Raw genomic sequence first — 230,922 nt, 5'->3', positions numbered from 1 at the left:
AAAGTCCACAGCATTTCGCTGAACAGAAAAGGAGATTCACTCTGGTGACTGGAGAAGTTTAGGAGTACCTTTGGCTAAATGGCAGTAGAAACAGTGTTTTACTTTTAATTTGCACTATTGGTATAGTATGTGAGTCATAGACTTGTGATTGCTGCTGGGAAAGTGGGCGAGATAAAACACTCACAGCTGAGAGAGATTCTTGGTTACAGCCTAATGTCTGAATAAAAGTTAAAGCTTATTCCTGAAAGTTGAGAAGGTAACACTGAAAATATCAGGATGCTTATGGTCCTAAGGTTTTTTTTTTCTTTTTTTTTTTTTTAAAGTTAACGTGAAAAGTTAAGGTGTATCTTTTTGCTTGTTCACTTTTCTTAGTTCATCATAGCTCTATATTTCAACTGGAGAAGGTTGTAAACTCTCTAGATTTAAAGAGAGGAAGGTTTCCAGGCCTTTAAAGTTTCTGACTAGTAGAGACAGAAGAGATGCCTCCTCAGATGAGTTCTTCTGAGAGAGTTACAGCCCCACCTCTTCCTAATTAAGTGCGCAAATTTGCTGATAACTGTCAAGTGAAGCTGATGTTCTGCTGGTAACCATTCAGTAATTACGTTTATTCTGTGCCGGAGGCGATACTTTTTCACTCAGCATAACAGGCTAATAATTACGTGCATGGTGCCTTCTCCAAGCAGCATCTGTGGAATTAGGAGGACTGAAATTAGGCCTCGTGTCTAAATTGGCAAATGAAAAATGTTTTATGTAAAGACATCTGCTCTGCAAGTCACTCCACTGCCTGGATGTTACTTGTCCCTTTTTTTTGTTTTTAGTCACGTCCATAAAACATTATAGGCATTTCTGGACTGTCTGTGCTACTTTACATTACTTTGGCTAAATTAGAGGGCTGTACAGGAGATAAAAAACATAATCAATATCCCCTTTACAGCTCCCTCATAAAGGGAAACGTATGCAGAAGGGCCTTACCGTGGATGGCAATTAGCTCCACTGGACTGAATTATTCTGCAACTTAAACAAAAAGAGCCATGAGGAGGCATAATTTGCAACCTTGAGGGTGAATCACTTTGATATTCAGTGAACATGAGAAATGAGTCTGACTTACAAGTTCAGGGGAAGGCAGGAGTGAAAGGCAATGAAAGCATGTCAGGCACAGGGCTACTTGGTCCCATGGCTTTCTTAGGCTCCTTCTGCAGTCCTTTCCCATCCCCTTATTTCCATCCTGGTCCCTTCAGCATCTCTCTAGCTGAGGCAGAGCAGGAAAGAAAGGGAAAAGGAGAGCGTGGGCAATGCAGAGATGGGACACATCCCAGTCAACTGGAGCTTGCCAGAGCACGTCTTCCCCCTACCCTGGCAGGGAACGGAGTTTACCCACGGTCTCTTGTAAAGCAGCTGAGCAGCAAGAAAGCCCGGCAGAAATTACTAGAAACCATTCCCCCTCCCTTTTTCAGGCATGATGGCTATTGATTCTTTTCTCAGGGAACACCTCTCACCTCCATCCAAATATCATTTGTCCCACAGCGGCCGCACACGCTAGCCAATCTTACTAGGCTCTTTCACGGCTGCAGCCTCACCTCCACTGACTCCTGCTTCCCAGGAAGCTTGCAGGCAAGTTCCCTGATGGAGCACATTTTTCTGTGCTTGAAAAAAAGCAAATATAAAAAAGAGCCAGGAGGAAATACAGAGCACTTGGCAGCTGCAAGCCATGCTGGGCAAACATGGGCTTGCCTTATATTTAATTGGGTTCACATGGCAAAAGAAAAGCTGGTAGACTTGGAGTCAGCCAGCTTGCAACGCGCTAGAGGAGGGACCCGAGCCAGCTGCCATGTGAACGTGTGCAGGGAGATGGCAAAAGCTTCCTCGCGGGGAGAAAGTCAGTCTCTCTTTAACTGGATTAGCTGCTCGCAGAATATTCTATCATTCTTCTCTCCTCCAAATTCCAGGGCTTTCCTGACACTAATGTGTTTTATGATCCTACTCTCACTAGATTAATATTAAAGAGCAGAGAAAGCATAAAAGAGATCAGTAACAGCTCAGAGGTAAGTACATAGGATGGTAGAAGAGTGGACTATTGCTCAGGCACTAAGAAGCAGGGAATCAAAAACAAAGACATTAGGGAGTATTCACATTTCACATTAAACAGCCAATTGAGCATCCATTTCAAGATACCTAGCCAGATATTTAAGTGACATCAAGCACTGACAGAGCTCTTCCGTAACTAACAAGCCTCTCTGTAGTAAGCAGCAGTTGAGGAGCAGGCTTACAAAGTTTACAGAGGATACAGGTGAAATGATGGAGAGCATACTTCAAAGCCATAGAGGCAGAAAAGCTCTACCCTGCAAGCATAGATACTCTGACAATATCTTCTAACAATATCATTCTCCCCACAGCACTCCACTCTTGACTTCAGATCTGTGAAACAGGGTTAAGCTGGATTCTGTTCAAATATAGTGCAATCATTTGGCTGGCTTTTGAAGGCATGGTTAGCATTTAGGCCTCTTACCTTGCTAAAGAGGCAGTACCGTATTGAGCAAATTTAAACATAGTTCTCATCCTTACCTTGGCCAGCTGTGTAAAGGCTTAGCCCAGACCTATCCCTTGCATCTAGACAAGCCTCACACTTGAGGCATCCACCCTTAAAACCTCTGAGCTTCCTCTTCCCACAGGGAGGAGCAGCAGCAGCTCAGCCTGCCCAGAGATCAGAGGGAGGGAGACAGAGCTTGAGCAAGGTACTTAGCATACGCCTAACTGCAACCACCTGAACAGCCTACTTTAAATAGAAGGATCTTCAAAAGATCCATGTGCTTGCATTCCTTGTTCCAGTAGCCTTTGAGCTTAGGGGACAGCCTGAGTTCTGGAGCTGAGGTGTGACACTGAGGTTCCCTTGGCAAGAAACATTTTAGAGCATTTTGAGACGATTGCAAGCATTTTGCAATGTTTGCATATCCCCACCCTGCACAGAGACACACACATATTGCTCAGGCAGTCTGAGCTGCTTCTCAGGGTTCATCTGCCTAGAAACCCTGGCAAGTTTGCAGCTTTTGCCAGTCAAGCTTTTCCACGGCCGCTCTTCACTTTGAATGCAAATGAAGATCAGAAACAAAAGGGCCTCGCAGCCTGCATACCTCCGTGCATGGCTCAGCTCCAGAATTTGAGTCATTGTGCTAAGCATCTTCAGCCATATAAAGGTATTCATTCAAAAAAATTTTGTAGCTCAATGTAGCTGTTTTTCCTACCTGATTATTTTTCCACTTGTCTGAAAACTAGAAAAAGGCATGATGAGCGTAACCCCTCCCAGCAATGCTGCTCTACAGATGAGACCTGCTGGGGAACACCAAGGGTGTCACAGACTTTTCCTGCCTGCATGCACAGGGTATCTGTGGTTGTGAGCTGTACAGTAGCACCAGGCCACGAGTTAGCAGAGGTTTGCAAACAAGGCTTACAGAAGTCATTGACATGAAGGCTTTTTGCAAGCTCCCATGGTCAAAGGTGGCATGGAAAGTCCTGCTGCGATCCCAGGAAGGTGACAGTGCTCATCACAGACCAGGCTGGCAAACAGCACAAGCGAGCCAAGCGCTGGCTGCGCTCCTTTGCTTCTCCTGCATCCCAGCAGGGCCACCTAGCTGGTTCCACCAAGCACATTGACCCATCGCAGGTGCTCAGCAGGACTTGTCAGTTTGCCAGCTGTTGCTGCCAAATACATGAAAAGGCCCAGTGGCTGTAAGGAAGCTTGGGTGCTGATTTGGAAAGGCAGGACGGGAGGAATGAGAAGCAGTGAAGTAAAGGGCATGTGTTGGAGAGGTGAGTATCTGGGCTGCAGTCAGGGTGAGGGAGGTCTGGAGTTGAAGCCTATGGGTTTTGGAGAGCATGATGCTGGAGAAGACAGGAAGAATGGGGCAAGGGTGTCTCTTGGTTTAGCCTTTTTAGAATATTTACATCCTGCCAGGAGGAGGTTTTGTTTTATTTTGTTTTATTTCAGAACATGTAGGCGATGTAGCCTTTAAATCCTGCTTAGGGTTTGGCATTGTTGGAGGTTTGTGTAACTGCATAGATGAAACTGGGAGAGAACATATTTAGGAGATCAGTGGGACGGGACATTAAATGTACTTATTTTCCAAATTAAGCTGTTAGGCCCACCAACTCATCTGGTAAGTGGTAAGAGTTCTGAAGGCCAATCTTCATCCCCTAGGACGCTCATATTGTCTGTATTGTCTTTCCAGGAGATACAGGAGATAGATTAGCCATTTGAATGCACTGGTAGAAAAGTCCAAAAGGCAGTTAAAGCAGGGGATGGGTGCTGTACTGTAACTCCTGGCTGCAAACTACACGTGTTAAAACAAACACATTCCATTTGATCAAAAGCAACTGAAGCCTTCAGTTGTTGACTGGCAAAAGATGTTCATATCTAGATGTAGGTGACATTTAAAAGAAATTCTAGTATTTTTAAATCAGACCAAACAAGAATATCTAAATATAAATCTTAAATGAATATAAGGGTAACTGAGACTCATCACAAGGATTAACTAGCCCAAAGCCATACCAATGTTTCTACCACCTTCTCAAACCATTTATGTCATACATTTTTACGTAGCCAAACAAAACTGCGGCCTGATCTACGACAGATGGTCAGTATGTCCATATATAGCTGAGATGAAGATGAATTAAATGAATGAATATAAGGAAAAAAATCAATCCAAAATGTTCACATAAATGTTTAAGGATCTAGCCCTTCATAGAAAAAATATTCTATGTAAAAAAAAAAATCACTCTTGTGTTAGGAAAAGGAAAACTAAAATGAATTTGGCTGAAAATATTTTGATGTTCACATTTTTATAAAAAAAACCCAAGATTTTCTACAGCAAATAGTTATATTCCACAAATAGATAAATCCTTCAGCAGATAACCAGTTCTTCATTTTGAAGCAATTAGATAACGTTTGACTGCCATTTCTCTTAATCTAAAGGCTCTCGAACCCCAAATGTATGCTCAAAAGCCTTCGTGAAGCATCTTTGAACGAAAGCAAATGTTTATTTCAGTCCCCAGCCTCTGGGTTTGCTATCGATCCCACAGCTTAGAACTGATTTCAAAGGATGGCTTTGGATAAGAGTAACATGAACACAAGGAAACTGAAAAATTCTTGGCATTGTGCTGCCCCCTCTCATGGCGGGTTACTTATGATTGCACAATGTGCAAGTAGGGGAAGAGACAGTTACTTCGTGTTCCTGTAATACACTAAAAACACCAACACAATAAGCAAACTACATTTCTAAGAACTTTATTTCCATCTTTCCTCCTCAAGATGTGGAACTGACAGACGAGCTATATACTGTGGACAATCTTGTTGGATTGCACCATTTCATAACGGCAAAGTGCGTGTGGGCCATACGGGAAGAGAGAGAGAGAGAGAAACCAGTCTCCGTGTTTCATTTTACACCTTGTGTGTCCAGTTTGCAATGCTAAGACAATCCCGGTGCAACAAGAGGGACAACATTTTACATTTAGTAACATTTATTTCTGCATTCGGTATCAAGTACATAAGTGCAAATATTCAGAGTCCATAATTAAGTCCATTAGGAACTACAGAGAATGTAATACAAATTGTAATAAATTTAACAAGCTGGAACTTTCCAGTTACCATACACGTAGATTAGCCTGTCAATCCCTTACGACAAAAGTACTGGGTTTTGTTTTCCTTTTTTTGAGTTATACAAAACTGATTACTATAAGTACTGATTACTGTTTATTTTATTTGTGCTGGAAAACACTAAAACATCAGTCTACAATTCTATATAGTTAATAAAGATGAATCCAACCAGCAACCCAGTGACGTAGAAGCAATTTTAACTATTGCATCAGTGCGCTAAGCAGGAAAGCCCCTAGCCACATGTAACATTAAAAGTTATAGAAGCAATGCCAATAGAAGAAGGAAAAACACTAAAAAATAAAATAAAAAAGGTCAATATTATTTAGGCTCTCACCATCATGCACTTTATAAGCAACACAAAAAAACACATCTAGTACACTTTTCTCTTTACTATACTTTAGTGCTTGACACAAGTGATTGCAAATATTCTAAGTGCAGAAGCAGCAGGGGAAAAAGCACTGCTTCTGAGTTTTATGTTTCTAAGATTATGGTGTTGAGAAAAAAAAAAGAACAATAAATTTGCAGTAAAGTGTAAGAACAGAGATGTTTCACTCCAGATTCCCCCATTATTCACTACTGTAGTTGATGAATTCTTGATGTCTGCTTTACTCTGCCTTTCTCTTAGCACCTGGGATTTTAGCCTGAATCCTAGAAGCAAAGGGAAAAGAAGAATCAGATGGTCAGGCAGCTATTCCATTCCAGTGCTTCCCCACACAGAGTCTTAGCCAGGGTAACCTTTGCTTTACCTTGTGTTCGGTGTATTTTGGTGTGAGGTGGACTAGAGTCTAACCTGAAAAAGGATGATACCCACTCCTATTCTACTTGTAAGTGGCTTGATTCTTGGCAGTTCTTGTAATCATATGATATGCTCAGTGATTTCCTTCCTGCTTTGTTAACCTTCTGTGGCCTATTGTCTATCCAAGAATGATTGCTAAGCACAGAATTTTCAGTACAGACTTTCAGTCCTGCCCAAGGCTACAGATTCACAGAATCACAGAAATGTTGGTGGAAAATGAGCCCTGGAGGTCTTCAGCCTAATCTCGCTCTTGAAGCAGGACTATCACCAACGCTAAATCAGGTCAGCTGTGGCTCTGTCTTGCTGTGTCTTGAAAACCTCAAAGGATGGATGTTCTGGCACTTCCCTGGGCAGCCAGATTAACTGTACTAATCTCCTAGAGAAAAAGTTTCTCCCAATGTCCGGACTGAATCTCCTAAGCTGAACTTACGCTGTTGCTCCCTGTTATAACATCTGCTACTGCTGAGAAGGGTTTGGCTCCATCCTCTTTCTAACTTCCTTTCAACAACTTACAGGTTGCTGTACGATCGTCCCTTAGCCTCCTTGTTGCCAGGCTAAACAAACTCATTTTCCTCAGCACCACCTCACGGGTTGCTTGCTCTCTGTCCCTCACTATCTTGTAGCCCTCCATTGGATACCTGTTGTTCAGCCAACATGAATAGAAATTGCTGAGGTGTATGGACCTACCTTTCAGAAAGTCCAGCCATCCTGCTCCAGTAATTCTTAACTGTTGTGAATTATACTTTGACTTCACTATGCCCTTGTGAATCCCACAAAAGCTTCTGAACAGGCAGCACAGTACGAGCTGGAGCAGACTACCTCGAAAGTATCATTCAGACGTTCTGTCCATTCCATGGTGGTTCAACACCCTTGAGGTTATGGAGCTTCTAGGTATTTGCTTTTTCTAACTCCCACTTTGTTTATGAACATTATTATTATTATTAACTCTATTGGGTAGAGTACCTGAATATGAAAAGCCAGGCTTGGGGTGGTCAGTGAAGAAGGGGGTTAAGACCTTCCTTTTGGTCTGTCGTGGTCAGGTAAACATATGGACATGAGCCCCAACAGAGCTGCTCTGTCCATAGCTCCCGCAAAGGGGAGGAGAGGGGCGAGAAGGATGCAGGGCCACAGCTCAGCCTCAGTCCACGCTCATCTGAGAAGGACTGCGTTCCTCCAGAGACCTGCCTGCCCTCATGCAGGGGAGGACATCATTCACAGGGCAGATTGTCTGGAGGACCACCCAGCTCTTAGCCACCCCCAGTGCACAGGAACCTCACAGCAAGACTTCCGGTCCAGTCACTGCTTGAACTCACTTTGCCACAACAGTGTTTATGTGGGTCCGCACAAGTCCCAAGTATTGATCAATCTGTGCCTGCAAAGAGCACAAGGGGACAAAGTCAGTCGGCAGTCAACCAGGCAGAACCACCCATGCACCCAGCCGACACAGCTCTCGTCACCCTGCCGCTGGACTTACCTGGTACTTGTCATATACAACAGGTAGAGTAAACATAGACACCACAGCTGGGGAGAAAAAGAGCACACTGTTATATTCCTGCTCATCCGATTCCTCTAGAGAGGAGACCTACTTCAAATAGTGACAAACACATATCATGCCACTTGGTCAGCTGATCCACCAGGGATCTCTGTATTAACATCAAATGTAGCTCAGGCCTCCCAAATATGGCATTTCCCATTCCTCTGGATCTAGTAGCTGCAACCCCATAAAAAATAAATTGATTCTAGCAGGAGGGACAATGGAATGGGAGTAATAAATACTAACTGGAAAGGGAAATAAAAGTTAACGGTTTAGCTGTGCGGAAGGCACACTAAGAATTGGCTGTTTTGTCTAAGTAGAAATCGCCAGGGAGTTAAAGTTAAAAATAGATTTTAACAGAAATGATCGTTTTTACCCATTATCAGAAGAGTCAGGCCATTGAAGAGGGCTCCCACGTAAGTCAGCAGCCACATTAGTACTGCAAACTAAATCAAAGATGGATCATTACATCATTTCCAATGTCAGCATAAGAAGAAAGGAGTTCACTTCACTAGCTAATGTAATGGCACATTAGCCTTTTTAATGTGTAAAGGGACTTGTTAAGTAAGGTACATTAGGAACTAAGGACTTCTTTTCTTCCCTGATTTTTAAAGAGTTACAGTCACCTGCAGATAGGAAAATTAAATATTCTGCAAGCTTTTCAGCCATATGAAAAGCAAAAAGTAATCACTGGTACTTTTTTTCTGGAAGCATGACCCCATTTACCCTTCTACAGTTCACTGCTTCTCATCCTCCTTGCTGAGCTTTCACATATATCCACGGCTCAATTGCATATATTTAGGAATCTGCATCGAATACGGAATAGGAAGGTTTCAGCATCCAATTTTGATGAAGGCAGGGGTCACCAGGTCACCCCACACAGATTAATCACACCCACTGTGATAAGCCCAGAGACTGATAATTCCTCAGGGCTGGGAGACGGATACATTTTCAAAATACCTTTAAATTTAGGAACCTGAGCCACGTGGTGTCTCTTAATGATCTTTGCACTGAAGAACACCTGCTTTGGTGTAAGGCTGAAAATAAATAACCATCACAGAAGGAAGGGAAAGAGGACTTTCCTCCATACCAGGAAACACCAGCGTTAAAAGGAGTCCAGATTAACAGAGGGAGAAAGGACAACACACCATTTTGTGGCAAGGCCACAGAAAGCGTAACTCAGAGGTGCTTCAAGTGGAGCTAAGCTGGTCCTGAAACTTTCAAAACTCCTGCATTATGGATCACTAAATTCAAGTGCAGATTGCCAAATCGCTAATCTATGGAAAGCAAACAGTTTAAACATCAAAAAAGAAAGCAACTTTTATACTTTCTAGGTGCATACAGTTAGCTTTTATGAGGACACTGTCCACAAGGAAGCCAGTACTTTGAAATCTAAATTAGCTCCTCTAAAGAAGGTTTGAAAATGTATAAAGCAATCCTACTTTTAAGGAATCCACGAGGTCCTGAACGAGAAAGAGTCTCCTCAGCTCTTTGACTGTGCTGTTGACATATAGCTGGAGGCAGTCTGTGTATTTCTGAATCTGGTCCTGTGAAAGATTCATTTCCATCTCCAGGTAGGCTCTGCCAAAAACACAGGTTCAGTTACAAACCCGGGCAGGTTCACCTGCTGTTCACGCTTGTGCCTTTCTCTCTGTCACTCCCTCCTCCCCAGATCCCATTTTTTCGCAGCTGAAGCAACGCGTTCCTCCAAGTGCAGGCACAGAGCCACCAGCACATGCTACCACTGCCTCGCACCAACCCATCTTCCTAGGCGATCACGGGCTGAGCTGGGCCAGTTTGCCTCATCCCCATGCAGACTCCCATCTTGTTGGGATCTCTCTCTTTACTCCACATAAAAGGGGTGAATAACCAGGGGATTTTCCCCACAACCTTCCTTGCAACACTGCTAGCACAGAATGGGACATCGCCTCCAGCTGGCAACCTCTGAAGGAACTAATGTTGTTTTCTGGCCACATGTTGCCTCCAGCAGTGACCCTGGACTAAGGCCTAAGGCCTTTCACTCCTCCATCTCTCTGTGCACCATGCACTGCCTTCTGGGCATGGGGCCCGTGTTGTGAGTCAGATCACAGACATGATCGTAAAGAAGAAAGAACAGCAGCCCAACAGGACCTTTTTTCAAGACTGTGTTTGCAAACCAGAGCAGTTCCCTGACCTGGTTCACAAACTCATTGGCACAGCAGAGGAGAAAGGATCGCTGTTCTCCCGGAGCGAGCTGCCAGGAGCCTGCAGGGGATGAGGAGAGCTACCATCACCTAAGATGATATATTGTCACATCACAACCTAGCAGCGCTGGAGAAAAGATATAAGTAAGTTCCCTCCGTGCTCAATGGAGTGTGCCCAGAAACAATACTCCTCCTACTTGCAGAGATACTGTATTATCATTAGCTCTAATGAAACTCCTTTCCTCTGTTTACTCATAATTTTCTGGATCTTTTGACTTTCACACAAAAATTTCCCAGGTATTAAAGGACGATTGCTTTTGTGGTTTTTTTCCCCAGAATCTGAGCCAATGCGACCTTAGGGCTCTTGAGACACTAGACAATAGAAAATAACGTTTTCCCTTGTTTTGAGTAAAAAATGAATTGTATCTGGTATAAAAACACAGCTAGAGAAACCTGAATTGTCACTGCGAATGAATCCTTTGCAAGAGGAACGGCAGCTGGCCACACCTGCAAAGCACTCACTTGAAAGGATGTCCCTCGTCTGTCTTCTGCACGGCCTGTAGGACTGACTTGTAGATTCTGAAGCTGATGGTGGCTGAGAGACCGGCCAGGGCCAGGTAGGCCACGACACTGACGACGCTGAACTGGGTCAGGGAGAAGAGCAGCAGCAGGAGGCTCCCGAACACTATTCCTGTCTGCTTGATGTCACGCCAGTACAACAGATCGATAGCTGGGGAGAGAAGACCAAGACGTTAAACATGGGAGTGGGAGCGGTGTTAAGGCTGGCCTTTAGAAGAAAGCAAGGGGAGGAGCGGTATTCCCTCTCACACTAGCCTAAACAGGATTTTACTTCACCGAGAGCGAAGTGACTTGAGAGATACACTGAGAAAACCAAGACTGATGACCGGTGTGAAATCGTTTTCCATGCGTATTATGTCTCACCACCCCCCTCTGCACTGTTTGAGAAGATGGATGAATATACCCCAGACGCAGCATGGTGGGTCTCCTGCAATAGCAAGGCAACCGAGCACTGGGCTTTGCCTTCTTTCTAGGGTTACATGGACGTTTTCACCCTAACTTGCATTTATTTACTCTCCAACTAGGAAAAGTTCCTGCTTTACATTAAAATTTTGGATTTATTTTTGTCACAAATCCAAATCTCCAAATATTTTTTAGTTCCAGATCAAAACATTTTCAAGTTTTGGTTGTTGACACCTGAGAAAGTTTGGGGTTAGCCACAACAAGCCAGTATCCCACTGAAAATTTTGATGATATAATTGTGTTATTTTCAAATTTTTGAGAGAAAAAAAGGCTCTTGCTTTTTTTACTGCTTAGTGGTTAGGTAGGTTGGAAACCATTTTACAGATGGGACCTTAAAATACAAAAGAAGCCCTTTTGCTAACTCTTACTTTGAAATCTGACCATTTCAGAAATATTTTTAAAAAATCTTTCTGCATCTTAGATAACTTCCCCAGTGTAGATACATGAGAGATGTTAAGTAGAACAAGGCAAATGCTGAAAAGCATTTTCAGCAAATACGTTTATGCATTTGTAAACAAGTTTATTTTGACAGGGCTTTTCACCCGGTTGGTATACTTTTTCCTGACTACTCTAGCACACAATCTTACTGACAGGAGAAGTTGTCATAAAAGCAAAATTTTAAGAAATGCTTGCTGAATATCCAGTCCACAAAGGTGACTTTAGTTTATTTACATCTGTAACCTATTTCTGAAAGGACTCTTCCTCCAGCCAGGAATCACGCTTATGACAATCTAAACAAAACAGCTCTAATTTCACACTGTTCACTGAACAAGTCACCATGAACAGCTTGAACAAAACACCAGCCAAACGTTTTTCATAGCTGCCGCTTGTCAAATCATTCTGAACAAAGAGCAATTCAGAAAAATTGCAATCTGTCCAAAGAAAATTCACAAATACAAAAACAAACAAAATTAATCCAATGTAGTAGCTCTTATCATCTAATCTCCCAAGAAGTGTGAGTCACCACAGCATGTTTGTCTTGAGTCAATGAGCTATTACTCATTACTATTACATGTATTAGCATTACTTTTCAAAGCGGTGCACTTGGGTGCAAAAAATGCTATTGTATTACTGAGTTCTAGTCCCTTTGTGCAACACTCACATACTATTATATTATCCATCAATATGCAAAATATAATCACCCTGTCATATTTCTAAGCGTAAGCATTCAGCATGGGATCATGAGCACACCTAAACAGATGTATGGACTACATCCAAGCCATGGAATAAGGGAGCTCGGTGGCACATGCTGCGGTCCTAGGTGGTGAAAATGCAAATCAGAAACCAGGCCAGAGTGTGTTTCTAGCTATATGCCCAGTTTTCCTTCCTGCAGAAACCAAAAAGCATGGATTGGGGAATGCTGTTACGACATAGCCAGAGCATGCCTCTGCTTTGGGGGGGTTAGTAGCAGACCCAACTGTTCTCTGATGCATACAGCCAGTGTTCAACAGATTGCTTACAGTGTTGCAGGGTTGGAGTGCGGGATTCACAAACTGTCTGCACAAAGTGGCATCCAGAGCACAAGTGAATGGTTCTTACCATTTGCCCTACTCTTTTTTCAGCGAATGCACTGAAAATTCTGCAACCTATTTCTTTTCATCAGGGTGCATTTGAGCAAATGATATTATTCAAAGCCTGGCCATTTTTTATACTTAAAAAGTTCTCTATCTGAGAACACAACTGGAAATTCATGCAAATCTCACTTTTTGGAGATACTTATATATCACGTCTCACAATACATTCACAATAAACGCAACGAGCACAGATGAGCTAGCTCAGAATGCTGCACATAGACCGTATCTGCTGACGAAAGAAAAAGACCAAGCAGCAAGGGAAAACATTAGGAGGTAGGCAATAGACAAGCAGCAAGATGAGAGCTGAGCCAAAAATAAGAAAGCCCACTTCAGTGGAGTTCCCTGAGTTTATACCAACTGAAGATAAGACCCAAAGTGAGCAAATAAGCCCTCTCTCTTTCTTTCTAGGATCTTCTGCCTCCTATTTCCGTAGGCTGGAAATGGGCTGTATTCTCACACCGATTTGCCGGAGTGCATGTTTTCATTCTCCTCAGTAAGAAGGATGCTGAGTGGCTCAACACAGACCTTGACTGGGTACTCGTATGTTCTGCAAGCTGCACCTTTCTGCCATGAAGTTACTGGAATATTTACTAAGCCGTATCAGTTAAAGAAAGGCTCGCCACAAATCAGAGCAAGATGGACAGAGACCAAATGACACAGTTCTGGGGATCTGGGCAGGCGTGAGAGAGGAGACAGCTGGTTCCCTTTGCCAGCCAAGTGAGACCTGGGAGAGAGGTATCCTGTGGCTTTGAGCCTTGACGCAAACATTCCCGTGCTCATGGAAAAATTACGTGCCAAATACTGGTTGGAAAACCTCATCACAGACAACACAGAGGAGGGAGGTACGGGCTTAAAGATTTTTTATGTATATGCCCTCCCACCAGCTGCAGTGGGTCTGTGAGGATATTCGGAGGCAGGAGCCAAGTCCACCTCCTCCCTCGCAGGGGTGCAGAGCTGCCGTAGTGCTGCACTGTCCAGCAGTTCGGGCAGGACTCGCTACTCCTGCTGCCATTCCTCCTCTGCCTTCAGGACAAGGTGATGAGCCCAACCGCCTTGCAAAAGGCAGTGCAGAAGGGATGTGAACCTGATGGATCTGTGGGAAGGGGAAGAAGAGTGAAGGAGAGAGGGTAAAGGAAGCAAACTGGGATGAAAGCTGAGTGCCTCAAGGCAAGCCATTTGGCCCCTGCAGCATCTCCCTGATCCAGAGCCTGGAGCTAGGAAAAGGTGGAGTGTGGTGGGGTCTAGCTACAGTCCTGCCCTGGAGCAAGCAATTTTTGTGCCAACAGGCCTCAGAGATCTGAGCTGTATCATTTCCTCTGGAATTTAAACACTGCTTAAAACACCTGTGCGTCAGAGCTATGCTTGTTTCTTCAGTTACAATACCAGTCACTTCAAAGGCTTTTTACTTTATGTTTGTCCTCTGTTTCCTTAAATAAACACAATCTCCCTTTAAGGTGAGCAGAGGGTACAGAAGCCAGCGTGATCCCCTCTGGGGTCAACCTTGAACACCTGAGGACTGCCCAGCAGCGGGGCTGAGCGCAGCTCAGGGCCACGCACCCACTTCTACGCAGTCTCCAATCTGCTCATCTCCCACCCAGTGTCACCCACTGGGTGTCGGAGCTCAGTGGAAAGAGCACAAGGAGCAGGAGCTGGAGCAGGGACTGCGCCAGCTGGTCCTGGATGCCCCATCTGAGAGCAGAAACCCACCTCTAACCACAGGGAGAAGCTTTTCCCCATGGCTACGACTCCAGTGCAGAGGGCAAGGGGAAGCAAGAAGGGGTATGGATGCACTAACCAGCACCAGGACTGCTCACACCAAGCCACGCTGCAGTGGAGACCTCAGATTACCTCATTAACACAGCTGAGAATTATAGGAGTCTCATGGGCAGCAACCTGGCCACAGATGTAGCAGGTAGCCCTGGCTGGGATCCTTTGCCTTTCTCCTCTGGCTACCATCTCCTCCTCCAATTGCTTTCACCAGAGCGAAGTACCTGCCACATCAGTGCTTGGCATTATACACAGATACCAGGGGCAGAGCAATGAAGAATTTTGTCCCTCATCAGGTGAACCAAGTACCACCTGCATCAACCTGCTCTGCATCCCCTTTTTTTTTTTTACCCTGAAGGGAAACAAAAATGAAAGATGAGGCTACCGGCCATTTTCATACAATTGTTTTGAGTTCAGTCCAGTTCTGTACTCATATAAACCTGATTCAGACAGCAAACAACTCCCTCAGACACTTGCTGGCCCTATGAGTTTACTGCCCTCCAACAGGTTACAAAATACAGATGGTGGCTTTTGTCTTTGGCGAAGAACAGCTGCCCATAAATGCCCATGCCCCTTCCTCTATCCACCACGGAGCTGATCACCCAGGCTCAAACTGGCATGTTCAGCGTGCGGGGACATGTTAACTACGAGCACAGCAGGGCCTGGAGCTGTGCTGGAGCTGCTCATCTTTGCATATACCCTGCAGAGCCACTTGCCAGCGCACACTGGCCCCACACTGGGACAGGCTTCGAGTTTGACTCTAATGTGGGTAACAAAGTTCCCCAGATAAATTAGACAGAAGGAGGGGGAATCCTTCCCAGGATAAATTAACAACAAAGTAATTAGATTCCCTGGCCAATCCTCAGTGACAAATTCCCCTATAGGGAAAGAATAAAAGCCCTGGTGTAGGTGAGGGTCCAGCAAGCCCCGAGTGTGTTGCAGATGGGGTGTGTGTGTTGTGTGCATGTGTGTGTGTGTGTGTGTGTGTGTGACTGCCCAGCCCCAACTACAATGGCATGATTCTCAAAAACACACACTGAATATGCATGAAGCAAGAGGCTGGTGCCATGTGAGGCTATTGATATGTGACGTGCATGCAATCTGACAGCAGGTCAATCTGACCGGCTAGGCGGGATATATTTTAAACAGACAAAACGACAAGCTTTAGAGCACCTCAGGTTTGCAGCTGGGATTTGCAAGCAAGTTTTAGGGTGACAGGCACTGAAAGTGGACTCAGTTTCACTGGGATTTGGGTACCTTAATTCTCTTTTGAAAATCACAACTCTAAAATCCTGGCCACGGCCATTAACATGCACAAGCTGTTCAGTTGTAGCTTTCCATGATCTCCTTTTAACCTTCTGCAAGGAGGGTGTCATAGTCTTTCATTTGGTCGCTTTGCATTTCATTCTGGTACAATGCACCAGAGCCCTGGTTTGTTTGTGGAGGTATAAAAGGACTCCAGTTTTTGCCAGAACAACCTCAGACTCAAAACTGTTTATATTTATTAAGGGGGACCTGCCAGCGATCGCTAAGACAGCAATGCTGCAGACTGGAAGCAGCAGACTGGAACTCTTTCTTTGAAGAGTTATTCTAGACAGAAACATCTGATGAGCTATTTACTTGAAAGCATCGCCTGTCCATAATTTTTTAACCAGACTGCATAACTTGTAACATGTTGCTGAAGTAGCCTTGAATTTGTAAGAAAAAGCTTTCAGGGGTGCCAGTTACTGTCTCAGCTACAATTTACAGTAACATCTCATCTTATTAAACTAATCTAAGTTCTCCATTCTGTGCCAAGTCCTAGACTAACGATCCACAGAGGTAAGCCCTCCTATACAGCCGCTAATACAAGCACACATCCATTGATATGAGTAGAAGATAAATATTAGTGCTTGTGGCACAAGTTAAGAGTAATCACTAAAAAAATAAGTTAGAGCAGCAGCAAGCAATGTTTGTGCCAGCAAGGAACAACTCTTGAGTACAACGCCTGAAAGGTCTCCCAGCTCGTGTCACGGCTTTCAGCCAAAAATGGATATTTGGCATCACAAAAGCCAGAAGACAGACCTGGGGCCTGGGGTGAGCAGTGCTGGATGCAAGGGGTGAAAGGCTTGGGACAGTCAAGGTGGATTAAGGAGTAACGCTCCTGAATCAATAGCCCTCGGGGCCCCGGTGGAAACCTGAGAACTGGGCTCCTGCAGTTTATGGGGTCTCCAGAAGCATCACGATGTGGAGCAGTGGCAGCCCAAGTCTTCTGGGCTCTGTCCCACCCGGGGAGGGGATCCCAGATGGAGAATCGGGAATCCGAACTGACTTACAGCTAAAATGTCCTCCCACCTTCAGACTCCTGCATGATTATTCTTTGGAAAAAAAACTGTTTTAAGATAAAGGGGAATCTTTCAATTCCCTGTCTGAAAGTGAACATTTTAAGATGAAAATCAATGAAGATCAACTGTGCACAGATTGGACAACTTTACATCTTCCATAGTTTCTCCCATCCTTCCCCTGAAAATCGCTATTCTTTCTTCTCCTTTTGCCTTTGCAAAGTTTTTCCTCTACTGCACACAACTGTCTGAGAAATAAATATGCAGGAGGGCAGCATTTACCACAGGATTCAGAACAAAAAGTGTGTGCAAAAACCTTGTGACCAGCTTTCAAATGTGACCCACGGGCCTTGAGGATCAACTAAAAGGCTACACTCTCTACAGCATACTGGCAACACCCTGATCGAACTGCCCTCCCCACAACACAGGTTCCCCTAGGACTCCCTAGGAGATAAAAATCAATAGGTTTGTTCAGCTTCATTCCCTATGTAATAGTATTGCTAATGAGAAATGAGAAAACAGCCTTTAATTCTATATACAAACCCCATGATTCATTTCTCAGGCCTCCTGGCAGTGAACAACTCAGGAAACCTAACTCAGGAAACTAACAAAGGCAGTTTTGTTAGTTTATAGCATTTGTCACAACAAATATTTGACAGAAATATTACTACTAGAGATGAGTCTCTGAACAGCAGTAAATACCATTCACACTCAAGGAAATTTCAGTTTAGGGTTTGATGAAGCTCGCGAAAGCCTCTAACTCCACTTCTTACCAAAGCTGGACACCTCAGGGCTACAGCAAAGCACATAATCAAACAGACCGAGATGCACCTCTTAGCTTTCTCATCATATATTGATAAAAAAGGTGGAAGTATACCATGAAAGCAACATACCTTCATACATGTATGTCTTTGTCAAGGTGGGGATAGATACATACACAAATGCATGTGTGTTACCAGGATCAGAGAAGAGAGACGAAAGCATGTTGCCCATGAAGTCAGTGGTATTTCTCCCACCAACTTCAACGAACCCATCCTTTTGCCTACTGCATTACGAGGCCCAGGTACAGATCCTCCACATCTACCTGAGCACAAGGATAAGGTAATGAGCTTGCCACATCACACGGGGAAATTAAAATGCAGTTTTAGTGATGTGCAGGTATTGCATTGCCAGCAAATCCTTCCCATAGGAAGCTTTTGCCCCAGGCTGCAGGGCCAGGCTTTCTCTCTTCTCTCCAGTGGAGGATCCAACATGGTTGTTGCTCCCCTGCCCTCAACAGATCTGACTCAAAAGTAATACAGACAGATACAACTTGTAATGAGCAGTCTGGTGCTTTCAGGAGACTGCTCCAATGAACAGCAGAGCTGAGACAGAATATCTGCGCTGTTTTAGGAGAAATCCCTCCTTATTCTTCACCTCCAGCCCTGTGGAGGTTCTCCGTATTTCATCCTCTTGTACACACACTGTCCATGATCAACCTGTCCTCAGTCCAGCTTTATAACTTTACCATCCCTCTGCCCCAAGACTCAACCCTTTGCTCACCAAACTTTGGTGAAAGGTGACCCAGAGCAGGGATAGGACCAGGGACTTTGGACAAGCCAGATGGCTTAAAAATGTCTTTCAGAGCAACAGTTTTCAGTGCCTGGCTTAGTCTTTGAGCTCAGTAACTTGTGTTACCAAGACAATAGAAAGACAAACCCTCACATCAATGAGCATCACCTCTTACACAGGTGTTCCAGAGAGGCAGGGTTTCACACAGGGTAAGACTGCAGCTCTGGACACCACACACAGTATGTTGATACAAAGCACATGGAGAAAGTCTTGCTTTGGGATGCCCTCTAGATCATACCCTTCTCCTGTCTCCAAGATCCCCAAGATCCTTATTCCTATCAATGGTCCCCATATTGCTCATTAAAAAAAAAAAAAAAAAGATTGCCTTAGGTGAGGCACGAGAGCAGGCTTAGGTAGACAGAAGAATGTACGAGAGGGCTGACAATAAAAATCAGCCCTGCAACTGCTCCGCACACAAGTCTATTGTGGGTTTGGTTTTCTTTTCACATGAAAGAGGCTGTAAGACCTTTTTTTTAAAAAAAACCTGCAGACTTTCAAAATTAATGGCTCAGGTCCACTTCAGTTGCGAGAATTCAATACGACATGGGAAGAACATCCCTTTTAATGCCAAAGCAGTTCCACCAAACACCGAGTTAAACTTCCCAGCAACCTGATGAAAGCAAAAGGAGCCCTCCAGCGTTGCTTTCAGCTGTAGGCCCATCATCACCCTCTTGCAAGAGTTTAAATTACTCATCAGGTAACATCTCAAAACAATCTTACTTCAGAGGAATTTCCTCCTTGTTCTAGCAATGAAAGAATACTGTACATCTATTTGTAAAAGAAAAAAAAAAGATTTACTTTCAGATATGACGGAGCAGGTGTACAGAGCACATTTTAGCAGAGCTATCAAAATCTCACTGATTTTTTGATACCACCTAGGCCAGGGTGTTTTTCGGGATGGTTGGTAGTAAAACAATGCAAGAGAGTTTGTCCCTAACTTTGAGCTCTTGATCTTGCATCCTATTGCCATCCATGGGGATGTGCTTGATTGAATCATCTGGCATTTTGAGAAACATCTCAGTGATAATAGGAAAGCATCACTGAGAGCCCTGGAGGTACTGAAGGGCACCTAGAAACGTGCGCTCTGAATGACGAGTGTCTTTGTTTGCACTGTCTTTCATCAGTGTAGTCTAAGTTATTGGCTCCAGTATTAATTTATTTATTAAATAAAAATCAATCATTCTAGAACAAAGAAGATATTAATCCTATAGATATTTTAAAAATATCATTCGAGTTACCTCCTAGTTTATGATTAATGTGACTGGAAATTATTAGGAAAAAAAAGCCCAGCAAGTTTGAGCTCTGAATTTAGCCTAACATGGGATAATCCAAGGGAAATTTGGCTTCATTTTCCCCACTGAGGAGATGACTAAGGGAGCCATCTGAAGACTGGTTTAAATTGGGTGTTTTGGAAGGCATCATCTTCTTCCTCCTTTCGGGACATTGCCTATGCAAATGGAGAGGTTTCTGCTCAGACACATCCATGTTGTCACTGCCAAAATCCAGCCCTTTAGGCGAGAGCTCCAGGAGATGCTGTGCAGCAGCCCTGCAGGAAGGCGCCTATTGGCGCCCACCACTACATCTTTTGCCATACAAATTTTGCTAATGCGCACAAACCTATTCCACACAAAGCTGTTTTGCTGAAGGCGATATTTCTCATGTGAACTGCCACCTTTCTCCAGGTTTGGGATCAGGACAGAGCCATCTCTCCTCTTCTAGTAACACAATGATAACCACAGTAGCACGAAGCTGAGATAGAAGAATGAATGTGCTGGCATCAGAGTGCCACTCTAGCTACAGTGCCAATTCTCCATAAGTTTAAGTGTAGTTTTGTGGAAACATTTGCTAAAGTAGTTACATCAGATAATGACTTTGTTCCAAGATTTTAGGTCTGCCTTAAGTCCAACACAAGATCCAACTCCTGGAACAGATCCTTAGCTGTTGCAGCCAGAGAGAGCTCATTTGAAGCTAGACAGTTTGATCTCAGCTCAGTGCATAACATTTTCAGCGCTGAAGGTACCGACTGACTGAAATTATACTTTCATGCTAACAGCTACAATTAGATGGACTTACGAATCGTCAATAAGACTACACATTAGAAAGACACATCCACGTTTTTGCCATTGAACATCTCCATTAGTCTTAAAGTGGGGAACACTGCCATGAGGGAATCAATGCTATAGCTTCTCAGCACCCTTTAGAAACCAGTTGATACATTAATCAAGCTAGGAAGCTGGATCTGTGAAAACAGCTGCCACCAAAACCACTATACAATAACACTTTTCCAGTGGAGTTATGCAAGCTAGACAGATTCGATGAAATCTGCAGTCCTTTTCCACATTAAATTGTAATTATAGTGTGGATAATATTTGGGGTCATTTCTTTGAACAATTCACAGGCCCCAGATTTTCTTTCTTAAGAACTCTCATAGGAGGGTGAAGTTGCAGGAAGGACTGCATCATTCATGGCTGCCCAGGAGCTGGTGTGCAGAAGCAGCAGAAGAGTGAAACGGCCCTGGAGACCAGTAAGCTGATGTTAAGTAGCGGCAGTGAGCTGGGGGGGGGGGGCAACCAGTTACTGTCCAGCAAGCCACACTGTGGCAAGTCCTGCAAGCTGGGCTGAGTGCCCGTGGACAGCACGGAGACCCAATCCGGCCACCGAGCCTGAGGGTGCACCGCATCCTGCAGCTCCCTCCAGGGAGACCAGTCATGCTGCTGGTGCCGGCTGTATGTTATTATACAGAGGCCCACCTCAATCAGCAGGCCCCATCGGATGCGTTCCTCTGCACTGTCATGCATAAAGCATGGCTCTGTCCCAGCCTACTTCAATGCATCATGTCCACTGCGACAGCTGACTTGAGCATGGAGGTTGCTTGCAATTCCCCAAAGCCTCCTATGATAATATTTTGAATGGAGCATATGCCCAGCAGGGGAGAATTACTCCCCTGCTCTCCCTGAGGGGTGATATCATGATTTATCATTGACCTAATCATGCTGTTCTTGCAGGATGGGTAGGCAAAACACACACAGCAGTGTTTTTAAATGATCTATAACAGCATAGACTGCTTCACTGCGAAGAAAGTAATGCTACGCAGGTTTAGTTGGGCAAAGCCAAAGCTCCACCCAGTGTCCCTGCACCTTGTCAGGATCCCTGCCAGTTTTACACCAATTATAAATACTACAAGGGCAAACCAGAGATGTAGTTAGTTGCAGGCTTGACTATTTATGCATTAAAAGTAATGTTAACCTCAACACTGTATTTTCACTATTTCAACTCCTTTCAGTATTTGCTGAGGTCTATATCTACATTTGTTACATTCACAGCCATATTAAAAGTTTCTAGAAAGGAATCAATGATTCTACTGCTAATTAATAAAGCTGGCAAAATTATACAGTTTCAGGTTTTCACGAAGCTGATGTTCTGGGTTGACACAGAGACTGCATGAATAATAGATATTAAAAAAATCAATGAAAACCAGTCTTTAGTCCTCTGAATTTTAAATTCCTTCCTATTTTATCTAGAATTGATCAAAGAAATTTCCAGGCAGAAATAATATTCTGTGACTGTTCTGTGTTTTCTGCAGGATCGTTTTGAAAGCATAAAGCACCACCCAAGAAAAAGAAAAGGATATGCAAATGATGTGGAAGTGAGGTAAGTGATTTATTCCAGCTGCGTCGATTTTTTCTGGGTTTTTTTTGTTTTCAGATTAGCATGGGGCATATTGTGTCATTCAATTTTCAGCAAATCTACCTCTTGGTTTCAAAAAGCAGACCACAGAAGGAGAGGAAGCTTACTATTATTATTAATTATTAATTAAGCAATAGCAGCATGCCCTTTGTTGTCCCCTTGTTTTTACGTTTATGAATAAATATAGCCTTTTTTTCCTGATAAAAATGGAAAAGCCTTAGTCTGTCTCTAAATACAGGCAGGCTCAACCACCTGACTCAGCAAATTCACGTTTTTCACAAGAATCAGCAGAACATTCAGCCTCTTCCGTCACCAGGAAAACAAACAAACAAACAAACAAAACCCCACCTAACATGGAAATTCATGCGCAAAGCTAGGACGACAAGACGCCCTGAACTTTGCGCGTCGCTCTCCCGCTCCTGCACGACGCTGCACAAACCCCCGGCCCCTGCTCGCGGCGGGCGAAGCCCCGCGCCGCGGGCGCCTGGCCTTTACCAGGCGCCCCTGTTTGCTTCCCAGCGACTCATCTTGGAGACAAAACCCCTCAGCCCCTGAACGCAACTAGGTGCCCAACTCGGCTCGCCAAAAATCCCAAGCTCCCTGCGGACGACCGCGTCTGGCCGAAGGCTCTCTGCTTTGCCTCCCACCGCCCTCCTCTCCCCCCAAAAATCACGCTGGGAAGGTCTCCTGGCTGCTGTCGTGCTTAGGAGCGGTTAGGAGGCTCTCTGCCCGAAAGCGCCCTGGCCCCGTGAGTGAGATGCTGCTCCGCTCCCTCTCTCCCAGGGATGCTACCCTGAGCATCCGCATCACGTACTGCCTAGTCAGAGTAAACACGCATCTTAAAATCAAGGCGCCCCACCAAGCTAAGCCCGCCTGGAGCAGACGTCGGGCTCGGCCGCTAGCTTTTTTTGCCCCCTGCAATCTGCCCCGCCGAAACAAAGGCGGGATGCTTGCTGGATAAGCGTGAAGCCGCCTAAAAATGGCTGCAAAGCGGTCCGAGGCGGCCGGGAAGGGGGCCAGCCCCACCCCGCGCCCACACGCACCCGCGCAAAATGCGCCCTTGCGCGCAAAGCAGCCGCGACCGCTCCTGCGCCCCCCCCCCCCCCCCCGGCTGCGCGGCAGCGCACCGAGTCACCGCGGCGTTTTGATGCCGACCGGCTCGCTCGGAAGAGCAGCAGAGGCTTTTTTTTTTTTCCCCAAAACAATAAAATAAAATAAAATAGAATACAGGCGGCTGTGCAGCAAAGGGCGCAGCGGGCGGCGATGCCCCGGCAGCCTCCGTTGCCATCGCGTTTCTCGCCGGAGCTGCGTTTTCTTTGTGTCGGCGCCGGGCTAAGCCCTCGCCCTGGGTGTGTCCGTGGGCTGGATGCGCCGCGGCGCCCGGCACCGTCGCCTCCAGCCCTCGGGAGCCCCGGCCGGCGCAAATCCGCAATCGCTCGGCTTTGCTAAAGCCCGAAAGGGATGAAATCATGCCAGCGGCAGAGCAACAGGGACGGTCAGGGAGGAGGGGAGGCATCGCTGCCTGCAAGGGTGGATGCTTTGGAAATGAGCTGTAAGGTGAGAAGCAGGGTCCTGTCATCCGGGATGCTTTTAGGCGGAAACAGCTGGAGAAACACATTCAGAGGAGCGAAACAAGGGCTTCTGTCTTAAATTACCCCAAAGAAAAGCTTCACGGGGAGGGGGGAGAAAACAGCATGCAAAAGGCCCACAGGTGAACAACGCGCGAACGGCTGGATCCTGCCTTTGCCTCCTCTCCCATGCAAGTCCTGCCGGGCATGCAACACCAGAACAGAGAGAATACCCTGACATTTCCAGCTGCTCCAGAGACAGTCCATCTTGGTGGAGTCGGCACTGGCTTGCATCTCGGCGGCGGGGATGGTGGTGGTGGTTGGGGGGGGGGTGGTGGGCGAGGAGCTGCCGGTCGCTGGCTGGGAGGCAGGGGGTTAGCGGCCGGGCATCGCGGCCGTCTCGCCGCTCTGCTGCGGGCTGCGGCTGCGAGCGGCGCGGGCGGCGGGCGGCGGGCGGCGGCGGCGGCGGCGGCGGCGGCGGGGGGGTGGGAGGGCAGAGCGCACGCTCTGCGGTCTCCACTGCAGCAAATCAGCACGGCGATGTGCCGGCCCCAGGGAGCGGGGGCTCCTCGGGAGGAAAAGGACAAAAAAAAAAAAAAAAGGAGGATGCGGCGCCCGTCCTGGCCGGAGCCTCCCGAAACCACCGGCGATGGTTAAAAGGCAACGCGGCGGCGAGGAAATAAAGACAAATTGGGTGTGGGTGCCGTTGCCGGGGGGGGGGGGGGAGGAGAAGAGCGCTGTTTCTGCCTCGTTGTGACTATTCCTGTTCCAGAAATTTCTTCAGAGTTGTGATGAAATCTGGAGTTTTCTCCGTTTTTCACGAGGGACAGATTTTCCCCCTCCCCTCAACACTCTGGCTTTGATGCCTCCCTCTCCCCTGCCCGGCTGGGGAGCAGCCAGGAGAAAAGCAAGGGCAAGAGCTGGTCTTGCCTGCCTTGCTCTTCTCTTCAAAGCTCTCCCAGAGACAGGCACAAGGGAAGCGCGGAGTACCCACCCCGCCGGGAAATCACTGCTCTCCTGCCCCCGGCCCCATCGGCGCGACACCCGCAAAGCCCTGCCGCGCTGGGGTGCCGGGCAGAGCGAGCAGGACCCTCCTTCGGGCACGGGGTTATGAACGCTACCACCTCTCACTGCCTCCAAATGCTGGACAGAGGAGGACCTGCAGTACGAGAGTGCTGCTGTATGGGACAAATGGTGAAAAAGCGTGCACTCTCCCTAATAATTGTGGAGCCCGCTGGTGTAATGACAGCTGAATTGTTACACCAGCTCTGACCCTCACTTCCTTCAAGTTAGACATGTTCTCTGCCTCAATCTCCCTATCAAGAAACACTAGAAGTATCCCCCAGAGATATCATAACTAAGCAATGTCTACAGGGTACTTACTTGACAAGTACTGGGAAAGAAGATGCCTCAAATTCGTGCAACCCTATTGCCTTTTTAGTTTTGGGGGTTTTTATCAATCACAAAGAAACTCCCAGAAAAGTCATCCATTTCGCCGAAGAGTGACCTGAGATACAGCATATCAAACCTGGCCAAGTCACTGTCAGCCCAGCGACTGCAACTGGGGAGATCTCCGCACTGAGGCTGTATTTAGTCTCTTAGAGCATGTTATCATGGTAAATATTTTTGCTTTTGCTACCTTATACTGAGTTCAGTGTTATTTTATGGAAGCAGACACCGGCACAAACACAAGCAGTTAAATACACATCAGCATGGGGAACTGAGTTTGAACCTCTTATGCTTTTTGCCTCCAAAACCAAAGGTATTTAATGCCTGAGCTAACCGAGATCTCCTCCACCTGGCAGTAGTAGGTCACTTATCCTTCCCTCAGGTAACTCATCTCATGGAAGAAAGCCAGAACTTAAGGAGCACTTTACCACAGTCAGATCTTAACCTTTACCTAGGAAACTCTGCCAGGATTACTAAGACCAAAAGCCATTACTCATGTTTCAAAACCGTTTTTGAAATCCCTCAAAAGACTTGCTCTAGGCTTAGATCCACCATCTGCAGCACTAACAGGGAAATAATTAACTAATTGGTGCATAACTGGCTTCAATTGTCATTGCATATATAGTAAGATTAAACAATCTGCAAACAATGTTATGAGTCTTGATGATTTCATATGCTTCCTGGCTTGATTAAAAAAGGAAGAAGAGAACTGGCAGGGAATGGTTTCTTAAAGTGGACTGAGTGGTTTAGATACTTTGCAAAAGCAGAAAATATCTCTGTTGTTGCTTTTTGCCCTGCCTGCTGACTATAGCTCTGTGGTAGGGTTCCCAGCACCGATCCATAAAAATGAGAAATTTTACAAGCACTGTATATAAAGCAGAGCCTTCACACATAGGAAGCTGCTAAATCCTGGAGTTCCTGAAAAGAACCAAGAGATACCTCAAAATTAGCGCATCAGTGAAACTCACGGCTGTTGTGCATAGACCACCAGCAACACAGCAGTGCCAAGACACAAAATCTCTGCTCAGTCTCACTGTAATCCATATTTCTCAGGCAGGTATGAAAGACTTCCCTTGGACAGAAGAGTAGTCCATGTACACTTCATACCCCCTTTGTGTATGAACCATGGTGATAACTTCTCCTTTCCATCACTGCTGCCTGGGATTTTCTTAGCCCCAAACTTCAGGTCTCCACCTACTTTCCCAGGCTATCAAAACAATCCCTATCATCATTTTTCCTGCTTAAATTCACACTTTATTTTGAAAAAGTGTCTCTTCAGATCTGGCCCATATAATTGGATTCTCTCACACCACTTCAGAGCCATTTTAATTCAGGAGAACTAGAACCCATGGTTCTGTTGCTGATAATGAGAACAATACATTCATGTCAGAACTAGAACAGAACTGGAACTAGGAGATGAACCTACTTATAAAGTGAGAATGGGATAAGAACATCTTCCAGCATGCAGTGACTTATCCAATGGAGCTTCCCAGTGCTGAACCATGCAATGGACACAGGTAGGACCTGGCTTTAAGCTGCACATATGTCTACTTAGAATTGCACAAGAAGTTTAACCAAATCCCTACCAGCAACACAAGGATCCAAAACTAAAATGGTAATTGATACGAAACGCTTTTCTATAACTAGAATTTAAATTATGTGTTTAGGAAGAAGTGGACCAGAATAAGGACTCAGCAGTTGGCTGTCAACTGACTGACGGTGGGAAGTATTTCTTTGCTGTAGAGCTAAACCAGAATCGCCAACTTTATGTTTAGTGAGCAGAGAGGAAGATACGCATAGCACTGCTTGGATCCCAAAAGGGTGAGATGTGCACAGGTCAGAGCCCTTGGCATCAACAGCAGGATACTGCAGTGTTGGAGGAGAATTTTTCTGTGATCGTGAGCAGAAGCAGGATTAAGAGCAATAAGTGGGATTTTCTTCCCTTTAGAGCACTGTCCATGGCAAACCTCCTTCTGCCACAGGATGTTACTGAAATGATTACAGATTTTGAGATGTTTTAGCAAGCTCACCCAAAGTTGACTGTTGATGGCACAGCCGCATGCCAAGCGGGCTCATCAGGATGTGCCCGTTACACAGTTCTGCTGGAGGTGAGGTAATGACACGTGTATGTGGGAAGTATGGGGTAAGAAGTCACTAAATAAAGTTAACTGGCTGCCTTTAGTTCATGCCGACTGCCCATCGAGGGAAACTGCCGGAGGAGTAATAAATGTGAGTAGGGTATTGCAGACTGCCCTGTAGCTTTCCCTCGCTCCAGTGCCAGACAGGGATTTCCAGACGAGGTGCGACCACTGCTCGGTGAAGTCCACCAGCAGCTGTACTGCAGGGCTGGGCTGCCAGCATCGGGCTAGCTGCAGGGAAACACGGCAAGTGCTGAGGCAGGAACAGCTCTCTGACCATCCCTTGCTTCTCTCTGGAGAACCTCCCCCTTCCACTGTGGCCCAGCTGATGAACTCTGGATGAGGTCAGAGCAACATTAAGCAACATTAAGGCTTTTTAGGTAAATGTACTTGAATCCACCTGACAGTCCGGAAGAGCTCAGAAGCATCCGCTGCATCCTATCACAGGAAGGATCGTGCACTGCTGTAAACTGCAGTCATTTAACAGGCCTGCTGAAGGGCAGGGGTGGAAACCAGCATTGGTTTCAAAGACTATTTATTGTTAAGAAGTTCAGAGATGGAGCTAAAATCATCTCCAGTTCTGCTCCAAGTGCAGCGACTTTGAAGACCCTTCCGAATGATTATTTTTTTCAGAACGTAGCTCTGCATCACTCCACGTCAATGCTTTGTGGGACAGATTGAGGAGAGTGCCAGATCTGCAGCTCGGTGCTGCAAGATCCTGACATTTAGCACTTTATGCAAACAACAACATTAAGGACAATCACTGGGTTTTGTTCCTAGCTAAATTGTTCTTGGCATTAGCAACAAAAATAGAGAGACTGCTATTTTAAAAGTTGCATTAATATGTCTCGAAGCTCTGAAGAGCGATGGGTAATTTTTGCCGGAGTGCTGCAACCCAAGGGCAGCCAGCAACTACATTTTAGTGAAGAGGCTGTCAATAACTGAGCGATGGGCCAGAGTAGGCTCTGCTCTAGTCCCTTCCTGCTCTCTTCTGCTGACTCTTGCACCGCACGTTTTCTGGGCTGCAGATCTGCTCAGAGGCAGCTCAGCTGAAACAGCCATGAGCTAGACCAGCCCGAGAGACACCATAGGCCATTTCAGGTCCGTCACTGTCCAGGGTCTAGGTGGTACGTAGACAGCTCTGTCCTTGCTATCTCTTGCCCTGTGCCTTTGGCACTTTCTCTTAGGAGATGTTACATGGTGAATTACTTTTTTCCCTAGGCCTTTAGCCTATAAAAGGACTCAATAAACAATAAAAAGTATTGAGTATTTATTGAGTAAAAATATTTTACTCAATAAACAGTAAAAAGACAATGTGATCTTAAACTGGTGCAAAAAAGTTTGGATCCAATACTCAAAAGAAAAGAAATCCCATGTCCCAGCATGTCACATAATGTTCCAGTTTCCTTGCAATTTCTTTTAGAAGTCTTGAAATGCCTGGATTTATGAGGGTTTTTTTAAAATCATCAGTCAAAATATTTGGGTTGTTCACAGGGACAAGAACTGTGTTTTGAGATATGCTGCTAAACTTCTGCTCAGCTGCCTCTGTTTCACTTTCTGCTCAGCAGAAGTGTTTTTCATGCCCACTTTTGCTCAAAGCCTGAGCTTATCATGAGTCTTAGGTGACAACCATGTGATATGAGTCAAATGACTGGGTGAAGGAATTGAATCAAGTGAAATACACTTTGCAGTTGCTTCCCTTCCTGGGAATGAGGAGGCCTTTTGAGTCCTAGTAAATGAACCATTTAGGGGAAAATCCTAAAGCTGGCCTACTATTAGAAAACAATTTTCCATTTCAGCTCTAGAACCTCTGATGTGCAGAATGAAGGACATCAGCTTTCAATTACCCTCCATGTCCCACAGAAGCCAACACTACCCGTTTCATGTTGCAAATGAATCCTGGTGGGATCTGTCCCCAGTGTGGATGAGGGGCTGCTAGCTGCTTCGCCTTCATGTGGCACGAGGTAGATGGGACCTGGAGCAAGAATGCTCTATGGAGGGAGTCCTCACCTGTGGTCCCTCAGTAAACCTGAGCCTAACAAGGATCCTCTTTGCTGACCATCTTGGAGATATCTGGCACTTCCACAATCCCATTTTTGCTCATTAACTAAAGCAGGTAACAGCAAGTCTGATATGTAAGAACCAATGTGGATTTGCTCCTGGCTCTTCAGCAGTGGAGAATTTCTCTTGGTCCTTTCATGTTATTTCTGAATCGTAAGGATCATAAAAATGAAGGCTCTATTCCTGCCATTGACCTGGAAAAGTCTTTTGATTCTTTCGAGTGGGACTGCATTCAAGCTCTGGGAACCCTAAAACTAGGTGTTTGTCTCCTCTGAGGGATGTAGTTGGTACATTTTCATTCTTTCTTCAAGATGTTGCTGGTGAGGTTCACGAGACCCTAAAACTCTGGCTAACTCCTGGCGGTCCCTCACTGGAGTGGGCTCTTACAGGACGTCCATTGCAGCGATGCCAGCTTAACTCCAGTTTCAGGCCTACCACTTTTCAGCCTGTGCTGCTAAATTTGCCTCCCTTACAGCATTGCTGGTATTGCAGCTGGCGTTATTAATTCCATTTCATGAACTGATCTTCTTAATGGACTGGAAGACAAAAGGAAAGACAGTCTTGAGACCACAGTGTGGCTGGGCCTCAGGAGATCTATTTTCAGTTCTCATGTCTGCCACAGGCTTCCTGCATGACCTTGGGAATCATCTCTCTTAGGTCTCTGGATCTGCTTGGTCTACTTAAATTTGGGGCACCATCTGCTTTTTAGGCTTTATTTCTGCAGCACCCAGCATAACATCCAGCCACACTAGCAAAGGAGTCTCTTGTTGTGTTCTTATAGTACGTGTTGCATACAAGCGTTAAAGGCCGTCTCATTCCTAGAGCCGTGGACATCAAGCAAGACTGTAAAGAACTGGGACTGCTTTCCCTATGGAAATGGCTAAACCCTGTGGTGCTGGACAGGGATGCTGGGGAGCAGAGGAGTCTCCCCTTTGGTTGGGCAGCACGAGATGGCTCCTGCCCAGCCAAAGCCCCCAGCCTTGCTCTGTGCTGCTCCACGTGTCCAGGTGCTGGGCTAAGGCAGCTCCGCTCTGCCTGCGTCCCCTGGAGAAGGCATGCCCACAGAAACGCCCCGAGCCGCACTCCCAGCCTTGCGGAGCAGCTCCCCTTCCCTGCCCTATCGGGATCCAGCCCAAGTTTCAGAGCTGCAAGTGCTGATTCAGGGGCTGGGACGCTTCGGCTGGGGGCAAACGCGACGACAAACTGTGCAAGCGCGACTGCAAATTAAACCAATAGCCTGTGGGCAGAGGCTCAGGAGACCGAGCTCTCTTTTGCAGCAGAGCCACCAGCCTCTTATGCAGCCTAGGTGTCTCAGAGGTGCCCGAAGGCTGGTGGATGGGCTCTGCTTTGTGCCGTTTCCGCCATCTCCTCAGCTCCTGCACCCACCACTGTTCCTGCCAGCCCAAACCAGGCAGGTGGGTGCAGGCGCAGAACAACATAGCGGAGACCAGACCCCGTCCCCTGGTCCCCGTTCCCCAAAGAAAGTTGCTTTCTTGGAGACCCTCCAAGAAAGGCTTGGAGCCCCTCAGCCTCGACAGCCCCATGTCTCCTTGCCCCTGCCCCACCACGGGGCCGGGAGGGGGAATTGATCCGCGGTGGAGGTGTGCAGGCGCTGCGGCTGTGCAAGCGCTGGCTCGACTGACACATGATCGTCATGGCAACCGCCGCTTTCCCCGGAAAATAACAACAGATCCCTCATACCACACTACAACATTTTCTGCAGAGATCCCCATCAGCTAAAAGGCAGGCTAATACCGAAAAATACGTGGCCGAGCTGTCAGAGGAAGAGGGGGGCAGGTTGGGTGGTGGCCACCTCCGTCCTGGGTGACGGCATCCACGCGATAGGGAAAGGGCTAAGGGACCGCGGGAGAGCAGGCAGCGAGCTTGGAGGTCTCTCATAGCAATGCTAATGGTGCTGCGGGTAGTAAAAGGCTGGCGAGCGGTTCGTAGAGAGGAGTGCATTAGTATTGTCTTAAGGGGGAAAAAAACCAAAAGCAGTAATGAAGGATCTAAAATACTGGTATGTAAAACATGAGTGTCAGTAGAAGGCTGCGGGAGGGGAAAAACACAGAGAGTACGATCAGGGCCAAGGCGAACACTGTGGCTGGGAAAACGCTTTGGACAGCAAAGACAGCGCTCTGGTTTTTAAATGCTGTTATGGGCCCCTAGGGATATCGGAAGAATTAGATGAGGAAATGATGCGCCAGAAGTGTTGCCTGGAAAGCAGTCGGAATTGCGTTTGCTGGGGAAAAGCACGGGGAAAAGGGTTTTGTGGGGCATTTCAGGCCATCAGCTGGAAGAACAGCCACAACGGAGCCATGGCAGGAGCGGTGGGGGTGGCCCTCGCCCGGGGCACGAGGAAGAGGAAGGGCACAATCAAGAGATACCCTTAGCAAGGCCAAACAAGCCTCCAGCACCAAACCAGCAACACAAGCGATGAAAACCCACAGCCAGCAACCAGCCCAGTAGGGACTTCCGCTGGTCACCCCTACAACCAGGTACTTCATACTCGCAGGTGCAAAATGAGGACAAGGCGGGGAAAGAAAAGGCAGACCCCGGAGCGGTCCCCTGGATCTGGATATCTGAGAAAAGGCAATTTTGCTTCCCATTCCAAAGGCCAAAGGATTAAAGAGAGATGAGAAAGATTACTCTGAGTTTAGAAGACCAAACTAAATGGACTACAGAACTCAGATTTGCATGATATTCCCGTAAAGCACCAAAAACTCCATTTTCCTGATTGCTCCCACAAAGCAAAGACAGGCCACTAGCCTGGGATGGGTGTGAATCTGCGGAAAGCTTCCTGACTCAGTTTCCCAGCTGTGAAATGCAGACGACTCCTCTCCTCTCAGCCCTGTCGCAATGAATTCATTAAAAGATATGAGCTGCGGAGAGGGATGCTGCAATACCTTAGGCAGCACTGCAAGATGATGGAAAAAAATTCATGGGGTAAGACATTAGGAGCAAGGATAGCAGAATCTGATACTGAAAATGCGCTCAGCTGGTTTCTCTGCCCACCAGCATCAGTTAAAGCCGTGTTCACCCTTCTGGGCATGTTAACAACATTTTCCCCTTCCAAGGCCATTAGTGACATTATGCCCGTGTGGCAGAGGTGGAGGAACCTCACCGTCACCTTAGCAGCTGCCAATGGTGCCGCACAGGCACGAGGAAGGGTTGGGTCCTTTTCAGAAGAAGAAAACTCCAAGAAAAGGAGCGATTGCCTAGGAAAGGGGGTGGAGGAGTAGCCATGACCACTGCGAGAAATTGGACTAGGCAAAGCATCAGTCTCTCCTAGGAAAGCAAACCGAATGTCCCCAAACGCAGCTATAAATTGAATACAGCAGGAAGAAAGTATCCGTTACTTCGTGAAAGTTTCAGCTCCCAAATATGTCAAAATATTTAACCCTGATGCTCTCCAAGTCTTCTAGAAGGAGAATTGCGCTCGGTGGAACCTGAGGTGTAGTGCGAGTTTGAATACATATTTAAAACGGAGTTATTTTAACATCTTTATCAATGAATAAGCAGCAGAAAAGTTCAATGGGCAAAACTGAATTAGGGAAGACGTTTCCCTCATGTCACAGTACATTTAAGCACTCTGCTTCAATAATGAATGGTGCATGGATACGGTGGAAGTAGCAGCAATTTCAGAGGAACGCTACAGATATGGAAGGATACAGAAATAACCCTTATCCCAGAACACGGCCTGTGAACAATGCGAGGTGGAAGAAAAGCATACTACATTTTCTGCATGAATAGTGAGTTTCTGTGCAACAGGCTGGGCTTTTGCAGAAACTTGGAGATTTCAAAGAAAACAGTAAAATAGGACTGGGTGAGCATTGTAAGAGGTCTGCTGGGGTTTTTGAAGTGCTTTCCCCGTGTGTTTCACTCCTTGCAAACATTCACGTATATGGGGCATTGCTGAAAACCCCTGGCTGGCCCAAGTACCACCAAATATCCCTTTGTACTCGTAACTGTGTCAGATACCTGATTCTAAATAAAAACATCCAGGCAACCCAGGAACAAAAGCTGAATATCCCTGTGTCCATCTAAGGCTCTTGTATTTCACATGCCAGATACTTAAAATTCATGTCTTCCAAATGAATCAGAGAGAAAACATAATGGTAGGACATTAATTTTAGATGACATTTAAATCCAAGAAAACCACGATCTCTTTACATACAATCAGATACAAAAAAAAAAAAGCAAAACACAATACATTGTTTTGGATGAACCCCATTTTTCACAGGGATTTGGTAAGCTGTTGCTGAATCCCTGGCAGGTTTATGAGCCCTGTTGGTCTCCCAGCCCCTGCGGGTTCGGGCTTTGAAAACCTTGGCCTATGAGAGCCCCCAGCTCCGCTGCGGGAAAGCTTGAAGCCAAGAGACTGTGGCCCTCTCTGGGTTAGGTTGTCTAGCAGTGGGGGCCACAAGAGATGACGGTGTACTTCATTTTGGAAACAGCAGCTGCTACCTCTTTCAAAACACTTGCTTTCTAATTGTTTTTTCTTTTCCCCCCTCCTTTTTCCAGGCCTGACATTTAAAGTGATCAAAGTTTCCCACGAACCACAGCTTCTGAGTTTGGGATAAATATAGCCTCGATGCTCTGCATGCGTTTGTTTTCCTCAGGTTGCAAACCTGCAGGCGAGACCTACTTATTTTGGGGGAAGGGAAAACTGCTGCCCTTCACCACGTGCTCTAGCAACGGGTGCAGAGCAAGAACCAGAGCCTGGGTGCAGGGTGCAGGGCTGGGGGTGTCCGGCCCCACTCCAGTGCACGCCAAAATGCAGCCCTGGGCGGTGCAGGGAGGCAGAGCAACGCTGGTCCCATCCCCTTCCTCGCACACCCACTCGGCCCAGTACCGTCTATTTTGGCCTCCCAATTAACCAGCAAGTAAAGGTGGCAATTAGTTTGCACGTTTGAAGTGTCAGAAGCCCTTCGGCACATTTCCCCAAAGCTAAATAATTAATGACGGGCTCTGATCAGCGTCAATCTTGCAGAACCATCGAGCAGCGTGGAGAGACGTTTATTTTTACCTCTCCGTGCCTTAAACAGGCCTTTGTTGCGAGGCCAAGGATAGTTGGCTTCCCAGCCTTGGAAATGAAAAAGTAGGTTTTCTTTGTTTTGAAAAAGGTTTCTGCTGTTTTTTCCTCACGCTGCCGCTGACAGAAGCAGCCTTCAAAATCTGAACACTTTGCAAGTGATGGAGGATGAGAAAATGCTGCTTTTCTGTGCCGCCGTGGATCACCCACCTTTCCAAAGTGGTGACGAGAGGCATGTGACATCATGGTGCAAGATCCCTCCCAGCAACCCCGCAGCAAACACCTCAGTCATGGTGGAAGGACCCAAAACCACTGTCCCTTGGCAGATGCCTTTTCTCGAAGGCAGGAGAGACCACTGAAGCAGAGCGACCGGTGTCTTGCCTCAGACCTTCACTGTCTTTTCCCTAAAATGACCAGCAGCCTCATGATCGAGTCATTGGTTCTTCCAGTCCTGCCCCAAATGGCTGCGTGGTGGTCGAAGAGCTGGGAGATACCAACTCAAGCAGACTCCAGCAATGCAGGCAGGAGCCCTGCACCAAGACAAGCCCTTAGGTCACCGGAGGAGTAATAGCGAGTGGTTTTGCCTGCTACCGCTGATCTTTAGACCACTTTGAAATACTTGGGGAACCTCAAAACACCCACATGACCAAGGCGGGGAAAGGATAAGGAAGCAGAGATTGGTGTGTGTAGCTTCAGGGGACAACGAAAGACTGGAAACAGCCATCAGGGAAGATGATTTCAACTAAGAAATTAAAGGGGTGAGCAGTTTCTGGTGGTGCCATTCATTAACCCGTCGCCTTTAAGACCAAAAGGGCCCTGGCGATCTAAAAGAGGAGAGGCCTTCACCGGTCTGACACGGCTGCTGTCGCTGCACCGGCCGCTGTGACAGCACCAGCCGAGCACCTCGAAAAGTTGCCCCCTAAAGAGATTTCCCCTTCACCCCAAGTTTTGTGCAAATGGGAGGTAAATGACCCCTTGCAAGGAGAAGCACGTCTTTTGGAAATCATCTGCTTTAAGTCCGTGCCCGGTTTTCCCTCGTCCAACACGTGTTTCCATGGAAGCAGAGGAGGGGGCGGGCAGCCTGCGGCTGCAAATCAGAGCCGATTTCGCTGCCTGCTCCTGAGTCTGAAGAGACAAATGGATCATTAAAAATAAAAGAAAATGGAAATTAAAAAACACCTCTCTTGATGGTAGATATCTGATATTTAGTGTCACATTGTGGGTTTTAGGGACCGGGAACCAGACACATCGCAGCTGAACAAAACTGAATTTGTGCTCATTCTCAGAGCAAATGGAGTGTGTGCCAAATAAAATGATTTTTGCTCTTTTGTTGATCACATTGGCGTAGTGATTGTGTGAGCAGAGAGAATGGCAGCACAGCACACAAAGGGAGTTACATAAATGGATTAAAAAATTTTTTTTCAGCATGCTTTGGAGGAGCGTGTTGCAGAGGCAGACCGACTTGCATTATTGGAAAACGGAGGGTTTGTCTGTCTATCCGAACCTGGTTCTCATCTCAGGAGCCAGTCTCCCAAAGTCAGTCTTACTAACATGTCCTTTGAGCAGAAACTATTCTTTATATGACTAGAAGCTGAAATGCAAACTTATATTAGCCAGCCTCTTTAGGCATTACTGTATTCAAACACTGCATCCAATTCCTAACAGTTTGCAAGCCCACTGCAAATATATCTTCTTGCCACGGAGCCAGGTACGTTTCAACGGGAGTAATTACTATATTTCCTTAGGTATGAGCTGCTGTTTACCTAAAATCTTGCACTCGACTATTCAAACGCAGCTGCTTTGCACAGCTATTTTGAAGCTACTGAGCTGCATCTACCGAAGCGCCTTGCGTTCGCTCCCAAAAAGGTAGCGGGGCTGCTGTGCGCGTAGCAATAACATGAGCAAACGCGGTATGCCCTTTCTGCATTTACCCCCCCCACACCGCAGAAGACAAGGTGCCTGTTTTGCAGCAGTCTGGCTTCCCCTAAGAGGCAGCAGAATTTCTCACTAGATTTTTATTTTCTTTCTAGGATCTCAGGGGAAAAAAAATTAGGCGTATTCCCAAACGCTACCAATTACAAAAAATAGTTGCAGACCCTACTGAGGGAAAAAAATTGAACTTTCACTGCTTGTGAGATTTCCTCCATGCAGCTCTGCGTGACGGATGTGGAGCTGTTTATTAGAGCTGCCTGAACGCTGAATTTCTGACTACTATGATCAATACCGTATTGAATACCAATGCCCATGATCTAACGATACTCCGCGTGAATCTATTACTTAAGTTTAATAGAGGACTTTCAGGAGCAAAGCCGCAAAGGTGGAGAAAAACGGGGCAAATCAACGCGAATTTGTTCCCTACAGCCATCCAAACAGGAAGATATGAGACGAGGATAAATCTATCAGGGAACACTAAGGGATTTAGCTTTGACTTCCCACTGTCCCTAGGGAGGAGGTGATTGCATGGGGGAACAGACAGACGCTCCAGTAACCGCTGCAGTGCTTAAGGTTACTGCTAGGCAAAAGTAAGATTTTTGGTAAGACGGATAGGTATAGGCTGTGTTAAAAACCCTTTCTCAAGCAGCTGTTTTCGGGCCAGTAAAACAGACAGCAGCTTGGGTTGAAGAGGGCTGGTTTAGCGCTGAGTTGCCAGAGCCGGAGCAGCGAGGTCTGGCGGGCAGCGCCTGGGGTCCGCGGCCAGGGGCCGAGGGGGGAACGTGTGCAAAGTGCTTAGTTTCTTCCTTCATCCCACCAACGGTGACAATCCGGGATTTGTTCTTTTTTTTGTTGTTGTTTTTTAAATATAAACATCAAATCAGAACAGTGATTTGTGGCTTAATTCTATGCATGCCATTGAGGAGCGAGACGTTGATTGTCCACTCAGACCTACAGCCTGAAGGTGAAAGGCTCAACATCCCCTTCCCAGCCCTGAGCCCACAAGGACACAGCTCTTAAAGATTTACAGATGTGCAATTCAGCACGGGGAGAACAGTGCTCCTAAATTCGTGGACCAAATAGGAATGAACTAGAAGACAAGCAGGAAAACAGTGCAGGTGAGTCCGGAGGATATCAGAAAAACGTTTGCTGCCAGCCAGCGCAGGGGATTGATTTGCAGAGTCACATAGCAGAGTACACTGGGCTGCAAGCAGCTGAAATGCATTAGAAATAGGCTCAGGGAAAGGGAGAGAGCTGTCAGTAAAATCAAACTGCGTGGCAAAAAGAGGAGGAAGGAGGAGGCTAGCGGGGTAGTTAGTATGGGAGCCACGGGTGGTTACCTTGCGTGGTGCATCAGTGACCTTGAGAACGATGCTGTTACCTAACGATGCCAAACTGTAGGAGGCACAAAACAAATTAAATACAAACGGTAGATTAGGCTTACGGTCTGATAAGCAGCTCAAAGAGTTCAGTGAAGAGAAGTTTTAATGAGATTAAGTGACAAAGCCATCACTTAGACGAAAGCATTAAACAGACTACACACTAGGAGAAAGAACTGGGGGCGAATGCAGAGAACTATTAAAACCATCTGTGTTATTAAAGAGAAGAGTAAACAAGGCCTGTGCCTCTCAGAGCGAAGTGCGGATGATAGTAAAGCGTGCCGGCACTGCTGGTGGGAACTCTTGCCTTGAACGCGCGCCGCACGCAGCACGCTGAGTCAGGCTCGGGGGAAACCGCTGGTGTGCGGCAAGGCAAAGCCCAGCGCACGTTCAGGAGGAACACGAGGCGCAAAATACTACCTGGTTCAGTATGAATTATAGCAAGGAAAAGGCCTGAAGGAGGTCCAGGAGGCACGGGGTTCCTGGAGGAAAGCAAAGGGTTCGGGGAGGAGACCCTTAGACTTGCCTACTTCAAGACAAGTGTGCAACAGGGCAACGAGAGGCCTGTGAGGGCAGCAGGATGTCGGATGACAGTGATCACGAAAAGACACAGGCTAGAAGTTAATATTTCTGGCTAAAAAGGGCAACTCTTAAATAATAATAGCTACTGCTAATGATGAATAATTAAAGCAGACCATTTGGTCTTCCAGCCTTTATGGTCTTCAGGACTAATGCACAGGAGAAGCATCATTTTTAGAAAATAGCAGGAGGAATCGTATGCTTGCATGGACTGGCCATGCTTCGTCTCCTACTGAAGCAACCACCTCCTTCTCCACAAGCTGTATTTAAAGCTGAGTGCAAATGTAACGGGAACTGTAGCAGCTTCGAATGAGGCTGATCGGGGTGTAAAGGCAGCCCCTATCTTATCATGCGACAAAGAGCCTGGCAGCTCTGCGCAAGGGTAGAGATGGGGAGGTGAAGGCGCCTGTCCATGTTAGCTACAAGCAATGGGCCAAAACAGTTCCTGAAGAAGAGAGCGTCACCACGTCTTTCAAGAGAAGCGGGCAGACTTCTGCATGTCTGTTTTATAAAGCAAACATCAGACACGTTTTCTCACCTTTCCTCTTCGCGATGGCATGGATACTGTTGGGCTCTGAGCAAACCAGAAAGCCCTCCCCTACTCGTGGCTCGCCCTGGAGCAGGTGCTGCCTGGCACGCTCCAACTGGACGTCGGTCTCAAGGAGCACCGGGGGCTCGCACAGCCTAAGAGCCGGCCCGTGTGTCGCCCAAGGCCAGCTGTGGCCCCATGGAAGCCTCGCAGCAGTCTGTCTGCTTGGGGAACATATTTTATACCCCATGGGGGCTGGGAGAGGAAAGTCAAGCAGAAGGGGATGTTTTCTGAGAAAAGAGCATGTGCGCTCAACCGAGGGGATGGCGAGATGGAAAATCGGAATGGACAACAGGCAAACCAGGGTTGACCCTCAGCCAACACACAGTGGTGGGATTTGCTGTTCTCATGCATTAAACAATCATCCTTAAACCGAAATTCATACTGCAAACTCTCCAAGGAGAGGAATCTTACTGTGTGCTTGTGTATCAGGTAACACAAGATCCTGATCTCGACTGGGCCTCCAGACACTGCAGCTAAAATAATATCTAAAAACAATAATCAGCATAGAGTGTTTTTTTCTTGTGAAATCAGGGAGCAATTTGTGCATGTTAAGAAACATGTCTAGCAATTCAGTCTTTCAAAGTCATCCGCTATTCCCCTGACTTGTCTCGTAATTTAGATTATCCAAATGCAGATCCCTCGGTGCCCTCCAACAATACAGAATTTCAGCAAATGTTTACACCCTCTTCCTTCCTATTCTGGTTTGAAATACGCTGGAGAACTCACAGGAGTACCTCAGCGTTTTGCAGATTCCTCGCTTTGGTCAGCAAAATTGAAAACCCGCAGAAGTAAAAGATAAGAGTGTATTACCTTCTCACCTTTCTGAAAAGGCTGAAACTCCCCTAGATAAATCTTGTTAAAAACAACACAAAACAAAACAAAATACTGTGGCACAATCTTTTTCAGTGACTAGATTTTTCAAATATCCTTTCAGATCTGTGGGGATTAACTGCAATAAACTAACAGGTACTGACTCTTCCCACTTTTTAGGCTTTCTCACTGAGGAAGGGAGAACAATGATGGAAAAAGCATGGAGCAGGCAGGAGGAGAAGAGGCAGGGTGTGTAGGGACTGAGAATGCTTAAGTATAAAGTTATACATACAGGTGCGCATATATACGCCTGATCCCAATCCCCAAATAGAAACGGCAGATCTGAACTCCACCCTTGGCCACAGGTCAAAAGCAAAGCCCCCATCCAAATAAATCCTGAGTTGTGGCAGAAAAATCTCAGCTGCCAGCTTCTCCAAATCAGAGCAACACCACCACAGGGAGATGAAGCCAGGTGCTCTGAATATTTTCCCCCAAAATACCTCCAGAGTTCAGTTATATGTTGCGGAGCCATTTGCATGGTGTTAGAGGCAGCATTTCTAGTGTTAGCAGACACAGACGTGCCAGGAACAGTTCTGGCTGCCCAGGCAGGACTCGAACCACAGCACAGCAGGCCTCTGAGTCTGTGATTGCCAAGCTCATCTTTGCAGCATGCCCCGTGCAGCATCAAGCATGCGTTACACGGCTACAGCTCACCCCAGCTACTCAGTTTAGCTACTGCTGGGAATTGCAGCACAGTGAGCGACGCACAGGCAAATACCAGTGCTCACACTGTCCCCAGGTAGAGGTTCAGATCTCAACCGTATTGAATGTGAGGGTTTGGTTCCCTCCCTTCCCTCAGAGTACACTGATGTAATACAGACAAGTCTGATGATACCTTTTACGATCACTGCAATGTCCCCCTGCTTCCACAGGGTTTGAGGTGGTTAACTCTCATCCTCAGCAGGGAGGGAGGATGGGGGAAGACCTGCAAACCGCTACCCAGCTTGGTATGGGAAGGGGGCCATTCGCCTGGAGAAGGAGCATCTTGGGGGATCACACTGCAAAACTTGCAAGTAACTGTTAAACAGGGGTGCAGGAGCAGAAAAAAGCAAGAGAATTTTAAAGGGGGTGAGAGAAAACAACACGTTCTCTAGAGGGAACTGACTTCTCTAGATGGGGCTGACGAGCTAATCTTTGATACTTCATGATTCCACCTGCTATATCTCAGTTGACCCATCAAAGCCTCTGGCCTCGGACAGCTGCCTGCTTGCCATGCCCTCCTGCTCATTGTGATACCTTCCTCCAAAGGGAAGGTCTCCCATCACAAACTGAGCTATCGTGGGCCCACAGGTATCAACAGAAAGCCGCACCTGAGTGCATGCCAAAACACTCAGCCTTGTGAAGACCCGTTGCCTCTCCCTTACAAAGGGCTTTCACCAGGCAGCACTCAAGGGACTCTTAAGGAGTGGGATGCCAGGTCAGATCCTCTGTGAAAGCTCTGGCGCTTGGGAATTTGTCTGACATGTTGTTTGGAATTTACCTTCCAGTGTCCTCATTTATTTCCTTCTGCAATGTCTGTTTGTCCAGCCAGCTCAATGAATAATTCAGCACCGTTAAGTATGTTTCAAAGCACTCAGTAGGATCAGTTCTTTGGTCCTTTCCTCTATTTAAACTTCATTGCCACGTAATCTCCCCCGTCACTGCTGCTTGACGAGCAAGAACTGTAGATGGAAAGCACATTGCCACAGCTAAGTGGAAGCACCCACAGAAGTGCTGCATTGCTAACCTTTCTGGTCAACGCATGTCGCCTTGCCATCCTGGCTCTTTGAACAATGACGAAACCCGTTTACTTGTTACAGAGATCTACAAGATGTAAAGGTCAATAACCAGGCAATAAGGATAATCTCACAGACCAGGATTCAGAAAACCTGGTGGTCATTTCCCAGTTCTGTTGTGTATTCCTGGTGATATCTGACAGGAGTCAATTCATCTCATTCAATTAATTGATCATATAATAAATGAGTCAGTCTCACTCACTCCCTTTCTCACCAGCTTTCCAAGGCAAAGGGGCTATCAGCCTTAAGATGAATGTGGATCTGTTTCACCATCCCATTTCTAAAACAAGGATAACATCAGCTTCTTTCTCCCTTTGTCTGGAGGTTTGGACTGTTACACTATCCCTTGCTGCCAACCTGCAGCGCCGAGGAGACTGAGGCTCCAAGCACGGACAAAATATGTAGGTACGCTGGCCTTAATATTAATGAGTTATTACTGAGATTGAACTATCTTTCCTTCAGCTCCCAGAAATCACACTTCTCAGATCCTTTTCCTGCAAGAAATCAGGGCTGTTTCTCCGGAATACCGAACATTACCGCACACGCAACTTCTGACCTAATTTGTATAGCACCAGGCAGCAGAGCCAGCACATCACATCCAGCTGCAATGGCCGCCTGTGCCAATTAAGCCTATAGGTGAGTGCTCATTTCAGAAGGCAGAATTGCTACCATGGCTTTTATTAATTCTCACCCTTTACGACTCCCTGGTTGGAGCGCTAAACCTTTAGCTCGTGGCTAAGGTTGTACGTAGGCCTGCTGTTTCAGCAGCTGCAAAGCTCCATCGGCTTCAGAGCAGGCATCTGAGAGGCGCAGCGAATACAGCATGTTCCTTTGTCTTGAAGGCGTCAGTTCCATGCTTCGGAAAAGCTCTTGCACTTGACCTAAGCAAGTAAGCACAGCTGTTTTTTTTTTTTCAATGGTGCGTTAGCCCACAAAGTAACCTTCAGAAATCTTGACTATTAATCTCTACTGGCTTTTCTGTAAGCTCACATTTTCTGTTCCTTGCTGGTTGCCCAGATATAGACTTTGTTTTGTGGATGTTGTCAACATGTCATTAGGATGTATGCAATAATTTCCCCCTGCCTCTGTAAGGGACAGTCCATATTTCTAAAAGAGATAGTGCAGAAAACCCTGTTTAAACAGCTGCCTCTTTGCTGACAGCACTTAGTGAGCCAGTGTGGATCCTATGCTGGTTTTAAATGAGTCCCTGTGAAAACATCATCTTCGGTGAGGTCAGAGGCTGGATTTTGATCTTACACCACTGTGGATCCCAGCTGATACCATTCGAGGCAGAAGGTTTATACCAGCCAGGCTGTGAGCAGTATCAAACCCTGGGAATCTACATTTGTTTTTTCCGTTAAATTCTGCAATTTCATTACACCTTCTATTCAAAGACAGGAGAAAAGTCTGTTCTGCTCATTTGTATGAAGCATGCAGCTCCAGCACGTTCACAGCTATCTAGCCAGAAGATGTAGCAACACCAAAAGCCGCCTCGTCGACAAATTATTCTTTAGGATCCAGCTTGAAAGGGGACAACCTTTACTGAGATTCCTACTTTACCTGGCAATCCATATGGTCCAACTCTTAAGTTAAACCCTTAATGCAAGCAGCCAGCAGGGAGGCAATTTTGCTGCCTTGGAAGCCTTCTCTCTCTAACACATGGCTTTTTGTGGAGATAGTACTGGTTGTCTCTATTCTTTTTCCTCTCCTTGATCACCTGTAACTTGTTCCTCTCAGGTTACCCCAGCTCTAGAGGACTTCTGAGGCGATGTCTCATAGTAATTTGCACTCTAATAAGCTGAGCTGTGGATTACATGGATTATTTCCATATGAACTGTGAGTAAACTTGTAACAGAAGATCCGTGCTGCAAAAGACTCGTATAGGAGCTGAGGAGCGCAGCAAACTCCAGCACCAGCTGAAACTCCTGGCAGAGATCATTGACTCCAAACAAAAGCACACAGCACCATTCGCTAAGGGTTTATGTGGGGCACCAAAGCATCTTCAGTGCATAGAGCTGGAGCTCAAATTGAAGCTGCAAGGAAGATTGATCCTAAATGCGGCTTCTTGAAAAGCAAAAGGCCTTTCACCTAATGCAGCACAACTGGCAGGGTTTTTCCCTTTGAAATAGTCACTGTTGCATGATTCTGCTTTCAAAACACTAATCCTTCCTGTCTTCTAAGCACTGTACGTGCAGGAAACAAATACTCGGCCCTCATGAATGGAGAAATGCCTATTTCAGAAGCAGGAGGATCTCTCTATGCCCCTTTTTTATAAGTGAAGCTCAGCTGGACCGTCTCAGACTGATAACGCTTTAGAAACTTATCATCACTACCAAAATGACAAAACCAAAATATTCATTGCTAGAGTGGATTTAAACAACCTTGACACCACCAAATGTTCCCGCCATGGCCAGGCTAGCATCTGACAGATGCGTTGCGGAAGCAAAAGATTGTGGCCATTCAAACTCTGACTCCCTCTTTCACACTCAACTCCAGATAAATCAGTATGGCCTCTTTTAGCATTATTTTTTTCCATACTTTTCTGTATTCCTCACACACAAATGAAATGCTGTGAAAGCAAAGCACTGAGTTACCTCATTCACTGCTAGTCTTTCTTCTAGTTCCCATGTAACCCCCAAATTGCTGTCAGAGCCAGAGGGAAAATGGAGGAAATCTGTGATACCTCTCTGCAGAAAACAGTGGACAAAACTGTGTAGAGGTTAAGAGAGTTAGAAAAAAACTGCAGAAGAATAAAGCAAAACAAACTAGTAATCAAGATAAGGTTAAGACTCAAAATGACAAAAATACCAGATGTTGTTTCTTCAGGGAAAAAAATTAAGCCATTTGAATTGTTGGATTATTGCATGCCTCTTATTTTCTGTGTTGCTCTGGATTCACATAAGCGCAGCAGCCTCACAAAGAAAGCTTTAAAAATCCCTTTTTTCAGCAAATATTGCTAATATATCATAATCAGCAGTGCAGTTTCAGAAGTTAAGGAAAAAAAAACAGGAAAATCAATACCCACTTCCAGGTTTTATTCCCAGTGGAGGAGAGCTCCCATCACACATCCCCCAGTTCCAGGACTTCAGCTCAGTCAAATGCTTTAATTTTAACCTCATGCAGGCTATCAGATGAACAACACTGCTCAAGGAAGTCTGTATTCTGCCTAATATCCAAAGGAGTTGAGGGGAAAGCGACTCTGGTTTAGGATTAGGTTTAAGGTTTAGGATTAGGTTTAGGACTAAGTCCCTCTTTATTCAGTCAAAGACTCAGGCTGAGATATTCAAAAGTTTGTCTTTCACCTCTCATTGAGAACTGGAGGCTTATTCTACATCACCAGACCTCACTCATAAATTTAAACCTGCCCTGAAATGAGTCCAAGCTCTTGGTTTGAATTAACTGATAAAACTGGGCAAAACCTGTGATTCCCAACTCACAGAGCATTCCAGTTGTTCAGAATCAGTATTTCTGGCAAATAGGCAAACAAAATACTCCAAAAGTCCACTGAAAAACACAACATTCACAATAAAATTTCATTAACGGCCAACACTTTCTGTCAATAAAACCAAAATGTTTTATTTTGATTTTTCCTTCTCCAAATTTGTATTATAAACTTCACAAATCACCTCCAAAGCTAAAAGCATGAATTATTATGGAGAAGACTCTTTAACATCATTTAGAAAAAAGCCTTGTAGATGGCATAACTCTGTCCTTTCCTAATATACAGTATTTTTCTTCTTTCTGTACTCCCAGAATAAACATCTCTCTTTACTGTATATCGTGTCAGTCACCGAAGAGCAATCAATAAGTGTTAGATTTCTGCGTCAATAACAAATCCCTGAGGTCTGCCTGGATTACCCAGGCAAAGCATCACTATATCAAGGCATCTGGAAAGACTATCGCTACAACCAGATGGTCAGAGTCACAGCCACGATAAGAAAGCAAGTTGGCCTTAAAAGAATCCCCTGGCAGAAAAGCCGAGCCATTGATCACTGATGCCAAGACACACCAAAAGGGGCGATGCGTCAAGACTGTAGCTTCTAAAATATGCCCGAGCTGTGAGCGATTCTTCAACTGTTTTTTCTGTATGGACAGAAAAATCACTCGTGAGCAGCGCAGTTCTCTCCTTGCAACTTCCCTAGGAAGGGAATGGTGCTTGCAAGCCTCTACCTGCAAACCCTTGTTTCCAGGGCAGGTGAAACTGCCCATGGCCTCAGTGACAGGGTAGGGATTGGTCTCTAATGACACCCCTGTGGTGGTTCTGCAGGTGCCTCGATCTTGAGGAACTCTGGTAAATAAGGTGCTCTTTGAGATTTCTCAAAGAAGTCCTGGAAAGGAGCTCAAGTAGTCACCTAATCCCTCACACAGCCCAAGATGGGTCAACCACAGGTAAGATACAGCCACAGTTTGCATCCGAGTCTCCCTCACTCCCCTAAGTGCTTGAGCTGCAGTAAGCCAGGCTCCCCGTAGCTCCTGCACCTCACCACTGCTCCTCCTTGGAGTCTGCACCAGCAGCTGTCCAGTTTGCAGGGCACTGGCAGAGCAAGGCAAGCCCTGGGCTTGGGGCAATATTGCTGCCTCCAGCCAGCTGCGCAATCTAGCTAGCAGACAGGGGCCTTTACACACAAAACATAATTCTTCTTTAGGCCTGTTTTCAGCAGGTTTCTATTTGCATACAGAAATCTACTGACTTGCTGCACTTGGCTTAGACATTGCCCTTCATGGCTTGATAGGCTTGGATATTTAAAACATGTGACATAACAATCTTGCTCCTGTGTATAATCAAACAAGAATGTCTCTTCTATTTTTCACCAGTTGGTATATAATCTTGACAGAAACATTTATAAACCTCACCTGGTGTCATATCTATCAGAAATGTCTATATACTTGTGTTTGAGTGCTCTGACTTAAGACGAGTCTTCAGAGGTGGTCCTTTGCTCTTAAAGGCAAGATATGTGAAAATGGATGGAGAAGGCCTGTAAATTTTTATAGCTGTAAATTTTTATAGCTATAAATTTTTATAGCTAAATTTTTATAATCTTCACCTGAGGGCAGAGAAAGTGCCAGCTCACTCCTCCCTCCCTGAAAAAAGGGATCTGGGAGAAGTTGAACAGAAATCGTGTACAATGCAAACCCACCAGCACGCACACGACTCATTTCCACCACCATGATCACAGCTTGGCTATAGTAACAAGCTGTCATGTGGCAGGTGCACTGCATTAGCTGTCCAGAAAGTTAATGGGAGAAGCAGGCCATAGCCCACTGCAAATGCAGAGACATTTCAGACCTCCAGGGACTGAGGAACATGCCTGTGAATCATCACCAGGGGTAGGTCAGCTGGCATAAGGAAACTCAAATCATAGTAGCTGGAGTGAGTATCTGGGACCACATTGTCTTGGTCATTCAAAAGTCTCAGGAGCAAGACCCCACAAAATGAGGCCACCTGAATGCATCTGCCAGGTCCATGTCATCACAGCTTGCTGCTTCTGTCCTACCACATGTCCAGAGTCACTTTTTACATTCCTTGAATGGAGCAAAAGCAAAATTGCAAGGTACCTGGAATTCAATAAGTCTCTGTTGAGGAAAGCTTGCCAAAATATCAAGAATATGCCAAGGAAAGGTGAATTCCTGATATAAAAGTAGTCACAGTAAGAAAATCACCCCTCACTCCTAGCTGCATTGCTGCCTACCACAGACACTTTCATTTAAAACTGTTTTCTTACTTTTTATGTAATTGGCCAGGTTTTCATAACTTTGGGTTGCTAGGCCACCAAGCCAAAGAAGAAGCAGCAACAGAGCAGGGAGGCGAGAGCAGCCCGGAGTGTCTTAGCTGCATTGTCTCCTACCCACTGCCTGAGTACTAAATTAATCCCTGACCTCATGTCAGACCAGTCAAGTAGAAGTAAAAGAGAAAACTGCCCTGGCCAAGAAACTGATTGCCAGTGCTCCAGGTGTGGCCTGGCATCTGGTTTAGCAATGCAGGTACCATTTCTTCCTCCGAGACCCTCTATACTTAAGCTATTTCACTGGTTTGCAACTGGGAGTCCAAGTTAACCATTCCTAAAGGAGGGTAGGCAGGAGAAGGGCCCTGCATACAGCAGAGAATGAGGGGACTTCTGAACCAAAGTGGGCTGTGGGGTCAGACAACACAGGAGAAAAAAAGATACGTTGGCTCAGGGGAGGAATCCAGAAGATTCCTGGAAAAGCTGTGAGCTATGACTCGGGGGTCTCTTCCTCCCAGTATTTGCTCACTGTTCCTGGGAAAGAGACTGATAAAAGGCTCAACTTCCATTAAAAAAAACAAAAAACACAAAACACGGTCTCCCTAGATTCACCTGCTCTGCATTAGCCAAGCAAGCCTGCTTCTCCTGGCATTCAACTGTCTGAACAGGAAGTCATTCAAGTCCTTAAAAACAGGCAAGATTATCATGATTAACTTCACTTTTTCCACTGGGCTTCCTCAACCTGTCAGAAATTCCTCTGTGTATGTCATCATGTAGAAAATTAACCCAAAGTCAAATAAGTCAAAACAGGGAAAGACGGGTTAGCTCAGCCTGCTGAAAAAGTCTGAAGAGATGTTTCCAAGCAAGATGGAGGAGATGCCTCTTACAGCAATGGAAGTGAACATTGTGCTGCTGGAATGGGATCTATAAGCCCTGCCATACCTGTAGGACAGGTAAGCAACTCGTTGTCAGTCTGGGGAGGGCCTCCACACAAGCACTGTCTTCAGTTTTTTTCAAGAGGGTTTTAACTGTGGTGGAAAGAGCTGAGAGAACAATGAGGAGGCTCAGAGGGCTAGAAAAGGCGACCAGAGAGGACAAGCTGAATGAGCTCGAGTTGTTTAGCCTGAAGTACAGAGGATAAAAGAAGAATCACAACCATTTTCGATAGACAGCCGAGAGCTGGTGGAGGAGATACTGATAGAGGCCTTTCCAAACAAGTCACAAGCATCTGTCAAGAACTATTTATCACTGATCCTGGCTGTGGGCCAGGAGATGGACTCTCTGGACCTCACAAAGTCCCAGCCAGCCCTACTCTCTATGAGGCTATGTTGCAATGCAGCTTTCCTGTACCCATTCTGCATGCACGCCTGCAGCTCCTAGCACTGAGACGGCATGGCATGTCCAGGAACCTGCTTGGATTCACAGGCTCCAGCTATCAGCTGCAACCCAACCTCTGCCTTTGCCCAGAAGATAGATAATTTGATGAAGCCCTGAGCAACCTGATGCAACTGCTTTGAGCACGGGGTTGAATCAAAGTCTTCCAGAGGTCCCTTCTGACCTAAATTTTTCTGTGATTCTGTGTGGGAAGCAGCACACCAAGATTCACTAATTTCCCTGAGATTTTGTGCCAAAGCTAGGCTGGAATTCATGTTTTTACCTCTCCAGGCAGGTTGTACACTGCTCCTTCTACAGCATCAAGAGGTGCACATGCTGCCTGCAGGAAACACAGGGCCGTGCACCCGCACAACCAGGGGCGTAGCCTGCTCCGATCCCAGGCAGGAGGCCCCTCTCCATCACACCTTTTCCAAGCAGGGACTTTCCAAAGGATGTAGAGCTACCGGAGCCCTATAAAAAGCAAACTGAAACAAGCAAAACAGATGGGCTGGAGTGTGGAGGCACTTACAGCAGATGGCACTCAAATATTAAACTAACATTACCTTATGCTTACATCTCGGTCTGGCTTGCTGCTGATTGCAGAGCCAGTTTGCTGAAAGCTTGCAGAAGAGAAACGAGCCTAAATCACGCTAGCAAGCATCCTCCTCCCTTGGAAAAATGTCTCACTAGCGACTCCTCTGACAGCAGTGATGTGCTAATGCGATGCAGACAAAGTTATGCTGAACAAAAACCATTCACAATAACCGAGGCCTCTCCCAGACCTCTGCTGAAAAACAGTCTCATTGTGAAACCGTGTACAACCAGCTTCTCCATGGCAACAAGCAGAGGTAGATACAGAAGTTCAAGTGAAAAAGCCCGCATTGCTTTGTGCTTGTCCGTGTCGACTAGCATTGTGTGATAGCTCCGGCCACCATGGGACTGCACAGGAGGTACTGGAGAGGAGGGGAACGTGCTCGTGAACGTGGGGCTCTGCCTAGTGTCGCGTCAAAGGGAGAAGTGATCCTGACTGTGGCTTGTGACACAGCCTAGGGGACACTGTGCTACCACATAGACGTGGGTGGCCACATGCCTCAACGCCCCTCATGCATATTTAGAGCCGGAGCAGCCATGAAGAGCATGCAGTAAGGACATTATTCCATGGCAATAAGCAGACTAAGCGTTTAAAAAGACCTGTCAGAGGGCAGACAAATGGGGATACTTCATAGCAGAGTGCCATAAGACCATGTTGCAGAACAAAACGTCGTATATGATGAATTTTATTTGACTGCATTTCCTGGCTGGAAACCCTGCTTGGAGTCTGGGTACTGCTGGTTGTGCCATCTAGCGTGTGACTGACAGCACAACTGCACAGAACCAGGGCTGGGTTTGCCTTTTCCTATCCAGAATTTTACCATAAAATAAAGAAAAGAGGAAGGTAAACACAGAGGATTATGATACCCGCACAAGTTAGTTAATGTGATAACTCCAGAGGTAAAACTTACTACTGAGGTGACAATAGCAGATACAAGCAACACCACAGATACATTTCATGAGCATTTTGCAACTAAAAGCCTCATGCAGAAGCCACAGAGAGGGAGAACTGTTGTCCAAGGCCAGTAACTTACCACCAACTTGTCACCACAAGCCACTGCCAGGACAGTGCAGAAGAGGGTCTTGGGGAAGATTCAGAGACTAGCGAGAGTTTCCGCACATGTATATTTAACTTTGGTTGCACTTCTAGGTTCAAAAATAACCAATGAACCTAGTCAAACAATTCTCAGGGCTGCAACATTTCCAGCAGAGACCCACACTGTCATCCTCTTCCTTCACGTTGCAGATGAATCTGCAGATAGCTGATAGAGAGATGCAAGACATCCCCCACAGTGTTTCTCAGCCCAAGCATCTACAACAGATGCCCACAGCAAGCTTCATGCATACAGGCCTGGCTAACCACAGAAGGTGGTCTGCAAGAATCGAAATGAAAACAAGAAGCAAACAAAATATTAAGTGTCAGTGCAAAGCGGGTTGCAAAAACAGTCCTATAAATGGACAGGGTTTGCTCATGCTGGAGAGTTTCTGGGAACTTAGCTATGAATAACTACATCTTTTTTTTTTTTTTTTTTTAATCTAGTCTCAGACATTTGATCTGAAAGGTAGCATGCTGCTACGTATTTCGCTAAATGGATCAAGCGGAAAGATTCTCCTAATATTTTCATTGCAGGAGAGACTGGAGAGTGAGCTTAGTGCTTACTAAGCACTCCCAAAACAAGGGATGCGATGCCCTGGCTTCAAGAAAAGCTTCCCCCAGGAGACACCAGCCCACAGTAAGCCAGGCCTGCTTGGCCTGAACACAGAGCCACCTCCAGGCTTGGCAGCAAAGATGGGAAATTGCTCAGCCAAAACGCACCTTCCCAGCCCGCCTTGGGCCAGGCTTCCTTCAGGCTTCTTGCAACTGCCCAGGGTGAAATGAAGAACTGCCCCAGGAGTGGGGGTCTTTTCTGACCTTTCCTACATGCCTGGCCCATGTGCAAGCCCAGGTGGTTTCCTGGACATCACCAGAGCTGTGCAAGGTCACAACGCTGTGCAGGCTGTACCAGATGGTGGAGGCTGTAGTTGTATTACAAGCCATAGTTTGTGAAAATCTGAGCTGTTGCAAGACATGCCTAAAAATTTTAAGAACACACCTAAAAATCCACATTCCTTGTTATAGCTACTGGAAAACATGCATCACTAATCTTCTTTCTATGTGGTTGAATTTAAGGACAAGGAAAAGGACAAGGAAAAGGAAACCAAAACAACACAGAGTTGGCAACCTCCTTCCTGCAGAGCCACAGCCCAAGAGGCTCGAGCGTAAGGGTTGTGTCAACCTTAGGGAGGAGATGGAGGGAGAGGCATGGGGGCAATGACAGCCAAGCAGCAAATATCTTGCTATAGCCTGGCCCTCCCCTTTTTCCTCCCCAGGAGAAATTGGTAACACTCGTGTAGGCAGTGGCCATGCCGCTCCGGCCAAAGCAAAACGTGTCACAATGAGCAATCTGGTCTCTCTGATCTTGCATAAAAGCAAGCAAGGCTGCTTAGTGGTCAAGGGCACAGGAATAGCTCCACTCCTTCAAAATATGATAGTTATATGTCGAGTGAAATGGAAGTAGGAAGCGACTGCCCATTTTTATCGTTGCCACTGGATGGCAACAGACGTTAAGCAGAGACTTTGAGTTATCACTGCACCAACCACACATCCGCTTGCTACCCTCCACATTATTTTTTGCGGGGAATGATAGTGATTATAGCAAGCCTAGCAAATGCCCCAGAAGGATCTCGGAGGGAGTGAGCCATGGGCCAACACCAACGTGGTCAGCAAGACTGCTCCCGGGATCTGATCGAATGCTGTGATTTCACATAGTACAGCTTCTCTATTTATTTCATGGAGCGTGCTCTCAAAATCAATTCTGTCTTGCCAGCCCAGGGCAAAGCCTTCTAACGAGCAGCACAAAGTATATATAATGCCACGGACTGGGGTAAAAGACTTTTCAGTGGAATTCCACCACCAATTTGTGAAATAGCTAACACTTACACATGAAGCTGCTGGCTGACCCTTATTAAGTTACTTATACCTGGCTACTAGCTGGCCAAAAGCCATGGAATGATCTAACAGTGGTTGTCAAAAGTACAGCCAGGCGTGGCAAACAGCTTTATCTGATCCATAAATTTCCCTCGAATCTCCAGAAATGCTGGGCTAGCACTGACCTCAGCTCAGGGTGGGTATTACCATGGGGACAGGGCAGTCCATCCCCTCCAGAACGCTGTAAACATTGCTAAAAGCATCCGTTGTTGTTCTGTCTTACTAACGATGTGCCGTGGTGGCATATCACTACCGAGGTAACATGTAGCAAGGAGGTAGCATGAAACAGTGGAGGTGACATAATTCCATAGACCTGCTTTTGAGGGGTGATTTTTATTAGTGGTTGAAAGCCTTACACAGCTTTTGCCTATTCATGAGCCTGCCCCATAGCCATCAGCGGGGACTTCTGTGACGCCAAAGTCACTGAGGTGGGTGTGCGGCTCAGGCTGAAACAGGAGCAATGGAGAAAGCTACAATATCCTTTCCAGGTAGTGGCCATTTTTTTCTGTTTTCTGTCTTTTAACAACTAAATAGTCTCATCTTGTTAGTATTATCTTAACAACAGATAATTATAATGAAGATAATTCTCTGTCCCCATTCTGACAGTGAGCTGGCTATTTCCCTGACCTCTGATGAAGCTCCAGCATGACAGAGCTTGGGGGGATCCCAAGGGGAAGCTCTGGTCCCACCAGGCTGTTTAATGCATCCCCCAAGATTCCCCTCTGATAAGCTGGAAACACAGCTGCAGAGTTTCACACAGTCAGTTTAGCCCCTTGTGAATTCTCTGAGGGAGGAACAAACTCTCCTTTCACAGGTCAGGAGAGCCTCGTACTCATCCCTCAACACAAAAACTCACTTGGCACCCAAATACAGTGCCCCATGCAGCAAACGCCTGTGACTAGAAGGTAGGGTAAACTGGACCTATCATCCACATTTTCATTTCTTGGGCCCACCTCCCCATACTTTGAAACCGTCTGTAAAAAGCAACACAATTTTTTGCAAATGTCTTCTTAAGAGGCTTTATGTTTTTGCTTTTGTTCTCATACTTTACTCACACTCTGGAGGCAAACATATCTTTCAAAAACCCAGTTAAGCTAAGAGTCTCGGCTAATCAGATGCCTCCAAGAGCTGAGGATTTAAGTAAATCACAATGTCCCACAAGAGTTAGGGAAATTTGGTAGGGCACCCAAGTGTCCCGAGGGAGAAAGCACCTGCCAAAACGGTTCTCCATGCACCACCGAACAGTAATCACCTGGTGCGTGTCTGTCCTCGCCAGGACACGGGGAAGGAGTCTGCTCGCGTGCAGGGGGGTTTTCTCTGACAACCACATGAGAACAAGTCTCTGCTAGCATCAATCTAAGCAGAGATTAAATGAGAAGCAAAAGCCGGTCTGAAAAATCAGAATATGCTCAAGGGGGGCTGGATTAACTCTGTGTGTAGCTGCTCCAGGTTCAGCCGAGTGGTAACATGACATTTGGCTCGTTGGGTTACGCTCTTCAGAGGTGCTCACGTGGGCTGGAAGGGAGACAGCTCTCCGAGGGCAACAGACCCCTCCGAAAGGCAGCGTTAGGAATTTTTCAGCAAAACCTGTTGAGAAGGAGATGTCTCCCCCTGCAGAAATTGTAATGAGACCTGAAATCTCTAAGCTGCAGTCTAGAGATTTCGCTACTTTCCCCGAATCCAAGACCGAATCAGGAGTCCTCTGCCCAGCAGAGCACAGAGGATGCAGCATCACAGCAGAGGTCAGCTGGGACACGTCGCTACCACTGCAGGGAAGATGCCTCTGGAGCGGGGACTGCTACTACCGAAAATTCAAACAGCCCTGCAGCTTCTAGGGCTTAGGCAGGGCCTGGACCAGCCCTGCAAAAGGCGGGGGGGGCTGGGAAGGGGGTGAGAAATGGCTGGGGCCCATCCTGCCCATGAGAGAGCTGAGATGTGTGCAGTGCAAGGCTGTGAGCCTGGAGAACCAGGCAGGAAAACGCGCATAGGAGCAATAATCATATGTTTCTTCTTCATCCTATTAACGCTATTAATTCATCATCCCCAAAATAACATTAATATTAATATATCTTATTGCGCTGCAGATCTTGCGGTCCGCTTCTCGGCACGTTGCGCTAGTTCAAGGTCTGGCTGTTTCCTTACTCAGTTTGCACGCTTGGGTTCACAGTGCTGGATAAATCCATTTGAAAAGTGTGCCACTTAACATGGCTCGGCGACATCTCCAGGCCATCACGCGGTCAAACGTGGGCGGAGGGAAAAGATGCTCTCTAAGAATCAGGGCTGGAGTCGCCTCCCCCCATCTCTATCCACCCACCCACGGTTTGCAAAGAAGCGGCCGGTCGCTAAATTGCAAATGCCCAAACTGTTTTTTTTTTTTTTTTTTAAATCATCACTTTTAAAGCTGTGCACAGCACCCTTCTCTCTCACCTAAATTGTAAGAGGCCTCAGCTTCCCGCACCCCTGCTGGCCTCAGCACTGGCTCTCTGGTGGCAGCAATAGCGTGGGATCCGTCCTCCAAAACCTGACGTACTAATGTCTGAAACGGTCACATTTGACAATTACAGCCCGAGGCCTAACCTCTTCCCTTGGTGTTTACTAAGCCACTTCCCCCTCCCGGAGCACAATGGGGCAAGAGGTTTTTGGAGGGAAGCTGCTGCCGCGCGTGAGGGCAGCCTGCAGCCGGGCACCGGCCGCCCGCGGCGCGGGGACCAGCACCCCAGAGGCCTGGGACCGCACACAAACCCTCCTTATAGTGGACGGGAGGGGGGTCAGCCGGCTCCACAGTGATTCATTCCAGAAACAGCCAGGCCAACCAAACCCAACCCCTTTCTCCTGCTGAATGATCCTTTCTCCTACGCGTATCCTCAAAACACGTTATCCTCACACGTTTCTGGGAACGGAAAGCCAGCTCACCGACGGCACCTCTCCACTCCGTAGTACTTTAAAGGAGGAATTGCCAGTTGCTGCTCTTTGTCCTCCAGGTCCCTGAGGTCCGAGTCAGCCACGTGCTGGGCGAGGTTCCTGCTCGGTCCTAAAAGCACCGTGGCACCTCACTGGCAGCATCTGTGCATTTAAACCTTGTGCAGGACCAAGCTCGGGCCCACCTTGCTGTGTCCCAGGTTGACCCCCCCCGCAGGCGCGCACACGCTCTCGCCCGTCCCGCTCCTGCAGTCCGGAGGACAGACGAAGCCACCCAACGCCTCGCCACCCCGTTCTGCTCTCGCTGCGCCACGCTGCTTCTTCCACCTCGTTCTTGCAAACGGGCCCGAGGAAGAGGAAAAAAGGGGAAGAGGAAAAAAAGGCAAGAAGGGAAGGTCAGAGATGATGGGTTTATCACGCTACTCAAGGCCCGGTTGGGTGGCAACCAGGAGAGTTTTACCAGGCAGAACGGCAGGACCGGGTCCAGCGCGGGGAAAAAAAGACTGCCGAGGCAGAAAAGCGTCCGTCCAAGGGACGGACTTGGAGCCCGAGCCCCTCCGTTATCACAGGCTCGTCCCGCTCGCTGCTACCGCTTCCAGCTGAGCTGCCGACAGGCCCCGAGCCGAGAGCGAGAGCCGGTGGGAGCCGAGAGCCCTCGGCTTCGCGCTAGGTCGTCGGCTGTCGGCAGCTGCCGCCCGCCTGGCCCAGACCTCCCACGCGAGGGGCGGACGCCTCCGCCGCCTCCCCCTGCGGATAAACACGCTCGCTAGGAACGCAGGCCGCCGCGTTTACCTTTCTGCTTATTTACAAACGGCAGCAGGGGCGAAGCCAAGGGACTCCTTGTCCCGGCATCCTTGGGAGGCGCTTTGCTTTGGTTGACGACTGTTTCTTCGATGGGTTTCTTCAGGGTCACCCTCTCCTTCAGCTCCTCGGTGCTGACGGCCGAGGTCGGGGGCTCGGCGCCCGCTTTCGGCGCGACAAAAGAGCATTGATTTTCCCTGTTCATCCTGCTCTCTGTGGTTTTACTTACGGCGTGGTCTGCGGGGCCGGCTCGCGAGCCGCTCTCCTCCTTGATTATGTCCATGCCGAGGGGTTTCATCAGGGGGGAGTCGTGCTCCCTCTTCGGGCTCTCTTCGGAGGCCGAGGAGGCGTCGCACGACTCGATGATGAGCTCGCTGTCGAGCTCGGCCTCGCGCTCCTCCCGCAGGATGCTGTACTGGATGGACGGGGAGGCGGGCGACGGCGGCGGGCCCCCGACGTGGCTGAAGGTCATGTAGTTGGAGTGCAGCACCTCCTCGGCCGCCAGCGGGTCCTCCGAGACCAGCTCGATCTCCGAGTCCCCCGACTCGGCGCTGCTGGCTTCGTTATCGGGGGGCGAGGGCACGGCGGGGCGCCCGGGTTTCGCCCGCTGGTCGGGTCTCTCGGCGGAAAGGCCCGCCGACCGCGGCGCCTCCGCGGCCTCGAAGGAGAAGCCTTTCGCTTCCTTGATGGCGCTGATAAGTTCGTCCTCCGACAGGCTGCCTTTGCCTTGCGATTCTGAGCCCGACGGTTCTGCCACCCAGGAGGACGGGGAAGGGGGGGGAGTGGAAAAAAAACAAGCAAAAAAGAAAAGAAATTATTAGAAACGAGAACTTGGGGCTGCCAATGGGCGCAACGCATTTCGAGCCGGCACGGATCCCTCTAGCAGAACTGATGACAAGCAGAAGTCTCCCTCTCTATAAGGAATAACCACAACAGCTTGTCCTTACAGCGTGTTTTCCATGCATACTCCTCAAACGCTTTGGAAAAGCGGCAGGTATTATTAAAAGAGGTAAATATCGTCACTTGCTAAGGGGGATGCCGAGGCACAAGGTGATGCTGGCCGGTGGCTCAGCAACGTGATTTTTTATCAGGGAAATCACCAAGCACGAGGAACGGGCCCCGGGCCACGCGTGATCGCCGTCTAATTGCACCCATCAAATAAGCGCCCGTCCTGGGGATAAGCACGGGGCTGGTAGGAGCCGATGGGTTTCTGACACTTCAACAGTCCACGTTTAGTTCCTATAAATTTTGTCAAACCGTAATTTTGGGGGTGAAAAGTTACGGATCATAACGTTTTCTCAGGCTTTCTTTGTGCGGGGGGAAGAGGGTGAATTCTCTGTTTGCTTTTATCTCAGCTGTATCTGAGCATAAGGCTAGAAAAACAGGCTATTTTGCCTGTTATAAAAATGTTGAATGCCGTTTATTCTGGGATTGTCTAAAACTGCCATGATTTGGAAGACAGGCTTGAAATTCAGCAAAGGGGTAGCTGCAGAGCCAGGAGCACGTGCCTTGTGCTCGCCTGGTGAAAATATGCCCAGGGCTGGTCTAACAAAAAAAAAAACCTTGGAAAATTACCAGTTTGTGCTTGTTCAATGGGGTTTAGCAGCTAAAAATCTCCAAAGATTTGCAAATATTGGCTGGCTGCTTGGAGGTTGCCGCCCACTTCTGAGCAACGTCCAGCAGGCAGCAGAGTGAGAGGAGAGAAAGGGAGGACGAAGAGAAAGGAGAAAGCTGAGACAACCCAGGTGGTGAAACTTTGGTCAAGGAGCAGGTAAGCTGGAGGAGAAAATTTTAGGAGCTGCTTGCCCACTTTTTGCTCACTGACTATGTTTGTAAGCCTCCGATTAAGGGGCCAAGCCAGCCTCCAACCTGGATCAACCTTCAGGTATTGCTACGCTTGGGTTAAGAATAAAATCCTACCAACCCATTTGCCTCTGGGCCCAACCCCTTTCTATCCCTGGGCTTTCCTTTTTATTTGGGCTCTCCCCACTGCATCCCTTTTCCTCAGGCTTCTTTAGCCAACAAATACAAGATCATCTTACACCAGTGATGCAGTCCCTGCAAACTATCCACTGCTATCCACGTGTTTTAAAATGAGCAGAGGTTTTGCTTACTTCTGTTTAATGTTTAATCCTTACTCACTGTCCTAAAGCATTTTTCCGTGTGCAACTTGCCAATAGCACTCCTAAAGCTGTAGCAGCCACACCATCATCTTGGGAGATGGACAAGAAATACAAGCCCCTCAGGCAGTTTTTGATGCGAGCGCCTGGCCCTAGCCGCCAATACACATCCCATCACCAGTCTTGCTCCGATAATCCTTGACCACATCTCCCTAGCGCGTACGTTTGCCTGCAGCTCCTCCGATAACGCAGCCTTCTTGCAACACGTCCATCTCGCACGAGAAAGCCGTCCTGTAACCTAGCGCACAGCAGTAGACAGGCTTGAGATTTTCAGGACTGTTAAAACTGGCTGCTGTCAGGATGCCAGGAAGTTTCTGTTGAATTAGACACGCTAAGCAAGAGCCTTTGCATCCTTTTCCTCGGGCTACACTAAGCATGCGTAAGCTGGGCAGCTCTACTGCGTTACAGCGTGGCGTTGTTTTCTCTTGCAGCTGACCTGCGATGAGTTAACTGGGCGCTCTTCCAGCCCTACACGTGACCCTCAGCGCGCAGCAACCCACCGCTCCTCCCATTCACCCAGTTTCTGTCCACGCTGGTGTGTTATAACGTTTGGCTACGACATTTACCTTGGGGACAAACAAGTTCTCTGTCGCCAGGAGCCGAGTGTCATATTTACTGCTGGCCGGGGGGAAGCGTATGAACACCCATTAGCTTTCCGTGCCAACACAGCGTACAAACAGCCCATGTCTCCTTTCCCCAGAAAGACCATCGCCATTAGTTAAAAGCAAATAGCTCTCAAACATCCTGGTCCAGGCAGTAAGGGCAACCGTGGGCTCCAGCTGGCTTTGCCAGCATGTTTGAGAGGTATCTACGAGTGATGACTTTGCTGGGTCGCTAGGTAGAAACAGCAAGGGCAGGTTTTAATCTCTTCCTCACTTACAAAAGCAGAGCCGGGGCACAGCACGTCCCTGGCTGCAGGAAGGGTGGGAAACCCAGGGAAAACGCGCTGGAAGAGCGAGTCCTTAAAGGAAGACACCCATCCTTTCTTTACCACAATATATGAGCTTTCCAGCTTTTTCCCTTTGGCTTTCCAGCCCCACAAGGCAGTGGGACTTCGTAGGGCCCCGTGGGCCATTCGGACCGTGCCGGGGACCGGGTGGCCCCGAGAGCACCGTTCCCATGTTGGCGAGCCCATGGGGTGCACCGTGCCTCCCGGCAAGGCAGCAGCCACAAGCCCCAGCCGCACAACATTCACCCATTATTATGGGATATGGTTATCCAGAATCACGAAGCTAACCTTCTGGAGTCGTTAGGGACTGAATAAATAACAATTAGTGCCTGAAGTTCTAAATTACCTTTTAGAGTAGAAAGTGTAAATCAATAAAAATTGGAATAACTTGGAAGAAACGTGTGATATCATCCAGTCAAATTAAAGAAGAAAAATGGGACTCTTTAAAGCTTATTTATTATCTAAAAATTCTGGCTAATGCAGGCAGTATAAACTCACAGGTGCTGGGGACTCTTTCGATCTCATACTCAATTCTGGATAGGAACCAGGTGCTCATTTAAGGGTAAGAACTAGCGTGCGTTGAAATTTCAAATTGCTATTCCATGGAAATCCCATTTCATTTTTAAATGTTTCTGGATGTCATCAAAACAATGCAAATTTCAGCTTGGGAAGGCTCTTTTTGAAATTTCAAGATTTTGATCTAGAGCATTGAAGTTTAATTTCAAAATTCTGTTTTCTTTCATACAGTTTTGTTTCTTTTAGAAATGTCACCTTACCTCCATGATAATGTGACAACGGTTTTAGCAGTGGACAGCAGTATGTAATATAGGCAACTAGGAATAGGTGTTATGTACCACTGTAGCAAGCACACAGTAAAAAAAATGCAAAAATGAGGTATTGTGGTGATTGCCTCCCTCTGTCAACAGTAGGAAACAGAAGCCTTTAAAGAAGACTGGCCCTGTGTCCCTCCAGCCCCATCTGTAAATGAGGTGAAAGCATTTCCCTAGTCAGCATTTTCTAAAATAAGGACTTTCACTTAAAAATTTATTTTTAACAATTCAACCTGATTTTCTGCTAGGGTAAAAAAGAGTGAAACAGCCATCAAAACTAATCAAAATGAACCCAACTAGTCACAGCTGCCAGGTTCAACACCTCCCATCTCCTTTGGGGGTGTGTGAGTGGCTGGGGTGGCCAAAAGACCTCAAAACAATGGGGTGCAACCAGAGAACTGCTGGGCTGACGGTACTGGGGCACCAGGCTTTGCCAGCCTGTATGTGCTGCTGACCTCCTGAGCGGCTCTAGGCAATTTGCTTCATCTCCTATTTCTTTTTCCAAAGTTGTTTGATAATCCAGAAGTGGTCACACCCAGGAATATATACTGGCACACACCTGAGGATGCAAGGAGGATCTGAGTTGCTATTGTACCACCAGTAGACAAAACCAGTTAACTCCCAGCAGTAAATATCCCTGGCTGCAAAACTCCACATCTACCTGAAGCCTTAACCAAGACCTGTCAGTTCTCATGGTGTTTCTGCCTGCAGGATCATTGCTGGTGAGCTTCAGTCAAGACGGAAGGGACCTGCCCTCCGCGACACAGCATCTCCAGAGGAGCACCCTGTGGCCTCGGCCCTTGGGAAACCAAAGGCGGCTTGTGGCGCAGTTCGAGCATCCTTCTACTGTGGCTTCTCAGCTCCATCGTCCCCGCTATGCACACAAAATTACGAATGGGTGACACAAACTTGCCCTGGGAAGGCTGTGTCATAAAACGGCTTGGCAGAGGAGAGAAACCCTACTGGGCCCCGTGCAGCTCCAGCGTGAGCCCTTCCCGTGGATCTGGTGATCCACATGGGTGAGACATCACGAACATCCTGGCTATGAAGACCCGTTACCTGAAGCTCACGCCCCGTGAACACTCTGCACTCCATCCCATGAGGCACAAACCCGTAGCAGTTTCTCAGTGCACAAGGCTACGATTACATTCACTTACTCAATAGCGAAGAAAGGTGATGGGCATCTTGGCCGACTCACCTGTGCCAGATGATGGCGGCGTGACGGACCCTGGGCTGTCATCCTCTGGCTCCGACACGGTCACTGTTGGAACCACCTCGTGGCTTGGTTTCAGGCCAGTTTCTGGTTTAGTTGGACTAGTCTCCTTGCTGGCAGGCTCCCCTGTGCTTTCTATCTCAGTGAGTGTGATCTTCACAGGGGCTGTCACTGTGGAGGCACTGTGCTGATCACCAGATTTTTCGTCTTCAAGTGAGCCTCGCTCTTTGGCTGCCTTTGTACCCTCCAAAGCCATCCCCTGAGCTTCAGCAGCTTGGTCGGACTCGGCTGATACTCCACGATACTTATCAATAAGGCCTGGGCTCTCGCCTTCCAAGTCTGGGTCACGTTTTTCTTGGTATTTTATTTCTTCTGATCTACTCATGTCCATGTATTTATAAGCTTCTGCTTTCATGGGGTCTGCTAAGGTTTTATCGACTTCGGTAGATTCTGCAGGAGTCATCTCTATTCCTGAATCTGAGCTAAACAAGCCACGGGACTCAAATCCAGTCACATCTTGAACAGGATGCCCCAGCGTATTAAACCCTTCTGTGCTGCCTGAGCAGGGAACAGGGCTGTTCTCCTGCTGATAAATGCCCGTGAAGTAGGTGGAGTCCCGCGGAGTAGTGTAGTGGACGTCTGAAATCAAAGACGTGTAGAAGGAGGTATCACCTCCATTTGCGGCCATGGTGGAGCCGTAGTCGAAGAGGTGCGACGAGGCCACGCCACCTACAGCAAAAGAACAAAAACATCACGTGGTCAAGGGACAAGTGACTGCACATATAGGTCTTTCTGCAAAGCCATACGCACTCCCCGTTCATTTTAGGTTTATTATTTGTGATTCGATTCCCATACTGGGCCTGTTTTTGCTTGCAAAGCCTTTGGGGCTGCTTCCTACTGTATGTTTGGGCAATGTAGTGGCACATCTGCCCGATGAGGCTCCCAGCTACTGCTGTATCTTAAAATAGCTATAATAACCCACGTAGCTGCTAGGGGATGGAGAGTCCTATGTGAGTGACGCCTGCAGCCGTTCCTTGCAGCTTCCCTAGCGAACTGAGAAATCACAGTGCTGGGAAAGACCTCCAGTCCTCCAGCCTGTCCCTCCTCATGAGTCGCCATGCTCTGCCAGGTCATTGCTGACAGAGGTTTGCCCAGTCTGTTTCTAAAAATCTCAGAGGCAGCAACCCTGCGACCTCCCTCGCAGTCTGGCCCAGGGGGTCACTGTCCAGTGCTTTTTCCTGTCTCCAAATTCTTCCTTGTGCCTCATCTGAATCATCTGTGCCACTATTTAAGCCCATTACTGTTTGTCCTATCCAATCTGGGCAATAGATAATCCCCCCCTTCTCTTCACAACATCCTTTTTATATATTGGAAGACGGTTATCAGAGCCACCCTCCTCTAGGCACCAATTTGCTCAGTCCTTCCCAATGGCTCTCTTTTCGTAGCTCCCTCCATTCATCATTTCTTTCCTCTTGACTCTTGCCAAGGGGCTCATCTTTCTCCCAAAGTACAGCCCAAAACAAGACACAGCAGTCCAGCTGAGGCTGTACCAGCTCCTTCGCCTTTGGCAGCCTGCTTAGAGACCCCTGCCTCTTCCTAATTTCTAATTACAAGTAATTCACTTTGCGAGCGTCCCCAAAAGACATTCATCTCCCAATGTGCTGAGAAGCCCTGGCTGCCGGCTGGTGGCCTGTACAAGTCTCCAGCAGCTCTGAACGCAGTTTCTACGGCCCAGATTTGCAGGGAACTCAGTTCCCAGCCAGACACCAACGTAAATCTCCACGACTTCAAACTACATATTGCAGCAGGCTGCCTACGTAAAAGCAGAGGCACTAGCATGAGATGCTGCTTTTGAGACCTCGGTGCTTTTGTTTCATGTCCATGTTTTATAGAAAGGAAGAGAGAGAGAGAGAGAGAACAACGCGTACGCTTTATTCATACCTTCTCTAAAACACAGTAGAGCCAAAGCAACCCACGATAGCACAAATCTACCATGATGTCAAACAAAGTTCGATAAACAATTGCTCGCAAAGTGTTTGCTGAGAAAAAATAGACATGTTCTATTCGCAGACCTCCTTCGTCTTTGGAAAATAACATGAAAACATCTACTATGTCTGTGCTCAGACACCAAGAAGTCTCTGCCTTATTCCACATTTGAATTCCAGATTTCAAGCTCTGGCTGTTGGGAAAAACTAAATGCACGCTTGGGGTCAGAGCCCTGGCCTTCCCCATGCCCCTCGCACCCAGAAGCGGTGTTTTTGTCCTGAATAGTCACTTCCCCAAATCCCACTGTGTTCATGGAGGGGCCTCATCAAGAAACTAAGCATGTTGTGCTACTCTCCCCCCTCCCCTGCCAAATCTTACGTGTGACCCAAACTCCCAACCTGACTTTCAGAGACTTCCACGAGCTCTCCTGGGTCTTTCAATGACAGCTATAGCTCCATCTGCAAATATATTTAAATGAGAAACCAAAAAACCCACAAAGGTTATCCACCTCTGCAGCCTCCTCCCTGCAGACAGATGCAGCAGGCCCCCGACGCAAGAAAGGTTGGCAGCACCGCTCGCCCCAGGCTGCCTCCCCCTTCCTTTGGTAGCATTGAGCAGCCAAGTTCAGTAGGGTGCTGAGCGCACCAGCCGGACACAAAACTGTTCCTACGCTAGAAAACCACCTGCCCTGTGGACAGGAGAAATAAGCAGTGCAGCGAGAACAAGATGCGGCCTCCACAAACTCCGTTTTCAGAAACAGAGCTCTATTGTGGGCTAAAAACCCCAGCATGATGTCATAGCTTTTTATTAGCGTTTTGGCCACAAAGAGCCATTTTACATTATCTGCTCTGACTTCCTGACTATAACTGCTGCAAAATGTACCTGTGCATAGAGCTCAAAAACTTGCACTTGCCTAAATCTGACCAGCCATAGCTAGACTGGACCCTGGCAGGATGCCTGGGAGAAGGTGTCCCCGGTTTGCCCAGCCCCCCCCAGACCCACTTCCTTCCCCATCTTCTGGGTCCGGTTTTTTCCCCTATACTGGGAGACTCCAGCTCGGTTAACCCTTAGGTGGGCAGTGGAGCCTATCTCCCCCCTTCTCGAGTTGGGGAGGTCACTGCTCAGCTGCCCACCTTCTTCCAGCATGTTTGCTACTTCAGGAGGTAAAAAGCGTCACAGAATCACATCACATCGCTGCAGGACAATCTTATTCAAGCTGACCACAAAGCATTCTATATGACGTAAAATAAACAGCCAAAAAAAAAAAAAACCATGAGCAAAATATAATAATTTTTTTTAAATACGGAAAAATAGGGGGGTTTTGCCTAAAGGAAAATTCTCATTATAGAAATATTTCCATGGGAAAGAAATGGAAAAGGGAAGTTGGTAAGCAGCTCTAGATTTCATTTTCGCTTTTTATAGTAACGCTAAACTCGTGAGACAACCAGAGCAGAGGCTAAACATCCCCATCCAGCGCTGTCCAGAAGCCCAGAAAGCTGCATCCTGCGTGCGTCGCCTGCAAAGCGCGCTGGCACGAACGCGGTTAAACCTTTACCCACGCCCATGCATCATTTTCATACATTGCTACTAATTCCCTCTGTCATGCTTTACGTTCCTGGGGATATCACTAATTGAATTACAAACGACAGGCGCTCTCTAATTGAGGCATTAATATAAGACACAGCTCTTGACAACGGGAACAGAAAGATGCCCTGAACAAAGCGGGAGATGGGGCGACAGATTCGTATAGGGTGTAGGCAGGGGGACGTGGAGGAACAAGGCTGAGTTTCGAGAAGCTGGTGCATACAGAGGTGGGGTAGGTAGCCCGTTAGCCACCGGCACGCTGATCCACGCAGCATGGCCGAGGCGGTCCGCCTTTCCCCAGCCTCCGCCCTGCAAGGGGCACAGAGCTGCTCGCCAGCTAAACGTGTGCCCCGTCCTCGGCTATTGAGCACAAGGCAAACTTCCCAGGAACATTAAAGGGACGCCGCTGCAGCCGCAAAGCCAGAAGCTAGGAAACGTCAGCGTGAAGCTTATTTTCTTTCCCCTTGCACGTACGTGATGACACCATCTTTAAATGCACAGGCGCAACTATTTTTTCTGCAGCCCTCTGTGCACTAGGCGCCTGCAGCTCATTTAGTAAGCCTCGAAGCAATCTCTCTTTTTTTTTTTTCCCCCCCCTCCTCTTCGACACGGTTCAGCGGGTGACCCCAGGCTGTATTTTACTGCAAAACCCTGTTGCATTTTACGTGCAAAATCCAAGCCCTGTGCAAAGGCAGGACAACCAGGTCCCTCATGGTATTTTTGCATTGCTCAGGAGTGGTCAGAAGAGCAGATTAGCAGAGAGTTTACATAGAAACATTTATTACCAGGCCAACCAAGGTCTTGTTTCGGAGTGGTGAAGCTCACTGCAGAGACTATTCTCATACATGTGAACTTGGGACTGTATTTCCCCCCCCCTCCATCTACATAACGTTACATTCATCTGCTCTGAATTTTGCCGTTCCTTTTACTGCCTGCTCGCTCAGGGCTGTAGGATCTTTCTGCAACTCATTGCAGGCAACTCTCGTCCTCACTGCTCCAAATGACTCAGCCTCATCAGCAAAGGTATTTGAGAACGGAAAACCACAGCAAAACCGATGCAAAAGAAACGAGGGCTAAGTGAGGCTGACACACACGCAGCAGGTCCTACCCGAGGGCGTTTGGTGCCTTCAAAGGCCAGCTCGTACCCAAAAGCTATTTTTAAATGATCACTAAACCAAAAGTGGGCAGGTTATTTTTCCTGCAAATGTTTTTCTTGCTGAATTTGCCTTTCTGAAAGTTATCCGTAAACGGGCTTGGATTTTCACAAATGCATTGGTTAGCTGAAATTATCTGAGGCATTGTTTATGCCAACATATTTCAGGCTGTGAATTGCTGACTACAGACTATTCATGCCCGTTGCTACCAGGATCTGCTGTTTGTAATTTACTATTTGTGCTGGGTGAGTGGCTGCCTAAATCACGGGGTTCCAGGGCTGTTCTTTCATTAGATGATTCCTCAGTGCTCACTGGGCCTGATCCAAAGCCCACTGAATTCGCTGGGAAAAAAACCCATTGATTTGGAGTGGCTTCGGATCAGATTGCCATGCAATACTTTCTGCTCTGGGTGTTCACGAAAAACGTACGATCACACCGCTTTCAGCGAGCGAAAAATCAGTTTTTGCAAACATTCCAAGACTGTTAGTAAAGAGCGAGCGCAAACATAGTCAGAGGGAATTGAAAATGCATTCAAACCGGCATTCACGGGTGCTGTTTGCAGCTTGCATTTCTACTTTATCGCGTATTTTATGCCAGATGCAAATGCATTTGAAGCACTTAGTAACACCGATCAATAGAGCAGTGAAAGGGTTTATAATGTGCTTGAGTCAGGTGCTTCATAATAGAGGTCACAGCAAGCCAAAACAGCTCATAGCACTGCTACTGCTATTCAGAGAGCCAAGGAAAATATCACCCTATTCGTTCTGATTTTTCAGCAGAAAGCAAAAATAACCCTGAAATCTTAGAATCGCAGAATGGCCAAGGTTGGAAGGGACCTCTGGAGATCATCTAGCCCAACCACCCTGCTCAGGCAGGGTCACCTAGAGCACAACGGTCATTGACAAGAACATTACCTCACATTTTAAAACAATACAAAACCAATATTGCAGTGGATGTTAGCGAACGCAAAAGCCGAATTTAAAATGGGCTCCGTGCTGCTCCCCCACCATTTCTTTTGCAGTGGTTTCCCAAAAGATGGTGAGATCGGAAAACATATTGCTTACTGAGGTTCAGTGGGGGACCACAGAGTTACAGGGCACGCGAGGGTGTGAGCAGGGAGAGAGGCTTCACACTAGCAGGGCATGGAGCGATCCTAACTCTCAAGACAACTGCAGAGTGAAAAACACTGAAAACAACTGAAACTGGCTAATTACTAGCATTTAATGCAACTCTGTATTTCCCTAGGGGTTGATTTAAAGCCATTGGTAGAAGTGCTTCTTATTTGGAAGTGTGAATATATGAGCTACTAGCCAGGCTATTAAAGAGTGAGAAACCTATAATAGCTGAGCAGGTTTTTGCTGAAGAAGAGTGTATTCAGAGCCTGGTGATTAAGCAATACGCTCTCCGACTAAGTTTATTTAGTTCAATATCCGTGGGAAGGAGAAGCCTTGAATAGCACTGGTAATTGATGGCAGTATCGGGTCTGAATTTAGCCTTGTTTCAAGGGTTTGATCTGAATTTTCCTCAAACATGCCCAAAAACTTGCCTGCCAGTTCAGGTAAGGCAAACCTATTCACTGCCTGAGAGCAGCACTCATGCTTTCACGTAACATGAGCCCTCGGGAGATAATTTCACTTCCTGTGAACAGCTAAGGGTACTGGGTCTGATTCAATCACTTAGAGCACAGCTGAGATTCGCAATACATTACATGTGTTTTCATCAACGGTAAAAAGAAATATATCCATATTTTTTTAAAAAATGCCTGTTTTGTCTCCTCAGAATAAGTAACTAAATGCTCCAAAATTCCTCCCTACGGGACTAGATTTAAAGCACATTAGCAACTGACTCATGACATAATTTAAGACTCTTAATTTAACTCTTAATTTAAGAAAGACAACTGACGTCCAGTTTGGATCAATGAAAGATGAAGCGCTCCAGCACACTGGAATAGGAAATTGAAAATTAGCTGAGGATAATACGTAAGAAAAATAGTTATTTTAAAAGAAACTGATTTTTTTGTTCAAATTGGAGTCTGTCCAGTCTTCATTGATTACCTCAGAATAGTCCCTATGTTTAATATATTAAAGTAACACGAACGAAATAACCAATATCCACGTTAACATGTCTTTCTTGGCCTAGTTGTCAGAGAAAGGTCTTCACATACAACTGTGATGACCTTCAATAGCACAGACAGACTGACACAGAAGGACACGAAATTCCGGTTCTGTGTAACGGCTGTCAACCCAGCAACATAAGGTTCAGCATTTACTGCATGTCAGTGATTCATTCAGAATTATTAACTTTTCCGAAGGGGGCGGGGGGAACTAATCTTTAATTAGATTATGCTATTTTTGCAGCTTGGAGCTGCGTTTGGAAGCAGACTGATCTTTGGTGCAACTTGAGGAACCAAGGTTTCAATGACCTTTTCAGGGAAAAGGAGAATAGCGTGAGTAAGCCTCTTCCAGTAAATTCCTGTAGGTCTTTAAAATAGCTGGCTCTGCTTTTGCTCTGGATCTGGCCGTAGCTGCCTTGTCTGCACCAATCGCGGGCTCCGTGCGACATGGTCCACTTCGTCCTCGTGGGGCAGCCCCCAGCCTTCTGTAATTTATGGTCCAGGAGCAATAACAAGCCAACGAGCCCCATGAGCGAGGGGACCACTCTCGTTCTGCTGGTCCCCAAGCCATGTGGGAGGGTCTCACAGGCCACCTATGATGCTTAAGTCACAGTGCCTGGGGCACCTCGGCCCTTTAGGTGCCATCCAGATGTTTCAGGCAATAAAAAGAGGCCAAAACCAAGTGAAGAGCGCTTTTCAACACAGCAACTTTCGTATGAGCCAAGACTCCTGAAGGCACCAAAATGCTCAGGGATACACAGTGACTTCCCTTCACTGCTTAGGCTAAACCTTATCTTCTGAAAACATACCCCAATATTGCCTTAAAGGTTCAAGGAGATAGCTGAGTGGCGTGCCAAGCTTTTTAGTGCTTAATTACTCTTTCTCCTAGAAAGTCATTTCAAGGTTGACAGTATCTAACTCCAGCTCCCTGTTGTGGGCCCCCATTGCACCCCTCAGCTTGGGGAAGAGTCCCTTTTGTCCAAGGACCTTGTCCCTGCGTATGCATCTGCACACAGGCAGCGAGTCACGCCTTGGTCTCCTCTCCAACAGCCAGCACAGATTGCATTTCCCAGCCCCGCACAGGCAGGCTTACTTGCCAGCCACTCCATCATTTTTATCGCTCATCCACAGCCCCTATCAGACAGATACATCTTTCTGCTTTCTTGCAAGCACACAACACAAGTAGCTATTCGATGGTTCCGCCTTTTCTGCACTGACCTGAAAATTTTAGTGTCTGCAACTAGCAACAAGTCTGTACTCGGCCTTGGGCTTCTCTCTATTCCTAGCATACCCTTAAAATAAAGGAAAAAGGCAAAAAAGGAAGAAGAAGGTGGCTTTTTCTATTCTTTTAACCAACTGTACAATTTGTTTTTTGAGTTTCCTATGCCAGTTACCTTCATTTTTAACTCACACTGTATTGCTTCTCACTGTCTTCTCAGCTGCAGCCTTTTCCATGTTTCCTCATCGCATGTCTCCCCCCACCCCACCCCCGGCAGATGGAGGTGGACCAGCAGTCCCAAGGCTATCTCCAAACTCAAAACACAGCTGGTCGTCTTAGAATGAGACCAAGCTGTTTCTGCCTCTCTGCTAGGTTTCAGTCTCACTTCAAACCTTAGGAAAACCCTGGAGATTTCCACACTTCTTTTGCAGGTACAGCTGCCAGCAGCGATGAGAGCCATTAGCGTTGGTGGCAGAGGCATCTCTGAGCCTCACCCTGAACCACACGCCACTCTGAAGGAGGCTGGGTATCACTAGGGCTGCGCATGCACCATTTGGGAGCTGCACTCTTGATTTTACAAGACCCTTCTCCATGAGCTTTCTAGCCCAAGATACTTCAGTGCCTGGGCAAACCTCAGAAGTACCTGCACACCTGTATGATTCAAATAGAGCCTGAAAATCAAACTCCTAAAAGCCCATCTGTCTCCACGCCAGATGCAGGCATCGCTGCACTGCTGGATAACACTGTTAAATAAGTTCTCAGCATCTCCCTTTGATTAGCCCTTCTCAATAACCAGAGCCAGATGTCAGCCTGGAGGCTCTCCTACCTCCAGATGCTGTACGTCGGACAAACACAGCAGCAAGCTGCTTGCAGCAAAACCTTATTGAGCGTGCATCCCTGGCAGAAGTGCCAGCTATTCCTTGCTGCCAGGAGATGGTGCTCTTTGTTTTAGCTCAGGATTTGCAAGCCCAGTTTACAGGTTAGTAACTTCCTTTTCTCCAAAACTCTCCTCATCCCAACTATGTAACTCTGCAGGGCACAGCATACGCAAGCACTAATGTCCATGCTCTGAAAGTCATTTTGTGATTCATTTGCACAACAAGTGATGTAAGAAAACTGGATGTACTGGAAGGATACATGCTCCTATTCTATTGTTATTTCCCCCGGCTCTCTGTGTGGGTCCTGAATGCCCTGGGGGACCTAGGAGCAGCAAGAAGGCTGCATCCTGCTGTCTCAAAGCCGCTGCCAGCTCTTTGCTCTGCTCCTGGGGACAGGAGTGAGTCAGCGCACCAGCTGCATGACTTACTTGTCCTTCCCTCGAGACCGTGCAGCGGCACGGAGGAAACGCTGCCATGCGGAGAGGTGGGTACTGTCTCTGCACTGGCAGGAGAGCTGAATGACGGGCCAGGGGAGAGGGGAAAAGCCTGATTCTCTTTATATTCCAGTTACTCCATTGACTTCAGTGGAGTGACTCCCCAGGGCTCCCCCACTGCTGTTCTCCCTGTGCCAGATACATGGGGGTCAGCCAGGGCCTCAGCCCTGGAAACCTTCAGCCACAGGGGATGAGCATCCTCTCAGCAGAGGGAGTCACCATCTCCTAATAAGCATAGGGGATCCTTTCAGGACCCAGCCCACGGGCTGTAGCACTGTCGGGAGCTTCTTTTTTGGGGCTAATTTAAACTCTCTCTCCCAGTAGCTAGTGGCACGGCACCATCGTGTTACACAAAAGTGCAGTCCTTCCATGTGGCTCCCCAAGCCCCTGCCTGGGGGTTTCTCCCACCTCCCTAGCCAACCTCTGATTTCTTCCAAAAACCGAGTGGACACATATCACGCCCTGGTTCAGCTGCCAAGTGCTGCAGCCTCGTCTGCAGGAGGGACGTGTAGGAAACACTGACGAGCTTTTAATACGATTAGAGCAGATCTACTTTGGGGAGTTGAGGAACACATCACACCGCAGGCACCGCCATCCCAGCAACCTATTAACAGCAATTTTTTTCATCACAGTTTCGTACAAGAACAGCTATCGGCTCCCTGCAAGCAGCCCTCAGCAAAGACACCGAGGCCACCTTTGCACTGCAGATAAAAGTGTCGCAGGGGACCTAGCTTCACCCCAAAACGAGTCAGGGCGAACAACGGTGCTCCACTGCCTGCAGAGGTGCAACATGTGGTCTGGTGACACTGAATGTCCTCAGCTCCCATCGACATCAGCAGAGCTCGTGACATGTGGCAGGAGATACTCAGCCGTTTCCCCCAAAGCGAACCTGTAGTAAAGGGTTCAGCAGTTCCCACCTGCACACCAGGCTTTCTACTTCAACGAGCAATCTCAGGAGCTCTGAGTGGGCCTGGAAGTAAAACGTCTATGCCTACATGTCTAAAATGTCTGTGAGGGCTATGGCAGCTCTCCCCAGTACTCTAGAAAAAAAAAAAAATGGAGTACAAAGAAGGCGGCTCCGCTCTGTGAACAGAAACTTCGGAGGAGTGTAAAAATGATTTAAAATACCTATATAGTAATAAATGCTCTTGCTAGAAGTGCAGCTGCAGCAGGTCTACATAGAAATTACACAAATGTAATTTCATTAGAAAAAACTCTTTCAGAAATAAAAAAAAGATTGTTGCAATAATATCATCATAAACAACAGTACTGGTCACCAGGGTTTGGCAACACTAAGATACTGCCTAAAATACTATCAAATGCACTTTGCTTAGGCTAATTAAACAGAGAATAATGCATTATTCTCTGCATATTTAACCATACACATATTTCTCCTGGAATGATCAAACTTTACCAAGTCCCAAGATAAAAATACGCGAAGCACTAAGTGACTGAGCACCTAAGACTCAGATGACTTGAAGCAGGGCCCACCTCCTTTTAGAGCACTAGCCATGGAAGTATCTCAAAATCTGGATGTCTGTGACCAAATCTCACTGCTTTTCATGGCCCAAAGAATTTAAATCCTATTGTGAGCGTGATTCAGGAACCCATTAGTCACTGTTTTTATCCCCAGGTTGCTGGAAAACGACCTGAGCCAGCAGCTCCTCAAACTCAGGCCGGTTTCGGTCACTGACCCTCTCTTGCAGAAGGGCCTCCTTCTCCTGCCCAGCCTCCCTTTCTGCCGCAAGCACCAGCCCCACCGCTGCTGGGCCCAATTACGGATACGTTCAGCCTCACGCGACTGCTGTAAGACAACCTCGGTTCAAACTCAGCCCAGAAGAGAGAGGGCTGCCAACAGTGGCCACTTCTGATGCTGCAATAGCTTTCTCCAGCCCTCTGGGTGAGGGATTGCGGTCCTGCAGTTTCAGGCTCCTCCACACATGAGGAGGGACAGCTCAACTTCAGGGAGACAAAAGCAGGCGTTGGAGAGGTGCTTTCACTAAAATATGAGTGTTTGAGTAAGGTCCGTCACACATTTGGAGAGACTGCTGTTTTCCGTGTGTCACACCTGACTAACATTTCATGGACATCCAGTTCTTATAAAGTGAGGGAAAGGATGAAAGGATCGTCTCCCACGCCAGGCTCAGGTACCATCGCCAGGGTCCAAGCTACCTCAGCACCACGAATCTTCCAAGGAGGCAGAGCCACTACTCCAATGAAGTTCAGCTGAAATCACTGAGGGCTCTCAAGAGGAAAATTAATTTTGTGACAATGCATAACACCTACAGTGATGTGTCAGGTGCAGTAATTCAGGGAGAAAACCAGCTGTCAGGAGCTGAGGTAAAACAGGAGCGGCGTCAGAGAAGACCCTAGATTTACGCCTGCATAAAACTGTCACTGGGGAGAGAAGCATGAGGCCACCTAAGAGAGTCTGAAGAGAAGACATTACCAGTCACAAATCAGGATCAAATCTAATGCCTCGGGGAAAGCTGGGAAAACTAGGTCAGAGAGGACATGGCTGCGTGAGACTGACACAGCCGAACTCAAAAATCATTGTCTAACTCTTTCTCCCAGCGCTTTCCCATAGCAACACGACCAGCATGAGGAGGACCAGCGTATGCTGGCTCCTGGTGACCACCCTTATCGGCAGCACTGGTCAGAAACGTTAGGAAAAAAAGACACAGTATAGCTTCAAGTAGGATCCAGAACGTATAACAGCAAGAAGGAACGAGGATACAGGAGCGGGGGCAGGCGGAGGGGGAAGAACGACTCAAAAACAAGAGAGCTGCGCTGGTGCCGGTGAGGCAGCAGGGCTCAAGCGTCGTTTGCTTACACGTTAAGTGAATTCCTTCTACTTCTGGAAGGTGGGGGCACCAAGGGGGCATCTGAAAGTCAGTCATAAAGTTCCCAAGGTATATTAAAAGTTAAACCTCTCAAAGTAGTGCAGAATATGGGGCAGATCCACTGCAGTCATAAATCAGCATCAACCTGCTGGCTCCAGCTTATGCTTAAGGAGGATCAGGCCATATGTGATTTAACTAATGCTGTAAATGTCCTTGCCTTCAAGGTCCCTTTGTTATTTACCTGCCACCATGTCTCTTCTGCCTGCAAAAAGAGAGTTTACTCCAAGCAGAGACAGCAAAAATCCTCCCTAGACACCTTCACTTCCCTGAAGGGCACTGGAGAGACCTATCCCACCCCTTGCTCTACTCCAGCGATGAACCGACACAACCATGAACCTCTCTGTCTCCTGACTCGGTACCTGGAAACACCAGAAACACATTCACTCACCCAGGAAACCAGCCTGGCAAGTTTGAAGTCCACACTTAAGATGGAGGCCTAATTAAGTTTTCAAAGGCCACCGTGTAGATGAACTATCCCGTTCTTTGAAAGGCTTTTACTATTTCCAAAGCACCCTGCCCAAAGAGGCTCTTTATGGTGGTGTTTCCTCAGAGTGGGGCTAGCTTCCTCCCAGGGCACAAGTGCAGGATGCTCCAGAGGGAAACTCTTGGAGCTAGAGCTGCCCATGCCCCTGGCAGGTAGCACAGTGGAGGCTCCCAGACTATCCCACAACCCCATCACCAGGGTGACTGCAATGGAGCAGGCTCTCCAGGAATAAAGACACCGGGGACCCTACATGGCTCTGACGCTCTCCTGCCCTAGCTCTGCTGTACCAGGCAGGGATAGCGGCACTCGCTTTGCATGGGGCAGGCAGGTCTGATCCCTCTTTTCCAGGAGGGCAGGAGGAAGCAGAGGCAAAGCTCAGCCTCTACTGTCTGCAAGGAGAGGCGGCTCCCTGTAGTCAGAGTTAGTGGCTAAATCGCAGTTTTCTGGGGATTTCAGAAACAGCGTAGGCTGCATCGAGGAAAGCTTTTGAGGTCATTGCAGAGCAAAGCTAAATTCAAGCCAGCCTTTTGCTGGAATACATATTATTAAAACAGGTGGGGATTAGCAGTGTGACAGCACCACCAGGCACGAGCCTGGAGCCAGGATCAACCTCTCCGACTGGTGCCTCTCTCCGCATTCAGCGGCACAGCCTGATGTTTGGCTTTGCAAAGGAAGCGCTGGGGAAAATTACTGGGATCATGATGCCTCGTGTAACTTCCCCAGAGCCCCTGCTGCTGGGGAAAAGCTGGCAGCCAGGTGGCTGCAGATGCCAGAGCAAAAGGGAGGAATGGAGAGCTCTCCCCTTGCTCTCCTCCTCACCCTCATCTGAGCCACGTGCCAACGGTGCTGCTGAAGCTCCTCAGAGGAGCAACCTGCTGCACGGGCTGCAGGTGGGTCGTAGTTAGTTATTCCTAAGGACAGCAAAGAATCACTCTGTCCCAGTTCAGTCCTGAGCCCCCCCCCCTCCCCCCCCCCCAAGAAAGCTATTGAAATTGCAGTTGCTGGCAGTGGTTTTGTCCTCAATAAGTAATTTAGTTCAACTTGCAAATCCCTTTTCAGCCCCCTCATCGTGGCAAGCAGTTCTTGTGGTGTGGCTATTGCACATCACTCCCTGAACAGCACTTGCTGTAAAACTTCCACGAGAAGCTGCAATGAAAACTTCGCTTTTCAATTACAGAGGTTTATTCTCCTTCAAATAACATCCTCCCCCACCCCCCGCAATGGAGAGTCCAAAACTGAAAACCTTAACATACCTGGAAAGCAAACAAACAAACACACACCACAGCAACAAAGATACCACACGACAAAAAGACATATTTTTCATTTTCGGCATTTGTCACCTAAAAATGGATTTTGATGAAACTTGAAATTCTCTTTGGATACTGTTTCACTACCCAGGTCTAAGACGTGATCTCCTTTACAGGCCTCTGGCTGACTTGGGAGAAAGGGGATTTTGAAAGCTGTTGAACAAAGCAGCATTGTTCGTTATTTGTTTCATCTCTTGGAAAAGTGTCCTCCCTCTCCTCGCTTTCAGCAGCGGTACAGAGCAACGAGAGGACCTTAGTCCACTGCGGTTCCTTGGGGCACACTGAGTGCTTGCTGCAGTCAGCGCAAAAGGAGTCAGCATTCACTGTTGACTGGCAACATCAAAAGGATGTTGGTGTTTGGTTCCACCCCCTGACCCTCCTAACTTGCCTTTATTCTAAAGTTTTTTTCTGCTGATTCTCTTTGGAACAGCTGCGTTTGGTTTTTAGCTCAAAAGGCAAAATCATCTCCTGAAAGAAGGGTAAGAGGAAGCAAGGAAAAGGCCACCCTCTGGAGCGTGATGGGTTGGCCACTGTAGAAGTGGCCATCAGTGTGGACGGCCGACAGCAAAGTCTGGATTTGTACCTTTAGTTTTCTTATGGAAGGGGATTTTCCCTGGTCACCTAGTGATCTCACCCCTACTTCCATTATCAGCATCTCCCACTTTGCTCCCTTTTAGGCATGCAAGAGACAGACTAGCAAGACTAGGAAAGCACTGAAATAGTTTCCTATTCAGCCTGGGGAGGTTTCAGATGCTCTGCTACTGGAGGGTTTTTGTTTTGCTTTTAAAGAAAAGTTACACAAGTAGCTCTCCTGAACCCTGCAATAAGTAGAGGTGGTCCTGCTTGGGGACACAAGATGAATATGTGAACTCCACGGTGGTTCTCCTGCTTCAGGCTCTAGCACGAACTACTTTTGGAAGCAAGCTATGTGACGGTCAGGGTATAATCTGCAAATATCATCACAAAAAAGAACCTTTCTTCCATCCCACCAGCTATACCAGGTGGAAAGCTTCATTTGAAGAGAGGAAAGTAACTTTTAGATGGAGTTCTGAACAGAAAAAGTCTGTAGATAGTGCTGATTCATCCCTAAACAATGATAAAGGAAAAAAAAGCAAATATGATCAGTAGTTTTTTGCTTTAAGAGCTAGAAAGGGAGATGCAGAAGACAAATGAAGTCTTATGTCCTCTGGGAAAAACCATTTCAGAGTCTGCCATAGAGAACAAGTCAGAGGGCATTTGGAAGAAAGGCACGTAATGACTGACAAAGATCAACCCTTATGTTATGCTAAAATAAACAAGCAAACCAATGGCCTTCTTGGCTATAAGCCTGGAGTTAGGAAACAAAGGAAAAGGGAGGAGTGCAATATACTTTGCTTTCCATTGTATTTTTGGCATCTAGGCCTCCATGGTAATAAACTCCATGTATGTATGAGAAAGTAGTGGAACAGGCAATATGTTAATGAAGGAATTAACACGAAGATGTCCTGGGGCGAGTTCTTGAAGTGCAGCATCAGATAGCAGCTAATCACTCATTACATTAAAGAGCCCAGCCAGCTTAGTGTAAACGCTTTGATGGAGAATTCTGCACTCGGGGATGCAGCATATTTCCTTCGGGTAAAGGCTGAAGTGCGAGGGGGTGCACAGTGCCTTAGACTGAGCACAACTGGTGCACCGGCAGGGTGGCAGAAGCCAGCACAGGATCAGACAGGAAGAGAACAGCAAAAGTAGCAAGAGCTCATGGACCAACCCTGCAATGTCAAACAGGGGACATCCCAGGCAGAGACGGACACAACAGGGAGAAGAGACTCCCTTATTTAGATAAAGCTTGTCCTCTGGCACACACAAACCAGAAAACGGGCTTTTTTGTGGTTTGGTTTCCTCACTTATGAAAGGCACAGAAAGACACAGAAGAACGACAGAAAAAGTTGCTGGTGACACAAGCACTGGAGAGCAGGACACCTGGGACCCATCTGGAGGAGGGAAGCACAGAGGAGATAAATTTATATTGTACAGGGAGAGGGAGAGCAGGATCAGTCTACAAGTATTCTCAGGGTACCACCTTAAATGAAGGGAGGGAACTAGTCACAGTCTTAGAAGATGAGAGGAGAAAAAGTAATGGCTTGAAGTTAAAGATATAAAATTAGGCTAGATGTTAAGGCATATTTCTTGACAGAAATGAACAGATGAGTCAAATGGAGAGCAAAGAACATGACCTGTGCACTTTCCCCACCTTACAACATATCTAGACAGGCCTCAGCAGGAAATTAGGTCCAGCTCTGCCCTGGGAGGAGTTCCCAAACATGTTTTTCTGGCATCACTGGCAGTACCCCAGTTTTGCCTCTTGTACAGAGGCACTCCAGATGAAAGCTGAGCAAATAAGACACTCCTCAGTTCAGTGAGGAAGAAAGTTAAGGGGAAGGAGTTCTGCTCAGAATTGAGCAGAAACAGAATTTAAACATTTTTTTCCCCTCCCTCACTGGGGAAAAGAACACAAACCAATAAAAATCGTTCTAGGTCAAATCAATTTAATTTGACCTGAAGCTAAGTGTCATAGACCTGATTTACAGCAAACCCACTTTGAATATCAAAGAGAAATGCTGTGCATCAGGAACCCTAACGGGAGCACACATGATGTTTGCAGGGGGCTCTGCGGAAGAGCTGCCCTCGTTTGCCCTATCGCGCCCTGGCTCCAGCACGGGCATCTGCACCTGATGAGCTGCAGCTCCCTGCAACGTCAATGGAGGAACATCAACGCTCGATAGTGGGATTTGCCCTGCAGAAGAAAGAATTGCTCCTGTTCCTCCCTGCTGGCTCTGAAATGACTCTGGAGGATGGACTCCCAGGTGGGTGTGCCAATTACCTAATTCTCTCCATAAACTGTTTGGGCACCGTCCTTTGCACGTGCATCGGAGCCCTCACCCAGCTCCCAGCGTGTGCATCTGTGCCACGGAGCTCACCCCAAGCTCGTGAAGAGGTGGGTCCCGTGGTTTGCCTAGGACCTGCATCCCCTGACAACATCCTACCTGCACCATCCTCCCTCACCATGACAGCTTACAGCCAGCAAACAAGCAGACTGGCAGAAGACCCCGCTTAAGACAGGCTCCTGGTTATTCCCCCATGCAAAGCTCCGGCTGCCCTTACAGCAGCTTGCAGGGGCATGCAGAACCAAAGCAGGATATTTGCAGTCTTGCAGCCTCTTCCCGAGCCCAACCGCTTTGGCACAGCGCAGGCACGACCAAAGTTTGCAGGCAGTCCTAAATCACGCTGGGAACCATTTTAGCTCCCAGCATTTTGGAGTCAAGCCCATGAAATTATTCACCACATTGTATAGTTGCTATAGTAACACCATATTGAGTATTATTAGAAATCACTGTCCCAAAATCTCACGTGTTGGAAGGAGTCATGCAACAGGGGTAAGAGCCACCTTGGCCTGCAGGGCTTCGTTTCCCTCAGTCCCTGACCGTATCTCGGACGGTTGGCCTGGACGCATCTCTCCCCAGCACTGCTGGCCACAGCACTGAGCTGTGGAGTGCAAAAAGCAACATCTTTTCCCCCCACACACCCCACCATGCACACTTCCAACGGCCCTGCTTGTGCAAAGCAGCTGCTCCTCAAAGCTGCTTCTCTGCAGCAATTTGTTCGCACATTTTCCAGAAGTGAATGAACAAAATATGCCCTAATTTAAATGCAGACAACGGGTATTTTTATCAGCTGAAGCAAACAGCAACAAAAATCTGAGCCCCCTTCCCCTCCATCATTCTCAAGAATCCAGAACGTGACCCCACAGAGACGATTTCTGCGGTAGATCTTCATGAACGTTTCCCATTTAGTGTAAAATCAACAAGGACAGTCAGCCTCTTTTCTGCAAGTGATGTGAAGTCAAGTGTTAGGACAACATACATTCCTTTGGAAAAATTAAATCAAGGCAGTCAGGGAGTGAGGTTGGACAGAGAGGACTGGACAGAGAAGAAAACCAGACTGCACCTTGCTCTACAACACAAGTCACACCGCGTTCCTCCACTACGACTCTTTTTCCAGGAGGAAAATTGGGTTTCAGCATTGAAACGCAGCTATCAGGTGATGGCTTTCCATAGAAAATTAGGAATGTTCGCTGGAAAACAGCGGGCCCCAGCATTAAATACTAGATATGCTGTTTGCTGCAGCAGCCCGCATGGGTGCGGCATACTGATCCTCTTGGGTCCCCTCTCCATCCTCTCAGTGGGTTTCTGCTGTGGCGTGTAGTCCCCTGAGGCCACCACTTCTCTCGCCATGAGGGAGCTCACGTTGCATCAAGGATATCTGGGTGACTGATGGGGGAAAAGGGAGCACTAGACACTCCCAGCCTGACAAAACTTCTAAGCTGACTTTTTGATTTCAGTTTTAAGCTCTAAATTTTTCAGCTTTTAAGTTCTCACCAACCCCACCTTTCACTCAGCCCCAAACGGGAAGCTTAGAAGTGTTTGATGTCTTCTAATTCAAGCCTTACATGGTTTGGGGGCCCTGTCTCCTCCTACCAGCACCTCGACAAAGGAGGCCAGCAGAGACATCCACACCTCAGCCCGTGGGGATATGGCACAAAAATAGCTTCTCCGAGGGCACTGCAGCTCCCAGCCTGATCCCAAATAGTCCAAAGCTGACTGATAACTGATATTTTCTCCTTTAAATCTTGGAAACAGAGGATGAGGGAAGTTGAGAATGAAAGGCTGCCTGAAGGAGAAGAAAAGTTCACTAGGGTTATTTATAGTGCTACTGACTTCATTTGCACCTACCCTGAAGCCACTTAACACTGTCTTGCAGTGTGAAAGGGCCTTCATGTGAATAAACATTCAGGTCTGTCACTGCAAGACACCTACAACATATGGGCAGACTCTTCCTTTTTAGTGTTTTCATTCCCTGAAATGCATCAGACAGGCTTAGGGATTTTATGCCCATTTTGACCAAGAAAAGAAGTGCAAATAGCCATTCCAGTGAGCCATTGCTCTCTGCATACCCAGAGGAGCGCCCCTTCTGGCAACACCTCCTCGCCAAGAGCACACTCACACCGTATGCGGGAGCAGGCAATGGATGTGGATGCAACATGCAACCTAGATGTGAGGTGCTTATTTGACCAGAGGATATCCCAGTCTCAGCTGTTCATAACTCAGGCTTGAAACCTTCCCCATGTGCTACAAGGGGATTAACAGTGCATGCACCTTCCTGCTAGCTCTCAAGCCAGCTTTAAACCTCATGCAGAGCTGTTGGCCATGCCTGCACCGGGCAACTAAGCACCACCAGAGTCCTTCCGTAGCACCCGTCTGCCCCAGGGGCAGCACTGGGAGAGAACCCCCTGCACAAATTTTGGCTTGTGACAAGAAGGAAACAGAGGGGGGAAAAAAAGCAGAAGGGAACAGAGAAGAGAGGGGGAATAGAGAAGAGAGTCGAGCACTAAAAACATGGGAGATGTGTTGGGAGAGGGGGAAAAGGACACTGGTGTGAAGAGAGAGAAAGAAGTTGCAAAATGAGAATTAAGTGAAAAAGTGATACAGAGGAAACAAAACAAAAAACGATAGTAACAAGGGACAAGAAAGGTAGAGGGAAAAAAGCAAAAATGAGATGGGGAAGGAAAGGGAAGAAAGAAAATAAATTTTAGAAGTGGTAGGATAAGCACACATACTTTTCTCTGTACATAGTCTAGGGGTTGCTACCTTCAATCTACATTTCCCTTACTCATGTTTATCCATCCTGTGTTTCTAGGGCATTATTTTTAAACAAAAATGCACTACTAGCTTTTCTTGCTTCGATTTTGGAAGAAGGGCCAAGCACTTCCCAGACACAAGGCAAGTCTCTCTCCTGTTTTTAGGAGAAATACAGTAAGACTATCAGAGTGAACCCACTGCCTATGAATAAATAACACTGTTCCTGCGGAGGAAGCTGTGGCAAGGAGCTATTCTCAGACGAGCACACAGCCCAGAGCAAGAGGATGTTCAGGAGCAAACATGGAGATGGCGGCCATGAGCACTGCGTTGCTGGGGGCATTTTACCTGCCTTCCTGCAAGGGCAGCTCTCTTCCAATCCGGAGCAGAGGAGCTCCTTGGACATGAAGATGGACAATAGCCTGGCCCAGCAGCTGAGCTGTTGTGCGAGTCCTGCTGCCTAGACCACAGCAGCCACTTCTTGTACCTTCACCACCCTGTGCCTTTTGCACCAATTGCTAAACTATACCCTGTGACAGACCCAGCAGCACCAATCTGATACCATCTTTGCTCCACCTCAGGTGTGGAGACCTTGGATGGAGCACACACCTGCCAGCCAAGCTCCCTGCCCAGCAAGCAGGAGACATGAGACTTTGCTCACTGCTCTTCTGCTGCAGTCTTCACCAGCAGGGCTGGGAGCTTGCTGGCTTACACAACCGCAGTGTGAAACGCTGGGCAGGGAGGATATTAGCTTAAGGTAAGAAGGTGCCAATTTAAGAAGACACTGGGTGAGGTTCAGCCTCTATGCTCAAATCGCTCAGCCAAGCTGTTGCGACCGGTGCTCTGCATGCTATGGCTGCTCTGCCCCTCACTGCAAGCATAATCTGAGGCTGATTTGCCCAGTTAGAAGAGGAAGAACCCAGAAGTTCATATATACCACTGATGCCTTCTCAGGCACAAAGAGAGGCAGTCTCCCTGCAGCACGCTGGGACTGAAGCTGTACAGAAGTTCAGCTCCAGTTTCTTCCCCTCCACACTGCTTCTGGGACCTGCCTCGGAGCTGCTCTAACTCCACACAGCAAGAGCATGCAGTAGTAGCACTGAAGACATGCAAAGCCCCTTGTCCCCCCTACATCCCTGCGGGGTCACATACGGTTTGATCCTGCCATCTAGTGTGTTTGATCCGGTTTGAAGAGCAGCCACCCTCCTCTCCGGGAGGCAACCGGTGAGAGCCACGACCTGAGATGCAGGAACTAAGACAAGGTTTGGCAACACTCACGCAAACAACATTTGAGCAACTATTTACCCACACTTTCCCCCTTCCCTTTGCCTGCTATGTTTTACTGATGACCTGAATTATGCCGCTGTATTCACCTGGAAATGTATGAAGTAGGACACTAATATATTCTATAAGGTGACACTGGAGGCTTCACTTTCAAAATAAGAGTTAATAAAAAAAATAAAGCAGCTTTGTCCACCTGCCATCTGACTTTACTCGACTGGGTTTTATAGCAACTGAACTGACAAAAATGCGTTCTCCCAAGAATTCCTGCACTAAAATACCTGTAACGTGCACTGGAGCCCGATTGCCTGCACAGTTTATACTAATTAAAATGATGCAAGACTCCCAAATCCCTTTCACTGTTCTATAACAAACAAACAAAAAGCAAATAACAAAAACTCACAGGTTTTTGCTAAACAATTGGTAGGTTTCCCAGTTCTGGTCCATCTCAAGGCTTCTGGGACGAGACCCAGCAAAACACGGAGGTCCTGAATACAGCAGTGATGGCTTTAATAAAGTTAGCAGGTGTGATGGATTGTGCATGTGCAGAAAGTGGAGAATATGTATGTGCCCCCAGATAGGAAACCATCTCACCCAGCTTCCCCTCTGCCATCCATCCCATAGAAAGCCATGCAAGCATCTGCAACACAAGCGAAACCTTTTTGGGGTCGGCAACACAGGAGAGGTCTCTGCAGCAGCTTTCCAAACCAGCCTGCCAGGCTGCTGCACCTAAAGAAGGGGCTGAGACGTCTCAGACGAGGCCCTCTGCCAGCTTCCGAAACTGCCGAGGGTGCCTTCTGCTCACCAGCATCTCAGCCCTCAAAAATAAACCTTTCACCTTCACGAAAATTTGGCAAGAGGCCAGAGCTGCCCACGCTGCAGGAAGGGAATGCCGGTCTGTTCGGACGCATAGAGGGAAGGGGAAAAGCACTGGCACCGTTCGAGTCCCTAGGTAAAGCTGGGCCCTCCCGCCATGGTGAGCCCCGGATCACAGGGCCCCTCGCAGGTAACAACCTCTGCCTTAAAAAGCAGCTTGCTTTTTGACTCCTTACACCCATTAGGGAACTGCTCCGTGATGTGGCTGCTCTAGCATTTAGGAGCCTCCTTCTCAGTCTCCAGCCTCAATTTTTCCATCACTAACCTATATGCATGAGTTCTTGTATCAGCATTGGCCTTTGCCCCTTGGAAATATTTATAGGAAGCAATCATTCCCTTGCAGCTCTCATTTCGCTAGACTGCCCAAATTACTGTCCCTGGTCTCCAAAGGAAAGCTCTCCACTCCCTAAAAAAAATCTTGTGGGAAGCCTAAAATGCCTGGTGCCACACTCTGGAAGTTTCCTCTTCTATTTTCTGTCCTAAATTTTATTTTGGCCCACTTTCTAACAGTGCTTCTATACACAGAGAAATGCATTTTAGTAACAGGTAGACAACTCGGACTATTTTGTTTGGCTAGAGGAGCATGGAAATACACTGATGGCAGTAGGTTAGCTTCTGAGGCACTACTCCTCTTGGTAAAACCACCATCATAACGTTTCATCCAGTATCACGAGAGGAAGAAAACCACTTAAGAATTCAAAATGATGCAGGAACACAGTAGGAAGCACATAGTATCATCAGTGTTAAGCAAGCACTTTGCAGAGCTTTGCTGGTGAGCATGGCCACCCAGCAAACAGGTGACACTGGCCATTCTCACTAGTGAACATGGAAGGGAAACAGCAAAACAACAATACATATATATTCCAAAGCACGTCCACGTGCATGTGTGTGCATACACACCTACACACACTTATCTCTTACCAATTGTCGCAGTGATTAGCTCTCAGCCTCCAAGATTTCTGGAATCAGGTTTCTGGATGACCAGCACGCTCGGTGCCCTTGCCCAGGCCCCGTGTTGCTGTACTTAAAATGGAAAGCTTGGAGCAAGTCAGCACACTCACATTGAATTTTAGCCAAACCACCATGGCCCATCTGTTTGAGATTAAGACCACAACGGAACAGAGCATTAAGTGATCTGCAGTTTGTATCCTCCTCCACTTTGGAGCACAGTGGGGAAAAACACACACACACATATGTATATATATTCCTCACACCAAAATACATTTTCCAGCAACAAACAGTGATAATGATTTGGTTCATCATTTCTTTTTGTCTTGTATGCTTAAAAGAACTTTAAACTTCAAATCTAAGCATCATCCTACCTCATGGAGCCACTGTGCCAGCATTAAAAATTATAGATAACTTAGTCTTTTGGTTAGATTAATTCAATTCTTCAGCTGCTTAGACTGCTCCTGTATATCTTTTCTAAATTAAATTTGGTTTTCTGTAGCTGCAGCTATGGTTTTCCTGGGTATTTTCCTGTGTATTCTGCTGTGAAAATCATGATTAAGTTCATTTGTCATAAAACAAACACGATGCCATGAATGATAAATAAGCAAAGCGTACTGCAGAGCTGGGCAACGCAGCTTGGTTTCCCTCGGTGCTTGATGGAGGGGGGCAGGGAGAGTCTGAGCTGCTCGTGTCTGAGATTAGAAGGCTTCCTAATGAAGAAATCTGCCTAACAAATGATGCCATTTCTGGCACAGCCACAAGCCTGATTCACAGGAAAAGGGTCCAGTGACCTTAGCATCACCTCCCTGGGTGCGCAGAGGAGACACTGTCATGGACTAGGTCCCTTGGGCACGGAGGCAGTACCCAGGCTGTGTGTCCCAGCTCTGCCCCCTAACCAATGGGAGCAGGCGCTTGGAGATGCAAGACCATCGACCCTTTCCTGGGTGCTGTGCAAGAAGCACCATTTGCATTACTGTCGCTCTGTCGGGCTTTGAGGTGGGCAGGCACCCTGCAGGGACCTTCCCCACCATCACCTCCAGCACAGGTCTGGGGAAGGTCTGTGGACACCTCCACTGATCATTTCCATCTCCATTTGCACCAGAGGGCAAAGGGAAGAAGTGTAGCCTATACAGTCAGATTTTTTTGTTAAATGCATCTCAGGGCAAACCATCTTCTTGGATAGTATTTCACCAGCCACAGCAATGCAAGACCCCCAGCCCATATCCAGCTCCAAGCGATCAGCAGCTGGCTGGGGTCTCCCACCACCCCAGGCACTGCCCTAACCAATAAGCTGCAGGCCAAGTTTCTTGCCAGCTTTCTTGTGGAGACCGTGTTGCTCTGTCCCAGACTTTGGGACATGCTAAGTCAGCCATGGGAATCCACCTGTCCCACCTCCTGGAACATAACTGCACCCATGCCCTGGGTTTCTCCAGGATGAAGATTGGAAAACAGGCCCCTCAGCTCAGCAGCTAAGCTCTAGGGTCACCACCAAGCTACTTGGCCTGCTCCCCTCATCTTGGTGCTGCAGAGCACAGCTCAGTGCTCTTGTTAGGTGGCTCTGGGAGACTAAAATTGGGAAACATCAAGAAAAGGCGTCCTGACATCCCTTCCTCTGCTCCCATGTTGTCTCCAGCCCAACCTAGCCAGACTTGCCTGGAATTCACATCGGCTTGGAACTGCCCAAAAATTAATGTGTTGTTTTGACAGTATACAATCCTTGGCTAGGGGATCACCGCAGATGCATAGTGTGCCCTGCATGGATCTGGGGGACTCATTCTGCACAGCACAGCAGGACTGCAGCCTGGGTACAGCATATTACTTCAGTGTGATGCTGCTGCAAGCTTAGAGATCTAAGAAAATAAGGAAGCTGCTTATTTTGCCACCATCCCTAGATTCCAACACTTCAGCCCATTTTCCCTACCAAGGTAATTTAACTTGGGACAGGTGAAACCCTAAGTTTGATTCCCAGGAAACCTTCAGTGTTTTGTTAGCAAGAAGATGTGGCGGGCCTGGGCCGCAGCCCTAAGCCTAGGATACTTCACTATTGCTTCAAGTCTTTGTGCTCCAGTTTCCTCCTCTGTGAACCTGATCTGTGCCAACTCACTCGCCTCCGCAGAGCTCCCAGGTCCTGACTCAAAGCTCTTAACTGTATGCTTAATATAAAACAGGAGTAGCCAGGACAGATGCCCAAGCTTTGCTGAATCAGAGCAAATAAGAAAAGCAGTCATACCAGCCAAACTGAGGCCTCCCTACCAAACCTACCCAGTCTTTTCCTCCTCCCGTTCCCAGCCCTCCTGAAGAGCTCTCTTGCTCTCACCTTGTCTCAGCCCTCTGGCTATTTCTTTACAAAATAGGCCTCAATAAGAGCACTTATTTCACTTTCATCGCCCTCTTGCTCTAGGCATCACCAGACCCATTGGGAAAGTGTTTTCTGCTAACCTCCCACTCTAAGGCATCAGTAGATCTGTGTCCAGCAACACCTCTCACACAGAGACGACATCAAAACAAAAAGCCCAAAGTAGCAGCCAGCCAAATACAAACTCCCCAGCCTGCTAAATGACCAGCTATGCAAGCTGGCCGTGCACAGCGAGATAGCCATCCTGATCTGAATACGGGAGAACTACGAGCTCAAGACCTCAGACAACTCTTCTTTCTCTATAGGATTAAGGACAAGACTAACCTAGGAACTGCCGGCAAAAACTTGAACTCAGTGCTCTGGTGACTCATGGGAGGAGGTTGCAGGAAAACACTTTCTCCATTTGATTGTAGACTCACTGCCTCACTATAACTCAGTTTAAGTACCACCAGGTTTGCTTTATTCTTCAGTCCTTTGCATTCTCTGTGTTCCAGAGTGCACTCAAATTCAACGTTCCTCTTCCACAAGATCTCCTGGGTCAATTCTGCTTCTACTCCTTTTACCTTAAAGGATTCAAGCTTTAATCAGTGGCTGTTCAACCCCTGCCATTAATGGAGTATTTTTCTATTCCATCCATAATCACAGCAAGATGAAAATACATCCTGCTTATCTCTCTCAAAAAGCATCATCTCCTCACCCCAGAGCAGACCCAGCAGATACTTGCTTGCCTTTCTGACAAACCAACTGACAAGGCTGCCCTCTCTTTCTCCGAGATCAGAGCCAATTGCTACGATTACACAATGTCTGCTGTGTCTTGAGAAGCTGCAAGAAAAAGAATCAGAGTATTGTTTTTATTTTTACTGCCCTCCAAAGCAAGCCCTGCAGCTTCTGCTTGTCGTGTAGCCTGAGGACATGTTTCGTGCAGAGGTGCCTAACAGCATGCCTCCAACACACAACGAGGCAGATGCTGCTGTCTTGGGCATCTCTGCTGGGCCCAACTCAGCACTGCCTCTGCCTTTCAGCTGGCAAATCTCGTGGTATTGAGCCAATACTGGACCTGTGCAATATAACTAGATCTCACCGAATCCGAGCTGGCCATTTGCTGCATGTTGAAACTGCTCTCCAGTCCCTGCTGCATGATTACAGCAAACAGAGCGCTAAGGTCTATTCTGCAGCATCTTTTCACCTAGATTGATTTTTAGAAAGGAGATCCCAGTGTCCCAGGCATTTGCCTATATGAGGTCTGACAGATAATTTAATGAAGTTGGTCTGAATTTTTTCTGTTTAGCTAAGACTTTCGGTCAGCTCATCTCCATCCCCTGTAGGGTTCTAGTTTGCTCCTGTTAATTCCTCCCCTACAGAAGTTATCCCAGAAATGGTACAAAGAAAACTTCTAGCTATATCAGCCGCTGGGATGATCTGAGAAGCATATAGGCAGACAGGAAGTCTGTGTTCAGGAACGGGAGTTTTCCCATAGAGGTTATTAAACAAGAGAAGAGGAATCACCACTTGTAAGAAGCCCCACACTGCTCATTTAATTGAGCCTCAGGAAAGTCGGCACTGATCAATGTTGCTTTCTCTGCTAAGCGCAGAGGTCCCCCCAGCTCCCCAGACCAGCTAGTAGTTAAATTAGCAAATGTACTTCCAGGTGTCAGCAAATCACTGGCAATGTTAGTGAGAAAGGCAGTTAAAAAGGGAGGTGGGGAGGGAAAGAGAGCCAGCTCAGCCTGCTCTTCAGTCAAAGAAATACAGACAGTGATGCGTTTCACAGGGCTGGACACAAACAGCTCAAATGCTCCAAAATACAGTCACATTTTTGAAAAATAGCAACTCAGCACCGCAGCTGGTCCCTCCAGAAGTGCACAAGGCCTGCCTGGTGGTTTGGATCTCCTTTTCCTAAGGGATGGAGCACTCCAGGCAAGGCAAATTGGGAACAGTCTCCAATCCACTTTCCTGTGAGCAGCCTCTGCACCACCAGACAGCACAAGCAAATAGAAAGCCTCCTTGCTGGGCAGCAAGCATGCCCAGGACAGGCCGAGGACCTTGGAAAAAAGGCAAGCTTTAAAGTTAAAACACTATTTTAGTGCATTGCTCTTGCAGCACACTGCAACAAAGCAGCAACAGCGAGGGGTTTCTTGAGCTAGGTCCAAGAGTGATTAAAACAGAAGCATTCCCAAAGGGAAAGCTCCATAGTCATAGCTTAAAACTGGAGGTGAATGGGCTTGTGCAGGCATCCAAGGCAGCAAGCTCCTCACTATAGCAAAGGCTTTGTAACCCACTAACCTGACATGTGACAGCAGAATAATAATGCCTAGCTCTTGCGCAGTCCTTCTCATCAGTAGATCTAAGGAACCCTTCTACATGTTGGTTGTGTCACAGCACTCGCGGCTGCCAAGAGTAAGGGAGAACAGCAGCGAGACTGGTTTCTGAAACAAGGCTGTGGAGCACCAGCTTTTGATCAGCCCTGTCCTACAGCTGCAAACCTGATTCAAAGGCCATTAAAAGGCAGTGGAGCCGTTACACAGACTCACAGGGGCTTCAGAGCAGGACACCAAGGATTACTGTAACTCTTACTACAACTGCCTTGCAAAAGTTAAAGCCACATGACAGTAAACCTTATACACTTTGCCTTCAGCACCCTTACATACGCAGGAGTTTAAAATGATCCGTTGTTCGCTCTTCCCAGAGGCCCATTTGCAACACTTCTTTAGACATCATATGTCCAACCATAAGTGGTGCTAGGACAGATCCTGGGGCAAATTGAAAAGACTTTAAAAGGCCTCCTTGCAAGAGGCTTTTTGGAGGTTCAGGGTTCATCAGTACCTTTTGTAGCCTTATTTTAAAGGCTTGAAGAACGTACTGTCACGTGCCTTTTCCCTGAACTGATGTTAGAAAGAAAGAAAGAAAGAAAAGAGCACCATCGGTCAACTAGGATGTCACATCTTGACATCCATGCAAGAACTGTTACCTCAGCAAATGACTCTGAAGCATCATGAAGCCCACGAAACGTTTATAAAGGTAGCCTTGTTGGAATATCACACATCTGTGCAGCTTACATTCCTGCCAGAAAAAAGCAAGTACACTCTTCAGATGCAGCAGGTCCTCCATTTACATTTTTCTTTTAATTGCATCTGCAAACCAGTGAAACGGAAACTAATTTTCAGGATACCATAACCAGACAGGCTGTGAGCAGCATAATAATTTTTAGAGAGGAGGAATATGCATCTACTGCTGAAATGGCTGCCCTTTTGCAAAGAAAATTTGCATCACTAAGGCCCTTGAGTTAGTGTCTGCCACTTACTAACAAGGCTGGTAGAGGAGCCTGAGCCATCTCCAGTTAATCTTAATATAACTACTAGCAGTACTTGTGGAAAGTGTAATGGGGAACACCCTGCACATAAAGAGCGATGATTTAGCAGGGTGCATTTCCTTGAAGATAAGTAGGACAAAACGCCCTATATGTTCTCGTGCTCATCACTTTAAGTTAAGACATACCCTACAAGGATTCTGGCCTGACATCAAAGGAACAACTATAGTTTCCACCATCAGAGGACGCAGCACAAATATTCCTACATTTTAAGCTGAGGCAAAACAAGCAGGATTGTGTAACTAGCAGGTTAGACCATTCACGGGGAAGTAGAGAGGCAGAGCTCTTCTGTATGATCCCCATCAAAAAAAAAAGAAAAAAGAAAAATCTCTTTATACATCTTTAATAGCACATAAATAAACCAGCATCTGAAAAGGGACTGAAACTCAGGTCTTTTGCCTCAGAGGTCTGCCTGAGGCACCAGTGCTGCTTTTCCCCTCTGGCCAGCAGCCCACAGGCTCGCATGCTCACCCCGCAGGGTTGAGGGCTGCATGCAACCCCTGCTAAATGCCAGAATAAGGGGCTGATGTCTTGGGCCAGGGCAAGATTCCCGTCTCACCCCATCCTCCCCAGACCATGCCAGCTGCCTTCCAGTATCCTCCCAGCCCCTAACCTGGTGACCCCAGTGCCCAGCTCAGACCTGTAGCTTCCAGCCTGGGAGATGAGCACCTCCCGATCAGGCACATTTGCACTGACGTGGTCACATACACAGGTGACCCCGAAGGAGGGCAGGTCTGAGGAATACAGTGAGGGGCCACAAGTCCTTTTGGAAATGGCTTCACTCCCCCATCACACCTTTATTGATTAAAGCATCTCACTCGTCCAACTTTAGGGCAAAGAATTAAGCGCTTTTCCTAGTCCAATGCCAGGAATACATTAACAAACATAGTACCTCAAATGAGTGATATATAGCATTCCTACTGCACAAAAGGCCATTTTCTGATGAATAAAATAGTATGCTAAAAATAGCTCATTTTAAAATCAATACAAAATTCACTCCCTGCTACTACTGCATAAACTGTAACTCTTATGCTGGATCTTTAATATTACATGAAAGCAGATGGAAAATTTTATTTCACAGAGAAAGTTCCCCCTTTTCAAGCTCAAAGCTGAAGTTTAGATTTGCAAATGTTCAGTCTGGGACATCCCAAGAAAAGCAGAAGGATCACTGAACACAGTTGAAGACAGTCCAGCGCACAGAGCTCCACGATCCCTAGTAATATAGGAATGGGTGCATGTGGGACAGACAGATACAAAGCTGCTACTGTCCTGGGCTGCAGTAGGCCTGGCTAAATAGTTAAGGATAATGCCTACATGAACATTGGCCATCTGTTTCTGCTCCAAATGCCCTCTGAGCCCTTCTCCTAACTTCTGTCCTCTGCAGTCACTCTCTAGGACAAGCTCACCAAAGCCAATGTGATCCTTCTCCACTATTCCCATTGCAGTGGCTTAAACCTGGCAGGGCAGGCCTGCCCCTCGGCGTGGATGAATGCATCGCCTGAGGCACCAGGTGCCACGCTCGGTGCCCTGGCACATGTGGAGGGGTAACACGGTGCATGCCCTGGGAAGGTGGTGCCACGTACTGCTTGCTTGATCTCCCACCCAGCTGCAGAGAGTTGCTAGGCACCTCTCCTCTCTTCTTTTGCTAAAGAGGAAGAAGGGGCAGGGGGGACACACAGCCACACACAATGACAACACCTGGAAGCCATTCCCTCCCTACCATAAAAACTAACTTATCTGCTGTGTTCAGTCCTTTCCTTACTGAATATGCTCAGCCTCGTGCACCAAGCACCATCTCACACCTACATCCACTCTCAAATTTAGCCCTTCCCCTGTACCTTGGTCCACCAGAGCAGGGGCGAAGGGGAGGCATTTCTTGGCTGTCAGACCTTGCACTCAAGCAGTGCTCTCACACTGCAATTCCTCGCGCTCCGCTCCAGCGGCAATGGCAGGAGAGGCCCCAGGGGTGTCAGAGGGCAACAAACCTTCTGGCCTGGTGTTGGAGCACGTGTAGGGTGGAGCCAGACCCCTGGACTCTCACCTGGAACCAGTTCTGGGCCATCTTTCCCCTTAAAATAGGGCAATATTAATTGTACCCGCCTCCCACCACACATGTAGGAACATAATGAAGCAATCAGTCAGGATAAGGATCCTGGATCTGAGCTTGCTCCCTGGCCTGTAAGGACAGCTCTAAGCTAAGAGGCCCTCACAGGTATAAACATAAGATGCAAAACAAAGCAAGCCATTTATTCCTCCTCCTAAAACATCTTTGCTTTCACCCAGCAGAAATTCATCCCCATGATTTTCTGCGAGGCAGAAGTTTTGTTTATTTTAATTTTAGGGAAAACGCACCCAGCCCCCAACTACTTTAATCTGGGCAGACCATGAAAATTAATAGACTCCCCTCAGTCAAGAGCAGGGCCCTGCAAGTACTTCTTTACTAAAAGCAGGGATAATTTGCTGTGCTTGAGTTCTTACAGCAACCGTTACTGAACACACATTTAAGCATGGATATGCAGTAACACCGTTAAACAGTTTACACTGACCAGGAGGATTCAGGCATTTCCAGCTGCAAGTATAACCTCACCACCGCCCTGACAACATAATAACAGTTACTGTGATTGTATGGCAAGTACATCATTGCCTACTGCCATGAAGGGGGAGTTTGCTTCAGCTCCCTGCTCTACTTAAACATCTGGGCTAAGGAAGCCACACAGATGCACTTTGGCTTGACGCAAGACTATTTGCTAGCCACCAACATAAGCGTTCAGCAATATATGGACAATGCTGCTCTATCAGGCTCCGTTGGCTGCTGCAGGAGAAGAGGGTGACCAAATTATTTAAGGTGATAAAACCCAGGTCTTTCCACTGCTCTTCACTAAGCAGACAGCATTTCTCATCCAGTTAGGATCACTTAAATGCCTACTGCCTCCCCCTCAACCCAAGGAAGCCTGAGCAGAATTAACACAAAGGAAAAAGATCTTCTTCCCAATCTAAAGCAGACACTGAAAACATGCTAATTTGCTTTCTGAGTGTGCCCTGTTTGCCATTGCCTGCAGAGGGATCTTACTCAACTAACTTAAACAAGGGCTCCAATTTTTAAGCTACTTAAGTCAGACAAGATGAGCACCGTTCCTCACAGCATGAGGATCTGGGTCATAAACATGTCTTTGCACACAAGATCTCTGAGCCAGGCTGTGGCTACAGGCTTCCTGGAAATATCCAGTATTTTATTTTATAACAGTAGCGCCCATGTAATCGTTGCTCCTTCCGGCCATATCCCCAGCTGGTAACAAGTAACAGGTCATAGTCTTAAAATAGACATGGATGTAGGACACACTCTATTTCCCTAAGGCAAACTATGGGCCAAAAAAAAAAAAAAAAAGTGACCAGAAAAAAAAAAGAAAAATAACATAGTAAAGTGGCAGAAAGGAAACACAGTAAATGAAACAGTAGTAGAGTGGATTTGGCACATAGGTACTATACAGCTTCCACATCAACCAACAGGGTAACAGCAACACAAGGACACTTACACATTTTCTCCGTGCAAAGACAGGTAAGGACACACAACACACCCACCCCTCTGCTCCTCCAGGTATATCCTTGGCTCTCGGCTCTTGACAAGCTCAGGGGTGGCAGCAGCAGGAAGCACTGCCATTTGGGTGCTAACGAGATAAAACTGAGCTAATTAGAAAAAGCTGGTGTTCAAGTCAAAGGAGAGCCCAGAGCACTGCAGAACCACAAATCCTGGCACCTGTGCAGATACACAAGCTCTCCTGTCCACCGAACAGCTATACCCTGCTGCGTATGAGATGCCCCTGCTGCTGCCCAGGGCAGTCGTGTCCTGACAAGGGCACCTTCTCCTTAAAGCAGCGTGAACCCAAGCCGTGGGTTCACGAGCGCTACCTGTGTAAGGGGTACAAACTATGTAATTGCCAGGGGAGCATCAAGGTCGAATGCTCCCAGCTGTGCGCAGAGAGCAGTCAAGCAGATAGCCGTGTCACCAGCCAGCCACCATCTCAGCAAAGTCAAACGAAACAACACAAACGTGCCACGTGTCATTCTTTTCCCAGATACCTGACTTTCAACCATGTTGTTTTGTACGATGTGGCATGTTTTGTCCCAGTGAAGTAAACTGCGTGCATGATAGGCCATGTCCTGTGAGGTACATTTTACTAAAAAATCCCAATAAATTATGTTTGTCAATTACTGAGATTCAAGGATGGGTCTTTTGGCAGAAACAGCACACGGGAGCGCCTGCAGAAATGACTAGTGGGCTTCACAGGTTGGACACAGTTGTGCAGCCCCTTCTGTGTGTGTTATCTTGACATCGCTTTATTCAAGTATTATACTGCCAGTCTGCATTAACGCCAGAATATTAACATCTAGGGAAGCCAATCTGACTAAATACCATGCTGCTCTAAGGAGCAATTTTTCTGTATTCACCAGCACTAAGGCTCTGTTGTCGAAATGCATAATTAGCACCCACTCATCACGCTGCTTTGAGCTGGTGTCTGAAGGTAAAAATAAGAAGGGAAGCCCATAAAGCTGGAAGTGCTCCTTCAGTCATGTCTGTATTGGGGACAGAGATGCTCTTTGGGGTTTTTGGCACAGACAAGAGGGCGGGGGGGAGGAAGAAGTGAAGGTACCTGCCAAAGGATAGGCAGCACCTCAGCACAGTACCTCCAGGGCTGAAAAATCCCAGCTACCCCCCAAAGGGTGTATCTATGGGTATCTATAACGCCAGGGCACATCCTCTGTTTTCACCTATATTAGTTGAATTTCCCCTTCGCGCCAAGGAATCCAGCTGATTTTCCCTCTGTTTGTGATAATGGCTTTGGTGGGAGATGCTAGTAAATAAAAGAGCCTCTGTATCACATGGTTCACCTGCAGATCTCAAAGCATTCAAAGATTTTACAAAGCTGGTAGGAAAGCAGCTTCAAAAGGCTCCGGCTGACCCAGCCAGAGCAGGTTGTTATGTTGCTCAGACGGGGTGTTAACAGCCCTGGTGGTTTTGGACTCAGGTGCTGAATGAAGGAGATTTCTTGTATTCCTCAGGTCTGAGCGATTTTGGAGTGATGCTGAGGCTTACAGAAGTGCTTTGCCCGGGACACACATCAAGGAAAAGCAGTTTGGGAAACAGACGTACCTGAATCCCTTTGGTTGGGAGGAAGAGCCTCTGCAGAAGCTGTTCGAGCTACCGTGGGAGCTCTCCTCGCTGACTGTGCACTAGCTTCTCGTACCCTCTCTACTCTGAGTTACTAAATAAAGATGTAGAAAATGAAAGCCAAAAAAGATCTCATCCATTTTTCAGTTTATTTTTTTTTTTAAGAACTTTCCCTTGAGGTTTTTAGGAGAAGCAGCTACAACATACTAGATCACATTTGTGGGCCAGTAAGCAAATATCAACAATTTAGCTATCTTTTCCCAAAGATCCCTGACTGTAATTAACTACTAAAAAAGCTCAAGCTGAGAGAAACTATTATGTAGCCAGATGTGCTAATCTTTAATACCATTAAAGAAAAAAAAGAAAAAGATCTACGATGTTGTTAGGTTTCCAAACCTCAGCTCTGAATCTTCAGAGCTCTGTAACTGTTGTGGGGAAATACTAAGTTTTGTCCTCAGTTATTTCAGGCATCAAACAGATTGAGCCTCTTGGGAAGTGTAGAAGGCAGCATGGCTTTGCTGTGGCTTACAGCACCCCAGAGCCCTGTCCTTGCACCCGCACCCTCTGGCCCTCCGATAAAACATGCAAATAAGTGCTCTGCAGGGTACATGAGAGAGGACCATTCGCAGCACGTTAACTCTCTCTGCTTTGGCTCAGTAAGTGCTGACAAGACTTAGCGACGGGGATTAGTTTATCTGCTCAAGTATCCGGCTGTCAGCACCTCCATCCACAAGCGATGCACTGAAAACATCAGTTCACCATTTTTGGTAGTTTTGGCAATCGTCCTATTATAAACCTTCACTCTAACCCACGTTATCTCAGTAATATCCCTGTCTGGTGATCTAACAACCCAGTGGGGTATCAGACATGAACGCTCTGCCCAGCTTCATGCTCACGTCACGGTAAGTTGTTAGCTTACGCAAACCATGCGTACCAGCTGGCAGCCGATGCGACAGGCACCGAGTCCAGGTGGGCAACGGGGCCAAGGGAAGCAGCACAGCAGAGACAAGACGTGTCCCCCTGTTACTGCTGGGATCGAGGAGCACACGGGGCATAGCTGGGCGCATTACACACGGTAGGTTGTTAAAAAGCCCTTTCCTGTACAACGACTGGATCTTATACGACCCTATCAGCATCACAGAGCTTTCCCTGAAGGTTTTCACGCGGCAGAGCATAGCAAACAATGTAGAGATGAGAACATATTCTTCTGTCTCGCTCCCTTTCTGCGGTTGTCTCACGTGTGAAATCAATGTCCTTGAGACCCTCCACTGCAATCTTCTTTTGGCCTACTCTTCACATTTCTCCTTGCCCTTGTCTCTCATTTAGCTGGCGTTACGCTGGTACAGTCATGAACGTGTATTTTATACACCTGCTCAAGTATACCATCAGACTATTCACAATGCCATCATTTGACTGGCTTTTGTATAAAGCTATCTCTTTTGCTATTTGCTATACCTTTCAGTGTTTTGTGCTAACTCCAGACCTCCATGAAGATACATACCAGCGGGGCTAAAGAAGATATGCTTCCCACGCAGCTCTCCTAGCAGGACTGAGACAAAATGGTCACCCTGGGTGATGGGACCAGGAATTACCACCTCTCTTTCCCTGACTAATTGGCTCCATCCAGCCAAATGCAAAATGATCACTGTCCTTTTCAGCTGATAGGTTCAGCTTGCTTTTTCCTACGCGGAGCACAGGTGCTTTAGGCCTGTTCACCACCGTACATAGAGCTGTCACAAGAACGAACATATTTTATTAATTCTATCTACGGCAACAGCCTAGATCACTCTCCGGCTCAGCGGCTGCAGTACAAGGCAAATGGTGATCAGAAACCAGGGGGATGAGATGATGTTTTCTAAAGACACTGGCAGCAGCTAATCGATGTACTTCTACATAGTGCAGATATCATACCACAACTTTGCCTCAGGCCTCTACTGTCCTGTGAGGACCATCAGAATAGACTAGGGTCTGTTTAGTTGTCGTGAGCAGTGCAACCAGTTCTGGGAGCTTTGCATAAGTTTAGGGTCTGATTTCAGTAAGCGTCATCTAGACTTTACCACATGACAACCCCTGCTGCCCTGAGCTTTCTACTTCCCTGGCAAAGCTGGCGGAGCAGGACAAGCCCGGGTGGCCGGGGTGCCCATGTGCTCCGCAGCATGGTGGGGGCTTCTCTCCTTGCTCACATTTAGCATCCAAAACGCTGCCTCTCCAGAAGCCTAGTGAATGATGAAAGAGCCTCTCCTTTCCCTGAGCAGAGCACAACAGGGGAAAGGGAAGCGCTTGTGAGGCGGCTTCCGATAGCCGTCTGAACGCAGTTAGGCTCCTCATTTGAGAAACTATGCTAAGAAAAGTTTTCTCCTAAGAATATAACAGAGCTGCTTATTCATAACTTTTGTTCTCTGCCTTAGCTGAGCCGGAGGAACTGCTCCTCTCCTCCAGCCAGCAGGCAGTCTGCGTCCTGGAGCTGCAGACCTTCCCTCTGACTGCCAGCCGCGCCAGAGCCATGCCCCGGGCAAACAGGAGCAGGCACCGGAACTGCTGCTGCCTGAGAGCTTGTCTGTTTTCCCCATCAATGTTAGCTAGCCCGTTCGAAGCTGTTATCTCTCCTTACCAATTCTGCCTCGCATGTCCTTAGGCCATCATGGCTGCAACACTGTTATGATTCTTGCAAACAGCTCTGACAGCCAAGTTTGTACATCTGAGGTGTTAGATGAAAAATAATGACATAAACATAGGGCTGGAGGAAGAATAAAAACATTTACTGACCCACGCATCGTTCTCTAGCTCTCACTGAGCTTGCTGTGAAATTGCACAGGACGATATTGCGGTCATTGCAGGCAACGGGAACTTCACCACTGTCTTCTGCATGATCGGGATTCACTCAGCACTTCTGTCCCAGCAAGAGGAGACTGAGCCCTTCAGTTTAGATTGTTACCTCCTTCAATACAAAAGCCTCAGCTGAAAGTCTACTCCTTTTTTTTCCCAGCCACCGAACAAAATAAAATCTTTTTCTTTTTCAGCTTCCAAAGGCCAGCAAACACCTGTAAATACCATGTGCAACCAAGAAGCAGGTAGTCGATACAGGCAGAGTTAGCTGTATGGGAAAAGTATTCACAGCACAGATCTCCTTGAAGGGGACATACGAGAATCAGGAGAATAAAAATAAAACTTGTTTTTCATAAGGCAAATATCTTTCAGTCCCCATCACTGAACTCATCGCAGAATGCAATGTCCATGACGAGGACCAAAGGTCTACACACAAAAGCAACGAACATTCAATGTACTCAGCAATGAGGAGAGAAATCTAAAAATAAATGCACCATCCTGAGAGAAAGACATCTGGATCCTCTTAGGAGAGAGGCAAGAGCAGTGTTTATTGCAAAGCAATAGTGGCGCTTGCAAATGCAAATGTGTGTGTGTGAATCTGAAAAAGCAACAGACTGCAGGAGCAGTTCAAGTATGTGGGATGCCACAAAGCAATAGCTATATCTGCTTGTTTTTTTTTTTTTTTTTTTTAGGATATGGAAAGAAAAATTGAGTTAGTAGTTAGTAATGCCAAGAGAATTTAGCACACTAAACTTTGTCACGATAAGGATTGATTCTGGGTTGGGTGTTACAAAAAAAGAAAGAAACCAGTCAACCAACCAATTCATTTATCGTTCTACTTGCTGTCAATGGCTGTCATTCTCCACCAAGTGTGGCTAACGTCCTCTGATCGTGTTGTGGGTTCAATGAAACCCATCTCCACTAATGTAGACTTAACTGACAATTACCATGAGATACTGTAAAGAAAAGTCAGCTTGGAAAGCCTTGCCATTCTCCTGAAAAGCAAGGTGGGAACTGCAAGGGCTCTTCAGAGTCTCTGTTGTACTCACTGAAAGGTGAGGGAGAACACAGAGATGGCTGTTGCTGTTGTTGATCCAGGCGACACACAACCTCTTCCCCTTTGTTCTCAGCCACTGTGGACTGCGGTGGGTTTATTATCCAGCACAGTGCCAGGAAGACAACAAGGCAACGAGAGCTTCCCCTGCCACTGCACAACAACACGCTCACAATACGTAAGAGCGGTTTTCAAAATAAGTTCAAAATGTTTTTTGTCGAACGGACAAGCCTGACTTCCAAATCATAGCTCTAAAGAGAAACACTCTTAAAAAACTAATCTGCCCGTCTGGCATTCAGTTCTTAAGTCCACAGAAACACATGCGCCTAAACACAAGCACACAATCCACTAATTGTAGCACTCATACTACTATTACTAATCATTTGAATTGCATTAAGCTCTATGAGTCCCAGTAGTGACTTAGGATCCTATATGCTGAATGCCGGGCAAACAAGAAGGTGGTCTGGGCCCAAGCAGCCACGGTCTAAAAAGATACAGGTGGACACAGATGGAGAACTGGGAAACACAAAAAAGCTGTGTCAGTGTAGCTGGGACCATTTACTGTTTCAGTTCTGCGTCCCTCAGAGGGAGGATCTCTCTTACTACATGTTCATAGAGTAGCAATCTCAACAGTGCCTTGATCTTTATTGAAGTTGTCAGCTAGTTATGATAATAAGCTGGAAATCTTATGAGACTGATCATCTGAAATCCACAGTTTTCTGAGGGCTGGACGTAAGAATCAAGTACTACCCGGCTGAAAGCATGTTAGCAAGAAATTTTCTTTGGAGGGGGACGCATCACCAGTGCCAGAGGAAAAAAAATGGGTTATTTTTAAGCAGACACTGAACAGCCACATCTCTCACAAGTGATGTCCTCCCACTGTGTTCAAGGGGATAAGCTAAAGCCTGGGAACTTCTTTTAAATCTAGGAACTTCCTTTGAGTTCCCAAACAGTATATATATATATATATATATTTTTTTTTTTTAAATATAGACCTCCTTTACAAACATATTGTTAGTTTAGAATAAATTATCCAGAAGCCTAGGCCTTTTTATTGTTACTCAGCTCTGCTTTCTATAAATATGTTCATCATTTGCATGTTGTCACTGAATACTTTATACTCGCTCACCCGTGGAGCTATGGCAAATTGTTAGTCTGGAATATACACACTACTCATTAGCCACTGTGGAACTAAACAATTAGCACACATGATGGTGTCTCCCTCAGCTGATGATGAGAACAACCAGCAGCAAATTATGCATAATAAATATCCCTATTATCAAAGAACATCCCTGTTCTAATGAGAAGAAGCATCACTCTCATATCAGCGCACTGCCGTTTGGACGCAGCCTATCCAAACACTTGATCAGAGCTAGAGCAAACACTTGTGAGCGCTATTTTATCCCACTATCCTAATTGCTTTATTTTTAAACACAGAAGTTGTCAAAGAAGATGAGCTGCACCCCACGTAATTTCTGCCTCTGTTTACTCCACTGGCCATAATACTTCTACAACCGCTATGGGAAGGGGCAGCAAATACGAATTATGATCTGCATAAAAATGTTGTAGAACCACACCAAATTGGGGGAGATATTATTTCAGATATATCAAAGGCTAGGAAGAAATGAAAAGGCTTCTTCTATTTCCCATCCCTCTCAAATATGGGCGTGCACAGAGATACTCACTCACTTCCAAGGTAATCACTCGCAGAGTGACTTGGACCTTGCTACAGCACTGTGAGATGAAATCTTTAAGCATAAATTCTGCAGGACATCAAAGGAGATGATTCAATATTTTCTTCTGGTTTAAGGAGCATTGCCTTCCTCCAGTAATCCTCCATCCATAAAACACAGCTGATCTTTAGCTTCCTCTACTTTTTTTTTCTCTCTTTACATTACCACCCAATGTCTGGGCCGAGCGGAGAAGGCCGAGGGCTCCCGTCTCTGCACCTCCACCTCATCTCTGCTGTATTCTGAGACCCCATGGTCACGCGTGGCAATTCCCCGTGCTTCTTCAGCCGTACCAGCTACCTTAACTCCACAGGAAAGTAACTACATATTGGAGCTGCGTAACCTCCCAGACCGAGGAGCAACGCACCAATGAGTTAGGTGTCTCTGCAGGAGACTCGCCACAGTATATTCCTTACTGCCTTTTCAATAATAGATGGATTCAAACCTATTCACTTGATTCTTAAAAAGGAATATTATTTTACTTTATCATAACATCAGCAGCTGTTAAGACGACTAAATTTCCTGTGTCATTGTCCACCTATTAACACAGCACAGGGAGTCTGATCTTCTGTAGAAGATCACTCCTGCTTACGGCTTCAATGCTGGCCCAAGAGTAACAGGTAAACTGAGTCCCTTCAGACATCACCTTTGCATCTCTTCACTGCTCCAGAGTCCCTGGCTCGGTCCCTGGCTCGCAGTGGATGTGGCGGTGAAAGAGCAGTGACCAGAGTGCCTCAGGGATCCCTGAAAGGTACCCTGGGAAGCGGCAGAGTGCTGATGACGTGCGACTCATTCAGTCTTCACTCACACGGCTCGTGCCAGCAGAACTGCAGGCTAAAAACGCATCAAAGGTGTCAGGCTATTTTTAATTTTCACCTTGAGCTTTGAGAGGAGTTGCAGATGTTTATGGCGTACAGAGCTTGCCCTGGTCGCTTTGGCCCCACAGGAGCGACGGTCCGTTCCAGCTCCGAATGCTGAGGGCAGAATTTGGATGCCACCTTGCAGGAAGGTGTACTGAGGGCACAGTACTACTTCCAGTAGATATGAGCACCACACATTTAGCGAAGGAGATACAAGGCTGCTCGGGGCATGGCAATCAGGCATGTTTTGACGACAAAAGAAAGGAAAACCCACGTATCTCATTAAAACTCTCTTCACAGGTTTATCTGGTCCCACATCTCACTTTGCACTGTGATTGCATAAAATCTCAGAGCCGAAAAAAAAAAAAAAAAGATGTTGGTCTGACTTAATGAGGAGATAAATCCCGACTTACCCCCTGAAAACTGTGCTGGGGTGCTCCCATGCCCAAAAATGACACATGGCACAAAGCCCTTAACTACCTATGCATGAACGATGTAGAGGTATTTTACCCAAAGGAAGGTGTCCCAGGTGAACTCCACTGCAGGTCACTACAGTTTGCTGTTTAGAAGTCTCCTGCTGTTTGAACTAAATGTGTGATTCCTCTACCCTAGTGTGTTCAACTGGCATCATAGCCTTGTTATTACTGTTGCTAAGGCAGCCAAAGTTGTACTGCACAGGCGGTGACACTAGGGAAACCACCTCTCTGGTTTTTCCTATTTGCTTGGGTTTTGTGCCTCTGTCTGTGGAAGGTTTGGTCACCCTGTGCACCAACAGCAAGTATTTATCCAATCCTCCAATTCCCTCAAGACGCAATTTCCAGTAGAAAAGGAGGCTCTGTTCAATAAACAGATGAGCTCTGCACTCTCTGCTAGCCCTGCTCCAGCAGCTTCTGTCCCTGCGGATCTTGCCCTAATTTTACCCTAATTATGGAAAGCCAAACGGTGTTTGGGGTCAGGCAGAAGAGCTGGCCGGAGGGATCCAGCTGGATTGCTCTGCCCTACATGGCAAAGGGCTGCTGGGAATAAGGAACACTGGTTTCTATTCCTGGCTCTAGAAAGCTGAATAGCCTATTGGTGGTGAACGGCACGACCGAGGGCAGAGACGTGCACACGTCGTCTATTCACTTCACTAGCCAGCTCACATACAATTTCATTCTTTATTGCTTTTTAAACAGGGTGCTTTGTTGGACGCACAAACTTAAGACAGGAATTCCTCATTCTCTCTGGGGCATAAATCTTACGCTTAAAATAATGAGTTCATTTTTTAAAAGAACTACAGTAGGAGGCTTTAAAATGACTCAATTCTGTATTCTGAGAAGAACTCGTGAATCGCTTGTGCCTCAGAGCTATTTATACGATACCTGCCAGGGAAATTCACAGATGAACGAACTAGCCAGAAACATACTATTCAACAGAGAGTTTCCTAGGCTCTGGAGTCAAGAAAAGCACGTGGTTACATAAAGGTTCTGATCTGGAGGGCTCTGCGCGCTGCAGAGCAACTCTCCAACTCCGTTTCTCCACTTGTTGCTGACGAGGGGCTCTTCTCTCTGCCAGGGAAAGTCACTACCAAGCAGGTTTGAATCCAAAACACTGCAACAATATGCTATTGCAGCAGCATTATCTGCTTTATAACTGTCCACATGCAACTGGGAACCTGCATATATGCACATAACTCATTTGCGACCCGCCTAGCACGCAGTAGCCCACTTCCAGAGGTGAACAGCAATAAACAGAAGTGAAAATCCCACGTGCTTCCTTGCACGCCCGTAGGAGATGTAGGCGCTGCACAGAGAAGTCTGGTGTCTCTGTGGGTCACTTTGCCATCAAATACCTCCCAGAGCTTCTCCATGGGCGGACAGCTGACTTTAAACACGCTTGGTGCAGCCTGCAAGGCACTAGAGCTGCACAGAGGAAAATATGAGGAGAGACAGAGAGGCGACACAGAGGCACCCAGCCCTGAGATTAATTGCGGATAGGTCTCTCATACTCAGGTTTAGGCACTTGCCTTCCGTTGGTGTTAACGGGATCAGCATTACTGCAAGGCATGTCCCTAAATCCCCGTTCAGGGCAGCCCTGACAGCTCCGTCTGGGCTCCTAATTAGCAGCTCGGGCTCTGCCCAGCCAAGGGGAGGCCAGGGCTCTCCCATACACCAGCATTTGGCACCGGGCAGAGAGTAATTTCCTGCTGATGCAGACGCAGGAAGCAGCCTTGGGGCTGGCCGTGAGCATGTAACCGGGGTTTCAGGGCGGCATGGCAGGGCGAAGCGCGAGAGGCAGGTTGCGGGGGGGAAAGGGGACATCTCCAGCAGAGAGGAGCCTCCCACAGCATTGCCGCTGCAGAGGCGCCTTCGGAGCTGGGGACATCATCCCCTCCACCCCACGGCCCCGAACGTGCATGCCGGGTCCGTATTTCCTCTGCTTTAGGGAAGGGTTGTGGCTCTCCCTCGCTGAGGCTCCCGCTCTCCTTGGAGGTCAAACAGGCTGACGGCACAGTTCCCGCTGACGCTTGCCCTTCGTTGCCCCACCGGGTTTTATCAAGCCACAGCATGGCTCACCTGTGTGTTTTCCCAATCCACCATTTCTTCGTGCGTGAGCTCTCTGCAACCTACGTAATATGCACAGGGTTCAGGAAATGATGCTTCATAACCTCTCTTCAGACAGCCACAGAGCTCTCCAGAGGGACCGGGCTTGGAGAGCTGCCGGGGCGGGAGGCACTTATCCACCTCCAAAGAGTAAAAATCTTGCCGTTCACCACATCCACTGCATAAATATTGCAGAAGCTGCAAACACAGAGGTCATCCTCGTGTCTCGCCCGGGCAGACAAGCCGATGAGGCTGATCCGCTCCGACGGGTAAATGGAGACGTCGCTTCCCACGCCTTCACCCACGGTGCCCTGTTTGGCACAGATAGCCTAAAAACGCCTCTTGCAACAACCCACCCTCCGGCTCGAAACATCCCAGCAAACTCCTCGTCCTCCCAGACCTGCGCGGGGGGATCGCAGCTCCCGAGCCCTCATCTCCATCCCCGGGAGAGTGGCTGAGGGCATTCGCCCCCGGGAAGGTGGACAGGGTGCCCAAAGGAAGGTGCTGCCCCACGTCCCGGCGTTTCTGCAAACCCCCGGCCTGCAGGGAGAGTGGCTGCAAAGCCGGAGCGTGCACCGAAGCAGATGCAGGAGGAGAGAAATCCCAGGATAAGAAAGCAGCTGTGCAGCCCCTTGTGCAGAGACGAGAGTCGCGCCGCAGCAGTGACTGCCGTCGAAACACACAGCACGGGCAAAAACCCAGCAACAGCGTAAGACCCTTCCTATACACACGCCTTTACGCTGAGCGGCAAGAAACCAGCCCAGCAGGCAACGAGACGCGGTAGATCTAACAAGGTTTCCCTTTAAAATGGTATCCAGAAAGTTTCCTCGAGAACAACTTCCAATTAACCTTAACGGGAGCGGAGCAAAGCACCCAGAGAACAGGTACCGACGGCCAGCGCGGCCGGCTGAGGGACACGGCCGCTGCCTGCGCCCACACGGGGCCCTGTGATTCCCTTTGCACACAGGCAAAAACCTTTTTTTTTTCCTTCCAAATACAAAAAAGTTGCACTGTGATGACATGGAAATTGTTCCGGGAGGATTATGGCCCTTCCCTCTGGGCGTTTCTAGCCCCGCTTCCTCTCCCCTGCCCCGCGCTGTGTCTGTGCCTGCTTTCAGATGCCCCAGATCAAAGATTTTCCATTTTCTGAGCAAAAAATACCTGGAGATTTGGACGTCTGAGAGCAAAAAACCAAGAAAAACGTTGTGGAAAACGTCAATACAAAGTTACGGCAAAGGCAGGGTGTTTTCCAGGCGCCTTCAGGAGCATTCTCCGTCACGAGGATGGGAGACTTTCTCTTGCTGCGTTTGCAGGGATGTGCAGACGCAGCGGCCACGGCCAGGACTGTGACACTAGGAGACACTGCCACGTGCGAGCTGGGACTTCCCCCGGTTTCGTATAACCGCAGGGGCAGGGGAGAAGGGCAGGAAAACTGCCCCACTTGTCCTTCCCTGGGTGGGCAGCTCTGCCTGCGGGAACAGTCTTTTTTCCCCACCTTCAGCATCGCTCCCCTCACACAGCTCCCTAACCTCTTGGAGGAGGAAACTTTCCCTGGATTTCCCAATGCAAAAAGAGCAGCCAATTCCTCTTTTAAATACACGTCAGAAAGCAGCAGGAGTATTTCTGAAAGACGCCCTCAGGCTGCAGGGGCCCATTTATTTTTACCAGTTGATCTTAGAGATCTACTTAACTATTCCTCGAGCCGCAGGTGCCTCCGTGGATGCGTCCAGCAGGCCATATGAGCTGTGCTCATGGTTGCACAGAAAATCCTGATGTCCTGCTCAACAGCAAGTGCTTTCAGTCAAAGTCACTCCTGATAAGGAAAACAGCTCTGTATGGGATGGGTCTGTTTGGTTTTTTTTATTTTTTTATTTTTATTTTTTTATCATGCAGCAGACACAGTATTAGATATGAAGTATACAGCGATGTCCCCGAGTTCCCAGATGTCCTACCTGGGAGTTACCAGGTTATAACAGCTGAAAATCAGACCTGTGAATGGAGGTCACCCCTCCTTTCCTGGCACACACATCCTCCTCAGCGCTTCCCACTGCTTGCTGTAGCACTTGGAAGGGGAGGGTCCAGATTTGGTTACAGCATCTTCTTGTCCGTGACCTCCTTGGCCCATCTGCTTTCCAGGAGGAGCTCCCCTTCATCCAGACCTGCCTGGCGCAGCAGATAATGAGGCGCTTTTCCCCAGGAGACAGACGGAAAAGAGCAAATCGGGAGGCATCACAGACACGCTGTCGCAGTGTCAGAAGGGGCTGTGCCTGAAGGGCTGGTGGCTGTCTGACACCGGGGCGCAGCAAACCGGTGGGAAGGCACCAACCGGGGACCCTGTGACTCCTCACATCCTAGGCCGGGAGTGACAGGTGCATATTAAGGGGTCTCCAGCTGATGCTCAGGAGAGGTGCAGAAGAAAAGACAAGCCTAAGGAAGGAACCTCCAGCGGAAGCAAAATTGCAAGGTTGCTCGCAACTAGGACAAGCTTGGATGCTAGAGATGACCTGCAAAACATCACATCTCCTTGGAAATGGCCTGGAAACAAAACCACGTATTAACTCCTACAGTAACAGAGCACAGTGCCAGGGCTTTATTTTCCTACTAACTCATAAACAAAGAACATCCTGGCCTTAAGCATAGCCTTTAAAAGACATGGTGAACACTACCGCAATGCACCCAGCTGGTTTTACAATTGGGAGAAATGTATTCCTGCTCCCAGCTGGTGATAAGCTGAGCCAGAGCAGTTGCTGGCCTTCAGATTTTACCCTGGCTAGTATAATCGCTGTTTCGTAACTAAGGGATATACAGGACAACTTTCTCAATTTGCAGATTAGAGAAAGGCCAGCCCCTGCTTAATCCGCTGCTGCTACAGGTCAGGAGGCAAAGTGACTCAGAAATGGTGTGAAATTAAAAGTATTTAGCATGTTGTGTATGCAGATTTCCATGTCCGCAAGCCGAAGAAAATGCAAAAGGGGGGCCAAAAGCATTCCAAGCAATTGCCAAATATCTTCCTGGAGAAATAACAGAGGAATGTAGTAGAAAAAAGTCAACAGTGTGCTAAACATGAGGGATCAGGTCTACCCATCCCAAGAACAGGCTGCGGAAAGATCTGTGCAAAGCCCATCACTGGATGGACCATCATCTGCCTGACCTTGAAGGACCATGGAGCTCTGCTGACTTATAGCAGCCAAGGGTCTGGGTCCACCACACCGCCTGTCACCCTCGGCACTTATGGCAAGGCACTTTTCTTGGCAAAGCTTTTCTTCCAGGCAGGGGCAGCAGAAATGTTATGAAGAGATTAATTTTTTTTTTCCTAAAAGAATTCCGGATGAGATTTTCGAAGGAAGAAACAGGTGATGCAGCCCTGTGCATAAAGAGGCTGTAAATATCTGTGGTAAATCTTTCTACTTTATTCAAACCTCCTTTCAAAACATATTTAGGGGCTTAACAATAGGCTTGATATTTTGCTCAGGATTCAAATATATGTTTTCTCCCAATAAAATCGCCCAATAAAGAGCTGCCAGAGTTTCTGCCATTAGAAGAAGCTCTGTTTTGTGCAGATAAACGGCACAGCAGGCTATGTTTGTGTCAGACTGTACTAGTTTACTTAGGAAATTAAGGCTCATGAGCGCAGCTTGACTCCTTGAAAACTGCATTCATGAATGAAATGTTCTGAGGTTGGGGGCAAAGCACAGTAGGGCTGCGGGGCATACCTTCCTCCCCTGTCCTATAAACCCCTGGGTGCCACCTTCCTGTCCCCCACTTGCTCTACAACCTTCCCCCAAGACCTCCATACCTGGACCTCCTGATGACTCTCCTCTTCGTTGCCACACCTGGAGGCTCTGGGTCCCTCACCCCGTCTGCCCAGGGGGACGGACAGGCGGACGGCTCAGCCTTAGCGTGCTGCCTGCCTGGTGTTGAACGTCCCTGTATTTCAGTAACATCTCTCTTTCCGTTTCGACATTTCTCTTTGCATCTGGACATGCTGCTTGTTCACCGCTCTACCTGCTGTCTCTCCACATCGCCTGCACCATGCGTATCCCCACTGCAGCTTTCCTCCCGGGGCCAGGCTCCCTGGGAATACCAACCCCCGTCACACGTTGTGCCTGCTCCTCATATGACATTATTTGCCGGAGGGAGTTTATCCTGAGCTAGTCAAGGCCAGAGGACTGCAAAGTTGGTATATGACGGTGGAGTGACAGTCTGCATCACGCCGCATCGCACACGGCACCTTCGGTGTCCAGCATCCCCACTTAGCTCCCTTCACGCAAGCAGCTGCTAACACAGATGAATAAAGGTGCCTTTTTTTTTTTCCCTTTCCTGGCATGCTAAAATGTTGGAACAATCCAGTGCCACAGTGAGCAGAACAGAAGGCGAGGTGCACATTGCTCATAGAAATTAAACTGGAAAATGAACCAACCAGCCCACAGCAGGAGAGGCACGACAGCACCGAGGACTTGTTCTCCCTGCTTTCGCTTCAGTGAAAACCAGCTGGTGTGAGTGAGTCCTGCCACCGTGCAACCGTATTAACACTCGGAGAGTGCAGACATACGTGGCCAAACACCTTTTTCTGCGGCGAAATCAGGGTTTCTCAGGTTTTAACTGAGTTTTCCATCCACGAGCTGGTGGCACAGCACGTAATAAAACATCAGCACTCTTGTCGCTACCTCTTGCTTATTCCATTATCGCCACCTATTCACACACAACGCTGCCGGCAAAAGAGTGTCAGCCCCAAGAAGCAGCCACGTTAGTCATCTTGGAGGATGGGAAAAGAGTAAGAGATACAGAAGAAAAACCCTTTATTTTAAAGATACGCAAATAGATCCAGATTCTCCTAAACGTGTTGGCACTTGGGACAGTGGGGCAGCAGTCCCCACTTCAGTCACCCAGTCAGATGTGCTCATGCAAAATCCGGGGAAACATCCCCTCACTGCCACATTGACACCTTCCTCCTTAGCTGCAGTTCAGCTTTTCAGTCCTAAAAAGAACATGAAAAAACACTCCTTTTGCCAGCTTATTCCTCTTTGAAACCAGCACAAGCCTCACCAGCACAGACCTCTGCTATGCCCCATTAACAAGTGGAAGTGGTAGCACAGAAGCTACTGCAAAAGCTGGTCACTGGTGGCTACAACCAGAGGAGGTTCCTGGTGCACACCAAGGTTTCAGGCAAGCAACAGCAAAATTGAGCCCCTGCTGTCACGTGTTCAGTGGGACCGGACTGATGACACTTTTTCCCCTCTCGATTTGGTGAGCAGCTTCCTGGGAGTCTGGGCACAGGGAGGAGTATAGGACCTCGCTGCCAGAATGAGTGATGGGTGAAATTCTGGGGCTGCATCGCTCCTTTGTTGAAAAGCTCGGGCTTGATTGACCTAAACATTCGGAAGTCTCTGCCATATTTGGCAAATTATTTTAGCTAAAAGGAAAGGTTTTGTTGAAAAAGTCTGCCTTTGCTGTTCCGTTGGTTGCGGCAAATGGCACTGTACTTTGTGTTCAAACAGTGCTATTCGCCAAAACGGACTTTTCATAAAAATAGTAAAAGATTTCCAAACTGAAGTAAAAGGGAAATGGTATATGGAACTGCGGGGGATAATAAACCCCCGGGATTTACTTAAAATAACTTTTTTTCCTTTGTTTTCCTGAGGAAACTGGAAATGCTTTGTCTCAGACTGACATTCAGAAATAGTATTTTCATTATTTTCATTAATAATGAAACAGCATAATAGTATTTTCATTAATTCGGTCCGCGAACCAGAAGGAGACAAGGGATCTACTCGGCAGAGCAGCAAGACACTCAGCTTTGCTTGATAAGCAACCCAAGTCCTCAGCTGGTGCAGAAGTGTCTGGAGAACCAGCATCCACCTTTTAAACTAGCATAACAACCCTTAGATTTATAGCACGAAACCAGGTAGAAGCGGTCCAGAAGAGTGGGTAGAAGCACAGCAGAGAAAAGACACTATAGCAGAGTCTTAAAAGTCACAGAATCACAGAATAACTCAGGCTGGACAGCAGCTCTGGAGGTCTCCAGTTCCACCCCTACTCAAAGCACAATTACTCCAAAGTTAGCGAAGGGCCAGGTCCAGGCGAGCTTTGAATATCCCTGAGGAGGGCGATTCCCCAGCCTCCTTGGTAGTGCTGGATCACTCTCGTGTGAGCATTTTTTTTTTCCTTCTATCCACTCAGATAGATATAAACATTGCAATTTGTGACCGGTGTCTCCTGTCTTCTAGCTGTGCCCATCCAAGGAGGCCGGCGTCCCCCTGCTCCATCAGCACCCGCCGGACAGCAGCTGCCTCCTCGTCCATCTCCTCTCCCAGTCAGTGGCACCCTCAACGGCTCCTTGTGCCCTGGGGCCCCTCCAGCCTCCACCTTGGCTTATCCAGTTTGTCACCTTCTCTCTTACGCTGCTTCAGGGCTCCAAGCAGGACACGGCACACCAGACACATCTCGCTAAAGCAAGGTCCAGCTAGGTGGAGGAGCATGAGCTGGAGCATGAGCTGCTCACAAACTGGAGAGACGTAGGAGACCACAAGCAGCAAATGGCAGAACTTCTCCATATTCCTCAGAAAACATGTTTCTGCCCCACAGGATAATGTTTTTGACTATTAGTCCCACACACGTCCAAGCATTTACATTTCAAATTGGATCGAAGTGCTTCTCAGTCTTGCATGCAATGAGATAAAAAATACCTACTGCTCAATATAGATTCAATGACATGCCTTATATGCATCTTTAAAAGTCTAAAAACATTGATTTGTGAAAGAAAATCCAAACATTAGGTAGAAAATACGTTCATGGCTAATTGCTGCTTTTCAAGGTTATACAAAATGGATATGTTCCCTTATGAATGTGGAAAACAATGTTACCTCAAAGCCATATGACAAAAGTCTGGGCGATATTAAAGCATAGATTTTTTTTCTCTTTGACTTATCATAGTGGTTGATGGGGGAAAGTATATGTTTGCAATTGCAAACATTTAATAATAAAATATTCCCTACTGGCCAACTTTTATACCCTCTTTCTCTTCTTTGCCCCCTTATTTTCCTCTGAGCTTTTCCCTACTCTGTAATATCAGATAGGGACCCAAAATCAAGTAGCAAAGCTTTCACTGCATCATCAGGAACAAGCAGAAACTGAGAAGGCTGATCGCAGTCGATGTCACCCTGTTACCAGCTCAGCCAGATTTTGCTGCGGTGGGAACATAAAGTAAAATTTTCTAATCGTGGGTGCCTAGAGAGAGTTTGCCCCACTAAACAAAAACCTCGTCCGTAAGAGATGCGTAGCGTTCTCAGCTCCCAGCAATTGAAAAGAGATTTAGGCGTCTGCAGCCCTTCAAAATATCAGGCCATTTCAGTTGAGTCAGCAAAGCCCAGAAAATCAAGCTTATTTTAAGCATGCAGAGTGCTATTTGAGACCTTATTTTCCTTCTTGCATACAGACTGAGATCCGTAAATATTGACAACATGAAAATCGGGTCTTCATATTTTACGAAAAAAAAATTACTCTTACCAAATGGAAATAACCATCTGGCACTGCTCCTTCCAGCTGTTTTCCTAAACACTCTCCATTATTTATTCCCAAATGTATTTTGTCTGCATGCTCAAAGGACTGCCATGATAGCATCCTGTTCATTAATGCTCAGCTTCAGATTTCCAAGCCTGTTATTTCTTTCCCTTTTTTCTTCCCTGATCTGTGACTCCTTTGGTCAGTAAGTGGAATCTACTCAACAAAAAGGATTGCATTTTTGCAAAGAATTTGCCTTTTTATTGCGTTTGTGGTTCAAGGAGTTGTGGCTTCCTTGGCAGCTGAATTTGGAAGGACAGACTGTTAATAATTTAAGGCCAGCCAGTGAAGCGCAGAGATAAAGGACTTCTGGAAATATCCATGTGACTAGGATGAACTTGCAACAATTCACTTGAGTTGGAAGACAATCACCAATGTTGGGTGGAATCTCTGCTGGGGTGGAAAATGAGCGTGCTTACCTATGGAGTTGCTGTCCAAACAGATAAAGCAGATGATAAACTCTAGCCTTTGTACTGGATGAAAAAACATCTGTAACCTCAGGGATCAAGTAGGTGAGATAACCTGGACTGTTGCAGCTGTACTAATGTTTATGGTGTGAAAAATGTCACTCATTCTTCAATCCAGGCAGCTCACTCTTAACTATCTTATATCAGCAGCAGCCTTTGCTGCTAAGCGAAAGGATCACACGTCTAGCTTTATATTCATAAAATAGAGTTTTCAATTCAATTACAACGTACTTCAGTTCTCTGAAGCTCTCCTAGCCTCTTCTGAACTCTGCCTTAGCTGAATACTTTAATGAAATCTTCAGGAAAGATGGAGTCTTTCTTTCCTAAACTTAATAAATAAAGTTTTGTTGAAAAATTGTTGCAACACCTACTGCACCACAAATGATAAAATTACCAGTGTCCCCATGCTCTAATCTTTTGTGGACCTTGATAATCCCCATCACTGCAGTAGTAGAGAAGAGATCCAGAAAATGGCAAAAGACGTGGCGTTGGACTGCCTGTATGAGAACTGCGACACCTGCTCTTGTCTGGAGGTGAGAATTACAGCAGCCCAATGCCCGGGAGAAACCTAAACGTAAAAGAACCACACGGATAAAACCAAAGCTGAGACTTCTAGCAGACATCAGAAAGTAATCAACCCTTCCTGAAGCTAATTCTGACTTCAGCTAATAAAACTTTCATAGATGGACACATACAATGCTGCCACCCAAATGCATGTTAGAGGTGCATCTTAGTATTATTTTCTAAATTTTGGTAGAGAGGGGATGATAGGAACATATTTCAGTGGATATTACACACCTTTAAATGATTTTATACTAGCCAAATCCATACCTCATTTTTCATCAGTGCTTGAGAAATGGTTTTCCTGGAAGAAATGTTCACCAATGACAAACTTGCATGCATCAGCATCAAGAGAAAATAAGCACCAAAACTGGCACAAACAAGTATTTAGAAAAGATGTGTTTGCTCATTAATCCAATCAAAGATCCTCGTTCAATAACCATGTGACTCATATAAGAAGCTACAATTAGAGCAGTACAACTTGCATTTCAAATATTTATGGTCATTCCACCGAGCCCAAATATAAAGATAATCATTTCCAAGTTTGGTTAACAAGCTGGTCTGAGGAAATGCTCTTTTATGAACACCACTGGAAGGAGACACCACACTTCTGAAAACTACTTTCTTTAGTTCTTTGCTCGTCCTCAGAAGAGGTTAGAAAATTTTCATCGAAAGAATTGACTGGAAAAAGTCATTTCAGTAAAACTAGACCATTTCTCTCTTTTCTGGTCAAATTGAAGCTATTTCAAAATAGATGTATTTCTATTTTGCAAAATGTCCAAACGGAATGTCATATATTCAGTATTTCATTTCTTCTTTTTTTTTTTTAATGTCTGCTGCTTTCACCACTTCATCAGACGTCCGTAGTGTCTTCTGAGCATAGCGGGACAGGACTGCCCCCAGCGCTGAACGGCACTGGCAGTCCTGAGCTCAAAGACTGACTTTTGTTGCCAAACATTTAAAAAAGACATTTAATAAGAGAGGCCTCAAGACCAGCTGAGGAACCCCGCCAGCAGCGCCTGCTCTACCTGCTCATTTTCCTTTCAGCATGAGCTGTCTGTCTGCTCTTTCAGCAACACCCCGCGAGCCGCGGCTGTATCACCCTCCATCGTCTCCAGCCCAGCCAGCAATTTTGCATCTGGTGCTGTATTTTACACTTGACTGAAAGCCAGATAGAAAAAAAATTGGTATCTTACCGAAGTAAACTATCATGTTTGTCTCTCACAGTCCACATTTATAAACCTACGAGGCGTTGTCTCCTGTTTTCCGTTTACCTTAATGTTGTCAACAATACTAAGGGGATCAAATTAATAAGCCTGTTTTTGCCTGTATCATTTTCCCATTCCTGCTTCCTTGGATGTAGGCACTATGCTGTTAATCTCCAAGTACCACTGCACGCTTCATTTTCTGTCGTTCCTTCCCGCCAGGCCTGCATTTATTAAAAATCCTTGTTACTACCATTTCAAGCTGAAGATTGCTTTGTTTATTTGTTTTAAACCCATTGAACGCGATGTTTAATTTTGTGTGCAGGAGTGAATTCACTCACCTGCAGGAAAGCAAGGGTTTTCCTGCAAGGCAAGCCAAAAGCCATTTGAAAAAAAATATTGCCGTGAAAAGTCACTGAAACGCAGAAAGATCAGCCATTCCTACTTGTTCAAGAGCCAGGGCTGGTGCCCGCTTTCGGGGCAAAAGCTGCTAGCTTGAACAGTATAGGGACCAAACGAAGATAGGAAAAGGAGAAATTACTCTATTTCCTGCTGCCATGACTCATCCCAGCTTACAGACTCATGGAAAAACAGGCCTGGAAAGGCTTGAAGGGCATCATCCAGCTCCATCACTGGCCCCGTGCTACAGCAGTCCTTGCGATGGGCCTCCAGGCAGGTGTGCCCATAAAGACCTCCAGCGAAGGACACTCAGGTATCTCCCCAGTAACCCTTTCCAGGGCTTCTCTATCCTTTTTCTTTTACAGTCTCCTAAATTTTTTTTTCTAAATAACTGCAACTGCAACTGAAGCCACAACCATTCCTATTCACCATGACCGTGGTGAACCCCTTGTGAATCTCTTTAGCTTAAACAACCTGTTCTTTCAATCTTCCCTCCTACATCATGTTTCCCAGGCATTTGATCATCCCGGTTGCTCTCCTCCGGACTTTCTTCACCTATGCGCATTGCTTCCGAAGCACTGAACTCCAGACTGGACACCATACTCCCATTTGCCCTATCTTTGCACTCAAAACGCACATTGCCATAGCTCAGTGTGACATCTGCTGTTTAGCAGCAGTAAAACAACACAAACTCTGCAGCATACACTGGCTTGTGTTTGGCTTGTGACCATCAACACCCCCAGTTCTTCTCTGATGGACCTCGTCTGCAGTTTCCCATCCTGTACTCGTGCAGTCAGCTGTTCCCGCTGAGATGCCTTGACCCTGCTGCATCATTTAACTATTTATTCAGACCATTTCTCCAGCTGGCCAAGATCTTTCTGAGTTTTCACAGTCTCCCTTGTACTTTCCCCATGCAAGATGCACGAGCTGGGAAAGGTCGGCCAGACTCCAGGGCTCTGGAGAGCCAGGTTGGCCCACGAGGTCCTGCTGCGGCGTGGCACTCCTCTGTGCGGTACTCACACTGCCAAAGCTTTGTACAAACTCCTCTCTACCTTGCAGATTGGGGATTTTATGCCCTTCGAGTTATGTGAAAGAAATAAATGAAAAAGTGTAAAACATTCAAAAGCTTTTTTAAAAGTAATTATGTTAATAGCTTCAATTAAACAAAGGGTATGAGGGGGATGGTTTGGCTAGCAAAGTCTGTTTCCGAAGCTCACGCATGCAGGAGAAGCAGACCAGAAAGCACCTGCTGAGTTTGCAAGCCTAACCCCCTGCCGCTGCAGGCATCACATCACCTAATGCCCTCCATAAACTGACGGGGCACCTCTTGAAAGCCGTTTGGTTCTTTTTTGCTCTTGCTACTCTGTTTTCTCTCTACCAGCACTTCTTCTCTTCCCCAGCCTTGAACCCAAGGACGCTAGGCAGCTGCTAGGCCGGGGAACGCCGAGGACTTCACGCCGTCTGCACCACTTCAGCGGCAAAGTCATTTGCAATAAAGAAGAACAAACTTGCTTGGTATTAAAGCTCAGCAGCCATTAGACGGGCTGGACCGGAGACGACTGCATTTCCACTAGCGCACAGAAAACCAAGGTCACATTCATGTTGAGCGTGCTAAATAGGTGCTAACAAATCATACTTGTTAGTGCACTCGCTCTCAGATTTAATGGATATTTTCAAGCCGAGAGTAGAGTGTGTTGGTGTCTTTGCTCTTCAGATAGCAATGACAAAGAACAAGTCACGAATGCAGGGTTGCAATTAAGTATCCTGACTGCGGTTGTTTGTGGTTTTTTTCCTGACATTAGCTGGAAACTGGAGCTACTTTTGCAGCAGAATAAAAAGCTCCACAGGAAAAATGTTTGGAAAGGCTGAAACATGTTGCTTCAGCGCATTTAGCAATGTCAGTACCAGTGGCAAATAACGCCCGGTACTTAGAGGATTCCCTCTTTGTTGTTCAGCTGGAAGGGTGACCGTGTTTACAAAACATAACTAAGGATGCTTGATATGAGTTTAACAGCAAAAAGCGGGTGGAAAAAATTATCTCCACGTATGTAAGTAAAAAATATCTGACCTACATTTTTCAGGAGAGAGAAATGGCTTTTTGGAGCCTCAGCCTGCGAGGCCTGCCAGCCCGAGACGCCAGTGAGCAAGCCGAGACCCCTCTGGAGCAGCCCGGCCCTGCCGGGGACTCGGCCGACCTGGTTCTAGTTTGGATTCAGCTGCCGGGGACCCTCTGTAAGACCTCACCGTGCCTCAAACGTCCCATTGGCAAAACAGCAAAAAAGATGTTTACCTGCTTTGCAAAGTGATTTTAGATTTGCAAAAAAACATAAACTGGTAGAGGTTTGATCTTAAAACATCTCCAAGAGCCCCGACATTTAAACAGAAAAGAGGGTCTTTTTTGAAAGTGTAGGCCCTGATTTGCAGACATCTCCTGCAGCTGATAGATGCTCAGACATTGCTCTCATGGGCCATGGGGACACTCGGATGGTTTCGTAAAGCAAATCCCCATCCGTGAAGGCCCTTACTTTATTCAAGGGGACCATGGTGTGACCTGCCTAGAGAATAAGCCCAAGTCCAGGCACTGACATCTTGGGGAAGGTGGCTGGGAGTGTCCAAAGAGCAGCCCTCAGCCAGAGCCGACTCACGGACATCTCTCCCGGACACCCCCATCTATGCCCCCCAGAAAGCAACCTGAGAAATACTCGCTTCATCCCGCATTCTGCTTTTTTCGCCCTCTCTTGGAAAGCAAGGGTTGATGTTGGCAGAAAGCTGGCTGAGACAAAGCAAATAGAAACACAGAGACGTTATAAAGGCTCCAAAATATTGCAGACTTACTAAACTCCTGGCTCCAGTAAATACCAAAGAATCCAGTGGGTTTGGGGGCTGGCAAAGGGGAAGGGGAAAACTGACTCCTAAGGAAAGTGCTGAAGGATGTGGCGTTGCTATTTCCACCCCCAAGATGATGTTGATAAGCAGAAAACCCCTTTTCTGCCCATTTAGAACAGCTGGACCTTTGCTCTAATGCAGCCATCCCTGTGAAATATTTTTGTACAAATCAGCACATTCTGCAGCACATTTTTCTCCCCTTGGCAGGGAGGGAGGCGTCAGAAGTTACCACCCAGTTGTAATAACACCTAGCGGGAACAGCCAGCAGGAATTCCTGAAATCCTTCTTCCTGCAGCCCAGGCTTTTCCTGACCTAGCAGAGGGACCGTGTCCACCAGCTGCTAGCAGCTGTAGGCAATTAGCTGCAGGCAGAGGAGGGAAAACATAACATGTTTTATAGCGATGTTAGAATAAGAGACAAATAGCGCAAAAGGGAGCAACCGAAGCCGTACTTTTGGGACCAGAAAGAATGCACAGAACCGTCTAGAAACAGATCTGGGTTCATTCTGCACAGATAGCGTTAGAAATTATCGTGATGACAAAGGCAAAAGGAAAGAAGCGATTCTCTTAAAGAAAAGTAGCTGTTCTGCTGCGCTGCATCTTCCTGCTCTTGAGGGTGTAATCAGAACACATCTTCGGCATCGCTGTTAGCGCTCTTCCAGACCAAAGAAATCTCAGCGTAGCGTTGAGCTCAGATTTTTAAAGATGATTCTGGAAAGCTTCCCAGATTATACATTTTCCGCTTTAATTTATACCTCTGAGGATAACGCTAATGAAGAAGGCAGCGCAAGTGGTGAAACTCTCTCGGACCACGGTTGATTTATTAACAGCGGTTGCATTACTCTCACATTGGGAACGAAGCGCGCATCCCAGCCTTGCAGAAAAAATCGTGCGTGCTGGTAGGTTATCAAATACGAGCTGACAATGTACTTGCACAGCAGATATGCATAAGTGCATTGCACAGTATGATTCATCTGCAAAACATCTAGCACGCTAGATGCTCATTTTAAAGTAGGTTAGAAGAACGATTCATTAAAAAGCGACGGGGGGGGAAGGAAACGCAAACTCCAGAATCTCCTACTGTGAAATGATATACTTCCTTTTCACTCTTTGTTCAGCCTTTCCTCCTCAGGTTGCTTTTGAATAGAGTTTGGATGTCATAGGGATGGACAACCATATAAAAATATATGTAGACAGACAAAAATTACAAATGCCATCTTCACGGCCTGGCAGATCTACTAAATATTCCAGGGATTATACATGGTCTGTTTGCTGTGTTCAAAGTGAAAGCACATTGCATATATTTTACAGAGCATAAATCCCCAAGCCTCTTTCCTTAGCTCTGACCTGTACGTCTACTGTACAGCAACTGAGTTATAAAGACTAACGTCGGAAAGACTTCAAAGAAAAAAAAATCCCCCAAATGGCAACCAGCTTTTACAATGATAGCAGCTCAGAAGACCCTCTGTGATCTCCAATGCTATTTTTTAGAGAAAAAAAATAGAGCAAAATATGTATGATATGGCAGTTGAAAACAGAATTTTACAGGTCATAATTAAAATTAATGCTCTTAAAGTATAATTAAGGTGTATTCGGAATAAAAGTCTTGCTATAAAACCAGAAGTAGATAAGGTACATTTCTAAACGTTGCTGGCTGCCAAATCAGGTAAAACACACAAATAGGAGGAAAAATTGAAAAATGTATTCCCAGTTTTCTAATAATAATAGCCCTAACCTTTTTTTTTTAAAACATTTTATCTCTTGTTGAAAGCTGTTTTTGTAGAACGGCAAGTTTCTCAAAAAGCTTAAAATTCAGGAAATGCAGACCTTTTCTCCTGGCATCAGTAGAGGCAGGCCTGCATTTTCCAAGGCAGACTTCCTATTTCACACATGTAAAAATAACCCAGTTTTCACTCAGTGACTCCACATTTGTGCGCGCAAACAATTATTCGCTTGCGTGGCTTCTCAGTCCTTCATGCCACGCACCCAAAGAAACCCCCAGGAAACTTTCTGAGTAGAGAATTAGATACCACCTATTAAAAATTTACTCCAAATTATCTAGTGATGCAAAAAACCCCTAGTTTGCCCGTACTGAAGATGCCGCTTACCAGCCACTTTGACACAAGGATTTGGGACTAGTGAAAGCGCTCCACAGAGCTGCTGCCTGGAACCGCCAAACCCCTGTTTTCTTTCATGCACAGAGAGTTTGGAGGAGGTCGACTCCTCTGGGACCTCTCCAGACTCCAGGTCATCTTGGAGCTTCTCCTTCCAAGCCAGAACCTTTCCTAAGAATTAAATCCAGCCTGAGGATCCCAGATTATATGCGCAGACGTTCGGGATTGCCAGGAAGTCATGAGAAATCAATTCTACCTTCCCCGGAAGTAACATTTTTGCTAGAGCAGTGGGGAAAAACCCGCAGCGGCGTGAACGCTCCGTTAGGGTATTTTAGAAGAACTGCAAAAGCTGCGCACGAGAGGAACCGCGCTCAGCTCTAGGTCGGTCCCACATCACAGGCAGTTATGCCAACTAAAGTATAGCGCGTAGCAATTCCAGTTCAGCACTGTTTGGTCAATGAAGTTTACTGAAGGCACAAACTTTTTGTAATACAGAGAGAAGAAACACGGTGTATTTTTAGGCTGGCGTGGTGGCGCAGCCAGGGACTAAGGGAGCGCAGGCGGCGGGAGAGGAGCTGCCGGCTGGGGACACCGTTCGGATTTACAACCGCTGCACGACGGGGGCTGCAAAGTGAATATCGAGACGTTAAGAAAGCTGCAGCCGCTGCTGGCGACTGTGTCCAACTAACCCCAGAGCGAGCGGCTACCTTCTATTATACAATATCTCCTGATAACGGAAAGCTGTATCAAGGGCGGGTGGCTCATTGCAGCAACGAAAGAAATACCCAAGGAGCTCTTTCAGCGGCTGTTATTTAAGTAGCGATGCAAAAAACCCAGTTTGGAGAAATGTTAAAGGAGGAAGCCCACATTCGCTAGGTAACACCTCAATGTTTGAAAAGGACCAGCTCGTGAAGGCTGCAGTCATTTCCAGCCGGTTTTAATCTCACCTGGGTTCATACAGTAAATTAAATCAAACAACAACATCATAATGATTTTCATCCAAAGTCTTCGGTGAATGTCAGTTTTCACAGCGTTGCAGTGAGATGGGTAAGTGCTCGTACCTCCATTTTACACTAAAGTGGCCTGAAGCACTCCGGTATAATGGGGAATAATGCCAAATTATCCATGATACTTCCCGTGTATCATTTAGCCTTAAATTCAACGCAGCACCGGCTTACCTTGACGTATATGCTTAAGACTATTCTCATTTTTCAAAGCAGATAAGAATATGCTTATGCCCCATAAAATTCGCCAGACTCTTAAATACTTCACTGAAACAAGGTGGACTGAAATCTGTGATCAAGGTCCATTTAGAGTCTTGTTTGGCTGGTAAGAGGCAAGACTTTGCTCCCTGTCCAACATACCAGATGAGAGAATTAGGCTGACCATAAATTAAAGTGTCTCTAGAAACAAGCATCCCGTATGTTGTGCGTGTTGCTGAGTGCTGAATCATGCCAAGTATACAGCAGCACATATATTTACTGTCCCTAAATTAGAAAACTCTTTTACAAATGGTGCTTCATTATGCAAAACGCCTGCTATGTCACGGCCGTCTTTTCTTTTGGAAACAACAACGGAAAAAAACCAAGAAACTCAAAACATTTGTAAGCAGCTCTGATCTGATGCTAAGAGAATACAGCAGGAAAAACAGATACGAGGGCGTAAATGCCACATTAAAAATGAAAAGGCTCAGTGCGGTCTTGGCCCATTTCAGAAGCGCAGACGATTCAACGAGGAAAGCAAAGCCGATTTCTAAGTCATCCATGAAGAAACCTCCAGTCTCCTCTAGCTGTCCCTCCATGCCCTGTCCATGATGCTAGAGGCCGGATCGTGGGCGTTTGGCAAGTCAGGAGGGTTAGTGCCCCCCGTCCGTCCCGTTTGCCCCCGTTTAGGTGCAGGGCATGGTTCTCGCGGGCGCCCGCGGGGTCGGCTCCCGGGCTCGTTCCCGCAGGTCCGCCCCAGGGCGGCCGCGGGCCGCCACGAACACCCGGTGCAGGGCATGCATGGCCACATCGCAAACCACCCGCCGAGGGGCTGCAGCACGGCCCTCCTGGTATTTCAGGGGCTTTGTGTGAAAACGCACGTACACACACACACACACACACACAATAACTAGGTGTCGGGGCCAAGCTGGCTCACAGGTGGTAAAGCAGAGCGGGGCCAAGTCCTAGTCCTGACCAGTGTGGGCTCAGCCCAAGCCGTGCGGCTGGCCTTGAGGGCCAGGGTCCCTTTTTTTTGACATTTTCCACAGCTGCAAAGAAATGGAGGCAGATGTGCCACCCCGGTCCCTACAGCGGCGAAGCGTCCTCGGCAGGTGGCCGCGGAGGTGGGACCCACAGCCCCAGCAACGTGCAAACCCCAGTGGTGGCTGCAACTGGGACATCCCCCGCCGCTCCCCTCCTCTCCAGTCCCTTGCCTATATATAAAATATTTCATTCCTGAGTGATTAAGATTAAAATAAGGCAGGTGAGTCACTCTCCCTGGTGCCGCTTATCTCTTTCATCTGCCTCATCCTCTTCCTCAACCCATCTGCAGCCCTAAAGGAAAGAAATCCATCAGCGCAGAAGTCAAAGCGAGGATGGAGCCACTTTTGTCGCTGTGGGGAAGAGGGCAAATGCAGCGGTGTTTTGATCTGCGTGGATCTGAGAAACTATGCTGCTGTGCAGATTTTCTGCTGGGAGATGTTATGCTCCTCCAGTAGCACTTTTCACCCCCAAACTGCAGAGCACTTGTTGGAGGCGCCCAACAGGAGCCGTTGCACCCACTTCACAGAGGGGAGGATGAAGGATGGTGTTTCAGAAGGGTTTTTTTATTAGGTAGCTGATTGTGGGCTCCAACGAAAGGGCCACTCCGTCAAGCTTCGTGAGAATTATAGGAACAGAAGGATCTGAAAGGCAATCATCTGGGCTATTTCTCACCCTTTCTGCAAAATCTGCTTCCAGGCACAGAGCACCAGGGGTTACAGGGAACGTCCACCAGACGATCTTGATCTCCCTCACTCCAGCAGTATTTTAGAGGTTTTGAGGGACCAGTCCAGGAAATAGAGTAAAAAATAACAAATTCAGTTCCCTAAATCGGGAAGGACTGAAATGTCAATTGTAGAATTGGCATAAACATACATGAGTCCTTTGAAAGCATTATTCCGAAGTGAGATTAAATTTGGCCTTAGCTGGCTAAATTTGAGTGAGATTGTCTGGCAATTGTGGACATATTTCTGAGCGGCTGCTTAGGCTCCCCTATGGAGTGCTCTTAGGTCAGTGAATCCAGCCTGGCAAGGCTCCTTCTGCCGTAACTTAAAAAACCAGGCTTTGGATCTCAGATTTTACAGTACAGACGGCCTCAAATGGCCTTGAACATGTCTCCCCATTCTGATGCTAAGTGCCATCTACACAACTCAGTGGACCCCCACCTAGCTGCCATTTCAGAAGGGTTCCCATAGGCCCCGTGCCATATTTGCCAACCCCACAGAGATGTCCCAGGTATCCAATGGCATCTCATGTGGCACCAGACACCTCTCCTTTGGGCAACTGGGTCTCACCTGCAACCTCTGTGCGGCGGCAGCTACAAGACAGGGGAGGATTGCCAGGGATGCCTGCACCTTCCTGAAGGTCAAGAGCATCGCGGAGTGAGCAACAGCAGGCAGGACTCGCTGCCAGCCCTCGCCACCTCACCTACAGCAACGTAGGGACATGCCACCGCTGCATGTAAATCACTCTGCAGATATCCACCAACTCACAAGACTGTGCCCAAATCACTTGCCAGATCCTGCCACAGGAATTAGCATGTGAATGAGCTCCTGCTCTTTTTCCCCTCTTTTTCCCACCAAATACACCTGCACCAAGGATGTAGAGTCCACTTTTACCATTTGCCTTCTCTCTGAAGGAAAGCATATGTATTTATCCTGTGAAATGCCTGATAGTCTGTGTAATATTTTTGGAAATAATTCTTTTCAAGGAATTTTAATCACTGTTGGTGTATAAAAATAAATAACAGAATCTGTGACCAGATGGTGTGCTGGGTGACATGGGGCTCTCCTCACAAACAGGCAACTGCTCACCAGCCTTTCCGAGCTGCCTTAGTCTCCAGTCCTTGCAAGAGCTGCCTGCAAGCTGCTGTCATCCTGAACCAAATTCATCATTGGGAAGGAGTAATTGGAGAGAGAGGAACATTTTCAGCAAAACCCAAGGGCCAAGTATAAAAGCAAGAGGAATCCTGTTTTCTCATCTTGCCCCCGCACAGAAGCTACTGGACTCAATCTTCATCCGACAAGGCACCTCCATAGGAGACGGAGCAGGTGTGGGACCTGCAGCTCCTTGTAGCCCGGATTGATAGGTCTGATACTTGAGCTTTCCTCAGCTTAGTGGGGATTTTTTTTCTTCAGTTCCAATCACTACGGATTTTGGTTGACCCGAAGAAGAGGGAGTGGAATCCATTGCTCTTCATCATTCAAAAACCACTCACAAGGTTTTGACGCAAGGCCAGTTTGGCTCAAAGCTGGGCCCAAGGCCAGCTTGAAAATATCCCTGAACCTTTCAACAATCACTGGCTGTTTTTCAAATTTAAAACAAAAACCCAGATCAGGGAAAGTCTGCAGATTTTTAGGTAGCATGAGAAAACTTCTGTACAACTTGTGATGAATTCTCATTATGTGTTTTTTGTTATTTTCATGCTGGGAGAATCTCTCAGTTTTCAAACTCTGCTCTTGCATCAAAGATTGTAGCAGTATTTTTCACAAAAGGGAACGGTCCGAGAAGTGTGGAGGAAGATAGGGGAAGTACTGGGAAGCTAGCTGGAAAACATACTGACCAGTCCACTCTCCTTTGGATGCTTCATTCCTTGTCTAAATTATCCCAGCTCTCTGCCTGTCTAGGGAGTATTACAAGTTTGTGATACTTGCTGGAGCCAGGGATCTCTTTCTTGGCCCATTCCTACAGCTTGGGAACGTGCAGGAGTCACTCGCTGAGCCGCAGAATTAAATAGTTTTCTGAAATACATGAGTTTCAGATATTCGGCAATATGTCACAGCTCCTTATTCAGTAATTCAAGAATAGTTAATCACACAGAAAGAACAGGAAAGCGACTGCTTTGCCCAGTAAAGGGAGAAGGCAGCGGTACAGGTTAAGGCAATTTGGAACAGCAGCTACAGGTGCTGCAGGCACGGATGGAAACGGAGACTGTGGGCACGGGGGCTTCTCTGGCTGCGATACTGCTCTGCCTGGCATCGTCGGCAGACACACACGCAAACACCCAACATTTACTTTGCTAATCAGTGGGAAAAAAATGTAAAATGTTTAAAGCATGTCACTACTCTCATGATATTGCTAATCAGACATCCTGTCAACCTACAGCTGGTAAACACCAGAAAAGGTCTGTGTTGCTCAGTTTATCTCCACCTCACCACCGTTTGACACAGGCAAACGCGTCCAAAGCCCCTTTGCAGAGGAGTCCAAAAGCAGAAAACTGTTTTCTGTCTTTCTCTTTCTGTCTTCCTTTCTTTTCTTTCTCTATTTTTCTTTTTTATCCTGTCTTTTTCTTTCCTTCCTTCCTTCTTTCTATCCTTCATTCTCTCCTTTTCTCTCTCTTTCTCCCTTTCCCCCATTCTGTGCTGCTTTCTGAAAGTCTGTATCTCGGACGAGTTCAAGCCTGAGGACGCTTCCATTAAACGCAAGCAATATCGCAGTCATTCAACTTACTGGGGATTTACGCTGTTTCAGAGACCACCCCTCTTTGTTCTGTACGCTAAGATTCAGCATGGCCCTTTTTTTATCCATCAGCGAACAACAAAGGCTCACGAGATCTTTCCTCCCTTCCTGATGCCATTATAGCGACGAGGCAGCCCTACCTAGGGAGCCCGTCCCTGCCCTTCTTCACGCACGAAACCCGGCGCAGAGAGCGGCCTCACAACACGAGCCGTCTGCCTCCGGCTCCAGCGGAAAGTCACGCTTCACAACCTGCCGCTCGGATCAGCGAACGGGCAGCGCGTCGGCAGATTCACCGCCCGCCCGGAGCTACGCAACAGCAACACATTTCCCCCAGCAGCCGATGGGCGTTAGATCCCATTTTAGTGCTGAGCTCGGCAGCATCAAGCAGGCGGAAAGGCACCGGGGGAACATCCATGTTGAGAGCGCACACGCGCACAGATGCACGCTCATACCCTGGAGAAGCCACACAGCTGCGTGTCAGCGGAATAATACGTGTAGTCATGCAGACGGCGTTGTTAACTGGTCAGCTACTCTTTGGGCTGATTGACTGTGGGGGATTAGGGAGGACTCAGCCCAAAAAGGCAGCTCCTAATGCTCCTGCAGTTCTTGCGTAACCGAGACTGAATCTCGTCCCAAGCCCTGACCCTCAACTTAGTCAACACAAGTTTAATGCTGTCGGGCTGCATAAAGGGAACATCTACTTCCCAGGGAAGAGAAATCGAGATGGGATCACCGGCTTCCCAAAGGCATGGTTATTTGGTTCCCTTGTGGATGGGCAGGAGAAAAGGAATTGCAGAAATGTCTTTCAAAAGGGAAACAGAACCCCTTTCCCCCAAATATTTCTACCAGAAGCAGAAGCCTTCTGGGCTTCATTAATAAATGCGCGCCTGCTATTAATACATGCACTACAGAAATGAACCCTAAAGTGAGGGAAATCAAATACATCCCCAAAGTAAACTGAAAATCACTGAACCTGAAAGCCTAGTTAAATTACATGCAGCTTGAGTTAAATACACTTAAAAAGCAAAAGGGGGAAAACACTGCAAACAAAAAGCCCATGGTTCTTAAATGGATATGTCTCAAAAGCATGCAGAAAACATACAAGCACCTTAAAATAGTCACTCCTTTAAGTCTTTATGTTCAAATAAAACAAGGGGGCCATGCAGGAATTGCAGACAACAAGGATGCTACGCAGGAGTTTCGGACAAACAGACTAACTCCTTTGGATTCTGTCACTCCGGGTGTGTACAGGTGTAAGGCAAATGAGGACAGACCCCCACCACATCAGGCTGAAATCAAGCGCCCTCCAGCATTCAACGGCAATCTGGATGTCCTGTGCCTGGCAGACTGCAAAGAGCTTCAGGGAACTTGGCTGGGTCCCGCATTCCCCCCTCCCCCACCCCAGCAAATACGATTATTTGCAAAGGCCGAAATCCCTCCTTATTTTCTATTTTCCTCCGCGCCCTCGCTAACTCGTTAGTAATGTTTCGGAGGAGCTCAGCCGGGCGAGGAGCCGGGGAAGGGCCGGGGCCGGGCCGAGCCAGGGCTGCTGCTGTCGCATCTCCTTTGTTGAGCATCCCTGGGTACCGCTGGCCTCTTACCTGGGGATGCAGTCGCCATGGCAACGGGCGGGTGTTCCCTGGCAGAGCCGAAAAGCAGCTGCTCCCGCTGCTGAGCCCCATCCCCATCCCGCAGCGGAGCCCCAGCTGCGTACTGGTCCGCCCCGGCCACAGCCCAGTGCCCGCCAGCGCCCGCCAGCAGCAGGTCCTGGGGGTCCGGCGGGGCTGACATGCTGCCTGCGAGGCGCCCGCGGGGCTCCGGCTCTCGGCTGCAGCGGAAGCCGCAGAAAGCTGCGGTGGCCACCGAGGAGCTGGGTGCTGCCGCCGCCGCGCTGGAGCCTGGCCGGCTGCGGGGGGACTCGGAGCCGCCGCTGCTGCCGCTGTATCTCCGCTAGCGCTTATTACGCAGGTGAAAAAATGGCTTGTTTAGTTGGAGCCTTCCAGCCCTTGCGTCACCCTGTGGCTGGCATATCACAGGGCAGGAATCTGCCAGCCTGGCTGCAAGTCTCCCTCGTTTAACCGCTTCAGCAGGGTAGGCAGCAACTTCTGGGCGCAGGGGAGGGAAAGCCCCCCCTTACCCCCCGGCAGCCCTGCACGCCTGCGGCCCCTCACGGGGCTTGCATCCCCATCGTCGTCAGCCCCCGCTTGGCTAAAGCATCCCACGGAGCGCCGTGGTGAGGCACGGCAATGCGCTCGCTGTGGGAGCGCCTCTGTGAGTCCTCCAGCAAGGGAGAGGGGAAAGGGAGCCCCTTGCAATGCATGTCCGAAAAGCTCTCCATGCCCCCCCCCCAGCTCCCTCCGCCAGCCCCCGGCCGCCAGGAGAAGCCACGCTCTGCTCCCAGGCGCTTGGCTTTGTTGCTCCTTTCTGTTTGCAGCCAGGCAAAAGGAGAGGTGATCACAGCTCATTACGGCTAAATGACACTTGTCAAAATAAACTCACAGCAGGTGCCTGTGTGCTTTATTTTCTTTTCTCCCTCTTTTCTTTTTATTCTTTACACCATTGTATTTGCTTGCTTCCTGCTTCACAGAAGTCAAACAAGCTTAGGAAAGGGGTGTGAACTGCCAGGGATCCCTGGAGCTAGCAATTGCGACAGTGGCACCAGCTGCAAGAGAGCGCTGGGAGGGCAGGGCAGGATCTGTGACACTTCCCAGGTCCACGAGGAACCGGTATCCTCACCGCCTTTCACAGACAAGGAAACTGAGTCAGGTAGATGTTATGGGCCCATTCTTACATAGCACGGAGCTCTGGCACTGACAGGTGAATGTAAGAGGTACTTACTGCCATGCAGAAGACATTGACCACCTCGCAGAAAGGGACTCTCCATGACCTGGCTCTTGTGACATGACAAGTCAAGCTGCAAAGCAGAGAGTAATTGCCCCAGCCAGAACACTGCACCCCCGTCCGGTTCTTTGCCTGTCGGGGCAACAGATGTCCAGCTGTGACCTTGATGTCACTGGCATCTCTAGGCACACTAAAGACATTCTCCAGCTTCAGGAACCCATGCTCACGGTTGGGTTTGAGAACTTATCACGTTTCTGCTCTCCCCATGTGAAAGGGAGGAAAATTTAGGGCAAGCCCCTTTTGCAGGATGAAGAGCCTTAGAAGTAGCCTCAAGCGTTTCCATCTGTGTTATCTCCCTGGGGAATCTCCCCTCTTTTCTTGACTCAAGTCCAGGATTTATTCCTGGGAGCTGTTGTGCAGCTGACGGAGTCAGTGCTGTTCAGGATCCACTCCCCAGAAGACAGCTTCATATATGTGCTCCTCAGTAAGGTGGGGTGGACGAGGGACGGGATCATTTCGGAGTTTTGCGACTGAAGCACCGAGGGGCCAATGTGAGCAACATGCTCAAAATGAGTCAAGTCAGACTAGAAGTAAAGTGCTGTGTAATTTGGATAAACTCAATGGTGTAGAACTGTGTGGGGCAAGTGAGACTGTAAACAACAGGACATATTATCCTCGTTGGGGTTACATGCTTTAATTCTAGCATGGAGGTACTGCAGATTAAGACCAGCAAGAATTGGCCGAAAAAAGGGAAATCACATGATTATAGCTATATTGTTCTGAAAAAGCTCTAGAGCAGGGATAAACACGTTATTATGTCGTCTGCCTGCCCTCCAAGCACTGCTGCCCTATGGGACAGTTTACGCAGACGTCACTCATGGCACACCGTTACTGAGTGTGCTTGTACGCACAAGGTCCTGTGCGCTCTCGAGCTGCTGCCTGGCCCTGCAGCCATGCTTGCAGACTCCTGGTACAGGCTGGTGAGTTTAGTACTTAAGACAGGTCTCAGCAGACATGTGGACCTAACTACCAATAACTTCTTTCTCGTTTTGAGCTCCTGAATGTGTTTAATTACTGACAATCAATGACATCAAACCCACTTTTGTTTTTGCTCTGCTTTGCCAGCTGTTTCTAGATCAGCAATTATTATATAGGTCACTTTAGTTTCAGGGCAACACACGCTTTAACGCAGCATACGATACCATCTGGGCTCGAAGAAAATTGGTCCAAACCACTTGGCTGAAATCTGGCTATACAGAGGGTAAAGACTATCAGGGGATCTCCCTATTGAGACACCACTTTCTGTTGTTAAAGCAATTACAGAGGTAAATGTTACGCAACATACTCTGCCAAATTCAGCTTTACTTTGAATTACCTTCCAGGTAACCTGTAATCCAAAGTTACTTGAGACAGAAAATGCATGTTTGACACCAGCTTCAAGACTTTTATTGCAATAGAGAACAAGATATGATACGGAAAGATTAATCAATGCCTGTATTCTTGCAGCACTCAGCAGCTTCCTTACTGACTTCCACCAAAACCACCAAAGCTGCAGCTATGGAAAATGCTGCCTGATCCACTCCTCCTGGTGAGCACCCATTCTCCTGTAATTCACACATAAGCCACTGAATAATACAAACGTCGTCATGGAACAATGGTGAAAACATGTGCCTCTGGTGTGATTAAGCTGCCTTATATGCACAGGCTCACTGGAGCGTCTTCTGTTTTGTTTCCATCAAGACAGGATAGTGTTTGCTCCAGTTCGGCAGCGCGTGATTTTAGTCATCATGCTCTTATTGCCAAATCCCAAACCTCAAGTTCACCGCAAGCACTGGAGATAAATTTACCTAATACGTGGTCCCCTTTGACACACACCATGTATAGTATGCTCTTGCTTCTGGCAACTGTGATTCTGGCAAGATTCTGGTGGCTTCAAAATTCCTGTGAATAATGCTAAGGATATACAGTATATATTCAAAAATTTGTCTTCCCCTAGAGCTTAATACACATCCTTGTTCAGACTCCCTGGCTCTCTGTCGTGTCGATGGCTCTGGGTTGGGCCTATGATGCTATTTGTGCCATTCAGTAATGGACTGGAGGGCTCAGGAAAAGGCTTGTAAGAGCACAGAGGCCCTGACAGCTTTGCTGCGTGAGCAATATGCAGTCACAAAGGTCTTAACGATAACGCACAATCATCAGAATCGTGTGTGCACACACACTAGGAATGATCCATTTCTGCAGGCTAAAAAGGTTATCGTGATCTGAGGGCTGCTGGCGCGAACATAGACATTGCTGTTACAGTAGGAAAGCTGGAGGAAAGAGTGTGGGCTCCGTGCTCTGCTTATTGAAGAGAGATGGGGACAAGCAGGGATGTGTACATAAACAAAGCAAGAAAGTGTGTTTTGCTTCAGGGTTCTCAGCTGTAGTGCCACCCTGGACTTCATTTCCACACCTCCTGCACAGTCCTCAGGTGACCTGGAACGGTCTCATGAGATAGAGGCAGCCCAGCTCCATCACCACTTAATATTGGCTGGGGCATTGCAGGTCTGAATTCAAACCTTGGGAACAAACCCTGGGCTCCCACTGAGTGTCGCAGGTGTCGAATATACATACAAAGTTCAGGGCTAAGAGTACGCCTGAAGAAAAATCATCCCGAACAACTGAAGACACACTCAGAAAGCCTAATTGATCCATTTTGTATATTTGTGAACAAAATGTGTAACGCTGCACAACACTGTCTGTCGTGTAGGTCACTAGAGCATTCACGGATCTTTTCTAAGATCCTTGCAGGAAGATTGGGCTGGATGAAGATTTAATCAAATGTGTGTGCTTCAGCTGGAGAGTTCTGAGTTTAACTAACACCTGCCACAATGGAACAAAGTTGAGTTTTTCCTGATTTCAGTGAGTTTACAAAAAGCTCCTGATCGTTTGCATTGTGTTATGTTGAAAACTGACCTACGCAGGGCTCATCTATCTCTGTTCATTGGTATTTAATTCTCTCGCTCTTCCCTTTGGACATTATAAGTCTTTGAATGAACAAAGTCTGAAAACACACACACAAATTGCTTCTCCTTCCATTACCGCCCTTTGTGCTTTAGAGCTGATGTACGCTGCTGGGCCAAAGTGACTTTGAACCTCAAGGGGGTTTTTGGTCTCAGATGTGACATTACCAGCAAAGAGTATAGGACCTGGCAGGGTATATCAACTGATTCAGCAAGAGAAAAAATCATCTCCTCTTCCTTGAGGATTTTTCTTGAGGTTTTAAAATAAATGGGTTGTAATGTGAAAAAGGAAAGAAAAAAAGAAAAGAGGCTTCTGACATAACTGACAAAAACCAAAACAACCTCCCCCTACCTCACAGAAAAGACTCCACACTGTGACAGCTAAAGTCAGTGTTCAGTTCACGGTATCTGCATGGCAGAGCAACTGGCTTCTGTGTGCGTCCCATTCCCCCACCCCTCGACCAGGCAAACCTATAGGAGTGTCCAACAGCTCTGTTCAGGCCAGCATGCATGAATATCCCTCCCAGGCATGAAGGTCTGCAGTCAGATCTCCTTTGAACTCAGCCAGGTACCAATCCCAGGACCCATGCTATGGGGTATAGCACGCATGCTCCTGCTCTGCAGCGACCAGCAAGCTATAGGGACTCCCAAGACAAGATTGCATTCCTGATGAGAATTATGATTTCTTCTGGGCAAGCCAAACTACTCAAGCCTCACTGTGGAGAGGCACATGGCTTGGGAGAAAAGCCAACCCATGATGTGGCCTCTCCCTGCACCCAGGTGTAACTGCATGTTCCCGTGCCAAAGGCCATCATCTTTCAGTCTGCCAAGCAGCTCTTACACAGTGACCCTCCCCAGGTAGCTCTTCGGACCTTCAGTTATACACCTTATTCGTCTTCAACTCTACAACATCTGTGTGGAGAGCTCGTTTACTGGAAATCAAGTACGGCCAGGCAGCCTCCCCAACATTTCCTTTTCATTTACTCCTCCTGTGGAGGTATCTGGAGAGTTACCTTATCTTGAGAGAGAACTCCTGCAGAGCCTCCATGTATTGCCCATGTCGCTACTTCCCTCCCCCCCCCCCCCCCCAGTTCTGCTGGGACCCATCACGCAGGTTCAGATCCCAGCTCTGCTTTGTAACCTGGAGCAAGGCAACACTCTTCTGATTTCCCTCATCTATTTAGGATATCTGCACACAGCTGTGTCTGCAGGTCTTTTGGATGTATCTGAGCTCACCTTACGCTCCCTAGGCTCCAGGAGTCCTGCAAACATATCTTCATTATTGCAGCATTCTGCCTTCAGCAACCAAAGCCTACCTGAGAAGCTAAATAAATGCTCTGCTACATCACTCTCCCTGAGCTTCAGTCGGCAGTCCCTGCACCAGTGTCTGTGCAGCAGCTGGTGCATACCTCCGCGTGCTGCAGTCACAGCAGTGTTGTGTGGAGATGCCCAAGCTAGCTTCAGTCAAAATAGAGCAGATGCTGCAACGACACAGGGCTGAGCATGTGCCAGTCTGCCCTGCTGAGACACAACCGTTTTCCGCATCAGCCCCTGGGTGTTAGACCAAGTTTTGCTCCTGAAATCAGAAGCATCCAAGCAGCAGGAAGGCAGCACCAAAACTGCTCAAGCCCAGGAAAGACAAAAGTTTAGTGTCCTTCCTGGACAAAGGCCACAAACAGCTGTGTAGTGTGTTTGTAATGAATTACTGCAGAGATGAGGAAGGCAGTAAGTTCAAAAATGCAGTGCCTAAAATGATCTCCTGGGCAGGGCCATCTCTTATCACACGCCAGATGAGGACGCTCATACCACATGAGGAGACTGGTTTAACTGGGGCTTCCACTAACTGCAATACAGGAAACACCAGGCTCTAACTACCAGCGCATTGTACAATTTCCTTCATTTTCAAAGCCCATATCCATGGTCCTTAGTGGACAACACAGTATTCCCACCCTAAGTTTTGCCGAGCTATAGCCGTACCACAGCAGACTATAAAGCCCCTGCCTCGCCCTTTAATTCCCACATCATACGAGAGCTTTCAGCATCCGTAGCTCTCCAGCTGTAATGAAATGTGATTAAAGGTGGTGCTTTCCCTGGGTAAGCCTGACTGACTGCTCAGTCCTTCATCCCCTCCATATCAACAGTCGCCCCAGGAGCAGTGAGGATTACCTCTGCTTCTCTGAAAGGGAAATTTTACGAGCAAATCCAGTGACAGGACTTAAACAACAAAATTGTTGACCATGCGAGCAAGCACAGCCATGCAACGTGAATAAAGCGGGCATTAGAGAGAAGAAAACCCACCAGACCTCTGGTGAATAGCATCTGTTTCCCCTTCTTCCCAGCTGCAATCTCTTGGTAGGAAGGAGAACTGAGCAGAGTAGATGGGTGAGTAGGAGGGGGAGCTCTGCATACACAAGATACATTCAGTAGTGTCCTAGTTTCAGCAGTGGTTGGTAGCTGAATTCCCACCGAACAGCTATGTCTGAAAGGCTCCGCACTCACCTCTAGAACATATTTATACTGAAATGACTCCCTGTCCTGAAAGACACTGGACCAGGAGACTGCATCTGAATCTTCGAGCTCAGCTGGTGGCATTATTTGCAAGTACGTCCTCTGGGCGGGAGCAGCATCTCTGCTATTGCAAGTGTTGTTCATGAGCATCTCTAAAACAGTGAACTTTTTCTCTTTTTACAGTGCTCATCCTAATCCTGGGAGCCTAGCCCAGGGTTACTAAAAAAAGAAGGACTAGAACTGGGCCTGTCGGAGATCCTGAGCTGTATGTAATAGGACTTCCTTCTTCAAAGCCGGGCAGGGCAGTTCCCAAGGCCGGTTATCACAGAGAAAAATGATCAGCCTGACACCAGTGGATCTGGCGCTATTTAATGTCACTGTTAATGATCCAGCTGAAAAGAAAGGATCAGATGAGATAGCCTATGTGAGTTCTGAACAACTCACAAAGTGACCAGAAGTTTACGTGGGTGATGGTGCTGATACTGGTAAGATGTAAAAGTAGAATGAAAATAACAACAAAAATATCCACAGATCTGCTTTGGGAGAAGCTGAAGAAAGTGAGACAAAAGTCTAGCCAGAATTGATTAACTTCTGCTGCTCTGAGCCAAGGTTTGTAGAAGAAACATATGAGCTTTGTATAAACATCTGCCAGGTGAAACATCCAGACTTACTTAAGGGGGCTGCCCCTCTGTAATCTTCCCAGAAGGCAATTATGCCTGCAAACAGATGTTTTGCTCTTCTGAACAGAAACTGTGGAGTTTCACAAAAGTCTCAGACTCACCTTCCATCATTGGATAGGTAGGTTGGTTGCAAAAGATAGCACTAGCCGCCAGAGCAGAAACAGTTCTATGTATTCTCACTCCTTTGCCTTTACATCAGGGTACTTGTCTGTGTGCAGCTCCACAGCAAGTTCATTAGAGGTTAGCATTTGAGTCCTGATTTATGCTAATATAGTACATGTATTTATGAAACTCTGTGTGTTGTGGGTACCATTTTCATGCTTCTGGAAATTCACAGGTGCTGAAGAGTAGAGTTTGAACACTGGAGAAAATGGAAAAATGTCCTGATACACTTCCATTCAGAATTCGGCATGGTGCAGGGGGTATCAGAGGATCAGCCTGTGGAGATAAGAACTGCAATCACTTTTAAAACACACACATTACACCTTTTAGTGTAACTGAGAGGAGCATTAGTCATCCCTAAGACCCAGAACTGCTGCAATACACAAAAATTGACAAAACTGCAGTGAAGGGGAATGCGTTCTTGATAGACATGACGCTTTGTCCCTAGAAATGCCTGTCAGTGACTGGTGGTGGCAGCTGGTGGTGAACAGCAGAGTTTCTAATAGCTGCTATGATGATACTACATATATGTACATTACACTGGTTCATCTAAAGATACGGTGCTAATGGGTAACTTGAGAGATTAAGCCTCATGCATAAGGTTTGAGGGCAAATAAGACTGCTCCTGATAAAATAGAACGCTGCAATAGTTGCCTCCGCATAACCTTGATAGCTGGGTCATATATTCCCTTAATGAACAATATGCTCGTCTTTCCTTCCATTTTTTATAGCATAGACCTACTTTTCCTGCTTTGTATACAAATGAGAACCTAGAGCATCTTTACAGAAGCCACTGGAACAAAACTTCTGCAGAGCCAATCTGTAAATCAAAATCAGGCTCAGAACTCCCTGGATCTAATCACTCATTTAAATACTCCTTATCTGTGAGAAGAGGTTTTCTGAGCAAGAGACCATCACTGGTTCATTAGCTGGCTCATAACTAGCCAACCCGGAGCAATGCAACTCTATCTCAAAATCCTTCCTTGTCAACTAACGCTGGACGTGTCTAGCTGCCCTTTTGAGCCAGCCCTACCTGCCTAAGAGTTAGGTGTTATAATACTCCTCACTAAAGTGCCTAACACTGTTCTCAACTTAGCCTTTGCTGGCTGGTGCCGCACACCTCCTCTTTGGTATAAGAACTGTCCCCTATGCGTTGTAAGGATAAAGACAGTTATGAGGCATTTGGATGCTAGAGCCCCACAGACGGCTGAGTGAGGCAGGGACTTTATTTGCCACTGTGAAGGCAAGCTAGAGCTATTCTGAGACCTTTAGTCTTTTTTTATTTAAATTTATGAAATTAAACTCCTGTTAACAGAAGTGCTGTAGAACCAGGCTCTATGTTATACTTGTAATTAGTCCCGTTGACTTCAAAGAAGCTGGTTTTGTGTTGTATTTGCAGGGTTGGGATTTGTTTTTGCATTTAATTGATATATCATTTAGCACTTGATATCAGAACTTCAAAGGGAACATTATCGCTTTACATTTCAAAATCACTTTGTAGTACATTCTGCATACCGCATTATTCAAACTGGAAACAACAACCTGCAAATTCTTACTGGCTCTACTCGTCTGTGGCTTTATTTTGTGAATTAAATGTTTGCAATGAACACAAGCCTACATTCCCCAAACTCTAGCTGATGCCAGTGCTGAAAAAGCAAAACCACGCAGGATTAATCCCTGATATAAATAACCCTTAAAATCATCATTTTTATTCTCAGCATTTTGCAGTGGAGTGGGTAGATAAGTAAATAAGTCTGACTAGGTGCTTTTATAACGTGTGGCCTGCTTGTTTCTTAATATAATTGAACATTTTCAAAAATCAAAACCCCAGCTGAAAGAAAGGCGCTGCTGGTTTCCACAGCAGATAAACAATCTCATTGTGTAATTTAAGTCACTTTTTGCCAAAATGATGAAATCATGTACAGGGCCCTCTGCTGGACTGTGGAGAAAAAGTTTCCTTCCCCAAAATGCACAGATAAATCACTGCCTTGGAAAGTTCATAGCACAAAAAGTATTTAAGCTTTTGGCCATCGACACTACGTTTATGAAAATAGGCAGCCACTGTCTTTGCGATAACAAAGAAAATTTTGCTCCACACAAGCAACGTTACAGGAAAGGTTTTCCAGAGTAAGACATAAAGAATTGGTCCCCTCTGTGCCCAGGAAGAAAAAACACTGTCCTATTCATTGTAATTTCCCTATCCAATTCTGATCAGCTCATTACAGCTAAACACAGTAGAGTAATGAAAACAGTAGAGAAAACAAAACCTCTATAAGAGCCAGTGAAAACTGCTGTAGGGGGAAGCGAGCTTTTGCCCTTCATGCAGCTCAGGGAGTTGGGAAGAAAAATTTAAGCAAGTGAAACCAGTAAAATATTTGCCATGCTTTAGATTTGGAAGTGTTATAAACCCTTTCTAAGGACTGCATAGCCTTCGTTTGGCGGAAGGTTCACATGCTCCCATAATCCTGCCATCTAGCTCAGGCTGCGGTAGCTTTGTGAGCTCTAAGACTTCATTCAACAGGGCAAACTGAAGGTTGGAAGCCAGGGAAAAAAAAAAGCAAAATAACTGGGCTCCCAGGATGGCATGAGAAAGGCCAACTCTAAATGGAAGGAGGATCATGATGCTAACAGAAAGCATTTCAGGTCGGCAGTGTCCCTTCAGCTGTTAGTAGAAGAGGTTTCACAACACTGTTCTGGATAAAATTAACCTTGGAGGCATGATTGATTCCTCCATGACTTACACGCAACTCTTGTGACGTTCCTAAAGAGGCCTCAGAAAATGAGGGGAAACTTTGGGACTCTCCAGCCTATAAAGCCAGGGAACGACAAGTCAAAACAACATGAAAATATAATGAGTGACCACATAATTCAATATAGACTCAAGGACTTAAAAGCTGTGAAAAGACTGCTTGAGATTTACCTTGTGGAAACAGTGGGGAATCATTCGTGATTCTGTTTTTTCTGACTTCTCAGAACTTTCTTAGCTTCTTCTACTTGCAGCTGTTCTCTACCCTAATTGCCTTTGTGCTCATTAATGGCGGATACGTGCATTTTTTTCTGCATTTTTAACTCTTTACCATTTTTTATAAAATAAGTTTTAAAATAGTTCTGACTAATATGAGAACTGCGAAATTCTAATGTTTTAAAGGGCACTGTCTCAAAATAGTGTTTTCGATTCTGGATTCATATTTCCAGCTCCCCAGCAGAAACAATTAAGCAGAATCAATAGGAGGTAATTTATGGTTCTGAACTTGCATTTTTAGGGGGAAAAGTATTGCTGACAGTGTTTTGTCCTGTTTTTGTATTCTCAATATTGAAAGTGACGTTAAGTGAGTTCATGAAAAAGAAAAGTGAGAACTTGAAGTGGTTTTTACCTTAATTACATCCATAGCTCTTGGACAGAGCCCAAAATATCAATGTTTTTAGCAGTTTGGTTGTATGTTAAGAATAAAGGGTAACAGCTTGAGATCTGTTGTGTAAGTGGGCATGGTCAGAAGCAAAATGCGCCCCCTCGGCAACCTCCTAGGATATAGACCTTACTAATACTGACAATGTGGAAACTTGACTCCACTTGCTTGCAAGCTGAGGTAAACAGATAGGACTCCCGAGCCCAAAAACCTTGAATTTCAATCTATGTTTCTTCCTTTTAGCAGCTACTGAAGAGAATCTGTCTCCCTGTTTATCATTTCTTTGTCACTGGACTCCAGGGGTTGAACCTGCAGGGCCCTGCTACATGACTCATCATGAAGACAGGCCAGCTAAGATTGCCTTGTTCATTACACTCACCACTGCAGGACACATCATGACAGTATCTTGATTATTACTTTATTCAATCTTATTTTAGACAATCCAAATGATGAGTCATCCACAAGTTCCTTTGAGTAAATATGGCATAGCCACTTCACTCTCAGAAAGTTTCTCAAGAAAGGAAGTACTTCTTCTCCTGGGAACTTTTCTGTCCTTCAGATGTTCATGTTCATGTTATATCCAATATTCATCCAATTCTATATTCATCCAATAATACATAACTGCTTGAAATACAAAAATATAAGGGACTTTCTGGCTTGCCAGCTACAGTCCTTTTCTATTTCAGGCAACAATATCATATAAACTATTCACTGTCATTTTAAAATAAGGTAGAGTGTTCTGTCCCTCTTATTCCTACTGGAAGGCTGTTCCAAAACTTCACTCCTCTTGGGGCTAGACAAATTCTTCTAATTTCCAGCCTAAATTTATTCATAGCCAGTATACTGCCATTTGTTCTTGTGCCAACAGTGTACTTTAGCTTAAACAACTCTTCTCCCTCCCTGGTGTTTTCCTTGCTGATGTATTCATAGCTTCCCATAAGTCACTCCCTGTTTTCATTTTTCTGCCCGTTTTAAACTCTATGCAATTTCCTCTGCTCTTTTTATTAAAAGTATTCTGAAACCAGATGCAATGTTGCAGATGTGCTTCTACCATGTTTATAACCAAAGGGACTTCATGACATAATGCCTCTGCATATGCAGACCAAATTGACCCTCCCTGTTTGTGCTTCAATGTACCACTGCCATTTCTTTTCCCACTTGCTGGTCACTTAACCCCTGGCTTTCTGTGTACCCACTTGAATTTCTACCTCCTACTGAGAACAGAAATTTGGATGGAGGGGTACCGAGGTATATCAGCTCATAACAGAAAATAGATCTTTTGAAACTCATTTCCAGCTTCCTTTTCCTGGTTGCTCTTCTTTTCCCCAGCTGATGTTTGACCCTGTTCTACAGCTGGATCATTTATACGTTTCATAGTGATGTCTTTAAGTACTCCTTTAGATAATGTAAACTCATTCATGAAGACTAGCTCTAATACAGATTTTTTCAACCTAACTCAACCTAATCATGGACATTATCCTTGTCATTCCCAGGAAACGCATCACCAGTAAGTATAACTCCGGCATATTATAGGCCTCAGTTGACTGTCCACACCATCCTAGCAGTGTATTTAGAAACTTCTCAGGCCTGTGTCATGGAAAATAAATTCTAAGTCTCATATACCCAAAAGCTTATAAAACAGTTCCCATTCTGCCAGGTGCCAAGCATAAAGACAGGACATGGCTAAACTGCCCAACGCTCCCAGGAGTCAAGAAGGATTTCAAGTCTGGTCAACCAGGCAGCCATGTAACTGCGAGCCTTAACTAATCCAGCGGCTTGGTTATTAAAAAGTGAAGGCATTAAGGAAAAGGGGAAAGGAGAAAGGGAAGGGTAAAGGGGAAGGAAAAGATAAGTAACAGGCTGCTTGAACAGAAGGGGAAGAAGCAGAGCTTCCTATAGCTCCTGGGGAAAGAGATGAGATCAGTGGCAGGCCTTCAAAAAAAACGCTAGTAGTTGGCCACCAGGGAAGAGTGCTGTTTCAGTGGATTGTTACGATGAAATCATTCTTTTGTAAAATGGAGGAGGACTGAGGAAGCTGAAAAAGGACTTAAAATGGGATATGAGACAACCTGAAGGCATGAGAAATGGGAAAGTTGCAGATGCTTTGGTGTATGGCTCTGGGAGCGACTTACAACAAGGCCTTGCCCAGCTAAACTTTGTCTCATGTGTGTGGGCTGTGCTCTCCTCGGCTGACTCTACACGGGGAGTGCCCAAATCTCTGGTTCACAGTCCTTTGCGATACAACGCTATTCCCTTGCATGACCCTGTCCCAAAGGGCCTGGACACCGTCACCTCCTTCTCACACCTCCTCAGGGCTCACACAGAACTTTGCTTCTTTCCTTCTGCCCTCTCTTGGTAAGTCTATCTGGAATATTTTCCTCCTGTGTTAACAATTCAGTAATTTTCCTTCTTTCTTTAGTGTTCGCCTTGCCTAACCACCTGTGAGTTCTGACACTGCTTAGTTTAACTCCCTCATAGGTATCAGCACATAAAAAATCTTACTTCTAGATGTTCCTTCAGTAGCTTTTTGCCTCAACGGTTCTCTCAGAGGAAAATCCCACGCCTGCTACCCTATGCTTCCTTTCCTAACCTACAGAAATAAAGCAAGAATTATAAATGGCTACGATGGGTCAGGCCAAAGCTCTGTACTGCTCAGGATCCTGCCTCTGAAAGTGTCCGGTTGCAGATGATTAGAGAAAGCGCATACAAACAGGGAAAGCATGCAGTGAAATTCCTCCGCCCTCCTTCCTCACTATATCTTTGCAGGTTTCCTGCAATCTATGCTGAAAGGTTTCCCAAGTCAGTTACTGAAACCACATCTTTCTGCTTAATGGTCCTTAATGGAGGTATACCCACAAACTTGTCTAATTACATTTTTAATTCATTTTCTAATTACATTTTTAATTCATTTATGCTTTCAGCTTCCATGACATCCTATAGCAATGAGTTCCACAATTTGATTATAGGCTGTTTGAAGAAATACTTCCTTTTTTTTGTTCTGAATGATTTCGTGATGTGCTCTAGATCTTGTATTGTAAAAAATAATGGCTATTGTTCCCTGTTTATATCTTTGTGCTGCTTGTGGTTTTATATACCTCTGTCATTTATCCATCTGTTTTCCAAAGTGAATACTTCTATTGAAGCTCTCCTCATACAGAGATTACGTTAATTACTCTTCCCTACACATTTTCTACCTCTGTCTAGATTGTTTTGCCATGGGGGAACAGGGGAGAGGCCAAGCTGCATGCACAATTCAAAGTTTGGGTACACAGGGGATTTACTGCTGCAGTATGATGCTATGTTTTGCTGTCTACCCTCCCTCTAGTGGTTTCTACCTTTTGCCTGCCTTTTCGATTGCTCTCAAACACAGAACTGATATTTTCATTGGAGTATCCATAATGACTGTGAGATCTTTTTTCCTGAGATATGATAGCTGCTTTAGAGCTCATCAGTGTATATCTGCAGTCATGGCTGTTTCTCCTCATATGCAGCAGTTTGCAGTTATCAACATGGAGTTTCCTCTACTGTTTCACCATTCAGTGCCTCAAATTCTAAGAGGTCCCTTTGCAACTCTGCAGTCAGCTTTTGTTTTAACTACCCCGAGTAATTCTGCATCATCTGTAAACTTTGTCACATTGTTGTTCATCCTACTTTCCACATCATTTATGAGAATGTTACACAGTAAAGACACTGGTATGTCTGCAGCAGGGCTGTACAGATGTGTAGAGACCACACTGCACATGTGCAGCAAATGAGCATACACTACACATGAGCCCTACATGCACGAGGTGGCTCTGTGTTTGCTAACTTGACCCAGATGCATGTATCTGTCTTGCGCAGTGTGGCGACTGATAGGACTCCTTTGGCGCCAAAGGGTGAAGATCATCTCTTCACTGATGCTCGCTGGTGGGGCCTGGTCTTGTGAGAGCAGCTGGAGAATGTGGTTCCCGGCTTTCTCTCCGCACTGGCTTGCAGGCAGGTCTCAGAAGCTGGAGAGTCTGGCTGGAGTGGCTGCAAAACTCATTGCAGAAATCGGGCCTATTTCCTGCTCTTCTGGTGAAACAGTAGACAGAGGGGGCACAGGCTCTGCCCTATTTAACCACCTTTTCATCGTAGCTGCAGTCGCTGAAATCCTACAAACTAAGAATTGTGTGTAAACCCAAATGCAAAAAGAAGCTATTGCCTTCTGCCTGTCTTTCACCAACTAGGAGCTGTGATTTTTTTTTTTTTTTTGGTGACTGGACGTCTAGATGTACTCGTAGGAAAAGGACAGAAAGAAGAAATTGTCCTTGCCAAGACTATTGTCAGTGCGAATCCCCAATGCCATCAGAGAGCAGTGAACATTTTAACCGCTGAACCAGAATTTGAGAGCATGTTGCAGGCTGTTTGCTACTTCTCCACCCAAACATCACCAACTTCTGGTTTTGTCTCTTACACCATTATCTCACAAAAGACCTAGCTAATTCTCAGGGAAATGTGTCATGCTTACCTTCCGGGCAGATGACTTTTGCCATAACTTTAAGTGGAACAGATTAAGACAGCGTGGACTATGTTTGATATGTCCTCCCACAGGATGTTATATTGGTAGAAGGATCAGTAAGGCCATTTCTTCCCCTGGAGCAGAAGTAGCATCCATCTGCATACATCTGCATTCTCAGCAACTGATTTGCTTGAGGGTGCATTGCATTATACTTTCTATACTATCTGTCAGAACAGTAAGCCACAGATTTCCTTCTTCTATCTGAAAGTTGAAGATTTCTCTTCATTTGATGAAAGACCACTTTTGTAATAAGGTCTCATAAAAATATTACTCCTCTGCTAGTGATAGTCCCCTCACCCGAATCCCTTTGAATTAAGTTTTGAGAGATATCTGTTTCAAATGCATGTTTCTTCAAATACAAGGAAGATCCTGGATTCCCACTTTCCATTACATTTTATAATTCTATTTAAAAAGCACTCAAATCTGCCTAACAAGAGAGGATCAGTCTAACTCGATGCTACTTCAGTCCTCAGAGTTTCATTATCATCCCCATATCTAACATCTTCAGCATTTTTTCCACCCCATTTTATGCTGTATTTCCCTAAAAATGTGAACTAGCCTCAGAGGAGAAGAATCACTGCCTGAGCCTGTCTTTATTACCTCTGTGTTAGCACAGTCCTAGATTTGTCACACTGCAAGAAGCTGCTAGTGTGTTGGGTGGCCTTTGATGAAAGCATCCTTTGTGGCTGACCAGTACCAAAGCCAAGTAACAGTAACAAATTAATTAACCTCTGCCCTTTCCTTTTGTTGTCCTGAGGCTGAGAGCTTGTCTTCCAGACATGGTAAGACAGTTTATTAAGGCTTTACTCACTACATGCTACCACATGTAGCTTAGTGGAGTGCCAGATACTTCTTCTGTGGCTTTATTGATTGATGCCATGAGTCAGCAAATATTTTGGCATACACTTAGCTTTAAATATCTGAGCATTTTAAAGTCCGACTTGTTCTGAAATTTAGTGCAAATCTGGTTCTGAACTAGCACTTTCACCTTCTTCACGGTTTTAATTATTTTCAAGCATCTTCACTGATCACATATTGCAGCTTGAAACCTGGGAAGAATTTACCTGCCATCATGGCTTAGAATTTTTAAACATATGCGTCTCATGGTACGAAGTCCAAGGAGGAGAGCTGGCAACAGTGCAAAGTGTTAGCTTTCAGTTTCTTCCAGCATAACTATTTATAGCACACGTCTTTTTCCTAGACTTAGAGACGTAATATAAACCGTAAGCATATATTTCCTAAGAAGTTATCTTATGCTCGTAGCCAGTTTAATCTCACCCAGATGTATTCCTTACATATTTTTCTCTAGATTTCTCTTTTTCTTTCATTCTTGTTTTCTATTAAATATTTTATGTTTTCTTCCTTCAAGATATGAACTCTAGGCAAAGCAATTTATTTTGGCTATTTCTCTTGCTTTTCTTCTCTTTTTATGTTCCCCTGAACTCCTCCTATTCTTTTCTCTTTCCCTCCATTTGTCTCACAACCACGACTGTTCTTCATCATTCTGGTATAACGGCCTTACCTGTGACTTTCAATCCTATCTTTTCCCTTACTTTCTCTTTCCTTGTATAATTTCTTGTGCTGAATAACTGTCCAGAGCTGGGCTGGGAAGTATTTTAATACTGTGACCGCTTTCAGGATGGTTTTTCTCATCTGCAGAGAAGGCAACCAAAGTGTGCCACAGTTTTACATGAAAGTCAGTGATTTCTTCTCACAGTAGGACCACGGCAGTAGGTAAAACACTAATCTCAGAAAGAGAGGTGACACTCCAGAGAAGTGTCAAAGCAGAACATCCTCAACCAGAAACACTGGGCTTGATCCGAAATAACCAATAATCTGGTAGTCAGGATTTCCTAAGACTTAGGTAAACCAAGGTTCAAATGCCCACTTAGACTAATTCATGGGCCTTTCAGCTAAAGTCTCCTACATCCTGGAGCGTCCTTGTATTGGAATACAGACTGTAATGAAACGGGGCTTCCATCATCTAAAGGGCACCTATGGCCTATATAAATAAATATTCACAGATTGCATAGCTTCACGGGATGCAGCTCACTTCAAACATACGACATACATGAACGTGATCGTTGTATTGGAAAAATGGTAACTTGGCCACCGCTGCCTCTGAGAGCATAGACAACGCAGGTTTATCTAGATAGCTAGTTAGATCTTAAAGTATACAACTGGCTATACTGAAGCATGTCTTTCCATCTTTTACTCATCTCTTGGTATTAATGTGGTCTGTGGGAAGCACAGGCAAGAAACAAGTCTCATATGCTGTCTTCATTAGTTCTCCTCTCCCTTTTAATCCCAGAGGGTGCTGTTCCTGCTCACCTGTGCGTGTTGCTATTGATAACAAGCCAGCCTTTGCTACTGTTGCTCCACTTTCTTGTGGGGATTTGTTTTAGTAAAAGAAATAGCTTGAATTACAGCTGGCCCAAGGTGGGGTCACAAATACGATACAGTATGAAAAACAGCATTTTGGTGAGCCATGTTTTACCTTCTCTGCAAGAAGCAACATACCACCTGGTGGTACTCGTGTTCATGTTTCTTCTCCTAGCGGATAAAGTGGATATGCCTCTTCCTGGGTACATTGGCTGGAAATCCTCCTGGAGAGCCAAACTCGTGATTTAGCCTACTCTCACAATGAGTGTTGATGGCATTGGGCCATGTGGCCTTCACAACTGCTTTCTGTTTTTTTCTGGGGGGAGAAGTATTGTTTTAGTTTTTGTGGGAGGGTGTTTCTTTGTCTGTTTACTTCCTGCTCTTTTTCCAGTTGCATTTGAAAGACCAAAGAGCACCAGGTTCAGGTGTAATTCTTGCAAATGGTTACAGAGATGGCAAGATAAAAATCTGGAAATAGTATTTATGTAAAATTCTCAACATCAGATGTCACAGAGCCAATAGAGGCATCAGGGAAAGACAGATTCTTTGCTCCAAAAAGAAGAAGAGTCTTCCAAGACTTCTGAATCTTCCTCTAGTTTCCATATTCAGCTCAGGAAGATTGGTAGGAAGTTTTTCAAATGCACTTCAGAAATTGTAATCCCTTGCTGTGAACAGAGGAAAGGCAGTTGTCAGGCCTCTTGATACACACCTGTGTGCGCCACAGGCCTGGCATGTCTACTGACAAAGTCATTGCACATTTCAGATGGATCCCATCACCTGAGCTTCTGGAAATTCTCCTTTGGCAGTATCAGTATCTTGACACATGTCATAGCACAGTCGCTTCTGCAATAGAAACTCATAGGTAATCTTTTTGCCCTAGAACATTTTTATGTTTGCAGAGAAGAATGAAAGACACATTTTTGCTACATCTTTTCAGAAGAAATACACCAGTTGAGGTTCTCAGAACAGGGCATGAATTCTTCTTCTTCTTTTTTTTTTTTTTTTTGATTATATCATAAACAGAGCACCTGAAGTCCTGAAGCCCTTCTTCAAAAAGTAGATTATTTTATAGTAATAGAGGTTAATCATTCCCCAGCTTTCCTTCCCAAAGTATAACAATGTGGGGAATGTGTTCCCCACAATGTATGGGGAACAGAATCACAGAATCACAGAACTGATGCCTTTGGGATTTTTAGCAGTGCTTCATTAATTTCTTCAGAATATTAACGTTGTGTTTTTAATAATTTTGAGTCATATCCTTCAGACTGTGTTATGATATAACACTTTTTACAGCATGAACCTAGTGATAAATGAATGATTTTGGGAAATAGTAAGTTAGATGATTTCAAAAATGGCTTCATGTTTTGGAGGTTTTAGTTACATTAACATGTTCAAAATCATACTTTTTTTCTCTATCACAGTAATAAGTCAAAAGCATATTTATTCCATTTCCTGCTATTTCAATTCCAATTATATCCAATTCAGGCATCTGAACAAGAAAATGGATGCCTAATACAGCATAAAGGTCCAGGAACTTGTGTAAAGAGTTCAAAGAAATGATAGAAACTCCTGACTTAAGCAGCGCATTAGAAACTTCCAGATTCTTCTCTCCTACAGCAAAATCTAAAAGGTAATGTCAAATCAAAGTGCCACTGGACATACTGCTGTTTTCTCTTGCACTCACTAACTTTCTGTGGTAATCAGGATCAACCTTTGCCATTTGTCTTTGGTTTTGGAATTTTCGTTACTGGAGGCTTTTAGAAACAGGTTAAAAGACAAAAATATTAATCAGGGAAGGTTTGGAAAGAGTCAATTCTTCCTTGAGCAAAGGGGTGAATTAAGTAACTTCTCAAGGTGCTTCGCTAGTCATGTTTCTATAATAGAGGAAAAAGTTTGATGAAAAAAGAAATACAATAGAAAGGAAAATATTTTTAAAGATTTCTTTAAGCTGACTCTATAGGAAGACCATTACATGCTCAAATCCATGTTTTGACACATAAATCTTGCAATATCTTTGTTCTATAAATTATGTTACTAGGTTTCTTCATCACAGGATGCAAATAGCTCAATGAGGATTTTATAATATCAGATCTAGGATGCTTATCTCATCATATCTCTCAGCATGGGTGAGAGATCCATGCAGATAGACCAGTTAAGGTATTATTTCATCCTGGAAAGCTGACCACACTTCTTTCAGCAGGTTTTCAATTTCCATTGTGCCTCAGAGACAGAGAGATATGCTAGTCGCTACGGAAAAATGTGAGAGAAGAAAAACAGGTGGAAAATTCCTCATTGCTTTTCATTGCTGCTTTTGAATGCAATTCTTTTGCCCCAAATGTTAGTCAAAATGTTGTAATGCTGCTTCTTAGGTGCTCTGGAGGTTCACGCTACCTAGATACTTCTGGTAATACAGTGTAAATGCAGAATATACTACAGCTGCTCAAGAACTTTCTTGAATACTTCTATTTGCTTCTCCATACAATTTTGTAGCTAGCAGTCTTGATCTCAATGTAACCAAGCTTTGGAAGAAGAATATTCATAAGTACGTTACTAAGGCCAGACTGAAATGATTCTTCCACACCTTCTCTGGTGTGTGAGGTTTCAAAAACTTTGATTCTCTACGTGTAGAATAAACGCAACAACAGGCACAAATATGACCAGAAAACAGTTCTGGCCTTCAGTAGCCACAAAACTGGTCTCATTCTACTGGATTCAGTGAAGCTAGGAGAGTACACATGGTCTGCAAATTAGAGCCAAAATTACTTCCTCTGTCACTTGGTGAGCCTGTAATGAGCCTATGGCTCCTGTAAGATTTACATGTGTTTCAATGGAGTTTGTTCAGGCCCTTAACGGATATAGGGAAGAGAAAGAAGAAAAGCATGGACACAGGAAAAGGTACTGTTTTCAAACTAGTGGTGCAAGCAGAGTTTGTACTCTTATAAAAATTGGAATAATCACCACTAAGAGGAGAAGCCCACTCACATTCATAAACGAGCAGATCCTCTTTAGAAAGGATGGAGAATTTGATCCCCCTCTTGGAGAAATGGTTAACTTTATCATTTATAAGCATTGAAAATATATATATTTTAAGCTTTAAGGAGCTTAATAGCTTTGGATTTTATGGATAGATTACAAGGAAGGATAATATTAAAGTTAATAAAATGTAAATGTTGCAATTTCTTTTTAAAGATTACCCATGAAAATATCAGGAAGGAGTTTCACAGGTGCTGATTTCTAACCTAACTCAGATCCCACTGAGATTAATGGTAGAGAGGAATTCAGCATTGACACAACACTACCCTTACTAATGCTGATGATGCATGTTACAACACTTAGTTCAACTTAAAATTTCAGTGACTGGATCTCATTGTGCCTTTCCCTGACAGACTCTAAAGCACTCTGCTGTCAGCTGTATTTTTCCATGTGTACCCATTCATAATCATTCAGTTCAGCCTGAACGTTCCCTTCACTCTTCAGGGTCTGTTAGCAGTACACCATCAGGTTTGGTTTCTGGTTCTTGGCTAAGCGTTGCAGACTCCTGGCCCGGAGTGAAGTCATGAAATGAACACACCTCTGAAGGAGCTGTCTTACCAGCATTGCATACAAAAGAAAGATCCCTTCCTTGTGTTATTCAGTGTTCACCTACTTTATAAATACATGGATCACACTGGTTAATTTCACCAGAGCACTACATTGGGAATTCAGGCTAAAGTGGCTTGCTCTGATAACCCTATATTCTTTTCCTGAGTCAGAGCATTTCAAGATAGGGTTTTTCATCCTGTAGCTATTGCCCATATAGCCCCAGTGTATTAGCTTGCGTTTAGCTGTATTGCTGGACTGTGACCATTTCATTAGGTGATTCGGATCATTTTGTAAGTGTAACTTCATTATTTACTACTCAACAAGCCTGTGCCACCTGCAAATTTAATTGGCAAAGACCTATATTACCATTTGGATGGCCAATAAAAGGATTAGATAGTTTCATTAAATTGATTAATAATCATTACAATGATTTTTCTCAAGAGATCTGCTTTTAAGCCAATTTCTAACACATTAATATGTGCCCTGCTGATTCTATTTTATGCTACATTGCTTATTTTTAAATATTTTAGACAAGATTTTTTTGCTGTTTTTATAGTAATATGCCTTTGTGCGTATCTAACTGATGGTTTCTGAACAATTCCCTGCTCTCATTAACATTTCTCATTTTGAAGTTATGCTCCCTGTTGTTTATGCCAAAAATTCCTATAAGCTCTGGGACAGTGACCCTGACAAAAAATTGGCATACATCCACTACTGCGTAGTGCTATTTTTTGTTTGCATAAACTAAGTGTGCCAGGATCATGAGTCACTAGGCAACTGCTAATTTATAGATCAATGCTGAGCTCATTTCTGTCTGTTAGCATGACGTCCAGTCCTGAGCTGGCTCAAGGAGTTACTGCAATAACAAAAGATTATGTAAGTAGTATCTTATCTATTGTTTTCACAAGCACTAAGGAAGTTTTATTGGTCTGTTTTTGCTTTTTTGTTTCCTTGCGTGGGATTTCCAACAACTATCCCCAAGTCAAAGTCGTCTGAGATAACTCAGGTTTTCTTCCTACATGTTATCAACAGAAACACAAGCTGTAGCTTGCCTTGTACCACAGGGAAATTTCACATAGATGCCCAATGCCCATCTAAGTTCACTCTTCAGTTTTTATGGCCCGTCATCCAGAGCAAAGAGAAAGTGCTACACTCCAGATGACCTAGCAATATGCAAAATACAAAGCACAGACACATATATTCTGCTATATGCTCCTATTTAATTCATTTACATTAGAAAAATGGTGAACAGTTTCCTGTAAAATCAGAGGAGCTTTAAATGCAGCAGAGAAAGCAGAGCACCGCAGCAGTGACATCTGCTCTCCAGCATGCGCTCTGTGGCATGGGGATGCAGCCAGGGCTGCTGGGGAAGGGCCTTGTCCACCCACAACTTGCACTCTGGAGCTGGTTCTAGATAAAAATAATATACATTATTATACTCATTATTCTATTGATTATAATATTAATAAATATTATTATTGCCCATAAATATGCCTATACATTTAGTATGTATTGTCTGTGACCATTGCCTATCTCTAGCGACACACTTGAGACACCATACTTTTATCCTATTCTTTGCTACGGGTCAAGCTGAAGGATACGTGCTAGAATGCTCCCCAAATAACACCCATGAAGAGCAGTGCCAAAAGCAAGCAAGCAAGTGCTCTTCTCCCCGCTCCACACTCATGCTCGGGGCTCGTGGGACTGTCGTGAGCACAGTTACTGTGTCACCACTACTGGGCCAAACCCTAGAAGTTTTCCTTAGTCTTGTTTCAGCAGTACTTTTCTTGATGTCCCTGGGAGTCAGGACTCTGCACCATTACCTGGAAACACCCATACAACTAGCTTTGTGTTTTCAACTACTGTCAGTAGTAGTTGAACCTATCTGCTAACCTATCAGCTGTCTTTCACAGCTGAAAGGGTCAAATTTCCCAAAGAGTTAATGAGAAACCTATTATTTTATATACTTCAAAAGTCACTGCCACGTCTCACATCAAAATGGCGGCTAAAATTAGACAAAACAACCCAAAAACTATCTCATAACGATGAAGTTGGAGAGCCTAGTTTCTAAAAATGCAATCTATTTTAAATATTTATATAAGGCTTAGCATCACTGCTTCTGGCCACTTAATCTGGCATTTCATCTAAATTTACACTGGTTTGCAGAGATGATACTGGAAGCGCTTGGATTATCAAATGACGCAGTGGAAGTCAGAAATATTCCAGTGATACATAGCAGGAGCAGCCAGATTTGCACACAGATTACAAATAGCATTATTTTAAGGCTGGGAACCTTTCTAGAACCAAATACAATGATGACTGCTTTGCATCCTCAGTGAAAACCAGTCGTCTACTACCCTATAAAAATATCAACAGCAGTAAAAGGCAGAGGCAGAAATGCATGCCCATGATGCACAGTGACCCATGAGAATGTGATGAACGCCAGCTTCAAAAGCTTCTCTGGTAGTCAGCAAAACTACAACAAGGACAGTTTCAAAAGTAAATATGCAGCAGCAAAGCACCATCAGCACTTAAAACAGTTGCTTCGACTGTGTTACGACATGGTTTCAAATTATACTGAAAGGCTTTAGCAGAATTAGAGCAGAACGTGCCATAGCAGAAGGTGAAAGATAATACACTTAAAATGATTAATTCAGTCTGTCTCAGATAAGTTTGAAAATCCTTTGCATTCAAAGAGAAACCTAGCAACTGCTGCCAGACATTTTCAAAATACTATATATGCAAATATTATATGTTTTAACAGCTTTATAAACCAACACAAAATTATCTAGCAGGAACATTATCTAGCTCTTAATGAGCTGAGCTCATGCTTAATATTGTAATGCTGCCCTGCATGATTGCTGCAGTTGAAGAGCTCAGGGATACCGCGCATACAGATTTTAGGCAGCCAGAGCAGGTCACCCTGAGATGACTGAGACACCTAGAAAGGACTGAAGGTGTTTCACAAAGGTGTTGGTTCTTATAATCATTCTCTTCTGGTTAGAGAAGAGCGCTTCCCAGTCAAACAGTAATTCCTATACGCAAATCAGATCATTTGGCTTTACTCACGCTGCCCATAATGAGTCACTCAGCTACACACGCAGAAACAAAAGCAATTGCATTTTGCTACTGTTTATACCAATGAATATCTGGATTTGCATGAAATGTCCAGTTTTAATGCTTGATCACTCAGCTACTGCTTTGAAAATACTAAGCAGATCACAAAACGGTATCAATTGGCCTAGACACCTTCGCCAATTTACCGAGAGGGTTGCCCTTATGATTCTTTGTCAATTGGATACAAAAGAAAAAGAGTCACTTGCTAAACAAGACTTTCTTCCAGAGCCCAGCATAAGGGCAGAACACGGGAAGGAAATATGCTCCCTTTAAGCAAAGCTACGTATAAGCTTCTCTGGAGAGGAAACAATCATAGGAGTGGATGATTGTTTTGTTTTGTTTCCTTGAATTAGAAAGTTGCACTGTTTTCAGGGTGTTAACATCCTTTTTTCAATTTAAAATTGTTCCGTGTACTTGCTACATGATACATTACTTTGGGAGGGCATATTTGAAGTCCTAGATTTGCCTTATTACAAACTTCTGCTAACATAAACCAACTGTGTTTTTTGTCTCTGGGTAAGTGAAATGTGGCACCTGTAGACAGGGAAAAATAAGATTAGGATGGAACAACCTTTACAATGTGGAAATGGATGGAAGCTGCCTGCCTTATGTGGAACTGGAGGGACATCTGGTGACATGAAGAAACAATGCAAATAAAGAGCTACAAAAAGGTTTATCAGCCTTCGCAGAACTACAAAAGCTGCTTGAGCAATCATCTCCTCCTCCATGGAAAATGTTAACAAACATAAAACAAAGACTTTAGCAGAGATTCTTGCAAGTTTCAATAAATTAACCTCCTAACTCACTAAACTGACATCTTTAATGACAACATTTGTTGCAGCAGAGATCCAATTTTCTGCTGAGAAATACTGGATTATCAACCAGTCTCACTGCATGCAAAAAAATAGCTTTAGTGAGTTAATTATAATTGTTCTTAAATTGATAAAATTAATCCAGCGCGAATGCCTCAGTGAACACAGTTCTTTTGGTGTAAGAACAGCCCATTTTATCTCGTGCTCACATTCCTAATTGATTTGAACTAAGCCACAGTAAGCTTCTGCGCTGCAGTTTGGCACAGTCAGTTTCCATCACCCTTTAAAGATAAACCACTGCACAAACGCAACACCCTCCCTGACCCCAGGAGATACACGAGCCAGAATAAAACTCCCTAACCCTCTTTTTCTGACATTTGGCAAACCAGTTTATTGGCTACACTTCGCTGCCCAGACACTAACAAAGTGAGAGAGAAGGTCGTTGCAGCTGAACTTAATTGCCAGCACGGAGGCGGATGTGCTGGGAAGGGTTGGAGAAGGCCCGGTGCACGTTGCAACAGGCCCCCCAGCCCGGCATGGTGAAAGGGGCAGAAGGACCAGCTTCTTCTGGCCCCTTTCCCTGGGCTCACTGGGGCTGAGCCCTCTGGGGACACCTGCAGCCCCAGGCCAGGAAACGCTCTGGGAGGGCAGCAGCTCCCAGCAAGTGCGATGGCAAGTGCGTGCTGCTGTGGGTGTGCATGTGCATGCAGAAAGGGTGTCACTCTGTGTGTGTGTGTGTGTGAAGGGCACACAGCTCTGTGAGGGGGCACGCAGCTGTGTGTGTGTGTGTGTGAAGGGCACACAGCTCTGTGAGGGGGCACGCGGCTGTGTGTGTGTGTGTGTGAAGGGCACACAGCTCTGTGTGTGTGTGTGTGAAGGGCACACAGCTCTGTGAGGGGGCACGTGGCTGTGTGTGTGTGTGTGTGTGAAGAGCACACAGCTCTGTGAGGGGGCACGCAGCTGTGTGTGTGTGTGTGTGAAGGGCACACAGCTCTGTGAGGGGGCACGCAGCTGTGTGTGTGTGTGTGTGAAGGGCACACAGCTCTGTGTGTGTGTGTGTGAAGGGCACACAGCTCTGTGAGGGGGCACGTGGCTGTGTGTGTGTGTGTGTGTGAAGAGCACACAGCTCTGTGAGGGGGCACGTGGCTGTGTGTGTGTGTGTGTGAAGGGCACACAGCTCTGTGTGTGTGTGTGTGTGTGTGTGTGAAGGGCACACAGCTCTGTGTGTGTGTGTGTGAAGGGCACACAGCTCTGTGAGGGGGCACGCGGCTGTGTGTGTGTGTGTGTGTGTGTGTGTGAAAAGCACACAGCTCTGTGAGGGGGCACACAGCTGTGTGTGTGTGTGAAGGGCACACAGCTCTGTGAGGGGGCACGCGGCTGTGTGTGTGTGTGTGTGTGAAAAGCACACAGCTCTGTGAGGGGGCACGCGGCTGTGTGTGTGTGTGAAGAGCACACAGCTCTGTGAGGGGGCACGCGGCTCTGTGTGTGTGTGTGTGTGTGTGTGTGTGTGTGTGTGTGTGAAGGGCACACAGCTCTGTGAGAGGGCACAGCTCTGAGGGGGCACATAGCTCTGTGAAGGGGCACAGCTGCGTGTGTGTGTGTGTGAAGGGCACGCAGCTCTGAGGGGGCACACAGCTCTGTGAGGGGGCACAGCTGTGTGTGTGTGAAGGGTGCACAGCTCTGAGGGGGCACATAGCTCTGTGAAGGGGCACAGCTGCGTGTGTGTGTGTGTGTGTGAAGGGCACGCAGCTCTGAGGGGGCACGCAGCTCTGTGAGGGGGCACAGCTGTGTGTGTGTGAAGGGTGCACAGCTCTGAGGGGGCACATAGCTCTGTGAAGGGGCACAGCTGCGTGTGTGTGTGTGTGAAGGGCACGCAGCTCTGAGGGGGCACGCAGCTCTGTGAGGGGGCACAGCTGTGTGTGTGTGTGCGCGTCCCTGTGAAGGGCACACAGCCCTGTGAGGAAGCACAGCTCTCTCCTGTTTGTATGAAGAGCGCACAGCTCCGGCAGGGGGGGAGGGGGCACGCAGCCGTTGGGGGCGCGCGGGGCGGGCCGCGCGCCCCGCAGTGGCGCCGCCCGTGCCTGCAGGGGGCGGGGCGCGGCACGGAGCGCCGTGCGCGACAAGGGTGCGCGCGGAGAGCGCTTGTGCAGCTGTGCGCATGCGCAGGGGGGCGGGGCGGAGCTACGTCTGCCGGCCTCCCACCGCCCCGCGCACAGCCGCCGCGCTCCCGCCCCTCGCTGAGGTAACCGCTATTTCCACAGCCCCGCCCCGCCTCCGGGGCCTGCGGCCTCACACACTCGCCTCTGGTTGGCCACCGCTCAGCCCCGCCTGGCCCATGGCGTGCGCTGCGTCACGTTCTCGCCTCTGGTTGGCTACCGCGCCGCCGGTGGGAGGGGCGAGGCGGTCGCCTAGGCGACGCGCGCAGCCAGCGGCGCTCTGGCTGTGGGCGTTGGGTCCCGGCGCCAGGTACATGGCTCCCCTGAGGGGTTGCGGTCCGGCCCGGCTCCCGACGGGCCTTGGCGTGGTACCCCCAGCCTGTCCCTCTCCCGGGGTTGCCCCGGTCCCACTACCTACCCCTTCTCCACCTACCTGGTGGCCCTCCCAGCTTTAGTTGTGCCCTGTGTGGGGCTGAGGCCTCAGACCTCAAAGGACAGATTGGGGCCTGGGGTGTTGTGGACGCCCTGCTTTACGGTGAGGTGCTCCTGTGGGTGCGCTTCTCTCCTCACCATCTCGCAGCCCCTGCCAGGCACCCCAGAGGCCAGGCAACAGCTCTTGGTGGGAGCAGGCAAAACACGTGCTATTGATACGTGGGGATATGTTATGTGGAAGTTACCTGTGGAGCCAGGGCTCCAGAAGTAATGCTTGCAGAGCTGTGTGGTCTTTTGAATGAGGTGGAAAAAATAACTCGGCTTCCTTCTTCTCCCATAAGAAGCCTAGAGGCCTCCACCCAAAAGCTAATTCCAATCTAATGTAAGCTGTTGTAACTGGATAAAATATTCTTTGTTTCCTGTCCTAAATTACCACCTAGAGGAGTTGTGTATCATTAAATACTGTGGCAAGGATTCAAAGACAACAGAGATGTGGCGGTATGTTACGAGCAACTAACGTGATCTGTTGGGTTTAGTTTGTGCACACTGTGGTTAATATACTGTGCAAATGCTTTCAAAAGTGAGAAAGAAGTTACATCAATCATACTAGTAATATAATGTTAAAGATTAATCATTGCGTGATTACTTTAATATTGTAAACATTGTGTGATTACTTTAAAAACATTGTGACAAATATGTTACACTCTCAATTACGTTCAGATAATTTCAGCATATTTTCCGATGTGCAGGTTGGCTTTTATTGAGGAGTATTTTTGGTGATCTATAAATTATTTGTTCATTCTTATTGCACCTCTGTGCTTTGTGCAAATAAAACTTACTAAACCCAATACAGGGATAAGTGGCTGCAATTCATCATCTTTCCTTATGGAGGTGATGCAAATAGCTTATCCTGTAGTACTTTCTAGACTTTCAGAATCTAAAAATATTAATCAAAAAAGTAATAAGTCTAAATATTCCAGACAACTTCAGTTTTCTTCCCTAGTGATCACCATGATTCAATGAGAAATACAGATTTTGGAGCTAAATCTCTTAAGAATTTACATCTTCTTTTCAAACTGCTTGGAAATCCTAGGACTTATGTGGATGGATACACAGCTGATAAAAATACTATCCTTTTTCTAAGAAAATACTAAGAAATGAATAACCACTGCAGAGAACGCAAGAGATGATGCAAAGTGATAACCAAAACCAGAATCCTGAGGAAATAATTAAGGAGCTGGTAAGCTTTTCATTTGTATTTGTTTTCAATTTCCTCTAACTTCTAATGCTTCTATAAATATCAGTATGTCTCTATAGAACATCAGTTATTCTGGAATATCCTGGAGGTGATATAGGGCATGCATTAATAATGGTTTATAATGGTCTAAAGGTTTCAGAACAGTGGAAACACGCTAGTAGTTAAGATACAGAAATGCAGATCTCTCAAGAGAGAGATACTCCTATTCAAAGAGGATTTTTAAGGTTCATTTCCCCCTTTGTCTCTGTTTCTTGTGGTGTGCCTTGCAGAACATTCATATATGGAAACAAAAATATGTTTTTAATATAAATTTAATCAAAATACATTGTATAGTTTTGACTCAGTTATACATTTTCATAGGCATTGGATAGTTGTGAGCAGAACTGGGTAGCTAAGATAGCAAAAATTTGGCCTAGTATGAAGTGGTTAGAATATTAAAATGGTGTCCAGCTCCAAATTAAGACACCTTGATGTACGTGTCTACTGATAGTTGTCTACATATGCATTTGGTTTTTCAGCCCTCATTTTAGTCGACAGAAATCTATGATAGGAGTCAGCTGCATAAATATAGCTGTCTAGTGCCATTTTAGCTGCCTCATGTTATCTAAGACACTGCACAGGGCTGGGAGATATTACGGAGGCCGTATAGGACACTGCACCCTTCTGGAACAGCCGTTGCAGGATACCCTAAGGCATCTGAAATAGCACTAGATATCCTGTGCGGCCAACTGAATCCCATCCTTAGCCAATACAGAATGAGTCAACCTGCTGTAAACATCTACTGTCTGGACATCAGAGTGGCTTTCCAGGATCCATTGGCTGTATTGGTTAGACCTCACGTTGACTAAAATGACAGGTTTGAAAAAGGGCACAGATATAGATACCTGATATTTTGTGTCTTAATCTTAAACCAAATTTCACCTTTAATGAAATTCCATGTAATCTTTTTTTTTTTTCTGGCCAAAGGCTTATATTATTACATTTACTTGATACAACCGCTTCGAAATGAAAAGCTACAAGACTGCTAGAGCATGCCATCTATCCCCTTTCATACACACACACACGCATATATGTTTGTATGTATACACACACATATACAAACGCATGTACTAGTTTATAGAGAAAATTATGTGATGTTTTTTAGTTTTCACTAAAGTTAGCATGACTGAAAATTACTTTGTTTTAAATTGAAGGTGCATTTTGATGTTTGATTTTAAGTACTTGTACTAGAATTGTGGTTGCTTTTGTGAGCAGAAGACAGCTACTTAACCATCGTATACTGAACGTGGCCAAAATTGCAAATACATCTTACAGGAGGGCAAATTTTAAAAGATACAGTTGGTTTTAAGCAGTTGACTCTAATGACAGTCAGGCATTCTGCTTCATAATGTGTTTTTTACAGCATGGACATAAAACAAATAATAGTTGCCTTTCATTTCCAGTGCACATGTAATGGATTGTCTTATGAGAAAGTTGATCAAGAGGGACTAAAAACAACAGCACTGGAGATGTTTTTCTCAGGTTATCCCACAATGGTAGGCATGAAATATTTCCCAAATTTAACTACACTCACTCTTGTTGGGCAAAGGATTCAACAGATTTCAGACCTGGAGAACTGCCTGTTACTCAGAGAGCTGTGGATTGCTGAATGCTGTTTACTGGTAAGTTAACTATGAATTTTATTTCTAGCCAGCTTTAGCCAGTTTTAGCTCCTTACAGTGATTATCATATTCTTTCATGAGCAGTTCTTCATCTGTTCAAAGAAGAAGGCACTGTTTGAGGGAGTCAGGATCTGGCACTTTTTTACAGAAGCATCCATTGTAGACTCTGTTACACATTACAGGTTTTTGTATTTTGGAATCTAGAATTTCTTTTCTTTTTTTTTTTTTTTTCCTTTCATTAGAACATTTTTTTAAAACTACAATAATTGCTTTGAAACCTTTTTCAGGAAGCTGATTACGATGAAGATATTTCATTGAAAATAATACTGTATTTAAAGCACATCACTTATCATGAAGCATTGTAGCTTCTACTTATTTTTCTTTGTGGACTTAATTGAAAAGTCACTTCTGCTTCTAAGTCAGCAGAATTCTGTTCAGTGCCTGTGGTCTCAAATTATTTGGCACTACCTTCCTATTTTCTGTGTAAGATGGTTGCTCGTGGACAAAAAGAATGACATTCTGTTGTTCAGTGCTACAAATTAATACCTCTCCTTCTATTGCAGAAAATAGACGGTCTACAAAAATGTGTAAATTTGGAAAAGCTTTACCTTTATTGCAATGAAATTTCCAGGATTGAAAATCTGGAAGCCCTAACGAAGCTGAACGTAGTTTGGCTGAATAATAACCTGATCAAGAATATAGAAGTGAGTTTGGTGTCCTTATGAATTCATTTCCCTCTAACCTGTGTAATGTATAGTATATTAATAGTATAGTACCTACATGTATCTAAGAAGTGCGATTAATTTTTAGAATTGTTGAACAACCAGAGGGACAATTTTAAACTCCAGTACACAAGAATTAAGGATGAAACATTATTTGGAAATGATTGACTGCTAAGGTTTCCTGCATATACAGTTTTAATTAAATCATTCGTTTTCTCAGACCACTATGATCCCTGAGCAGGAAAAGATTTTTTTTTTTTTTTTTAGTTTTCTTCTAACTGTGGGTTTTTGTCTGCACTTCAATATTATGTGCAAGAATTTCTGTTTAGTTTTTGTTTTAGTAAATGTATGCTAGATTGCAGGCACTGACAGAGTTAAAGTATTTGGATTTTTTTTTTTTTTCTTGGAGAGATGAACTCATATTCAGAAGAAGTTTTATCCTGGCTTTTCTTCATGTTATAATATGAACAACTAGTTCCCTCCCCTCTCTCCCCCCAAATTAGTGCTCTACCTGCTAAGCTTTCAAATGGAGGCTAATCCAAACAAGTGAGAACTCTGTGGTCAGCACTTTAGCATGTAAAGGGAGAAGAACTATATAAACGTCGTTTCTAGCAAAAGAACATTTGGTACCCTGAAATACTTGATTTTTACTGCCCCAACACGGAAACAGGAGTGCTGCACCTCAATCCTCTTTCCCTTAGGAGAGTCATGAAGAGAAGGCAGAGGGGGATACCTTACCAAGCTAAAGGTAGTTAGAGCAGAAGGAGATGCTGATAGGGGTGAATGAGAGGAGGTCTTCAGGAACCCTGAAGGCCGTGAAGAAGAAGAAAGTGAAATCGAAGCTGAGCACCATGAGAAGGAAGGAAAGGAGAGACGTAGGAATTACAGCTGACAAAGAACAAATGTAAAAGCAGTGGAGTACTTCCAAAATGATTTTTTATTAGAGAGGACACAACAAACACTAGTGGCATCCCACTGCAAAGAACTGCAATGTCATCATGGAGAGAAATGACTGACATGAGTGATTTAGTCGCCATGGTATCTCAAAGCCAAGACCTGGGCTGCAGCCAAAAGCTAATGAGTACTCATAGTATGGGGCATGATCTGTTAGGTTTCTCATACACAGTTGTGAAACTAAGGAGCCCAGGGACTGTGTTTATTTTCATTGCAGTATCATTTACAAAGGCTTTCTAAGCTAATTCCCGTTGGGCAATACCCATTCTCTCTTTCCATGTCAAAAGAAAGCTGTAGTTTACAACAGAGGCTAACATTGTTTAGACTCCAGTCAAGTCTGTTTTTACATTTGAATGATCTGCCTCTTAGCCTACAGGCTCTTCAGCATTTGCAGTGCTATATTAGATTAAAACTGTATTGTTTAAAACGTTCACAGGGCTTACATACTCTGCAGAATTTACAGGAGATCAACCTCGCTGGAAACTTAATAGAAAAAATAGGTAGGTGATGTCAGTCCAGCATTTCTGGCATGAGCATTCTGATTACTACCAAGGATTCATTTACATGGTTTGATCTTTTTCTCATTCTAATAAAAAATTCCTACCAGCTTGCATGGTTCAGAATCATATCCAGCGTACACCGTCCTGATCATCCCAAAATCAGTGTCAAAGCTCCCTAGGGCTCACCTTTGTTTATACCAAAGTCTGTCATTGCTGTAGCCATGTCAAAGGAGACAGAATACAGGTATTGGTGGGATATGCGTATATGATGCATAATTTTTTTTTTCTTGTTCTCTGCCTTTAGTATACAGGGCTTTTAGATTAAATCTAAATGACACTTGTTTGTGTTTTAATGGGAATGTAAATCCTTCCTGCATTTCTAAACAGATACTAGAGAATTTATTTGTTTTTTTGGTTTATCTTTATCTCTAATAAAAAAATAAAATAAAAAATCTTCCATATACTATCTCTGCTCTTTAAGTGGGAATGGAAAATGATATACTACATTTGGTGTAATTGTTTGTGTTAATGAAGTATGCGTGTGTGTGTGTGTGTGTTGGAGGGGGAGGAGAGCATTACGTGGTTAAAACTGATCCACGGGATGAAAATGCAGATATCCAAATGGACAATGGAAATAGTTTTTCTTAATTGTTGTTCAATTTTAGGAAGTTGTTTGGACTTCAATATACAAATAGAAATATTAAACCTCTCTGCAAATAAAGTGTCTTCCTTCAAGGTATGTTCAGACTTCACATTTAATTTTGATGTTTTTAATTGTTACTAGGAAAAGACCTGACTTTTCCTTGTGATATTAGAGAACCCTTAACACACAGCTGTGACAGCAGTTGATTTTTTTTTAAAAAGAATACAATGTTAATTTTTACTGTTTTCATAAGGCTTTTAGATCTCTGTCTTTGAAAAAATCCTGTTCCCAAATATTCTTTGTAAGAAGAGCTAGAAAATACCCATTGTGCATTTATAGCTCATATATGCTTCCTGCCCAGTGTGGTCAAGTTGTAAGTCTTGAACGAGGAGGAAAAAATGTATTACATTAAATATAAGAAAAGTTATCACAAGAGACATCTTGAGTCTGAGAATATATATATAGCCAAGTGTCAGGGTGCATGGGATATTGGCAGGCGTTATGCAAATGATTAGCAAATGAAACGTAGATTTGTCCTGGGAACTAAAAATGTTAAATTAGCCATAATTCCATTTACCTGGCCACTTTGCACTTTAGACGTGTAGCCTTTTGTGTGTTTCATGGTGTTTGTGAAAGTGCTTTAAATCTAGGCTTTGTTGGTGGAGTGTTCAGGATTTTGAAAGTTTTGATGTCAATGGTCTGACATTTTTATTTCAAGCATGAGAAAGATCTAATCAGAATTTCAAGGATATGATCGCTTTTCTGGAGTTATTTCTTCACAAAGAATGACCTTCGTTTCCCAGCTATCCTTCACTTTCTTGTGCTGAATGGTTTTAGTTTGTTTTTCTCAAGAATTTGTGCAACCACCAGAGCAAATGAATCTCCAAAGCTCTGTGTGAATCTTGAAAGATACGCAAAGTTGCACAAGGTCATATTCACGAATGCTCCTGCATCCCTACTACCTTCCTTTCTCCATCTTTCCTGATGCATTCTTCATTCAATATAAACCCTTATAATTAAAATCCCAGTTGATCTTAGTGCTAAAATTAGGCTTTTTAAAATAAAGAGTATTGGCATGTTGTTGTAGCACTTTCATTGTTTTTCAGGAACTCACTAATTTGTCAAGACTGCCTAATTTAAAAGATTTGGGTCTAAATGATCCTCAGTATGGGCCCAACCCCATTTGTCTTCTCCGTAATTATGCTATCCATGTGCTCTATCATATACCACAGCTTCAAAGGCTTGATACGTACGATGTATCTCAAAAGGAAATCAAGGTTCTGGCAGAGGTAAGTTCCGGCTTTGCTTTGTAGATGCGCCGGAAGTATGAATGATTCGTTACTGATTATGAGGTCCGCTACGTGTCTTTCAGCCAAGATGGGCGCCTTGTGTTACTACTTAGTACTATATTTTGTTGTCAAAATTTGAGTTTTATCATGGATCTTGACGTTTTTGATGATGGGTTGATAGTTTAAAAAAAGAATACCAATAAGCACAATAGAAAGTAAAAAAGAAAACCTTAAGTTTATTACATAAAGAGTTTTCTAAGCCCTTATTTTGGACTCTTGCACTTCAGGAGTTGGATAATCCATGTTTCCTGAGTATTTCCAATTGGCTGTGGTATTAGACACTATTTTTTGCTGGATGTTAGTGCATTGAAATAAGACATTTTGTCTCACTGAAAGCTGAAAGTGCACAGTTATTACCAAATACATTTTTAATTACTCAAATAATCTATTACCTAACGCCAACACTCTTGAAAGACTGGCAGCATTTTTAGGCTGTTGCTATCCAATACCAAAACAAAAAAGACAACAAAAGAATTGCACGTGAAGTCATATTTAAAACAAAGAACTTGTTAGTCATTTCATGTACTAATAACCTAATATCAAAACCATGTGGGACTAAAGGACATGAAAGAATTCACTGAAATCACAAAGGCACATCTTGTGGTTTCAGACATTCCAAGTATTCTACAAAAAAATGTTACAGGTTCATGTTCCAATTGGCTTATCTTGTAATTGAGTTACTTTCACACGTCTTGCTATCAAAGGAGAGCATTTTTAAATCATGACAAATTTAACTCGATACTTATGAGCGTAGGAGAAAACTTTCTGAATGGATTTCACTCTTTAGTGAAACAAGTCGTATAACGTATTTTGGTGTGGAATACTTCGTCTCAACCGTCTTTATGTAGTTGTTGGGACTCCTGTGACTGCAGAAACGTGACAGTTAATTTGCCTTATTTCAGAAAAAAGAGCACTTGGGAACAAAAGCTGAAACACCTGAGAGGAAGTATTCACAACAGGAACTATTTTCAAATGAGAAATATGATTGTTGATTTATCCAAAACACTGAGCTCGTTTTCTTAATCGTGTTATCAAACAGTGTTTGGATATAGACCAGAACTAACTGAAGCATATGGAATGAGTCCATAGTTTGATCTTTAATTACAACATAAACTTCTTAGTTACAGTGTTCGTACAAATAGTGTATTACAAAAGTGAGTATTTTTAGTTTGTTATTAAATTATAAAAGCATGTTCATAGCGAGGCACAATCCAATGACTGATGTTCAAATACAGTCAAAATGAAGTACGCTGTATCTGAAATGATCTCTAAAAAAATGGACTACATGAACCCCAGTATATAGCAATAATGCTGTGATTTGCTGTATTCTTCAGAAATAGGATACATGAATGATTGCATCTTGTTAATAACTCATGAATAATTTCCTGTTTTTCACTTTTAAAGACCACAGTTATGAAAAAAAAAATGTACTACAACATGCAGGTAAAAAGCGTTCATAGACAGCTCCATGACAGGCTTGAAAAGCTAAAAGAAAGCAAATGCAAACTGCAGAATTTGCCAGAAAATAAGATAAAATTATTCAGCCGCAATGTAAAACAGGTAAGTTTAAGTAGCTTGAAATGTCAGCAGTGTATCACTAAAAAAAAAAAACAAAAACAAAACAATAAGTTTTGGGAAGAGTGATAGGTTCTTGGATGGTTGATTCTCTTAATAGGTTCATTCATTCAAATTCTGTCTGGAGTAGATGCCTAACTTAGGCCAGAATGCTTGCAACTCGATTGTCTCATTGAAGTAAATTAAAATCTTATTTTTTAAAAAAATTGATCTTTTTAGATCCTTACGTTATTTTAGCTCCAGGTTCATTAACACTCAGCAGTTCGTACTCCTATTTAGCTATAGAAAAAATTTCCATAGTTGAAATTTCTCTTTGTGAGAAAATTTGATAAAACTTACCTTTAATAAAATATTTTATGAAAGCACATCAGTTTTTACAAATCTTTGTAATCCAGGAGTTTGTAAGACAGAGTTTCTACTGCAAAGATAGCTCTTTTTCAGAAAGCTAAAAGCTAAGTGTCTAGGACACTTAGTGTGTTGTGAAGGATACATTTCCAGTCTCAATTCTGCCAGCTTCATAATTATTTGAATCTAGCCTCTCACACCTTAGGTAAATGCATTGACTAATGGGCTTTTAAATTGCTTTGACTAATGGCTTTCCTCAAGATGGAAAGCTTAGAGATCCAGCAGAGCTGGTAGGATGCTCATCTAGCGTGGTAAACTGAATTTCGAGTTGGTGTTTTTATTTATCCGGCTCAGATGTTTGCCTTGGACTTCCCTGATGAGCTCCCAGATTGTGGGTGTTGCTTATTCTCTTTGGTACCATGAGAATTTCTGAAAGGTCTGTGTTCGTTGTGATACAGAAAACATCTGCAGGTTGGAAAGATCTTTATCGCCCAGCTCTCAAGTTAACTGTTGTGGTTGCATCAGTGCAACCACAACAATTCTTAAAAAACAAAAACAAAAAACCCCAAAAAACAAAACACCCTGCATTTTGTAAGCATTCCATGAAGGTCTTTAATGCGCTTGAAGTGAGCTCTTTTCACCTATGCCTGCAGAATAACTGAAAAACATATTGCTGATTATGTAAATCTGGCCCCTTAAAATATTTTGATCAAGAGTCAACAAACCAAGGTCTCTTGCCGGCTCAGGATAGTGCCCTTTTTGCCACATCTTCCTCTTGTTGTTTGCCATCTATCAGGCTCACGTGCCTATGCAGGCTTGTGCTTCAGTGACAATATCGTTTTGATAGGAGAAATGCTCATAGTTGGTGCGTATGTGAATATTTTAAATAATATTCATATTGGGATGGGTAAGCAGAGTGAGATAAGTTGCTTTCTTTAGTAAGTGTTTTATGGAAGTTTTATGAGGCTTGCATCATAATGAAGTCATGTTAAGGGATCAGTCTTGCATGAGTGACATAATGGTCTAATTGATGGGCATAGGACCAGGATTTCAGCCATAATACAGTAGAAGAACGTGTGCAGTTGCTCAGAGCAGAGCTGTCCTTTTGGCGAAGTAACTGAGCTTTTTCTACTGACAAATTAAGAGTATGAGTTTATTAAACTAATTTTCTGATTTGATGTTTTCAGGTTTTTGATGTATACTTTTTAGTACCTATCTAGAACGCTTATCTTCTGAGAGAACATAAATAAGTTTTCCTGCTATACTTTAAGTTAACCTCTTGCCTCTGAATCCTGCTGCATTCTTTTTGTCAGCTGGAGCGTGAACTGGCCGAGCTGCAAATGTTGGGTAAAACATCAAGTAATAAATCTCTAAAGAGTAAGATTCTGGAAACTGAAACTTCAGTTCATGACAGTGATGATGCAGATAAGGCTGCTGAAGAGTCCAGTCTTGAAAAGGCATTCTTACAAAAAATAAATGCTCTAAAGGAGAGAATAACATTCTGGAACAAAAAACTGGATGAGTATGTTTAGTGAATTGTATAAGAACAGTAATTTGATGTTTTCAAACATTAATAATTGAGTGTGATGGTAGCTGGTAGTTAGGAGACTGGAATAGGAGCCTAAAACATTTGTTTTTGATGAGGTCCAAACTGTGAGTACTGCAAACGTCATTGAAGTGGCAATTCTTACGTGATCTAAATTATTGTGTTCAGTCCAGTTGCTAGTAGACAGATGCTGTTACTGGGGAGCTCACTAAATAGGAGAAGGATTGAGCGAAAGGTCTGTGATGGATAGTATTATTGGAGAAGTGCTTGGAAAAGTTGTCTGGGCCTTTAAACAGTATAGAGATCCAGCAAAATGCTGTGTGTTTTTTTTCTTTGCTGTAATTCCAGCATGTTGTTAATGGTTTATTATTATTAATTATGGCTTAGGACTTCATGAGTGAAATTCAATCTAAAGACAGTCGCCAGCACAAGGATTATATGCAGTATAAACCCCTGAATAGGGCATGTGAATGATATCAGTAATGCCATAGACCTAGTGTTGGATGTCAGCACAGGTCTGAAGCTCTGTGAAATTTGCCTTGACTTGTCGCTGATCTCAGTCCAGGTCTCACACTGCATCCAAACCCAGCAGGGTTTCATTAGGGCTGCGATTTAGACTGACACTGTTGTGAATATTAAATAGGAAACCAATAAGTTCTCTTACTCCAAAAGGTAATTCCCTTCAATTAAGGATTACAACACAACTCTGGGGCTGAAATGGACGAAGCTTGCTGTGATGGATCAGTACAGGATCTTACTATCCACAGTTATAATCTGGCATAATCCATCATTTCAGATTTTAAAAAATAAATAGTTCTGTCATTATTCATTTGTTTATATTTACTCTTTGTAAAAAAAGCAAAATTAACCCATATCCTGTTGTTATGTTGTTCCAGGAAAAAATTCTTCTTGTTTCTTTTGCAGAATTGAAAAAAGTTACCAGATGGAAATTAAGAAAAAGAGGAAGAGTTTTAATTTGGTAGTACAATTCTTGCTGATGGAATTGGAAACAGTGGGAAACGTTTGCTTTGAAGAAGGCTTATCAAATAATCCCTGGTAAGCTGTTTGAGATACTCCAACTTAAACCCTGTTCTCTTCCAAGTCAATCATTTTTAACAAAACAAATTTATTACAAGGATCTAGAGTGTTCTGAAGCATCAGTCCTCCATTTAGATTCCGTTTACAGATAGTTGGCGAGAAAGGAAACACTCTGTCCCCTCTTCTTCTCTTTATGTACTAGGCTGAGGCTTTGAGTCTACAAAGACTGATTATTTGTTGTCTTTATTCTTTATTGCCCATTTATGAAGCCCTTGATTTAAAAATAAAAGGAGGATAAAAGGATAACCAAGCTATCCAATAGCTTTTTAATGACAGTGATAGTGAAAATAGTAAATTTGTTCTAAGTGTCTAGACAGCTTTATTTGTTGTAAAGAGGCATTAGAAACTGCTCACCTAATCTTTGTATGAATAACCTTGATACTCAGTTGAGGGGAGATTGAAATTTAAGTTGGCAGTATTTCAAGGACTGTTTTCTGCTTGAGTACTCCAAGCTAGTCCACCTCAGCTATGCCCTTTTTTTTGTGTTCAGGGATGTTAGAGCTGCAGGTAGTTCTGTGCTGTCAGGCTCCATTTGAGGTTGTTTTTAAATAACATTCTAATTTTCTTTTAATGCCACTTTCTCAAGGCAAGGATCTTCTTGTTTTGGCAAGGAGAATTAATAAATGATTCCTGTGAGGCTGAAAGCCAGACCAAAGGTGTTTGGATCAGTAATCCTAGCGCAGAATCTTTTTGAGAGAGAGCCACGTTTTCATGAGTTGCAGTAAAAATTTTTACTTTGTTTGCATATCTTTTTCTCTTTTAAGGAAACCTTCCACTGATTGAAAAAGGGGGGAGCCTGCTGCATTTCTAGATTTTGTTTCTATTTCTAGTATGGCTGATTACCTCAAAATCTTTAAGGAATCTTGTATTATCAGGTGGGAGTACTGGAGTTTATTGTCCTCCTGTTTAGGGGCAGAGAAAAGGGGGCACAGATTTATTAAGTTACTTGACTTGGCTACCAAAGGGACTTGGTGGTAGAACAGAATACTGAGTTTCTGCTCCTAGGTTCCAGGCTAGCCAGAGAACCACCCCTCCTTTTTTTCAAGTTTGACTGTAGAAACATTTGTAGCTTCTCACAAACCATGCTCGCTTTATGCATGATTGCACTGAATATGGGGGAACTGCTCATTTGCATAATGAAGAAGGATTTAAACAGATTTTAAATGCAACAGCTTTTCATATGAGTAGGTCCAGACTAATGAGGATAGAGATGTATTGAAGACTATGAATTCTCCAGCACGTAATCAGCCCTTGGGTGTTTTAGTGCAAATAGAGAAAAGAAACAAGGTAAATAACATATAATTTGATATTGATGTTTGATGCTTAATTTCAAATGCAATATTTGAATGCAATGAGGTAAACTTATTTGTCTCCAGTTAAGAGGACAAACTTGCAGCAAAATGAAATAAGCTGGAAGTATGGCTTGTGATTTTCTTTTGAATAGTAAAGAGAAAAAAAATGTTGTAGATTGCTTTGAAAAATTCAGTGCAAAAACAGAAGGAGATATTATTAACTTAGTGCTCTCCTCTGCACGCAGGTTTAGTTACTGCTGTGATCTAATTCATTCACGGTATTGTTTCTGGGACTTCAGAGCATATGGTATCATGGGAGTGAAAATAAATCGCATCTTTAGAGTGCACAATCAAATCCTGAGGCTGAAATTTGAAGAGAAGTTTCAAATGTTTGTGGAGAAAGAAGTTTTCAGTGCAGCAGAGTAAGTGTCTAAGTTTTAAGAGATGTTAAGTGTAACACTGGCATGTGAACAAAAGAAACGTCCTATTTCAAAGGACAGATCCGTTTTGCAAAGCATCACATAGTTTAGTATTACTAAGAAGTTTTATCTAGGTAAAGGTAGCTTGAAGTTCCCCACAGCCCTATGCCTGGTGTTTCTATGACTGACTCAAGGTCTTAAGAGGTCCATAGCTTAGTAGAAAATATCAGGCATGAGACTTGGTTCAGATTTATGTTGTTAGAATCTGCAGCTTACCTCATCTGCTCCTAATACAGTTGTGAAAGCTGAGTAAATACTGTCATGAATGACCAGATTTCTGAAAGGAGTGGTAGATGAACAATGCAAAAAAAAAAAACCCACCACTACCAGAAAAAGCCCACCCAGGTACATATGCACCTATATTTGATCTGTATCACAGGAAAGCACGTGCATATATGTTAGAACCATCACTGAGTGGGTTTATATCCCTACAGATAAGTGCAGGTTTTTCTATGCAGGTCTTAACTTTTGAAATTTGTGTAATTGTAGTCATTTGTTTCACTTCCTTCCAAGACTCAGTCTGAGACTCCTGATGCAGCCACAGTCTTTAGTGTAAGCACTGGGAAACATCTGTCCAAAGCATCTTATAGAGCTGTGTCAGCAGTGGAGCAATGGTCTTAGTGTACCTGGTTGCCCACTTATGGCTATGAGACAGAACCCCAGTGGCATCCAGTTCTTTCTTTGCGTACTGAGCAGTTTCCTGACTTGATATGTCTGTATTTATGTAAGTTATGGTTATTATTATTACAGTTAATATGGTACTTTTCATCTTTTTATGTATGTTTACTATGTGTGTGTGAACACTTATATATGTAAATGTGTGTATGTGTGTTGCATGTGTATATAGAAAAATAAAACAGATTAAGTATAAACCCATAGTGTTCAACATAGAGGGTGAAAAAATCAGGACATAGCTCCCAGTTCAATAAGTCCTGAAAGCCAGAAGCTGCCTTTAACAGAAATATGACTTTATCGTTTGTAAATCGGACTGGGTCTTCTGGGTGATAGCTCCTGAAGAACTGTGAGCTTAGAAGGAGCTGGAAGACCTTGTCAATCATGAAAGCAAAATCTTATCTCCCTGAGGGCAGCAGCTGGGTCACAAGAGTGCTCACTGAGCTCCGGACATTGTAGCTCCTATACCCAAAACAAATTTCTTGGGATTGAGTGTACACCCCTTCTGAGATGGAGTATTTCAATTAATGGCGTGACATGACTCAAAATACTTTTTTTTTTTCTTTTTTGGATCTGGAAACCGTATAGCTACTGTAAACATTCAGAGGTGGAGAGAGATGGTCTTGTGGATCTTACTACCTTCCATTTTTTTTGTTATAGATCTTTGAAATAAAAGTTACTTCTTACGTAGCAGAAACACTACTATTTAGCTTGCGAGAGCCCTGGGTCCGTTCCAGTACAATATGAAACAGCTTTATTCACCCCTTTGGTCTCCTTTACATGAGGCTGCAAACACAAAATGACTCTCTGAGAGCTCTTACAGCTTTACCTCAGATTATTTCAGGAAGTAATTTGTATCAGGTGATTCAGCTACCCACTTCTGTCACTTTATTCTGTCCAGAGAAAAGTCAGATTTTGACATGCTAATGTTTTCAGGGTTCTTTTTATTACCTAGAGAGAGCAAAACTTTTCAGGAAGCTCCCCAATGCAGTCTGTGTCATGCTGATAGGATATCATCCAGGCTGAATGAAGAACTATCTAACTGTATTTAGCTCCTACTATGGAATAGCCAGATTAGATCTATGCATATTTATTAGAGCCCATTCCAGCAGGTCTTAGGCAGTTCATGCCCTGAAAAACCTAGTTGTTTCCAAGGAACTATATGGGGATCTGTCTGAGGTTTCAGTTTAAGAATAATGTTGACTGAAAGCACAAAGTCTGATGCTCACTTTGGCAGAGAAATCCTGCAGGAATTAATGAAATCCTCACACTAACCTGCTGACACTCAGACTGCAATATGGTAAGTCACCAGAAGTGGCATTTTTATAGACTTAATTTTTCAAGGAGAAAAGAACAGTTATCAATTATGTAGTATTCATATGGAGTTCTGGATCTGCTGTCAACGCAGACTCTACTATTCTCTTTCTTCTTCAGCTACTGCTACCTTCCAGCTGGGGATGTTCAGCAGAGTGAAGACTTGTTATTTCAGAGGCAAATAAAATTAGATTTTTTTTTTATATGCTACAGGAAATGGAGACCACTCTTGCCAATTATAAAGACGCAGGAAAAAACAATTTTGTCTTGCAAGTGATCTTTAATATATAACACTGTGAACATCAATATTACAGAGTTTGTGTTGATTGCAATCAGTTATTCTTAGTGAAGGCTGTGCAATGCATAAACTTTATCTAGGCGGAACGTCTATTCTTGTCTTTTGTCTGCTTTTGCAACAGAATAATGAAAACCTTTCCCTTTTTTTTTTTTTTTTTTTTGTATTCTTATTAAGAAACTACAAAGAGAACGTGGACTATCTCTTTTATGTATTTAACCCTGAATTGCCAGTTAAAGAAAAGCAGATGTTACAAATGCTGGAGGAGGGTGTCCAGAGTCTGGAAGTGCATACGGTAAGCTGCATTGTGGACAAAAGAATGCTATTGTTTACTAATGGATATTGTTTACAGCAGAGAACAGACAGAAAAGTGCTGCTATCTTCTCCTCTCTCCTTTCATTGTTTTCCTATTCAATTTTCTTCTATTTTCTTCTTCTCTTCTTGTCTTATTTCTTCATGTTACATCTGCTTCATTCTTCAAATCTTTATACTATCTGTGGCAAAGGCATGACTAATTCTTTTCCAGTTTTTCTCCTCTTCCTGTCCTTTCTTTGTCCATTCTCTTTTTATTGTAGATTGTCTCTTCGCACTCACCACTTCTCGTCAGTGCCCCAGCTAGAGTTTGCAGGGACTGATGCAGGATTAGTTTGGAAGATTCCACAATAGCAGCTGCATCACCTGTATTTGCTGCCTGTGGAACACATTGTTTTTTTCCAGCCATTTATTTTGTAACTTTCATTTGTATTTATTTGCACACAGTATTGTTTTACTACTTTGTTCATCCTCCCTGCCAGTGCTACTGCAAAGCCTAGCATGGGTTTTCAGGTCTTTCAGTGTCGGTTCTAGTCATATAGCATCCTGGTTCCTGTTTTACAAGCTTATTCTGAACTCTAAATCACTGCCTCCTTTTGTCCTTAATCCTAAACTGAAATGTTGACCATTTATCTCTGATATCAGCAGATGCTTAACGCTAAATGTAAGGTCCCTGCAAACAGAGATCCTGTTTGTCAGCCCATTCTAGTCCTGGTCATAACCCTAAAAACAGTCAGTACTGTCACAGTGACCCTTCCATCTTCAGACTGAAAAATAGCCAAATGGAGGGAATACATTATTTCATGATGTGTAAGAAGAGAAGTTAGAAATAGAAAAAAATATGTTTTCAGATAAGGCATTTTCATTCTGACTTGTGAAGGAAGAGAGCAGAAAATAGGAGAATGGATTGAGGCCAACTCTTCCTTCTCTAGTCACCATTGTTCTTCTTTTCTTCTTTCCAACCTATTGCACACCTGCCAGAGATCAGGTTTTTGGATGGCAAGATTGTATCTTCAAATATAGTATTTTTTGTACGGTTCTGCTTTATTTTCTTGATATTATGCTAGTTTTCAGACCTCCCACTGAGATTACTTTCCAGGACATAACATGCTGTACAAGCATACAGGAAGGTGGTCCCTGTCCCAAAAAGCTAACAATCTGATTTTTTTGGTCTATTTCGCTTATTCTGTTGAACCTATTTTGTTGCTCTTCACTCTTCACTTTCCCTTCCTGTCATCCCTTTTAAAAATTCATAGGTATATTTTCATGCTGCTTAAAGTTGTTGAAATTTTTAAGGAATGGTCTTAATGAAATACAGAAACTTGGACTTTGCTTTAATCTTTGCAGTTGCCTAACACAAAGGAAGCTCTTCTTCTCTGTAACAGTCTAAGCATCTGTGAATGCCCCAGAATAGAGTTTTTGAAACGACAAGCCAAAGCTGAAGGCAAAAAGAGCAGTGATTCTGCAGAGTCATTCAAGCATGGTAATTCAAAGTTTGGAGAGATGTAAAATTGACGGTGTATGCCTTGCATCAGTAATTTCTGTATCTTGTGTTTTAAGTCTAAGAACATTTTGTAAATACTATAGGTGGTCATGAGATACCATATGCTGCTGCAGAGAAAGGATCTCTGAAACTTTGTTGAAATCCAGTGACATTTTTGCGTGTTAGGAAGCCCCACAAAGCACTTGGTCTGCTGGGAGTGAATTCACAGACGATTTTGAAATGTCTGTGGGAGATGTCTTCATCTGAGAAATAGATATGCCTAATCTTTTCTAGATCCAACATCTCAAAGAAAGGGGAGAGTGAGGAAAGGCACAAATACTTTGGGCTAACCCATGGCCAGGACAGGACACTGAAGGGGAAAAATAGAAGCCAATCTCTTTTTTTCCCCTGGTTTCCTAGAGACGAGGGATAGGCAGTCATGCTGTGTGACTCTCTCACTGTAGTGTCTTAGGAATCATCAAATTTCATCTATATATGAAAGAGGCTTAGTCTCAAAGATAGTTAGCCATTCACAACTTGTGTGGAACTGTGGCTTAACCTAAGTTAGGACACCTCTCCTCCCACGTCCTCTGCTCCCACCTCTCTTTCTCCCAAAGCAGGAAAGACATTTCTCAGCTTTCTTAAGGTTCATTTAACATCAGCCAGCAGGACAGTCAGCATAGACTTCCTGGCAGGTCTGTCAGCATATAAAAAGCTCTAGGCTAGCCACTGCACATACTATCTTTTGCTGGGCCTGAGTATTGTAGAGAGCTTGGGGGAGCTTGGTTTTTTTCCACACTGTAGCGTGGAAAAAAAAGTTGGAAGACACAAGTCTGAAGGATACCTGGCTTCACTGGTTCCACTGCTTGTGAAATTACTTGTTTCTGATTTCACTGGCTTTAATATTAGCCGGTTATACGTGTTGGATTTCACTATGTAATCTTTTTTTCTCCCAGATGTTTTTGTTTCATGAAAAGCATAAGCACAGAATCATAATATATAGAAATACGTATTATATGTATAAATACATATATGTAAAGCATAGATCCCTATTAGACCACTCATCTGCCAGCCCAAGATGTAGCCTGCTCAACATTGCACCAAGCACCATTTATTGTCCTGCTCCCAAGCTAGAATTAGAAGCATTAATATTAACTGTCTTTTTCTTCCTGCACTTAGGTAAAGTGGTAATTGCAAAAGTTTTCCTTGGCCACAGTGTTCCGGCTTGTGCAATGAGTCCCATCTGTCAAGGCAACTACCCAGAGGCTAATTCAGTATTTAGGCCATGGAAATGCTTAGGAAGTGATACATCCACTTCTGACAGTGGTATGTATCTGTAGGCACTTGTTAGCATAAAGTTAAGGTTAAATCGACGTTTATATACTAAAATCGTCTTTCCTGTATTTTGGACTGTGTCAAGTGATTTGATTCATCAGAAGGCAGTCTCTGCTCAGCTGAAATGCATGTTTTCAAAGACAATGTTTTCAAAGACAATGACAAGCAAGAAGTTCCTCATCTAAATATAACGCTAGTTTAGTTCATAAAGTGAAAGCAAGCTATTTAGCCTTTAGTTTACACTAAGGGTAGCCTATTTCATGTAGTTTTATACCCACTCTTTCTTTGTACAGCGAGACTGAGTGAGTGTTGAAAAGGGGTGATGTTCACGTACCACAGAGATGTTCGCGTTTAAAATCCACAGTCCTTATTTTTATGTAAAATAAAAATAGATACTGCTGAGAAATAGTTATGAGTAAGCAAATGAAATCCTTGTATCATATGAATCATCTGAGTGATAGGTTCTGCTTTACCCTGTGTTTTTGCAAGAGAACACTGAGTGGGACCGAAGTAATAGTTTTACTTGTTCGTGCTGATGTACCTTCCAAACTTTCCGGTGCTATCAGGGAGTAATACATGTCTCTCTATACAGGAGTTGGGATTGCTCCTGGTTTCTTAGAAGGGAAGAAATGTAAGCCAATTTGGAAGGTGATCACACCCTAATATGATGGAGTAGTTTCGGACGCTGCAGCAGTGAAAGCAGTGCAGGAGAGCTGTCCATGCTGTCAGGATCTAAGCTAGTTCTTTTGCAGGCTGCAACCGCCATGCTGGAATCTGCTGGTTGCATTTTCTACATGAGGCATTAGAGAGCCACGTTATAGTCCTCTACTAGCCTGCGTGGTTCTGCAAAGCAAAGTCAAATGGTAGAAAGGACTAAAACTGAAGCATTTTCATGGAAACAGATACCTTTGATTTATCACATCTTGAAATGAATACCAAACTTAGCTAACAAACAATAATATATTTGTTCTGTTTCCTCTACTTTAGAAACACGGTCTTCCTTGAAACAGAGAAGGTGTGACTGCAGGCTTCGGCAGCGCGAGTGGTTTGTGTTTGATCATGAACTGGTCCTGCCAGAATATGTTGTTGAATTTGAGTACGTTACACGGGTACGAACTTTGTTTTCCTTAGTGTGATGTTAGAGGGAAATCTAGTCTTTAGATTACGCAGATCAAGGGAAAAAAAAGCAAGTAGTTAAAATTAAATTGTGCTCTACTCACAGAACCTGACTAGTCCAGGTTTAAGGTTTGTTCTCTTCTGTCTGTTCTGTGAGAGCCAGATAAAACTTTCATGGAAGTCAGTGAGAAACTTTCCAGTTATTACAGTGGGAATTAAATGAAGCTCTGCTTTTGTAATCCTAAAAAGCACAGCAGAGAAAGCAAAGATTCTCTAAGTTTCAACAGATAAAACGAAATACATCTGAAAACTAGGTCCTTGCTGGACCAAACTGTCTTGCTAAGAGCTCTCTTCTCTGAGGTGCTATGAAAGATAAAGCTGATGGTATTAACTGTGTAAACAATCTTGTTTTCATGAGGGTGTGAGGGAGCAACTGCTTTTTAGTTGTTTGACTTAAGTTGTGTGATGTGCAGTTTTGATAAAGGACAATATATTTTATTGTGAGCTGGGATACTGAACGAGTTCTTCCATGATTTAAAAGAAAAAAAAATTGCTTCTATTCATTTTTGTATGCCGTGTAGTGCTCTGTTTTTCAGTCGCCTGCTACCAAGATGCAAGGGCTTACTTCAGACTCCAAGTCCCTATGTCAGGTAGAAGCAAGAGTATGGGGAAGCAGGATGTCCAGCTCTGGGGAGAGGAAGAGGAAGAGTGGAATTTGGTTATGTATCAGCTCTGGTCCCATGGTTCAGCTGTAGGTTGCTCTAACTGTGACTCTTGCACTTCAGGAATTTCAGTGCCTAATTGTACTTCTTTGTCCCTAGCTAGAGTCGTGTGGAATACGACAGCCCATACAAACAAAAACATCATGTAACAGTGTGATTATTAGGCAATTAAACAGAATGTCTGTCAGATCTGTGCCACAAAAAGATGATTCCCTAACTTGTTTTCTATTAAAAGAAAGTTTACAATTTTCAAATGCCTTTTATTTTAAATAGGTCAAAGATCAGTCTTTGTTTTCTACGTGCAACGTAACTGGGGAAGAGGGAAAGAAAAGCACAGAAGGATTTATTCTGTCTCACGATTTGCAACGTGATGATGAAGTTTTGAACATGCAACCACCAGTAAAAGCCAGGCCTAAGATTGCTTGCTTAGATGAAAAAACAATGCTTTCAGTGGCTAAGGCCAGTATTTTCAGTCAGGTAAAGGTGAGGAATTACTGTCAAATTTACAATAGAAGAAATTTATTACATTATTGTTACTGTGTTGTTCAGGTTTCCCCATGACCTAAACCAAAGTTAAAAATTAAGGTTTCCGTTTGGGCTGATTCTGATGTTACTTATGTTTGCTTGAAATCGGTAGCATGATATTGAACAAATAGAGGTTGTAAACTTGTACGAAAGCAAAATGGTTTCCCCTGCCTATGAGTTACTATGCAATGTGAATATTTCCTATTGTGTAAAGCACAAGTAATTTCACTATCAAACAGTTTAAATGAAATGGAGCTGAGAACAGGACATGACTTGCTTAAACTATCAGCCTTTCCATTGAATTTTCTGGAATACATGAGTTCATGCCATTATAGATTGCTCTTGAAAAGGTTTTTTTTTTTTGTCAGATTTGACATCAGAAGAATACAGACGTTACCTAGGGAAAAACATCAAAACTGTGTAGCAAGCTAGAGATTTTAGCTTCAGAAGTGCACATTGTTACAATAGCAGCAGAGAAAATGTTTATTCACGTGGATATTCATATGCCTAACTCTGACATTGCATGTGTAGCTATTATGTGGCGTTTTCAGTAGCTCCCTTTTCTGATGAAGTAGCCCTGCTAAATAAATAATACTTGAAATTGTGAAATAGTTTCTGCCCTGTCCCGTTTTTAACTATAGTTTGTGAGCTGATAGCATTTCCTATATCTGCTGATTATGTTTTCAGTCTGATTCTCTTAAAGTCTTCAAATAGACCTTTTCTTTCCTAAAGTTTATTTAGAGACAATGTAAAAGAGTAGAAGAACAGTTTTCTTCCTGTTGTACCAAAGTGCTATCTTTTGAGTGATCTGTGTTTGTAGTGAGGTATTAGCAGTTCTCGTCTTACTTTGCCTTTTCCTAGGTATTTAGCCTTAGCGGTTCTGTTGCTCATCACTACTGGGCTCATCTCTTGCCATACTGCTCTCTAATGAAAGAGTTACCAGTTCCTTAGAGTCATCAGAATTTCCATTAAAGAAAAGAATAATTTCTAGTAAAGAGGTGACCTGAACAACTATCCTCCTGTTCCTTTCTCCTGTGGGCAGATTGACTGTCTGACTTTCCATCTACCCAGGCCTGTTCTTTCAGGGAGGAGTGAGAGAACAGTCTTCAAATAAGCGAAAAAGAGTCATCATGTCCTACAGTTGTCTTTTCACTATTTTGTGTTACTTTGGAGTCACGTTTTATAGTCTTACAGTTTACAGAATGGGACAGTATTTATCTTTGCGCTCTAGCAGTTGAAGCTTTTTCATTTTAAAGGCAGCTTTGGAGTATTACAGAATTTGGCTGCATATCTGATACAACTGTAATTTCTGCTGTACTTTCTGCCTAGGTTTTGAATTTGCATGGAAACAGTCTGAGCAAGCTGCGGAACATCTCTAGACTTAAAAGACTTCAAAAGCTTATCATCAGCTTTAATGAATTTACTTCCTTAGATGATATTTACGACTTGGTAAGACATTAAGCTCTAAATTCTGTAAGGAACATTAACTAGAATAGTATTTTTGTTTGGGGAAAAAAATCTATGCAAGTTAAAGTAAGTAACGTGACAGCAAGCCCAAAATTCAGTGTCCTCAAACAAGTTCTTACTCCAGGTTTGCAGTAGTGATAGGCAAGACTATTTGAATCTTTCCCAATACCGGTACCAAATACTGTAATAGTGTTAAACCGTCTGGACAAAGTCGTATTCTGGGAACAGGGTGGTAGCTGGAGAGACGATCTTTCTCCTAAGTTAATCTGGTCTTCTCTTGGAGGTCTGAAATCTATCCTTGGAGACTTCATGCTGTGTGGAGGTTGGAATGCACGGTGGTACTGTAGGACCCTTTGCTCTTCCATGATATGTGAAGTAGATTTCCCCTAGCACAAACTTCTTCCTCAACTGTAAACACAAGATGACTCCGTTGGACTCCTCAAACAGCAGTTCTGTTCTGCACTACTCTGCAGGCCCAGAAGTGGGATGTCATTGCCAGGGCAAAGGCTGTCATGACAACTGCCTTCACGCCCTTGCCCTCCTCAGTGCTCAAGTAGAGAGACTGTGCAAAGCCCCACACATGATGTGGGGAGCAGAGATGGGAGCATTGTGGGCTGGGCTTACAGAGCAGGAGTTGGCCAGGAAACACAGAGGAACAGCAGGGGGCACTCAACTAGAATCATGAATACAGAGACAATATTAGCAGTCCGCAGTTTTCATGCCTGGTGGTATTGTCTCCCATTCAAATCATGATATTACAGTGGTATCACACATCAGTTCTTTGTAATGGCTATTTCAACAGGTAGATGAACACCTGGATTCTGTTTCTGGATTTGCCAGTGGCCTACTCAGTGTTTTGGGCGATACTACTTTTTTCCCCCTTGCCCCTTAAAACACAGAGTGAAATAATTGTAAAATGTACCAAAATACAGATGAATAGTAGTAATAAGCTGAACTATTTAGGCTTGAAGCAGGATGGGAAGGGAGGTGTTCACCTTCAGCCTGGGAATGCCATACAGTGTTTTTTCCTCTGTGGCTGCTTTTGTAGTCTGTGAAGTGGAATAACAGTAGCTGCTGTTAAGTCCTAGGCAGGACTTCTGGGTTTTCCCATATATATCACTGCAGATTCAGAGAGCCAAATCTCAGATTGCTCTTTTTTCTGAGGTTGTTTGGTGCCAGTTAGGAGGCTCCTGATATGAATGCTAGGTGCAGTCGTTACCTGTCAAAAACCTTCTGGCTGTTAGTCAAGTGGACATGGTATGCCAAGGTGTTGCCTGAGGTAATGGCTCCTCTGTTGTCCTCAGGGGGACATGAATGGAGCACAGTAGACCTCCGTCTGCAGACCCAGTGTTGAGCAAGGGGAACCCAGGCATTAGATCTAATTAAATCTGTTTAAATATTAAATATGTCTGATTACGTTAACCAAAATTTCTTTTACTACAGCTTTGGCTCTACAACTGTCCTCAAACCTGTGTTGTCTTGCAGCCCAACCTGGAGTATTGTGATGCAAGCCATAACCATGTGATCACACTTGAGGGCCTTAGACACTTAAGAAAACTGCAGTTCTTCAACCTGAGCTGGAATCAGCTGAAAAAGACTAGGGAAGAAATAAACATCTTACATGAACACACTCCCAACTTACTCAGCCTTGACATCACACACAACCCATGGCATAAGGTACATGTCAGTGCTTGAAATTCCTGGGAAAGCATCTTAACCAGGACCACAGTAACATCATAAAGGGTTAAAATCTGGTCTTGCTCCTTTTTTATTCTAAGGTCCTTGCAATGTAAGACGCCTTTTGACTGTGTTACGGTTTCTTTATTCTCACATGGCCTTTACTCCTTTTTGTAGTCGCAGCCTAACCAGGTAATAGTGAATAGGCTGTGTGTCACTTATTTAACTTATTTGGAGGCATCTCTGAGGCACAACTCCTTTCTTTCTTTCTTTTTCTTTTTCTTTTTCTTTTTTTTTTTTTACTTCCCATCAGAATTAATTTTATTGGTGGCTGTGCCAGACATAAAAAGCTAAACCATGGCTTTAATTTTGTAGGCTAAGCTGCACTGAGTAAGGGGTGGGAGCAGAGATATTACCCTGGCCTTGGGGATGTTTGTATACGCTGTTAGTCTTTCTGTTACTTCTCATATCTCTGTGCAGGAGCACAGCTTTGCTGGCTGGAACTTTGGAGAGAAAGCCAAGACTCAGCCCTTGTACAGACTCTCAGTCAGACCCCACTGCATCCTACCCAGCCAGCCTCTGGAACAAATGTTTATCTCGGTTCTTCATTCCTTTTGAATCAGTACATTTTAATATTGTTTAACAGGGCTCAATCAGAATCAACATTGTTAAACCTGACAAATGCAGGGCGCTTAAGCAATATCAACATCCTAACTTGGGAAGCAGAACTCCATTAGGACACCCAATCAGTATCTAGAAAGATGCTTCCTGTTTTATTTGGCGTATCATTTAAATTTCACTGATGCTTATCAATATATTCTAAGATGTAAAAGGAACTAATAAGAGCTACCAGTTCTGGTCTGTGGTTCTTTGCTGTTATTACTAAGTTTTCTAACATCACATTTACAGTTCTGTTGTGCTCTTTGCCACCAACTCTGTGCGTCAATATAATGACTCTTGAGCGTTAAGAAATCACCAAAATTGTCCCTCTCCAGAGTTCTTAGGCATCCAAACACAATGTCCAGTTGGTTCAGTTCAGAGCAAAGCAGAAAAATCCTTTTTCCCTCTCAGAGGACGCATTCGCTGATCTAGCTCATAAAAGATTACGTTTGGCTTGTTTGGCTGTCAAAATATAACTATATTCCACCCACAACCAGAGATGATATTATTCATTATGTAAGGAGTGTGTATTTCATATATTATATTTAAACTAGTGGGCAGTCCGGCATATTATGTATGTATAGGATAGGTCTGTGGTGATGTCTCTCTTCATGTCCTGTGAAGCTTGCTTTCTCTTTTATCATATTTATGACTCATAAATGAGCTCCTAAATTATAAAACAAATACTAATACGTCCCACATGCCAGTTAGCTTTTTAGGATTATTAACTTTCTAGTTAGTCATGTGACTCCAGAGCAGTTTATTCCCGTCAATGTCACATAAAATAAGGATAATCGAAATTAGCCTGAAGATACCATCTCTCATGTGTTTCTGGCATGCTACATGAACCGGGGAGACACAGTGAATCTGTTGTGGATTATGGCAGAGCTCTAACTTTCAACATCCATGAGCTGACAATAGGCTAAATAGAAAGGAAATGCAAGTCTTACTCTGGTATGTAAACTGTATTGGTAATTTTAAAAAATCGTAACACTTTTTTTCTTTCTTCAAGCCAGCCTCGTTGCGTTGGAGTGTCATTGGCCGATTAAAGTCTCTTACTAACCTAGATGGAGTCATGATTACTGATGAAGAAGCTGCAGAAGCATTACACTATATTGCAAGATCAAATATAACCCAGGTTTGATTTTCCGTTCCGTTCTAACTTACAGCAAGAGCTATGTTTTGTCTTTGCTTGTGGCAGTAGGTCAGAAATTATTTACTGAACACTAGCCTTCTGAAGAGCTTTGCTGGTACCCAAAAGTTATATCATGGTATGATATTGGAAACCGTCATGTTCAGGTTCTGCTGAATTCAAAATACAAGAAAATAACTGTTTGCCAAATAGAAACACAGGAGAGAAAAATAACAGGCTAAACCAATTATGTTATACTCCTTTTTAAAATAGCTAGACCCAAATCCTGGATACTTGCTTTAAGGTCCTTTCACAGGGTAAATCTGCAGAGTATTTTATGGGCAGAAATGAAATGATTCTTCCTAACCTCTGAGCACAAACTCATTCTAATTAAATTCTGGACTACATCCCAAAACACTCTGGAAATCTAGGCTGAGTCTAAGCTAATGCACTCAACAGGCCACGTCAGCTTGAACTGAGCATCATCATATTAACGCGACTTTTGTATAGTTAGAGCACAGTAGCAATGAGATTATATCTGCTCACAGCGAATGCTGTGTAAGTTCATGTCTTTCTGCAAAGAGCTGGGTAAATATCTTCACAGCTACTCAAAGGAAAACAGACTCTAGTTACTGCAGCATGTTTTAGTGTCTACTACAGCATGTTTTATGTGTTTAAAAACTCTAAAAATTTGGTATGTACAAGATCTGTAGGAGTCTAGCAAATCTAGTAAACTTACTAGATCTATGATTTGTTATGTCTACTAATATATGCCCTTCCCCTTCCAAGAATAACAGGATTGTTAAGCCCTTTCTTATATGTTAAGCTGTGGACTGTACAGTCTAGTTATGTTATCTACTTATTACATTTTTTTTTCCCCCCTCAGGTATCTCTGTTAGAATATTCTAGGACCGATGAAGAAAGCCCACCTGTTCTTAGTGTGTTTCCTTGTGCTAAAATTCTGTCTCAAATTAGCAAGAACAAGGTGGATTCACAGACACATCTTAATAACTGGTATTCAATGGTAGGGCTGATGCTATTTAATGTACTTAGGTTAGCATTTAGATTGATTTCTGTAAAACTTTTCTTTTGTAGTCTTAGTTTTATGGATTGGTGCTTTTGGATTAAAATATATAATTTTTAAACACTTTCAAGTCTAACCAATACTTACATTGTTTCTGGGGATGGTCATTTCCAGATACCTCACAGGAGGTCCAGGAGCCTTTTTTGCAGTTCAACTGCCTTTTTAGCATTAATATATTTTAAGACTAGAGGATACTATTAGGATCCTTTAGACCTATTTTATGCATAAAGCAGGCAAGAGAGCCTTATACGGTAACTTCTACATCAAGTTCATATCGTCTGTTTGAGCTTTATCAGATCTTACAGAAACGCGTGCAGTTTGGGATTCGTTTCACCTAAATTTGGTCATCTACAGTGTAAATACCCACACTTGAACTAGTCACCCTAGGCTCCTCTTATAGACAGTGCAGAAGCATAAATACTTTTGGGACATGAGTCACCTGACAGTTTAGAGGGGTACTTCAGGTTAAAGTGAATTGCACAGTAACAGAGAGCCTGGTCAGCCACCACAGATGCAGATACCTCTGTTACTGACATTGATATTTGCTGATATGAAACTCCCTCTTACTATTCGTTTAAAGATTTCGAGTAACAGTGAATCTACCATGTCTTTCCTGTCTCTCTACCATGTCTACCAATTTCTCCTTATTTCTGATATGAATTTGACTACCATCAAATTCCATCCATTAGGTCTCATTTTGTCTCTTTCTAATGTTTCAAAGGGTTATTACCAGAAGTCTGTTCCTTATGTAGCCAGATCATCCCACTCTATCCTATCTTAAAGAAACTAACTTAGTTTGAGCTTCTTAAAGTCTCATTATTAAATGTTTTTTCAATTTTCATGAAATTCTTCTAGCTGCTTTCTGAACAATGCTCCGGTATCTCCTCATCCTTTTTATATATGGTCTCCTACAAAAGTAGAGACAGTCTTCCAGCACTGGACTTAAAATGACATACTCAGAAATAGTTCTTCTTGCTTACTCCTACTCAGTAGTCCAAGGATTAAATATTAATTGGCGTATGTGCCCTTATAGCAACAGAGCAAGCTCCTATTCATCTGGTTTTCTGTCATTAGTTCTAAGTCCTTTTCAATGTTTGTGAGGTACTCTCTTTCATCTTGTGAGTATGACTTTCTTTGTTCCTAGCTACCTGATTTACAATTTGTTCTATGCAGATATATGCTGTATAGGCCACCATATTAGACATTCTAAAACAGTTTATGGCTGATCTGATACTGTCAACATCTTTATGTGATCTCCTAATTTACCAGGAAGGACTTCTGGGGGATTTTTTGTTAAGTCATTGACAAAAAGAATTTCCCGCAGAATATCAGTAAATATACTCCATAAAATGATGATTTTCTTTCTAGGCTTTTTGAGATCCATCATTTAACTAGTTTTTATCTATTTAACAAAAGTTACATTTATTTGGGGTATCACTGTTTTTTATCACGTTCTCGGGGAGAAGATATTAATTTTATCAATACATTTATAATTTTATCAGGAGCAATTTTATATTAATTTTCCTTATTTCCTGTGCACCATACCAACACCCATTAATAAAGCCATTAACTGTTATTTGTTTACTGTGTCGCATATCGGCCTTTCCATGATGCCTAAGGACAATATTAAGCTAACTGATGACCTATTCAGGTAATCCTGTTAATTCTTAATACTCTTATAGCTTTAGTGTGTAGTTTGGTCTGTTAGTAATCTTCCAGAACTTCCCCAGTATAGTAAGATTTGTATAATATAAATCTGAGTGGTTCAGAGTGTTCTTCAACTGGTTCATTAATGTCCTTGGTTGAAAGTTGTCCACTTTGAAAATGTCAGCATCAGTAGTTGCACTTTTAGATACTTTTCAGTTACTGATGAAATAGAAAGTATTTTTTTATCCAGGTAAACTATGAGCATCTCATCCTAAACCTTCCCAGAGACAGAGAAAGATATGTATTGAGATTATCCATCTCTTCTGTATTCTGACTGACCATTTTACAATCCTGAGTTGTAAAGCCTATGTCATTGCTCGAACTTCATTAGGCCTTGATGGATTTATGTAATCCTTTCTTATTATCTCTGAATATGTTGGCCATCAAATTGTCAATGATATTTTAAACTTTCCTTTTCAGCTATCTGCGTTTCTAACAACTGTTTTATTCTCATTGCTGTCATTTTTCCTATTTTTTATTTGCTTCTGTATTGGAATAAATAGGCCGTGGTCTGAACCTGTAGGTTTGCTTTAGTCTTGTAGCTTTGATGGAGACGATTTTTTTTAACTGTAAGTGAAAAAGTGTGTAATCCTGAGGTGTTTAGTATTTAAACCCTTCCCAGCTAGCCTTCATATTTTTTTCATTTAATTTTTTGGCTCAGTCATTTTGCTCTTGACTGCTTTTGGCTTTTGAAAATTGCCCTTTATAAACTCTATGATATATTAAGAATGTGCTTAATATAAGATGCACTTATGTGGTTTTTTTGGAGAGTTTTCTCCTGAGGCAAGACCAACTCCTTAATCTACTTGCCTCATTTAAGGATTTGAGGATTCTCAGATGCTCTGGAAGTATTTCAGAGGAGAGTGTCAGTGAAGGTTCAAGAACATTGAGCAATTTTTTAGAGAGCAAGGACACTGGTAGCAAGGATAAGGAAAGAACAAGACAGATTTAGGAAACTGCGGCCAGCTCCTTTTCATTCTTTCTCCCTGACCAATAGAGATTGGTCCCGAGAATTCTTCGTTAGGAAAATTTAGTAGCTATGCTCAGCTTATTTATTCTGCCAGTTTTTTTCTGATGTCGCAAAAGTATAATGTTGACGCATGTTGAAACATTATTTTTCCTGCTAAATTCTATAAATTCCATAATGAACATAGCCACACAGTTTTCTAATACTGAGCCTTCAAGTATATCCTATCCTAAAATTTAGAGATTAAGCGTATTTCAGTTCTAAAACCAAATAAGCTTTGCTACATACATTCTGAACTCTCTCTATACCAATCTGATTCTTGTGATTTGGCAGGATTCAGACTTTCACAAAATTCTAGTAAATATCAGTATGAAAGCCAGATTGCAAGAAGAGAGTTAGTAGGTCTAATTTCAAGCCAACAACATTAACAATAACCCTTTGAACATTATCTCTCACCTTGAAGGACCACCTAAAATTATAAACTAATTAAGCAGTCACTTGATGAGCAGCAGGACTTAGCGAAATTGGTTTGGTGTAGGAATGTGCCTTGTTATCCAGTGTTTAGTGATTTTCTCACTCACGACGGAGTTTCTCAGAGCATTTGGAATTCGTTTCTCCTGCGTTATCTAGTGTCTCGCATTGTAGCTGAGCCAGGCTGCAGCCTTTCATTCACTGGGACCATCGCCTTCGGTCTCTCCCATCCAGCTGCTTGTTTTCGTGGGATTTGTAGGAAGTCAGTATCTTTCAGAGCAGTAGTCATCTGACAGATTGAGTTGAAACTCACCAATAGATTTAGAAGTTAGCGGTAAGACTAGCAGGCTGATACACAGAGAGCACCATCAGACTATTAGCCTTGTTTCCTTAGGAAAGTGGGCTGATGAAAAGCCGTAAGAGTCAGTGAAGGAAGATCCAAGGTCATCCTAACCTGTTCTGACCCATCATCTGAAATCATGTTAAACTACCAGGAATAAAAGGTTAGAAGCTCCTCTGTCAGTTCAGTTTGTTGTGTAGACTCTAGAATAGCTAGAGGAAAACACATTTCTGTTGATGAGCATAGCATTCTATTCTGTGTGCAGCAGGGAATTCATGTTTATAGAAATTGCCAGGCAAATTGATGTTTTAGCATATGTCAACATTATGCGTTTGTGACCTCAAAAAAAATGGATTCATAAAGTGTAAGATAAATATTTTTGAAAATGGAAGAATATAGCCAAAGATGTTCTTCAATCATTAGCAAAGCCAGTTTCGTGACACTAAATGTTACTGTGATTATTTGTCTTAGGCTAGCTATGACACTGGATAGCTTGGGCCCTTACAATACAATTAGAATTTTTTGAGTGAGGCTCTGCAATTTTTTCTTCTCCCCATCATGCAGTGATTGGCTAGCATACTGCAGTATCCTCAGTTATCTCCTCAGAAACAGGTTATGGGTAAGATCATTGACAGCCCTGTCTCTACTCCTCTGTAAGAAACTCCATTGAAAACATGGGGAGCAAAATATGTTTTTGGAATCTATATTTGTATGTTTTAGAGTATTTCAAATAAGAAAATAGTGAAGTTGTTAGCCAGTGATAAAGAGAAAAGAATACTTCGTCTGTATATCAGAAGTTAAACAGTTAGGATGAGTTCTGCTCGGGCTCTGCGCTCAGCCTCTGCTAGATTAAATAATAATCCTTAGGTTTTAGGCTGCAATCCTAATTCCACTGAAGTCCAATTGTAGAGTGAAGATTTGTAAAGCAGACTAGCCAGTGAAAGAATCATATATTACGTTGACAGAAGTATTTAAATTGACCAAAACTATCTAAGAGAATGCAGACAAGAAAAATTGACTATGTTTAGGTAGTAGCTAAAATTGCATAGGTACATTTGGGAACTGGCATACTTATGTTGCAGAGTCCTTGTTTTTGGTGGATAAACTGGGCTTTTTTGAAGTGTATTAGAGATGAATATCTCCGTCATGTAATAGGGAAATATCACACCCTGAACCGAAGAAATTTCCATTTGTATCAGTATGAAAGGTACATGAAAAAACTGAGCACAGAATAAGTAGAATTAAATTACGAATTGATTGACTGGGAGTTTTCTTTCAGTTCTAACACTGAGTTTTATTACAGATCACCGTCTTAGATCTGGATGATCAGCATCTCTTCAAAATTTCCAACTTGGAAAAACTGGAGCATTTAAGATGGGCATCATTTAGCAACAATAATCTCACTCAAATAGAAGGTCTAGAGTCTTGTCTTAACCTTGAAGAACTCACTTTAGATGGAAACTGCATTTCAACACTAGATGGTACTATATTTACCACGGTAGTGATGATGTAGGCTGTTGAGCCTACCCAACAGATTATATGTTTTCATAGTGAAATGTTATAGAGCATGAGTTCTTCTCTGCTGCCAACTGTGTGAGTTTTTCGATATTGAAAAATCAGATCTTTAGCTTCTCAGTATATCTTTAGCAGAACTGAAGAAAGGGAGTGAGGCCGAACAGCCGTGTTGCAGCAAAAGAAGTATTTATTTTTTAAATCTGTCTATTTTTGTATGTTTGCACTACCACTGATCTGATTACTATTGGATAAATGTTATACGTTCCCCACATGTATCATGGCAGACATTGTTATTGTTACTAGTTTGAAAATCAGGTCTCGAGTCTACTGTGAGCTGTGAATTCAGCGCAAAGGTGCTAATTAACTTCAGTCCCCTTTCTAACTCCCAATCCAAGCTCCCTCGTGTGATCCTGGTAACTCCTACGTTCCCATTCCTGTGCCACAGATTCTGTTTTACTTCTGGACTTTGATGGGGAGCTGGACTCAGTGCACCCACAGCCATCATCCCGCTCCATTGCCTGACTTGACACAGTTGCATGACTTGGAGGTGGCTCATATTCCTCTGGAGAGCAGAGTTGCATCTGCCCTAGTATAAGATGGGAGAAAGATCATCCCTGACACATGAAAGAGAAGCCAGAGAGTCTACCGAGAGCCTGTAGTTTGAGAGAGAAGTGGGCAGCTGGTGCCACATACATACATCTTTATCAGTTTTAGGAAAAGAACCAGTTAGCCATCTGTCACCCCAAGAATCTATGTCACTGGTGGATGGTTGAAGATGACCATGAGTAGGCAGGCTTCTCTGAATTATTTCTTTGGCCCTGTCCTACTTTGAGCGGTGGTAGCAGGGGTAGCTTCTGTGCGGAGGTCTTCAGTCTATGAAGAGAGAGGGCTATCTGTAATCTCTTTTAATCCTGTTTGCATCAGAGCCCAGTAACACAAGCTGTGCCACTTGTAACTAGTTTTATCACCTGGGTCAGACACCTTCTTGTAAAACTCACTTTATCTTGTTTATTTTTCAAGGAATTTCAAAGCTTACCAAACTTACAAGACTTAGTGTAAATAACAATCATCTCACCAGCCTGGAAAGACATGTGTTTCAGAATCTGTCTCATCTTCATTACATCTCCGTTGAGAACAACAGAATCACTTCTTTAGTAGGTTTAAAGAAAACCTACTCCCTAATAGAGCTTTACATAAGTAATAACTTTGTTTCTGCCAACCAAGAGATACACCATTTAAAGGTAAATATGGATCTATTACTTCAAAAATTAATTTGATTTTTATTATATTAGAAGTACAATCTTTCCCCACTTTTGGAGAATCTTTCCCCCGATTGGAGAAGTTGTGCCTGAAAACATAATTGGAGGTTCTGCCTGTTGGTGCTGCATTCATCCATGTTTACAGTTGGACCTGTGTTTACAGTTGGTCTTACCTTTTTTTGATTGAGTATGCTCGTTCCTGAGAAGGAGGTACTCAGCCTTTAGCTGGATTATGTCCAAAATTTTCTGCACAAAGTTAAATATCATGCATACCTGGTAGGCTAAATCAAGCCTTACAATCCATGGAATAATTCTGCAAGTCATGTCAAATAAGAAACAGCCACACCTGCAGCAATTTTAGTTCTTTTTAGCTCGCCTGGAATGCTAACACATGTATTGCAAACTTTGTTGGCTGCATTCAGACACTCATTGGAGACTGAGGTGCTAATTCCTATTTATGTTCAGACTACAAAACTGAGAGAGAGCACAAAGGCTTTTAAGAGAATGTCAGTATAGTTTACGCTCACTTGAAGGGCTTGCTTTGTGGCTTGAGCAGTGCAAAGAGGTTTTAATCTAAATGTAAAAGTCTGGATTTTGTCAAGTGATTTCTCATTTTTGACTCATGCAGATGACAGCTGAAGAAAAAGCTGAACACAAAGTAGTTTGAATGCCCCTGTATATTTTAAAATGATAACCAAACTCGTGCTTTTTTCTTCTCAGGGTTTAACTAATCTGGTAATTTTGGACATGAATGGAAATCAGATAGTCTGGAAACAAGATAGCTACCGATTATTTGTATTATTCCATCTTCCCTCTCTCAAAGCCTTAGATGGCATTGCAGTAGTAAGTTAATTCTGTGTGCAGATTATTATATATACAGATTATTATAACTTTTGTTAAAATCGTTCTGTTATAAATCAAGGCCTTTTAGATCAGACTGGCCAATAGCATGTATGTAATCTTTTCATATACTCCATAGTACTCCATTGTCTGTTTCTGTCTCTCCTTAGTCGTCTTGGGGTAGAAATTGTCTGTTTTGTAATAGCACCTAGCATCCTGGAATTTTAACTGTAGTTATGGAGCATGAACACTTCTGACACCTATGAAGTCAGTGTCTGTTACTTACAAATCTATATTGCAGATGACCTGAGAGAACACAGACTGTCCCCATGAATTTGTTCCATAAGAAAAGTGTCAGCTAGGTCTGCCAATATAAAGCCAAAATAACACTTGTTATGTTACTTTCATTCTAAACATTTTTAATTCTCTGATTAACCCTCTGGGCTAAAATGTTCTTGCCTTTACTACTGTAATAGTTGTAGATCTCCATTAATGTAGCAGACTTCACTTCAAATTCATTTAACAGGATCCAACAGAAGGCGAAAGTGCAAAAGATCTGTTTGGAGGCAAACTCACCTCTGATATGATTGCAGATAGACTGGGACATTCAGACTTTACAGAAATACAAGAATTAAATTGGACAACCTCTAATATCAGGTGCAGTAGTTTTCAGAAGTGCATTATCTGTTAAAAGTAGCATCCAACTTCATGGTTAGAATGTCAAAATCTAAAACTAGAACCTGTATTTAGCAATGTGGCTGATATCCCCTACTGTTTATAGGCAAAGTTCTCTTGACTGATCCGTAAAATGAGTGTACCTTTACATCGCAAAGGGTTATTTTCCACACTTTCACTGAATAAATGTTCTTTCTGTAGATGCTTCCATTTTTCATTCAGAGTGGTGCTGCCTGTGCCATTTGACAGTATTTAGAAAAGAAATTCTGTTTGCTCAAAATCCATTTGATCTGATTCCTTTCAACCTAAATTTGGTCAAAGTGAGAACAGACATGTCGTATTTATGTGCAGTACTACTTCTCCCATCTTCCGATTTCTTAAAGAGCAGCCTTGTCCATCATAGATCTACAGGAACTTAGAGCTAGAATGGCCTGTGAATGGTTGCATTAAAAGCATGCTTAACTCTTTAACTTTGCTCATAGTGTAGCAGTGAGTGTTCTGCAACAGAGGATTTTACACAGCAGTAGTCACATTTGTTTGCAAGCCATCATCCCTGATGATAATAATCTTTAGGAAAGTATTTCTGTGGTTTGTATGTATATATCTGTCTTCTTTGAGACATATTTGGTTTTTATTCTTTCCCGGTATCCTACATCTGTCAGTGCAAGTCCCTCACTTTATAGCGTGTGAAGACAATTATCATGGCACAGTCCACAGTCTTCAGCCTTTTGATCTTAAATAGCCTAGAAGGCTTTCAGCAACAGTGGTATCACCATACCAGGAATATCAGTGTCCGTGCTCTGATTGAGGTGGGGAGGATTTTGACTCCAGCTCTTGTTCGTAAAGAAATTTTAACTCCTTTTAGTTCAATGCATCATGGTTTCAGGGGACTATTTTAGACATGGGACAGATAATAAATATTTAAACATTCTTGTCAGGAATTTTTTTCCCGAAGGATATTCATTTCCTCAAGGCTTTTCTGTAAAAGGATATAGGGAAATATTGTAACATTGACTTTTAAGGTATTACAACTGCAAGTCCTGAATTTCTTGAAGAGAGCTATTAACAGTACGGTTGTGAATTCCTTAAAGTTACCTGGGGAATGTCTCTCTGACCATTAGAGTATCTTGCTTCTACCGTTGCATTGCAACGGGTACCTTAAAAGCTGGCTCTGATGCAGCTGAGATACACAATTACAACCTGTGGGATGTTTTGGCAGGCCTTGGGGGAAGTGGAGGATAGAATATTTCATTTGAGTGATTGGCAGCTCCAATCTGGAAAGGGATAAAAACAGCCCAAGAGGGACCGAGCTGGTATCCCAGTAACATGTTGTAGAAGCAAACAGAGTGGACTCTTGCAGGCTCTTGTCCTCACTGTCAGGATGAAGTCAAGTATTTACTACTGGAAAAACAACTGCATATTTGTTGTGATGTTTTCATTAGGGTGCTTCTTTCATAGGAGTATGTTGCATTTCTTACACAAAAGCCAGCACATTAGGGATCTGCTTATGCTATATATCGCCTGTATATCTTAGTTAACTGTACTGTCTGTATTCTAAATCCATAATTATGTTCTTTACTTAATTCAGAATGGTAGAGCTGGTGCCAGCAGACCAGTTTAGAAATGTCTGTAGCGTGAATTTACAGAACAACAATCTCACATCTTTCAGTGGCTTAATCTTCCTGCCTAACGTCAAGGTGAGTGTGTGACACAGTCCTTTCTATAGGAATAAAACTAATGAGAAACTAATTTCATTTGATTGAAAATAAAATCTTTAATCCCCTTTGTTCCACTGTTGCTTGTGGGTTTTGTAACATCAGTAATCAGTCAGCACAAAGCTGGGGAATAGGAAAACGTACACTGTGAATTGCAACTGCTGTTGCAATTTTACAATAGCGTTGCAGTAAACTGATTCAAAATTAGTGAATTGCATCAAACTTTCTAAGCCCTTAACACTTTAGGTTGAGCAATCATCTTTCTAAAAATCAAATTTGTGAATCAGAAAAAGGTTGTAATTGTCAATTTTGCTAATAGGTTAGCGGAGCAGCAGTCTGTTTCATTAATTACATTTGTTTTGTGCAGGTGTTGTGTCTGAACTACAATCGCATTGAATCAATACTGCCTAGACAAAAGCCCCCAAATCAGGCAACAAATAGGCAGCAGCTGTACCAAAAGGTGACCTCTAGTGGCTATGGACAGCAAGGAATTTCCAAAGGAAGAAGGTACCATCAGCTTTTAAAATGTTTTTCTCTCTCCTTTACTGGGGAGGAAGGAGGTGTCTTCTGTGTCTATAGCTCTGGATCTCCCTTTTTCCCTTCTCTCTTGAAGAAGCCCAGTAGCTTCCTGTACTCATTTTGCACACTTAGGACTTATTTGATATAACCTGGTTGGCTTTCTTTCCTAGGTTCTTTGTAGACAGCTGGTTGGGTCACTTCTTCATCAAATTAGCTATCCCAGTAGTCTGCCGTCTGTTCTTTGGATCCTGTTGCCCACCTACCTGGTGGCTAGGTGCATCTTGGAGTTTTTTCACCTTCCTACAAAGGAATTCATTTTGAGTAGGGGAACCATTTACCTCTCTCTAGCCACTAGTCTGATCTGGGAGAGCATGGGCAGGTATCTCTGATCAGAGTGATCATTGTTATCCTATGTTTGCATTCTTTAGTTAGATATGTATAACAATACACTACAGAATTTTATCAGTGTGCAGATGATGCTGAGATAGTATTGCACTCCTTTGAGCATGATCTGTGAAAACTGAGCAGCCTTACACTGTATAGTATTCTGACAGCAGTCACAGCCACTTACTGGAATCAGTGGTCTCAGCTGATTCACACTGTAGTAGCTTTTATAAGCATTTTTTGCGTATTCATCCCAAGTTCCTCTGCAATGTGGTATCTAGTCTAAGTAGTCATTTATCCTGCCAATAAACCTCCTTTCCTTCACTTATTTTATAAGTGGTATTCTTTTTCTCATCCTGTTAAAGAGACATTCATACTTTCTTTTCTTCCTTTTGCCATCAACATTAGGTCAGCCTGTGTCCTAAAGAGCATTTTCAAATCACCTTTCAGTTTGCATTTCTCGTCTGTGCGCTCTGTCAGGACTGAAACTTCTGGGACTTGTCAAGATTCATTTACTCAGATCTTCACGGATAAGACAACATCCATAGCCAAATTTGGTTTTATCCTATCAGACAAGGCTTAGGAAGTCACTATGCAGAGTTCTCTATACACTGGTCAAGTTTTATAAAGTGATAGTGACAGAGCATCAGAGAATTCTGCAAAACGTAGTTACTTGTTTTCGTATTTCTCAAGAACTTGCCCAGCTCATCTTGCCTTCGTTCTTTGTGTGTATTCAGCATTGACATTATTTCATATTTTTTCTGGGGTGTGGGAATGACATGAATTTGTTTAAGATTCTCTGGGGAAAAATGACAGGGAAAGAAGCACGCGTGGTTATGGGCTTTTGGGGCTTCCTCCGTAATAGCGTGACAAATTTCTGTGCCCATTTTGCTCATGTTACACATCTGCTCCTTCATGAGAGATGAGCATTCTTTACACAAATTGAGAACTCAAAAAGGGCTTGAAATAATCATTCATTAACTACAACAATGCCCCTTTTGTTGATAGGTGAGATCTTTTTACATTAATGCCTCCCTGCTTCCTCCCCTTTCCCTTTATAAATATTGACAAAATATTAGCTTTCTTGCAGGCCACTGAAACTTGGCTGAGGTTCCCAAACTCAGTGAAAGTCGACATAAATAATCCATAATGTTTCCCAGCCAGCTTTTTTAAATGCCGCTTATTCAGAGTCTCTGATTTAAACATGTCAGAGTCTCACTCAGTAGCTGCTACATAACAACCTTTCAGTCAATACTGGAATGGAAATGATTTCACTGTCACTGTATGATATGAATAGCATTGCCTGGGTTGTTTTTTTCCACAAACGCAGAGCAAAAGTACTTAGTGAACACTTGTGCTTCTTTGCTTCTTTATTGATAGCTCTCTCATCTTCAGCTAGCAGTGGTCTAACATCATTGTCAGGGTTATCTTTGTTATTGATACTTTGACTCTTATTGTCCTTAATGCTGCAAGCCACTGATGTCTCCTTATGCGCGTTTGCTCCGTTCATCAATTTTTTACAAATGTTTATTTCCTACTGTCAATTTCTTTGTTTTTCCATTTGTTGTAGCTGTTTATAATTTTCTACTAAGTGAGTACTGGCTTTTTAGTGACCGCTACATTCTTTCTTAATTGTGAGTCATTCTAGGAACAAAAATATTCTTAAACCTTCTGCAGGTCCTGCTGACACTTTCTCCAGAAGTTGAATTAGCTCTCACTTTTTGTAGGCTTGTGAGATAAGTCTGTATTAAGCACAGAATATATATATTACATATTTGCAAATATTAAGACGAATTAATATTACATATTAACATCTAGTTTGGATGTTGTTTTGTTTGTGCGGTATTAATGTAATCAAGTCATGACCACTAGCACCAAGATTTAGTGATTTCATGGAAATAGACGTTGCTCAGCACATTATGTCATTAGCTGGGTTGTAAGGAAGTATCAAAGCTAAAATTAGAACCCTTTTTCCCCTTGTCTTTCGTAATCTATTACCTTATGCTACCTAGTTACACGTCAGATGCAGCAGAAATGAAGCTTTTACAAACAAATTAGTGGAACGCTGCATGTTGTTTTATTTTGCCCTGCCATCATCCAGCTGTTACGAGAATACACCAAAGGTTGCCAGTAAATATTTTACTAAATTAAACAGCAGTTTCCAGCTGTTTTCTTTTCGTGTCCTCAGACTTCTGCAAGCAGAAGAGTGGTTTTCTGTGTTCATTTCATTTTTGTGGTCTGGACCCAGAATCCTTCATCTGACTTCCACAGAGTGGAAGTTTATATATGGAATATTTCCAACTAGGAGATTTCTTTCGACCTTCATCAGATTTTTGGCAGTATACTGGTATAATTCCTATGAAACCTGATCCAGTGATTAGTGAGCTTCCAATCATTCATATGTACTCTTTGTACTTGTTTTTTGGGTGAGAAATGCTGAAGTTCTTTAGTCCAAGGAAAATTGTCGCTTTATGCTCCTGTTTACTTTATTGGTTTAGGGATGCAACGTTTGGTGGAAACCTGCCTCCAGTAATGCAGAGTCTGGAAGTTCTTCATCTAGGCTACAATGGAATTACTAACATGGCCCAGCTACAGCTTAGCAGGCTGAAAAACTTGAAACTTCTGTTTTTGCAGGGTAGGTAATAATATCTTTTCCGTAAATTCATTCAACCGTTCTACAGTGTATCCCTTATGTCCAGTCTTCACTCAGTATCTTGGATTTGTGAGGGAGAGTCTTCTCTGGTCTGGACCCCTTTAAGAATTAATGCCCTTACTTTAATTTTTGCCCTGGTTCCAAGATATTTTAGAGACAGAACAGTAAAATTCTTCCATGCTGGGTCGCTGTGCCTCACTTGTCTTTTACAAGGGCAGAGCAGGGTGAACAGTATGGGAGAAACATGTTTGTCAGCTGATGGTCAGCAAATTCATCCACACTGGGGAAATTTCCTGTTCACTGTAAGTAATATTGATGATAATGATTGACCTAGGTCTTGTTCCTCCGGCACCCAGCTTTTAATTAGGAAGATATTTAGAGTTAAATAGGGATTGTCCACAGATAGAGGAATCAGTGACACTGGAAGAGAGTGTGTTTGAAGTGGTCCAAAACAGCATGTAAGTAATTCAGGAGTTCACAAGCTGCTTTTGATCAAGATAACGTTTTGTTAGAAAGGAATACCAAATGCATTAGAGATGATTCCATGCTTTTACCCTTGGTATACAGGAAATTTTATCAGTCAAATTGAAGGACTCGAAGGTCTCCAGTTTTTGCAAGAGTTGGTATTGGATCATAACCGCATTAAAATGATTTCAGAAGGCTCCTTTGCTAAACAGAATGTTCTTGTGGCTCTTCATCTGGAGAAAAACCAAATACGAGAACTGAACAGTTTGCAACCTTTGGTAAAATTGCAGAAACTTTTTCTAGACTTCAATAGAATTCAGGTACAGTGCATTTTTTGTAAATGGTGTAGATTCAGTGGGCAAAATGTTGTGGAGTATGTTCAGACAAAATTCTCATTCTGTTCTATGGCTTTGCCTGAGTATAATTACCAGTATTATCCCCAAAATATGTACACTGGCTGCAAGATTTCGCAGAACTCTTGATATGTGGTTTATTTTTTAACTTTTGGACAGGAATTATCTGAACTAGAAAAACTTGAAGTTATTCCCGGTCTTAAAGTGCTCTCAATACATGGAAATCCAGTGAGTATATTAGTTTGCACTGTTATCTAAACCAGATCTATATTCCAGTTTAAACACTGGGTATTTACTCTTTCTAAATCATTAAAGCTATTAAGAATTTCTCCGTAAGTAATGAGTTCCTAAGTATCTGCTATTATTATGCTTTTTTAAGACTGAAAGCTTTGTAGCGTGCATGATGATCACATTGCCTCACCATGCCTGTCTCAATGCTGTACTGTCATCAGAATACACTCATTCTTAGCATACTACTCTTCATAGTGCTGCAAGATAAATTTAAAATGTATGTGTTTGCATGAGTATGTTGCAGTGATGAGCTGTCCTTTCGATATTCCAAAGCAGGTCAGATATGTGAAAACAGGGCAAAGAACATTAAAGTATTTCTGAAATATTTGTTTTTATTTTAAAATTGCTCAATAGTAATCTTTTTTGTTGTTTTGTACAGCGCTCCCAAAAATATCCCAAAGGGGAATTTTAGTTTTCTTCTTTCCAGCCATGCTCCTTTTTTTCAGTGTAGTATTTTTGGTTTGCCTTTTCTCTCCCTGAGAACAAACCATTGGAACATTGCAAAGAAGAGTCTATGTTTTTATGGACGTACAGCTATGCGACAGAGGATGTCTAACCCTTCCACAAAGGCAGAAAAGACATTCCTGGTAACCATAAAGGGGGCAAGTGGAACTCAGTGGGGGCCGAATGTATGAATAAAGTTTGTAGAAGCTCAGCTTTATGTGTTGAAATATGTTGGCACTACTGAGCTTTAAAGTAACGTTAAACATAAGTAGAAACCAAAAATACATTTTTCATTGCTGGCTTGAAAACAAAAGTGGCTTTCTAAATCAGAGCTGAAAATCTAGTTCATAGTGCTTCTTTTCATAAGCAGTCTCTTGAAGATCAGGTTGAAAGCCTGAGTTCTACATGTCCTTTAATTTTTTTACCATAAACCTGCAGTTTCTGACCTAAAGTTAGGAACACAGTGAAGCGAAAAGGTAGGGACAGGTTGGAGCAGTGATACATCAATGCAGTCATGTACGTTGTTTTCCATGGTTGACTCAAAAGAATCGTTTTTGGACTTTTGACATTTTTCAAGCCAACTTTCAAAGGGTTATAGAGAAGGGAAAATGAACTGGCTTCTGAAATGGATGATAAAATGGTAGGAGCATCTCCAGCAAACTGTGAGTATCACCCAGTAGTGGCAAGAACAGTCATGGCAGTATTTCTATTCCCAAGGAAAAAAGCAAAACAGATTCCTCTTGGGAAACTGTTGTACCAGGGTTCCCTTCTTTAGAACTGCAGGCCTAGACTTCTCCTGAACGGGATCAAGGGGGCGGTCTCAGCTGTCTTCTGTGCAAAGTGGCTTTAAGGATAAGTACAACTCAGAGTGTATTAGTAAGCGTCAATTAGTACCCATCAGTACTAACCTGTTGTTAAGAGGTATGAATTTGCCCACAACATGTCTATTTGTCCATGCAGTTACTCATGGCCACTTAAGGCTGAAACCGTTGCTCAAAGGTATATAGTAACTTATGCCCGGTTGGATTCTGTTTCTGGGAGAATAGCGTTGATGTAAGGTTTTGTTCATGTGGTCAAGATACTATCAGAGTGTCTTCTTGGACAAGGATCCCATTTTTAAGTTAATTTATATTTACTTTATATAGATTTCTTTCAAGAAGAACTACCGTCCTTTGCTTTTGCTTCGACTGCCCGCGCTGCAAGTGTTAGATGGAACTGCAGTAAACACAGAAGAGAGGATGAGAGCCGACCAGCAGCCACTGGAACAAGTAAAGCAAATGTTATAATGAAACTCCAAGAACAGTATTCAGGTCACCTATGCTGGGTGTCTGATGTGGTTATCACAGCATTAAAATAGAATTTTTTCCTTCTATATTGCTTCAGAGAGTCTATCTCAGGTTTTCTAGTCAAGAGAAAGACATACTACCTGCTCCCTCTCTTCCTCTCAGAAATTAGTGAGTGTAAGAACGTATGATAGGTTCTCTCTATCATCCTGCCAAGCAGATGCCTACTATTTGGCTGTTGTGTTACTTTCACTGAATTGCCTGTAATAGGAAATTGCAATGCAGACCAAACATTTTGAACATAAAAGACCCATTAGATTCTCAGGCTTACCTATCTATAAGTATAGATGACCCCATAGGTCTTACTGTCTGGAAATGTAAAATTTATCCCCAGTAGTAACTTATTATTTACCCTGAGGTTCCATGCACATCCACTCATCTTCCCAGCAGGGTTCACCCTCAGCACATGTGCTCATGCAGTCACACAGCTTTTGGATGGACTCGACCATAAACAGAATGAGGTCATGGGGAGAAATTCAATTTGCAGATGCAATTTTGATGAGCTGAAACCACATGCATAGCAAATACAATACCAGTGTCGTGCAAGTATGTCCATGCTAAACACAAACATACATATTCAGAAATACCCATGCTTTCACAGGGTATAAAACATAAAATCAATACTGCATAAAGGTTCTAAGCTATAATTTCAAGGTGCAGTATTCACCATTACACCTTATCTGCCTGTTTTTTCTTGGTAAATGGGATTGTTGCCAGACTTATTCCAGTTTCTCTTCTTGCTGATAGGTACCTTCATAATTCTTCTCAACAATATTTTTATCATGCAATATCATCTTGTGTGGCATTGAAAGATTCTGTCTTGTCACATCTGCATCCATTGAAAATACTACTGCAAAGAAAGTATTCCTCATTTTTTGCTGTGCCCATAAGCTTGTTGTTTCGTCTTAGCTCTCACTGTCCTTCCTCATGAAAGTGCTTGTCTCCCTTTCTCTATGGTCTGGTCTATCCCTATGCTTCCTACTGAGAGTGAAATCATCTCCTAACCCTTGGAGATGTAATTGCGTACCTTGAGCTGACCTGTATCACCAGTCGTCAACACCCGCTTGTTCACTGCCATGTTTCTACCACTGCAACTCCTTTTGTTGAGATGGGGCTCCATGGACAAACTGTGTTGTTATTCTCCTTCAGAGCTTGCTCTGAAATTCTTCTTGACTATGAAACCAAAAAAAAACTTGACAGCAGTTTGGCATCTGCTGAGACCAGTCTATCAAACTGACCAGTTTTACTTCTCATCATTTTCTTGTGCTCGCCCATCTGTCAGTCTGTCTCCATTCACTGGGTGTATCTCGTCTCGTTTTAACTCACCGGAACAGAGACTTTTACAAGGGTTCACTGTCAGGTTTTCTAAATACAAAGAAAATATTTGGTAACAATAACAACAGCAAGGAGTCAGAGAGGGGTCTGGACCAGCACGTGCTTCCTACAAACAGAAGGTTCACTGTCTCTATGGTTCTATTTATCACTAAGATCCCATCCACTGAAAGAGTTTGTCGTCACCACAGCAGACCTGTGTTTTTCCTGTCACTGCATGAAACTTCTCCAGAGTTTTATTTGAGGAAAAGAATTCTTTCCTGGCAGCTCAAAAGACTGTAGTATACATCTTAACCATCCGTTCCCCCAGAAGGGTCAATGGAGAGTAATGAGGAGATCTGGAGTCTGTTCTCTGTATTTTGCAAGGCATTCCTCTCTTCAAGTCTCAGTTTCATATTTGTGGAACACAGTAACCGTTTTTTTACACATTTGAAACCTAAGTACTAAGGATGATTGGAAGCATCAGTAAGATCAGCTTTATTCTCCTATCCTCATCACCTTATCCAATTTTTCGTCAAACTTCTTTGTGCTGCACTTTACAGATGAGAAGCACTGCCAGCAGACACCTGCACCACTGTGGTTTTTTGCTTCGATTATCTCCTTAAGCTTATTTACTGCCACGATGCTCTCACTGTACTCTACATGTACAGCCATGTCTAAGCTGTTGCTAAGCTGCGAATGCTGCTTCCTGCACTGAATCTAATGTCTTTCCTGATATCTTATACTCCCCAAATCTATTCATTATGTCTATGTTGTATCCTTAGACTGTAAGTTCTTGTGGCGTAAACATGTCATTGCCATTTAGTATGATACTAGCTTCTAGGTGCTACTGCAATAAATACTAGTATTTGATACTGTTATTAGTGGTATCTTCACTGGTTTGTCAGATTTTGGTCTTAACATTGATAGTAGGACACTGCCAAAACCAGACAGGTTAAAATCCATATACACTTGGGTTCTGTCTGGGAACATCATCCCTCAGAAATGTACTATCACAGATCTCTGTCTGGCTACGTTAATGTCTCTTTTTGCAGATTCAGGACCTTAGTAAGTTAGTGTCCTAGTGAAACACATTTTGCCACTTGGAGCCACAACGCTTCTATACAAGAGTTCAAAGCACTTGTGGGTTGAGTAGTTTCATGTATAAATGTTTTATTTCAAAACTGACCTGTACTTTTATTCATTGGACATCACTTAAATAAAAACATGGCAGAATGAGTAAAGCAATGGAAGCATGTTAAAACTATATCTTTAGAGAAATCTCTGTTTTATATTCAGGTCCAGTGAAGATGTTATACCTCATTAGCTACAACAGAACTGAGCCATTTTCTCATTAGATCATTCAAGTGGAACAACAAAAAAGATTTTTCAAGTTTGTCAGCTGCGTTTTAGTTGTGCTTTTAAAAGTGCTTGTTAGAAAGCAAGAATTGAAACCGTATGGTGTTGTTTAAGCTTAAAAAGTGCTTTTGATGTTAAGCTTCAAAAGAGATTTTCCCAGCAGAAAGTAGGTTAGCACTTTACTTAGTACTGCTTTAGGTTGACACCAGAGTACTCTGCACATGCAATTATTTTCTTTTTTCATTCTATTGATTAAATCTCTCTGAGGTTTTCAGGGCTGAATTAGAGCTGATTTACAGGAGGCAATCAATTACCATTGTCACTGTACTGTACACAGTTTTAACAAAATTAGCAAATCAGCACAGACTGGCACACAGCTTTAAATTGATTGCTGCAGAAGTTGTGTTCACATAGTGAGACTTAGGAACTACTAAGTATTTCTCAATATTGTAAAGATCCACCCAAAGCTGAATCTTTATCAGCCCCTTGCCAACGATACTCTGCAACTGGTTTACATATGACAATGTATCATTTTCCATCTTTTTCAGTAAAAGCAGTTCCAGTGCTTTATGGTAGGTTTTGTTCTTGGAAGTGTTCAAGCATTTGAGTTTTGTAGCTACTGAGGCTTTTTAATGTATACAATTTGCATAGCTTCTGTTTTTGTCCAACAGCTCATCTAGGAAGTTCAATAGTAAAATCTTAAGCTGATGACAGTAATTTGAACAACTGATCCTACAGTCCTTTATTCACAAAAAGTTGATGGTTACTGTATAATAATAATTAATAATCATACTTGTAATAATCATTACTTGATTATTACTACAAGCGAAAAAAGACATTTCTATCATAAGGGCCAAGATGTTGAATCTTTATTTTTGTCTTTCCTTATCTTATGAAGGGTTTCCAAGTTGCAAACTCTCCAAAAGGCGGTGGACTTCCTGCATTGCCAGCAAACTTTCCAAGATACCCTCCTCTCAGAATAACAAATGTGAATCTGAATGAAAACTTAAACCATTTATTTGGCTCTGATTTTACATTTCATCACAAACTTGAAAAGCCTGTACTGACTGTGTCAAATAAAAGTAAGCATAAACAAACATAAGAAGTAAGCATAAACAAAGTATTCCTTTCCTGAACGCTTAACAGAGTTATACTCCTTCATGCTGGATATTATGTGGCCTACATAGAACAGTTTTAACAAGGGCATTTTGATCTTCCCAGGGTATCTTGAAAACAAATCTGTAATTAACAAATGTTATTTATATTTAAAGCAGTGAATATTGCAGCAGGTATAATTATTTTTTGTTTCGCAATACATTTATATCCCTGCAAGTTTCTAACAACTTTCCCACAGCTGGGAAGTACATGTGTTTTCAGGAGGAATATATATCTCTCTCATGTGTTCTTCACCCTAGTTTTGGGTCTTCAGATTCAGTCTGAATCACTGATAGAAGAATTAGTCTTTCAGCGTTTTCAAAAGCTTTTTTTTTTAATGATTTATTTGTTTATTAAACAATAGACACCAATTGCAGTCTGTAAATTAAAATTTTAACTGTGCTAAAAAACTCAAAGGAAATGACGTAAACATCATTGTTCTGGCTAGGAAAATTAGGGAGAAGAAAAGGGGAATGAGTGGAATTCTTGATGATTGGTAGCTGGGTGAGATTGTGTGGGGAGAATATCCATGTGCATTTTGTGTTGCAGATAAGTCTAAGAACCCTGGAATTAGAACAAATAATCCTCGAAGCATCCATGCAGAAAGACCTCTTTGGCAAGCCAAAGGAGCAGCAGCTAATCTTCTAAATCATTTGGCGCATCACAGTGCTACTTCTCAAACCACCCAACTACATCAGAACAACAGAAAAAATGAAGGCAGGTGAGGCAGATTGAAAGACTACTTTTCTTGTTCTTGGTTTTGCATCCAAAGAACTTCTCTTCTTCCTCCTTTTGCCTCACGTGCAAGAAAATACTACTTTTCTTTCTCCAAGTGCTGCCACATTTTCTTCTCCTCAGTTTCCAGCTCTACCAAAAATGTGCTTCCTCTCTTTCTTATGATAAAACTCACAATGCATCTAGAAAGGCAGAGGAGAAAACAATTTAAAATTTTGCAATTAAAACAATGACTATAAAATAGGGTGAGCAGTTTAACAGAAATAAGTTTATATCACCCAAATCGCTGTTTAATCCTGTTCTCTTGCTAGCTCAAGACTTTTGGGTTTATTCTTTGTTTTCAGTTGCTTGCAGTCTTGTTTTATTAATAATCAAAAATATTAAGTACAGGAGCAGGAATGCAAGAGTGAAGCTGTTACTGTGATTAAATATATCTAAAAGTTGTGATACTGATCGCAATATCTTGCTATTACTGAGTGCCAGCAGCTGAAATGGGCCAGTGTGCGATGAAATATTACACCAGTTTTTCTAATTGTATCAAACATTTTTCTACAGTGAGGAAATGAACAGACAGGTTTGACGCTATGATTCTTACGTTCCATCTTGATTACTAAAATCTACTATCTGAAGAGATTCCTTCAAAATGAGTTGTGTAGATCAGTGAGATAATTCTTTGTGGAATATGCACAGCTGCTTTTCCTGAAAGATTCAGTCCCAAATGAGCATTTTTCTTAGGCATATTTCATATATTATTATACTTACAAATCATGGTATAAGCCTTGTTTTCCTGGCTAGAAAAATGTGTTTAAAAGCTGTGAATTTTATTTTGCCAATGAAAAAGAGAGAACTATTTAAGGGCTTGTTCCCAAAGGTGTTTTTCACACATCCATCTTTCGTTGGTGTTTCTATACGCACAAAGGTGATGGGAGCTGCTTCCACAAAGGCTCTAAAGGCGTAAACACTTTGAATGAACCTTCTTTTACCAGGTAGTGCCATGCTGATACACATGTTACAGATAAGATAGCAATGATCAGAAGAAGTGGCATTACTCATCATTACTGATTTCCACAGGGAAAATTCCGCCTAAGCCTGGATTTAAGCTGGCCTCTTCACAGGACTGAATTCTGTCTTGACTGCATACTATCCAGGATGCTTTTACAGGCCCTTCCGTTTTACTCATGAAGTGTGTTTTTCTGACTTAAAGCAGAATGTATGACTGTTTCCCTGTGTTGTGGATTGATCCACACACATTAAAAAACACATGGAGACCATGTATTTTTAAATAAGGTAGGTGAGAAGGTGTAGCAAGAGTCCTCTTTTACTAGGTATGTTTGCCTTTCTTCAGATGCCACATGTGTTCTTTGATCTCTTCCCATTTTCCTCAGCATGTTATAACATTACAAAACTATACCTAAAGAGTCTGTGGGGTTCAATTTTAATCTTACTTTCTATGAAATCCAACATACAAAAATTAGACGAACACAGCAAAGGCATCCAGATAGTCATAAAAAGTATTTGCCTGTGATTAAACAGTACTAGTGATGTCATCTCAGATTAGATTAAGTGGTGTTTTAGGACAAATCAGGACTTTTTTTAACCTTTCCCTTCATGGCATCACTTCAGGCAGAGTTTAAGCTATTCATGTATCTTAACTGTATACTTCCTACCTTACTGTGGTTTTCTTTGAAGTATTATCTTCCTTGAACTTCTTGAGTTTAGAACACTCAGCTTGTGGATAGTTGTACCATCTCTTAGCATTTTTACATTTGTTACTGATATGTACACATTCATTTCTATTTTAATGGATTTTTTTAATAATGAGAAATTCATACAGCCCTAAATAAGAGACCAAACAAGAATGCTGTTATTCAATTTTCATTATTTCAGATACGTGGGATCTGTCTTTAGTCCCTGTTACTTTTTTTTTTTTTTTTTAACTGATTCCCTGATGTATCAAAGCAGGAAGACTACAGTAATCATTTCAGCTGTGTTTACAGTTGCTTTGCATCACCAGAGGAGTGCAAAGATTCAAACTCGTGCATCTCTTCCTTAACCTGTAGTCAATGAGTTAGTTTGCAGTGTAATGTAAATACAATATGGACCATCTATCCATGTAGGGAGGAAGATCCCAGTCTCCTGAGTCCAGAAAGCTTCAGTTTTAAGGTCCCTTCAGATCTTTTGACAATGCTCTTTCAACGTCCGAAGTCTGCCCACTGTCCTGCTGCCCTTGCTCCATTGATATTCAAGGCACCATGCAGCCATGAGATCTTTTAAGAGAGCTACCATTCATTTACCAGTGTGGACTTTAATTTACTGTGTCCAGTCTATTGTGCTAGTGAGTCCTTTAACTGTTGCATGAAAATTAGCTGTGGAAGCCACAGGGTGAGTGGTTGATGTACCCATATTAAGACAGTTACCCTTTGGAGTCAGCTGAATTCCTGCCCTAAGTCTATATGTGACCTATTTAATCAAAATACTTGTACATAATTCTTATTAATAACTTAGATTTACTGCCACCTAATTTATTCAAGTGTAGTCTATGTATAATGTATATATTTCTCTTGAAAGTTTAAAATGCATGTGTTTTTCCTCCTTTATGATTAGAAAGAGAAACAATCCATACAGGAAGGCAAAGCTCTTGAAAGATACAGTTTCACCTCATTTTGTTTCAAAAAGTAACGAAAGGGCTTGCTTGAATTTTCTTAGACTATTCACTCTTTTAAAGACCTCATTGTATACGTTTGAGGAAGGCACTCTCTGTTTCATACAAAACAAGGAGTTTGAATCCCTACTTACTGTGCAAAACTGAACTTCGCTTTATCAGTGGAGTCCCCATTATAGTCCCCTGCTTGTAACAGAATTTCAATTTTTTTTTTAATATTAAGATATTCCAGGCTTCAGCATGTCCAGTATTCAACACTGTAGTTCTAAATTATATTTCAACAGAAGGCAAATTCCACCAAAAAGAGGCGATCAAAAAGAGATACTTGAACCGGAATGGAAACACCTGTGTTTGAGAGTGTTGGCTTTTTATCCTTTGATGGCTCAAAGCAGTAGGGAGTCACTCCATCCATCAGCTGGCTGTAGATGAGAGTGATAATAAGATAATACATTATTATCTTATGGGTTCTTTCAGGTCACAATCTGAGACACAGCCTCCCTCATGTTGGGTCTGTACTGTTGTCTTGCTATGATTATGTAGCTGGAGCAGCTTTAGAAGCTTTCTGAGTGTCCAGAGAAATCAACAAGTTAGACTGGACTGAGTTTACAGATGCAACAGGGTGTTTATAAACTACACATGGCACAGTACTCTGCTTGTCATTTGTGAACCACCGGTTCCTATAGGGAATGTGACAGTTGACTTTCAGTGGGATTGAAACTAGTAAGATATTTAGGCCTTGCAGGACCAGCAAAGCAATACCTAAGAACGTTTACCTGTCTGGTCCTAGGCACTTCAGAATTTAATCTTTGTGAATGATCTCTTCTTCATTAAAAAGGTTATTAAAATGCTTGGAAAGCACATGAGTGTACCAAAATACATGGTGAAATCTAGGCCTGTCTGTATTAGTGACAGAGCTCCAGGTTACTTTAGCAAAGTCCTGATTTCGTCCATGAAGTGTACATAATAAAGCTGGTGTCACCACAGCACCTGACTTAACAGGTTATTAATGTCTTAACTTCCATAAATTAATATTTTTTTTTAAAGCAAAATCTCTATGGTTTGACTTTGAATTGTTTCTGTTTTTTTACAGGAAGCCAGCCAATAGCCTCTCCAAGCTAAATTGACCATAAGAGTCAATAACATCTGTGAAAATGAGAGAAACTCTGGGAAAAATTCTTCCTGAGGATTTCTCCACAAACTTAAGTGGTGTTACAGGAGGGAGAATTTGGGCCTTTGTACTTGCATTCACAATCACAGTATTAAAATGAATTATGAATTATATGAAACATGAATTAACTAATAAAATTCTTGGATTCAGTGAAGCAAGCATTCTGCTCATGTAGAATATCCGGATCCTAACAGACACAAAGAGATCCCTTTGGCTTGTTCTGTTTTCACTCACCCTGTTACAAATCAGTAATCAAATTTCTGAGTTTAGCTGACAAGAAGTCTGAAGTCAATATGATTTCTTCAGATTTCCACTGGTGAAATGGAGGGCAGAGTTTGATCTCTCTGCCTTTACTCCGTACTAGGTTTTGGGGTTTTTTTTCCCAACAGCCTCATGATCTCAATTACTTACTCTTGAGTTTTAATACACTGGGAAAATATGGATCATAGTATAATGAATTTTCTTGTAAAGTTAAGGAATCACTATGTAATACATCACCACACTATGTATTGAATCAAGGTTTTATGCTGGTAAATTTACAATGCAAGATTTTGTTTAGCTGTTCAGAAATATGGTTGTAGGTAATAACAACAACTGCCACGTGGTTATGACACATGCACTTACTATATAGGGCATTTCATATGTGTGTGTGTGTGTGTGTGTGTATATACATATATATGTGTGTTTGCGTGTGTGAACAAATGTGAACACTGATACAAGGAATAGTAACAAAAGTACATGTGAGTGTAGATTATGGACTTCAATATTGCACTCATTTTTTTTAAATTCGCTTAATTTTAAAAACTATGTTTTAAAATATATCACAGGGGGGTTGCACTGGTATAAATGACAAAACTATCAATATGTTATTTTAATGGCTGATCTTTAGTAAAATTGTAAGCATCTTAATGCATTTTAAGTATTTTGAAGGTTTAGTAAGTTACCATGTTATTCTTTGAATTTAAAGTGCCTAGAAGATTATAGAGTACTATCTCTAATGTAAAAGCTTACTTCCAGACTGAATATAGCATTCATAGCATTCACTTCGCATATCAGGTCAAATTAAATAGTTACTGAAGTTATTGTGATTTTTAAATTTCATAATTTGAGTTTGTATGTTTAATTTGGAAACAAACATCATTTTCTGTCATTTACATGTTTTAATTTTTGTGATTAAGAAATGATTATGTTCCTTTAATATGTTTTTGATCTGAAAGAAGTATTAGTGTTAATTTATTTACAAGTAGATGGCTGGTAGTAAGTACAAAGATTGTTACCAGACTGCAGACATTCATGTTTTGCTCAGGTCCCCTTCTTAGTTAGGAGTTTCCTTTGTCTCGTGTGCGGTTTGCAGGACAGCCACGAGGTGTCTTTGTTGCGCTGTGGATTTTCTAGATCAGGGCTACCAAAGCTTGTTGACAGTACATAGGATAGCAGACTCTCCTCTGACTTCCTCCGAGTTAGTGTACATTTGTACCAGCGTAAGAGATTACAGTCAAAGATTTAGGTCCCTTTTTGCCTTTTACAAGACCAAGAAAGACCACTGTAGTGCTACAGAGCTCTGCAGGGGTCTGCGAGGGCAGCACAGCCTACCACATGTCTTTGGGATCAGATTATCTTTGTTTTTTGGTGAATTTGGTGCCTTGACTTCCTGGGAAATAGGTCTGAGTGTCACTGGTTTTATTTTTTGTACAAAGAAGTTGGATCACATTACGTGTAAAGGTCACTGCCTGGCTGTTATCTGCTAGCAGTCAGATTTGCTCATTGCAGGACAGGTGGAGGGACCTGAAGAAAGACACAGCAGTTGTGTTCAGGGAGAGCGGTTTTACCTCTGCAGCAAGCCCAAGGGAAAAAGACACACGTGAGTGAGTAGCTGATAGTGGTAGTGGAACAACACAGAACAGAAGATAGCCCCTTATGAGTGAACTGGTTGTGAAAATACTGTGTTGAGGAGAAAGAAGAGTAAGACTGCTCACACAGCATGTGGCACCCATGGCCTTGTGCTGCAGATCCCTGTACAAGGTCAGTCATGGCCCTCCCACCGGGTGACAATCTGATTTTAAGGCAAGACTTAACAATTGGCTTATTAACAGTAGGGACAAGAGGAGAGGACAGGGGTGAGAAGGACTTCATACAGTTCTCCGCAGAGACTGCTCAGTACAGCTTTTTGCTCTTACGCTCTACAAAAAGTTTGAACCCTGTAGAAAGCCCCTTGTATAATCTGCGTAGAAATATCCTGTGCCTTAAGGCAGCCAGAGTTTCGAAAAGGGCTCTGAGCTTCCATGCCATGCTACACCCATCCGAGATGGAGAGAATTGCTCTCACAGCCTGTTACAGGAGAATAACTTCTCTTTCTACAGACTGTAAAGGCACAACTTGATGAAAGCCAAATTAGAAATGTGTGTACCCCCTCTAGCTTTCCTTCTTTTCAATTCTCTGGACTTATCTATGATTGCGCATAATTTTTTTATTTCCATGTCTTTCAGGGATTTTAAATTCTGCCTTTGCCTGTTGCCAAGGCTTTTTTAAGTGTAGAATTTTGTAATGGAAGCATAATTCTGTTCTTGAAGGTAACTGTGCTCCATTAAAACACACTTTCAACATCTCCTGTTTTAGCAAAAATTTTCCATTACGAGTAGCAGTATAATTAAAGATAGTTAAATGCAGAAGCACCATAAATATACAGGGCACTCACATTACAAAGCTTTTAGAAGAGAGCCCTTCATGTCTAGGACACACTGATAGAAAACTGGAGATTTAATATCATGTTATGTCAATTCTAGAAAATTCAAATTCAAGTAGTGAGAAGTTTCCTAAAATTTACATGTTTTCTCCCAAAATTAGGCTGATATATTTAATAAGATTTTGTTTGCTTTTAATCTATGTTCCTTGTATGCAACTATGAGCACTATGAAAGTGTGGCAAAGGGGCTGCAGCAGAAAGGAGATGAAGGCCTTGAGGTTGTGTCTTATATCCATGCTTCTGCCTTATTAAACACTCGTTCTCTGGTGCAAAACTTGAGGATTATTATGAGACTCTCTAAATTATGTTGGAGTATGAAGGGTGATGGAGGTCCTTCTCACCCCAGCTGAACTGCGTTTGTGGCAAGCCACGCCGCCATGGCCTTTGCAGTGGAGAGGCGTTAGCAGGGTATCACCACTCCCGAACTTGCCAATGCAAACCCAGACGTAAGCAGTCAAACAGTTCGCAGACAGTTCGGCAGGAAAACTATAATTAGGTTACTGACAAGAAAAGGGATAAACCTTCAAGAAAAATCCCAGACGAGGATTTAAAGGCTAGCAGTAGAGGCAGGCGCGGTGCTTTGGCTGGATGCACCCAGGATTGTCTGCATTTACTTATAAATCTCATGTAGGGGAAAGATCTCCGAAGAAAGCAAGCCTCCTCAGAGCATCTTTGTTGAATCTCATTCAGCAAGCTTACTTCCACTGAAGGGAACGGACTTGCCTCTGCATACACCAGGAGGAAATTTGGCCCAGTGAATTTTAGTGGTGCCACAGAAGAGAACAGTTTTGATCCTATATATGCATTGAAATCAATGGGACATTTTGCCTGAAAAAAGAATGCAGGAGTGGCCCTCAGTGTTTTTTTCTGGCTTCTGACTCTAAAGAGTAGTGAAGCCTCTCTTCAGAATAAACACCATTTGCAGCCAGGCTTACGTTACATATATTCCCTGTAAAATACAAAATGAAAGCTTAGAGCCTGAAGAATGAAGACTAATCTGCTACAGAGGCCTCACTTCTGCGACTGTCCCCTGGGCAGAACTGTGAAGGCAGGAGTCTGCCTATTGCCTTGTTATATAATTTTGCATAAAATTGATAGTAAAAAACAAAACAAAACTTTTTTGACTTTCCCCATCTGTGTATGCACACAGGCATTTAAGAGGTACTGGTACTGTACCATTTCAATAGCTCTTATCTGTAAAGCGTCATTCTTTTCGTCAACCATTTAATTCTTCTAAATGGCTGTTGCTCTTCTTCCCATTATGGATTTCTCCACTGCTTCTACGAAACATTATTTGCATAAAAGGAACTAAATAATTGATAGAGGATGTGAGCAAGAGCTAGCACACATCTTGGTGGGGGTTTGCTGGTAATCCCAGTGAGTCTAACACATAGCTCATAGCTTGTTTAATGGGATGGAAAGTGACAGGGTTTCCTTGTACCTCTGCTATAGAACTCATAGCTTCTGAGTGACCTCCTTGTACTTAGCTACTTTTCTTGTTGATCTTGCTGCTCTTTCCCTCCATTAACAGGAGAATTCTTAAAGGAAGTGATACAGTATGCTACAATTTGTGTTCACGTACACCATAAAATAGTACCATATTTGAGGTCTGGTCGTTTCATTCTATTACTTTTATAAAATAAAATAAAAAGGAACAGCAATCCTAAATGGATTGCGTTATTAAAGGCAAAGTCTGGGAATAGCTTTCATTTACAAGTTTGTTTGATGTTGAATTCAAACCTGAGTTTGATCTTGGGGCTGGGTTTTTTTTTTCCGTATTAAGATTTTTTTTGTTGGAAAGAGTCTACTGAAACTGTAAAACTCCGAGTATGCAAATTAATTTTGATAGTGTTCTGTAACAGAGGTGATGCACTGAAAGTCTTCTGCGATTTAGATGTCTCCACTTAGTGGGATGGCTGTCAAAATGAATATATCAATTTCTGAAAAGAGAAAAAAAAAACACACAGGTAATCTATCTTGTAAATAAAACATGCTTGACAGTTGTCTGAAAAATTATCTAAGATAAATTAAAATCCAATAATTATTCTCTTTTAGAGCACTGCAAACTTCTAAAGTATCTATTTTTAATGATAAGCAGCAGTATTAGGAGAGTCTGGAAACAGCTGGAACGATTAGTATTTCGCTTGGTGAGGGAGCTGTCTCAGCTGCTTCGACAAGCAAGCTGCCATTTTCAATGTAATCACCTTTGATTCTAAAGCACTTGCTTCGCTTTTAACTTGGTGCAAATCCCTCTTGGAATTTCTCCTTTTAAAGTAAGATGTATTTCCATATGTCCATAAAAGTTTCCCTGACAATTCAGCATGCTGTTCAGAATGGCTTTCCTTACTCCGGATGGGTGATTTGTGAAATGAGGTTTCTTTGTTTATTAAGTGTACATGAACGTAATGTAAAACATACTTAATATCCTTAACCACTGCACAGATGTTTTTGTGCTGGAAGGAGACTTAAAGTTTCACTGATTTAATTAACCTTTCTTTTTCTCCCATTTGTAAAGCAATTTCTCAAGAACTCTTTCTATTCCTGATAAAATATGGCTTCTGTGGTATAAATATTTCTCTTAAGAGGAAACAGCTTTCAGTAGTCTCTGAAGAGGAATATTTGAAAATTAATTTTTTAAAAAACAAAGCTATGAGAATTACCTTTTTTAAACCAAAGCTATGAAAATAATAACTGTGATCCAGATATTTCTGTTCATTCTGCCATTTTCCCTCTTCAAAACTGTACCTGATTTTGGGGGGGGGGGGAGGGGGGGGAGGTGGGGGAAGGTTTTCTGTGAAAAAAGCTACCGCATGGCATATTTTATTAACGGCTTGATATTTTATCCCCCAAAATGTTTTACATGTGCTTTTGCTATTCTCATAAAAATAAATAGCAAGCAAATATATATCAGTAGCATTTTAAAATTTCAGTTCCTATTCTTTCCCATCAATTTGGCTGAAAACAGGTATTTGCAAACACTGGTAGCCTAATTTCTTACGGCCTTTCATTTTTTATGAAGTGTTTTCAAAAGACTTCAATCAACCTTAATGGTGCGTTTTTAGTTAAGGAAACAGAATGGAGAGAAGTCAATTTAAGCTCCCCAATGAACAAGTGTGTACAGAAAAAAAGGCATAAATGGGTTTAGAAAACAGAGCCAGTACAAGCAAAATGCAGCGAGCAGAGCGCTCAGGGAAGCCAAGATATAATGGAAAGAGTAAAATACTGCAGAGCTTTTTAAACTATATACAATTGGAACAATGGACTGGACCCAGACATCTATGTTAAACTGTTAGAAGATAGGTGAAAAGCAAGCTGCAATTCTGTAACCGGGGCTGCAGAAAACTAAAATGGAAGGGCTTAAAGCTGAAGCAAATGAATGTAGGGTAGTTTAGCAGGATAGAAATCAAGTCAAAATTGGCATATTTCGCTGTTTAATTCACTGGTAAATTTACCACGTGAAGAACTGTCTCCTGGCTTTCGGTATTAAAGGGCTATTAGTACCAGCCTCTTTAATGAGGCTGCTTTTATGCCACCTCCGAAATAATAATACCTTTTTTGCACACCTATTTTTACCAAAATACTTTAAAAGCATTGGGTAATTAATTCTAAATCCTATTCCTTATTCTGCGGGAATACATTATATAGCTACAAAATATATAAATAGAAATACACCTGGGAAACTATTACCCAGTGACTGTTTAATTGTCTCCCATTATTTAAACGTGGTATTAATAATACATATAATGTATTTTTCCAAAGCATCGCAGCCTCACTGGTAAAAGGGTAAGTATATAAATATTAAAAATCCAAAGACTAAAATAATTCAGTTCTGCTAAATCAGACTGATGCACATTCTCAGTTGTCTGGGTCCAATCACCTCTTTGAAACAAATTACTGTACAGTGTACCAGCAATTATTATCACTTGTATCGTGGTGTATCAGTTTATACTTCCCTTTTATGCATGCTTACAGTTGAGTGCGATTGTTTTTAATGTCTGCCTTACAATATGATTCAATCCATTTGGGTAGCTTAATGCAAAGATTTCGTGATGTACACAAGGATGAGTAGCACTAAGGCAAAGAACATAGTACTCATTATTCTTTTAACGGGAATGTCAACAAGAGGAATTAGAGAGGAAATCGTTGTAACTCCAAAAGAACATCTGACTAACCACTACAGATGACATGTTTTTTCCCTTTTTATCCTCTTCATGATCCATAAAGGAGGATTTTTCCAAAACAATTAATTTGGTTGCCAAACCCTTCTTAATTCTAAGGAGATTTAAAACTCATCTACTTGGAGTCTGTCTCATGGAGCTAGACCCACAACCGGATTACAAGCTATTCCATCATATGGCTGTTGTTAGCCTAGTTGCTCCTGTGTGGTACATAATTGGACTGTTTAAAAAAAAAAAAAAAAGGCATAGAAACCCCAAAGTCCTCTTTACATTATGCCCACTGGCACCTCCAGCATTTTATTATTTGCATTGCTTTCTCCTCAAAATAAAAGCTCAGCCATCTGAGAGGAAACGAGTTTCAAAAAAACTTCTTCCAAGTAGCCTTGATATACAGTCCCCAAAATAAACATTCATGCTCTGGATTAAACCAGTCAATAGGCAGCAATGTGCACTCCAATCCCATAGCAAAATCAAGTTTTAAGATAGTATGTAAAGTGGCTCTTCTTTGTGTCTCGTGTTGGAGAGCATATGGCAAATTTCCACTTAACAAGAATCTTGGTTTGCAATAGACACTAAGTCCCGTGTTAATTCTTTTAATTATTCTCTGTGTGTGCACACACACAAGTATGTGTGTTGTTTTTTTTTCCTTTGGGGAGAATTAGTGGCCTTAAAAAAGCTGAGAAAGACTTAAATCCAGATTTACCGCTTTGTAACACTAACTGAGAGCTGGGGTCTCGGTAATGTTTTCTTTTTCTCTGCCTGTGGTGCATAAAGTATGTTCTCTACTTGATCTTTGCACGTGAGCGCCAAGATAGGGCCAACATTTAGATGATGTCTAAACTGACAGCTGTGGTCTTGGTGCTCTGATCATCCAAATGAGAGACCTCCTGAACACAACAAATCCACCAGCTGGCCTTGATGCATGTTTCCTTTACGTGGGAACTGTAGAGGCCGTGGAAGATGGAAGGATGTACCAAAGTCTTGTCCCGAGACGGCATTAGAAGCAGTCATGGGTCCACTAGTTTAGACACGCTGTTGGAGTCCTCAGATGAAGATTTCATCCTAGAGTAGAAAGTATACTCTATGGCTGCTTCATACCCTTAATATTCTTTCACTGTTTTTTTTTTTTTAATGTAATGTAGACATATAATTTTTATTACGCTTGTAAGCATCCTCTATAGAAGCCCCAAAAGTGCAACTGCATGCCCATCTCCCTGCAAAGTTAGCAGATACCGACAGAAGAACAAAGGTCTTAGCTAAATGCATTAATGAAAAGGTTCATGCTCCATGAATTTGCTCCATGAATTAAAAGAAAAAAAAAGTTTATGTAACGTACCAGTATTCATTAAATACGTTGCTTTACGGTTTTCCTTTACCAAAAAAATGGACTCCTGGTATGTTATTTTGTAATTGCCACTCAGATCCCTCAACATTAATCTGGTGATGTGCAAGCGTGATAACAAAGTTCCAGATCTACTTAATACACCCTTCTCTTCTGCAAAGATCAATAACCCAGGGACGTCTGCCAATGTCATTTGTTCTGTTAGCCCCTTGCTGCACCCAAACAGATTGGCCTAGCAATAAATAAGTGCTTTTATCTGGTAATAGCTTCTGATTTAGCAAATCTAAACCGGATCCAGAAATGAGAAATTTGTGCTCTTTATCTGTCCCTTCACTCATCCTTGTTCCCTTCTAACCACTTGTGACTGGACATGATATTGAGTGCACCGAATGCACCGAATCCATCCTCCTTTTTTTTTTTTTTCATCTTTTATCGTTGTTATTCCAGGGTTAAATATAAGCTGAGTTCAAACGCAAACGAGAAACCTTGGATGACTCTAGACCTGACTGTCCAATATGCATCAACACTGGCAAAATACATGGTGCAGCCCGTTATTTTGAAAGAAATAACGAATGAAATACAAAAAAAAGGGTGAAACAGTGTGAGTCGGAAAGGCAGCTTGGGCTGATTATTAGAAGACAGACTATAATATAGAATATGGAATATTATATATATATATATATATATAACAAATAGAATATTGGCCTGGGAGTCCTGTGCTCATTCTGCAACCAGAAGGGATGAAACATTGTAAGTCGACTGCAAAAGGGATGCTGAGGCACGTGAGGATCAATCATTCAAATTCCTGCGTAGCATCTCTGCTTTACCTATGCCTGAATTATTTAAATTAATTGACTAACGTTTGGTGTGCTAGACAAATAGCTGTTTAAAGCTAAATATTTAAATTTAGAGAAATTTTTTTAAACTGTTTTCTTCAGAACGAAACGCGTTGGCACCAGAGTTTCATCTTTGCGTTTCAGGTTTCCAGCTTTTAGTAAATCAAGAGTCTAAGTTTGCCCTGTCTAGTAGTAAATGCTGCCCTTGTCCCAGGAAGAGGTCAACCCACAGTGCCCCTACCCTGACTGCTTCTCTTTGGAGAGGAAAGCTGAAGTTTGAGCTTCTGATGAATTCCAGCTTCTGAATTCAAACTATTTGTCCTCCCCTTCTCTAACTAGAAGCTTTGGCACTCCATCTGCTGTTCTGCTCAGCAGTGTAGGGGAGCTGGTTTTGCCCTAGCGCAGAGCAACAAAAGGGAATTCCATTAACATCCCCTATTCTTGCTGTCTCCAGGGCTCAGAGAACGCCCCTTCTTCATTTCCTTCTTTTTGTACATCTCAAGCCAAATCTAACAACGTTACTTAACAATACCCCTTCCTCCATCTCTTTTATTTGGTCCATTACGTCATCTCGAACCAACAAACTGCGACATTTCCTAAAACAGAAATTGTTTTTAAAAAATTCCAGCTGGCCAGCTGTTTGGCATCTCCCAGCTGGGAGCACCGCCTGCAGACTCCACACTTGCTGCTCCTCTACGGCCTCGGTGTTGCTCACCCATCTGTCTGCATGGCATGTCGCCAGCTCTTCCGTTGGCCTGATCGCTATCCTGGGTACCAACGCAACATGTATTTGGACTGACAGTCTTAGTAACTGCAAGTGTCACTTCTTCTGCTAGAAGTCCCTCTTCAGTGACAGCATTGCTTTTCTCGCTAGACTGCTATCTCAAGTTGGTATTTTGCTCCCCCTGGGCTCTCAGCTCTATTTCAGAAATAGCCGGAGAGATATATAGCCACACAGAGATGTATAGCCGCAGAGTTACTAGTGAATACACAATAATAAATAAATGTTGCATTTTTCTCTTGCTTCCACTGTACATCTACATATTCCTTCCAGTTAAGAATTATGCAGTTGAGGCACATGAAAATATTAGAAAAGGTAGAAAAGGACGACCCCCCCGCGTTCCCCTGCGCACCCGCGTGTGCTTGGGCGGCAGCAGGGCGGCATGGCCACCGCTCGCTCCACTGCGCGCAACAAGAGCCCGAGGCCGAGCTCTGCCAGGCAGCAACGTGGAGAGCAGCTCCACGGGGGCCGGGGGAAGCAAGTGGCTCTTCAAGTTGCGCTTCCTGAGGGTTCAGGGCTCTTCCAGGCTGCAGCAAGGAGAGGACGCAGATCCAGGCGTTCACAGCTGAGCCCTGCTCCTGAGACGGTACAACCCTGCCCTGCCTCTAGCACGGGCCCTGCTCAAAACCCCTGCTCCAGCTCCTTTCTTTGTTTTGGAGTAAGCTGTCTGTCTTGTACGGGCATTACCTAAGAGAGCACTATCATTTTAGGAGAGAACTTAATGCAGTATGTTCATCTTTCTTCATAGCTGCCTCTTGTTCAGAGCGATATAAGCACCAGCAAGAGTTACTGTATTACACAAAGGATATGCAGACCAGAATTTGCAAAAGGGGAAACTTAAGTCACCTAAATATGTATTTTAGCAACTTTAAAAACTGAGGTGCTCAATTCTAGGCCCCATAGGGTATTCTGACAACCCAAAACTGCTATAGGAGCTCTGAAAGCTCAACGTGCTCTTGTCATTGCAAAGAAGATTACAAAAGTGAGGCAACTTCAGCACTTTCATAAATTTCTGAATTATGTACTAAAACTTTTCCGTGCTTACCCCAAAATAGCGCTCACGGGCTGCACGTTCTATACAGGGATAGGGTTATAATTAGGCATGGATATGGAATAAGGATTTAGAATTAATTCCAAAATTCCTTATTTGCATTCTTTACGTTTTCATGGGGTTTTTTAGCTTGCTTATGTTTTCTTTTCTTCTGTTCCTGCACCAGCTAAGAATCCTCATCAGATTAAGCTTGAAAAGGAAACATACGCACAGCGTAGCGCACAGCTTCTCTACTGCGCGGAGAAACACCATGCAATCTGCAGCAGCAGAGAGCTATCCTAAACTACCCCACTACTTATTCTGGTATTCAGGCTTTGTCAGTCTTCTTCAGGGGCAGTAATAACATTATAATGGGACTGGTAGACAAAACTGTCAAATTCTTTCCAAGACAATCTTCTAGGCTCATCAGCATAGACAATCATTCCTTTCACTTCTAGAGTAATAGGAAGAGTCCAAGCAATATCTTTTGATTTGAGTTGGACTTGAAAAATGACATAGCTGGGGGCCTTATTTTAAATGCACCGAGACTGAAATGTAAAGTGCAATTTCCCATGCAGTCTGTGGAGAGAATGAGGCACTTGTCCCAGTTCTCTTAATTGTCTCTGATTGCTGTTTGTGTAGCACAGTCACTTCCTCATCTTCAAAATCACCTTCAAGGGCTCCAGCATTTTTCACTTCACTGTTTTAAATCAAGAAGGGCTAAACACCAACCCATTCAACCGCTACAGCTCTTTTCTGTTATTTATGTGCTTTATGCTATTAGGCTTTAACATTTTGTTTATTTAATTGGCTCTAACAAGTACTTAAGTAACAGTTTTGAGGACACATCAGTGGGACTCAGCCCATGTTGATTAAGTTGTGCTTAACCTGACAGTTAATATTTTGTACCATTTTCCCAGCAGTTGTTGCTGTTATGGAAGAAGTGCTAATTTTCCAGAAATGTTCAGAGCTTGATTACTACATTGGTTCTTTATTCACACGGCTTCATTATTTTGTTGGCATTGCTCTGCGAGAGATGAAGTAGGGCTATTACTTTTACTCGCAACTCCTTTCAGTCTCTTGCAATCATTTAGGCACATGTGTGACATTACTCAGATGAGTAATTCTGCTTGCCTTCAGTGAGATTGGTCATATGAGTAAACCCCATAAAAAAGTTGTCCACCTTCGGAAGTGACCACAGGGTTTTCTGATTTCACTCATACACTTGGGGAGGTGAACAAGAAACAGTAAGAATTATCATCGTATGTCTCCTCAAATCTTCTCTGTTAAACAGTTTTCATTCAAAAGAGAAGTTCTGTCAGCTAGGAGCCCTGGAGACTCCTTGCCTGGAGTAGCCGGATAGCTAACGGAGGAAAAGGTCAGGTAGTGGAAATTTCCAAACAAGGTTGCAGGTGAATGGAGGCCAGAGAGGTCACTTTGGTCTCTAAAACAAGAGAGTCTATTGTGGTCTGTGAATGCAAGATTAGAAGCTGGCACTCTTAAGCTAGCCAAGACAGCAGAAGTCCAACTCAGCTTTTTACATCAAATTATTCATGAAAGTCAGCAGGAGTTGGAGATAAACTATTCATTTTGTGCATATCTAAGTGAAAAGAACTCTCGGGAGAGACCTTTACGGTCCTGCCAAGAAAACAAGTGGAAACATTTTAAGAATAGGAAGAAGCATTTATAATTGAAAACACCAAAAGTGTATTTGGATTAGTTAATTCTACCAGAATAAAGACACCACCTTTCCTTAGACGAGCGGGTGGCCCAGAGGAGAGCAGACAGAGGAGGATGTGAGACTGGAAGGGCTGTGACAGTTGCCCCAGCCCTTGCTGGCAGCCTCGTTTAAAAGCGACACCGTTGGGCTGCCGTGCTCCTCATCCTAACGGCATCCTGACCGGACCAGAGAGTACCCAGGAACAGCTGCCACCACACTCCTCTCCTTCTTCCTTAGTTGTCAAGATAATACTAGCTTTTGCCATACCACTCAGTGGAGATGCGTCTAAAACAACGCCTTATACAACCTAATATTCACCTAAAGGGCTTCCAAGCCCGTGTGTTGAGTAGCCTCAGATTCTCTAGCCGCGTAGCTGCAAATGAAAGGCAGGGCTAGACAGAAGCTTTTGTACACTTTTGTTCACTAAAGAAATAAAAAGTTGAAATACTCACTGGATGTTGTCTTATTTTGTCCACTTTGCTGATGATGTTATAGCTTTTGATGTTATGATCCGCATTATCATAGCAACTCTGTCCGGTCACAGGTCTGAATCCTTCTGCGCTGGGCATGGCTCCTGCCCCAAGGAGCCAACAACAACAGGGCAAGAGACCACGGATGGGCAGAGACCAACAGACCAGAGCGGAAGGAAACGATCAGATAAGCCAGGTTAGCATGATATGCACGGGAGCTCACAACACTTGCACTTTCACCCTAAAGAAAATAAGACTCCAGCGACATTAAAGACAGTGGCAATTTTGGATCATTTAAGCTAACTTTTTTCCCACAAAGAGAAAGTCAATGCTGCACAAAATGTGATTTTTCTTTAAAGCCCCTAGAACAGTGACAGCGAAAAGGAATAAAAGATGATTTTAAAATGAAAGCTTTTTGCTTTAAATACAGCATTCAAAATGAAAAGTATTAACTGTTTTTCATTCTCTATCTTTAATAACACGTTAGAGGGTTTTCTAGCAGTACTGGCAACAATGGGAATAAGTCAGGGTTAACTTGGCAGAAACCCCAAACCACACTTAGCTGTTCCCTATTGTAACAGTGAACAAAGGTTTTTTTAAGATCTTACCCCTCGTTGGGCCCAAGAGTCCCTCTTTTCAACACAACAGGAGCTTTGAGTCTTCAATTTACAGCTCTGTGGAGGGGATTCACGTCTTCAGATTCAGAACGTTTGTTTACATTTATTTCCAACTGTCCTCATCAAAAAATTATCTGTGAGAAGCAGAGACATTTAAGAAAAAAATACATTTTTTTTAATGTATCCAATATGGGCACAAAATCAACACATGAAAAGCCTTCCACACCCCAAAACTGAGCTGCAGCATAAAAGAAGGGATGGAGGAGGGGCTGTCGTTCACGAAGTCTGCGTTCTGTAATAGCAGCGGCGGAAAATCGGAGCAAAAAACCCTTCATTGAGAAAATCTTGCTCCCCTGGTGCCTACCGGTTCAGGTGCCTCAGAAAATCACAGCTGTCCTGTTATCAGGAGGAAAAAAGGTGCGACATCGCTTGCCAAGAGAACCAAACAGCGTCGTACGCATCGGCCCACCATGCTGGAAGGCCTTGTGGCTGCACACCCTCGGCATGAAATCCCTCTGTGGGGTGCCAGGGCCTCCGCTTGCTCCCATTTCTAAAGGTAAGTCCATATAAAGCACCCTGTGACTGTCTAGTCTGGAGGGAGCAGCTATCTGGCTACCCATGATACAGGGCACTTCTGAAACGCAGACGTTGAATTTTTGTCAGAAGGATGTAACAACCTGCTTATTGAATGTCACTGTCGGGGCACCCAGAACTGGCAGGGGGTCGGAAAGGACCCAAACTTTAACAAAACACAGCCAGCAATTGCTTCCTGTGTCCAATTTCCTCAAACCCCACGGTTTGAATTGGGGATTGCCCCAAGCATTGAATGGGATCAGACGGAAATAGCCTGGAATGACCCTGTAGGATCTTGCGGAAAGACGGCAGAGGTAGAGGCTGCACACTGAGATTAAATATATCCTAGTCAGCAGGAAGGGAGACTACTACTAATTCAGCAGCACCCACAGCGTACACCTCTCTCAGAGAGTATGTTCTTACCCCAAACGCTTCACCTTCAACCCTACCCCAGTTCAGAACAAAAGCAATTAGCTCAGTAACTCTTGACGACCCTCAGTATGGCCAATACTTGTCCCCCTTGCACAATCTGCTGTTACCCGGCAAGAGATGTCTCCAGAACAAGCATCTAATAGTCACTTTTAAAGAGAAGCCTAAAGCTTGCAGTCCTTCACAGTGAGGTGGTGATCGTATCCAACGCGTGTGGCCTCACCCCATGCAGGAGGGCATAGCTCTCTCTCAGGGACTTCACCCACAAGCGAAACACCACGCATTTAACTAGGCACCAGAGGTTCCCCCGTCCTAATAGCCAAGGTTCCCCACGCACTTCAATATCCAAACATGTCAGCATTTCCTAATGTATTTTGTGTTAGATTTCAAGGGAGACAACTGCATATCGTGAGAAACGCGTTCTCTCCCTTCTCGGAAGCACAAGACGTTTACCCTTGCGACGATCCAGGCTCTCGCACTCTGGGGAACTGCACCTCTGTGGCGTCTGGGCACTGTGAAGAAGAGTCCCCCAGGCTTTTTGTGTCTTTTTTGTGTTTTATATTGTGGAATAGCTGGAGGTAAAGGGGGTGGCGTGCATCTATAAACGGCAATCCAAAAGAACACTGACTTGGCATGTAGTTATACCAAATCTGATTTTTTTCAAAGCAAACAGCAATTTCTCAGCCTCTTTGCAAAGACCTGTGTTTCTAGTTAGCACTTCAGCTGCCATAACCGCAAATAAAGCCGGCTGCTCTTCTACCTCGAGAGGGCACCACAAGACAATTAAAGAAAATGAATGGACGCAGACAAGCTTTACCAAATATTCCTGCCATGAGGATGTTTAATTACAGTAATTAGCAATAATCGCATAAGCAACAGGAGCCTCCCTTACCCTCCCTTCACCCCTCCAAAGCAAGGGGTCTGCTTCATTAAAACCTCCACTTCCTCCTTCAATCCCAGGTCCGGGTCGTTCACATCTCCTGTAGAGACCTGAGGACTTGGATTCACCATTAAAGCTTCCTAGTATTACTGCTGAGATACCTGGTCAACATGGTCACCTCCAAAGTACAAATGTATTATCAGGAATCACCCAACTTCAAAATGGAAATATTAAAAGGGGGAAGAAAGCCTTCAATGCTAGCAAGGGTTATTAAACACACTAAAGCCTATCGTTAGTGTAACTACAACTGTTTCCTGCAACAACTCCATCCTAGTTACAAGATATAAGCTGCGTCTATGAGGCAGGATTGGAGGATTTTTTTAATAATTACATTTTCTCTCCTACCACTTGCTATCCAACAAATTGAGACTGACACTAGCCAATTCGCAGGGGGAAAGCTGAAATTAACAGATTTACTTAAGGTCAGCTGAAATCACACCTGTTCAAAGAATATAATTTTTCATTTTTTTTTAGCCTGGAAGAATTTCACTTCAGTGGCTTAAACACAAGCCCATTCTTCCACCCACTGAACCGATGCTTTCCTTGCAGCGGGGAGGTGCACGGTACCGGGCTTGCAGGGCACGCAGACAGCAAGGCAACGCCAGGCAATGGACTGCGATATGTCCAACTGCACAGGGAGCCAAGCGAGGAGCTAAATGTCTGCAGTCCCGATCTCTGGGAACACAGGGATTCACGCTTCTTTCTTGTGAAAACCCTATGCCCTGGCCTGCTCGACCAGAGAAGGTCGGAGCGAACAGTTTAATTGTAAATATCCTAAATTAACTTTAGCAACACTTCTACTTCCTTTCTTAGCTACATCCGCGATATAACGTTGTTATTCTGGTTGCACTCCTTACTGACAAATCTAATTGCTGGTGTCACTGATAAATTTGCAACATTAAAACTCAAGGAAACCAAAGAAATTTCAAGCCAAAGAAGTAAGTTAAAAAAGTAAGTAAATTATCTTTATCTGTGAAAAAATACTCAGTGAGTTTGGGGTAAAGAAAGGCGGCTAGAGCATTTTGGATGGGCTTAAATTTCTCAGTGTAGATGACAGAACAGGCTTGAGTACTTCTCACCTCCGAATGGGCTGAAAATACAGGCTGCCTCCAACACAAAGGCATATCCGTTATTGAATCCCCAGAAGCCAGGATTATACTCCCAATGTCCTTAATGCACTGTCTGAGCCATCCATTATAGACCGGAAAGCGTGGATCAAGGTAGGGGCCAAAAGCGCAAATCTTCCCAGTTGGTTTTCAATCCATGTTGTCAATCAATGACTATCCAATGTGAATGGCAAAGGTAAGGGAGGAGACCAAGAGCCCTGTCAGTCTGCTCCATGAGGCTCTGAAGTCCCATTTACCCCCCAAAATAACAGGTAAAATGTAAAATGACAGAGGCAGAGATAAAATTGGACAGATTCAGGACATCTGGCAATCTGATGGGGTTACCAACCTGACATTTCATAACCAGCTTTTCCCTAGATTTTGCATACTGAAGAAACAACATTCATGCTCTCCTTCCTCACCATGGTGAGCCAAGGGCAGAACTGGCGAGCTCTGGTTGTCAGAAAGAACAACCTTGCAGAGAAGATATAATATAGAAGAAACTATGAATAGGAGTTATTTAAATACACAGAAAATAAATTATTCATTCATAGCCAAGCAGCTTCCATTTACACACTTACTTTTGGGCAGGATTCCTGTTACTAAACAGAAATGCTGTCAATACAAAATTTTAGGACTCAGACTACGATACACAGAATTAAATACAGATAATTAAATACCTGCAGTTTCTCTCCCTCTGTATAAACTTACAAAGCTAGTAATTTTACGGTTTGCTTTTGTCCTCATTTCAGATTTCTGATAGCATCCGGCTTTCAGGATGATGACATGGTGATTGTACAGATGTGAGGGTCATGAGGGAAAAAAATTAGATAACTTAAATAACTAAACATTTGTGGATTTTTGTGGGAGATCGTTAAGTCTCCATCCCTCCAACGCAATCTCAAGTGGTTCTTTACAATGGCTTACAATGGGCGGAGAGGAACCTCATGAGGTTCAAGGAGGGGAAATGCCAAGACCTGCACCTGAGCAGGAATAACCCCGTGCACCAGTACAGGCTGGGGGCCGACAGGCTGGAGAGCAGCTTGGCAGAAAAGGCCCTGGGGTTCCTGGTGGACAAGCTGAACACGGGCCAGCAACGTGCCTTTGTGGCAAAGGCGGCCACATCTCATTAGGCAGAGCGCTGCCAGCAGGTCAGGGGAGGTGATCCTTCCCCTCTCCTCTGCACCAGGCTACCTCTGGAGTGCTGCGTCCAGTTCTGGGCTCCCCAGTATGGGATAGATGTGGACATACTGGAGCAAGCCCAGCAAAGGGCCATGAAGATGATGGCAACCAGACAGTCTCCAGAGGTCCCTTCCAACCTCAACCATTCTGTGATTCCTACCCAGGTATTTTTCCAGCTTATCGATGTATTTTGCAATCAAACAAACTGTATCAACAGACTCTTGCTACTGGAAGGCCTGAATTGGTTGCTAGAACCACACTAGCTAGCCGGAGTCAATGGGAGTTTCTGTGCAAAGACCTGTCGACATAAACATTATTTGCACAGAGATTGAGCCCTGTCTGTGGGCTATATGCTGGATTTCTTAATGTGGCTGAAGAACACTGACACCCTCAGCCACAGTAACAGCACCACGAGAGCTGCCTGTGACGGCAATGGGAAGGGCTGGCTGAAATGGTGACTGAGCCTGGGCCTCAGGCTGTGGCACACCAAAAGGGAGACGGGGGGCTATGAGTGCCTTAGCTTGGCCAGAAAATTGTTCTGTCACTGGAGCATGTGCTAGGTGTAGGGAATCCTCATAGTGCACCCAGAAGAGCCCTGGCAGCGAGGGCTAGATTTACTGGGGAAGCAGGGGGAGGAGGACGAAGGCAGCAGCTGTCTCGTTAACGCTGCCTGGTGCAACGAGCACTGTGTGACATGGGAAGAGCCACCTTGCCGTGCAGCCACTCCCCATCACCATTCCACCTGCCACGTTCAACCCTGCATCTGCCGGCTTGAGCGGTGCACTAAGCTGAGCTTCTAGGCGGAAGTGTTTAAACCTCTTAGCGCATGGGGAAACAAGAAAGGAGAGAGAAATGAGGATGGGTTGGTCCTTCCCCTTTGTTTCCCAGTTAAATGATGAGGTACTTGGTGAAAAAATGGGAGAGATTTCATCGCAAAACTCACTGATGCGGGGGGTTGGCTTTTTTAAGCTCCAGTTCCTGGAACACATGTAAGCTTTCATTTTGTTCAGGCCTAACGATTCCAGAAAAAGCAACGAAAACATAGCTCCTAAAGACTCGAAATCCAGAAGCGATACTACTGAAATCTCAAAATTGTACAGCCTACTTTTTAAATCACTTACACAAGTTTGGGGAGGTAGTCCGCCTAATTATTTATTGAGCATTTGTGGTTGGAAATACTCTGCTAAAGCACAGCTAGTGTATTCCAAAGCCCAGTTCTAGGCCTTGTAGTGTGGGCTGCTGCATCAATCACAGGCAGTTATTCTAACATGAACACATGAAACAGAACACTGACTTTTTTCTGGGCTTAGGGTTTACAGATTTAATGGTAATGCCTGTCCGCACCCTTCTATATATATGACACGAAAGGAAACAAAATAGAGCTAGACACCTAGAAATGATTTGGTCTGAAAAAGGAACATTTTTAATCAAAGTTGACATGCTTATTCAAATAGACATATTCAGGAACAAAATTAATCTTTAGAATGACACTATTTTCGACCTTGTAATTTTTTTTTTGTCTCTAAATGTTGAACTGGAACGTATTTCTAAGCACACTTGTGTTTTTGTTGTTCACTTAGTAAATTAACAGATGGGAAAGGAGGTCCCCTGCATTTTGTGACTGCTCAAGCAATTTTCACTTCAAAACATGTTAGTCTTTAATGTTTGCTTTCTTGTCCGGTTCTACACATCAGATGTCTATAATTGCTACCCTCCAGACTGCAAATACAGCCTGTTTATTTCTCATATCCAAGACAGGAGCACAAGAACAAAGGTTGACTAAGACAAGCATAATTGTTACTCACTGGAACAGTTCCCAAAGATCCAACTCTAACCAAGTTTGTGAGCATATATTTAACTTTAAACACGTGAATACTTCCATTGCCTTTAAAAGAACATGTTTTATGTTAAAGCTTCTGCAGAAATTCTCATACTTAAATTATGCACAGACCAAAGTACTTCACTGGATTGAGGTCTGACCAGCTGGCAAGCTGAGCAGACCTACTAGACTAAAGCAACCCTCTTTGTCTTTCAGAATTAAATTAATTCTCCTATCATTTTATACTGCAATGCATTCCTTAGACTCAAACTTCAATTTAAGATTTAAAATGGATGACAGCTGGCATACATATTAAGTGAAATTTCAGATATACGGTTTTCTAATTTGCAGAAATCGCTCTACTGGAAGTGGTTCCTTCTAACTAAATTACCTAGGAAACGCCAGAATTTTACTGATAAGCATCTCAAATACTACAGCTTCTGTTCAGAGGAATCTCTAAAAACTCATCGTGCCCAGCTCTTGACAACGAACAAGAATTCAATTCAAACTGAAAAGAGGCAGTGCTGGGAGAGGTTCTGACATTCAGAAAGGGCAGGAGGATGAAAGAGGGAGAAAAATGACAGACGCAATCTGCACCATTACTAAAATTAGATCATTTCTTTTGTTCTCCTGAACCTTCTGCTCTATTTGCCAGGAATCATATTAGCAATAGAAACTGTGAGAATCTGTCCAACCTCATTAGAGAAGTTGGACACAAAGAAATTATGAAAATCCTTTTTAGGTTTACTTGCTCATACAAAGAAAAAAAAGGCAGTTTTAGAACTCTGAAAGAGTAGATTAAAACCCACATCAGAAAAACCGGACATCAAACCAGCAAAGCTTAATTAACAGTACTGCAGTAGGCTGAGCACCAGCATAGAAAGCCAACGAGTACTTTACCATTTCTGTCTCTATGTACTGTTTTACTGCTTAGGGCAGTCCTGCATAGGCTTAAACACAGGCATGCTCACTAGCTCTTCTCGAGAGCAATCAGTTCACCCAAAATGTTCCCATACTGCCCAGGCAAACTATTCAATATTGCCACCTAACAGAGCTCTGAAGGGCCAGCGCCGCTCCTGGGAAGCTTTTCGATACCCGGCTCACGTCCCAGACCAGTGAATCTCTGTTGTCTACCCCTCGCACCCAGCACCCTCAACTCAGTCTTACCCACTAACTCTGTGATTTTAGCAGTTATTAGACAAAAGATACTAGGCATTACTTGCAGCCAGGATGGTGGAGCCTGTGGCTGGAGGTTCCAGGCCTTTAGCTGTTATCTTAAATACGCACTTGTTTATACAGAGCGGGGAGATTCATTAGCACGTCTAATGGGCTGTAACATTGTAGGAGAAAGGGTGATTGTTGTGTGTAAGACACCATAGCTGAGCTCCTCAATACTGTGGAAGTTTCACTTGATGAATCTTCACACTGAGATCTTCCCTCACTGGTCTCCTTTTCTGAAGACATAATTAGAAACAGCAGGTAAGCACTAATTACTACCCCAAGTCAGGCAAACAAGGGAAATTCCCTTCTCCCTGGGTGACAGGATCAGGCTCCTTCTGCAGTCCAGCTTCGACAGAAGTGTAGAAGAAAAAGGCTCTTCCGCAGCCTTGCCCACAGCCTCATGGTAAGGATTTTTATGTCCGGAACAGTAAGCTGGACCTTTTCAGGCTAAGAAGGGTCCTGGACCTCCTGGGGTGGGGAGCCACTAGCCTGCTTTGCAAAAGGTGGTGGCCGGCACCAGCACCACTGCATGTCAGTCCTTCTTAGGTAGGTGCCTGCCCTACCAGGGTGTCAATGCTTTGAACGGATGGAGGTGCCTTATGTACAACTATGAATCAGACACACTCAAAACAGCAGCTCAGACCTTGCTCCTGTAGATGTTTCCTAATGGATGACATTGGCAACTCTCCATTTAGTGAGCACTGAAACATCTTTTAGAGAAACTACTTCTCTATTCCCAGTCTTGCAGGAAGCCCAAGTCTCTCACTCAGATCTCTGAAATAAATTTTTGGGCCAAGAATATTTGTGAAGTGGTTGCAAAGTTGCATGCCAGAAGGCAGCAATCTGAACCCAGCCTTTAATGACTAGCATGTGCGAATGTAACTGTTCTCAGTTGGGTGAAGTGTTGAAGGACAGAGGATATACTGGCCTGCGTGCAAACGATATAAACTTTAATATTTATATAGTGACTACAAACTGTCCTTAAGCTTTAGCAGGAAGAGGTTGTGTTTCTGTAGCAGAGCGCCTTGCACACTATCTGTCTCCGCTCATAACCACAAATTCTACGTGGCCATGCAACGTGGAATAAATGACAGCTGTGAAGCCTGCGCGGCTACGGGACCGCTACACCCTGTCAAAACAAAAATACAGACTATCCCATAGTCAACCCTGGGTTGTCACTTATGATTCAAGTAGTATACAGATTTGCAATCCGTAATTCCTTCTCTGTCCTCTTCTCCTCAAATCAGTGATAGATTCTTAAAATACAGCAATTGAAAGAGACTTCCAAGGCAAGTGACAGAAACATAAAATAATTATGTTCCCAAAACATAAAATACTGAAATAGATTGCTTCCGTAATCAAGAGGCTTTTAGCATTAACTGCAAGTAGGAAGGAAAAAAATGGTAAATCTAGCTTTGTTAAACAACAAAAATGATTCAGCTCACAGCTCTTGACTTTAAGCGCATCCTAGACAAACGAAGAGAGAAGGATATCTTCAGACTCACAAACTGTTTTACCCTTCACTGGCAGCAATACTGAAGAAGAATATAGTCTTTCTTATAAAATCCAAACCTCATAATACACAAAATTAAATGGATAAGAAATACTTTTATATTGCTTTAATGCTATAATAAATAGTTAGAGAACTGCTGTGAAATTACCTGAAGTATGTGCTTAGCTCTCCTATGGGAACAGGAGCTGCCTGGGAGTTGAAACTTTAGTTGATAAAACTCATTATATGGATGACTGTTATGCTTAAAACTGTAAAACTGTAAAATGGTAGTTCAGAAACGTCATGGAAAGTCTTTGCCCTCAGGAAAACATAGGCATCTTCCACGCGTAGGAAAAGGCTACTTTTCTGTAAAGTAGATGGGTTTATTTTAAAGGGATAGTCATCCAGAAAGACACCAACTCCCTAGTACGCCATGTCTCTCTGCCAGCCTAAGGCCATATTGTCTACAGGAATTACTTCCAAGGGAGCCATGAAAAAGTAGTCTTGGATAACGTACACCCAGTATTACGTAGCTTTCCAGAAAGCCACACAGATGCACAAAAGATGGGTTAGGTGCAGGATGCCAAAGAGAAAGATTGAGTAAAGTGCGGAGCTGCATTTCACTCTGACATCTTCTGTTGGGGAATGCCAACTTACAGATCTCTAAATAGCAATAATTAAATTTGGGCATCAGGAAGAAGAGAGTAAATAAAGTCCATGATCTGATTTGCAAGTAACCTTTTTTTCTTATTTTTTTTAACTAGCACTAATTGCCTTTAAAAGAATAATTTCCTACAAGCTCTGTCTCACTTAATAATAAATGCAATTAAGCACCCCTATTTCTACTATTCTGTACATCCCTGTATATAAAGACGCATTCCAAAACAAAAATCACTTCTTAAGTGTGTCTTTAAAGAGGAGAAATGACAGTAAAAAAAAAAAATGCTTGCACGCATCGTTTCTAAGCAAAGTAAACACTGAAAATATGAAAATACACAAGATGATTATTTGGAGATTCAGGACTAAAAGCCTTTTCACAAACTAAAAAGAAGCAAGCCGAAAACCAAATCCCAACTCTGCAAATATTTTATCTGTAACTTTATTTTAGGCAAATGAGCAGTGCTATTAATTTCGCTGGGAAGGTTTACACGCCTACAGTTACACAGCGTGTGATAATCTGCAAAAGACCGCTGGAGGTAGACTGAATTTACTGAACACAGTTCATTTTGTTAGCAGGCTTATATTTGATACGACCAAGACAACTCTTAGTACCCTTAGAGAAATTAATTAGTACGTTACCTTTTCTAGAAACTAGCTTGGGGGTTGCACTGACTGAAATCCTGTTTTTTTTTTTTTTCTTTTGAGCAAGAGAGAAATCATAGGAAATGAGAACAGGCAAGAAGCTTGCTCTCACTTCTGAAACACAAGCTGCAGAGCTTGCAAAGAAATAAACCTCATGTCTGCTTCCCCTCTGCAATTGTTACTTAGGATTTACACATTCCTGAACAGAACCGTCATCTTTACAAAATTACAACCGAATTGGTAAACTGAGACAGGATGAAACTCATCAACCAAAGAGTAAATACCTGCTATAAACCTTTAGTGTATTGTACAGAGAAGCTGTTTGCCCTGGAATATCTATGAGCCAAACACATACCTGATTTTAATAGGATTGCAAGAGACACGCTTCAAGGACGGGGTGAATACACCTTAGTCAAGGATCCTGGAGAAACCAGATAGTTTGTTTAAGATACTTGTATTTGTCTTCTACTTGGCTGGACTCTTGTTTCATTTGCACCAGTGACCTTCATTTAGAAGAAACGCACTAAAGGGAAATCAGCATGATAGCGTTTCCAGGGTTTTACACGGGATGCTCCACTCCCGACGCCTTTTCATTATTTTTGAAGGCTAAAGACTAACACCCTTACAGAAACGTTATGATGCTCCTGTCAAGAAGTACATTGAGGACAGGAATTCCTTTAGTATTTGTGAAACTCTAAGCATATCACTGAGGGTTAAACTGCACTAGCCGTTCAGATTAAAATGGCTATAGACATTTCTAAGGATTTTTAGTGTCCGACATGACACGGAGGTTAAGATAGACGTATGCATACTCTAATGAATACAGCGAGCTGTAAATTTGGATAATACCAGATACAGACTAAGCACGCTCACTGTATTAAACGTTGCCAAGGTTTAAAGCGTGTGATCTGAAACGCCCGTAGCACTGCAGTGTTTGGAATTAAATTTCAATTTGCCAGTGAATGTTTAGGGTTATTTAGTACAAAAGAAACCCGGGGATGCTTTTTCCTACACTTGAGGCTAGAACTGATATTCTCACCTTGAATTAATGATACATAAACAGAGAACGACCATTAACATTCGAGACCAG

The 230,922-nt window shown here is 44.1% G+C and overlaps 2 protein-coding genes and 1 long non-coding RNA gene across 3 annotated transcripts; 1 reads left to right on the top strand and 2 right to left on the bottom strand.

Moving 5' to 3' along the window:
* Nucleotides 1-5,493: 5,493 nt before the first annotated feature.
* Nucleotides 5,494-126,967, bottom strand: RTN1 (reticulon 1). Its single transcript, XM_068947392.1, has 9 exons — nt 126,486-126,967; nt 61,133-61,876; nt 55,967-56,725; nt 10,683-10,890; nt 9,420-9,558; nt 8,354-8,423; nt 7,918-7,964; nt 7,757-7,815; nt 5,494-6,295 (listed from the first exon to the last, which is right to left on the bottom strand). Exons 1-9 carry the CDS (start codon nt 126,673-126,675, stop codon nt 6,253-6,255), a joined length of 2,259 nt encoding a protein of 752 aa, XP_068803493.1. The 5' UTR covers nt 126,676-126,967; the 3' UTR covers nt 5,494-6,252.
* Nucleotides 126,968-155,674: 28,707 nt separating this feature from the next.
* LRRC9 (leucine rich repeat containing 9) lies at nt 155,675-202,212 on the top strand. The gene is made up of 31 exons (XM_009670689.2): nt 155,675-155,745; nt 157,206-157,424; nt 157,988-158,128; nt 159,537-159,600; nt 160,266-160,336; nt 161,350-161,532; nt 162,997-163,152; nt 164,826-165,034; nt 165,983-166,114; nt 167,694-167,870; nt 170,386-170,503; nt 171,868-172,003; nt 173,183-173,329; nt 174,326-174,447; nt 175,450-175,659; nt 177,031-177,150; nt 178,654-178,845; nt 180,518-180,643; nt 181,524-181,661; nt 186,510-186,687; nt 187,742-187,962; nt 188,701-188,823; nt 189,347-189,477; nt 191,084-191,192; nt 191,578-191,717; nt 194,612-194,748; nt 195,334-195,551; nt 195,744-195,812; nt 197,465-197,587; nt 201,231-201,414; nt 202,037-202,212. The coding sequence occupies exons 1-31, from the start codon at nt 155,692-155,694 to the stop codon at nt 202,210-202,212; spliced, it is 4,524 nt and encodes a 1,507-aa protein (XP_009668984.2). The 5' UTR covers nt 155,675-155,691.
* An 8,191-nt stretch (nt 202,213-210,403) lies between these two features.
* On the bottom strand, nt 210,404-219,902 carry LOC138067551 (uncharacterized). Its single transcript, XR_011141711.1, has 3 exons — nt 219,760-219,902; nt 219,134-219,255; nt 210,404-210,734 (listed from the first exon to the last, which is right to left on the bottom strand). It is a non-coding gene; the product is annotated as an uncharacterized lncRNA (long non-coding RNA).
* Between the last annotated feature and the right edge of the window lie 11,020 nt (nt 219,903-230,922).

This window comes from Struthio camelus, chromosome 5, assembly GCF_040807025.1.
Source record: "Struthio camelus isolate bStrCam1 chromosome 5, bStrCam1.hap1, whole genome shotgun sequence".
NCBI lineage: Eukaryota > Metazoa > Chordata > Aves > Struthioniformes > Struthionidae > Struthio > Struthio camelus.
The sequence above is the reverse complement of the archived record's forward strand: the minus strand, read 5'-3'. Positions and strand labels throughout refer to the sequence as shown.

What these genes read in the sequence shown, in the direction of transcription:
- RTN1 (XM_068947392.1), bottom strand. Translation starts at nt 126,675, where the DNA reads ATGTCAGCCCCGCCGGACCCCCAGGACCTGCTGCTGGCGGGCGCTGGC. An exon ending in ACCTCGTGGATTCCTTAAAA is followed by an intron (nt 8,424 to 9,419) that starts GTAGGATTGCTT and finishes TCTTTGATTTAG; the next exon opens with TTTGCAGTACTAATGTGGCT. An exon ending in CCTGACTCTTCTGATAATGG is followed by an intron (nt 7,965 to 8,353) that starts GTAAAAACGATC and finishes TTTTCTCCCCAG; the next exon opens with CTGTGGTGTCTATGTTTACT.
- LRRC9 (XM_009670689.2), top strand. Translation starts at nt 155,692, where the DNA reads ATGATGCAAAGTGATAACCAAAACCAGAATCCTGAGGAAATAATTAAG. An exon ending in GTATTTTCAGTCAGGTAAAG is followed by an intron (nt 175,660 to 177,030) that starts GTGAGGAATTAC and finishes CTTTCTGCCTAG; the next exon opens with GTTTTGAATTTGCATGGAAA. An exon ending in TAGACTTCAATAGAATTCAG is followed by an intron (nt 195,552 to 195,743) that starts GTACAGTGCATT and finishes ACTTTTGGACAG; the next exon opens with GAATTATCTGAACTAGAAAA.